Source organism: Centropristis striata, chromosome 7, assembly GCF_030273125.1.
Source record: "Centropristis striata isolate RG_2023a ecotype Rhode Island chromosome 7, C.striata_1.0, whole genome shotgun sequence".
NCBI classification, from domain to species: domain Eukaryota; kingdom Metazoa; phylum Chordata; class Actinopteri; order Perciformes; family Serranidae; genus Centropristis; species Centropristis striata.
Window position 1 is genome coordinate 33995193 of NC_081523.1, and position 256519 is coordinate 34251711.

At 38.1% G+C, this 256519-nt stretch overlaps 11 protein-coding genes and 6 non-coding genes across 17 annotated transcripts; 7 read left to right on the forward strand and 10 right to left on the reverse strand.

The window, feature by feature from the left end:
• Window positions 1-13996: 13996 nt before the first annotated feature.
• On the reverse strand, window positions 13997-15202 carry ier3 (immediate early response 3). Its single transcript, XM_059337729.1, has one exon. The coding sequence runs from the start codon at window positions 15014-15016 to the stop codon at window positions 14459-14461; it is 558 nt and encodes a 185-aa protein (XP_059193712.1). The 5' UTR covers window positions 15017-15202; the 3' UTR covers window positions 13997-14458.
• A 46762-nt stretch (window positions 15203-61964) lies between these two features.
• LOC131974925 (myosin-9-like) lies at window positions 61965-78816 on the forward strand. The gene is made up of 10 exons (XM_059337432.1): window positions 61965-62313; window positions 63220-63503; window positions 65241-65388; window positions 65466-65703; window positions 71702-71802; window positions 72006-72156; window positions 73909-74033; window positions 75651-75791; window positions 75928-75975; window positions 78759-78816. The coding sequence occupies exons 1-10, from the start codon at window positions 62231-62233 to the stop codon at window positions 78814-78816; spliced, it is 1377 nt and encodes a 458-aa protein (XP_059193415.1). The 5' UTR covers window positions 61965-62230.
• On the reverse strand, window positions 66627-66698 carry trnac-gca (transfer RNA cysteine (anticodon GCA)). Its single transcript has one exon. It is a non-coding gene; the product is annotated as a tRNA-Cys (tRNA).
• Window positions 67536-67607, reverse strand: trnac-gca (transfer RNA cysteine (anticodon GCA)). Its single transcript has one exon. It is a non-coding gene; the product is annotated as a tRNA-Cys (tRNA).
• Window positions 68011-68082, reverse strand: trnac-gca (transfer RNA cysteine (anticodon GCA)). The gene has a single exon. It is a non-coding gene; the product is annotated as a tRNA-Cys (tRNA).
• trnac-gca (transfer RNA cysteine (anticodon GCA)) lies at window positions 68463-68534 on the reverse strand. The gene has a single exon. It is a non-coding gene; the product is annotated as a tRNA-Cys (tRNA).
• trnac-gca (transfer RNA cysteine (anticodon GCA)) lies at window positions 69794-69865 on the reverse strand. The gene has a single exon. It is a non-coding gene; the product is annotated as a tRNA-Cys (tRNA).
• Window positions 71897-71968, reverse strand: trnac-gca (transfer RNA cysteine (anticodon GCA)). Its single transcript has one exon. It is a non-coding gene; the product is annotated as a tRNA-Cys (tRNA).
• Window positions 78817-84189: 5373 nt separating the features above from the next.
• On the reverse strand, window positions 84190-100732 carry LOC131975159 (uncharacterized). The gene is made up of 3 exons (XM_059337727.1): window positions 100594-100732; window positions 95177-95989; window positions 84190-85606 (listed from the first exon to the last, which is right to left on the reverse strand). The coding sequence occupies exons 2-3, from the start codon at window positions 95863-95865 to the stop codon at window positions 85372-85374; spliced, it is 924 nt and encodes a 307-aa protein (XP_059193710.1). The 5' UTR covers window positions 95866-95989; window positions 100594-100732; the 3' UTR covers window positions 84190-85371.
• On the forward strand, window positions 99892-116997 carry LOC131975156 (chromosome partition protein Smc-like). The gene is made up of 7 exons (XM_059337724.1): window positions 99892-99967; window positions 103710-103825; window positions 104535-104593; window positions 105964-106023; window positions 109600-110247; window positions 111085-112215; window positions 112825-116997. Exons 3-7 carry the CDS (start codon window positions 104575-104577, stop codon window positions 115758-115760), a joined length of 4794 nt encoding a protein of 1597 aa, XP_059193707.1. The 5' UTR covers window positions 99892-99967; window positions 103710-103825; window positions 104535-104574; the 3' UTR covers window positions 115761-116997.
• Window positions 116998-122394: 5397 nt separating this feature from the next.
• Window positions 122395-143732, forward strand: LOC131974191 (interaptin-like). Its single transcript, XM_059336402.1, has 9 exons — window positions 122395-122734; window positions 123969-124051; window positions 124194-124256; window positions 126846-126905; window positions 130483-130542; window positions 130792-131436; window positions 131534-131572; window positions 136611-137804; window positions 137916-143732. The coding sequence occupies exons 2-9, from the start codon at window positions 124033-124035 to the stop codon at window positions 140189-140191; spliced, it is 4356 nt and encodes a 1451-aa protein (XP_059192385.1). The 5' UTR covers window positions 122395-122734; window positions 123969-124032; the 3' UTR covers window positions 140192-143732.
• A 2559-nt stretch (window positions 143733-146291) lies between these two features.
• On the forward strand, window positions 146292-153422 carry LOC131974193 (GTPase IMAP family member 8-like). The gene is made up of 3 exons (XM_059336404.1): window positions 146292-146438; window positions 150091-150150; window positions 150416-153422. The coding sequence occupies exons 1-3, from the start codon at window positions 146423-146425 to the stop codon at window positions 152374-152376; spliced, it is 2037 nt and encodes a 678-aa protein (XP_059192387.1). The 5' UTR covers window positions 146292-146422; the 3' UTR covers window positions 152377-153422.
• A 10385-nt stretch (window positions 153423-163807) lies between these two features.
• LOC131974192 (GTPase IMAP family member 8-like) lies at window positions 163808-167739 on the forward strand. The gene is made up of 4 exons (XM_059336403.1): window positions 163808-163990; window positions 164326-164385; window positions 164643-165842; window positions 165999-167739. Coding segments are annotated over exons 2-4 (2850 nt in total). The 5' UTR covers window positions 163808-163990; window positions 164326-164384; the 3' UTR covers window positions 167648-167739.
• A 32019-nt stretch (window positions 167740-199758) lies between these two features.
• LOC131974926 (titin homolog) lies at window positions 199759-212910 on the forward strand. Its single transcript, XM_059337433.1, has 7 exons — window positions 199759-199985; window positions 203391-203449; window positions 204595-204639; window positions 205322-205891; window positions 207496-208167; window positions 208321-210035; window positions 210513-212910. The coding sequence occupies exons 1-7, from the start codon at window positions 199759-199761 to the stop codon at window positions 211575-211577; spliced, it is 4353 nt and encodes a 1450-aa protein (XP_059193416.1). The 3' UTR covers window positions 211578-212910.
• Window positions 212911-213807: 897 nt separating this feature from the next.
• On the forward strand, window positions 213808-229434 carry LOC131974866 (GTPase IMAP family member 8-like). The gene is made up of 4 exons (XM_059337358.1): window positions 213808-214271; window positions 216174-216259; window positions 224466-224525; window positions 226006-229434. The coding sequence occupies exons 2-4, from the start codon at window positions 216238-216240 to the stop codon at window positions 228390-228392; spliced, it is 2469 nt and encodes an 822-aa protein (XP_059193341.1). The 5' UTR covers window positions 213808-214271; window positions 216174-216237; the 3' UTR covers window positions 228393-229434.
• Window positions 229435-230712: 1278 nt separating this feature from the next.
• Window positions 230713-233938, reverse strand: LOC131975311 (actin, cytoplasmic 1-like). The gene is made up of 8 exons (XM_059337943.1): window positions 233813-233938; window positions 233600-233728; window positions 233221-233331; window positions 233006-233090; window positions 232726-232887; window positions 232410-232601; window positions 231932-232113; window positions 230713-231176 (listed from the first exon to the last, which is right to left on the reverse strand). The coding sequence occupies exons 1-8, from the start codon at window positions 233933-233935 to the stop codon at window positions 231033-231035; spliced, it is 1128 nt and encodes a 375-aa protein (XP_059193926.1). The 5' UTR covers window positions 233936-233938; the 3' UTR covers window positions 230713-231032.
• A 4265-nt stretch (window positions 233939-238203) lies between these two features.
• On the reverse strand, window positions 238204-241529 carry LOC131975315 (actin, cytoplasmic 2-like). Its single transcript, XM_059337947.1, has 8 exons — window positions 241404-241529; window positions 241187-241315; window positions 240808-240918; window positions 240579-240663; window positions 240290-240451; window positions 239945-240136; window positions 239378-239559; window positions 238204-238620 (listed from the first exon to the last, which is right to left on the reverse strand). Exons 1-8 carry the CDS (start codon window positions 241524-241526, stop codon window positions 238477-238479), a joined length of 1128 nt encoding a protein of 375 aa, XP_059193930.1. The 5' UTR covers window positions 241527-241529; the 3' UTR covers window positions 238204-238476.
• Between the last annotated feature and the right edge of the window lie 14990 nt (window positions 241530-256519).

Genomic DNA, 256519 nt, shown 5'->3' on the forward strand with positions numbered 1-256519 from the left:
CCCCCTTTACCACACACTGAGAGCCTGGATCCAGATTTGAGGAAACATTTCTATGGATTTTGGGTAATTTTGAGGTTTGGGGTCAAATTAAAAATGACTTTTCTGCTGGAGAAACCAATTTTAAATCTAGACGTTTTTATTTTAAATTAAATGTATTAACTTTACTAAACGTTTTTAAACTTTTGAACTTCCTGTCCTCTTCCTGTAGTTTTCCACCTCTCTCTCCGGCTACAGGTTTCCAGGTCTCCAGTTTCATGTTTTATGAGTCTGGTTTGATCTCCGGCCTGACTGCTGCAGGCGTTACTTCGCTGCTGCGCGTGTCTCAACATCTCTCCGACTCTCAGACAACATTCCTGTCGTTCCTCCGCAGCTCCAAGAGGAAGAAGACACTTAGCGTTCAACCAGGAAGTTTAAATATTTTGTGTAGTTTACAGAAAGTGAAGCGGCTCGTTTTACTACACACAAACAGTATAAACAGATAATTATGTTACATAAAAACACTTATTATACTAATAATAATGATAATATATGTATGCGCGAAAATTTTAACACTTATGATCAAATCAATTCAACAAAATTAATGTCATTATTGAATAATAGCCTCATAGTGTAAATATTACTACAACTACGACTACTACTATAATAATAATAATAATAATAATAATAATAATAATAATAATAATAGTAGTAGTAGTAGTAATCATCACCATTATCTTAATTAGTTGACTTGGAGAAATAAATGTTACTGTCACTAAATAATCCAATAATACAACCCCTCTAAACGAATAAAACCTAAAACAAAATAATAATAATAATAATAATAATAATAATAATAATAATAATAATAATAATAATTAAAAGATATGAATACAAAAACTAAAACATATAAAAATATATACAAAAAGAAAGAAATTAACAAAAAATGAATGAATTATTAAGGGTAATATTTGTACGAGTGAATTATAATTTTGCAACTATCAAATAAATTCAGCAAATTTAATGGAATTATTTAAAAATAGCCTAATAGTACTAATACTATTACAACTACAACTACTACTAATATAAATATTATTATTATTATTATTATTATTATTATTAATAGAATAAAAGAAAGAAAACAAAAGAAAATTATTTATAATAATGATAATTATGTATGAGTGAATTATAATTTTAACACTTAATATAAAATCAATTCAGCAAATTTAATGTAATTATTTAATGATAACCACTTAAAATAGAAATATTAATAACAATAATAATCATCATCATCATAATTATAATCATAATAATTATCTTCATGAGTCTAATTGTAGAAGTAAATATCATTGTAATTTAATAATTCAACAAATCAACCCAGCTTAACAAGCAAAAAAGTTTTTACAAAATAAATAAAAAACAATAATAAACAAATATAATTTAGTAGAGTAAATTAAGTGTGAACTTCCCGGCTGAGTAAACGGATGTTACAGCAAAATGAAAAAAAAAAAAAGAAGACACTCATCTCCGTTTCAAAACTGTGTTTCATCACAGCAGGAAAATCCTCTTTCATCATATTAAATTCAGCTGAAGAGTGTGCTCAGGGTGTGTCGGCATGAAGAGATAAAGACATGAAGAGACTGAGTCAGAGATTTTGTGTAACTGGTGTCAGGATGTGGGAACCTTAACAGGTTAAAAGGCATTCAATGAATGATGTTTCAATGTTCAATTATGTCTCATTAGTTGCTGCAATAATGTTTGGGTTAACAACATTTACACAGATTTGATCCATTTTTGACCATTCAGGAATTAATAAAAATGTTTAAAAATCCCTCCAGAGTCCCACATTCAGGAAATTAAGGACTGTTTACTGTTTAGTGGATTACAGAGTCAGAAAAGTAGTGAAAGTATTCTGATTGGTTGGAGGGTGCTTCCAATGCAAAATAGATTTTTTTTGCGGACGTTGTCGAGATAATTTCTCTGTCTGCAATGCAAAGAAAATCTCTCAGTAAGCAATTAACAGATGAATAAAACTAGTTAGTTTTTACTGAAGCATGAGTCAGCCGTTTACTTTCAGCTCTGCAGTTTGCGACGGAGCCACACTTCCTTTTTAAATCCACTAGAGCTACACCCAATAGAGTGCCACAGTTTAAAAGGTTTGGCAGCTGATGAACAGTGGCGGTTCTTCACAGGGGCCTACAGTGGCCACTGCCCCTGTGAAGAAGCCCTTGGCCCCTGCTGTGGCCCCTGTGTCAAATTAATAATAAAATTATCAATTTATAACAATGAACGTCGGAACAATTCTTACCTATTTTTTGTTTAAACAATATTTCATTGTAGACAAAAGGAATCCAGAATGTGTACATTGCATAATAGTTAAATTGTGCAATAAAAGCTTGTGTATGTGTAGGCTATATATATATATATATATATATATATATATATATATATATATGTATATATATATATATATATATATATATATATATAAAGATAATTCTCACTGTACTGCACTTTCAAAATAAAAGAGAAATGTCATTGCTGTACAAAAATAACTGTTATTGTTGCTGAGTCTGTCTCATTGTTTCAATCAATGTATTTGTGTCTTCCAAATATACTTGAATGAGATTTTTCAATAAGCTAAAATAAAGGTTTTGAATGCTCAAATATCATCTTTGCCATTTTTTAATGTGCCCCTCTGATTAAACACTGGCCCCTCCTTGGCCCCCACAGTAAAACTGGTCTAGAGCCGCCACTGTTGATGAAGCTTGGCTAAAATAAACTTTATGACAGTATGACGCGACATTCTTTAAGTTAAACACTTTCACGTGTGATATTTAATGACCATGTGTGCCTGCAGTGTGAGAATAACGCCACTCCTCTCCTGGGTCTTTGTCAGAGTATGAAACCAGCGGGTGATGTGTTCAGGTGTGTTGCACTGAGTGACATCATGCTGCACCTTCTTTTGTTATCTCTGAAATGCCGTTGTCATGGTCGCACGGTGTTCCAGCGTTCCTGCCTCGTCCGGTATGTGCGGAACGTCGTGTCAGATGGCGTTTGTGTGTGAACGGAGGTGACTGAGTGAGTGGGAGGAGTGGGAAACAGCTCACATTAGTAACTGTAATAAATGATCAAAGGCTTCACAGTTGATGGATGTATGAGTGTGCACCTGAACGCCACTCCGCCCAGCCAGGCCTCAGGGTGTTTCCCCACCACACAAATGTTTCAGATACTACAAATACTTATCTAATCCTGGATTTCTATAGCCTAGCTCTGAGGAAAAATGAGCCCCGGGGATTTAAAAATAAGTCAATAAAAGGACTTTCATGTGACTCATCAAACAGAAAGAATAACTGTTGTATAAAAACTGAACCCTGACATAGTCTGCTGCTCGGCTGGGCAGGAATTTAAATTATGATCTAAAGAAGACAGATTGCTTAATTAAAATGTATTTATTACTTATATTCTTTTATTTATACATTTTTTCTACTGAATTATGATTTAATTATGGAACATGCTTTAAATTTATGCATGCACAATTATATGCATGACACAATGATAAAAACGTAATTCCTTCAGAACAAAATGAACTAAAAATGACAGTGTTATGTACCAGAACTACAGTTGGACTCTCACTTTTAACCCAGAATTAAACAACTTGTGGAGAGATAACCGGGGAGTAAAAACATTGCCACAAACAAATAAAGAACAAAACTCTGTATTCAACACAATACAACAGAAACACATTCAAAACTTATAAGGAACTAGCAAACAAGTTTCTTATACCTGATGTCTGAGTCACGTTTGACCTTCAAGCCAGACAGAATGTTATTTTAACCCAGTGTTAAATAGTTCGTCAGTCGCATGACTCTCGAGAATGTCTGCAATGCTGCTCTCAGTTATTTCAGAGAAAACAATAAACAGCCACATGACATAACACTGAAGAAAAGCGTTTATGCATTATTATTTATTTGATCTGGACAGTTAAAGCACTGATTACCCAACAGATTATCTGAAAACTGAACAACGTTCTCTGTCCAGAGATGCCTCAGGGCTCGAGTCTTGGCCCATTGTGGTTTGTAATTGAATATTTGATCAATGCAACTAGTGTGTGACTTTGGAAGGCTGCTGCTCAGTTCAACAGCCATAACTGGCAGCTGTTAACCAAGATCATGATCTCTAGTGCTTGAAGGGATAGTTCAGGGTTTGGGACATACATAACAGATTATCTGAAAACTGAAGAGAATCTAAATATGACAAAATATGAGTGTTTTCTGATATGATGGCCTCTTTTAATAAACTATCCAATATGATTAATTCCTGATCCATTTTATGTTCAGGTTTAGTCAGGTTTAAAGTGAGAAATCCATTTCTCAGAGTTCTAGCCGGTGGTTCTGATCATAGATTTCCGATTTGTATTTTATACTGATGTTGTATATTTAGTATACTGATACAGCAGCAACTGTAACAAAAGCAGATTCTTCCTGGGGATCAATAAAGTATTTATATTTCTGATTTGATTTTGAAACTACAAGGTTATACTCCACACTCTACTTGTTTTCTGGAATAAAACCTTGTAGTGTCGTGACCCTGAAAGCTTGAAGGGACTACCTATTCTATGATCAGAACCATCCAGAACTCTGACACCAGAGGTCAGAAAGTAAACTGACAGCTTAATATTCAATACGACTAAATGTACAAAATCCAGAAATATCCCTTAAAACCTGACCAAAAATGAACATATAGTGGATCAGGAATGAATTATATGAGTAGTTTTTCTTTTTTTAGGAGGCCATCATATCTGAAAAAACTGAAAAATACTGAAAATACTCACATTCTGTCATATTTTGATTTTCTTCAGTTTTCAGTTTTCTTCAGTCTGAGATCATGATCTGGGTTAACTGCCAACACTTATGGCTGTTAAAATGAACATTGGCCTCCCAAAGTCACACACAAGTTTCATTGATAAAACATTTAATTACAAAACCACAGTGGGCTAAGACTTGAGCCCTGAGGAACCCTTCAGGTAACCCAAGGAGTTGACATCTCCGGACAGAGAACGTTCTATTCAAGAGGTAAGAATGTCTTAAACAGCCTTTGTAAGAATGTCTTAAACAACCTTTATTCTGTGACTGTGGGTTATTTGTTAAAACATACTATTTACATGGATTCTGGTGTGTTTGGCTCCTGTTGAGGTTCTCAGTAAACAGTCTGAGTTTGCTGGATTTCATTTTGGCTCCTTTTCAACCTATGTGACTTACCAATAAGTGAGAAACTTCCCTCACTGACCTTCTGTTGTTTGCAGTGGAACAACAAGAAGTATGATTAAGGGCTTTTCGCAGAGCCGTTGTGTTATCATAGTGAGGCATTACTGCTGAATTGTGGATTGTGAATTTTCTGCTCCACTCCTCACTGTTTTTTTAGTGTAAACGTCACTGATAAAGTTTCTGTTTCTTGGGAAATCCGCACTTCCTCTTTTTATGCTTCCTGTCTGATGATGCTGGGAATCTCCCATTTAATACCCTCAATCCTTTCTTCCTCTCTTTCCTAGAATGTGGACTTTCATCTCCCCCTCATTCTCAGATTTCAGCTCCATCGCTCCTCCCTTCCTCTCCTCTCTGGTCTGAACTTGATGCTTCCAGCCAGAGATGACTCACTATGTTGGTATGTGGAGAAAGAAAAGGAGGAGGTGCAGCGAGAGGGGAACCTTCTCTTTGTCCTCTTTACCCAGATCAGAACAAAAAACTGAACAATCCTGTTTACTTCTTTCCTTTTCCAATCTTTATTCTTTATTTTCCCTGCAGCAGATGACCATTAAGGATTGTTTGCTGTTTTGCAGATTACAGAGTCAGAAAAGTGGTAAAAGTATGAAGAAACTGCAGAGATCCAGTACAGGAACATGAGGGTTGTTGCAGCAACAAACAGTGAAATGATACAACAAAGAATAGAAGAATTTAGACAGAAAAGCAGTTTGTGTCGTCAGACAAAAGTTAAGCGTTTGTAGTTCTTCAGAAGGGAGAATGTGTCAGGAGAATGCGTCAGTCTGTCAGAACTATATGTATATAAAGAAAACAGTGTTTAAAAATAAAAATTAAAGATGTGTGTTTATCCTTCATTTAACTGGTCCTTTCCAAGAAATGTCTGTCCAATTCTTCTTTAAACATTTAAATGTTTAGTTTTCATTTCTCCTGTTATTTCTTGCAGCTTCTAGAACAACATGTTCTCAATAAGGCTGATAGTTTGTGGCTGTAAAGTTTCATGAGGCTGTGATTATCCTAGAGGTCACAGCAGCTCATTTTATACACTGAGCTCAAGTTTCACTCTCTAACATCATCACACATGAAGAACATTGGGCTCATTGAATCCACAAGAGTCTCAGCTCTCCAGTCAGACCCGATTTATGCAGCTCACAGACTGTTTAGGGACCCCAGGATGCACAAAGATTCACACACAAGAGGACACAATAACACATTTACTGCAGGAGAAACACTGCATGGGTTCTGCCCCAAGTGCATTAAGTGGGCATGTCACGTCTAAAAACAGCCCAAATATTTAATAAAGTATCAAATGAAACTGAGAAAAGCAGCCAGGGTTCACACACAGATTTTTGTCTTGTTGTCTTTCCCGATTTATGCAGCTCACAGACTGTGTAGGGACCCCAGGATGCACAATATTCACATACAAGAGGAAAAAAATAACACATTTTACTGCAGGAAAACTGCATAAAGTGGGCCTATCTGTGAAGAGACTCGTGGGGACACATAGACCACAATTTCGTTCAGATATCTGGAGGTCAGAAAATGGGCATGTCAGATGTTGAAGAGGTTAAGAATGTAAGACACAAAAATGTAAGACACAAAAACTGCTCTCCTGTTTAAGTCCTGTGATATTTTGACCCATCCACCAACCCTAATCCTCCTCCCTGTGCAGACTTTGTTGCTCTTTATATTACCTCAGCCCTGGGCTCACAATAACGTCAGTTGTGCACGAATTATAGCGCGACAAACAACCTGAACAAACCCGATTCCTCCAGATCTTTTCTAACTTGACCTTGAGGTTAAATACAGGAGACACAATGGCTTTAATGCAAAATAAAACTGGTCCAAACTGTCGACTCCTGTGTGTGTGTGTGTGTGTTTGTGTGTGTGTGTGGGTGTGCGTGTTTTTACTAGAGAGATGATATGGATGAAGTGTCTTTGGAGAAGCTACTTGTTTTGTATAAAGAGCTGTCACGCAAGGAAGCTGAGCGGAGAGTTTCCACTGAGGTTTCTACTATGTGTGTGTGTGTGTGTGTGTGTGTGTGTGTGTGTGTGTGGGCGGCAAGTGACCACAACTTCCGATGATCAGCTGGTTAATGAGGTCATCTCCCACTTAAATGTTGCATAAACATTAATAACAACTTTTCCTTTAATGCAAACACATTTGCAGGTGTTTCTTATGTGTGTGTGTGTGTGTGTGTGTGTGTGTGTGTGTGTGTGCGCGCTGTGGTTTCAGCCTTGTTGAGTTGTTTGAGTGTGTTATCACATTATGGTGGCACCTCAGCCTGTTAGTCAGATGGTTGACAGTCAGTGGAACAAGAATAACAGCAGGTCACAGCGATAAAACACAACAACACATTAACAACAACAACAACAACACTCCTTCTATATGATTTGATCCTGCTGCATGTTGTGATTTTAAAGCACCAAACCATGCAGAGCTTCATATCATACAACCATATATGTCTCTGTTCCTGCTCTCAGACCCTCCAGCAGCAGAGCAACACGTCCTCTTACACTGAAAGTCCACTGGGCGCTGCATGAGCGTCCTCCACACGCCGTCAACATCCACCGGGAGCATTTGAGAAACGGCGCGTCTTGCTGACCTTTTGTACTTGCTGATTTGATCGTTTTCGTCAATATTTGCTCTTCTACCATGGGTTGGCAGGCTTCGTAGTTAAAAGTCTTTTGTGTTTTTTGTGTGATTTAACTTTTATTTATTGTTGTTTCATACCTTTTATGCTATAGCCTGTGTACTTCTATTTACTAATTAGAAGCCTAAATTACAGTTATAAGCTACATGAATGAAAGCTTTATGTCTGTGTTTTAGTTAACAAAAGCATTAAGCCGTAATGTCGATCTAGTGACGTGAAAAACGACCCGGAGTCTGCTCATGGTGTTTTATTTTGAAAACGACCTGGAATCTGCTCATGGTGTTTTATTTTGAAAAACGACCCGGAGTCTGCTCATGGTGTTTTATTTCGAAAACGACCTGGAATCTGCTCATGGTGTTATATTTCTGTCTGACTTCCTGTCAGAACGGTCCGCTCTCTGTCCAGCTTGATGCTACTACTCACGTCCAGTGTAAAAAATAGAACAGATGCGTGATTCACGTGTGGCCGAGCGTGGAGACGCATCCAGGACACGTCTGAAACGGAGCACTACGGAGCCGGTGGAGGTTGATACATTGACTATAATGTATTACCTGCGATGACGCGAGGGTCAAGTGACGCGCCCCGGCCGGCCCTGTGGACTTTAGGGGTTTCCCAAACTAACAGTCACAGTTTAGAATAAATGTCGAGTAAACGAGACAAAAATGCAAAATACTTGTTAGTGAATATTTCTCATGCAAACTCTTCATACTGGATGCGAAGAGAATTTGTAAAAGTTGTGACTAAATAAAAGGTTTGAATATATTTGCAGCCAGGTGAGTTGAGTTTGGAGTTCTTTCTGGTAAATGGTTACACAGTGAGTATGTCTAGGGCTTTTATTGTGAAAGGTAGGAAGAGAAGTTTAGTGTCTTGGTTCAGATTCAGAGCCTCTTTGTTGTTGTTTTATAATCCTCATCAGATTCAGATTAAAATAAATGTTACTGTTATTCAAACTGCACACGACAGTGCACACTTGAACCACAGTCATATTTTTTGTGGCTTTTTTTGGTAATTTTGTGTCATTTTTGATCATTTTGTTTCTCTTTTATTTCTTTTTTTTGATCATTTTTTGTCTTTTTTGGTAACTTGATGTTTTTTTGTTTCATATTTGGTCACTTTGTATCTTTTTTGTGTCTTTTTATGTATTTTTGTGTCTTTTTTGTGTTTGTACCAACATTCATGACACTTTAAAAATAATTTATCAGAGAAATTCAACTTCTTTCTGATTTCTATCATTCAAACTGTGTTATTCTGCACAAAGACATGTTTGAGTTGTTCCCACTTCTAGCCATGAATTAGCTGATTCCATAGAGCTGCAGAACTTATTTACATATACATGAATTTTTTTAGGGTTAAACCATATTTGCACCTGACTAATTTGAAATTTTAATGCACAACATTTTCAGACAGAATAATGAGCAGCTGAGCCTTTCTCAGCTCTCAGAGTGGAACAGGAAATAACAGATCGAGGCTGTTATCAGTGTTATCACAGCGGTTGCCGGTTCAGAAAAACACTCTGGAGTAAATAATAGTTCAGTGAGTAAATGTGACCATGACCTTGGCCAGACGATGCCATAATTCCTCCAAAACAAACACATGGCGGGAAACTGTTTCCAGAGTTCAGTACTAAAGTTCTATATTTGATCTTTTCTTTGACTCTGTGTTTACTACAGCAGGAAACACTGACAACAAGGATAAAAATGCACTATGAAAAAGAGTTCAAAGACAGTATAATGATGAATAAACTTTTGAAATGTTCTCCAGCTTCCCACCGCGATTGAAACATACATTTTCTGTAAAGGGTTGCCAAAAATGCATCATTTAATCATAGAAAGAAACTGTAAAAACAGGCAATAATCGTTGAAATTTGACCTTTCAGACGGTTCTTGAATGGAATGACAATTAATTTGTCACGAAAGTTTCTGTTGGAAAAAGTGACTAAATGAAGCTTAAAATTGTGATATTTCTGTGTAAAAAGATCCAATTCATTCCATTGTTCAGGATACTTGTGGGTATTTGGAAAAGTGTTGATATTAAAATTACATTTTATTCCAAATGTTCCGTTGTTTTTACTTCAATATGTACAATTTTACTTTTTTTTTTATCATTTTGTGTTTTTTGTGTCATTTTTGGTAATTATGTGTCTTTTTTGGTCATTTTGTGACTTTTGTGTGTCTTTTTTGGTCACTTTTTGTGGTAAATTGGTGTACCTTTTGAGTCATTTTTTGGTAATTTTGTGTCTTTTATCTGTCTTTTTTTTCAGTAATGTTGTAGTAATGTCTATTTGTGTCGTTTTTGGTAATTTTGTGTGTTTTTTGTGTGTCTTTTTTTTTATCATTTTGTGTCTTTTTTGTGTCTTTTTGGTGTCTTTTTGGTTATTTTGTGTCTTTTTGGTTATTTTGTGTCTTTTTGGTCATTTTGTGTCATTTTTGGTCATTTTGTGTGTTTGTAACAACATTCATGACACTTTAAAATAATTTATCAGAGGAAATTCTACTTCTTTTTTCTGATTTCTGTCATTCTAACTGTGTTATTCTGCACAAAGACATGTTTGAGTTGTTCTGATTGTGCTGATTCCATAGAGCTGCAGGACATATAGATTTATAGGAATTTTATATACACAGGTGACACAGAGTAACTTGTAAAAAAGAGCAACAACAACAAAATGCCCTGAAATGGGGGATAATGTGATTTAAAAAAAAAATCATTGTTCCTTAGCTTCAGTTTGTTGGGCTTTCTTTTTCAGCATATATGATAATTTAAATAAATAAATAAATTCATGAAAATATAAATTGATAAATGTCCAAATCGCAATAAAAGTGGAAGTAAATAACCCAAAATACTATTACTGTTACAATCATGACAATATTTTAGACAATTAAGCCCCAATCTGATGTATAACGTGAGCTTGTGTAATAAACATATTTGGGATGTATTTCCTGTGATTACAGTCAGAACAAACAGAATGAAGGTAAATTTCCGCTACAGTTTGTGGTTGAAACCAGGTCGGATAATGAAGCTGCGGCAGGTTCAGACGCGTCCACACGTTTTAATCTCTGAGTTGCGTAACACATGAACAATAACTGCTCACTGACATGCAGCTGTACATAAGAGTCAGATCATATCTAACAGTTAGTCCATCACAGACAGATTAGGCCTGTGCTGTTGGTCAGAAATATTTGATCAGAATGACTAATAGCAGCTTTTATTTTAAACTCCTGATAGACAAACAAAGACTTGTTGAGATCATTACAGCTCATCTCTGCTCTCTGTTAAGTGGTGCTCCATAAATAATCTCACTCTAAATGCAGAAAAAAACAAAAGAACTGATTATTGACTTCAGAAAGTGCAAAGCAGACCTCCCACCACTCTTTCTACAAGGCGAGTATGTGGAGAGGTTTAAGTTTGTGGAGAGCTTTAAGTTTCATTGCACCCATATCTCTGACACTCTTACCTGGTCTGTTTACACGTCTTCCACCGTCAAAAAAGCCCAACAACACCTTCATTTCCTGAGGCTACTGAAAAGGAATGGTATGGATGAAGAGGTATGTAACAATAGGGCTGTTTCCACTAATGCCCAATACCCGGAATGATGTGGGTCTCACTCGGCAAAATGCTCCTAATTTGAATACGAGCCGTCCGGAGTTGACTTTTGTCGGCACTTTTTTCGTCCTTGTCGAAGAGCAGGGCCGTTTTTCTCCCCTGAAAAAAGCCTGGTTACTGATTGGATAGAACATTAAGCAGGATGTGAGTAATGCGGCTCGTTAAGAAGAGTGTAAGAGAGTAAGAAGAAGGGGATGTTAACCCCTTAGCGTCCAGTTTGCAAATAGCTAATAGGCTAACAGTTAGCTCTGTAGCAGTATAGTGTATATGTGCTGCTGCTGCAGGAGGTGTTCACTTCGCGTTTGTTTACAACAAGCACCAGACACTCTGTGCACAGTTAGCGATGCCGGTTAATTCAAGATCATGTTTATGATCAGCGGAGACGCTGTGCATAATTAGCCATGCTGCTTTGTTTATGATCAGCTGCTGACGTTGTGCACAGTTAGCGATGGTGGCCACAGTTGCGTCTCCCGTGTTTAATCTGTCACGGTTGAAACTGTCGCTAAGCAATTACGCGACGGTCGAAAACCAAACGTCTCCTCCAGAGTCTCTAAATCCCTCTTGGCGCTAACTTGTAATGGAGACACGCAGAGTGAGCGGACTTTTGAGAGGTTGTGGCCTGAGACTTTCCCAGAGGCCACTCTTCTTGCTAAAGGAAACACGGCTGATGTCAACGAGTCTTTTTTTAAGCACCTTATATATGAGAGCACACATAACTTTCTTTGGCCTGTTTTTTTATACAATGACAATAAAGGAAATCTTGAATCTTTAAAAGACATTTCAACTTTTCTGCGAACTCTGTTGTAGTTGCTGTTGTAGTTCTCTCCAGTCCAGTCCAGAGTACGGTGGCCCTGAGGACAGAAAAGAAAAAAAGTTTCTGATGGATTCTTGTCCAGAAGTTCTGAGGCTTGAAACTCGTCAGCTTCCCTCTAAAGTTCTACCTTCAGACTCCACGAGGCCAGTTTGTGTTGTCGATGATAGAACAAGTAAAACTGGAGATAAGGTCAAATATATTTAGTGAACAATAACTGCACACAGACATGCAGCTTTACATCAGAGTTATATAATATCTAACAGCTTAATGTTAAAATAAAGTCATCAGCATCAAGTTTATTTTCTCATATGTAACATAACGTATTTTTTCAGTACAATATTGTACACTGTACCCCCAGAGATGCCCCCGAATATTAACCATAAAATGGAAGTTAAAATCTGTATATTAATATAATGGTACATTATAGATTTTTTTAACAGAATTATTTAATGGCTGAATGATCTTTAATGCTCAAAAATTCACATCATATTGCCCAATGTAAAATTAAGGACATTTTTATGTTCTCTCACAGTAAAATGTTCAATTTAATGTAAGAAAAAAAAATGTTCAAAAAAAGTTTGGCAAAAGTAAATGTTAAAGTAAAAAAACATTTTTTACTTACAGATTATATATATTGTATATATTGTATTTTATTCATATTTTGTATAAATTATCTGTAAAATAACTTACTGTTATTTGATGGTAATTTTGCGTGATTTATTACTTCACTGTTGAAAGATTTATCCCTGATATTAATGTTATTATAAACTACACTCACAGCAGAAGATAAAGATTTATAAAACATAAATATAGTCAGCTTCCTTCTAAAGTTCAGTGTGTGTTTGATGATGATAGAACAAGTAAAACCGGAGATAAGGTCAAATATATTTAGTGTAGTTTTGTAGTTTTTTGTGTTCAAACTGTTGATCCAGTAAGTCATAGACAAATATTAATGCTCCGGTCATAAAGGTGAGTCTGAGTTGAGAACACCTGTCTGCTCACATGTACCTGACTGACTGACGCTGCCATGGCAACATCAACACCAACAGGTGTTCCCCAGAATCCCCGTGGCGGCACATGATGTCATCACGTCCTCTGTGAGGTCATGCATTGGCCATGGGGTGAATAATCTCTAATGTATATGAGTTATTGAACACGAATCATTACTCATCTATGAGGTAACGAGGAGCTGCAGCAGATCAGAGTCGTCCCGACTCAGCTGGAGGTTTTATGGCTCAATGAAAAGATAAAAGGTGAAGAAAAAAAGAAAGTGAGTGTGCAGAAATCTCTCCAGACTGAAGCTGAACAGATATCAGACTCTCCGACACAAAACTGCATTTTTAAGAGTTTGTTTGTTTACACGTTGTTATCTGTGTTTGCAGAGCTACAAACAATCTGCAATAAAAAAGTATGTATCTGCATGAAGTTTAAACACCAGATTCTCTGCTTTCTGCAAAAACTAATATTTAAAATAGCAGAAAACTTAAAAATATGATAAAATCAAGATTTCTAGTTTAAGAATTGTGCTTTTTTTAATGCACCTTGCAGCTGGAAGGTTTGTGCTTTCCCCCCTAAATTCTGTGATGAAATTAAACTTTGCAGTGCCACAGAAGTCTCATTCTGCAGAGAACATCTAGTAAACAACAGAAAATTTCAAATCGTCATTCTTGAGTGAAGAGGCAGAACACAGGAACTTCATTTAGACATTTTTTTATTAAATTATTAATCAATAAATAGCAAATAGAATAAATAACTAAATAAGACATGTAGACAAATGATAGTGTGAGTTTCAGCTCCACAGTAGTGACATGTTTTAGTTTCTCAGTATTAAACTTGTAAAACATCCAGTTTAGTGCAGAAAGTCTGTGTGAAACACACGAGTTCAAGTTTTTTAGAGTTCAAGTTTCAGTTTGTACAAGAATTCACAGTTCTTTCTTTCTTTCTTTCTTTCTTTCTTTCTTTCTTTCTGTCCTCCAGCCTGTCCTCCTGTGTCTCAGGGGGACCTCTGGCAGGGGTTGGCCGGCTCATGGAGCTCTGCGGCGGGCTGCGCCTCTCCGGACGCCCCGCTGCTCTGGTTCACTCCGGCTCAGTTCATTTCATTTCCGCTCCCGGGAGCAGGGATTAGTGCGGGTCTGCAGGTGCCCCTGGTCCGGGCTTCAGTTGTCGCTGCCCAGCCTGTGGTAGACCAGCAGGGCCACCATGCTCTTGCCGGCGCTCTGCTCGAAGCTGCTGGCCTCGGGCTCCTGGCCGGGCTGCGGGCATGTGTTGGCCAGGATGTGGTCGCTGAGGTACCCGGGGTCCTGGCAGCTGCTCGGGGCGGCAGACAGGAGCTCGGAGCCGTCGCTGAGCTGCGGCTCCTCGGCGGACTGGAAGGGGAAGCCCTGGCTGGTGGTGGCCGGGCTGTCGGAGCTGCTGAGCGGCGCGTCGGCGCACGGCTCCTCGGTGTAGATCTGCCACAGCACCACCAGGCACAGGATCAGCAGCCAGCGCTTGGCCTGGCTCGTCTTCTCCGGGGGCGGGAGGTGCATGCGGACTTTGGCCGGGTACATGACCCGGGTGCAGCGCTTCTTGGGCCGGATCGGCACGTAGGAGCGCACGGCGGTGGCCTGAGCCGGGATCCGCTCGAAGGTGAAGACCTCGGGCTCTGTGCTGCGGGTCAGGCCGAAGCTCTCTCTCTGGACCGTCATGGTCCTGCTGGTTGATCGTGAGTACATTTTCGGGTTCTGGTCTCTGTGAGTCTCTGTTTGAGATGTGTGAGTTTCGGAGCGCGGAGCTTCACTTTATATCTTCTTCTTCAGGTTGAGTGTTTTCTTTAGAGACGCCCAGATCTCCCAGGCCCCTCCCTGCTGCTCACACCTTATTGCTCAATTGAGAAAAGACCAGAAATATTTGCATATTTTTGATGTGAGGATCAACAGCCAGCTGAATCATCAGGGCTGGGTCCAACAGGCTGGGAACAGATCTCAGACAGGACCGGGACTCAGACTGATATATCATTATTATAATGTTTTATCATGAATACGTAGAGGAGAATATTTGCTGTGGATACTGCGTTCAAACACATTAAGGCCTATATGTAGTTTTATTATAATGAGAAATAAGATTATTTATGTGTCATTTAATGAAATAGGATATTGTAACTATATGGAAGATATATTTACATCATTAAATACGCCAAAACGTTTATGGTTTATGAAGTGGGGACACTTCAAAAGAGCAGGACCTAAATCAACTCATGTGATGATGATTCTTATAATGTTACATCTTGAAAATATTAAAATCCTGCATTCAGATTAACCCTGAGTGAAGTGAAAGAAGGAGTTGTGTTATAGTGAGAAAAAGAGATGAGTGTTGATTATTTACTGTGTAAATATTCACAAAAGTCCTGAAAATTAAACGTTGTATTATAGTGAGAAAAAAATATTGAATAATATATTGAATAATATTAATGCATTTTGTGTGTGTATGTGTGTGTGTGTGTGTGTGTGTGTGTGTGTGTGTGTGTGTGTGTGTGTGTGTGTGTGTGTGTATATATATAAACACACACACACACACACACACAATGCATTATCTGATTATAATCTGCAGAAACATCATATTTTATGTATTTATTTAGTTAATCTGGCTCCTCTGACAGACCCGGCAGCTTGAAATGGTTTTAAGGGACCAGGACCACTTTAAAAAACACAGATGATCCCATAATAACATTAATAATAATTATAACTGTATTTGTACAGCACCTTTCATACATAAAATGCAGCTCAAAGTGATTTACAGTGTGGTATTAGAGAAGAAGAGAAAAAAGAGTTTAATGTTGATGATCCTGATCCTTCAGTTGACTGTAAACACTAAAAACATGTGAGAGTTACTCTGCTGGAAACTTCCTCCAAACATCCACTGTAAAAAAAAAAATCAGGAAAAACAGTGGAAAGTTTCCAAAGTTATAAATTATTCTACAGTATATAATATACAGCAAATATCTGCATTTAAATAGAGATATATGTAGAATAACTGAAGGTTGTTTTTTTTTTTTTTACTTTAATGTTGTGACCGTCTGTGTTTGGCAACTTTTAAAACTTTTTTTGATACATTTTTTTTATTTTATTTTACATTAAATTTGAAGTTTTACTGTAAGAAAACAGAAAGTTGCTTTAATGTGACATTCAGTAATATAATGTGTATGAATTCATTGTAAGTTAACATTCAAGACCATTAAAAAATGTATTATTATTATTATTATTATTATTATTATTATTATTATTATTATTATTATTATTATCTTAATTTACAGATTTCAATGTCCACTTTATGGCTGTTTTATTTTAAATAAAACTAATGTACCTTTTAAATGGCATTAACACAAGTCACATAACATAAACAGCTTAAGTTATTTTACAAATAATTCATTTAAGTATACAGAAATTATATTATTATATTTTTAAAACTTTAATATGGCTTGGCAAGTTTTTTAAATACTTTTTTTTATATAGAAAGTTGCCTCAATGTTACATTCAGTAATATAATGTGTATTTTAAAAAAAAATGTTTACAGATAATTCACTGTCAGTTAATAATTCACTGTCAGACCATTAAGAAATTAAATATTAATATTATAATATTAATAATAATTATTATCTTAATTTACAGGTTTCAACCTCCACTTTAGGCTGTTTCAATTGTAATAAAATGAATGTACTTTTTTTTAAAAATGGCATTCACACAAATAAAAACCCTTACGATTAAAAATGACAATACATTTTTGGACATTTTTTTGTGTGTGCGTTGTGCGTGTGTTTAAGTTCAGCTGGTTTTATTGGCACATTCAGATTTAACTGTGAATTTAAGGTGAAGCAGGAAGCAGATTGAATCATGAGAAACAGTAGAAACCTTTTTGACGAATGTGATTTTGTAACTTCCTCCTGAAGCTGCAGCGACACGCAAAACAAACACATTCTGTCCATCAAACTTTATTCATATTTATGTGGAATTAAATGTCTAATTAAATGTATATCTTGATGTGATTTAAAAACATGTTGAGTCAAACAGGGAAGTAAAACTCTGAGACCCTCATAAATAATTATATTATGATACTTTATCTTTATTAGGATCCTGATCCTGGTCTGTTTTAGGTGATTTGAACTGATTCTAAAAATATCTCATCTTGCCTGAAAATGTACATTAAACAGAGTTTGGGGTTTTTTCCAACATGTGATTTTTGTCGCTCTGATGAAATCACAGAAGTTACAAACTCAGAGAGCAACACACTGTCCTTTTGTTTAGAAAGAGCCTTTGTTTCTGTCCATTTACTTATTGTTTTTTTTCCCCCACAGTTGGGTTTTTTTGTGCTATTTTTAAATTCTCCTCTCTGTGTGCTTGTGTTTCACTGCAATATATAAAATCTATATTAATCTTTATGTCCAGAACAACTCAAACTTTTCTCTGTGCAGAATAACACAGTTAGAATGGCAGAAAACATATTTTTTAAATTGTAATAAAAACCTATTTTATACATAAAGTATCCAAAAAAAAGACACAAAAAAGTTTTCTCCACATATTGTGCATATTGAAGTATGGTCATGTTTCCAGCCTCTCCTGTCCTCTCCTCTCTGCTCTGTGTAAACAGATTTTCAGTGAATATTTGTCACGTGACCGTTGGTCTCAGCAGAATCAATCATGTCTTCTCAGTGTCTCTGAGGAGCAAAATTAATGTTTTTAACAGGATCTGGTTAGTGCAAACGCTTTATTTTAAATGACACATGTAGAATAAAGAGATTCTGACACTAATATCAACATTTAACACAAGTTTTGTTCACTTTTTATAATGGAAACTGACCTATGATCTGTTCAAGGACTGTTGGAAAGTTAATATTTTGGCAATTATTGCCTGTTTTTACAGCTATGATAAAATCTGTATTTTTAGCGATCTTTTAAAGAAAATGTGTTTTAAGGGTTCAAAGGGTTTAGAACTATTTTGAGAAATTTAGTTGAAAGTTTGTTGTTGTTGGCAAAAAGAGGAAGAAATGCTTCAATTGCCCCCAAAAATGAGAATAGAAGCAAATAATTCATGAAATCAGCAGAAATACAACAAACAAAATATAATTTTCCATCCTCAGATTGTGTCACTGCTGTCTAAACCTTCACATCTACCTAAGCAAACTTAATCTCAGATCTGGTTTCTATTTCCTCAACATCCTCTCTTTATTGCAGCTCATTATTTCAGTAATCAGATTGTAGTTCTGTGGAAGCGGAGCAGCTTCATTTCATAACATCAATTGAGTCACAACTCATCCGGTAACATCAAACCAAGAGCTTTTCTTTTTTTCTTTTTTTTTCTTCAGGTTTCCTCTTTTCTAAGAACGATGATTCAATATCAAACATTAGACTCAATTCAGCATGCATTCCAGTGAAACTTGCTTTAATCATCATCATCAACCATTTTCTATGCATTATTTTGGTTCTGTATTTTTCCAAGCAGGGATTTGCTCCAAGTGAGAAGAACAATGATATGATAACAGGACATTAATCTGCTCCAAATTAAATACATTTCCATTAAATCCAGTTCATACTAAAGATGCTGGACTGGGTTGAGGTCAGGACTCTGTGCAGACCGGTCTTCCAAAAGAAACCAGGAAAAACATTTCTTTATCAGGTGTTTTTTTGTTGCACGGCGACATACTAACCTGTTTAATTTAGAAAGGGACACTTCAAATCTTATTTAATTTATATTTGTCTGATTGATCTCAGTTTGTCGTTGTTAACGAAGAAAGTTAGTCAAGGTGTTCCACAGGGCTCTGTGCTTGGACCAATATTATTCACTGTATTTATGCTCCTTTATTATTGGTAAACACACAATGATTGTTTTTATGCCAGATGATACCCAATTGTGTCTTTCATTCACAGACAAATACAAACTGTTGACCCAAAGTTAGAAGAAGACAAAAAAATGATTCTTTATGAGGTTGGAGTTGGACAAGTAAAGTCATTTTTAATTACATATCGCTGCATCACAACAGTAGAAGACACTTTGACAGCTCGTTTAAGTCCAATTTGTCGGATTGATCTCAGTTTTTATTTATATGTGCATTGAGAGTAGAAATCCAGCATATACTTTGTGTTTCTGAATGCGCGAAGCAGATTAATGCACATTTATTCGTAATGTACATCTGAGATATAATTAGAAACACTCAATCTAAAAATACAACATGTCTTGTCTGTCAGTTCTACATTTTAGAAGGAGTCTGAGCCAATATGCAGAAGTCAACAAAGTGACTGTCACTCACAAGAATAACCAGGAAACAAATCGTTAATCATGACGACTACTGAACAGCTTCTGAACACTCTCCTCCCACTGAGTCAGGATGCTACGTGACTGCCAGCTCTCAATGAACACCTGAATGTTGTGTTGGCTTTCTCAAGAAAAGAGTGATAAGTAAGGAACAAAGGAAAAAAATGATTAGATGGAATTATCTGGAGTGATTTCCCTCTTTGATAAAATCTTTTTTCTGGGCAGGTCTGAACAAATCAACAAACAACCAGAATAGTTATTGATATCGTATGTTTCTGCAAACAGATTTAATCTTTCTGAACCAGAAATATGTTGAAGAAGAACCGCTGCAACCTGTTCTCACAAGCAGTGTTCCATTAAAGTTCAAGTGAATTTGTAGATACATTTTGAAAAAGTGGCATCAAAGAAAATGTGAATTAAGGAGTTTCCATCAAATAATCAAAGCTGCAATAACAAACTTTAATCGTACGTTAAAAGAGAGGGAAAAAAAGAGAGAGAGAGAGAGTGGAGAGAAGTATTCAGAAGAAATAGCTTCTTCTTCTTCTTCTTCTTCTTCTTTTGGGTTTTCAGCTCATCAGTTAAATGTTTGCTACGTCAGAACTTATTCAGAAAAAGTTTCTATCTCCCGTTTAGCTCATTAACTATTTTTCAGAAAAGACAAAAACCGCCGCAGCATTCTGGACCAACTGAAGAGTTTTAAGGGATTTATTGGAGCAGCCTGCAGTAAGGAATGACAGTCATCTAACCTTGAAGTAACAAAAGCATGAACTAATTTTTCTGCATCCTTTTGAGAAAAGTGTTCAGTCATGTAAAAGAACTGAGAGTTGTGCTGTTTTTTTCAGACTCTAGTCAAATTCAGTTGAAGATTATTATAAGGTTTGCTTGACATGAAGTATAAACATACAAAACAAATTAAAAGTAGAAATGCAGAAGCTTTAAAGGATTTTAGAAGCACAGAAGTATATGAATGTAACATCTTTCAGTGACCTTTTGAAAACTCTTAAACCAAGCAGTGTTTCAGCTGCTCCTCTGCAGTTATTTTCAGGTTTTTATGATTCTGACTGAGTCCAGAACGTGTTCTCTCTCTCACTGAACGACTGTTTCAGTTTTATTGCATGGTGAGCTCCGTGCCGCCGTGTTTCTGTCGCGTTTTCTGTCACTTTTAGACTCCTGAAGTGAAACTCGACACGTTCACACGCTGCATGTTTCAAATACCTGAAGCAACGTTTTGATCCTTTTGTTCCACTGTGAGCTTCTGCAGAAAGAATCAGAAGCATCCGACACTGCTGCGGGACGCCAAGGAGGACACCATTGGCATGAGATCACACACACACACACACACACACACACACACACACACACACACACACTCTGCAGTAAGAGTCTGGGTGGCCTGGGAACGTTGCTGGAAGATGTGTCACAAAGATTCTCTCTCGGCAGGGTGTGAGATTCCTGACACACTGTAAATCTACCTACACACACACACACACACACACACATACACACACTGTCTACTGTACCAGCGTTTCCAAATATGGCAGTGAGGTGACTGAGATTTGAGGTGATACATAAATGAGTTTGGTCCAACTATAGAAGCATCCGTTCTACTGAAACAGTGTCGGAGGTGGGGTTCTGTTCGTTCTTATGAAAGCTGCTCAGTGGTGCATAAAGCAAACAAAGATTCTGGATCTTCTGCTGCTCTTCTGCATGTATTGATTAAAATGATTTCATCTTACGCCACTTCTAGACCAACGAGTTTAAAAGGAGCTTTTTAAAAGGAGGTGGGTTTTCCATGGAAACGCATTGCTCTGCTTCTCTCCTGGTGACGGCTCTCCTTGTCAGTGACCTGTCAATCAAAGCTAGAAACGCCCCAAATCATACGATTCTTTATCTTCTATTTTCTTCTAAATGGGGCCATTATTAGAACTATTGACATCAAATTGTCTTGAAGATGATTTTTTACTAGCGATTGAGACCATAATGTTGTCCCCGAAAGTTTTTTCTGAGGAAATAAATCAAGTGAGAAGTTTTCAATTTTAGCACTGAAATGAATGGGCAGATTTCTTTTACAGCCAAACTTAGCACCCCCTACTGGAATTTTCGGTGGATTGCAGGCTTAAGGCACTTCCTGGTTGGCCTCCATGCTCAGACACAGAGATTGCCGCCTGTTACATACGTGTCTGAATGGGTGGTACGGACACACGACTTGTTCTGTCGTTTGATTGCAGATCTTGCTGACAGTCCTTATTTTGAGCCTTACGAAGCCTACTGAGTCTAAACTAGGCCACCAACATTCCTAACAGGTTATAATGAGCATTTATTAATATAATTTTGTCAGAATGCAGCGAGGAACCAGGTGCAAACGAGAGACTGGACACCAAATAAAACTTTATTTTAAAAGTTTGCCAAAAATCCAGTTTATCATAGAAAGAAACATGCAACTTTCCAGCTTAAAACTGTGAACCTGTGCTTGCATTGGTTGCACAAAATGCTGACACGCTGATCAGCTCTTCTCCACAAAGGCAGCGAGCAGTTTTTGCTGACGTGGTTGTGAGGTGAATGCAGAGCTTCTGTTTTATTAGTCTGCAGCGTGTCCACACAGGTCTGACGGTCTGACGGTTGTGTAATGATCACTGATCAGTGAAACCAGTCGAGAGAGTGAAGAAATCCTTCTGAGGAATCAGACAGACAGCTGAGGGAACTGATGCCTCATAAACGTCAATATAATAAAAAAAAAAATGTAGCAGCTGAATCAGACTTTTCTGCTTTATTTTTTGCATTAATGTGTCCTGGATTGATTAATTTATTTCATTTGTATTCACATAAATCTGTGAAGTACTGAAGTTATTAAACACATAGATAATCTCTTTGCAGACCTTATGCAGTGTTTCTCCTGCAGTAAATGTGTTATTGTGTCCTCTTTAGTGTGAATCGTTGTGCATCCTGGGGTCCCTAAACAGTCTGTGAGCTGCATAAATCGGGTCTGACTGGAAAGCTCTTGTGGATTCAATGAGTCCAAATGTCCATTTTCAATGGGGTCCCTTGACCTCTGACCTCCAGATATCCAAATAAATTGGGTTCTATGTGTCCCCATGAGTCTCCTCTTTACAGACATGCCCACTTTATGCTGATTACATGCAGTTTAAGGCAGAGACCTGCAGTTTTCTAATGCAAAGGTGATATTTGCACATTTTTGCCTACTGCATGTGAATCTTTGTGCATCCTGGGGTCCCTAAGCAGTCTGTGAGCAGCAAAAATTGGGAAAGGCAGCGAGATGAAACTCTGTGTGTGAATCCTGGCTGCTTTTCTGTTTCATATGATACTTAATTAAATATGTGGGCTGTTTTTAGATGTGACATGCCCACTTTATGCACTTTATCAGATGCTTTTTGAGGCAGAACCAACGCAGTGTTTCTCCTGCAGTAAATGTGTTATTGTGTCCTCTTGTGTGTGAATCTTTGTGCATCCTGGGGTCCCTAAACAGTCTGTGAGCTGCATAAATCGGGTCTGACTGGAAAGCTGAGACTCTTGTGGATTCAATGAGTCCAATGTGTGATGTTAGTGAGTGAAACTTGAGCTCAGTGTATTAAATGAGCTGCTGTGACCTCTAGGATAATCACAGCCTCATGAAACTTTACAGCCACAAACTAGAGACCTGGAGCATTCAGAGGATGGATGACTGACACACTAGATTCAAAATAAGCAGCAACACAACACAAGAGCTGACATACAATCACACAAAGCACACAAATCTACTAAATGTCAAAAGTTTCTGAAACCACAGCATGGATTTTTCTCTGCTGGTCTACAGGTCTTGCTGTTTGAATTTGGGATTCTGGAGGGATTTGTGATTTTCCATTCTCAAGTGAAAAAAATGATTAAATTAATCACTAAATGTTTGTAACAAATGATGACAACCCCAAAATAGCTCCAACAACTTATGAGACATATTTGAGTGTAAAAATTGATTTCATATCCTAATACAGTATCATAATGCTGCAGCTTCCAGATGATGCTCACCAATTTCCTTTGACATCTGCTGTTGACCTGCTGTCTCCCCCTAAAACCCCAACTCTCGATAAAAGGGGCTGAACAATAAGGGGTTAATCTCACTGTGACTAAAGGTAGTTCAGGGAAGATCAAGAGGTCAAAGAGTTTGAGTGGAGCAGGGAAACTACTGTAGAAATCTTTCCAGCGTCAAACTCGTGCGTGTTGTCTGATGTGAAAACACTTTTCCAATTTTAGAGTTTTGATCCAATTTTTAAGCCCCATAACTTTCCTAATCACCCCAAATCATCATGAAAGTTCTCATGTGAATCCCAGGTCGTCAAATACTGACTGTCTCAAACTTCAACGTCTGATGCAGATAAAAGTCTGGTTTTCATCTCACTCCAGTGTAAACATCTTACAGCAAAATAAAACGCTGGAAGTCAGGTGGTATAAAGAGTGACAAAGTCTGCAGAGGGTCAAACAAACACTGAATTTCCCCCCATGAGACCTCTTAAATATGTTATTTCAGTTAAATAACAAACATATTTATTTGAAGCCCAAACATGATCCTTTTAGAAAGAACTTAACCAAGTCGGTTTGTTGCATAAACAACCAAATAAAGCTTTAGGATGTCCAGTAGAATTTAGCATAAAAAATTGATTATCCTCATACTCTCATACTAAATCTTTCACATAACCATTTCTCTGTGACATCTGTTGCTGACCTGCTGTCCTCCCTTACGCCTGGATTCCACTGGATGCGTAACGGCTGCAGATCCGTCGTCGGAGCCGTTACGCACCCATTATAATCAATGTGTGAGATTCCACCGACTGCAGATCCGCTGCGTAATGAGTCCGACAACGCAGGGCCATCCGACAGCCCTCGCAACACTTGCGCAGAGCTTCTATTTTTGTCGGACGACGGAGCACTACGCATAAATTCAGCACAGAGCAGATCGTTCGGGACCGGAAGTCTTGCACAGACACAAAATAAAACACCGGTATATTTTCAAAATAAAATACCTCGGGTTCGCTAACGAGGTCGGCCGGCTCGTTAACAAGCCGGCCGACCTCGTTAGCGCTCGTCAAGACGGAGTCGCTGGATTTGTCTCCAGTCATTAACGAGATTATGAGATTATTATTACGAGATTGTTGATTATCTTCCAGTTATATCAATTGATTAGGCGTGAATTCGCGAGATCTCGTGCGTCCTCGGGACTCTGCTGTCCGCAACAGCTCCGACACAGACGGATCCGGTGGGTGTTGACGGACTGCGTAGATACGCAGCCGTTGAGGACAGACCCCTGTCGGAGTCGTTACGCATCCAGTGGAATCCAGGCGTTATAAACCCCCAACTCTCTATAAATGGGGTTGAACAATAAGGGGTTAATCTCGCTGTGACTAAAGGAAGTTCAGGGAAGATGAAGAGGTCAAAGAGTTTGAGTGGAGCAGGGAAACTACTGTAGAAATCTTTCCAGCCTTCACAACGTGCGTGTTGTCTGATGTGAAAACACTTTTCCACTCTGACAGTAAACTTCATCACGAGCCTAAAAGCTCCTGATGTTGTTTTAGCGTCTGTGCCGGCTCTAGGAGAGCTCCTGGCTCCGCCTGCGCTTCACAACTTCCACTCGGCTCAGAAACTCTGATGCAACTCTGTCAGCTCTTTTCCACTTTTACTGTAAAACATCGAAAGTCTTCCAGCAGAGTGAGTTTACGCTGACTCATCACATCTATAACGCCAACCACATGCTGCGTTCAGCTTCTGTTACTGTAACTGTCTGTGAGTCTTTGGACCGGCGGCTCGGCTCCCAGTCATGTGGGTCACTGCTGTGCGGTAATCCTGATCAAAGATGCCTCTGATTGTCCGTGCTGGCTCGTGGTGGCGTGTTGGCTTTGTGGCGGGCGCCTACGTGCAGAATGGGGCAGCGTCCGGCTGCAGGGAGGGGGACCACACAGACCTCCTTTCACCTCGCTCTGCACACACGGCTCACATGTTGGTTTCTGGATGGTTTGTTTCTGCCGTCCTTTCACTTTTTAGTTGCAGTGTTTGTTTTTGTTGTTGGCTTTTGCCAAATCCAAACTGATCTGATGATAGAAGAAAACTCAACCACCGACTTCTACAGAAAGATTGATTTAACCTTGTGTTGTCTTAACTTTATTTGTAAATGAAATAAAAATGTAAAAAAATGTTTAATTAAATAAAATTTTCATTAAAACCATTCAAATGAATTATATTAAATAATAATAATAATAATAATAATAATAATAATGATAAGACATTAAATTAATAAAAAATAAATCAATGAAATAAAATTCAAAAATGTGCATTGAAACCATTGAAACCAAGTTGTGAGAACTCATAAAAGTGAGATTAAAATAAATAAAATAGTATTTAAGACCCGCTTTTACTTACACATTAGTTTGTAAACACAACAACCACTGGCCTCTACAGAAAGTTTAACTGTTGTCCTAACTTTCTGTACTCATCCTAAGGGTCAAAAATGACCCGCCTTCACGGAACCCCTTTAATAAAGCAGCTTGATTGAATATTTTGCATGAATAACAATAATAATAATAATAATAATAATAATAATAATAATTTTGCATGTGAATATGGAGGTTTTCCCTCTTCCAGCAGACTGGAACAGTGGGTGGGGCTCACCGGCACTGTGCTACAATGGTTCAAATCTTACTTACAAAAGTAGTAAGAGCGAGTCTGAGCGAACTAAGATCACATGTGGGGTTCCTCAAGGGTCCATTCTCGGGCCGCTTCTATTCAACATCTATATGCTACCGCTAGCTCAGATTATGGAACATCACAACATCTCCTACCATACTTATGCCGATGACACACAACTCTACATTTCAGTGTCCTCACATGACTACAGTCCCTTACTCTCATTGAGTAACTGTATTCATCAAATCAATGAGTGGATGTGCCAGAACTTTCTCCAGCTAAATGCAGAGAAGACGGAGGTGATCATTTTCAGCCCTAAAAATGAAAGATCTAAGATCAGGGCTCAGCTTGGCTCTATGTCATTGACAGCTACAAATCAAGCCAGAAATCTTGGTGTAATTATTGACTCAGACCTGAACTTCAACAGCCATCTAAAGCTGATCACTAAATCTGCCTATTACCACCTGAAAAACATAGATAGAATTAAGGGGCTTCTGTCCAAACAAGACATGGAAAAACTTATCCATGCATTTATTTTTAGTAGGTTGGATTACTGCAATGGCATCTTCACAGGTCTTAACAAAAAATCAATCAGGCAGCTGCAGCTGATCCAGAACGCTGCCGCCAGAGTCCTCACAAACACCAGGAAACTGGACCATATTACACCGGTCCTTAAATCACTACACTGGCTTCCTGTGAGTCAGAGAATAGATTTTAAAATCTTACTGCTGGTCTACAAAGCTCTGAATGGTCTGGGACCAAATTACATGCTTGATCTGCTCCCTCTCTATGAAGCATCCAGACCCCTTAGGTCATCTGGAACTGGCTTGTTGCGTGTCCCAAAAACAAGAGCGGGGTGAGGCAGCTTTCAGTTATTCTGCTCCTCACCTGTGGAACAAACTACCTGTAGATCTGATGTCTGCCCAAACGGTCAGCTCCTTTAAATCAGGACTAAAAACACTATTGTTTACTGAAGCGTACTCTTAACTTTAACACTTATCTGCTGTACTGGCCTTACTTTTTAACTACGCAATGTCTGACTTGTGCTTTTTATTATTTTATCTATTTTCTTATCCTGCTGTATCTTATTTTATCTTATTTTATCTTATTTGTATTTTTATTTCTATTTCCCTGTTTTAATTGACTGTTTTTACTGTTTTCAATTGTGTCTTGCTGTTTTTAATGTGTATGTAAAGCACTTTGAATTACCTTGTGTTGAATTGTGCTATACAAATAAACTTGCCTTGCCTTTACAGTGCAGAAAAACTGTTTTAAACCAGTGGAATGCACTCATTTTTATCACAACAAATCATAAATGGTTTACTGTTTTACTAAAGTTGGGGTTTATTTTTTATAATTTTTCATTGCTAGAGGAATATAGGTTATTACAGTTATGTAATCTTTTAATCATGCATGTAAACTGCTGCTGCAACCATGTAAATGTATTTTTTAAATGAACAAAAAGAAAAAAAAAAAGAAGTTGCAGAAGAAAAGCTGAACACTTTGTTTAAACTTTGGATCTATTGAAAGCTTCTCTGTCCATTAAAGTTTTTAACACGACACGTCTAAGTTCTTCTTTCTTCTTCTTAAAATTACATTTTTAGTTTATTTATAAACTTTCCAGAATTTCATCTTTTTATCTCATAATTATGCCTTTTTTCCCTCTCATAATTTAGACTTTTTTCTAATAATTTTGACCTTTTTATCTCATAATTATGTTGCTGTCTTTTGTTGCCATTTTAAAATGAACAAAAAGAAGCAAAAACATTTTCAAAGTTGCAGAAGAAAAGCTGCACACTTTGTTTCAATGGATCTCTGAGAAACTGGATCCATTAAAACTTCCCTGTCCTCTTTCTCTCCATTAAAGTGTTAAATTTCTCTCTGGCAGAAACATTTTCTCTGCTTTTCGTCATTTTCCATCTGTGTGTGATTGGCTTAGCGGCTCAGAGAGCGGGGGTGGGGGGCTGACCGGTACCAGCTGGTCCAGAAGCCAGAATGGTGCCGCTGACCCCGACAGACATCAGCTAAACAAACAGTCCACTTCCTGTCTGAGTAACCTGCTCGCCACTCGCCGTCTGATGTCTACGCAGAGGAAACAGCAGCAGGAGAGCTGCAGTCACGCTGCTGTGTCACTCTGAACTCTTCCTGTAAACTGACAGCCGGAAAATCCCAGAGGCCTGTGAGTTCAGCGTGACAAAAAGATTCCTGTCAGGACTCTAAAACCCACAGTGACTTGCACTTTTTAAACCTTTAGGCCCTCTGAGGCCAAAAATTTACACAACAAGGTTTTATTTTTACATCTTTAACCCTCTGGACTGGACGTGTTTTCACTCAAAACAACCCGAATCTCAGGTCACAGGACCACAGACAGACAGGGGCTGCAGGAGAGGTCAACACAAAAAAACACACACACGCTTATGAGAAAAAAAGCAAAAATGTACAAGAAAAAAAAAGCAAAAGTCAATGAGAAAAACAACACTCACAAATTTTTTAGAAAACCCCCCAAAATTTACGAGAAAAACTCACAAATTAACAAGACAAAACAAACAAAAATTTACAAGGAAAAACTTGTAAATTAACAAGAAAAACAAAACAAAAATGCACAAGAAAAAAACACAAGTTTGTGAAAGAAAATACAAAAAAACCCTCATAAATTCACAACAGAAAAAGTCACAAGGTTAAAATTTACAATAAAAAACTCACAGATTTATGAGGACAAAACTCTCAAATTAACGAGAAACACCCCCAAAAAATAATGAGAAAAAAAATCATTAAATAAAAAATAAAAAATTCCCCTCGCAAATTAACAAAAAAACACAAAAATGCACAAGAAAAAAACTCACAAATATATATATTTTTTTAATTACGAGAACAAAACTCACAAATTCACAAAAAAATCCCAAATTTACAAGAAAAAGTGTCATCTCTTTCCCTCACAGATTCTGTCCAGATTTTACAGATTTATTAAAATATTGATGCTTCAGTGTTAAAGAGAACTAAATAAATTAAATAAATTAAATTAAATTAAATGAGAATTAAAAGCAACATTTGACCACACATTAAATTAATTAAAAAATAAAACAATGAAAAAAAGCTCAGATATGTACATTAAATTAAATTAACAGCAACGTTTGACCAATAAAAAGTATAAAACATGTGAATTACAACTAATAAAAGTGAGGAAAAAAAATGTATTCCCTTACACACCGGTTTGTAAACAGAGTTCCTTTCAGTTACATTAAACTATAAACAGGCTCCAGTCTTCATCGTTACCTGTAAACAACAATAACTGTTTGGGGGAATTTTCAAACTATTTCAAAATGTTTTAAAAACTTCCTGGAGGAGCAGAGAAACTATTTTTAGTGTCTGATGATCCGCAGAGTTCAGGGAAAAGACAAAAATAAAACAGGAAACAAAACAGAAAGAAAGAAAACTTGTCCGGCGTGTTGGAATTTATAACCTCCACGTTTTCAGTTTTGGTTTAATTAAGTCACAGCAACAGACAGGAGAGGTCAAACGTCACCACACAAAGAACTCACACACTTGTCACACACACTCGAAACGAAAATTCTTACAAGGAAACTTACAAAATGACAAGAGAAAATTAAAATTAACAAGAAAAAAAACTCACAAATTAACAGGAAAACTTAAAAAAATGTACAAGAAAATAATTCACAAATTTACAAAAAAGAACCCAAAATAATAATGAGAAAAAAACTCACAATTTCCCGAAAAAAAAAAACTAAAAAATTTACAACAAAAAAACATTTTTGAGAAAAAAACAAAAAAATTTACAAGAAAATAACTCACAAACCCACAAGAAAAAACTCGAGCAAAAAAAAAAAAATTTACAAGAAAAAAGTATCATCTCTTTCCCTCACAGATTCTGTCCAACAGATTATAGATTTATTAAATGTTGATGCTTCAGTGTGTTGAGATAAGAGGACTTGATGGAAAAAAACACAACAAAAAAACAAAAGAACTGATTTAATTAAAGTCAAAAACACATCAATAAGAACCACAGAAGACAAGAAACACCTTCAAATAAACTGGAGCCAAATAAATTACAGGTAATCTGACACCTGAAGAGTCTCTGATCTGTAACAAGGCGGGACAGGAAGGCTTCCTCCCTGCAGGGTTTACATTTTGACCTTTTTACAAACAAGTGCGGTCTGTCGGCTGAGTGACAGCTGAACTTTATGGTGGCTTTTCTCTGGAAACCAGGCAGAAGTTTCCACAAGGTGACGTGCAGCGAGAGAAAGAAAAGGCCTTCAGGTGAGCTCCAGTAAGCTTATTATTCATCTGCAAGGAGGAGAAGTGGAGCAACAGATAAACTGGTCAGACCGGATTATTCTGACTGTTGCTAATGTCTTAAAGTCGCACAAGAAATCTTCATTTCTACACTAGAAAGGTGTATCAGCCTGCAAATATACAGTCCTTACTGCCAACCACTATAGAGTTTCAGTTACCTGTTGTTGGGAATTAAGAATGCTCTTTTATGAATAAATGATACCTTGCACGGGGCGTCAAATATGTAAATAAAAGGGCATCATCATAAATGCTATCCCTCCCATAAGGATACCAAATATGTAAGGATGAACCTGAGCAACAAATGTGTGGATCTCGTGGTTCAAAAGTGCAGTTAGATGGTGTGAGAATGACCACAATTATGGCTGGATAGTACAGCAAAGAAGGCTCCAAGGCAGGTTTGCGGTGGGTCACAGAGACAATTCTTTATTGAACCATGACAGCATAGAGTCCTCAGTACAAAAGCCCCCCCCCCCGGTTGTTAAAATGGCTCCTATTTATAGGGTGTCCCAGCTAATGACTGAGGGAGATTCCATCTACCAGGATCCACTGCCTAACCACATGCTGAACCCACCATTTTATTAATACATTCACCCAAACCTCATCAATACTATATATACACCCCATTTACATCTGCTTAACAAAGAAATACACACATCCAAATCATCTGCTAAAATACAACACAGACATCTCTTTCACCCGCACACCAATTTACACTTGGTTGCCCCCGGAACTACAAAAGCAGTGTCCGTTGCCTGGGGAAGCCTTTTGCCTGCACACCTTACAGACAAAGACTGGTGAGTACTCAATACACTTGGCTTATTCAATGCATTCATACATTTTAATTAGGCACATTTAACCCCATGTCCCTCTGCTCTAGGTGAAACTGCGTGGCCCACACAGCACCAGCAACCCAAGACCTGACAAAGGACAACAAGTATGGTTAAAAGATATTCAATAAATGTGATAAATATATCTATACCAATGTGCAAAACACTGTTAAAATGTATTGTGCAAATCTCCAATAAAGTGCTGTTGCTCCTCTTAAAGTGTCTGTGCAATTATTAAAGTGCATATGTAGTCACACTCAGTCTAAAGTGCGTGGTGCCATGTGTGCAAGCCAGGTGACGATGTGCTCTTCGTCACATTTCCTCCTCCCTCTCCCCAAAGAAACAGTACCTCATTCCTCTGACATTCTGGACAGACAGTCTGCTACCACATTTGACTTCCCCGACCTGTAATGCACAGTGAAGTCATAGGGCTGCAGGGCCAGGTACCATCCAGCGATGCGCATGTTGGCATCTCTCATGCGATGCAGCCATTGCAGAGCCCGATGATCAGTTTCCAGGAAGAAGTGCCGTCCCAGCAGATAATATCTGAGGGTGTCGATGGCCCACTTCATCGCCAAGCACTCCTTTTCCACTGTAGAGTACCTTGTCTCTCTGTGTGCTCTTCGTCACAGATGGATATCAGAATGATTAATAATTATCATAAATAATTATAAACTATAAGAAATGATATGACTTGATTTGCTCTCAGTCATCACTCGTTGGGGCACAACTCTGTAAAACAGAAATATATAGCCAATTCACCCAAATAAGTCTCATAAAGTTACTAAACTATCAATTTGGAACACTGATTTTTAATTATTAATATAATTATAATCAAATTACCATATTTATATTTCGTGGTCGTTGAAGGAATTGTGAATTCTTTCATAGAAGAGGTTGACATATGGTTCACAGTCTACAACATTTAGTAGACAGCATTTGTATATTCCAAAAAGATATTATTCTAAATAAACAAGTAAAAGCAAATAAAAGCTCACGTGTAGCTGTGTGAGCTGCTTCAAACTGTGTTTATTTATTGTATTTAAATCAATGTGTGAGCAAGTCAAATATGTTAGTAGAGAAAATAAATATAAAAAATATATAAAATATAAAAAAAATAAACAAAATTAACAAGAAAAATACTCGCAAATTCATAAAAAAAACTCACAAATTAACGAGAAAAAAAACTAAATTTACAACAAAAAACTCACAATTCTACAACAAAGAAAACTCAACAAATTCTCACGGATATACATGCATCACTAGCATCATAGCTTCAAGATTCTGTAAATGTGCCGCTGTTGTTGGAAGTTTTGTTCTAAAGTCATGCTTTTATTTCTCTTTATGTTCCTTTTGTTGGAAGTTATGTCTGGAATAAGCTTTTATTTTTACCCTATTCTTTTGACCTAACTAACAAAGTGTTTTCAGTGTTTAAAACAGTAGCCGTCATATGTTTACCTGTTTAAATGTTTGATGTTTGCAGGTTTATGAGCCTGTAGTTACAATGAGAACGGGTTGCAGCGATTCAAAAACGTTCATATTCAACATGCACTTAGTCTTGAACCTTATTTGTTGTTTGCAGAAACATATAGTGTATGTGTTGTGAAGTTGTACTTGACTTCTTGAACCTGGCTTCTCCAGGAGCATTTCTTCCTGGTTTTCTTCCAGTGAAAATTATATTTCATGCATCTGATGCTATTTTTAGACAAACGTCTACCTCTGACTTTGTGTCAACAGTTTGTGTTTGTACATGATCACCAGCCCCAAACATTCCTGCAGAGAAGAGAAGAAACGCCTTCACACACCAACATGAAAACAGCTCTCACGTCCTGCAAATCTTTTGATTTCAGGTGATATCATCAGGTGTCGACAATTATTATACAGCCAGAAAAGATTTGCATCTTATTATAAAATGCATGTCTGTTCTAACAGGCTGTGAGCTGCAGAGAAACATCAACATTTCTGTCAAATGTTTCCTAAATAAAGCTCTGCAGCTCAGTGGGAACACACACCTGCACACACCTGCAGTCAGTATGTGTTCTCATTGTTCTGCCAAGTTTTTTTTTTAAACGCCACTGTGAATCACACACACACACACACACACACACACACACACACACACACACACACACACACAGTGATTTATGGAGCCCTGATAGAAACTGAGAGTCATCTCGCACTGCAGAGACGTTACGTCGTCAACAGTTGCAGCTTTAGTCACAAAAGGAGTCACTCTGACACGGTGACAGAATCCATCACAACACCTCAACTCGTCCGTGTGTTCGTCTATATACGGCTCTGATCAGAGCAGCGACTCTCTGAGCTCAGTGTTTACGCTGTTGATCCATGACATCAGCTGGTCTGTTCACAACATCGACGACTAAACTCCCAAAAATGTCAGATTGAATCAGGATTTATTTGTTTGTCTGCATCACAATCCTACAAACCCAAACACTCATTGTAATTCACAAGAAAAAAAGTTAAAATTAACAAGAAAAAAACTCACAAATTCATAAAAAACTCATACGTTTACGACAAAAAACTCACAAACTAATGAGAAAACATAATAAAATGAATGTAAAAAAATCTCCCAAATTTAAGAGAAAAAAAAGGCATTTAGGAGAAAAAAAACTCAAATTTATGAGAAAATCACAAATTTACAACTAAGAAACTTACAAATTTATGAGAAAAAAAAATGTAAAAGAAAAAAAAATTACAACAAGAAAACACCAATATTACAAGAATTAAACTCACAAATTTAGAACAATAAAACTAATGACAAAAATCTCCCAAATTCACAAGAAAAAACTAAAATTCATGAGAAAAAAAATCACAAATTTACACAAAGAAATCACAGATTTATGAGAAAAAAACACAGCAAAATTCACAAGAAAAAAACTCACATATGTACGAGAAAGCTTTAAAAAAATTACAAAAAAACCCTCCAAAATTTACAACAACAAAAAAATCACAAATTTAAGAAAAAAAAAAAACTAATAAAAAGTGTCAGCTCTTTCCCTCCCTCACAGATTCTGTCCAACAGATGAAGGACATTTGTTCCCATGAAGCTCAGAATGCAGAAATCAGACCAGAGGAAAAATGCAAAAATGCTGAACTATCTGTGTATTATGGAGAATGAATGTGACTTTCTGATCATTGTGTTGATAAAAGTGTCTCTGAGGGGTTAATGTTGCTGGTTCCTGTGTGCAGAGGTTCCTGTCAGTCAGCTGACAGGAACCTCATGTGACTCTCAGTAACTGTCTGTCTTCTCCTGCAGTGACGTGATGTTTGTGTTCAATCTAACCACCATCACGGTGATCTCACACACTTTATGACTGAACAGACAGAAATATTACAAACACTCGTCTTTTCACCTGGAGGCAGGTGTTTGTTTTTATCTCTGTTCTATCATCCATTGCTACTTACATCTAGAGTTGTTACGATTCCGATACCAGTATCGGAAATTGCTCCCATTCTGCTGAAAATGCTGGTATCAGTATCAGTGAGTACTGGAGTCCAGGCACTGATCCCATACCACATAATTTATTAAATTAGTAATCTATTTACTGGTTTGCTCCATTAAGCTAATATTGTTGCTGCATTGTAATTTAACCCATAAGAACCCACGGTGACACGGGTGTCACAAACATTTTAAATGTTCTAGTAATGTTCATGTATGTTTTCTCAAGTACATAAGTGTGTTTTTCAGTGTTCTACAGCTACAGTAGCTTGTTGAGAAGCCATCAAATGAGGCAGTGTTATTTATGTTCATTTATTATTGATTTATTATTATTTTGTTACTTAAAACAAATCTGAAATGGAATTTGTAGTCTAACAGCACTATTAATGTCACATTTTTTTATATATGTTGTGGAGATGCAAAGAAAAAGGCAAATTTGTGTTTATAAATAAAGTTTTGACTTGACTTACAAAGAGCACATTTAAAATAACCGGGGTTGACCAAAGTGCTGTACAGATCTCATAGTAGGCAGACAAGGTGTCTAGTTTATTCATTCAAAAATAAGAAATATCATAAACATAAATTCCAAAAACGCCCAATGTAACATATATGTCAGATCAAAGATCTTTGACATTTAGGGCTAGTATTTTTTTTAATTTTTAAAACATTATAAAAGTGTTCTATGTGGTCCACTTGGTCTGTTGTATATTCCCCATAATGTTCCTTTAAAGATTACTGGGTCTGGGTTCTTATGGGTTAAATATATTCCTAGATTTATTTATTTAAGTTGCTGTTGCACTACTGTTTTATATAGGGCTACTGTTTTATTTAAAAATAAATGTAAAAAAAAAATGGCTTGAATCTGCTGTATTTATTCATGTTTTACAAAGGGTTTAACCTGAGCCAGGCCTTACCACAATGATAATCATATCACAGTCATGCAGGTGTAGTATGATATATATATATTTTTTTTTAACATATTGGTATCGGATCGGTACTCTGTATCGGCCGATACCCACAGCACAAGTATCAGAATCGGTATCGGGAGGGAAAAAATGGTATCGGAACATCTCTAGTTACATCATAAACGTATAGCTGTTATTGTGTTATTTAAATGTGATATAATCTGATGTATGGTGTCTTTACTCTATCGTTTGATCATTTTTATGTGTTAAATTCATTTACACTGATGGTTTTGGAGCTTCATGTTGCTGCTTTGTTTGATTCCTGTTTTTTTCATATATATTGTGTGTTTTCTGTCTCATATTGTTCATCAAGAGATTTATGTTTTTACACCAGAAATGATTATTATTTTACTTAATAACTGATGCCTAAAGAAGTATTTAAATTTTAGGATCATTTGGATTGCTTTTTAGAGATTAAGATTAGATTTTATTATCGTCACAGCAGCTCAAGATACAGACGACACATAGATATAAAAAAAAGAATAAAGAAAAAAAAGAATATTAAAAATAAAACATATTCATACATTTCTGCTATTTGGCATTTGTTATTAATATATATTTTTTGCATTTGTTTATTTTCCTGAAAGTAGTTTGCATTTTACAGATATTGCACATTAGAAAAAACATTTTTAACATCTCACATTATAAAATACATTCAATTATATTTCCATTATTACATATAGGCTATCGTACAGTAAAACCTATTAAACATATTAAACATGACTTTTTATAATTGCAAAAATGTGCTTTTCTATATTTGCGTTGCTGTAAGTTTTTATTTAAATTAATATATTGATTATTCATACTCATACCTACACTAATTTATTCGAAATATACTTTTTGTTTTGTCACCACTGTGCCACCACAGTAAGGTTTTCAACAATATATTTGCTCAAATATTTTCATACATTTAATTGTAAACAGTTATTTTTTAGCTTGTTTCTTTTCTGCGTCACACTGCCAGACGTGTCTAGGCACACACACTCTCTCTCACACTCACACAAACACACACACACACACACATAGTGAAACCATATTTTCGCTCAAATTTGTGGGGGAAAAACTCACAAATTTACGATAACATTTTTGAATTAACAACAAAAAAACTCACAAAAAACAAGAAAACTTAAAAATTTTTAGAAGAAATAACTTAGAAATTTATGAGACAAATAACAAGTTTACAAGAAAATACTTGGATTTACAACAACAAAAAACCCACATTTACAAGACAAAAAAATGTAAAAGAGAAATAGAAAAAAACTTACAAATGTACAACAAAAACTCACTTAAAAATCACTATTATAACTATTATTATTATTATTATTACATATATTGTACAGTAAAACCTATTAAACGAATAGATATGATTTTTAAATGTATTTATTATTATTATTATTATTTAGTTTTTTTATAATTGCAAAAATGTGCTTTTCTGTATTTGTATTGCTGTAAATTTCTATTTCAATTGATTAAGGGTTTCCAGAATATATTTGCTCAAATATTTGAACAAATTAAATTGTAAACAGTTATTCTTTAGCTTGTTTCTTTTCTGAATGGACACCCCAACAATATTTAGAAGCATCAAAGCGATATGTGTGCAGTGAGCTGGTGTTGCAGCACACAGCCAGACGTGTCCAGACACACACACACACACACAAACACACATACACACACACACGCACACACACACACACATGCACATACAGTGAAACCAGCCGCTTGCATATTTCGTGATAGTCTGAGATTAGTGTGTGTTTGTTTTCTCAGCCCGCCAGGATTACCTCGTCTCTCTGAGTCACGTCCTCACTGCACAGACCCTGTGCTCAAAGTAAACAAACACATGCATGCACACACACACACACACACACACACACACACACACACAGGTTCCCAGACTGTGTGTTGGTGTGTGATGGAGGCGGCGCTGTGTGTTTGGCAGGTTAAACCAGAACCAGATGATCGTCTGATTCACTGATTCAACAGTTATTATAAAGAGTTTGTGCTGCTCACCAGTGGTGGAGCGAGAATTCACCACATCAACCAAAATGAAATAATAATTACCACAGTGAGACAAGTTAAAGTCCTGCATTTAAAACCTCACCTAAAGAAATGTGCATTTGTTTATTTAGTAAAATGTAAAGTATGAAAAGTAAAAAAAATGGCACAAAAATTGGTATTTTATCATACTAATATTGATATATTGATAAAACTGATGTATTCATGTTGAAGCTGTCAGCCTGACCTATATAACCTCGTCATATTGTTTTGCTCTTTGACTTACTGGATCAACATTTTGAGCTCAAAAAGCCCAAAATCTGATTTAGAAAATGTTCAGTGAAAACATCTAAGACGTCTAATGAGGAGAACATCTAGGTCTATATTTTATATTAAATATATTTGACCTTATCTCCGGTTTTACTTGTTCTATCATCATCAAACACAAACTGGCTTCATGCAGGACGGCAGGAAACACGCTGCTGAAGGTTTAACAGCGGGACGGCATGAAAAAGTCATGTCACATAATCACGTCGGCTTAATCGGTTCCTCCAGGCTGTTAATCTTAACAATCTATCATAATTTTTTAACTGATATATTTATATGTATATATACTATGTGTAAAGTAATCGGCAGTAAAGTAACTTGTAACTCTGTCAAACAGATGTAGTAAAAAATAACAATATTTCTCTCTAAAATGTAGAAGAGTACACATAAAGTAGTATTAGATGAAAATACTCAAGTAAAGTACAACAGTGTATTCTGGATAAATATGATGTGAACTATACAGGTTTATACAACAAAACTACTTGGTTAAGGTCGGTAAACAACAACTAGCTCGGGTTATGAAAAACTATTTTATCAATCCAACGTCTTCCCCTCCCACCCTACAGGGACCTGCATGGCTACAACACAACATCATCAAACTAAATTTCATAGGAAAACTACAAATTTCCTTTTTCTATACAGCTTGGGTACAAGTACCTTAAAAATTACAAGGACATTACTTGTAAATGTACTTCCTGTCCCTGGAGCACATACAAACACACTTAGTGATTTATTTATTTTTATTTATTTTTAAGATTTACAAAAACAGATATTAGACAGTCTTATGTTTGATAAACATACTGAAAATCCTGCAAAAAAAATGTTCTTGGTGGCAGATTTGCAGAAAGAAAACATGTTTTAGTGGCTGATAAACTCTGGTTTATTTTCAGTCCATTACCGAGAGAGAGCACAGCATCGTCGGTGTATTGGCTGAACTTGTTGATGCACTGAAAGGTTTTTAGATTCTCCTGCAGGACGAAACGTCACTTAAACATCAGCGCGACCTTCTGTCCTTAATCTGCATCATAGCACATCATCCAGCTGCACAGAAGTCAAAGGTCAGAGGTCGTCTCCGACCCAAATATATTTGAGCAACCGTCGATAGAGCAGAGAGAGACTCATGATCTTGTATAAACAAAAGCATTTTGAGTTCAAGTCTCAGTCTCCCTCACAGTCTTTGGTGTCTTTTGCGCTCTTCTGTCACGCCACCACACACTCCAGCTGAGTCTCTGAAGCCCCGCCCACCGTCTGGACCCTCCAGGGCTCCTCCCCCGTCCAGTCCTGCACCGTGCCCAGGCTGCCCTCACCCTCCTGGGGCTGCGACGCCGCCATGTCCTGGCACTGGCTCTGGAGCTCTGCAAGATCACCACAAAACTGATTAATTATTGTTTGTAACTGACCTTTTGACAGTAAAATACAACAGTTAATATCTCAGATAAATCAGTCGACGTCAACAGTCACAGTTTTTGGTTTGAAGTTTGACTCAAGTCTAAACATGCCAGACTTAAGTCAAGTCGAGTCAAGTCGAGTCGAGTCGAGTCGAGTCAAGTCAAGTGAAAGTTTACTTATAGAACACATTTAAAAAACAGCCTCTGTTGACCAAAGTGCGGTACGGTTATTAAATACAATAAAATCATACACATATAGGAATCAATAAAATGTAAAAAGAAAATCAATGAAAACAATAAAATAATACTAAAACAACAAAATAATAATAAAGAACTACATTTAAAAACAGGGTTAGAGTTAAAAAGGAAATAAAAGAGTAAAAAGTAAAAATAATACATAAATATTTAAAATTTTGACGTTTTCTTTGTCGCAGAGCTTATTTTCTAAAAAATAATCAAGAAATCCAATAAAAAAATCGAATTAACTTTCTGTCAGATAAACTAAGACATTGCTTGTTTCTTTTCTTTTTTTAAGTTTAGTTTGTTGGATGTAGACATTACTGTAGCATCAAACATACATTAAAGTCACTTAATTTAAGACACACAGAGTTAAGTGCATGTAACAAAATGCTACATACAAAATTATTAGACCACCCTTGTTTTCTCTAATATCTTGTTCATTTTAATGCCTGGTACAACAAAAGGTACATTTGTTTGGACAAATATAATGATAACAACAAAAATATCTGATAAGAGTTTAATTTAAGAGCTGATATCTAGACATTTTCCATGGTTTTCTTGATAATGATTTTGGTTATTATCAAGAAAACCATGGAAAATGTCTAGATATCAGCTCTTAAATTAAACTTGTATCAGCTATTTTTGTTGTTATCATTATATTTACCTTTGTACCTACATGCACTTTTAGTTGTACCAGGCATTAAAATGAACAAGAAATTGAAGAAAACAATGATCTTAAATTTATTCCATGACTGTACACTTAACTCTGTGCACCCTTTCTCAACACCCTTAAAAAACAATACTTTTACACATTTTATGCAACATTTTTTCCTCATCTCCTCTAACGTAACATTTGCACAAACTCCCTGACAGATAAGACTTTGTGTTGCATCACTGACCTGGGCAGGTGTTCGTCTCCTCGCTGTAGATCTGCAGGAAGACGAGGGCGGAGAGCAGCAGCAGGCAGCGACGGGCCCGGTCTGGGGCCTCCCTCTGGGGGGGCCTCTTGCTCTGGGAGGCCGGGTACAGGACCCGGCGGGGGCGGCGGCCCCGGGGAGGAGAGGGGCGCAGCGAGGGAGGCGAGGAGCAGCAACAAGAGGAGGTGCCGAAGCTTCTGGATGCTTCCAGAGGCCCCAGGGCCACAGGGAGCAGTCTGCAGGAGGAGGAGGAGGAGGAAGGCATGTCGATGTTTCAAGATCTTCTTCTTTGCAGCTTCTTTTCGGCACCTTTATGTTTTACTCTCTCAGTCTGTCTTCTGTAGCATCTTCTCCATCACTTTAAATCCATCTGCATCAATCCGTTACTTCCTTCCTCTGTTTTATTTCACGCTCTGTCTTTCTTGCATCTTCATCACACACTTAGTTCTAAATTCGGCACACAGACTCTTTAAATATGTGCACAGGAGGTGTTGTCAACTTGCCTCTGGCCAGGTAAGCCCCGCCCACCTCTGGAATTACTGTTATGAGTTAAAAAGTATTTTTAGATGCACGCAAACTCTCCCTCTGCCCCCGGAGAGAAGATTCCTCCTCCCTCTCCTCCTTGTGTCCTCTGCATCACATTTCACAGCTGTGGGGAAATCCCTGCTGTAGCTGCACGACAGGCTTGAGGGTTCCTGTTTCAGAGGATTTCTTTGCACATCTTGATCATTTCACTCACGAGAAGATGAAATAAAATATGACTGAAGTGTCACTGCTGCAAGAAAACATGAGAAATTAATTCAGAGTTCATGAACTTCTGCAGAGAAATAGATAAAAGTGTAGATTGACTAAATAACACTTAATAAAATAACAGCAGCAGAGGCCTCGTCTCCTTTCCTCGTTTCCTCTCCTTGTTTGCTATGCTTGTATCCTAGTTTCTTCTCTTTGTTTCTTATCCTGATCTCCTCTCATGTATCCTAGTCTCCTCTCCTTGTTTCCTCTCCACATTTCCTATCCTGGTCTCCTTATTTCCTCTCCTCTCCTTGTTTCCTCTCCTCATTTCCTCTCCTCTCCTCCTTTTGCCTCCTTCTCTCTCCCCTTGTTTCCTATGCTTGTCTCCTTTTTCCTCTCCTGTCTCAACGTTTGGTTTTACACTCCTTTATCACCACCAAAAAGGATGTTTTAGCCTTGCTAGGATTTAGCAAAAGCCTAATCTACCAACTAGCCCCGTTAGTGGCTAAACTAATGGGGTTGATACGATTGGCTAAGAGCTACGTACAGAAGCTCATGATAGACGTTCGTAGCGCCCAATAAACGGCTCTGGAGGATCGTAAATAGCGCCTCCTCTCCGGAAAAAGGATGAATAGGTGGTATCCAGACTAATTCTCATTTGTGATATAGTCTGGCGTTGGCCAGACTGAGACCCTGGAGCATTTATTTGTAAATTGTTGTCGGCTCACAGGGTTGTTTGAACTCTTGAAAAAGTGATTTCTGGGTCTTGGTGAGTGTTTTTCTCTTAACTTGTTTGTTTTTGGCCCAAAATACAGTGCCAAGAAAAGACTGTGCACTCTGCCTCTGCTAAGTTAGCAATCTGGCTAACATGCAGGAACCGGACTCAGGGATAGGTATAGTAGTGTGGACTTGGTGCTGGGTTTTGGGGTACTGGTTAAGGCCAGACTGAGGGTGGAGCACACCTATTACAAAATGATGAACAATGAGCAAGCCTTCAGTCTCTCCTCTCCTCTCCTCTTTCTGGTTCCGGTGAGCGTGTGTGTGAGTGATTGCGCCATGTGGAGCTGCTGAGTGAATTTGGGATGTTTAGATTGTTTCTTTTCCAACTTTCAGTCTTTAATCCTGTCACTCGTGGAAAGGTAAGGGGAGTGATACAGATGGATTATTGTTTTCCCGAAATTCATCAATTTGTGCATTTAAGAGGATTTATTACGAGTGACTTTGTTTGTTTGTTTGTTGGTCATGGCGTCCCTCCCAGGAGAGGGTTCGCCTCCCCTGTCAATCAGACATGGGATCAGAGCGATGGCTCCTCCGTGGTACACCATGGAGCAGAGCTGTTCTCCTGGCTCTGGGAGAACAGATCTGCCATGACAATATTGCATATGGATCTCGGATGAGTAAGGCCGTTGTGGCTTTTCTCCGAGAGGAGCGCCTGGTGCAGGAGATAGTGGCTAAAGGTATTGTATTGGATGACTTGTTTGTTGGTGTTTCGCCATTATTTGTACCTTCGACTCGTGTCACTGTGTCGGGCGTCCCCCCGTTTATCCCCAACGAACTTTTGGAGAGAGAACTGAGTCCGTTCGGAAAGTTTGTCAGCGGGCTGAAAACTGTTTGTCTGGGCTGCAAAGACGCTAAACTGCAGCACTGCAAAAGTGGCTTTTATACTGTGTATGCTAGCTCAGGTAACATGAAATGTTTTGAGTGTGGTGATGTCGGCCACAAGCGATCATCCTGCCCGCATAGGGAGAGCAGTGGCACAGCTACAGGTGAGCAGATGAGCACAGGTAGCGCAGGTACCACTGGCGGTGCAGTTAGCAATGCAGCTGGTGGTGATGTCGTCGCTGGTGCTGGCGGTGGACTGTTATTGGGACTCTGTACAGTCCAACTGTCAGTCGCTGGGAATGGAGGCTGGTGAGAGTCCATCAGCAAAACAATCCAAGGAAGGACACAGAGCTCTGCTGACTTTCAGCACACCTCAGCTACCTGTGTTCTCAGACTTCTCCAAGAAGAGCATGTACTGTGTTGTTGTGAAGGTGGTGAACAGAGCAGCGCTGGTCGGTGTCCAGGAGTCGAGGTGGGCTGGTGTGTTGGCAGCAGGGTCTTCTCCCAGAGGCAGCTGGAGGTCCCTGTACAAGCCTCCCATAGAGAAGCGTACTGCTGATCTACAGTGGAGGATGGTGCATGGGGCCGTGGCTACAAACAGACATGTGGCACATTTTGACCCAAGCACTGAAAGTCGTTGTTGTTTTTGTCAGGCTGAGGAAACCCTCTGCCACCTTTGGTTAAGATGTCCCAGGTTGGTTTCTGTTTTCACCTTTCACCAGCAGTGGATCTCTGGTTTGGGACAGACTCTGGATGACCAGTTGTTTGTGTTTGGTCTCAAATATTCTGCTGCACAGCGCAGATCCGTCTGTTTAATTAACGTCTTGCTGAGCATTTGGCTCACAAGGAGGAATCAAAAAAAGGGAACAGGATCCACCAACATTGAGCTAATGCTAAAGGGTCTAGTGGCTGCACGTGTTAAAATAGAGTTTGTTTATTATAAAATGGTGTCAGAAGTGGGAGAGTTTATTTCTACTTGGGGGATTGGAGGTGTTTTGTGTAGTGTTTCACAGGAATCACTCATCCTCAGTTTCTAAAAAAAAAAAAAAAAAAAAAAAAAAAAAAAAATATATATATATATATATATATATATACATATATATATATGGGTATGTAATGTGTGTATATGTATTTGTATGGATATGTAGATGTGTAGATGTGTATGTGTATGTATGTATGTATGTATGTATGTGTATATGTATGTGTATGTATATATATATATATGTATATATGTGTATGTATATATATGTATATATGTGTGTGTGTGTGTGTGTGTGTGTGTGTGTGTATGTATGTATGTATGTTTATATTTAGATGCATATATTTTATTTTATTGTTTATTTATTTACTTTGGTTTTTGTGGATTGACAGGGACATATGTCTAATTTCCTTGTATTTGTTTTTGTGATTATTAAACTGGACCAATAAAGGGCTTGTTAAAAGTCAAATGTCTCCTCTCCTTCTCCTTGTCTCCTCTCCTCTCCTCTCCTCTCCTCTCCTCTCGTTGCGTGTGGACTTTAGTCTTGTTTTTCCTCGTCTCTCCTCAGGCTTCGACCACAGAAACTCTCACTGAATCTTCAGGAATGTTTTGGAGCTTTGATCGCTCGTCTCCCTCTCTCTCTCTGCACGCAACACACACATCGCTGCATGCAACACACTGTATATCATTATTACATTAAAGAGTGTTTAGTGCTGCATGCAACACGAACTGTGTCCTGACACACTGGTTCCACTAAACACTGTATTCACACACACTTTCTGCTGGATGTTAACACACAAATACAAATTCATCCGATGAAGGCGCTTGATTAAAAGTCAGTGGAGAGTTTAGTGTCCTGAGGGGAACATGATCGTCTGAATCAGTTCAGTGTCAGAGGAGGTCAAGGATGTTACCATGGTACCTGGGATATCGGAACCAAATTTCATGGTAATTGAACATTAGTTGATGTTTCAGTCTGGAGCACAATGGAGCCAGTGACAGAAGTTACTCAAGTAGGAGGAGGAGAAGACACGGGGTCAAGCTGTGTCATATTCTGTGAGGACAACATGTTCAGTTTACCTGGAGCTGCAATGTCGAAGGTTACAGCAGAAATGAAAGGACAAACAATAAGATGCACTTCTCAGGCAGGTGAGACACAATTGCAGACTTGGGGTATCTTAAAATGATCCCAGAGGACAAGTGAGGGGGAAATATTTAAACAAGGCCAAATCAAAAGAAATAGCAAGCTCCTCGTGTGAGCGGTCAGTGCAATACTTATTGCTGTCATCTGTGTAGATCAAGTGTGAAGGTGTTCAGTAAAGAGTCGGTCTTCAGTCTCTTCTTAAAGATTGATGAGGACTCAGCAGAACGGATGGAGTTTGGAAGTTGGTTCCACCACCGGGGCACTACAGAGGAGAAGAGTCTGGTTTGAGACACGGAGGCCTTCAGCGGTGGAGGAGCCAGACATTGTTGACTAGAAAAGCGTAGTGGGCGGGAGGGTTTGTGGACTGAACAAAGGAGTTCAGATATGTAGGAGCTGTGCCTGTTGCCACATCCATGTCGTGAACTGATTTTGAAATTGAATTTAAGCAGGACGTCAAATTACGCAATGACCCACACCTGCACACTCTGAAGCCTGGTTCATTTGTGCGTTACACCAGTGAAAGGAAGGACTCTGACCTCTGGAGGACCCGACTCCGAAGGAAGGAGCCTACCAAGGAAGGATCCTTAACTTTGGGATAAAGCCAGAGTCACAGAGAGCTCTGAACCTGCTACATATAGGCCGCGTTCAGACTGCAGGCGAATCTGATTCAAGTCAGATTCCTACTCAAATCAGATTTTTAGGGCTGACTGTCCACACTGTTTTGAGCAAGTGTCAAAATCGGATATGGCTCTGTTCAGACTGGGCCACATTATTGACTGATCTAACAAGTTGCTATAGTAACGGCGTCAGACGTCATATAATTGCGACGGCGACAAGAACTAAAACAACAAACATGATAGAGGCAGGTCACCTCAGTATATTGGCCTTATCACTGTCCAGTAGAGGTGCAGAACATCTCAGACACACCAGGGGAGCGACCGGGCGGATGGACGCCCCCGTCGGGCCGCATGAGTCAGGCGCGGCTGCCGGTCGACACCTGGTCTCCGCGCTGCCGGCGCTATGCGCGCCGTGTAGGGTGACGTCACGGACAGTCAAAACCGATCTGAGTGTTTGGAGCGGTTCAGACTGAGACGCATCTGTCCAAATGCGATCCGAAACTACCTCCCGAAGGTGGTTTCGATCCGGTTTACAAAAATCGGATTTCATGTGATTTGTGACTGTTCAGACTTCAAAAGAGCCATCCAGTTCCAATCTGGATGGGCTAAAAATCTGATTTTGGCTGGCAGTCTGAACGAGGCCATATAGGCCTCACACACCTGGTCCACATCAGGGCAATCAGACACACACACACACACACACAGCTGATCACTGATCACTCACTGAGTTGCAGGTGTGAGTTCTCCTCACAGCTCTGCAGAAGCTATTATTTTCTAATGAAGACCTGCAGTACATGGAGCTCCAACTGAAATTAATGATTCACAAATGTTACATGTTTTTTCTCTGGCCGGGTGCTGCACGTTGGTTTTATGATATATAAATATATTGAGAACATATCGACTCTAATTGCAGTTGTATGATTAACGAGCATCGTAATACTGGTCAACTTTCTATTTGTTTGTCGTGGTTGAGCAACAACTGTCTTGATATCATGTCTGCATACTTTGTATGCTTGAGTCTTTCATTGCTCAACACTGAGGGCTTGTTTACACGACAACGCTCTCGGGTGAAAACGACAAAATATTTGATCAGATGTGCCTTTCATTAGATGGTGACGCCGTTTTTTAAAAACGCCAAAAAATGAAACCGCCTCCAAAGTGGAACTGTAAAAAATGCTCCATTTCCATTTTCCATTTCCATTTAAAGGGTTAAAAACACAAAAGTGTCTCTGATCAGCTTACGCTGGCTCTCGTCACGTTTATGAAACATCCATGTGCAGTCCAGGCAAACAGCAACAAACACGTCGGACTGTTTCCATCAGTCAGACATTCAAGTTGCCCTAAAGCACAAATTAAAAATTACACAAAATGACCAAAAAAACATGTAAAATGACCAAAAGAAGACTCAAAATGGACCAAAAAAAGGCACAAAATGACCAAGAGAGGACACAAAAAGACACAAAATAACCAGAAAAAGACACAAATGACCAAAAAAGACACAAAATGACTAAGAAAGGACACAAAAAGACACAAAAGGACAAAAAAGACACAAGAAGACAAAAAAGACACAAAAGCACCAAAAAAAGACAAAAAAATTACGAAAAAAAGACCAAAAACGACCCACAAAAGGAACAAAAAAAGACACAGTCTTGGCAAATTACAACAAACATGTCGGATTATTTCCATCAGTCAGACATTCAAGTTGCCCTGCAGCTCTGATAACTATAACTGACTATAACTAGGAGTCATTTCAGCAGAATTATCACAGATAATATACAGAACAGAGAAGGAGCAGAGAAGTGGGAGAGAAGAGAAGCTCTTGGTGGTGTTGTGTGGCAGTGCTTCAGTACCACCTTCAGAACGCAACGCCACTTTTGTGTTTTCTGTCCAGATCGTCTCCATCTAAACAGGGTCTAAAACTCTGTTTATACTTGGTTGTAAAATGTGTCTTGGGCGATCAGATCTCACATGGACAGATGAGACACATCACTGTGTGTGTCAGCGTCTCCAGCTGACCTCTTGACCTCTCACTGCTGCTAGAAGGTGAAATTGCCCCGGGCACATTTAATACATCGGATAACAACAACAACTTGAGTCGCCAGCTGCTATCTTGCTAGCAATACCCTCGTAAACGGCCCTGTAACGATATGAGTCATCAAGTTTCCTTTGGACTGAATAAACTTCTTTGGACGTAGGGTGGATTCGGGTAATGTGGGACACTTAAGGTTTGGCTGGTTTATTTCCTTCTTAAAGTAAATATAGTCATCAAAACCTTTACTATTGGTCTACCATGGGTGTCATGTGACTGAAATTACATAAAATATTTTTAAATTTAGAAAAATATAACAAAATCAAAATTGCAAAAAGTGTCCCACATTACCCGAATTCACCATACACATTCCTACACACCCTGTTCCTCTCTGTTCTCTGTCACCATAACGACCACACGGCCTGCACTGGGGACATAATTTACTGTTACGTCCTTCTTGGGGATGCATCAGCAAGGTTATTATATTTAACGAAACGTAATGAAATAATGAAAACTAGAATTGAAAAATCATTTTCGTTAACTGAAATAAAATAAAAATTTGAGTTTTTAAAAAAAACATAACTAACAGCACACCGCTGCATAATACATATAGGAGCAACACTGCATAATCCTTTTTGGTTGATATGAAATGTATTTATTTAGCTCCGCCCAAATAGCTGCTGGTTAGGAACACATTGGTAAATATGTTTATTATAATAATATTTACCAATATTTACTGAGACTGGGATGTCTACACTCAAACTAAAATTCTAAACACCCAGAACTTTAAGAGCTAATAACCTTATTAGGGCTGAGATCAATAAGCCAAAGGAAATAAAGGCAAAATTTATTATGACCTCTTTGAGTCTCGCACCCAACACATAGCCCATTACAAAAAAACTAACACTAAAACTTATACAAACTAAACTAAAACTAGCAAACTTACTCTAAAAACTAATTAAAACTAACTGAATTTGAAAACAAAAATTCACAACGAAATTAAAACTAAAACTAATGAAAAATCCAAACTATTATAATGTTGTGCATCAGGACACATTATGGTTTACACGACTGACTGTAAGTGGTTGAATCTGTTCTAGACCGCCTAGTTGTGGACCCTGTTTACACTCATATCTAGCTCTGATCACATGTGATCCAATCGACACATTTCAAAACCAAGTGTAAACAGTCTTTGAATCAAGGTGTTTCTGTCTCTGTCTGGTTTCAGACTCGTTTGTGGTTAAAAAACCTCGATCCAACTACGAGCTGGACTCCACATTGCAATGCATTCTGGGATGCAGAGTGTGCAAACTGTTGCAGTCTGAAAGCAGCACGTCTTCTTTGCAGAATATGAAGCAGAGTAGGAGTTGGTTCTTGTATGAACTGTAGAAACAAGTAACAGGATAATTACCACAGTTCTTCCTGTTTTGACTTTCTGTCTGTGTCTTAGACACATCTGACCAGTGAGTGAACTTTCTCACATGGTACAAACAAACAAACTGAAGGTGTGAGAAAGCACCGACTCTATACTTAGTAGGGTGCAGAAACATATTGACCTGCAGAGTTTTAGGATCCTGAAATTGGATGCTGTGACTCTCTGCTGCATTAAATCCTGACTCTCGTGCCTCTCAGCCCTTTGAACCACACTGTGAGTTCAGACTCAGGGTGGATGTGGTTCAGTGAGGGCGTGTCGGAGGTTCAGGCCCTGGCCAAAGGGAACAAATACTTCACCTGAGTGCTGTCTTTGTCCCAAAGCCTGTTTTTATTAAACTGTGTCCACACCCACAGTCAGTGAATGAGCAGCAATAAAAAAGACAAGTTATAAACCCGGTCATTAGTGCAACAGATCAAAGGTGCATTTAACCGTTAACAGGCAAAGTTAATACGAGTTAGCATATATCCACCTCAGAGTTTTACATTTTCATGGTCCACGATCTGATACAGAACGATTTGTTCTCATCTGGTTCTGGACTTAAGGGCGTTTTCATATTAGGTTCACATAAGGACACAGCACAACTACGTAATGATCTATGAGTTATTACACTGCAGGAAGTGCTCCGTAAAACGATAGATAGGACCGTCACATCATGTCGACTGTTGGTTGTATTTAGGAAACAATGTGCAACTCGACTCCCAGCTGCTCACAGGACACTGTAAAAAAAACAAATACTGTAAAAATTAACAAATAATAATATTTTTTAAAAATAATATAAAAAATAATAATTATTATAAATAAATAAAATAATAAAATGAATAACATACAAAATAATAAATGTTAATAATAATAATAATAATAATAATAATATACAAAAAATAACATACATAATAACATACTGTAACATAATACAGGATACTGTAAAAAAAATCTGGAATTTACTGTATTATTTTAAATTTTAGATACATTTTTTACATACATTTACATTTATAAATACATTTTTATTACAAATATTAACCATAAAATCAAATTAATAAATTAAGATAATTGGATGTTAAATTAAAACAAATTCATATCAATGTACAAAAAAATATGAATTATATATCAGATTGTAGCACTTTTAGATTGTCTTTAATGTAATAAAATGTAGTATTATTATTATCATTGTTATTATTATTATTATTATTATTATTATTATTATTATTATTATTATAAATATTATTTTTAACTGCTATTACCTTTTTTATATATTTATTATTATTTTTTGTCACTTTGCTGCTGTATTTCTGGAAATTTTCACCATTTAAGGAAATCTTAATCTCAGATATTTATTGTATGTTATCAACCTTCAGTTGTTTCCTGTTATTTTAATTACAGATACATAGTATTGCACTGCTGTGTTTGGGACAGTTGTGTGCACAGTATAACTCTCTGAAAGATGTTGTTTTTATTGAATCAGCAGCTTTTTTTAGCCTCCGCTTTATTTCTAACCCTGCATTTTGTTCTCCTCCTCTGCTGTCACAACTCAGAGCCACCGTGCGTCAGCCTGTTGGCTTTTCTCAGCAGTGAGAGTGTCACTCTATTGTTCACACAACATTCCAGCATGAAAAAGTGTGACGCCGGCACGCTGCTACGTCCTGTGGTGACACTTTAACCATCGCCAGCAAGCAATTGCTCCAAAAATAGATCTTTGTTTGGGTCTGTGCCGCTTCAGATACAAGCGAGGGGATTAAAACACGATCCACAAGTGCAGGTCTGAGTTACAGATCTACGTGAGTGAGACGTCTCCTCAGGTGCACAGTGGCTTCACAACATTAAAGAGATGTCATGGTGACAGTGATTGAATCTTCTCTGTGAGAATCATGATGTGAACAGCAGATTTGTTTGTTTACTGTGCAGCCACTGTAGAGGGTCACCAGACGACACAATGTCTCATTTTCATTTGTTTTATGACTGAACAACAACAACAACAACACTTCAGAGATGACAGATGAACAACAGAACTGGAAAAGCAGCGTGGAACATGTTGCCTGCAGCATTAGATTATGTAACAAGATCTCCAACCTAAACAACACAATAGAACGTTTGTCAGCACCACCCATAGACTCATATGAACATTTCACAGCTTACATTTCAGAGCTGAGCATTCTAAAAATAGCACGTACGTCATTATACTTGCATGTTTGTTTAAAAGGCTGCAAGTTCTGTGGATTTATGATACAAATCCACTGAACTAGATTTAGGGCAGAAACCTTTCTGGTTAGGCTCTGAAAGACAGTTTAAACAGGAAATAAATTATGTAAATGCTGGAAGTGAAGGAGTTACGAGGACGACGTGAAGGAACTTACCTAAAAAGTTGTTTACTTTTGTTTTCACACGGGACACAAACCATCGTTGTCTGGCCTTGAGGTGGCCATGTGGAGTTTCCAGAAGACTCCCAAACAGCCGAGCCCATCCAGTCCAAACCGGCTGGTGCTCATAAAGTTTCTATTTTTCAATTTCTGATGTCAGTAGCTGCTCTTTAGATTGTCTTTGCAGAACACTGCCGGTGAGACTGGACCAAATACTTTCAATAGTGAAGGGGGGATAAGAGCGACCCCTCCCAATTTCAACTGATTGGGGCTCATCATGAAATGATGTGTTTGCTGGTGTCTGAGTTGTGAAACATTAGCGAAAATGGGGAAAAGAAAAGAAAAAAACAAGCATCAAAAAGCTCAAAGTGTCGGCACAAGATGCAGCTGTGCAAAAATAACAATTTTCTGCGTTGAGGAAGTCATAGACTGAGATAGGACAGTCTCTGTTAGGCCTGTTTCAGAATCAGAATCTCTTTATTCTCTTTGCATAAATGCATCAAAATTGAGGCAGAAGCTCTCAAGTTTAATGCAATTTCTACATAAAATAAATCAAAATAAGTTTAAAAAAAAAGAGGACTAAGTTATATGGAATCAACAAATAAAAATACGTAAAAACACCTTATTCACCTCAAGGTTGGTTGCTTCTGTCTTCAAATATTATCTTTGATTTTGATGATAAGAGTTGGTCTCGAGTATTTAAACTTGGTTGGTGTAGAAATTGCATGTTTTTACATGTGGTACATTTCATGAAATACTTTTTTCCATGTGAATGATAAAAAGAATTGGCATGGTGCGACAAATATTTCGGGCTCTACATCTCAAAGTTGTGATCTGAATTTCTGTCCCTGCATATCCCTGCATGATGGCGTCGACAGGGGTTTCATGGTGCATTCAGGTGCAATTTGTAAACTAATGAGCTAACCCTAAAAAGCACACAATAACAGACAGAACAGACAGAAGGCCTAACGTAATCTAACATGTTATTTGCAGCCCGAGTCCCGTGGAAAGACTTTGTGAGCGTTGAAAGAGGTGATTTATCTGCATTGATCCAGAAAGGAGATCAATGTGTCAGAGTGGATGTGAGTCTCCGTTGCAACACAATGAGAAAGTGATGACTTTAATCAGAAGGATTCCTGAGATGTCGGATATTAGTCAGACTAACGAGAAGTCAGTGTTGTGAAATTCAAATCACTACTTTGAGATGGAGAGCCCCAAATATTTGTCGAATGATGCCAAATTTTTGGGGCTCTCCATCTCAAAGTCATGATCTGACTTCAGTCCCTGCACATCCCTGCAGGAGGGCGCCGACAGGGATTTCATGGTGCATTCAGGTGCACACAGAGGACACAGACAGAATGTTTAACTTTTCTGACATTTTATTGTGCGACTGTAAATCAATTATCAAAATAGCTATTAAAAATGTTATTTGCAGCCGAGTCCCGAGGAAAGATTTTGTGAATAACTGTTGCAAGATGTTATTAATCTGCATTGATCCAGAAAGGGGATCAGTGTGTCAGAGCGGATGTGAGTCAAAGAGAAAGTGGCGACTTTAATCAGAAGGATTCCTCAGAGGTCGGATATTAGTCTGACTAATGACTGTGATGCTTTAATGAAGCTGCTTGTTTCTCTCTGCTGCTGCCTGAGCGTCTAAGGCTTCTCTCTGCTCTTATGTCGTGTGATGCTGCAGCAGCGTCTGTCTGTTGTCAATACTGGCATGGTAACAGAATACCGATGTGCTGGTTCATACCTGCTGGGAGGAAAAAAGGTTCGGCCTCCCCGCTGCAGGATACTCAAGGCGGAGGCACGCTGGAGCTTGAAAATCACAGTTATTACGGGTTAATAATACAGCTAAGTGCTTCCCAGAGCTGTAACACCCTGCCGGAGGAATTCAACACTCATCGTTCAGCTTTTGTCTCGAAGGAGGATCTAAAAATTACAGTTTGATTCAACCTCAGTTGTGGTTTTGGCTCGTTTCCATTTCATTAAAACAATTATTCTAATTCAGGAATTTAAATGAAGTTTAAACTTTGTGATTATTTCATCCATGAAATATGAAACGCCCACGAGGTTTCAAAGAGCTGCTCCCTCAAGTGTACAGCACTCACAGTACTGGATACTTTTTGTTTCTGTTATATTTATCCTTATCTGAACTTCTTATCCTTATCGGGGCTGGAGCTGATCCCAGCTGACATTGGGCGCGAGGTGGGATTCAGCCTTGAAAGATCTCCAGACTATCACAGGGCAGACCCCTTTAGACTCGGAGATCAGATCACTCAAACCACTTGCTGAGGTGGTCTACAACAATTTGGCCCCATATATTTTGTCATGAAAACGTCAGTGAGTCCTGAGTGGCACTGGTGTACGTGGTTGTGTCAAAATCAAGCGACTCATTGTCCAATGTGGAAGTGGCGTAGGTAGTAACAAAATACAAGTGATATACACAGGTGTAAACGACAATGTGTCTTATCTGACCACTTGTGACCAAACCAAGTGTAAACAGGGTCAAAGAGACAACTATTCACGCTCACATTCACAACAATTTACCATTTAACAATTAAGCCGCATTACAGCTGGATGTTAATGTTGGGTTTGTCTTCACTTTGTTGTGACAACTGGGGATGAGTTATTGTCTCTGCAGACTCAACAGCTCTGCTCATTCATTCCTCTACCTGTCGTGAAAAGGTCAACGTTGTGATATTTCCTCATATCTTAAAACCTGCTGATATCCAAGTCTCTGATCGTGTTTAAAAGAAGGTGTGTTTCTTTTCTCTCGACCCCAGATTACAAACTATTGGCTGGTTGTCACATTCACACCAATTTACCAATTAACAATTAAGCCAGAGGACCCGGTGAAGAGCATTCAAAACTACCCACAGAGGGACCCCAAGCCGGATTTGAAACCAGAACTGTCTTGCTGTGAAAGGACAATGCTAACCTCTGCACCACTGCGACGGACTAAACCGAAAAGGCCTTGCTTTATCTCGCAATGTTAACAAAAGTAAAAAATAATTGGTGTATCTACCCTAAGATTTGGATGTGCTCCGAAAATTAACTATTATAGTTTGGGTTGTTTATTGTTTTATTCATGAAATGAGTCACAAAATGAATAGATAATATCGTAAAGCCATTGACAAGGGTAGAAATAATCATTTTAAATTGTACAAATCTCCAACTTAACCTCTAGATACTCAACTAGTCGGATCATTGTATTGCTTCTCAAATCAGCACTAAACCGTTTCCAGCTGTGCTAACATAAAGCTCAGGTGTTTTAATGATCAATCAGCCTTTCAACACTATAAACGTGGATTAAAACAATGTACCACTGGAACACAGGACAATATATAATAGATATTCCATAAAAAAATCAGCTGTTTCCACTAGTAGTGTACGTCACACACAGGTTTCTTCATATAAAAAGCCTCAAGAGCAGTTTACTGCAATGACTGCATTGACTTGCAGTGGGTTAATGAAATATGTTCACATGCACATATTCTCATGTGGCTTAAATTGACCATTTCTGTCTCCTCTCCTCTGTGCAGGGTGATCAGGTTTGTGTTGCTGCTGAAATGGACAGAAGTTGTTTAATTGTTGCATTATAACTTATTATAACTTTTATAACTTTTAGTTTATTTGTGGAGTCACATGCTGTGTTGACCTACTGACATGTGTCGTGTTTCCCTGAGTCATAATGATCCTCATATTTAACATCTGATCATGAGGAGTATAATGATAATAATTACAGGTGGACGTTAATGTTGGGTTTGCCTTCACTTTGTTGTGACAACTGGGGATGAGTTATTGTCTCTGCAGACTCAATAGCTCCGCTCATTCATTCCTCTACCTGTCGTGAAAAGTTCAACGTTGTGATATTTCCTCATATCTAAAAACCTGCTGATTTCCACGTCTCTGATCGTGTTTAAAAGAAGGTGTGTTTCTTTTCTCTCGACCCCAGATTACAAACTATTGGCTGGTTGAGAGGCCGTCTGCACAAACTGAGACACGGGTTCTGAATATGCTGAATACAAAAGTAACCTGAATAATATCCACATCGGGTTCAGGTAACTTTATTTGGTCTTGTTTGTAGAGAGATTCGTACATTCTTATCAACATCAGACAAACAAAAAAATAAGAATTGCAGAAAGAGCTTGAAAAAGTTCCCCCTCAAATGGCAAAAAAGGCTCCTAAATTTCTGTACAAATTGCAGAATGCAGAAGGATAAAAGAAAAGACATAGAAGGATGAAGGAGGAAAGTTGATTTGTTTTGGTTGTCCCAGTGTAATGTGTAGAGTTAGTTATAGGAAATGTTTGGCAACTAAGACAGAGAACACTGTATCCACCCTGTTGTCAAAGATATTGATGTTTTGGTCTGTCTTCTATTTGAATTTGTGGAACTGTAGAAGATTGCGGCCATGTTGTTTGTTGTTGTTGTCCAGTGTTCTGTAAGCCTATATGGGCCTGGCACTGTGTGGTGCAGGGCAATCAATTAAAAATCAATCAATCAATAAATACAGGTGCATCTCAATACATTAGAATATGATGGACAAACTGTTCAGAGGCCAACATTTCCATCTTAAACAGACTTTTTTGAGACACTGAATTCTAGGTCTTTGTTAAATGTAAGCCGTAAGCATTATAATTATAAGAAATTAAATAAATGAAGACATTCAATGTTTCATTCTGTGTGTAATGGATCTATATAATGTGTCATTTCCACTTTTTGAATTGAATTACTGACATAAATAAACTTTTCCACCTAATTTATTGAGATGCACCTGTAATCAGGGCCGCCCCTGCCTACACGCAGAACACGCACAGTCCAATAGGGGCCCCGTTTTGCACAAAGGATGCACATATGCACAGCCGTGCGGCACGCTACTAGATTAGCTGTCCGCGTGAGGCAGGAGAAGAGAGAGAAGAGACGCCGTTAATGTCCGTTAACGCTGTTAATGGTGTTAACGGCCCAGCACTAGTAAAAATGTAAAACTTTGTGGCATAAGCAGCACTAAAGCTCCATGCTCAGCACAGCTGCTGCTGCTACTCCAGAGGTAGGAGGAGAGATGCTAGCCTCCAGTCCATTCAGCTAGAGTCTAGATGTGGACTGTGGTCTGGACATGAAAGTCATTTTCCAGCGGCCCTTACCATTTATTAAATGTCTTGTTAACACCTTTAGCTGTATATGCATGCACCTCTGTTGAAAGGCAGTGGTAAATGTATCAGTTCTTGGTCGTATTTCGGCTAAAGTTTATAATCTATTTTATCACCACACTAGCTATAACCACAAAGGGATTTGGCTAATGTTATTTTAATGGATGTAAAATGTCGCCATCTGTTGACCACTGTTGACTGTTGACAGGCAGCTTTGGAGGAGATATTAGAGATAAATATTGATAGAAATTAGTGTATTTGAAACTTTTGTTGACAGAACGAACTAAATTTGAATGTAGCTACATGTTGAAATGTCAGTCTGTTTGGTATTGAATTAGTATGTTTTATTAGGATTGTAGTTGTAGCATATATAATAATAATGATGATGATAATAATGACAATAATAGTAATAATAGATAGCAGTAGCAATATTTTTTTATTTTTAAAGTAATATTAGTATAGAAGTAATAATACTGCCAGTATTAGTGGTTGTAGTTTGCATTATAATGGATTATAGTAGATACTACTAATATAGTATACATATTAGTATTATATTTGTAACAGAAGAATTTTTTTCACTGCCCTGCCTGTAATATCAAAGTAGTTTACATGGCCTGTATCAAATTCAGATTATTGTCACATTTGGATTAAAACAGGAATATTAGAGTGCATGTAGTTCTGGTCAGTGTTTTTCATGGGATTTTCAATAAGAAAAATAGTTTCTGAGACAACAAGGTTCAGGTCAAATCATAAAGTTGTCATTATAGTGCAACAATCTGGCCAAATTCACCAAATTGAAAAAGCACTCCCTCAGCATATAGCCACCAAGAGAGAAGTAGATCAGTGAACAGAAACAGGGCCTGATCACAAGATGGATCAGGCGTTGGTCAGCAGTTATTATCCCATTAGTGTGGACGAGGAGAGGACACTCCACCCTCTGGTAGGTCCAGCAGGTTGTTATCAGCTTATGCAATGGGCTGCAACATTAACAGGTGTTGTTGGCGACACCTTCTAGTGGTTGTACTAGTTGTAAAGGACACCCAAAGGTAGAAGTGATGTTACAGAGAGTGAAAGTAGAGGAGGAAGATAAGAAATTATGTATTAAGGAGGAGAAGTTGGATTTAGTGCAGGTAGCAGTGAAGATTGATGGATCAAACAGATCAGGAGTTTCACCAAAGAGACTGGGTTCATGTCCCGTATGAAAACTGAGATTTGAAAGTGATTTGAACTTCTGCAGCTTTTTTTCTAATCGTGAAGTCACCCACATCATCCTTGTCCAACTTAACTTCTAGCATTTAGGTGCTTCTCTTTTACTGTTTAAACCTCTTTTATAAGGTCTAACCAGAAACTTGTCAGCCCTAACCTTTGTCATGGCAATTTTGTGGATTGCACTAAGTTAATGGGTGAGCTGGCCAAACACGAGGCACACAATACTCAGTTCAGCAGGTTTTGTTAGCACAATCGTACTACATACACCGCACAATCCCGAATGGCTCTTTTACAATACAACAAAGCCCCATACACCGCTCGACTCATGACTTTAATATTTCTCAGCATTGGCTCTCCTGCAAGACTCAATGTGGCCCGAAAATATCAAGTAGGTTGCTGCCTACTTCTTGTCCCACCATGACAGGAAGCACCAAATTTCCTTCACACGTTAGAGACATGAGTTTGAAATTAACAAAACTGCAGCTTTTTAACTAAACGTTACCTTTTAATTTCCGGACATTGAATGTGCTGATAACAACCTACTGGACCTACCAGCTGGTGGAGCAGGCCTCGAGTCACGCAAACACACTTTATATAACCCTTTTTTAAACTCGTAAGGCACTGAGGTTTCCCTTATTTAAAGTGACGACAAGTACATTTACAGACAGTACAGAAATACAAATTCAAAATACAGATAACAGACAAGATATATGAATAAATGAAATACGATTTAAAATGACCAAAGCTAAAAACAGTTGCAGAGAGTCGCAGGAAAGTTTGCAATCAAGCTACGAAATTGGAAAAATGTTATGGGCGTATTGATCCTCAGTGTAAGTTGAAGATCATTCCAGGTCACGGGGCATTAAAACAAAAGGTTGACTTCTATGGAATTATATTTGTGCCAGTATCCTGAGCGAGCAATGATATATTCTGAGCACACATAGACTTCCCAAGTTCAGTCAGCACATTGGGAACTGTGAGAGGAAACCAGTGATTTGATTGTGTCAAATAGTGTCCATGGTTTCAATCAAGAAGTCTTGGTACTTTTAAATAGGTGCCAATGTTTCTTTCGCTTGTTTGCCATTTAATCATTTGACAACATCGCTTTGAACAATAATAAATCATATTGACACAATCATTTCATGGAAAGAGGTAAAAAAAAATGTATTACAACTATACAGGTGACTGTGTAGTTTGATAAAACACCAGATTTTGTTAAAAATTAAGCATTTTTCCACCCTGAAGCTGAGCCCGGCAGCAGCAGGAGGGGCTGAGGTTGTGAAGTAATACGCAGTGACTACCTGCTGTGTGTTCAGGTTTAATTACAGACCTCCATGACAACTGGGGGAAACAAACAGCTGGCAGATTTGCATGCAGGTTGTTAATAGCATCGTTTAGAGAGCTATTTTGAATGTGCCGCTCCCGTCTGCTCGGCCTGCAGCCACAAATCTGTTGCTGCTGCAAACAGAACACAAACTGCTGCGGCACGGAAACATGAAGGTGTTTTGAGGACGACGACGACGATCTGTAGCACACTTTGTTCTGTCGCCCAGAAAACTAATGACAAAATAATATTTCTAGATAAAAACACAATTGTGTTGTGTCCCTGCTGTTATTAGGTCAGTTCATGTCGTGTCTTCTGTGTTTAAATGCCTTTGTGTTTTATTGCTCATTATTTTTAAATGCTCTGCGTTTGTTGAGCCTGACGTGTCTCTTTATATTCTCTCCTCCATTGTGAGGTCAGGAGGAGTTTAGGCGTCAGCAGTAATTCGGTCAGGAGTCCAAATCTTTTAATCTCCCCCACCCAGCGACCCAAAACAAAGTCAACACTTATTTAAACCCATTGCTATTTCCCTTTATTCTGCTGCAGAGGCAGTAATCCTCTTTTTATCTACTCATAGTTCAATTGTTGTCTTGAGTCTAAAAATATATCAATATTTGAATAAGACTGACAGCTGGTTATCTCTTCTTGGTGACATTATATATACTGTATATTTTTTTATAATATTAAAGTGTATTTTTTTGTTCCCTTCATTGTTTGTCTAGGTTCTTATTGCTGCCCCACTTTTGTGTGAATTTTTATGTTCTTTTTTTTCCCACAATTAATTCAAGTTATTAGAAAAAAATGATCAATGAGCTCCAATCACAGAGCAGGATAACCATAGGTGAGTTTTCATTCAGCTTCTGATTTTGATGTTCTTTTTGACAGAAACTGTAAAAACAGGTCTGAGTTTGAAATTTCTGACGGTCCTTGGACAGATCAAAGGTTAGTTTCTGTTAAAAAAAAGTGACCAAACCTTGTGTTAAAATGTTGATATTAGTGTCAGAATCTCTTTATTCTACATGTGTCATTTAAAATAAAACGTTTGCATTAACCAGATCCTGTTAAAAACATTAAATTCAGCTCCTCAGAAACACTATGAAGACATGATTGATTCTGCTGAGACCAACGGTCACTTGACAAATATTCACTGAAAATCTGTTTACACAGAGCAGAGAGGAGAGGACAGGAGAGGCTGTTTACACAGAACAGAGAGGAGAGGACAGGAGAAGCTGTTTATACAGAGCAGAGAGGAGAGGACAGGAGAAGCTGTTTATACAGAGCAGAGAGGGGAGGACAGGAGAGGCTGTTTACACAGAACAGAGAGGAGAGGACAGGAGAGGCTGTTTACACATAGAGGAGAGGAGAGGACAGGAGAGGCACTTCTGACCATTTCTAGTTTGTGAGTAATTTTCAAAATGCTTGGAAAATTAGAACAAATAATCAAAAATATCAATGTTTGAATCAGACTGACAGCTAATTAGCTCTTCTTGGTGATATTATATGTTTTTTAAAGTTGATTTTTTTTGTTTCCTTCATTGTTTGTTGAGGTTCTTTTTGCTTTCATGCCTTTGTTGTGTATTTTTATTGTTCTTTTGTTCCAAAATTAATTCAAGTTATTAAAAAAACTTGAATGCTGTGCAGAATAAATGATTATGTGACAACGGCAGAAACTGGAAACACAGTTTCCAAGTGGTGAAAATTTGAGGAAAACAAAAATAAACAGCTGATTGTTTCACTGAGTCACCTCAGGATTAAAGTTTCTATGTTGGTTAAATGAAAACATATTATTTTCTGTGTCGTGAGAGTGTCTCTACACCCTCTCCCTCTTTCCACCACAAACCGCTTTGCCTTTCTCCTCACGTCTCCTTCTTTTTAATCCATTCCTGCCGGGGAAACATATTCCTCTCACTTTCCGTGCAACAGGCACATTATTCATATTTCAGAGGCATCTTCCTCCCGGGCTAAACTCTCCAGTGGGTGGATGTGAAAACAGACAGTAACACACAAACAGCTGAGTACAGTATGCCGGCCTCAGGCAGGAACCTGTGGGAGGTGGAGGTCACGCCAGGACACCTTGCAGGTCCTGACAGTGTGCAAGGAGACACTAACTGTGTATGAAGGCATCACAGCTCAGGTGAACTCAGGTTCAACTCAGAAAATATTTCACTCATGGAGAGACACTGAGGATAGGGGGGAAAAAAGAGTTAATAGTCATACAATAACTTTAATTTGTTATTTTTGTTTTTAGAAAAGATAAGAACTTGTTGTGCTTTCCCCGAAGACAATTTTCAAACAACAGCAGGAATTAATCCTTAATAGTTTAATTTAATTTGATTTGATTTAATTGCATTATTTATTCCTGAACAGTTTTGAGAACAATAGCTTTATTTCAATTCATTATTTATGCCTGAGTAGTTTTAATGATTGTTATTTTATGAAAAGAGTAGAACATTCCAACTTTCTTTTTTTTTTAATTATTCATGTCTAAATACATTTTTGAAGCAGTAAATCTAAAGCATATTTAAACAAAAAGAGAAACAAGAATAAATCATTCATAGTTTGATTATTTTTCAGTGTTTCAAATTTAATTTAATTATTTGTGCCTGAATAGTTTTTGAAAATATTAAAACTTAGGACATTTATCAGCATTTTGAATAGAATAGAATAGAATAGAATAGAACAGAATTGAATTATATTATATTATTGAATTAATATCTATATGGACAATTCCAAACAACAGGGATAAAATAATTCAATTTTATTATGTTTTATTTTTTATTTATGCCTGAATAGCTTTTTATAATGGTAAGTTTATTTTCGAATATAGAACTTTCCGAGCGTTCCCTTAAGGCAGCATTCCCTAGCAACGGCAAGAACGTCAGTTTTACGTTAACAAGACATTTTTGTGACCTTTTAAAAAGCGGTTAGAAACAACAGAAAGCTTATAAATATACAGTAAAAAAGACAAATATCCAGTTATGGCGGATATAATCGCTGCTGATGACAGAAAGAAGTCGTTATTTTTGACGCAAATCAAGTTTCTGGATGAACAGTTGGAGAAGTGAGTGGGGTTAGCTTGAAGCTAACGCAGCCTGCAGTGCTACAGGTTGTTTAAACACAGAATAATGTAACAAAGTGTTATACTGTTAAACAGAAATGTATAAGGGTTCGTTTTTGGCTTTTAAAATGTAGCTAAAATTCGCAGCTTTATTTTATTTTAGCACTGTAATGTTAAACAGAGACATGCATTAGCATCAGTTTATGCTTCTTTTTTTTGTTTTGTTTTGTAAATAATTTTATTAAGGATTATAATATAGCCTAGTAAACAGTTAGAAAACTCTAATTCCAAATTAACTTCACAGAAGAACCAAACAGAAAAATTACTAAAAAAGAAAGAAAAGAAAACAAATGTGGATGGCAAATTAACATAATAACAATAACAACATCAATAATAATAATAATAATAATAATAATGATAATAATACAGATTGCAGCCCAAATTGCTTAACAGTATTTAGACATTAAAAAGCAATAGAGGTTACTTAAAGTGCTTTACAATTGTTGTTAAAAACAAAAATAATAAATAAATATAAAAGTATAATTATATTTAATATTTATTTATTTTATTAATATTTAATTATTTATGCCTGAATAGTTTTGATGATTATTTATTTATGAAAATAGTAGAACTTTCCAACTTTCTAATTTCACTTTTATTTTATTTCATTATTCATGTCTAAATAATTTTTTGAACAGGGAACAGGAATAAATCCTTCACAGTTTTTATTTACATTTGTTTATATATGCACACATATTTAAATTGGTTTTTAATTGAATTGAATTGAAATATTTTTGCCTGATTTTTGTTAAAATTATATTTATATTAAAATATAAACAGCTGCATTTCTAATGAAGATGGGCAGTTTTGTGGGCTGAAAAACAAATATGATATTTGTTGATCCTCCAGATGTCAGCTTCAGTGTGACGGGCTGGAGAAGAGGAACAAGGAGCTGCCGGCTCTGTACCGCTCGCTGCAGAAGGACAAGGAGGACATCAGCGAGTACCTGAAAGTGTTAGTGGTAGAACGAGAGAAGGAGGTCCAGGAGGTGAAGAAGCGTCTGGAGAATCAGCAGCAGGAGGATGAGGAGCACCGAGAGGCTCTGAGGCTGCAGCACCGCCGGCAGATGGAGGAGCTGCAGGACCGGATCGACGAGCTCCAGTCACAGAGCAGGATAACGGCCGCGACCCTGGGTGAGTTTACATTCAGCTTCTGATGGTGATGTTCTTTTTTACAGAAACTGTAAAAAACAGGCATTATGGTCTGATGATCTTGATATTTTGTGTCAGAATCTCTTTATTCTACATGTGTCATTGAAAATGAAGCGTTTGCACTAACCAGATCCTGTTAAAAACATTAAATTATGTTTCTAAAAGCAAAATTTGTTTACACAGAGCTGAGGGGAGAGACATGACAATACTTCAATATGTACAATATGTGGAGAAAACTGGATTTTACAACATTCAGGACACTTGTTGGCACTTGGAAAAGTGTTTTTATATAAATTCCATTTCATTCATTCCAGATTCAACTTTTCATTCTAACTGTGTTATTCTGCACAAAGACATGTTTGAGTTGTTCCCTCTTCTAGCCATGATTGTGCTGATTCCATAGAGCTGCAGGACTTATAGATTCATAGAGATTTTTTATATCGCAGTGAAACACAAGAACACAGAGAGGAAAATGTAGAAAGAGCAAAAAAACACACCCTGAAACATCTTGTTGGGGTTCAGAGGGACTATGCACATTTTCTTATTTGCTTCTAAAAAAACAACCTGAATGCAAGATAGAAGATATCAAAATCTCATTGGACCTGTTCTGTTGTTAATGAATTGAGTGTGAGACTTTATTACAATTAACATTATAAATAGTTTGATTTAATCTCAGTTTGCAGGAGACTTTCATTTATGCAGAATGTGTATAGGATCGTTTCCATTAGGTACTGTTCCCTCTAGTGAGCTGCTATGGGTGTGACTTGGGAGAGTCACTTCACCGGTTAGCGGCTCAGAAAGTACCTGCCTCGGGTCGGTACTTTATGAGCTGTGACTGACTAGTCGACGCTGATTAGAGGCGGGATTTTGCAGACTTGTGCAGCCTGGGCACTGAGGGGTTAACAGCTCCTGCTCTGACTGCAGCTGGGAGAGACTGTTGCAGGAGGACTTGGCCGCTTGTGAATGCTTTGGGGCGGCGCCTGCTACTTGCTAAGAAGAGTAGGAACGAGTCTCCAAAAGTCTCCTGTAACACCAGAAAGAGTCCCTAGATTTGTTGCTAGTCGCTTTTTTGAAAAAGAGTCTCTAGAGGGTCTGAATAGTCTAAATATAGAGACAAAGAGTCTCTAGAGGGTCTGAATAGTCTAAATATAGAGATAAAGAGTGTCTAGAGGGTCTGAATAGTCTAAATATAGAGACAAAGAGTCTCTAGAGGGTCTGAATAGTCTAAATATAGAGACAAAGAGTCTCTAGAGGGTCTGAATAGTCTAAATATAGAGACAAAGAGTCTCTAGAGGGTCTGAATAGTCTAAATATAGAGACAAAGAGTCTCTAGAGAGTCTGAATAGTCAAAATATAGAGACAAAGAGTGTCTAGAGGGTCTGAATAGTCTAAATATAGAGACAAAGAGTGTCTAGAGGGTCTGAATAGTCTAAATATAGAGACAAAGAGTCTCTAGAGGGTCTGAATAGTCTAAATATAGAGATAGTCGCTAAGTTGGCAACACTGCTTGCTGCGTCGGTCTGTTGTCAAATTAACCATTGGTTAGCTGCTACAAAAGTACCTGTATGGATACAGAGGCCGAGGTGAACTAACTAGTGGGCGGAGCTAAAACACTCAGCCGCTTTCCAAAAAGTACTCAGAGGAAACACGCTTTATCATTGATCGATTATTCGGAAAAGTTGCTGAATATGTGCGTGAAGTTGTCTCTGGTGTCCTCAGAGTGTGAGGAGCAGCCGGGGCTGGAGGAGCTGGAGGAGCAGCTGGAGCAGCAGCAGGCCGACCTGGAGACTCTGAAGGAGGAGGTGATCAGTGATAGAGCAGCATACGCAGCCACCGTCGACAGCCTGAAGAGGGCCGAGCTGGACTGGTAAAAGTAACCTGTTACATCATACTGTCTTCCTTCTATCGTGCTGCTCTCACAAATATTTGGTCCTGTAACAACAGGGTGATGAACGACAATCGCGCTGATCGCAAGTCAGTGAAGGAAAAGGTCTGTAACATCGTCCAGGAGGAGAGTGCTCAGCACGGCGAGCTGCGGGAGACCTTCCAGCTCCTCCTGGACCACAACGAGGACCTGTGGACCAAGAAGTGGGAGCTGCTACGTGAGGAGAAGCGGCGCCACTTAGAGATTGAAAACATGAAGAAGAGGTACGACGTGCTGACCAAGAAGGACTACAGGAAGGTAAGAGGGCTTAGGTAGAAACTCAAGGTGTTTCTTTCTTTTTTTTATTTTATTTTTTTTATTGTTGAAATGACGTAACAAACAAGGTGACATGAGAGACAAATACACTACACCATGTGGACCACAAGTAGAGACAGTAGACATACAGCGCAAACAACAACAAAGAAAAACATAAATGATGAACGATTTGCACAGAGGCATTACAGGTGTATGTGCGTGTGTGTATGTGTGTGTGCGTGTGTGTATGTGGATGAGGGGCAGATGCTACGACATATATATAAAAATATATAACATGCCTCATTTATATGTATCACACAATGAAAATAAATAGGCAAACAAAGCAAGAAGCGCTAACGAGAGAAAACAAATAAACAAGAATAAATAAAATAACTAATTAAATGAATTTAAAATAATAATAATAATAATAATAACAATAATATTAATATTAAAAATAATAATAATTATATATATACCACATACAAACTCAAGGTGTTTCCATTTGATGCTGCTGTAGACTTCTGCTACACCACATCTCAGAGGTCAATTTTTTTTACTGCATCTGTCTGACAGCAGGCCTGATCATTAAAATTACAATTATAACATTTATCACAATCATTTCTGACAATATTTCATATAATAATAGAAATCTAAAAGCAAGAAAAAAGCATAAAAAATTACACGCTGAGTGATTCGATATTAGACGACTGAGATTTATTCAATCAATTGGTCGACTAAGAGGGGTCAGCTCTGAATAATGTGTTATTTTAAACACCTTATTACTACTGAAACAGAATGTGAATGGTTTGTTTCACTTGTGGCCTCTGTCACTCTACAGGTGAAGCCTTTAGAAACAGTGTTTTATTTTGTTCACCAAATATCATTTAAAAGACTCAGACTCATTGGAAGTGAGATCAGTGTGAGTCAGGGGGCATCCGGAGTTGAACCGGAGACCTCTTGATCTGCAGTCAAATGCTCTACCACTGAGCTATACCCCCTCTGTCTACTGCTGCTTCACTGGTCGCTATATGTGAACAAGCTAACACCCTTTCTAAATGTCATGATTTTATGAGTTAAGTTAACGACTCGGTTCTGAAGTTCTGAAAGTGGTAACTGAAAGTTTAGACTACTTCTGGAGGAGAATCTTAAAGTTTTGTTTTATTTACTTCACAGTATTTTGGGGGAAATCAGCTGTATTTGTTTTTTGTGAGCTCTGACCTATTTTACTAATACTTTGCATAATGCAAAGTGCCATGTCCTAATATTGAAAAACACAATTTTATATTCACAGTTTTCCTTTCGGCAAGTTAATTCAACTCTTCTTACAAGCAACATTATTACATGATGAAGCCTTTATGTGCATGTAGCTTTTGTATCTGTTTACTTAAAGTAGGATCAGTGTGAGTCAGGGGGCATCCGAAGTTGAATTTAAGAAATTCTTAGCCGACTGTCACTCAGTCTACTCAAGATCTGTAAAACTGAGTTTCTACTAAAAAATCGTACAAAAGCCTGAGAGTTTACCAGAGAGGTGCTCAAAAGTTTCCAGGTAAATCATTTAGAATGAAAAACGCATTAAAAAATGACAAACTGACTGAATAATTATGTCATCTAATATTGAATCAATTAATCAACTAAGAGGGCTCAGCTCTGACCATTATGTTATCAGAAATACTCTTTGTTTCTGAAGCAGAATGTGAACGGTTTGTTTCACTCGTGGCCTCTGTCAGTCTACAGGTGAAGGCTTTGTATCAGTAGCTTTAGAAACAGTGTTTTATTTGTTCACCATGTATCATCTAAAGGACTCAGACTCATTGGAAGTGGGATCAGTGTGAGTCAGGGGGCATCCGGAGTTGAACCGGAGACCTCTTGATCTGCAGTCAAATGCTCTACCACTGAGCTATACCCCCTCTCCTTGGCTGCTTTTTTGTGTGAAAAAAATCTTGCAAAATCCAGAGAGTTTACCAGAGAGGTGCTCATAGGTTTTTGGGAAATAAATCATTTAGAGTGAAAAAAGCATTAAAAATGACAAAATTACTCAATAAATCTGTCGTCTAATATCGAATCAATCAATCAATCAATCAATCAATCAATCAATCAGTCGACTAAGAGGGGTCAGCTCTGAATAATGTGTTATTTTAAACACTTTATTACTTCTGAAGCAGAATTTTTTTTTTTTTTTTAAACCTTTATTTAACCAGGGAATGTGAACGGTTTGTTTCATTCGTGGTTTCTGTCACTTGACAGGTGAAGTGTTATTTGTTCACCATGTATCATATAAAAGTCTCATTGGAAGTGGGATCAGTGTGAGTCAGGGGGCATCCGGAGTTGAACCGGAGACCTCTTGATCTGCAGTCAAATGCTCTACCACTGAGCTATACCCCCTCTCCTTGTCTGCTTTTTTTTTTGTGAAAAAAATCTTGCAAAATCCAGAGAGTTTACCATATGTGCTCATAGGTTTTTGGGAAATAAATAATTTAGAGTGAAAAAAGCATAAAAAATGACAAAATTACTCAATAAATCTGACGTCTAATATTGAATCAATCAATCAATCAATCAATCAATCGACTAACAGGGGTCAGCTCTGAATAATGTGTTATTTTAAACACTTTAGTACTTCTGAAGCAGAATGTGAGCAGTTTGTTTCACTCATGGCCTCTGTCAGTCTACAGGTGAAGTTTTATTTGTTCACCATTTATCATGTATTGTTCACTATGTAACATCTAAAGGACTCAGACTCATTGGAAGTGAGATCAGTGTGAGTCAGGGGGCATCCGGAGTTGAACCGGAGACCTCTTGATCTGCAGTCAAATGCTCTACCACTGAGCTATACCCCCTGTCCTTGTCTGTTTTTTTTTGTGTGAAAAAAATATTGCAAAATCCAGAGAGTTTACCAGAGAGGTGCTCATAGGTTTTTGGGAAATAAATCATTTAGAACGAAAAAAGCATAAAAAAAGAACTCTTGACTGACTAAAGAATCAACAAAAGTCGTGTGAGAAGAAATTGATCAGTCAGTTTTACTTGTGTCATGTCCTAATATTGGGACATATTAGGTAAAGTGTTCATGTGCATGTAGCTTTTTTTATTTTGTCACATAAAGCAGGATCAGTGTGCATCCAGAGTTGAACCAGAGACCTCTTGATCTGCAGTCAAATGCTCTACAACTGAGCTATACCTCCTCTGGCAACTGCTTACCTGTCCTCTACTAAACAAATTCTAAGTCGACTAATACTCAATAATCTGTAGAACTGAGTTTTTTCTAAAAATCATACAAAAGCCTGAGAGTTTACCAAGAAATAAATCATTAAGAATGAAAAAAGCATTAAAAATGACAAACTGACTGAATAAATCTGTCGTCTAATGTCAAATCAATGAATCAGTCGACTAAGAGGGGTCAGCTCTGAATAATGTGTTATTTTGAACACTTCATTACTTCTGAAGCAGAATGTGAACGGTTTGTTTCATTCGTGGCCTCTGTCACTTCACTGGTGAAGCATTATTTGTTCAGCATGTATCATGTAAAAGACTCAGACTCATTGGAAGTGGGATCAGTGTGAGTCAGGGGGCATCCAGAGGTGAACCAGAGACCTCTTGATCTGCAGTCAAATGCTCTACCACTGAGCTATATAGGTTTTTGGGAAATAAATCATTTAGAGTGAAAAAAGCATAAAAAATGACAAAATGACTGAATAAATCTGACGTCTAATATCGAATCAATCAATCAATCAATCAGTTGAATAAGAGGGGTCAACTCTGAATAATGTGTCCTTGTCTGCATTTTTTTGTGTGAAAAAAATCTTGCAAAATCCAGAGAGTTTACCAGAGAAGTGTCCAAGAAATAAATCATTAAGAATGAAAAAAGCATAAAAAATGACAAACTGACTGAATAAATCTGTCGTCTAATGTCAAATCAATCAATCAGTCGACTAAGAGGGGTCAGCTCTGAATAATGTGTTATTTTAAACACTTTATTACTTCTGAAGCAGAATGTGAACGGTTTGTTTCATTCGTGGTTTCTGTCACTTCACAGGTGAAGCATTATTTGTTCACCATGTATCATATAAAAGACTCATTGGAAGTGGGATCAGTGTGAGTCAGGGGGCATCCGGAGTTGAACCGGAGACCTCTTGATCTGCAGTCAAATGCTCTACCACTGAGCTATACCCCCTCTGTTTACTGGCACATCACAGAACCTCAGTGTTCGTCACAGAGTGACCTGCTTTATTTTTTTTACCTGCTGGTTTATCTACGTGTTTACTGAGTTTCACATGCAGCAGCTGAACAAACTGATAAAAATCCTCAGACGCTGCACAGAGACGTATTGGTTATTGGTTAAGTATTGGTTTTCCCAACTTTCTTTTTCCCCAAAATGAGCAACTGGCTGCTTCAAAAACGCTGTATTTGTCTTTTAAACTTTGGTTCTCAGTGATCTCAAGTTTCTCAGTTTTGCACCTGAAATAAAAGCTAAATTAAGCAAAGAAATGTGAGCATAGACCTGTCAGGACAATAACAATCTGGATTTATGGTTTGATATCTGGGCATGAGCAGGATCACTGTGTGACCTCCATATCTCCCGTCATGTTTCCTTAATAATGTCACCAACAATTTATCCAGCATAATGTTTGACAAACAGCTTTTACAGAGCTGAGAGCATCATTTCTGCTTTATGCTTTTTTTTTTTATATCAGAGATTTTAATAGTTTTTTTCACATTCATGTGTGAATACTTAATAATCAAAAGTTAATTGTTCTTTGTAAGAACCTTGTTTTATTATCATCATATCAGCAGCATAAGTTGGTCTTAAAATTGCTATAATATAATTTATTGCAATAATTCATAGGACAATACATAATCTAACGGAAATAATTAGCGTGATGGGACTGTGAGCATAGTCAACACTTCAGCATCAGAGTTAGAAGCCCCTTTCATAGTGCTGTCCCGCAAATGTCCCGTGTTAAAATAATTGATTATTTTCTATATTGGTAAATGATTTTATGCTTGATTTCTGCTTCTCTGTTGTTTGACTCCCTGGTGTCTGTCCCTGTTGTCTGTCTCTGTGAGTGACACAGGTCACTATCAAAGGTCAAACCTTGGGTGTAATATCTCTCTCTATGCATTTATATTAAATCAGGCAATATGATTTTGATACAATGATTATGTTTGTGTGTTAATGTTATAACTTATATTTCATTGTCTGTTTCATATTTTTTAGACTTTTAGAATCTATGTGAGACAGTGAAAATCCTTTGGCTCTGTAAGACATAATATCTTTGTAAGACATAACAAGGCAGGAGGTTTTTGTTGAATGTTCTGGAGAAGAGGCCAGGTCAGGATGGCCTTGTCCGGGGGAGCAAGATCGTATGCCCAGGTGGCATGACGTGCCGTTTTGTATTGATTAAAACTGGCGAATCAGCGGATCAAGAAGGCGGAACTTCCTGGAAGAAATCGACCAGCATGTTTCGTTAACAAATATTAGTATTTTAATGAGTTCAGGGAGAGAGACGTGGTTCAGACTTCACGAACTGAATCCCGTCTGTTTGTATTCAGGGACATGAGTTTTTGAACCCAGAGAATCTCTGTAAAATGCACATTTTTTGATGTATTGTAATAAAACTATGTTAAACTGAGAAACTTGGACGGCCTCCTGCTTTTCATTCCCCATCAACGATCTGCGCAGAAAAATGGTGAGGTTTTTTCTGTTGGTGACAGATTATTCAATTTTCAAGGTTTCCTCATGCAACACCCGCTATATTGCCGAAAAGTCAGTGCCGGCTTTTCGCCTTAGGGCGTTCATAGTGATCCGAAGGCAAAGTGATATTCTGCCCTAGGCATCCCACTTCTGGTGCTTTCATAGTGGAGGCGAGACGTTACAGAGCCATAAATGTCCATTAAAAACAGCACTATGAAAGGGGCTAGTGTTTGCTATCAAATGCTTCAGATTAGCAACTGAACTTCTTTTCTTTTTTTTTCTTTACCTTGAAACAACTCTTGTTCTGTTGTTCAGGAGGTGGAGCAGCTGACTCAGCAGTGCCGGCATCTGCAGGACGAGCTGAAGAAGAAGAGCACCGCCTCAGAGAGCCTGCAGGCCGAGAGGGAGGATCTCAGGTAAAACTTTGTTTGTTTGTTGTCATGTGAAGCTTATTTCAAAAACTTGAAAATCCCATTTTCATACCAATTATAGCATGAATAAATGTGAGTCAGGGGGCATCCGGAATTGAACCAGAGACCTCTTGATCTGCAGTCAAATGCTCTACCACTGAGCTATACCCCCTCTGTGAGAGGTGATTGTTCCTGTGTTGTGTGTTCAGAGAGCGCCTGGCCTCGGCGTGTGAACAGCGCCATCAGAGAGGAGCCGAGGCGGCGCAGCTCAGGGCCGAGCTGCAGAGGGAGAGCAGCAGGAGGAGGCTGCTGGAGGGAGTCATGCAGGACGGAGTCACCGCTCTGACACACATCCTCAAGGTGACAACACACAGACAATACTCACAAACACCAGGACAACATCACATCACCCTCATTTTAGCGTCTTTGCTCTGGCTCCCTGTTCGTTTTAGGATTGATTTTAGGATTTTACTGATCCCTTTTAGAGCTCTTTTAGGTCTGGCTCTGTTGTGATCGGACCACAGGTAAATCTTAGGTTCGTTTGTGGACTTTAACTGATGTTTACTAAAATGCAACAGCACACAAAATGGCATTTCACCTACATTTTGGATCTTTGATAAGTAATATCTCTCCCAGAATGCTTGGCGTTTATGACTCCTACAGATCACATCACTGGTCGAGAGACCTTTGACACCACATGTGCTCTCCTGTTAAATCAGATCAGAATCTTCTGATCACTCTCTTTCTCCACTGACCGACCGGAGAGACACATCTTTGGGTCCCCCAAAGACTCAATGACCAAAAATATAAATAAAATGGCAAAAAAAGATTTAAAATGACCAAAAGTGACACAAAGTTACCCAATAAAAGACGTTAATATCCAGAATCGACATAAATCGAATCGACAAAAAAGTCAAAAACTGACCAATAAAAAGAGATACAATTACCAAAAAAAAGGGACTTGGTGACCAAAAATATACATAAAATGACGCAGAGTCTATAACTTTATTTAATCACTTCTTCAAACCCACTTTTATAGACTTGCTTTTATGTAATGCTTTCTATCCCACCACTTACTTCACACTTACTTTTTTTTACTTTTTACTCCTTCAACCTTTGATTTTCTGTGTATCTGAGAATGTCTTTTATTGTTTTTCTAATAATGTAAGAATTGTTTTTAGCATCATGGCATCATTCTCTGTGTAATTAACTGCTCTCTGTCAAAGGTGCGATATAAATAAAGTTATTATTATTATCATTATTATTATAAATAATTCAGAACAAGTAAAAGATTTGCATTCAGTAATTCAGAAGGTATTCACACCGAATTTTCTCCAACCAAAATTATTTCAAGTCTAGTTGAGCGGTATTAATTTGTTTGTTCTGGCTAAAAAAGAAATAACTAATTACAGGAAAGATTCCAACGAAACGGGTAGGAATGAAGTTTTACTAGAGTTAACTTAGTTACAGTTCATCATCAGGTGAGACTCACAGTGAAATAAGTCTCTGCAGGCTGCCTTCAGAATAAACATGAGATCCTTACTTCACTATTTATTCACATGTTGTGGTTCAGTGTCAGTCAGAGGTGTTTTTCCTCACTCCGGTTGTTACGGTCCAAATGACCAATATCAGACCAAGATAAGGAGGAAAACTAAAGGTAACCTGAAGAAGAAGTCTTGAGGATGTTTATATTTTAAGTAAAACTTAACTCTATATAGATATAAAGTAAATTCTTAACCCTCCTGTTATGTTCGTTTCTCAGGAACAGCAATAATGTTCGTGGGTCAATTTGAATCTGAAAGTGTCAGGAACTAAAAAATCCCAATAATCATTGTTTATATTTCATCTTAAACTACATTACTTACCATCTCAATCAATATACCTTGCACAGATCATGGTTCAATGAGGATAATTCACTCATTTTTCATAAGAAATGCATGTTAAAATGTTTTTTATGTACATTGGAAATGCCTACATAAAACAGAAAAAATACTTTGAACTATTTTTTATTTGTTTTTTTTACTTTGAAAAGGGTCGATTTGACCTGCAACATAACAGGAGGGTTAATGTAAGGTGCTTTGAGCAGCCTGGCGTTTTTCCTGTCCTCTGCAGGACTCACAGAAGGTGTCTGAGGCTCAGTGGAGGAGGCTGCTGGAGATCCTGGAGAGCCCCGTCTTCCAAAGACCAGACTCCAGTCCTGGACAGGAACCGCAGCCCTCTGAGCCCGAACCAGACAGGTGCTGGACTCACTGCTTTATTATAGCGATGTAATGATGTGAACACAGCAGCTGATTTGTTACCAATAATGCACCAAACACAGAAATCAGTTCTTCTCTTGTGTCTCTGCTCTGAATCAACTGTAAGATGTTTCAAATTTATTTAGAAAAATGTTAAAATAGTTTCTTAACCCTCTGGGCCGCTTTAATGTACTACCCTTTAAGGCCATTAAGGCTGAAAATGTCCACTTCCATAAAAACAATATAAAAAATTTGCAGATTCATATTTTTTTCTACTTTTTTTCTGTATAAACCTCTTAAACAACATCCACCCTGCTCAAAACTACCCAACATTCAAAGATTATGATGATTTTAACCCTTTAAATGCCAGTTTGATTGTACAATGTCACTGATGTTTTTTTTAATGAAAAAACCCCCCACAAAAAATTAGTTATTTTCCATATAATAAATAATTGTTGGCTGGGACATTTGTTTTTATCACAGCCTTGGATATGTCAAAGATTAAGAACAAAATATCCATCCATCCATCCATCCATCCATTCTCGTCCGCTTATCCGAGGGCCGGGTCGCTGGGGCAGCAGACTAAGCAGGGCATTCCAAACGTCCCTCTCCCCAGCCACAACGTCCAGCTCCTCCCGGGGGACCCCGAGGCGTTCCCAGGCCAGGCGAGAGATATAATCCCTCCAGCGTGTTCTGGGTCTTCCCCGGGGCCTCCTACCAGTTGGACGTGCACGGAACACCTCTAACGGGAGGCGCCCGGGAGGATCCTTACCAGATGCCCAAACCACCTCAACTGGCTCCTTTCGACGCGAAGGAGCAGCGGCTCTACTCCGAGCTCCCTCAGGATGTCTGAGCTCCTCACCCTATCTCTAAGGCTGAGCCCAGCCACCCTACGTAGGAAGCTCATTTCGGCCGCTTGTATCCGCAATCTCGTTCTTTCGGTCACTACCCAAAGCTCATGACCATAGGTGAGGGTTGGAACGTAGATGGACCGGTAAATCGAGAGCTTTGCCTTCAGGCTCAGCTCCTTCTTCACCACAACGGTCCGGTACAACGCCCGCATCACTAGATTTTTTTTTTTTGCATTTTTAGTTTTTGTGTGGTGTCCGATTAAAAAATATACTACCATTTGAGGCCATTAAGGCTGAAAATGTCCACTTCCAAAAAAACGTGATAAAAACTTTACAGATTAATATTTTTTTCGACTTTTTTTCTGCATAAACCTCATAAACTACTTCTGCCCTGCAAGATTTGGAGGATTTTAACCCTTTAAATGCCAGTTTGATTACATGATGTCACTGTTTTTCAAAGAGAAAACACACAAAGATGTAGAAATTTTCCATATAATAAATAATTTTTGGCTGGGGCATTGGTTTTTATCACAGCCTTGGATATGTCAAAGATTAAGAAAAAAATTGATTTTGATGCATTTTTAGTTTTTGTGTAGTGTCAAATTTAAAATGTACTTCCCCTTTATGGCCACTTGATGGCAGACATGTCCACTTCCAAAAAACGTTTTGGGTTAAATCTATTGATCAACTTCAGTCCTGATCAAAACTATCAAATATTAAACAATTATCAGGATTTTAAGCATCTAAAGCTGTGTTTCCTCCACAGATCAGAGACTTTGAGCTTCGCCACTGACCCGTTATTCCTGATGGCTCGCAACAGAGCAGGAGACTTGGGCTTCGTACCCGGGCCCACCTGGAAACACACAGCAGCCGCCTGCAGCAGCGGAGCTCAGCTGAAGCCCGACAGGTCTGTTATCATGTCATCAGTCTGCAATCAGTCATCCAGAAACTGTTCTCCTCCTCTGCCTGACCTGCTCTCCTCAGGAGCTCCTCATTGTTGTCCTCATTCATGAGAGATGTTTGTTTCTCTGTCCGTCCCTCAGGAAACACAAGCCGTCCTCTGCAGCCTGCAGAACCAAACCCAGCCACCAGTAAGAAAGATGAATGTTTTTTCATCTCAACGCCTCATTTCAAAATAAAACTTCCAGTCACTTTAATCCTGCTTCAGTTCAGACCTCTGATCTGTCACAACACTAATGATCAAACCAATGGGTGATGTCACAGTCACTACGTCCACTATTTATACAGTCTATGGTCAAGTGTCAAGCCTCTCATTTGCACATTGGTTCTCACTTTTTTCTTACTAAATCATATTGATAAAAGCTCATTATGACCCATTAGTAAAGCTGGTAGGCTCGTTTAGACTTAGCAGGCTGTTTAATTGTCATTGTAAGGCTTGAAATAAGGTTTACGGCGCCATTCCGCTTTTTTTTCCCTTTTTTCGGCCAACAGTGGCTCTTTTGCCCATAAAGGTTGTCGACCCCTGAGCTAGATGATATAAAAATCGTAGTTTGTGTAAATAATAGTGTGAAAATTGGTGCAAACCATGAGAGGAAAGTTTGTGCACAGGAACAATAATCTGTATTGATGTTCAGTTCTCACTGGTGCTAGCCTAATTAAACTGTCATCATCTCTGCAGTGTTTACAGAGTATTTGGGTCAAGCTGAGGTCAAAGGTCAGACCGCTCACTTTGAACTGTCGCTGTTTAAAAGTCAGCGAGCCGCAGAGCGAGGAGGGAAACCGGAGCTGCAGGAGCGACTGGGATCACTGAGGGAACATGATGGAGCTGCCTTCCACCTGAACACTTTTATCTCCTGCAGTCGTTTTCCTCTTTTTCACTGCTCAGAAACCAAACAGCAGACAGAGATCCAGAGAAGAACATTTAAGAAGTCATTTCACTTGTTTTGATGCTCTTAAAAGACTTTTATCTGGCTTCACCACGTGTTGGGAACTTGAAGACTGGAGTGGTAACGTGGCTGTGATTCCTCTGTGAATCAGCCGATCAGCTGCTCGCTGGTCCAGACTCTCACAGACTACGTGCCCACGCAGAGAGAGGAATCCTGGGAAACTGGCATCATGAGACAATGTGGATGTTCCCTCCAGCTCCAACAATAACAACAACAACAACAGCCCTCTATCACACAGACAAAATGTGTGTGTGTGTGTGTGTCCGGGACGGATGAATGAAGTTGTTCTGAATGAGGTCAGTGACATTCAGAAGCCCTCTTCTATCCACTGAACTCGTTCCTGCAGGATCCAGGTTAAACAGAAACAACTTCATACATTTTAAGGACCAAAAAAAGCATCAAATTGCTGCACTAAAAACATTATTGTTTACTGCAGCGTACTCTTAACTTTAACACTTATCTGCTAGACTCTACTGCCCTTACTTTTTAAGTACGCAATGTTTGACTGGTGCTTTTTATTATTTTATCTATTTTCTTATCCTGCTGTATCTTATTTGTATTTTTATTTTTATTTACCTGTTTTAATTGACTGTTTTTACAGTTTTCAATTGTGTCTTGCTGTTTTTAATGTTTATGTAAAGCACTTTGAATTACCTTGTGTTGAATTGTGCTATACAAATAAACTTGCCTTGCCTTGCCTTGCCTTGTCTTGCCTTGCACAGAGTCCAGGGAGGAGAAGGTCGTCTTTAAATCTTCTAACCCCAACTAGCCAACCAATTCCTCCGACATCAGTTTCCCTGTGGAAAAGGAGCTGAGGGGTTCCATGAGAGGACACCATGTTTCATCAGTATCACAGAACACCCTAGTCTGTTTTTCTTCACGCTCCTTTAATCCTGGAAAAAACAAGGCTGTGCGTCAGTGTCAGCTCCTAATGACCGTCAGGTTCAGGCAGATACGTCTCTACATCGTGATTGATTAGGAGAAATAAAATCCCTCTCCACCACAGAAAATGAAGATTGAAGACTGAAGATAGAAATGGAGTGTAACAAGTAGTGATGGTCAGATGAAGCCCCATGAAGCCTTGAAGCTTTCCATCCAATTGGTTCAAAAAAAGTTCATTTCTCAAGGCTTCATGTGCTCACAAACCCAATTTAATTTGATTTTGTGTGGTTCATTAATTCATTTAATATGTGTTTGATTAATGTGTGGGTAATGGTAATTAATTTTTTTTTATTAATGTAAAAATGTGTCAGTATGATTTCAGCCAGTAAATCCAACAGGACATGAGATGTTTGTTAAAACTGTTGCAGTGTTTTCCAAAGATTAGACAATGGTTGTGCTGATGGATTCTGGGGTGATGATGACTTTTTTCATTTTTTATTAAGAAATAATACTTTCCCACTGTGCTTGGACTCAATGTTGGGGGATCGGATCTGTTGGGGGAGCTGATATCTTGACGTTTTCCATGGTTTTCTTGATAATAATCAAAATCATTATCAAGAAAATCATGGAAAATGTATAGATATCAGCTCTTAAATTAAACTCTTATCAGCCATTTTTGCTGTTATCATTATATTTGCCCAAACAAATGTACCTTTAGTTGTACCAGGCATTAAAATTGACAAGAAAATGGAAGAAAAAAAGTGGTCTAATAATTTTTTCCATGACTGTTCATGTTTTTCATATGTTTGTAATTAAAATTTTTTAGTTTTTTTGTTTGTCTTTGGTTTGAGTTTTAACTGTCATTCTGTGACTGATTTTTATTTGCTGCTGCCTCTCTCGGCCAGGTCTCCCTTGGAAAAGAAGTTCCTAATCAGTGGGATCTTCCTGGTTAAATAGAAGTTATAATAATAATAATAATTCCTTTTTGTATCCTGCTGGTTCACATGTTTCACTCTGTTCCTGTGATGTTGGATTGTGGCTGCAGGTGTCGCAGTCTCTCTGTTTGTCTTGTTGTGCCTCTGAAGGTGCTGTGAGTCTCATGTCCGGCCTCAGGACAGATCTGTGCAGGACGTGGACTCCTAGAGAGGATCAGGACTCACGTGTCTCCATGGACACAGGTTTGTTTGATCACACACACACACACCCACACTGTCATACAGGATGTGTGGAAACTTGAAACAATTGGCTCTGATAAGATGTCAAACCCAAGTAACTATGAAGTTGTTTATGGAAAAACACTTTCAAACGAAATGAGCCGTGTTGAAAATAAACCAGAAAGGTATTTTTTTTACCCTCTGGAGTCTCTGTTTGGGGTTGATCAGATTACAGTTAACTCCTTCATGACGTCACAATATAAAACCTTCAGCAGTGATTCCTGCCGTCAGCTTCCCTCTAAAGTTCTGCTTCAGACTCCACAAGGCCAGTTTGTGTTTGATGATGATCGGACAAGTAAAAGCCAAAAAAAGACAGAAGACCAGCAAAAAAATGGACCAATAGAGACAAAAAATTACCCCAAAAAAATACATAAAATTCAGCAGAAAACACAAAATTACCAATACAAAGAAAAATAAGTAAAATGATAAAAAAAACCCATCCTAAATTACCAAAAAAAAGACATAAAAAGTCTGATTTATGAAATGAATCAACAAAATCAAATAACTTTGAAATGTGCTTTAACAAATTTTTCTTTATTTATGTCTAGGAAATACTTTGCCGTCAGCTTCCCTCTAAAGTTCTGCCTTCAGACTCCATGAGGCCAGTTTGTGTTTGATGATGATAGAACAATAAAAAACAAAAAAGACGGACAAGACCAGCAAAAAATTTACCTATAGAGACAAAAAAATAGAAAAGACATAAAATTCATGAAAAAATACCATAAAAAACACAAAATTACCAAAGAAAAAGAAGTAAAATGACAACCTAAATGACCAAAAAAGACATAAAGTCTGATTTATGAAATTATAAAAGTCAAAAACTTAACCAAAGTAAAATAACTTTGAAATGTGCTTTATCCAATGGTAAACTTACTTTGGTAAATAAATAAACATTGGACCAATGTTTATTTATTTATGTCCATGAAATATCCTGCCGTCATATTCCATCTAAAGTTCTGCTTTCAGACTCCATGAGGACAGTTTGTGTTTGATGATGATAGAACAAGTAAAACCAAAAAAGACAGACAAGACCAGCAAAAAAATACAAGAGATTAAAAAAATTAACCAAAAAAGACAAAAAAAACACACAAAATGACCAAAAAAAGACATAAAAAGTCAAACATTTTAAATCTAGCTTATCAACAAATTATTATAATTATCCCTCTAAAGTTCTGCCTTCAGACTCCATGAGGCCAGTTTGTAGTAAAACCGGAAATAAGCTCAAATATATTTAGTATAAAAATATAAAACTCGCTGTTCTCCTCACATACCCCTTAGATGTTAGATTTGGAACCAACACATAAAAAAATTACCCTCAAATTAAAAAAAAACATTTTATAAATCAGATTTTATGGGTTTTTTTGTGCTCTTTTGGTTCTAAATGTTGATTGAGTAAGTCAAAATGAAAAATAACTATCAGTTCATGTAGAGGTGAATCTCAATAAATTAGAATGTCATAGAAAAGCTTATTAATGTCAGTAATTCAGTTAAAAAAGGTGCAATAACACATTATATAGATCCATTACACACAGAATGAAACACTTCATGTCTTCATTTATTTAATTTCTTCTAATTATAATGATTATGGCTTACATTTAATGAAGACCTAAAATTCAGTGTCTCAAAAAATGTGAATATTACAAAAGACCAGTTTTAAAAAGTATGTTTAATATGGAAATGTTGGCCTCTGAATATGTCCATCTATATGACTCAATACTTGGTTGGAGCTGTTTGACTTGAACTACTGGAAATGGACTTTTACATCATATTCTGATGTGTTGAGATGATCCTGTAGATGAGGCTGTGCTGAAACAATGATATCAACATGACATGGTGAACATTTTTTTAAACTTTATATACAGGCAGAATGAAATAATTTGTCTTAGCAGGTGTCACTAATAACAGGAACGATGCTCTGTGTCAAAGTGAGCCGAGGCAGCTGAGGACAAAGCAGCTTTATTAAATTCATGACTTACACCCGAGCCTTTCTTACTGCTAAAAAATAAAAAGGCCTCTCGTGTCAGTAAATGCTGCAGCGTGTGTTCTCCACCAGCAGAGGGAGACTTTTGGTGTTTGAGGGACAGACAGTATGGTGAGAAAGTGTTGAAGGTTTTCTGGGATTTGTCTCTGCTGGAGCCAGAATTACCTTTCTCTGCTCCTGGGCTCCTTTTTGACCCCAAAACATTTTCATCATACCATTAATATACAGTCATGGAAAAAATGATTAAACCACCCTTGTTTTGGCCATGAAGTATTAATGTTTTAATGGACATTGAACCAATTTTTTCCTTTGATTTTCTTAAACTTCATTAAAATAACCCTTTAATGTCAGCAACCTCTAAAAGAATTTAATTCAATTAGTGTTTTACTGTTCAAATGCACCAATTCTTTGGGGGTCAAAAAGGCCCCTCAGACATTAGACATGTAGAATTTTCTTTTTTACTTTAACCTTTTTAGGCAACTCAAGAACAACACATTGATATATAATTGTATTGGTCAATTTTAGTCAAATATACAAAATTAGGGCCAAATTATCTATGTGTGCATGCATGTGTGCTTGTGAGTGTGTGTTTGTGTGTCCTTGTGAGAAGATATGTACCTGCTTGTGAGTGTGTGTTTATCTGAGGGGCACAACTGCTGAAAATTGCAAGCAATTCTATGAAAGTTATGAGTTTGACCAAAACTTGACATATAAGAAAATATTCAGGTTTTATTACTTTACCTTACTCTCACTTGAAATTAGGCCTAATTTTGTATATTTGACTAAAATTGACCAATAATAATGGAAAAACATGTTATATATATATATACATGTAATGTACAATGCTTTCCAAACATAAGTTAATGAAACTTTTTAACTGTTGAAAAATATTCAGGTTGTAATACTTTTTTCACTTGAAATTAGGTCTTATTTTGTATATTGGACTAAAATCTGACAATTATATATCGATGTGTTGGTCTTGAGTTGCCTAAAAAGGTGAAGAAGAAAAAAAGTTGTTAATTTTCATGTCCTAAACCAGTCTAATGTTATGGGGGTCATTTTTGACTCTGGTCGACAGGAGACTATATGAAGGGTTAACTGGTGCATTTGCACAGTAAAACACTCAAGTTTGAGCTGTGCAGGTAAATCTCAGCTCTGGTATTGTAACTCTCTTTTCAAAAGATCAGTTCAACTTTAAAAGTTTGTCCTGCTTCTTAGGAAAAAAAAAGGCAAACTGGAATTCAAAAAGGAATTTATTTAAGTGCATCATGAGGCAAACATGTTGATAGTGCAAGCTTCGCTAAAACAAGTTATATAAATATATAAAATAATTTATTTTACATTGTACAGTAAAACAGGTCGGAGCCTAAAAACACAAAGTGCACAAAACAGACAAGAAACAAGTTTTGGATTAAAACGGATTTTCCCTTTCAAAGCGTCACGGAAACAATCTGTAAATAATCTTTTGTAACACAGACTCATAAACGGCACTTTTGATTTGCAAGTCAAAGTGTTTTTGGGAAAAGTTTAAGGGGGAAACGTTCCACTATTCTGCTTGTGCAGGGCGTGACGGACTAGCTGAGTGGCTCCGTGCTTTAAAAAGGTCAAAAACAGAACAAGAAATACTAAAAACTACTGCAGGTGTGTCTGTGCAGATAGTTTGGGTTCCAGATATTCCTGACGTGACAAAAAAAAAAAAATGTGTTAATGGGATTTATTTTATTTTACTGTAGTAAGAAACATTAACTGATCTCCCTGCTGAATAGGGCTACTGTTTTACTGAAAAAAATACTTGTGGGAAAATTCTGATGCTTTTAAAACGTCTATTGAATTCCCATTCAACTCCACTGTCTCAGTGTGGAAACCTGGACCAATAAAACCCAAAGTTCAGCCTCTGGAGGTTCAAAAACTGTAATTTGTGTGAATTCATCCTCTCGGTGCGTCAGAGTTCCTGTTCCAGTGTCATTTAGCTTCAGTATCTATGAAAATTGGGACTTGACTTTATTTGCATGACTCCTGCTGACAGGATTTGGTTAAAAGCTGCAGCTCCTGCAGGATGAAACAGACTGATGTTGACAGTGTTTATGCCATATTTTCTGATAAATCATTTGTAAAACAAAGTTTTAGTGCCAAAGTGAAAGTAGACTATGGGGGGACGTTTGTGTCTTTGTGATACAATCAGAATAAATCTGAGAGCAAAACCTTCCACACTAAAAATGTATTCATAGGAATCCAAACGTTTTGATTGCTGTTAAAATTTTGGATCTGCATCTTAAATAACTATTTACTTTAATTGCATTCTTATAAACATACATCGTTTTGCTCTCAAACCTGCAAAATGAAGACACAAAAGTAAACCCATAGCAGGTGAAAGTTTCTGTCCCTGCAGTCAAACGTTTGAGCTTCTATCTTTAGCTTGATGGAGCCAACAGAGACTTTGACCTCATAAGATAATAAACCTGCAATTAATGTGCTTTTTATAGCCGTGTACACTTCTCTGCCATCAATCATTCAGAGCAGCCGTCTTGTGTTCAGGTTGGAACATGAAATCAGAACATTAAGAAGTTGTGATTCTGTGCATTTTCCCCAGAAACTTGTGCTACAAAGTGCTGTGAGAAAGATTAAAGTTTTGGAGTCCCCACCTCCACCGCCACTTTTTAAATAAATAGATAACCATGTAAAGCTTTTGGCACAAGTTCAGATTGAAGTCCACTGCAGCTCAGTTTCAGAGTTTTTTCTCTCAGACTTTCAGCCTGGAGAGCTTTCTCTACCAGTCGAGGTCGTTTTAGTGTTGGAGATGTGAGCTGCCTTCTCTCAGATATTACTCTATAGATGTTACTAAAAAAAGCTTTTAGACACATTTCAAGAGACATCCTGACCTCGGGTCTGGTCCACAAAACAAGTTCACCAAATAAGAGTTAGGTCTTCTGGTTCGTCTTCAGTTGACTTTGTGGCAAAAATATGCTGAGAAACTACAGTCATGGAAAAATTATAACAGCCTTTTTCTTCAATTTCTTGTACATTTTAATGTCTGGTACAACTAAAGGTACATTTGTTCAGACAAATATAATGACAAGAACAAAAACAGCTGATAAGAGTTTAATTTAAGAGCTGATATCTAGACATTTTCCATGGTTTTCTTGATAATAACCAAAATCATTATGAATAAAACCATGGAAAATGTCTAGATATCAGCTCTTAAATTAAACTCTTATCAGCCGTTTTTGTTCTTGTCATTATATTTGTAAATGTACCTTTAGTTGTACCAAGCATTAAAATGGACAATAACTTAAAGAAAACAAGGTGGTCTAACACATTTTTCCATGACTGCATGTTGAATTTGCACCATCACTGAGCCTGAAGCATGCACAATTAACTCTGTGGAACTGCAACAAGTGGAAAAGAAGAAGAACCAAAATAAGTCTGGATTATCTGGTAAACTCTTTATAAAACCGGCCCCTGATTACTAAAGACAATCTACTGAGTTTCTTGTGAGCAGTTTCATGCAGGAACTATTTTCACCGTATAAACTGCATCAGTGTGCATTGTGTTGGTGACGGCATGAGATGTTACATTAAAGCTTCATCTATGCTCCTTTCATGCACCAATTTAGATGCATCTTTTTTAACAATTAGAGTCAAATGTTTCTGTTGAACCAATGTACCAATAAGTACATAGTCACCAGTATCTCCCTATTTTTAAACTTTCTTCCTCATCTTCTGTAGCCGTGCTGCGCTTGAACTGCTCTGTTTTGTCCGGAAGCTTTCAGAAAATGCGCAGAATTACAGACAAAATGAACACAAAGTCCGTCTGGATTCAGTATCAGTGTTGCTCCTCGTCTGGCGGAGCTCTGAGGGGAGCGAGCCTCGTGTCTGACAGTCGTTGTTCCTTCTGCGCTGTGATACGATTTGTAGGTGTAGTTTGGTCGAAAGAAAATAGTTCCTACATGAAACTGCTCGCTGCTATTTTTTGGCACCACAAGCAAAGTGCCATATACCCCCATTAAATTTAAAAGGAGACGGACATCTCTACAGCCGACAGCCCCAACACTCTGAACAAACCCACCCAGATGGGTCTTTCCCAAAGCCCTCCTGCAGGTTTCAGCTGATTCAAACCATCTTCTGAACTCCTGAAGCTGCTTAATAACCAGTTGATCGTATTAAACCAGCTGTTTGTTGGACAGGTGGGCCTCTGGGAGAGTTTAGGACTAAGAATTAGTGCCAAATATGGATCTTTGGTGTGAACTGTACTTTTAAAACCATTGGCACAAGTAAAGTAAAATACATTAAATTCCAGCTCCACTGTAACATGATAGACATAATAAAAGGAGAAGGTTTTCAGTGGTTTTGGCACAAGTTAAATGTTCTGAAGCAGATTAAAGCCAGCTGTCGGCTCTCCTGGGACGTTATATTGCACATCTGGATCAGTTTCAGTCTTTTCACCGCGGCGGTGAGGCAGATGTTTGACCGTTTGACGTGTTTATGTGATGTCATGAGACGTCACTCACTCTGGCTCGTTGCCGGCGATGAGGAGGAAGACGATGATGCCCGTCAGCAGCAGCATCATCATCACCACGGAGGAGAGGAGGAAGGCTCGGCACGCCGGCCGGCCCGTCAGGCTGAACAGAGCTCCGCCCACGCCGCCCGCCTGGACACGCCCCCTGTCTGGCGGGCTGGGAAGCCCCACGTCCAGGGAGCGGTTCATCGACCTCCGAGCCCACCGCCGCTGACCTTCTGACCTGACAGAAGAGGGACAGAGTCACTGAGGCTTCATCCATCATCGTTTTCAGTAATCAAAGTCTCATTGAGAATAAAATTCTGAAAAAAAAAATCTCTTTCAGGCAACTGTGTGAATCTGACAAACTGACTGAATCACTGGGGGGAAACTAAATGTTTATTTTTTAGGATAGTTACTTTTGTGTCTTTATTCAGGTTTGAGAACAAAAAATGTTGGACTAGAAGTAAAATAAATCAGTGATTAAAAATGAATCATTGCAAATCCAAATCCTTTTAAATTCAAAACAAAAGTTTGGGATCAATTTTTTTTTAATCACAAATTTAAATTATTTTCAATTAAACGTTTGTCTAAAAATAAAGCGTTCGCACCAACCAGAGGTTCAAAAAGTATGTTTTTTTCCCCCCAGAAATTGTAAAAACGGGCGTTATCTTAGTTTCCGTTATAAAAAAGTGACCAAATTTGTGTTAAAATGTTGATATTAGTGTCATAATCTCTTTATTCTACATGTGTCATTTAAAATAAAGCGTTTGCACTAACCAGATCCTGTTAAAAACATTAAATTCTGCTCCTCAGAGACACATATATATACACTCAGACACATATATTATATAGAATATATATTAATAATAAATAAATAAATATATATATATATATATATATATATATATATATTTTAACTCCATTTTATTTTTATTTAACTTATTTTTATTTAACTGGGCAGCAGTTGACTGATACTGAACATACTGTTGTGTTGTTTATTTAGCCATTTATTTAGATCCATATTAATTTCTAGAATAAGTTGCCAATGTAACACATTGTATTATGCATGATAATGTTATGTAATATTTTATTAAAATTTAAGAAAGACTGGTTATGGTTATCTGCAAATTTTCACCCTCTAAATCAGTATTGGACGCAGAAATCTCATATGTTTCTGACTCTAGAAGCCGTATTAATGACTTTCGAGTTGACGTTCTTCTTGTTTTTGGCGTTGTAACTTTTTAATGTGACAGTAAATGTTTGGCAACCTTTGCTGCCAGACTTTATAGTGTAATTTTTTTTAGATTTCTTTTATATGAAACTTAAAGTTTTACTGCACATAGAGTTACATACATGGATTTCACTGTTATTTAACGTTCAAGATCATTAAGCAATTGAATAATATTTAAAAAAAATAATAATTTATAATGCCCAATGGTATTAATTTATAGATTTTAACATCCTTTGATTTATTTTTAAGTTTTTAAGTTTTAAGTTTTATTTTAAGTTTTGAGATTTATATGCAAGGTTCATACAAACCATTCATTATCAAATGTTGCAGCCTGCAGTTACTGTACTGACTAATTCCTAAAAAAAGTCTAGTACTGGTTGCTAATAAAGATGATCTAGTTTAGACGTGCGCCCAGTGCGCTCCGAACATATAAAAAACAGAAAGTGCAATAATGTTTACAAATATCTCGCTGATTTATTTTCCCGTCATACAGCGGCAATGACTTTAACTCATAATATACAAATGTAACAAAAACAACAAACCGTATTGTTCCTTATATCAAAGACCAAACAACTAATACATACTAGGCACAAACTGGCCATAAACAGGGCATAAACTGGGCACAAACTGGGCACAGTCGAAAACTGTTTGCTTCCCAAATCAGCAACACCGGTGTCTGGGTTTTCCCAGGTTAAATGGCCCAACCCAGCTGACCCGAGGTCAGCTGAGCCACGCAGCAAACACAGCTCCCCCAGTGGCATGGAGCAAAATTGAAATGAACATGACAATGACATGAAATACAAAAAATGAATATGGCTCATACACACCAGCCCCTAATTGCATCTGCCAATTACACCAAATTCAAATGAGACATAAATACCAAAAAAAATTAGCCCATTTTAAATGGGAATAAATTACTCTTTAGCTTCATTAAGCAAGCATATTTTGGTTATGGGTCGTTCAATGATATTTGTCTTGGTCTTCAAACGAACCACACGCACCAGACCTCTCTTATCAGGGAAGGTTTCCAGGACTCTTCCTAGCATCCATGACCCACGTGGTGCAGTGGAGTCTACAACCATGACCAGGTCTCCAGGAACAAAACTCCTCTTCTCCTGGTTCCATTTTTGACGCTCCTGCAAAAGTGGTAAGTACTCACGGATCCACCTCTTCCAAAAGAGATCCGAGATGTACTGGGTTTGTTTCCACCTTCTCCTTGCATAAACATCCCTTTTGTCAAATAATCCTGGTGGGAGAACTGGTTTTCCTTTGAGGAGTAGCAGATGGTTTGGTGTCAAAGCCTCAAGATCGTTGGGGTCCTCTGACAGCCTTGTGATGGGGCGGTCGTTGAGCATAGCTTCAACCTCACAGAGCACAGTATGGAACCCTTCGTCATCCAAGGTTTGCTGACGCAGCACAGAGCACAAAATCTTCCTGATCATCCTTATCATGCGCTCCCAAGCGCCACCGTGATGTGACCCAGCTGGAGGGTTAAAACTCCACTTGATTTCCTTCTTGGACAAGGCTCTTTCAATGCGGTCATGATTTAAAGAGGTTAAGGCTTCTCGCAGCTCTCTTTCCGCACCCACAAAGTTGGTGCCATTGTCGGATCTCAAGTGTGAGACTTGTCCTCTTCGACAGATGAATCTACGCAATGCATTGATGCACGAGTCTGTGTCAAGAAAATAGGCCACTTCCAGGTGCACGGCCCTGCTTGTCATGCAAGTGAACACTACTCCATATCTTTTCACAATGCTACGCCCTCTTTTTACGTTAACTGGCCCAAAATAATCTACACCAACATTAGTGAATGGCGGTAGATCAGGAACCACTCTCTCTTCTGGCAGGTCTGCCATTTTTTGCTCACCGGTTTTTCCACCATGGAGCTTACAGATGAGGCATCTTGATATGATCTTCCTCACCGCAGTAGGTCCATTTGTGATCCAGTATTTTCTCCTTGCAGCAGAAAGAACATGATTTCTACCTCCATGTCCAAGCTGTAGATGGAGGTGACGGAGGATAAGGTCGGAGATGTGCTGGTCTTTTGACAAGATGAGGGGGTGTTTAATATCCTCAGGGATTGCTGCCTTATTCAGCCGTCCCCCAACTCGTAGAAGTCCTCCTTCTAGAACCGGATCCAATCTGAAGATGCTGCTACTTCTCGGCACTTGTTGCTTGCTAGAGGTTAGTGCAGCAAATTCAGTGGGGAATCTCTCTTGCTGGCAAAAAGCAATTATGGAGATCTCAGCCTCCAAGAGATCTTCCAGCATCACTTTCTGATTCCCAAGCGATGTTGAGAAAGCTTGCATCTCTTTTTGTACATCTAACCTTGGCGCTCCAGTAGCACTGGTGTTTGCAAGCTCCAACTCTTTTCTTTTCTTACTCAGTTTGAGCAGAGTCCTTTTCAATTTAATGAGCCATGCAACTGCAACCTTCAGTCTTTGCCAATCAGAGAAATGGGTCATCAGTTGCAATGTGGTGTTTGTGTCAACAAGTACTGCATTTACTGTCAGACTTCTCTTTACTTCTGGGTCGTCGGCAGTGACACTTGTATCCACAGGAAATGTTGGCCATGCTTCTTCAGGTTCCCGTAGGAATTCTGGGCCCTCCATCCATCTTTGCTTCACAAGATCTTCTGCCTTCAATCCACGTGAAGCATCATCAGCAGGGTTCAGGGAAGTGGGAATGTATCTCCACTGCTCAACTTCTGAGTTGTCCCTGATGGTAGTTACCCTGTTTGCGACAAAGGTTTGAAATCTTCGGTCCTCATTCTTTATGTACTTAAGAACTGATGTGCTGTCAGTCCAAAAGCAGGTCTGTTTCAGTGGAAGCTGGAGCTCCGATTGAAGCATCTTGTCCACTCGTACTGCAACAACGGCAGCAGTGAGCTCCAAACGGGGAATAGTGACAGGCTTCAGGGGAGCCACTCTGGCTTTGCCAAACAGGAAGGCAACATGAACCCTCTCATCCATGTTCTGCATCCTCAGGTAAGTAGCCGTGCCATATCCGTTCTCGCTCGCATCTGCAAAGTGATGCAATTGGGCGCTGACAGTCCTCCCAAATCCTTCAGGCTTCACACATCTGGGGATCTTGAAATCTGCCACCTTCTCAAGATCTGTCAGCCATTTGTTCCACTTCTGCTGGAAAGCTGGAGGTATTGGATCGTCCCAATCACACTTTGTCCTGCATAACTCCTGCAACAGCAGCTTGGCGGGGAGCACTAGAGGTGCCAGGAATCCCAATGGATCATAGACGGAACTGATGATAGATAGCATGCCTCGCTTGGTTGGCGGCTTCTCCTTGACTTTCAGTTTAAATTTGAAAGTGTCCGTCTCGATACACCACTGCAAACCCAAAGCTCTGTCCAAAGGCAGCTTATCTCTGTCTAGATCAAGTTCATGCAGGTTCTTGGACTTGAGATCCTCTGGGAGGCTTTGCAGCACTTCTCTACTGTTACTGATCCATTGAGTGAGGGTGAAACCTCCTTTGCTGCAAATGGTTGTAAGATTCTTAACCATGGTGACTGTATCCTCTTCAGAAGGCAGACTCTTCAGTAGGTCATCCATGTAGAAGTTTCGGTTGACCGTTTCGATCACTTCAGTTGGAAAGTTGGCCTGGTTGTCTTCAGCAGTCTTTCTAAGAGCAAGGCAGGCAACACTGGGAGATGAAACCGCTCCAAATAAATGCACAGTCATGCGATGCTCTACAAGATCTTGCTCCAGGTTACCTTGAGGCCACCATAAGAATCTCAAGTAGTTCTGGTGTTCTTCTGTCACCTTAACCTGGTGGAACATAGCCTTTATGTCCGCCATTATGGCCACTTGTTCCTGTCTGAACCTCATAAGAACTCCTACTAACGAGCTGGTGAGGTTCGGTCCTTGCAAGAGCTGACTGTTGAGAGAGACCCCTTTATACTCTGCTCCACAGTCAAACACAACTCGTAGCTTTCCCTTCCGTGGATGGTACACGCCATGGTGCGGGATATACCACACCTTTCCTGTTTCTGTTTCGAGCTGATGCTGCGGCACTTCTTCAGCATAGCCATTGCTAATAACATCAGCAAGAAAGTTCTTGTACTCCTCATGAAAGCTTAAGTCTTTCTGAAGTCTTCTTTTCAGACCACGAACACGTTGCATGGCAACACAGAGGTTGTTTGGCATCGAAACATCTTTCCCTTTGAAAGGCAGTTGAAATGTGTAGTGTCCGTTCTGAAGCTGAGCAGAGCTTTCCATTATCTCCACAAACTTCTTTTCTTCCCTTGACATTTCCTCCTGTTCTGCAGAAGCTCGCTCATTGAAGTCGTAGTTATACTGGCTGGTTAGCAGTTCTTCGATTCTGTCAATGGCGATTCTGTTGGCATGAACTGCAGGTTGGTCACTTCCACAGTCGCCATTTCCCCGTAACGGACCATTTATTACCCACCCCAGTAGGGTTCTGATCGCGTAGGGTCCATCTTCACCTTTACGACTGTTAACCACCTCCCAAGGCTCCATCAACTTGGAGGCATTTGTGCCAATTAACATGTCAACATCAGCGTTTATGTGAGGAATCTTTACATTATCTAAATAAGGCCATTTTCTCAGCTCCCTTTCGCTGATTATGTTGGCTGTGGAAACAGGCATCTCTTTCTGGGTACACACTTTGGGAAGTGGATAGAAGCACTCACCAGAAAATCCTGAAATCTCCAGATTGTCAACAACGGAGCTTTCTACTGTGTTATTATGGCCCAAGGTGCGGATATGAATCTTAAATGTGCGTCCTTCCATGTTCAATTTGTCAAGGAGCTTCCTGGTGCAGAAGGTTCCTGTACTCCCTGGATCCAGAAAAGCATACGTTTCAATAATCTTGTTTCCCTTTGAGCACTTCACCTTAACAGGCAAAATGGGAAGAATTCCATTGCAGTGGCCAGCCCCTGTAAGACCACAAGCGGAGGATGTTGTACAGCTGTCAGAAGCCTTGGACTGCTCAGTAATCTTCTGCTCACCATCCTTCTGATCCTTCTGAGTAACCCTTTCTTTCTCTCCAATGTGCAAAACACTGGGATGCGTTCGGTTGCACTTTTTGCAAGTGATGCGCCTGTCGCAATTCTTGCTCAAGTGTCCTGTGCACAAGCAACTGAAACACAGACCTTTCTCCTTTAGATAGTCCAGTTTCTCCCTGTGTGGCTTTCTTCCCAGTTTAAAACATTGTTCCAGTACATGACCAACAGCATTACAATACAGGCAGGAAATAGAATCAGTCTTGGTATAGGATGTCACTTTGTTCTGAATCCTTTCCTTCTTGTCACCGACTGCTTTGTATCCATCCTCAATGACCACCTGTGTTGCAAAGCTGTTTCTTCTGAGCTGTGGTTTCACCTGCAACTTGCTAGCTTTTGTAGCTCCTCTGATAACAGGTGAAGTGTCCTGTATGTCACCAAAGACTGGATCTGAAGTGATTTTGACCTGGTGCTCGATGAACTTCACAATGTCTGAGAATCGTGCTCTTCGACTAGTTTTCTCCAGTATAACACATGCCTTTGCTCTCCACTTGTCTCGGAGTTTGTATGGAAGCTTCTGACTCAGAATCTTGATGTTTGCTGGCATGTTAAGTTCCTCCAAGTACTGTAGATCTTCCATAGCGTTGGAACACTCGCGAAGAAAGAGTCCATAAGCTTTGAGCGCTTTGGTGTCCTCAGCTTTGACACTTGGCCATCCTGTGACCTTCTCCATGTAGGCTGCTGTTATCTTCAACTCATTACCAAAGTGCTCTTTGAGCAACTTCTTGGCAACAGCAAATCCTTTATCCGCAGTCATATGAAGGCAGCTGCGTACAATATCCCTTGGTTGCCCCCTAGTGAATTGTTCAAGATAGTACAAACAGTCTCCTTTGCAGCTGGTCTTTGCTTCAACGCAGTGTTCAAACGCCTTCATAAATGTGTTGAACTGCAGAGGATCTCCATCATAAGTTGGAATTTCTCTGCGTGGCAGCAGTTGTGACGTTTGCATTTGAACAAGGAGAGCTGTTATGTCATTCTGTTGTTGCAGCAGATTGTAGAGACCTGCTGTCTGATTTTGGCCTTGAAGGGGTTGAAACACTTGTTGGCCTACAGTATGTTGAAAGCTTTGACTGAAGGTTGTCTTTGATTGTAACTGAGGGGGTTGAGAGCCTTGACTGACAGTTGGGTTTGGCTGTGATGCAAAATGAGTGGGTTTTCCCCCCAAACTTGGCATGATAGTTGATGCTACCAATGGTGACGCATTGCTTTGCAGTGGTAGAGATGCATGCTGCTGTGAGGGCGGAGGCACAAATATTGAGGCCTGTGGATTGTGAGAGGTGAGCGGGAGCTTAGATCTAGCCCCTTTCCTGACATAGGAAGACATTCCATCTGATTGCCTTGAATGGAGGCTGCTACCTCCCTGTAGCACTGCTAGCTTAGCAGAAGCGGCAGCTATCTCAGTGTCCAGCTCAAGCTGTTCCTTTTTTCTCTTCAAGATGAGCTCCTGTTCCTCCAAAGCATGCTTCACCTTTAAAGCAGCAGCTCGAGCCAAGAGCGCAGCCTGTTCTGCCTCTGTATTGCGTCTAGCTGAAGAAGTGGAGGATCTGCTACTTGAAGATCTTGAGCCATGGTGTTTTGACAGCACATTTGAAATGCTGTCTTGAGGTTGAATCTGATCCTCCTCTTCCTCATCCTTTCCAAAAGCAGCTCCATTTCTAGCATTGACATAAACAGTTTGATCATCCCTTTCATGTTCCTTGGTGTTGTCAACAACCCTGTTTGTTTCTGTTGGTCCAATTTCAATTTCACTTTGGACGGTTTGAGATTGCTCAGCATGAGTTTCAGTTTGACCCGGCAATTCATCATCATCATCATCATCATCAACATCCACCTTGGTAACTGGACAAGCTTTAGTGTCAGACAACCATTGTTTTGTACCCACAATAAACTCATTGACATTCAACATTTTAGCTTGGAACCATATTTCATGTTTGTTTGCTTCATCAGCAGGCAATAAATCCAATAAGGATGTATGCACCTGCTGTATTTTGTCACACAACCCATTGAACTTGTTAAATTCATTTTCAACCTCATTTACATGATCTTTATCACTCATCAATTTGGCAATATACCCCTTTACTTTAGACAGTTTACCAAATTCAGATTTTCTTTCCTTTTCTAAAATGCTTATTTTTTCCAACCAAGCTTTGGATGTTAATTTAACCACACGTTTTTCAGTAACAGATTTTGCCCCAGCACCCACACCAAGCTCAGTCTCTTTTTCCTCTTCGGCCATAATAGCCACGTACCGTGATTTGGCTTATTAATGAAGAAGCCCGCATATGCGTTTTTGTTGCGCAACAACTCGTCTAGACGCGCAAAATTATTTTTAGACGGTTGCGAGTCTGCTACCAATGCATTGGGTTTACGCGAATGTGTGCACACAAATTACCATGGCCATTCATAATATCAGCGCTGATCAACACATACCCCAATCGAGCGTTGGCCGGCTTTGATGAATGGTGTCCCGGTGTGATGATGCTGGAATTCGGCTGGCCCTGTAGCTCGCTCCGGTACCTCCAATTAGTTTCCGGCAACTCCAAACATTTGCCCACCTCACCTCCGTGGTTTCCAAACGAACACGTAACACAATGTAACAGGTCCGTGTCCTCTTGATGAACGGCGATCCGAAACGAAGCAGTTTTCGACCTAATTGTACTGACTAATTCCTAAAAAAAGTCTAGTACTGGTTGCTAATAAAGATGATCTAGTTTAGACGTGCGCCCAGTGCGCTCCGAACATATAAAAAACAGAAAGTGCAATAATGTTTACAAATATCTCGCTGATTTATTTTCCCGTCATACAGCGGCAATGACTTTAACTCATAATATACAAATGTAACAAAAACAACAAACCGTATTGTTCCTTATATCAAAGACCAAACAACTAATACATACTAGGCACAAACTGGCCATAAACAGGGCATAAACTGGGCACAAACTGGGCACAGTCGAAAACTGTTTGCTTCCCAAATCAGCAACACCGGTGTCTGGGTTTTCCCAGGTTAAATGGCCCAACCCAGCTGACCCGAGGTCAGCTGAGCCACGCAGCAAACACAGCTCCCCCAGTGGCATGGAGCAAAATTGAAATGAACATGACAATGACATGAAATACAAAAAATGAATATGGCTCATACAGTTACTGTATATTTATTATGGGGCTGTTTTAAATAGATTTTAACAGATTTTTTTATTCAATATTCACTATGTGTGGCTCTTGCTTTATGGAAAATTGGCAATAAACTGAGTCAGAACTAACATTAGTTTGCACTGCCAGGACGAGAGAAATTTAAATCAGATAGTGAGTTATTTTGGGGGTTTCACAGGAAAGGAGGGAGTCTCAGGAAGGACATAAGATGCATTTGTATATTAAATTGTTGCACATTGATAGTTTTGAATATTGAAAAATTAAAAGAAGAACCACTTCTGTGAAAGAAAACATGTTAAATTCAGCTTTTGTATCAAATTACATCTAAAAACCTTGACACTTGTGAGAGACAGACATAAAACCAGGAGTAAGAAGCTTGTTTCAGAAGTTAATACCTTTTGACCTTCAGCTTCCCCTTGTTGCGCGTGAAGCGGATGCTGTAGACTCTCTGCATGGCGGCCGGCAGGTAGGACAGCATGTCGGAGTTGGTGGCGAGTCTGGGCAGGCCCAGGGTGGGCAGCGGCGTGAGGCTGCGGCACAGCGGGCACTGGATGGCGTTTGGGTCGGCCGACTTGACGTTGATGCGCGCCAGGCACTCCAGGCAGAACGTGTGCTTGCACTGGAGCATCTTGGGACAGCGGAAGACGTTGTTGAACTGGCTGAAGCAGATGGAGCACTCCAGGTCCGGGCAGGACTCCTCAGAGCACTGGGACTGGAGAGGGGACGGGCGCAGGTCCGGGGACGGGATGATGACGGAGACCTGGCAGGAGGGGGGCGTGGGCGTGGCCGGGGGCGGGTACGGGTTCAGTGTGGCTGGGCGTTGAGCTGAAGACGAGACTGAACTTGAGCTGGACCTGAAGACGAAGCCCGGGTCTGAGACGGGGAGCAGCGAGGCGGAGCGGCCCAAGATCGATGACGGGACCAGGTTTTGGTCCGACGAGGCCGGATAGAGAGAGGAGTGATGGTTCAGAACCGTCACAGAGCTACGACCCGTCTGGATGACCGGAGGGGACGGGACAGGGTTTGACAGAGAGGCATGAAGGGAATTATTAGGAGGGGAACTTGTGTCTCCGTAGGGATTCATGACTGGACGCACGAATGACTCGGTGAAGCTCGGAGGAGGAGGAGGACAGGTGGAGGACAGGTGGAGGACAGGTGGAGGACGGAGAATCCTGGGCGGTCCCTGGTTCAGTCTTCAAATCAAACTTCTAAGATGAAAAGAAATCATTACACTGCTGATTCAATCTACTCAACTTTTATTCTGATTCTGGTCTTGACCTGTCTTAGGTCTCTAACACCTCTACAGTGTTGAACTCTCTCCGTCTCCTCGTTTGGTTTCTTTATGGAAACAAATGTCCTCGGTCTGTTGGAGAGAGTCTTTGAAAGAGCTGACACTTTTTACACTTTAACCCTCAGAGCAGGTTGAGCGTTTTTTAAGTGCTTTTTATTCTTCATTTGTTAATAGTTTTGGCTGTGTTCATGCATTTGGCATGAATTTTGGCAAGATTGTGTATTTTCATTTGCTCTTGTCATTTCCAGCTCAAGGCTGGAATACACTGTGGGCAAACAAAAGTTACACTCTTCAGGTTGAGCCATTGAAACCCATTAAAATGCTATTTTTGATCTCACTAACTTTAAAGCATTACATGCATTTATTAAATCTTGGAGTCAATCTGGGCTTTGGCCTTGGAATGGATCATTTTTACTAAATTTCACCAGATTGCATCATTTTGACCATATTCAGCATAATATAGAGAAAAAAGATGCGATTTATACACACAAGCATGTACTGCTTCAGATAAATCATCCACCGAGCCATCCAGACAGACAGGACAAACTCATAACAAAAAGAGTTATTTACACAGCTGTAATCTATAAAAAGGTCTATAAAAATGGTGGCATCATGACAGAAACCTGGCATATAAAGGGTTAAAATGTTCAAAATCAATTAGTGATTTATTATCAATAATTAGGTCAGTAGAAAGTAGAATAATGTATATTTTTTTATAGCTTGCTTTTTAGGAGCTCATTTTATCCACTAAGCAGTAAGTGTGAGTATTTGACGATGAACAAAAAATAATAATGCAATAAAATAAGTGTTGCTGCTAATCACTGACAAGTTTCAGGCTTCAGGCGTAATTCAACATTTTTTGCATGTAGGATATTGAAAATAATTCACATTTTCTGTTTTTTAAAGAAATCTAAAACATGGTGGTGTTATGGCAAAAACATGAAATTTGAAGGGTCAAAATATTTAAAAATCAATTAGTGTTTGATACCAATTATTAGGTCAGATGTAAGTGAAAAAAAGCAGTACAATGAGAGTAGAACATAATGTATAATATTTTTTATAGCTTAAAGTACTAGTGTGCCTAAAATTTGAACCGGCCCTGAGGGTTAATGTATTGTTGTTGAGCTCTTTATATTCGAACATATCAGAGCCTTTAAAAAAACCTGAGACACAAAAGGTTATTTTTTTAACCCTGGCAGACGACGACTGGCTCTTAACTTTAACTTTTTTGTATTTTGTCTATAATTGAATGTTAGATTCTCGTAGACATCTCAAAGAGAGCAGATTTGAGAGGCTGAAATGTTTAAATGATGCACAAGACATCAAACCTAACTGGTAATTTATTCAAAGGCAGAAGGAACGTACCTGCACAGAGCTGCTGTCGTCTCTAACATCCGTACTGTTTGTCCTGTTTGTTAGTCTCAACATGTACCAGTCTAACTGGCCTCAACAGGAGAGAATTTGCATTGTCCGTTTTATTTAAAAAGGGAAATAATATGCAAAGCCAGCAGGGCTCTCCTGGGCTCCAAACACAACCACACAAACGTCACACGTGTGTCTCTGTGCTGTTTACAGACTGACGGACACTTCCTGGTGTGGAGGATGTGCAGTTTTACTGAAAACACCAGAGTCACCTCTGTGGGAAACAGTTAATCTCTACGACAGCAGGCTGGACACTACTGTTATTCCTATTAGAAATAATGCACTGAATTCATAGCTGTACCATAAAAACGTTAAGAGCAACAGAAGTCCTTTAACAGGGATAGGAGGAGACTGTTGGTGGAAATTATGTGTGGAAAATGTTTTTTTTAAAGGCTTTTTGGTGCTGAATCAAGTGTTTTACAGAGTCATTATTTCATACACTGCAAAACATTTTTTTTTTTTTTTTTAAATGGTAAAAAGTCTGACAGCAAAAGTTCCAAACCTTCAAAAAACAGAAAACAACCCCAAGTTATTTTACAGATAATATATATATATATATATATACACATACACATACACACAATAAATGTGAAAAAAATATATACATTACAATACAATAATACAACTTAAATATTTAAATTAAAATAATAATAATAAATATATTATTTATTCAATTTTAACTTAAATGTGACAGTAAGTGTTTGGCAACTTTTGCTGCCAGACTTTAGACCACTTTTTAAAAAATTTATTTTATATTAAATTTAAAGTTTTACTGCACAGAGTTACATCCATAGAATTCACTGTAATTTAACATTCAAGATCATTAAGCAATTTAATAATATTAAAAAAAAATCTATAATGCCCCATTGTATTAATTTACAGATTTTAACATCCATTTTATTTACCTTTTTTAAGGCATTTGCACATAAAACAAGTCATGGTGCAAAAAGTTTTAAGATTTATATGTTAGGTTCATACAAACTTTATGTTGCAGGCCTTACTGTAAATGTATTATGGGGCTGTTTTAATTACATTTTAATACTTTAAATTCAATATTCACTATGTGTGGCTCTCACTCTATGGAAAATTTGCAATAAACTTAGTCAGAACACACATTAGTTTGCACTCCAAGGCAGAGAGAAATTATAAGATTGATTAGAAATTTAAATTAAAAATGATAGTGAGTCTGGTTTTCTTTTTTAGGCAGACACTTAAACAAGTTATTACAGGTTTTCAGGAGAGTCCACTTGAGTTCTTCTGGTGTTAGTTTAACAGCCGGAACACTCGTAAATGCCAGAAAATATTATGCAGACTCAATACAATGTCTAATATGTAGTATAAAACCCTGGCTGCTGCCGTTAAAGACATAATAAAGCCACACGTAATGCTGTTAAGTCTGACAGTGATCAGTTAGGCTGCAGAGTCTGACTGTCAAAATGTTTCCCCTTTGATGTTACTTTGAGCAAATACAGAATTAAATTACGTCAGCTTTTCCTTTGTCCTGCAGCTTTAACAGCTCAAACACAAGACCACACAAAAGACGGTAGAAACCTGGTCTTAAATATACTGTTTGACTGACTTTTATATGCAGCTATTACTCTTATTCTGACAATAAGAGTAATAGCTGCATATAAAAGCTTCTGTGTGTGATATTTAGGTCATGCATCCTCATGTTAGTTACATCTGACCAGCTGAACATCACAGACAGAGCAGCTGATCTCCTGTCAGTTCCTACTCTCCTCATCATGTCAGAGTAAAACACTCAGTAAGCAGTTTGAACCTAAAATACAAATAAAGTGTTAACTTCCATCCACAACATTGAGCCTCCTGAATGGCCTATGCAGTGGCTTTTTATTTATTGCAGGGGTTTTATGATTTAGTTTGAGTAGAAATACTGTAAATGGTTCAAAGCATAAAAACAGCTGATAAAACTAAAAAGTTATCTTTCCATACTGTAGCATACAAGGCCATAATACTGTATTAACACTGAATTATGTGCAAATTGCGATCATGTTAGATTTGACTTTTAATGAAATTCTTGACTACTAGCTGTAAAAGGGAGGCTTGTACATTTTTAAAGCAGGGACTATTATATTGGGTGCAATTACAAAAGAAAACTAGATTTCTCGAAGGGGCACCAGACTCCATGCGGAAAAATGGCAAATTAAAATGTATAACGTAATTGGGAAAAATCCTTTGAGAAAATGTTTAAAAAACAGTTCCAAACATATTAATGCTATCAGACTCTAACTTCTGCACACCAAGCAACAGTTATTGTTGTGCTGACCTCTGTTCAGTTATTCATCCAGTTGTTACCACCCAGTGGACAATTTTAGTACTGTTAAGTTTCTTTGGTTTCATTTTCTTTAAGTTTCACTTTAAAGCCATGTGTTTTCAGTTGGATAAGAAGCAGAGCTAGAGTGTGCATGCAAACAGTATTCCCTCACGTTTTAGCCTTGGAGTTGATTTGTCCGTAAGTATACAAAATATTTGTTCTTTTTCTGATGCTGGTCATATGTTAAACTTTTAGATATGTTGTTAGAAGTCTGGAGAGTTAAAATGTGATTGTTTCGTTCACAATAAGAAATTAGCATTTGATAGCTGTACATGTTTAAATTGTTATTGTGTTTGTTTATGCTATGCAATGTACACAGAAAAGTGATGCATTTGTTTGTATTGTATGTTTCAGTTTTACAAAAAGGAACTTCAGTAAAGCCACACCTTTTGAAGAACAAGGTATATTGGAGTGTTTGTTCTCTATCTGTCTAGCATTTGCTCAGATAGGCAATTGTGAGGACAGAATAATTGTTGTAAAACTCCCTGTTATTTCTGTTTGATACACCATGTTCGGCACTGGGCGACAGCCAGCAGGAACCACCTGTTGTGTGGACAATTACAGTAAAGCTTGCCTACTCGGTGACTTTAAGCGTTGCTTTTGATGGCAATCGTCCACGCCGAATTTACCACAAGTTCATCTTGATTTATAAAATATTGAATATAAGCGATTGTACGGTGTGTTTAACTTTGTGCATAAGCACAAACTAAACTGTGAGGTTTATGATAGGAGTTTGGCGGGCAAGCAGAAAGCACAGCTCTTACCGTTTACCAGCACCGGTGACTGATGGCCTTATTCATCCGACCCTGCGTCATCACAGGCCGGCCTCTCACACCGGCAGACCCCGCTGGAGGTCTGTGGTTGTCTCTGCCTCAACTTATGTCTTCTGTCGGCCGCCTGACAGTTTGACTCCGCATTTGAATATGTGAATAAAACGAAGATACAGGTCAGTGTAATTATATATATCTGTGAGTGTGATCACCTGTGGGCCGGTTACCTGCCTGGCTTTATGTGACGGAAACACACCTGAACAAAGTGACGCTGATTAGCGGAAGGAGAAGAGCTCCGTTCCCCCGGACACTGAAGCGCATCCGCCGGTAACGACTATTATTATTATATTATATTCAGGGCCGGTTCTAGCCCATTGGCTGCCCTAGGCGATATTGAGATTTTGCACAAAATACGAATAAATAAATAAGAAAACACAGATCTTCATCAAATTAAGAATGGCAAAGACTGAAAATAAATAAAATGTAGACATACAAATGCAATAAAAATAAACATAAAAATGAAATTTGAATGTACATTTATATTTGATACATGAACTACATACAGGCAATATAATGGTCTCAACATTTTAATTTTTAGAAACTTTGGAACTTTACCAACAACAACTGAATTGAAAATAAGAATAAATAAATGAGAAAACACAGATCTGTTGATTGTAAAGACTGAAAATAAATAAAATGTACAAATGCGCCAATTTGGCGCCCCCTGACAATTTGGCGCCCTAGGCAGCCACCTTGGTGGCCTGTAGGAATAACCGGCCCTGATTATATTACTACCGAACAAGTGTTGTTAAATTTGTTATGACAGTCTTCAGCGTTATAGTTAAAATAATAATACTTTTAAAAAACCCCACAAACGCTTAAAATATCAGTTAACGGCTACACGAAAACTGTGCCGTTAATAGCCGTGATATGGCAGCGAGCTAACTGGTAGGAATGAGTTAGCGTTAGCTGTTGGAGCTAGCAGCCCGGCACAATAACCACAAGAAGAGAGAGAGCTGCTAATCTTATGAGCCTTGAATTATTATTGGAAAACTAGTAAAACTTTATTAGGTGAACTGATGGTTGTGCTATTCAAAAGGGCAGAGCTAACGGCTGATCAGGAGGGCGGAGCTAACGGTCATGCTAACGGATAATAATGAGGGCGGAGCTAACGGTCATGCTAACGGCTAATAATGAGGGCGGAGCTAACGGTCATGCTAACGGCTAATCAGGAGGGCGGGGCTAACTGTTGTTTTAACAGCTAATCAGGAGGGCGGAGCTAGCGGTCATGCTAACGGCTAATCAATGGTCAGACTGACGGCTAATCAAGTGGTCAGATCTTTAGAAATAGTAAAAGCACTTTTCTTTATAACTTCTCTATAACTGGATTTTTTATAAGCAATGGTTATCTGTTTTGTCTACATGCAGATTATTCATTGATTTATTCATTGATTATTTCAGAAGTTTAGCTCTATTTCCTCTGTCAGGTTTATAGCTTAAGTTTTTAGTGTTCCTGCTTAACTGTCCCATGATATTTGCTGCAGTGACTCATAGAAACGTTGACAGTTGACAGTTAGAAGTCTGTCTAACGATTAAACCTCTCAGACATCAGTTCCATACATCCCTTATAAAGCAGCATACAGGGACTGATGGAGGCGGAGAGAAATGCCTCTGATCAGATATAATCATTTATTCGGGTGGATGGTTTCTGCGTATTGATGTTTAACAGGTGCATTTGTTCCTTAACAGTCAGATGGAGTTATTGATAGAAGTAGAAAGTATGTGTCTTTTCCAGTACAACTGAAAACTGAGTAAAATCCCTTGTATATGTTCAGAGTTTATGGTAATAGTGGCACTGTTTCATTTGCCATTTCTGGATAATTCTTTTTTTTTCAGGCTCTTGTTTTGGGTTTATTGCTGATTTGCAATTCATTCAAGTGTGATGTAGAAAGTTTAGCCACCAGCACACACACACACACACACACACACACACACACACACATACGGAGACCGGGCTTGAAGTGATGTAGGACACAGCTTATGGAAAACTGGAAAACTTCCAGTGGACTCGTTCACTCTGATGGATTACACAACATTTTTTCTGAGTTGTGTGTAAGGTATTCAGCACTTTGCAGTGTTTCCTTTAATCAAAGTTAATTTATATTAGCGGTTTAAGTTTTGAGAACACGTCCTGTCCAGTGCAGTGTTCTTCTAGCGGTGGGGAGCTAGCTAACGTTAGCTAGCGAGCCAGCTGCTAAATAAGTGAAATATCACATTAAAACTTTAGAAAAAAATACAATTTGCGTTTTCATAGATTCTGGAATTTTTAATGAGGTAAGAGGAGAAAATGCATTTTTAATAGTTTTAATGTGGAAATTTTACTTTTTTGTGGAAAAAGTTTAACTCGCTTTGTTTCAGCAGACTATTTGTACATTGTAATATTATATTATGATGTATTATTGTTTCTAATAGCCTATTTGTACACATCTTAATATGTCACTCGTCATCTTTAAGTATCTACAGTGACAACCAGGACATATGCCTCTGTACCTGCCATACATGCAAACACTGTGCAGAGAACCACAAAGCTGGAATTTAGTACTAAAAAGAGAAAAATATTTTGCGTCATTGAGGACTGTGGATTTTAACAGTGTACTTGCTTTAAGAAGAAAATGTGTCACATCTATGAAGAGGAAGAATAAGTCGAAGAGCAACTATCACTGTATGTATGTACTTTAACTAATGCTTTAATTGTTGCCTCATGTTATAGGACTGTTTCTGGGTAAGGGGGGTGATAAATGGCATATATACATAGCTATACACCAGTGCTTGTTATAATTTCTTTAAAAAAAGATAACGGGTCATATACGTAACAGGCTCTCCAGGCCCTGGTTTACAACTTTAATAGTTGTTAAACATTAACTTTACTGTTGATCAGATCACGTGTTCACTGTCCTGCCCACTCTGAGAGGAAAGGTTGTCTCAGGGGAGTTTGGCTTCTGTACTGAGATTGTTATTTCATCGCTGGAAGCAAAGAGGATCTCACCTGGAATATAGTGAAACACATGTGTCTAATTGATTTATGAGTAAAAAATGGTACTAATCTCCAGGTGTTTGCTGACGACTAAGGACTGGTGATAATCTGAAGAGAATATATTCTCTCTTGCAAAGCTCCATGATGGGAGAACTACTGTACAATCCAAGATAACAGCAACAGCTGCCTCAGGTAAGCCATGACACGCAATGAACTGTTTTAATGAATTATTTGTAGAAAGATCAACCACAATGCCATAAAGTTGGTCTGCATGTGATTGTTAAAGGCAAACTCCTACCACATAATAACACGTGTTCTGGTCATGTCCCAAGTTGTTTAGATTTTGTTAATACATTTTTGAGACCTTATCCAAAGGAGAGCCAGAGGGTCGACCAGAACATTCTGTACCACTTGGCAACCATTTATGTCTTTGTTAAGGATATGATACTGATTATTTTATATTCAAGCTCTCATTGTGTTTTTCTGTGTTAATGCTGTACATTGTAAAATTGAAAAGACCTGGATCAAAAAAGTTTGCCAACGGTGTCTGATGTTGACTGATACGAAGACATTTATTAATGCATTTTATTGTTCTGTAAATGGATCAAAGTCTGAAGTCCAAGACATCTTTTGATAAACTTTACAGCAACTATAAAACAAGATTACACATTTTTATGCCAAGAAGATAAAGATCACGTGCTTTTTAAACAAATATTCTTTATTTCAGCATTTTACAGTACATGTGGTCATATCCACACATATCCATGAACATGTAGTCATATCAGCACATATATAAAAGTCAGTGTGTGTTGGGAGGTTTACTGTAACACAGGACTTGTCTTACCTTATGTAAGACAGTTAACAAACCAGACAGTTGAACATTTTCTGCTCCTCTCTTTAGGTTGTCAAACTCAGCAGTCAGTTTCCAGCAGAGTGACATCATGGCGGCTGCAGCATCAGGTGAGTTCAGTCTAGGCAGGTCCCCAGACTATCGCAGGGCCGATAGAGACAGACAGTCACACTCTCACACCTAGGGGCAATTTAAAGTCACCAATCAAACCTAAGTGCATGTTTTTGGACTGTGGGAGGAAGCCGGAGTACCCAGAGAGAACTCACACTGACACAGGGAGAACATGCAGGCTCTTCTGTGAGGCAAAACTGCTAACGCCTACACCACCATGTGTAACCAGTGAAACAAAAATGTACGGTGAACTTAGAAATTAAAGTTAGATAATGTTAGCAGCCAGCCAACTGCTAAATAAGTTAACAAATTAATCACTCTTGTCACAGTGTAGGAAAGCATATTATCGATAAATGACTTTTCTGTGATCACTTTGCTAATTAGCCAGCCGTTAAGTGAAAAAACATCCATCAACACATTCTTGTCACAGCAATTAGTTTTGTGTCAGTCACTAATGGCCAAGATATCGGTTCTCCCATCTGAGAAACATACTTTTTCTGTAACTTACAAGACGGAGTAATATGATGATCTTCTATCATATTTGTTAAATACGATCCAGAAATGTCTCATGTTGGCAATAACAGTGAAAGCCAAGCATGGTGAGGCTTTTTTCTTCATATTACTTTATTGTACAAAATATATTATATGTGTATGTAAAAACTTACACGAAACCAATCATTTACAAAGCCATTTGTAAATACTGCCATTTTTATCATATGCACAGTTGGAATATCTGGTCCAGGTATAGGATGTCTCTTAATAAGTGTATGGATACCTCTAAACGGAGCACCACTTATATTGGGAATCTAGGATTATGAATAAATGATACCTCGCAACGGGGCACTATTTATGTTGAAAAGGGCGTTACCATACCATGCTGTCCCGCCCATGGGTGAACCTGAACAATGATTGTGTGGGTCTCATGGTTCGAAAGTGTGGTTAGATAGCTATCAGAATTATTAATGTTTATCAGAAATAATTATTAATTATTGTAACAAATGATATGACTTGATTTACTTGGGGGATGATGGAGAGAAAGAAAGATAAGGGGGCTCTGGTCTCTTTTTACAGGAGACCCCAAGTGGTGTTAGAGGTCATGTCAATGAGGTGATCACAAATCTGTAGGAGTCATAAACAGCAGGCATCATGGGAGGAGAGACATCTGGCTGTTCCCTTCCAGAGAGCTCAAAAAGGGTGGGGGGGACCTTCATTTCATTGTGTCATTAAATTATTTTTTTAAAGATATGTTTTCATACCTCCTCTCCCCCTGTGATGTCAGCAGCAAGTAAAAGGAATTTTTATTAATTAATTTCAGAAATGTAATTTGAAATAAGGCAAATTACATGTGAATCTATCTCTGTTCTTACAGTGTCAGACTATCTGAAACCTGTGATGCGGAGAAGCAGCTATGAATTGCTGCCACCTTCCAGTGAGTAAACCCATTTAGGCCTAAAACGCCTAGAAAAAAATGCCTGGAAAACCTATGGGCGATTTTGAAAGAACCCCCTAAAACCTGAAGTTTTTTTGGAAATTCAACAGAAGATTTTTCAGCCTCTGTAGCAGATAGAAATGAAATTCAAAAAGTATTTGAGAGCTTATACCCGTGGCTTTCATGAGAAGTTCAGTTTATTTGTCCAAACCTTCAATAAAGTTTTCAACAAACTCAGCAAATGTTACATTTGACTGAATAAAAATCCTATGCATAAAACTAATACATGGCCATTAGTATGGAAGAATTATCCTATCTTTATTCAAGAGCGTAGATTTTCAGTTTGAGAGCATAATTTGTCTTTCTCGTGCTCAGATTTGTTCTCCTCTTGCTCACATTTTGCGCTCGCACTCAGATTTCTGCTGCTTTCTTTCAAAATGTGTGCGTGCACTTAAAAACCACATGCTTGTGCTCACATTTCTTCTTATTGGACACAAACATTTCGCTCGCACTCAAATATGTCCTGTGCGCGCTCAAATCAAAAGTCTACGCGCTCAGATCTCAACTCTGCGCGGCCCGCTATATATGTTGATAAGTACGAGTGTCAAAATGATTACTGTACTGTTATTGAAACTATTGTATATGATCGATGTGTTTTGAGTTCTCGCAACATTTAGCAATGAACTTACTTGAGGTCTTTGGCGATCTATCTCGTCTCCCATTCATTCGCTGCCGCGCTCCGAATCCTGCTCAAAGTCTTCTTCTTGTGAAAGCATTACCAACATTAGCCTAATTACGCGCTCCCTGGCTTTGACCGCGTAAATAGGACGGTGATACACTGCATTACGCGCACCAATGTTATCCTCAAATCATTATCATCATCATAGTGTATTTTTCATTATACCTTTTTAATCAGGTAGCCAAGTCTATTTACCCATCATCTCTTGTTAAACGTTTCAATAAGAGAATCAGCTGGTTACACGGATTGTTTTACTGTTACATTAATTTATCAATTAAAATTTTAAATCATAATAAGACATGCAGCAAGAGTGCAGCGGATGGGATGCGAACCGGCGACCCATGGTTTAAAATGCAACAGATGAGAGTGTACTTCACCACTGGACTATCGTAACACCGCTATACTGCCTAAAAAAAAAATATATATATATATATATATATATATATAAATACATATACAAATAAAAATAAAAAATATATATATATAATCTAAACTACGATAACTCTTTTTAGGACTACTTAAGATTAATTCTACATAAATATGCTGCGTCTTAAATAGGTGACGATTCAAATAGCTGGCTAATATGGTCAATTGGTGTATTTTAAGAGAGAAGCAGTTTTACAAACAGACCATATACCCGCCCCTCCGGAGCGCTCAAAAAGGCGAGGCAACGCACCTAAGACGGGGCCACAATCTAGCTGTCTCCCTATTGGCTGGTGAAACACACTATTTTAAGCGCAGGGCGGGACATCGTTCAGTCTGAGCAGACAACTCAACCTGAGAGGACGTGCGTGTTCTGAGTCCGAGCACAAAAGTTTTGAGAGCGCAGAGTTGAGATCTGAGCGCGTAGACTTTTGATTTGAGCGAGCACAGGACATATTTGAGTGCGAGCGAAATGTTTGTGTCCAAGAAGAAGAAATGTGAGCACAAGCATGTGGTTTTTAAGTGCACGCACACATTTTGAAAGAAAGCAGCAGAAATCTGAGTGCGAGCGCAAAATGTGAGCAAGAGGAGAACAAATCTGAGCACGAGAAAGACAAATTATGCTCTCAAACTGAAAATCTACGCTCTTGAATAAAGATAGGATAATTCTTCCATACATTAGCAAGATGCAAACCATTGGAAGAAATAGACATAGTTCTCATTAGCCTACTGTAATAAAAAAAATTAATAATAATCCTAATAATAATAATACATTTTATCTAAATTGCACTTTTCAGGGTACTCAACGACGCAAAAAGTAATATAAGACATAAAAAATGATTTCTTATATCATCATCACAATCAATTAGTATAGTTATTGTTATTATCTCCAGATGGCCACAAATCAGTCTGTTCTTCGGTGAAAATATGTCGTCTAAAAACATATTCCTTATCCATAAATGCCGGTCGATTGGTTCCGAGGGTTCAAAGTCCGGATCAGCAATAAAATCGCCGGTGCTGTTTTCATCAAGATCACTTCCGTCACTTACTTCTGAGCTCCTCCGCTATAGTTTTTTTCCGCCATGATTTCAAAGTTCTGGAAAAGTCCAATGTTGCATTGCGACACTCCCACATGTATTCTGATTCATTTCATTGGCCAAAAATAGGTGGAAAAAAACAACAAATACTACAAAACGACGTATCCGCTTTCCCTGCCTTAATGGTAGAATAACGCAACAGCGCTCCCAGTTTTAATGGTACAAATGCGGTAATGCTTTCCTGGCTTAAATGGGTTAAACTGACCTGAGTCGGAATTAATCACGATACTAAAATTTTCAACTCTATACAGATACTCAGGAAAATATTCGATACTCGATACCATTTTCTATACCACAAGGATAAAAACAAAGACCCCAAAATTTAACAGAAATATTTTTATGAACAAGAAAAATGCAACATGTAAAAATGAACAGAACCACAGATTAAATATTTATATACATATGTACTCTGCCACAGCTCTGTTTATTTTCATAGCTTCTGGGGACTTGGCATCATATTTTTGTTGTTGGTCAAACACAGACGGTAGAGTCGGCTGTGTGTGTTGCTGTTTGGTCGCAGGTCGACTTTTCTCTGCTTCATTCTGGGACTTAAAGAGAGAAAATAACAATTTTCAGTCACCAACATTTATGTAAACTTATTAACTCTATGCTTATGTATACTGACACTGTGTCAATTAACTCAACATGAGCATACCACATGCCTGATTTATTTATTTACGTTGTTTATAATCATTGACGTGACGTCATCCTTTAATTGCTAGCTGCGGCTAATGGCTAATAATAACATGGCCAACATTAATGCGAGCCACTGGCCACGATAACATCAGTAATAGCTAAGTTTGAAACGAAAGGCACTAACCTGTCGAAATTCACTGCAAAGGCCAGGGTGTCGGTCCTTAAGATGTTTCGCCAAGTTTGAAGTACTGCTTGACTTGGTCGCCACCGCCTTGTAGCAGTGTTTTCACACAGGCCTATCCACGTCCTTTGGCTTTCCGTGCACGTCAGGCTCGAAGGCAAAATACCTCCAAACAACACTTTTCAATCGATACTTTTGAAAATGAGTATCGTATCCGGATACGACGTTTTAGTATCGATCCTTTTTTGAGTATCGATACTTTTGACAACCCTACTCTAAAATAACATTTCGGATTACAGTTTTTGTAGGAGGTAGGCACAAACTCAAATTTTTTATTTTATTTGAATATTTTCAGGATCACTAGTGACTTTGAACTTTCCAGAATAGAACAGCTGGAACATTCACCTTGAAAGGCATTTATTTCCTCATACATTTGAAATTGTGGTTTATTTTATTCATTTTTACTGACGTACATTTTTTATTCATCACTTTCTTTTCAGTGTCTGAGCTGAGAGTTGTTCTGCTGGGGAACAGCTGGTCTGAGAGGAGTTCAGTGGGGAACTTGATACTGGGAAAGGCTGTGTTCAGCACTTGGAAAGAACCAGACCACTGTGTGAGACACAGAGGACCGCTAAAAGAGAAAGAAATAGTTCTCATCAACACTCCAGATCTGCTGCATCCCAACATCTCTGAACACAAACTGACAGAACATGTAGAAAACTGTGTGAGACTCTCTGATCCTGGACCTCATGTGTTCCTGCTGGTTCTACAGCCTGAAGACTTCACTGAGGAACACAAACTGAGACTCTGCCGAGTCCTTGAAAAGTTCAGTGAGCGATCATTTGATCATTCTCTGGTTTTGATATCACCACCCAGAGAGGAGAGTTCAAGTTCCAAACAAAAATACAGTGAACAGCCTCCCTTAAGAGGCATGATAAAAAAATGTAGAAACAGATATCTGACGCAGAAGACCCCTGAATGTCCAGAGCTGTTAACACGTTTGGGTCAAACTGCAAAGGAGAACAATGGAGAGCATGTGAGCTGTGATGTATTCCAGGACACAACATCTACTTTAGCAGGTGATCATCAAAGACCAAAACAAAAGGAAGAAAAGATTTCCATCGTCCCAGCTGCTGCTAAAGCATCTGGTAAGTGCAAAAAAAAATTCTGACAAGGCATTCAAATTTCTTTACACAAATCCTTGATTAAATTAGGAAATTAAGCAAATTCATGTTTTTATCTTTTCTCAGGGCTGTTTGATATAGCCTGTACAGCCTGTACAGCTCCCACAACTCTTGCTCTCAAAGAAAACCCATGTGCTTGATTGCTCTAAACACATCTCACAATTCTTCACAATTGAAAATTAATAGAATTGAAACGATTTAATGCTAAATAATTTGCTTGCCTATCCGTCTTTATTAAGTGACTTGGTATTTGCAAAAATACATTTTAGAAGAAATACAATGGCCCCTTTTCTCATATTTTTATATTTACTGTATGCTACTTGTTTAAGGCTAAGGGCCCAAACATTGTCCATGCAGGTCTGTGAGCTGATCAATTTCAAATGGACTGTGTCACCTAAAGTATCTTAGTAAAACACAAGCGCAGCGAGTCCTGCAGCTAGGAACACTATAGTATGAAACAAATAGAGAAAGTTGACCCTTATTGTTTCAACTATGGCTGACCAGTTCAACCAAACTATATAAGCTTGACTTAATTCATGTCTTGCAGGAGATTGAGTTATTTTAATTACACCTTAAATCACAGGTCAATTGTAATTAATCAACATTCACATAGAGATGTATTATTATTATTAAACCTGAGTCTTCTCCAACAAGGACTCAGCCTTAATGGTATGCGATCAACCAGTGAGCCACAGGGACACCCATTCACAGCATATTCAACAAAATGTTGACACTGAGCACTCTGACTTCAGTCTCATAATGAGTTAATGCCATTTTGTCTTTCTCCCTGTTGTATTACAGCATCTGCACTCAGGATTGTGCTACTGGGAAAAAGTGATGACAAACAGACAAAACTTGGTAACTTTATCATCGGGAACCAAAGTTTTCATTCCCCAACCAGGCAATGTGTGGCCATGCATGGAGAGTGGAGAGGGAAACCATTAACAGTAGTGAAAACTCCAGACATGTTCAGTCCGTCTGAGCAGACTGTGAGAAGAGAGGTGCAGTACTGTGTGAGTCTTTGTCCTCCTGGACCAAATGTTCTGCTGCTGTTAGTGAATCCTTCTGACTTCACAGAGGAGAACAGCCAGAGAGTGAAGTTCATCCTGAGTTTGTTTGACGAAGATGCTTTTAAGTTCTCAATGGTCATCCTGACGCATGAGAGTGGAATGACTTTCACTTTTAATGAACTCCTTCAAAACTGTGAAGGAAGAAACTACAGTTTGTCTGAAGATAACCACAGATCATTAATGGAGAGGATTGAAGAAACGGCAAATAAAAAAATGACAGCAGCTCTAAACATGGTTGTGTGTGGGAGGATTGGAGCAGGGAAGACCTCAGCAGCCAAGGCCATTTTAGGTCAGACAGAGCTTCATTCAGTCTCCAGCCAAGAGTGTGTTAAACATCAGGGAGAGGTGTGTGGACGTTGGGTTTCCCTGGTGGAGCTGCCTGCATTGAATGGAAAACCTCAGGAGGAAGTGATGGAGGAATCAATCAGGTGTATCTCCCTCTGTGATCCTGAGGGCGTCCATGCCTTCATCCTGGTCCTTCCTGTGGGTCCCCTCACTGATGAAGACAAGGGAGAGTTGGAGACCATCCAGAACACTTTCAGCTCTCGAGTCAATGACTTCACCATGATTCTGTTCACTGTGGAGTCAGATCCTACAGCTCCAGATGTTGTTAACTTTCTAAAGGAAAACAAGGACATCCAGGAGCTCCGTCAGAGCTGTGGAGGAACACACTTTGTCCTCAACATCAGGGACCAGCAGCAGATCCCAGAGCTGTTGGACAGTTTAGAAAAAGTGAGACTGAGACCCAAAAAAGACAAACCATTCTGCTACACAACAGAAACATTTGCATTTGCCCAAATGGAAAAGATAACAACACTACAGGCTGAACTGAAGGAGCTGAGAACAAAAAGCACAATCAGCTGTAAGTATTATACATACACATTTAACCCTCTTTAAAATAGGCTTCATCGTCAAAATTTGATTGAATTTCCAACAGTCCTCAAATGGATCATTGGTTTACAAAAGTTTCTGTTGTAAAAAGTGACAAACAAAGCTTAAAATGTTGATATTTCTGTCAGAATCACTTTATTCTACATGTATAATTTAAAACATGTCCAAAACAAAGCTTTGCACTAACCAGATCCTGTTAAAATCATTAAATTCTGCGCTCTGAGTTTTTTTTTTCTGATTTCTGTGTTATTCTGCACAAAGACATGTTTGAGTTCTTCCCACTTCTAGCCATGATTGTGCTGATTCCATAGAGCTGTAGGACTTTATATTTATATATTATTTAGATTTATTATTTACTTTAGATTTATATATTGCAGTGGATACAAGGCCAGGCGAGTAAAATGTGAGCTAAAAATGCTCTGAAACAGCTTGTTGGGGTTGAGAGGGTTAGATATATAAAAATAATGTATCATAATGTATTTTTCTGTGTTCTAAACCAACCATTGGACATTATACATTGGATGTAATGTTCTTTCAACTGTGAATTTTTAAGGTAACTCCTGTTGTTCTTGTCTCACAGGTGATGAAGAGCAGCAGAGCCCAGAGAGTCTCAGGATTGTGCTGATAGGGAAGACGGGCTGTGGGAAGAGTTCTTCAGGAAACACCATTCTAGGAAGAGAGGTGTTCAAAGCTGAATCAAGTCACATATCAGTTACTAAAGAGTGTCAGAAAGCAGAGAGTGAAGTGGACGGTCGTCCTGTTGTTGTGGTCGACACTCCTGGTCTGTTTGACACAACTTTGTCCCATCAAGCAGTTAATGAAGAGTTGGTGAGATGCATCAGTCTTCTGGCTCCAGGACCACATGTCTTCCTGTTGGTGTTACAAATTGGCAGACTCACATCAGAGGAGAAGGAGACATTGAAACGCATCAAGGAAGGTTTTGGGAAGAATGCTGGAAAGTTCACCATCATTCTTTTCACCAGAGGAGATTCACTGGAACGGGACAAGATTTCTATTGATGAATACATTGAAAAAGAGCGTGATGAATCCTATAAGGAACTGATTTCTGACTTTGGAGGAAGATATCATGTGTTCAATAACTGTGATAAACAAAACCACAAACAAGTCAGTGAGCTGGTAACAAAGATCGACACCATGGTGAAGGAGAATGGAGGCAGCTGCTACACCAATGAGATGCTGCAAGAGGCCGAGGCAGCGATACAGAAAGAAGTGGAGAAGATCCTGAAGGAAAAGGAAGAAGAGAAGCAGAGAGCAGAAATTGAGAAGGAGAGAAAACTGAGAGAAAAACAACTTGAAGAAATGAAGGAAAAAATCAACAAGGAATGTGAGGAGAGAAGGAAAGAACAGGAAGAGAGAGAAGAAGAAGACAGGAAGAGAAAACAAGAGGAAGAAAAACAAAAACATGAGTGGGAACAGAAAGTTGAAGCTTTGGAGCGAAAAATAAGATCAGAGTCAGAATTAAAGGAAAGAAAACTGGAGGAGAACAGAGAAGAGATGAGAAAAGAACGAGAGAACTGGGAGGAAAAACAGAAAGAAGAGAGAAAGAAACGAGAACAAGAAGATGAACAGAGACGACAGGAGGAACAAATAAAACTGAAAAAGCTTCAAGAAGAATACAAACTGGAGAGAGAAAATTATGAAAAAAGAATCAAAGAGGAGAGAATCAGAAGAGAAAAGGAGGAAAAACAGAGAAGAGACAACGAAGAAAAACAGAGAGCAGAAATTGAAAAGGAGAGAAAACTGAGAAAAAAACAACTTGAAGAAAAGGAGGAAAAAATCAACAAGGAACGGAAGAAAAGAAAGAAAGAACAGGAAGAGAGAGAAGAAGAAGAAGAAAAACAACGACAGGAGTGGAAAGAAAAAGTTAAAGTTTTGGAGCAAAAAATAAAATCAGAGTCAGAATTAAAGGAAAGAAAACTGGAGGAGAGCAGAGAAGAGATGAGAAAAGAACGAGAGAACTGGGAGGAAAAACAGAAAGAAGAGAGAAAGAAACGAGAACAAGAAGATGAACAGAGACGACAGGAGGAACAAATAAAACTGAAAAAGCTTCAAGAAGAATATGAACAGGAGAGAGAAAATTATGAGAAGAGAATCAAAGAGGAGAGAATCAGAAGAGAAAAGGAGGAAAAAGAGAAAAGAGACAACGAAGAAAAACAGAGAGCAGAAATTGAAAAGGAGAGAAAACTGAGAGAAAAACAACTTGAAGAAAAGGAGGAAAAAATCAACAAGGAACGGGAGAAAAGAAAGAAAGAACAGGAAGAGAGAGTAGAAGAAGACAGGAAGAGAAAACAACAGGAACAAAAAGAAAGACAGGAGTGGGAACAGAAAGTTGAAGCTTTGGAGCAAAAAATAAGATCAGAGTCAGAATCAAAGGAAACTATAGACAGAAAACTGGAGGAGAGCAGAGAAGAGATGAGAAAAGAACGAGAAAACTGGGAAAAGGAAAGAAAAGAGTGGTGGAAGAAACGAGAACAAGAAGATGAACAGAGACGACAGGAGGAACAAACAAAACTGAAAAAGCTTCAAGAAGAAAAAGAACAGGAGAGAGAAAATTATGAAAAAAGAATCAAAGAGGAGAGAATCAGAAGAGAAAAGGAGGAAAAACAGAGAAGAGACAACGAGGAAAAACAGAGAGCAGAAATTGAAAAGGAGAGAAAACTGAGAAAAAAACAACTTGAAGAAAAGGAGGAAAAAATCAACAAGGAACGGAAGAAAAGAAAGAAAGAACAGGAAGAGAGAGAAGAAGAAGAAGAAAAACAACGACAGGAGTGGAAAGAAAAAGTTAAAGTTTTGGAGCAAAAAATAAGATCAGAGTCAGAATTAAAGGAAAGAAAACTGGAGGAGAGCAGAGAAGAGATGAGAAAAGAACGAGAGAACTGGGAGGAAAAACAGAAAGAAGAGAGGAAGAAACGAGAACAAGAAGATGAACAGAGACGACAGGAGGAAGAAACAAAACTGAAAAAGCTTCAAGAAGAATATGAACAGGAGAGAGAAAATTATGAAAAAATAATCAAAGAGGAGAGAATCAGAAGAGAAAAGGAGGAAAAGGAGAGAAGAGAGTTTGAGGAGAACTATGAGAAAAAAATGGAGAATCTGAAGAAGACACACGAAGAGGAAACCAGAAAGAAAGCTGGAGAGTTCAATGAATTCAAAGAGAAACGCATCAAAGAAATTGCAGAGCACCAGAAACAAATGCAGTACAAAAATATGCAATATAACATCTTAAAGGCACTTTCAGCCCGCATCGAACAAGACATGAAGAAAAAACAACATGATATGTATGACTTACTGAAACGTTCCACCAAAAAGATACCAAATCTGTCAAAAATCAGAGATTTACTGAAGAGGCAAGAACAAGAAATGGAGCAGGAGAAAGATGAAGAGAGAAAAAAGAATCTGCAGGAAAAACATGAAAAAGATGTAATTGACTTGATGCAGAAACTTTTGGATGAAGGCAGCGCAACATTTTGGGGAAATTTGAGTGATTGGTTCTGATACAGTTGCTTAAAGCTTATTCGGTATTTAAAGCTTTGTCAACAGAGTTTGACTGGTTTTGATCTCAGATCTAAAAATTGTGTCAGATAAAGGCAAAATGTGACAAAGTGTATTCTGCAGAGGCTTTTTCTCAGATACAAACACTGTCACAAATAAATGGCCATGAGATAAGAACTTCAAGTGACTCCCAGTTGTTGTAATGTGGAGAAAAAGAAGGCTACTAAGCAGTAATCTGTGCCTCGTGTGTATTTTTATATGTGGGGAATAGAACCTGTTAAAGCTCCCCTCCAGTGTATTTTGACATTTTATTTATATTTCATATTTGACTGAGTTGCAACACAACTCGGTAAAATTAACTTTTTTCAGAAAAAGGACAAAAAACACCAAGCCAGTGTAAAAACAGTTTTATTGAATCTTGGTGTTTGCATCAAGCTTTACTCATGCAAATCGTCATAATGTATAGAGAAATGTTTTGATGGAAACAACTGCTGTTAATAAGCCACATTGTTTGCCAATTATGATTAACTTTATATATATATTTATATAAAAGTATTTAGAATCAGCTGTTATCAGCTCCTGTATGGTGTGACCCATGGATGTACAGAAAAATATCACAGGATTACTTTACTGCTGAAGAAAACTTAAAAACATGATGATTCTCTGGCTGTTCTGGAGTTAAAAGCAGTGTCTTTTTTTAATCTGATTTCCAAACCAACATTTGTGGTCGTTTATTTGGATTCACACCTGAGATAAAGAGTAAGACACACTGAACTTAAAATGTGTTCATCATGCCTGTTGTCTTTGTTATATTGTTCTATTTAATGTGAGGTTAATACAGACAGTGAAGAGAAGACAGGAGATGAGAGAGCAGCTAATGTTACAGTTCATGATCAGCATCTTAATCTCTGTTTTGCTTTTTATTATTTCGTCAACTTCTGTAAATCATGATTATAAAGACAGCGACACAGTAAATGTAAGGGTTTGTGTTGCTGCTGCATCAGTCTGAGACACTCAGAATGTGATGTGATACGAGGAAAAGCATCAAATATAACATTATGAATATAAATACAATAAACCTGCAGAGTGTTCCTGTTATTGTGTCCACCTTCTGTATGATCACAGTCACATATTTCAGCTGATAGATCCACTACAGGATGATCCACTGCAGCTTCACTGTGTTCAGTTTTATCCAGCAGGTGGAGCTCTAACATGAACTACTGAGCTCAATCTGTCTGCATTTACCTCTTCAGATTTCTTTTTCTTGTTTCTGTCAATGCATTTAAATTTGTTGACAATGAAAAGCTTAAATGTATTTCATGTTAAATGTAATATTTCATGATAATATCTAATGTAACTGTTCAGTTTTCGAATGTGTCATTTTTTAATAAATCTGATTAATATTTTAACTAATGTCCAGCATTATTTTAAAAAAATATCACATTTTTAAAGTATGCAACACATGCCCTAATAAACATTTAATAGGCTACTAGAGATAAATATATATATATATGTATAAAGAGATGATTTTGACATTTATTTTATAAACATTTTGTCTGCTGGGAAGATTTATTTTTTATTTACCCCACCTCTGCACCGCTTCAACAGTTTTCGCTCTTCCCACTGATCATGTCAGAAATTGCAGAAGGCGACAGAACTTTATCAAAACTAGATCAAACTGTTTATCAACTGAGTTTAAACTGGGGGAAAAAATCGAATTGTTTTTAATGCAACTTAAGGTGAAGCTTTTTATTTTGGGAACATCAAGTAATTCTGCCTTTTATCGCCCAGCGCCTCTACAGGAGCAGGAAGAAGAGTTACAACCAACCTCATCAAGTTACATTATCATAACATTTATCATTAATGCAACTTTTAATGCTGTATGTGTTTTCAAGTTATTTTACATTCAGAGTATTTGGGCAAAAAGATACCAAATCTGTCAAAAATCAGAGATTTACTGAAGCAGCAAGAACAAGAAATGGAGCAGGAGAAAGATAAAAAGAAACAAAAGAATTGCAGGAAAAACATGAAAAAGAAATAACTGACTTGATTCAGAAAGTGTTGGATGAAGACAGAAAAACTCTGAAGCTCTACATCAACAGCTTTTTAATTGGTTTTGATCTCAGATCTCATGTCAGATAAAGACATTGGCTATTTTCTCTGTTTTACAGAGTGGTGTCCCATTCCGAAGTGACTTGAGTAAATTAAGTTTCATGTTTTATTACAATAATGAATAATTGTATAATAACTTCATAATTCTGATAGCCATCAAAACTCACTACATTATTTTAGTACCTCTGTATGAGTAATAGCATTATTTATATCTGTGCTCTTATACTCCTTACATTTTTTCCCCGTGTGAGGCATGTTCCCTACATTTATGGTGCCCTGCCAAGGCATCCATACATTTATTTGATGAACCATAATCACATACTAGATGTTCACTCCACCTTTTTTCTCTCTCAAATTACAAATGTCACAACAAAAAACAATTTAAAATAACAGTGTTTATCATTATCAAAGAAAAGGTAATTAAATACTTAAATATTACAGAAAATATTAAACTTTTAACATTTCCAGCGCTACTAAGATAAAGATATAATTCATATCAGATAATCGGTATTGATTTCAGCTGTCACTACATTAGCAGTCCTGTGTGTGTGCTGTTGTTGAACTGGATTGTATAAAATTGTTTATTATTTTGTCCACCACACAGTTTGATATTTCCCTGTTTAATCAAGTTCACAAGCACGACCACAGAGGTGAACCATCTCCTCTCCAGGATCTAGAACAGGACTCTCTCTCTCTCTGGACCGCAGAATGTTTTACTGGGTTTATGGTCCTTAACAGTATAACGATGCTCACGGAGGTAAGAACAACATTTACATATATAATCATGTATTCATGTTTCCTATGTCCAATACTGTGAATACTCATATTTAGCTGAATATTTGGTAACGCTTTATATTAAGGTCCTTGTAATAACCATTAATTAACAAGTAATAAGGCCCTTGTAAGTCCTTACAAGATGCTTATTAACATTATTGTGTGTTTATAAGCCTATATAAGTGTTAATAATGGCATTATAATACAGTTAATAGCAGGCTATGAGAGATTTATAAGCGCTTATAAGAAACTTGTTAACAGTTTGCAAATGCTTAAGATCATTAATAAAAGCCTCATGAGTATCTTATAATTGTTCATAATAGCATAACAAACACCCATAACCCACCCATTATGTCTTTGACATGCCTTTATTCATTTTCTTTTGTTTGCTTATTGATATTAAAATATACTTTATTGCTCATCTATTATAAGCTAACTATGCACTTGTCAACAGTTAACTATGCTTTTTGCAGCTACCGGATCTAAAGCGAGAACAATGCTTTATTAAAAACTAATAAATAATTTATTATTAAGCCTTTAATAATCTTTTTTGTTTGCTTTTTCCTCTTCCTTCTCTTTCCGGTGCTTTTGGCGGGCCGCAGCCGTTAGTACTTGGGGATTTCTCATGCACGCTAATGCTGCGTTCATGACAACTCGGAACTCGGGAACTCCCCGTTGAAAACCCCGAAATTCGCTTCTTCAAAGCGTTCCAGACATTAACACCACCTATTAATAATAATAATAATTCATTGAATTTATATAGCGCTTTTCAATAACCCAAAGACGCTATTGTTGTATGATGTAAACACCTAATTCTCCAGATTTTTTTTCGGGTTCCCGAGTAGGAGCACCGACATTAGGTTGCAATTCAATGCATTTTTTCAAGTAGAGGGTCTGAAAAGCCTGAGTTCCGAGTTATCTGAAACGCAGCATAACGTTCTTGTAAATGTCCTTTTTTGCACTGACCTTTTGTCTGTGTGACAGATCAGTCCAGGCTCCATACAGAACTAGCAAGACTTGAAAAGGAAGGCTTGTTGTAGGTGTTCTCTTTGTATATAATATAGTATCATAACATTACTAGTATTAATTGTCTGAAATCTCTGAAGAACCTCATCATAGTGAACACACACCGGCAGTAGCCCCCGTGGCCCTTTCAGAATTTCCCCAGAGGAAATTTTCTAGTTTCCAACTGTTATGCATTTCCTATGGGATACATGTTTACACTTTATAATAAGGGTCCAAAAAACATTCACTAATGGCTACCTATGGTTAAGTAATGCTTATGAGGCAGTTAAGCATTTATGAAGTGTTACCTATGGGATACATGTTTACACTTTACAATAAGGGTCCAAAAAGCATTCACTAATGGTTATCTATGGTTAAGTAATGCTTATGAGGCACGCATACTAAGGGTTAGTGTCAGGTTACTAAGAACAACTTTCCTGTGTGTGTAGGAACCACACAGTATCATTACCAAGAATCCTACATAGTGTTGCTTTAATGCCCATCAAGGTAACATGTACGCCATATAGCTCGTGATTAATGTATTAAGCTGTTACTTAATGCTTATTCCCTCCAAATAAACACCATTAGTAAATGAGACATTAACGGCTTACTAATATATGAACTAATGTGTTACTTAATGCTGATTAGTGCATACTTAATGATAACTAATTACATTATTCAACCTTTATTAATGCTTAATAATGTATTAACTAACTTTGAGTAGTAAGCATTAACTAACCGCTTATTAATACATTAACTAATTTGTTACCTAATGCTAACTAATACATAATAATGATTGTCCATGTATTTTCAAACAGTTAATTAATGCTTAATAATGCATTAACTAACGTTAATTAAAGGACCCTTATTGTAGTGTTACAATATTTTTACTTTAAAAAAGCATGGTTATTCATTTGTGCTGTTTAAAACTGCAATTATCAAAAAAAAAATGCCAGTGTTCAGAAACTTTACAAGGTAATATTCTGATTATTTAAATCAGTTGCATGTGTTTAAAGTTACAGATGGAAACTCAGCATGTGATTGTTAATTAGTGTTTTGTATTTTGCTGTTGGCATTTCCTATCAATCTTTAATTTCAGTCAGTCTGTGAAGAACTTCATGTTGTTGCTGATGCAGTTTTCTGTGTCACAAATTGGTCCAAACAGAAAAAAAAATCAGTAAATACAGTCAACCCTTACCATCAATGAGACATTTATCATAATATTTGCTCAAAACTGATCTGAAAAAACAAAAACAAAAAACACCAGCATTGTCCAAAAAAATCCTCACAATCATCATATTTCTTGCAGGTTGTTTACTCTCATTATGTTTTAAAATGTTTTGTTCTTGTGGTTGTATTTCCACCACCTGTATGATCATAATCATCTTCTGCTTTATTTAAGAAATGCCTCTTTTGTGTGTTTAACTGTTTTGTCCAGCAGGCTACGCTGTAACACCAGCTAGAGATAGTTTGAACACTGCGGTCAAGTGAGCCGTCATTCGCTTCTCCGTAGTCAAGCCAGTCGTCTCTATAAAATGTAGTGCTCCCGTATTGTGATATTTACGGTAAATTCACTGAAACCGCTCCAAGTGAGCTGACATGAAGGATAAACACTTTGTCATTCTTTATCACCTTTTTTTTCCAGTATAAAACTGTACTCTGTATGATCACAGTCACATATTTCAGCTGATAGATCCACTACAGGATGATCCACTGCAGCTTCACTGTGCTCAGTTTTATCCAGCAGGTGGAGCTCTAACATGAACTACTGAGCTCAATCTGTCTGCGTTTACCTCTTCAGATTTCTTTTTCTTGTTTCTGTCAATGCATTTAAAATATTTGACACTGAAAATCTTAAATGTAGTTGTGTAATGTTAAATGAATTATTTCATAATGATGTTTAATGTAACAAACTGTAAATTTCACAATGTGGAGATTTGGAATGTGTCTGCATTATTTTTTTTTATATAAATCTGATGAATATTTTAACTAATGTCGAGCCTGATATTAGAAATATCACATATTTATTTAAAGTATGCAACACATGACCTAATAAGCATTTAATAGGCTACTAGATATATATAATATATAAAGAGATGATTTTGACTTTAAATGCGTATAGCTAAACATTTTGTCTGCTGAGAGGATGTACCCCGCCTTGGCACCGCACCGACCGTCTCACTTTTCGCGGTGCGTGTATTTACTAGACGTTACGGTACGAACTTGTTAGAGCGGCCTTCATAGTAAAAGCAATGTTCCGGTGATTTTCATTCGTCCTTTTAAAGTCTGACTATGCTACTCACTGTTGAAATACTAGAATGTCATCAAGAAGCTTGAGTTTTTTCTCCCCTATTTTCCATTTTTATTTATTTAGTTTTAACCTACTTGTTAATGCAAATGTGTCTTTGTGTTTGCGTGTGAATGTGAGAGTAAAGCTGTATCCCAAAGTCAAGTCCTTCCTTGGTAGGATCCTTCCTTCGGAGTCGGGTCCTCCGGAGGCGAGGCAAGAGTCCTTCCTTTCACTGGTGTAACGCACAAATGGGACAGCCTTCAGAGTGTGCAGCTGTGCGTCATTGCGTAATTGGACGTCCTGCTTAAATTCAGCGCCTTTTTTGGCTAAGATCAAGTGTAGTATCTGTTCTTATCAGTTTAATAAAAATACATACATACATACATACATACATACATACATACATACATACATACAAACATAAATTCAGCGCTGCAATTTCAAAATCAGTTCACGACATGGATGTGTCTTTGGCATCAGCACTCTTACACATATTTGTCAAATCCAGCCGTTTGAGCATCCTTCCTTGACTTTGGGACACAGCCAGAGAGAGAGAGTGCTTCCATTCATTCATTAATTCATTCATTATCCTTAACTGCTTATCATGTATCCATAAATGACTCGCACTTTTGGGTGGAATAATAAAGTTTACCGGAAATTGCTTTTATTTTGAAGGCCGTTCAAACACGTTCTTACCGTAACGCACCGCAGAAACAAGTGGAGGCAGGCTTGACTGCAGTCCCGTTCCTTACTTTCACTTTCCCCACGGATTGTGTCGCAGCAGAGATTGCAGAAGGTGAGTGAACTTTATCAAAACAATTCCACAGAGTAATTAAAGTAAATACAGAACAGCAATATTGTGGATGGGATGATAGAGTCGATAATAAAACGGCACTGCCATAACGTAATATATGTACTTCGTTGGTTCTGGCCTGTCAAATCAGCTGACTTTTGGGGTTTCAGACTGAACCATTTTTAAGAAAACGGATCAGTTAATGAGTGTCTGTCTGAACCGAGGGGTCCTCGTCCGTTTACAGTCAGTGTTTAATCTCCAGAACCTCTTTGAAGGAAGATTTTCCCAGAAGACAGATCATGCCGACATTAAGGTTAAATAAAGCAACAAGACCCCATTTCAGATAGGCTATATGAGAGGAGGAGCTATTAGGAGCAGTATCAGGCTTCATGTAAGAGACACACAAACAATAGAAATGGACAAAATTAACTTAAAACCGAACCATATTTGAAATCAATGTATATTAAAATATACATATTTCTTAATATAATATACAGCACCAGTCAAAAGTTTGGACACGCCTTCTCATACAATGTTTTTTCTTTATTTTTATTATATTTTCTACGTTGTAGATTCATATTAAAGACATCAAAACCATGATGGAACACATATGGAATTGTGTAGTAAACAAAAAAAGTGTTAAACAAACCAGAATATGTTTTGTATTTTAGATTCTCCCTTTTGCTTTAATGCTCACAAACACATTAGGAAGGCAGAAATTCCACAAATTAACTTGAGGAGCTGCATCTGTCAACTGAAAACCATCCAGGTGAGCAGCTCATGAATCTGCTGAGAGAGTAAGAGAAGTTTGCAAAACTGTCAGCAAAGCAAGAGGAAGAATCTAAGAAATATAACATATTCTGGTGTGTTTAACTTTTTAGTTAAAAGCTGTGTCCAAACATTTTACTAGAACAGTTTATAGAAGAGGAAGTCAGATGTGTTCTACTTCCTGTCAGAGGTACGTTGAAAGGATTTATGGCAGTCTGTGTGGTTTAATTAAAACGTTATCGTTGGTCTTATTGTTAATTAAAGGAATTATTTAAATGTTAATTACATGTTTTTCTTGCTCTTTTAAAGAATGTCTAAAATTGAAGCTAATAAAAGTAGAATATCTCCCTTTAAATCTCTTTCTCCTGAAACTCTTCCCCCTCGTTTTGATAAAGAATGTCTACTACATGGGGCTAATTTCGAGGTAAGATAAGCTAACAATTAACATTATATGCAATTCTGTCTTTAGGTTCTCAAAACCAGCAGTCAGTTCCCACTGAATAAGTCTCTGATGTCTCCAGCGGAGTGACATCATGGCGGCTGCAGCAACAGGTATGTTCAGTCACTGTCACTCTGTCACTGTCCTCAAGATCTGCTTTAAAACTGTAACCTCTTTCTTGGTCCTGCAATTTCATTGCTTCATGTCCACCTTTTCTGCTGTTAAAATATTTCCTTACATTCTGTGTTTTTACAGGGTCGGATGATCTGCAGCCTGTGAAGCGCAGCAGCAGCAGCTGTGAATTGCTGCCACCTGAAAGTGAGTTAAACTGAACTGAGTCAGAATTACTTTTCTGTATATTAACATCTAGATTCAAAGTCAATGTCTATGGTGGGTTCATGCTTTTTGTCCTACTTGTGGCACTACAAATTCCCTGGGCTTGCACCATCTCCAGTTCCATGGAGAAACCTTTTGTTTGATTTCACCCCAATCTGGGCTTGCATACTCAAGCGTTGGACGAATAAAGGTCAGGCTTATTTGTTTTAGCCAAGTTCTTTCATCAGCAGTTTAATGGATCCTTGGCTTGTCTTTGACAGCATATACTTCATGTGAGCATCCGATGACAGTTCGATTATATCTGAATTCCAAACAGTTAAAAGGTGTTTACTTTAGTGATTTTCTGACTTGAAATTGTTAGAGACGGATAGAAGGGATGCTGTCCTCTCTCCTGCCACTGATTTCCATATCTACCATAAAAAGTGCAAACTCTAGTCTCCATTCAGCTACAGCATCTAGGCCTGCTGAGTCAGGCCAGCAAGAGACATCTATAGTGCATTATGAGCGCATTCATAGTGAATTATAATGCTCATTATAATCAATCATAATGCATTATGTCTGCATTCATAAACACATATAAAGCTTCATGATGCACTATATCAACAGTTATAAATATAGCTTATAATGACTTATAAATCCAAGTGTCTTATGAGTGCTCTTGACTGGTTATAAACTACAGGCTGACTGATGAGGCTTATAATACATTACAACTACTCATACCCCTCTATACACACACCTCAACAATCAATTGTTATAAGGACTCATAGGATGCCATAAGTATAAATAAATGATCAATGTATGCTTTAAGTAAAGTGAGGTTCATATAGACGCATCTATAATGCAGTATAGCTAATCATGATGTTTCATTGTTGGCGTTAAGTAAAGTGTAACACATTTTCATGCATTTAAAAGAAGCTATGCTGCATCATAAGTCATTTCGTCAGATACCAAATATAGAGAATTACACTAAGATTAGGAATGTAACGGTAAAGCTCAGTTTCAACCTGTAGGGGGCAATCCACGTGCATATTTTGTCCACAAAATGTATATTTTTAAGATTCACAGATTTGGAGCTCAATCAATCACCAACACTACTTAATACGTAGATATAAGGGTTTACATATGAAAACTTTGGTTTTGGGATTTAATTACAGTTTAAGGAATAAAACAAAAAAAAGAGAGAAAAAGACAGTACATTTTTCAAGCTTTATTTCAATAGTCAATCAATTAAAACAGTCTTAATCAACCATCTGGTGGTGAGGAAATATTTAAAGTTTGAATTTCTTTCTCATCTTATTCTTATTCATTTCTTTCTTAATTAACTACTGTAGCAAACATAGGCAACGGGCATGGAAAGCCACCACTGCTACAAATATAAAAACAAATTCTACAAATATAAAAACATACTATACTGTATACTGTAGCTTTCAACTTTGAACTAAGTGTCAACCTTTAGTACAACGATTCACATTTATATTTCTGTGGAAGCAGAGGGGTCATCGACTGTGGCACCTTACAATGAATGTTGTGGCCACACTGGACACTTGAAAAATGTACTGTCTTTTTCTCTTTTTTTGTTTTTTTTTGTTTTTTTGTTTTTATTCCTTAAACTGTAATTAAATCCCAAAACCAAAGTTTTCATATGTAAACCCTTATATCTACGTATTAAGTAGTGTTGGTGATTGATTGAGCTCCAAATCTGTGAATCTTAAAAATATACATTTTGTGGACAAAATATGCACGTGGATTGCCCCCTACAGGTTGAAACTGAGCTTTACCGTTACATTCCTAATCTTAGTGTAATTCTCTATATTTGGTATCTGACGAAATGACTTATGATGCAGCATAGCTTCTTTTAAATGCATGAAAATGTGTTACACTTTACTTAACGCCAACAATGAAACATCATGATTAGCTATACTGCATTATAGATGCGTCTATATGAACCTCACTTTACTTAAAGCATACATTGATCATTTATTTATACTTATGGCATCCTATGAGTCCTTATAACAATTGATTGTTGAGGTGTGTGTATAGAGGGGTATGAGTAGTTGTAATGTATAATAAGCCTCATCAGTCAGCCTGTAGTTTATAACCAGTCAAGAGCACTCATAAGACACTTGGATTTATAAGTCATTATAAGCTATATTTATAACTGTTGATATAGTGCATCATGAAGCTTTATATGTGTTTATGAGTGCAGTCATAATGCATTATGATTGATTATAATGAGCATTATAATTCACTATGAATGCGCTCATAATGCACTATAGATGTAGTCTTCATAGAAAGTGTTACCGACAACTTCAGGATCTCAACCAATGAAAACTAATCAGCTTATTTCACACCTGAACAGAGGAAGCAAAATACAAATTACAAAGAGAAATGGGGATATTAGATTTGGATTAAATTTGGGTCTTCAAAGGCCAAGGTCACGTATGTTATGTGTCCCATTCTCCTGAATGTGAGGGGATTTCTTTAATTTTAACAGATAAACGGATTCAATTTTGGTGGTGTCATTTTCATAAAAGACTACATGAATATCTTTAATGTTCTGTGTTTTTACAGGGTCAGATGATCTGCAGCCTGTGAAGCGCAGCAGCAGCTATGAATTGCTGCCACATGAAAGTGAGTTAAACTGGACAGAGTCTTTAAAGTAGACCACCTGCAGTGTCAGAGGTCCCTTGACCAATGAGATGTTCTGTAGGTGTCATAAATGCAAGGCATCCTCTACTTGCCAGATGACCAAAATGGAGGTGGCCTGCCATTTTGGGAGGTGAATGACAATGCTGCTACATTTTAATTCACATCAGTTCAAAACCCACACATGAACCAAAATTCACATGTGGCTAGATCCCAACATAGTTAAGCTCACATAGGACAGATACAGACAATACAGACATACAAATCAATTGGCAATGCCTATTGATGATTTTGTTTCGAAGCCGGTTCCTAATCTTGAAGTAGTTCTTGGCTTTTGGTCAGCCAAAGAACTGGAACACTTGTTCCAGAGTGGTACCAACTCTTTGCTGGTTTCTATGGCCGCGTTCAGACTGCAGGCGAATCTGATTCAAATCAGATTCCTACTCAAATCCGATTTTTAGGGCTGACTGTCCACACTTTTATTTAAGTGTCCAAATCGGGTATGGCTCTGTTCAGACTGGGCCACATTATCGACTGATCTGACAGGTTGCTATAGTAACGGCGTCAGACGACGTCAGACGTCATATAATTGCGACGGCTACAACAACAACAAACATGATGGAGGCAGGTCACCTCAGTATATTGGCCTTATCACTGTCCATTAGAGGTGCAGAACATCTCAGATGCACCAGGGGAGAAACGGGGCGGATGGACGCCCCCGTCGGGCCCGCATGAGTCGGGCGCGGCTGCCGGTGGACACCTCGTCTCCGCGCTGCCGGCGCTACGCCGCGTAGAGTGATGTCACGGACAGTCAAAACCGATCTGAGTGTTTGGAGCGGTTCAGACTGAGATGCATCTGTCCAAATGCGATCCGAAACTACCTCCCAAAGGTGGTTTCGATCCGGTTTTGCAAAAATCGGATTTCATATGATTTGTGACTGTTCAGACTTCAAAAGAGCCATCCAGTTCCAATCTGGATGGGCTAAAAATCGGATTTTGGCTGGCAGTCTGAACGCGGCTTAACCATGAACCATCCGGACCAACAAAACCAACTAAAACATTTATCATTTTATTTGGTTTGTTTAACTACAGTGTGATTCATACTGGCTAGCGTTAGCATTACTCTTAATCTTTGTTAAGATTAACATTCATGAAGGGTAAATGTAAAAAGGATTAGTACAAAAAAACTCACATAAATTTACATGAAAGGCAGCAGATCTTCCAGCAAATTCAAAGAGCAAGAGGGCTTGAGGTTTGGAAGAAACCAGCCAAGCTTGCACAACAACGAGGCACACGGTGACTAGAAAAAAACACGGAACGACTTGTAGAAACAACTTGCTATAAACTCATGAGACAATGTGCAGCGCTACCGAACGATATGGAATTATCTCATCCTAGTGGTCTGAAACACGGTTTTATTGTCAGGAAGATGAGATGGTTGGGATCAGGTGTGCCCCATTGCCTGCCACCGGAGAGTCCAGCCACACACACGAGCTGCAGGAAGAGTTGGAGAAACAGAAAAGGGAGAAAGGAACAAAGCCAAAATACAAACAAGGTCACTGTGACCCTAAAAAAAAATCAACTTTTGAATACATCTCTACTTATCTCCTTCATGGTGCTGGCTTGGGCTCTGCAGTACCGTTAAATCGGGCAAAGTCTGTCAGATACTAGCTGCTACGTTAGTTTGTTTGTAAACGTTACAAATGTTATGTCAGGTTATTGATTAACATATGTTAACATATATTAAGATTAAGATTTATTACCTTATTAATCCCACAATGGGGAAATTCAGCCTCTGCATTTAGCCCATCCTTTTCTACACACAAGTCAACACATGCAAGCAGCAGTGAATCCGCTTCTTCTAACATTACCCTAAATTACCATTAGAGAACGTCCTTCTCTGTTGTCTGCGGAGTATGTGTGATATAACAAGGGCAGATATTCAGTGATGAATATTCAAAAGTTGGATTTAGCACCATGGCGCTGCCAGCACAGGTTGTGAATTTCTGCTACTTTTTAATTGCCCAGAATGTAATGACACATGCTGGTTCTTCCAGTTGGCATAAAATCAAACCTGTTTGAGCTAGTACACTAGACGGGACCAGAATTTGACCCAACTGTAGTGTATATTGCTAAGAGAGTTGTAGAACTCAATGTCAGAGGACATGCAGTAATACTAGGATTTTATGTTTGCGTGTTTTTTCTGTGACTGCCTGTTGCTAATAGTGACAGAGACAAGAACTAACCAGGAATAATACATAAACAGAATTCTTGAGGGTAAGTATACACGCACCACATGGTATGTCGCAACTATATAAAGGGAAGTTATGGCTGAACAACTTATGTTTACATTTATACTTTTTTAAAATGTTTAATTTATGTTGCACATCTATTAAACAAGAGGTAGTGAGGAGAAAGTCTATTTATCTGCTTTATAATGCATCTTTGTACACCATTGCTACACCAACAGCCTGTTTCCCTGAGCCAGGAAACAGGATTAAACTTTTAATAATACTATACTAATAGCAGTGTTACCTGTCTCTTCAGCCTCTTAAGTCATCATCAGAGCCTCTCCACGGCTCCTTCCTCTACGGCCTCGAACGTCATGTGACCTCTGGTCCCTCGGGAGCGCCGTCTACCCGACATGTTTTTTATCGATAATCACTGTTCTTCGTTTTGTTTTTCAGCTCTGCTGTCTCTATATCTCTGCCACGCCCAGGCGAGGCGCAATTGAAATTACCATAATGACATTAAATTGGCAGAAAAGAGCAACTTCTCAGCTTTCAGAAACCGTTGTAATCTTTCTGATAGCTTAAACCGTTAATTAATTATGGCGAAATTATGGTACCACGCCGCAGAATGCATATAGGGAAAACACTGCTAATACTATACTAATGCTATATATGCAAAGTGAAATGCAATTCTGAATCTATCACATATAAGTGACATACAGTGAGCAAATAAATAACCTCAGTTGTCTGGCAAGTTTGCCTCATAGAGAGCAACAACCCAATGCAAACAGTCGATAACAATCCAACTGCTACTGAAAACAAACGTTTGCTTTGGAGCTAGCGCGAGAGCCAGCCAAAATTTGCGCCCATAGGTCATTTTACCAACACAATGATTTCTAAACTGTTTTAAGTTGAAAAGGCTGCATAGTTTTGCTTTTAAGAGTGAAAGTTATCCATTCTGACTTCCTGTGTTTTGATGTAGTTATATGGTTAGTATATCTACATATTCAGGGGAGAGCTAAGATGGTTGGTGTAGAATCAGTTCTGGAGGGCTGGTCAGGGTAAAAATGCCAGGCGCTATTTTTTGTCCCAGTCCAGCCCTGCCTGAGGTATTTGAATTCTGGGTTAAAATTTGTAACTGTATATCAACGATGTAACACATTATTATTCAATCTTCCCCTTATGTTGCTTTAACCAGAGTTTTGCATATAAACTCTCCATGGTCCAGATCAAAGGCGAGTTTTTACTTACTTGTCTTTACCTAACAACTGAAGACATATAAAATATAATTACAGCATCTTCAACAGCAATTCTTTTCTGCGTCCTTACAGCGACAGATGATCTGAAACTACTGAAGCGCAGCAGCAGCTATGACTTGCTGCCACCTGACAGTGAGTTGAACAAAACAGAATTATTTTTCTGTACATTTAACAAATACAATTACGCTGTTTGAAGGTGGTGGATTAAAACTAACATTTAATTGTATTTGAATAATTGCAAGTTTAGAGGTCAGTTTATTGTATGATAAATACGTACCCTAAAAAGTTGTGACTTCTTTATTGGTTACAAACCCAGTTATGTTTTTATTTCTGTTGAAGTCTACACCAACAAGATTTTTCTAAGTCAGTGATTTTTTTCAGTGTCTGAGCTGAGAGTTGTTCTGCTGGGGAACAGCTGGTCTGAGAGGAGTTCAGTGGGGAACTTCATACTGGGTGGGAAAGCGTTCAGCAATGAGGGAGAACCAGCAACAACCTGTTTGATCATCAAAGGACCGCTGGAAGAGAAAAAAATAGTTCTCATCAACACTCCAGATCTGCTGCATCCAAACATCTCTTTAGACAAACTGACACAAGATCTGAAACAATGTGTGGAACTCTCTGATCCTGGACCTCATTTGTTCCTGCTGGTTCTCCAGCCTGAAGACTTCACTGAGGAACACAAACAGAGACTCTGCAGAGTCCTGAAACTCTTAAGTGATCAATCATTTGATCATTCTCTGGTTCTGACATCACCACCCAGAGAGGAGAGTTCAGCTTTCATGGACAAAGATGAACCAGACCAGCCATTAAAAGACCTGATCAGAATGTGTCGATACAGATTCCTGAAGCTGAGGAACCTTGAGCTTCCACAGTTGTTAACACGTTTGGGTCAAACTGTAAAAGAGAACAATGGAAAGCATGTGAGCTGTGATGTATTTGAGGATGCAGCACCAGTTTTGGCTCATGATCAGGAAGTCCTGAAACAAGTGGAAAAAGACAGCAAATTTGATCCACCAAAACCTGCTGGTAAGTTGAAGAAAGTAATTCAGTTAATGTGAACTTTGTAATGATCTAAAATGACTGTAGAATCTTACTGTTGCTGACATGACTTTGTCTCTTACAGAGGGAAAAGCTCCTAGCAAATACACCCAGCCCCCTCAGTGTAAGTAAATCAGATGTAATTATCCAGATACATAGAGTGGTAATATATGACTTAACAGTGAGGTACATAAGATATTTGATGCTATCCCTTTAATATTTTTGAAGGCCTTTAAAAAAAAAAGAAAAATAATAAGAGACTAAACTATGTGGCGTGTTAACATTTGTGCAGACCTCCTTTTTAGCCCTGCCTTTTTTTAATCTTAGACCTGAGTAGTTCTCTCACTCTTGGTCCCTCTTTTGAATTGAAGTAGCTGAACCATATAGAATATATGATAGATATAAATGTGGATGGCACATGATCACTCAATATTGTCTGAAACTCTCCCTGATAAAAAAAAAATGACAGATTGTAAATATGAATCCGTAAAACGTCAATTAATAGCCCAGACTTTTTACTTTTGGAAAATTGGGCTATGAAAAAGTAATCTATTGAGAACGATTGTTTCATCTATCTCTGAGACTGCACCATCAGAGAGCCACAGAAAGAGAAGGGGAGAGAAGTGAAGAAGAGTGACAGGCCTTTACCAAAACTCCTGTGGCCTTCATTAGAAAGGATGCAAGACAAAGATAATTTATCAAGAGGTAGAATTTTATGTTTATTTTATGTATTTTTTCTCTGTCCCTGTAAGCAACCCAGAAAGTGTCCAAACCCAAATTTATTTAAAATGGCAAAAAATAAAGTAAACTGAGGAAGAGAGGCCCCATAAAACCTCTAGCAGAAGTAACAGGCAAGTCACAGGCAGAGCAAAAACCGTCAGGACGAGAGCAGGGCATGTGGCATGACGATCTGACAGAGGGTGAATGAGAACGGGTAGTATTTGAATGACAGACTGAAGTCCTCTTCCAAAGCTCTTATTTTATGTCTGCTCTATCCTCCATCCTCGATTGAACCGGAAGTTCTTCGTGTGCACCATCTTTGCGACCATCCCAAAGCTCTTATTTGGGGCGGCTGTGGCTCAGTTGGTAGAGTGGGTTGCCCCCTAACTGAAGGGTCAGTGGTTCGATCCGTCGCAGCCTACATGTTGAAGTTTCCTTGAGCAAGATACTGAGCCCCAAATTGCTCCTGATGCTGTGTTCATCGGTGTGAGAATGAATTCTTAATGGTGGCAGGTAGCACCGTTTAGGGTAGCCTCTGCCACCAGTATGAATGTGTGTATGAAAGGGTGAATGAGCGCAGTCTGTAGTGTAAAGCGCTTTGAGTGGTCGCAAAGCGACTAGAAAAGCGCTATATAAGTGCAGGTCCATTTACCATTTACCATTGTGCTCGGAGGATAGAGGATAGAGGAGGGATATTGGAGGAGCCATCGGTTATTGACGGGACGCTGCAGCTGATCGGACTGATCTGATACATTGTAACATCGTTGTAGTTTCATACCGGAGTGAAGACGGATCACAGATTAAATTCAAGTGTGTCGCTCACAATTATATTTTTTATTATTTTGTTATATTTTATATTTTATTTATATGATTCGCTATGTAGTTAAAAATCTGTTTTATTGTTGGTCTGAACAACAAAAAGACCACAAACATCTTTCTACATTTATATTAATGTAAAGAAAAATCGTTCTAGAAGCTTTATTTCCTTTCATGATCTGTTATTTCCCCCTTTCAGATTTACAGTTGAAACCAGAAGTTTACATGCACTATATAAAAAGACACATATGCTTTTTTTTCTCACTGTCTGACATGAAATCAGACAATCACTTTTCCTGTTTTAGGTCCGTTAGGATTACCAAAATTAATTCTATTTGCTAAATGCCAGAATAATGAGAGAAGGATTTTTTGTCAGAAGTTTACATACACTAACATTATTATGCCTTGAAACAATTTGGGAAAGCCCAGATGATGCTGCCATGTCTTTGGAAGCTTCTGATAGGTTTATTGACAACATTTGAGTTAATCCGAGACACACCTGTGGATGTATTTTAAGCCCCACCTAAAACACACTGCTTTTTTGTGTAACCTTATTGGAAAATTCGAAAGAAACCAACAAAAATGTCAGGGAGATAATTGTGGACTTGCACAAGTCTGGTTCATCCTTGGGTGCAATTTCCAGATGCCTGAAGGTGCCACATTCATCCGTTCAAATAATTATACCCAAGTCTAAACACCATGGGAATGTCCAGCCATCATAGCGCTCAGGAAGGAGACGGGTTCTGTGTCCCAGAGATGAACGTGCTTTGGTCCAAAATGTGCATATCAACCCAAGAACAAAAGCAAAAGACCTTGTGAAGATGCTGGCTGAAGTTGGAAAGAGTGTGTCATTATCCACAGTGAAACGAGTCCTGAGACATGGGCTGAAAGGCCACTCTGCCAGGAAGAAGCCATTACTCCAAAAGAAACATCAACAGTTTTGTCAGACCACAGGACATGTCTCCAAAAATTAAGGTCTCTGTCCCTGTGTGCATTTGCAAACTGTAATCTGGCTTTTTTATGTTTCTTTTTATTTGATACTGTTCAACTAAAAAAAAAAGAGAGAGAGTGTTAGAGTCAGCAAGAAACACATTTACATCGTTTGTCATTTTCATCAGTCTCACGTAAGGCTGATCATTCCTGAGAGTAGGTTTGATCTGAGTGACATCATTTACATTTTACCTTAATCATCTAACCTAATAAAACTTTGCCCGGCGTTCAGCGGACACAATCATGTTCTGGGATATTAAATAATGAATTTATCACCAGTATTGTCTATATACAGACGCAAATAATAATGATAAATTAATAAATAATATGAATACATTCCCTTGCCCTGAGCAGGACACAGTTCACAGTATAAATACACAATGCAGTTTGTTATTCATGTTCAGCTGTTTGTTAATCAGAGAAAACACGTATTATTATTATTATTAGTTAATGTCTATAGCTGTTAAAGCCAACTGACAGCTGATTATTATTATTAGTGCATGTCTACAGCTGTTGAAGCAGACTGACAGCTGATTATTATTATTTTTATTATTAGTGCATGTCTACAGCTGTTAAAGTGACTGACAGCTGATCCAGCTGTGATCCGCCATCATTAGAAACGGACGTCGATTCACGTGACGCTTCGAAGTAAAGGACGTCTCATGTCTCTTAAATCGTTTCCTCGCTCCTTGCTTCGTTTCCTTGCATCTCTCCATGCATTCTCGGTGGGCGGGACTAAGACACAAGTGAACGGTGCAAGTGAGGGAAGCGGGAATGCAAAATAAGAGACTTGGGACAGGACCTGAATGGGAGGCTGATGAGGATAATGAGGGACAGGTGTGGAAGTGAGCGGGGAAGCACAGGTGAGGGGAATGAGGTGATTGCAGGGCAGACAAGGGTGGCAAGATCTGCAATGACAGGAGAGTTAGTGATGATGAGATGAACAGGTGATAAACAAAAACACAAAACAGTCCCTAAGCAGAGGTGTCTTCCATCAAGTCTCGCTAATTTAAGTGAGAAATGTGTTCCATCAAAGTGGCTTATATGACCCGCCGCTCAGTAACCATAGTAACTTACACCACTGAACTAACCTGCTCTCGGGCAGACTAACTGACGAGCTAACTTTAGCTGTGTATCAATTTATTTCTGACGGGCAGAAACAAAATCCCGAAAGTCAGTTCCGTCACGGTTCTTTTCGTGCACGAGTCACTTTTGTCATGTCCGTGCGGAAAGTTTAGACCTTTTTTCTCACAATATGACAAGGCATGAGTTTATATACCTATTTCAGTCAATCCGTTTTTTAATTCATGCAACTTTCGTTTTGGAGTGAATCCTTTATTTGAAAGCTAAACATGTATAATTTAAGAAAAGTGTGTATAAGTTTTTAGCAGTCCTTTATTCATTTATTTTGTTCTAGCTGTTTAGACAAAAAAAATACATAAAAGCATTCTAAACCAGGACCTTCTGCTGTGGTAAAATGTATACTTACATCATTCTCTAGTTACTTTATCTCAAATTTAATTATTACATTTTTAGCTTTTTATCTCCATATCGGGTTTTTGGTTTTCAGTTCCCATAAACATATGACGCTTGTAGATCGCGCCGACATCCTGTAAAATAAAACGTGTCAAAGAGTAGGCTTAGCTGATTATGTAGTTGCCAATTATTATTTAATTTCTCAGTTTCATCATTGCTTCCTGCTGTAGTTGTTCCAGCTGTGTCCTGCAGCAAGGTGCATGGTTATACACAATCTGAAGAATGAGGATACAGCCCAAACAATATTATGTTTTCACATGTCCAAATCCTTTTTAGGCTGTTCAGATTTATCCTGTTAAGATGTAACAGAATAATTAATATGGGGCAGGGTTACTTCGCCAAGTTAGGCCAATTTACAGTAAATTCATTGTAGTTGTTCTCCGAACTTAGCCTACACCTAACTGTGAACATACAGCTGTTATTATCCAGCCTACTGATAATATAACCACTCTTATTGATCTAGTGATCTAATTGCTAATTTATTAACAACAACAAATAACCCAATAAGTAGGATTGAATTGCATTTTATCAGTCTGCATTTTTTTGCAATGCCATCTCCCTGGCTCTGTTGTATTGTCTGTTATTGTGCCTGTCACTTTATATTCTTCATAAAGCTCCTTCAGCACTGATTTTCACCACTTTTTGCGACATCTTATTGGCTGTTCCCGGCTGTTCCATGATCAATTAATACGGGCTGCTTATATACTCCGTGCTCGCGCACAATGCCTGGGTTGAGTTAGCGCTGACCAGACACACTGAGCTGCGTTAGTGGAACAGCTTTAGCCTTTAAGTGTTAGTTGGTGTTAATTCTAACCAGGCTTTTACAATGAAGCCGCAGTTTGTGTAGCCACGTTGATGGGACACCCCTCTGGTGATCCCGTGACAGTCCTGCCATGACACTTCTTCATCAGCAAGAAGTCCAGGCATCTAACATAGACCTGCATTATTTTTGCATTATTTGTTGTCAAACCCTGCAAGTAAATGGGTCATTGCACCAAATTGGGGCTCTGCTTTTTATTGAAGTTTTACAGTAAATTGATAAATGATGAGAATCTGCAGTGGAATCTTTTAACTAATGTTATATCTTTTTTATTTTATAGCATGGGCACTCAGGATTGTGATGTTTGGAAAAAGCGAGGACAAAAAGAAATCACTGTGCAGCTTCATCATGCGGAATAGACAGTCCAAATTTTATAAAATAAATGTAAAAAAGCAATGTGAGGTCGCCAATGGAGAGTGGGGAGGAAATCCTTTAAAGGTAGTGAAAATGCCTGACCTGTTCAGTCTGTCTGTGGAAACTTTCATTGAAGAGATGAAGAGTTGTGCAACTCTTTGTCTCCCTGGACCAAATGTTCTGCTGCTGTTAGTGAAACCTTCTGATTTCACTGAGAAGATAAGACAAAGACTGAAGTTTATCCTGAGTTTTTTTGGTCAAGAAGCCTTTAAACACTCAATGGTCATCCTGACACATGAGGAGAGAGAAACAACTGTGAATCAGCTCCTTACAGACTGTGGAGGAAGACACTACAGCATGGCTGAAGATGACCACAGATCACTAATGGAGAAGATTGAGAACATTGTGCAAGAAAACAGAGGAACCTTCCTCACCTTCAATGAAGAGATCATCAGACCAAAGTCTGAATACATGAAACCAGCTCTAAACGTGGTTCTGTGTGGGAGGAGAGGAGCAGGGAAGACCTCAGCAGCCAAGGCCATTTTAGGTCAGACAGAGCTTCATTCAGTCTCCAGCTCAGAGTGTGTTAAACATCAGGGAGAGGTGTGTGGACGTTGGGTTTCCCTGGTGGAGCTGCCTGCATTGAATGGAAAACCTCAGGAGGAAGTGATGGAGGAATCATTCAGGTGTATCTCCCTCTGTGATCCTGAGGACGTCCATGCCTTCATCCTGGTCCTTCCTGTGGGTCCCCTCACTGATGAAGACAAGGGAGAGTTGGAGACCATCCAGAACACTTTCAGCTCTCAAGTCAATGACTTCACCATGATTCTGTTCACTGTGGAGTCAGATCCTACAGCTCCAGCTGTTGATAACTTTCTGAAGAAAAGCAAGGACATCCAGGAGCTCCGTCAGAGCTGTGGAGGAAGACAGTTTGTCCTCAACATCAGGGACCAGCAGCAGATCCCAGAGCTGTTGGATGCTGTGGAAAAAATCAGTTCACACTGCTATACAACTGTAGCATTTGCACATGCACAAATGGAAAAGCTCAAAAATCAAGAGAAACGTATCAACATGCAGCAAACTGAACTTGAGAGGCTGAAGCAGAAGGACAAGATCACTTGTAAGTAGTTTGAATTATGGGTTCTTAACCATGTTCTATTTTAAAGTTTCTATACAGTAGTAAATATCATTATTTAGTGAGTAAGTAGCTCCTGTTGTTCTTGTCTCACAGGTGATAAAGAGCAGCAGAGCCCAGAGAGTCTCAGGATTGTGCTGATAGGGAAGACCGGCTGTGGGAAGAGTTCTTCAGGAAACACCATTCTAGGAAGAAAGGAGTTTAAAGCAAAGTCAAGTCAAAAATCAGTCACCAAGTTTTGTCAGAAAGTACAGAGTGAAGTGGACGGTCGTCCTGTTGTTGTAGTCGACACTCCTGGTCTGTTTGACACAACTTTGTCTCCTGAAGAGATTAATGAGGAGATGATGAAATGCATCAGTCTTCTGGCTCCAGGACCACATGTCTTCCTGTTGGTGTTACAAATTGGCAGACTGACATCAGAGGAGAAGGAGACATTGAAACTGATCAAGAAAGGTTTTGGGAAGAATGCTGAAAAGTTCACCATCATTCTTTTCACCAGAGGAGATTCACTGGAAGAGGAGGAGCAGTCTATTGAGGAATACATTGAAAAAGAGTGCGATGATTCCTTTAAGAGTCTGATCGCTGACTGTGGAAGAAGATACCATGTGTTTAATAACTTTGATAAATACAACAAGACACAAGTCAGTGAACTGATGACAAAGATCGACTCCATGGTGAAGGAGAATGGAGGCAGCTGCTACACCAATGAGATGCTGCAAGAGGCCGAGGCAGCAATACAGAAAGAAGTGGAGAAGATCCTGAAGGAGAAGGAAGAAGAGATGCAGAGAGAGAGGGAGGAACTACAGAGAAAACATGAGGAAGAAATGCAAGAGATGAAAAGAACAATGGAAGAACAGAGAGCAGAAATTGAAAAGGAGAGACAACTGAGAGAAAAAGAACTTGAAGAAAAGGAGGCAAACATCAACAAAGAACGTGAGGAGAGAAGGAGAGAACAGGAGAGGAGAAAAGAAGAAGACGAAAAGAGGAAACAACAGGAACAAATTCAACGGCAGGAGTGGGAACAAAAAGTTGAAGCTTTGGAGCAAAAAATAAGATCAGAGTCAAATTCAAAGGAAAACATTGACCGAAAGCTGGAGGAGAGCAGAGAAGAGATGATAAAAGAACGAGAGAACTGGGAGAAGGGGAGAAAAGAGTGGTGGGAGAAACGAGATCAAGAACATGAACAGAAACAAAAAAGACTTAGAAAGCTTCAAGAAGAATATGAGCAAGAAAAACAAAAGTACGAAAGAAAAACAAAAGCAGATGAAGTCAAAAGGGAAGAGCAGGAGAGGAAGTGGAAACAGAAAGAAGAAAACTACAAGACAAAGTTGGAAGAAATGAAGAAGAAGTATGAAGAGGAGGCCAGAAATAAAGCAGAGGAGTTCAATGAATTCAGAGAGAGAAAACAGAAAGACTTTGCAGCTCAGATAAGAAATCACATGGATGAAGTGATGGATCTGAAGAAACAGCAGGAGAGAGAAATGCAAGAGCAGAAGGATGAATATGAAAACTTGAAGAAACTCTCAACCCACAAAGAAAAACATTTGAAACACAACATAAATGAACTTCAGAACAAACATAAAGAAGAAATGACGGCCATGATATTTGGACTTTTCCTCAAAAACAAAGAAAACAAGAAGAAAATGGAGACAATGCTGGAAACACACAAAAAAGAGGTGGAAAATCTTAAAAAAGATCTTTTAGCCCAAAACAAAAGCAAAGAGAAGGAGGAAATTGATGAATTAAAGGAAAAACACAAACAAGAAATGAAAGCCTTGGACAAGGGGCTGTCATCTAAAAACAAAGACGATCTGAAGATAAGAAAGGATATGCTGGCCATCAAACATGATCAGCAAATAAATGAGTTGAAGTTGAAACTTCTCACCCAACAGCAACAAAATCAGAAAGAACAGTTGGATGAATTGCAGAAAAAACACGGGGAAAAAATGGATGAATTCAAACAGGCGCTTCATGAAGAACACCAAAAGATTTCAAGGGAAAAAATAGATGAGCTGCAGAAGAAACATGAACAAGAAATGAAGCAATTGAAACAAGAACTTGTGACTCAGCAGAAACAACATCAGAAGGAACAAATTGATGATTTAGAGAAGCAACATGAACAGCAGATGAATGACCTGATTCAGACCGATTCAGATGAACATGTCAAAGAAGAAAAAAAGGATGAATTACAGAAAAAACACAATAAAGAGATGGATGAGTTTAGACAGCAACTGATGACCAAGGACAGAGACAGTGGAAAGGTCGAAGTAGATGAACTGCAAAAAAAACATGAGAAAGAGATGAAGGAGCTGAAAGAGACACTTTTCATGGTGGACGAGACAGACGACTCGTGGCCTTGTTCAATTCTTTGAAAGATTGTATTATGGTCCAAGTGTCCAAACAGGAACCAAGTTCCATCAAAAGTCCTGTTTTTTACGGCCATTTTAATCATATTCAATTCAATCACAGTTTGGCCTGCCAGTAAGAGAGCTGTTTATTTCAGCAATGCCTTGACTCTTTTTATAAAATGAATGACCATAAAGGTAAAGCACCTCCCACACAAGAACTGCAGCTCAAGTGATTTACAACAGTGATGGATGGATGAGCTCCATCTGTGGCATACATGTGGTCCCAACACTGCTTTCAGTAATTGTCAATGCTTTTTTTGAGTGCCGTAATGTTACTGCACCAAATATTGTGGGACATTTAAGCAGCAAAAGTATAAACTTGACAGAGGAAACCAAACTAAACAGTTATGCTGCTGTTTATTGTCGTTGCGTACAGCATCTGCTGATGACGCGCTCAACCTAAACTACCAACCACCGGCCAAGTCCAAACGGACAAATTGATGATTTAGAGAAGCAAGATCAACAGAAAATGAATGAACTGATACAGACTTGGATGAACATGTCAAAGAACAAAAAATGGATGAATTACAGAAAAAATACATCCCAGGCATGGATGAGTTAAAAGAGAACCAATGACAGAGACAGTGGAAAATAACGTAATATATCTGCTAAAAAAACATGAGAAAGAAGTAATGGACCTGAAAAAAAAAGAAACAAATGGCACAAAAAAAATAACAATGGACAACACAGACGACTCGTAGCTTTGTTCAGTTGTTTGAGAGATTGCATTGTGGTCCAACACATTTTTAACTACAGTCCTGTTTTTTTATGACCATTTTTATCTTATTTACATTTTTTGTGTTGCCTGTAAGAGTACTGTTTATTTCAGCAATGTCTTGATTTCTGTTGACCCAACAGTTAGCTGTACAGTATAACCGATATGTCACAGAAAAATTGGTAAAAACTTCAGTCTACAGAAGAATAGTTATTCCTTTGTGCTTCAAGCATCATCATCTAAAAACAGGGTTGTATTTCCTTCTACAATATTTTGTTATTGAAAGAAAAGTACAGGAGCTTTACAAAGTTTTTTCCCCACAAAACAGCCTATAGTAGTTTCATATACATGGATTTATTTATGACGGCCTACCACAAAACAGTACACAAATTACATGTTTAACAATGCTGTGCCATGCTTAATCATATTATGTACATACTTTATACGTTTAAGAAAAACTTACTTTTGTTTTTTTAGCTAATTTAAGTTACTGAGGTAACATGTTTTTTTGGGATGTCTGTCCATACATCAGTCTCCTATTCCTTTGACATGATAAATCAGGAACACCTTGATGAGCAAATTTCTTCAAACTTGGCACAAATGTCCACTTGGACACAAAGGTGAACTGATTAGATATTGGTGGTCAAAGGTCCCTGTGAGCTCATGCCTGACCTATTCTCATGAACAAAATATCTCAGAAATAACCTGAATGATTTTGTTTATTTTTGGTGCAAATGTCCACTTGGACTCAAAGATGAAATTATTCCATTTTCAAAGTCAAAGGGACTCACAGGTGTATTTTCTGAAAATAAAAAATGGAAAAGTTTGTCCCACTGAGCTGCAGTTTTAGGCTACACCTCTTTAGTCTGCAAAAAATCTTTATACGTTGATTGTTTTTATGTACTGTTTCATAGACTTTTTTGCTGTTTTCTTTTTCCCTAAAGATTTGTCTTTGTTTTATTTTGAATATGAAATAGAACATGAAGTTTGCAAAGGACTTTAAGTGAAATGAAATGTTTACATGTCATTACTTTTAGGGGCCACCGGTAGGCCACAAATGTTCATTTGTATATATGAACTAAATTGAATGAAAAATGCGCCAGCATTCGTGATTTCAGCCCTCAAAACTCCCTCAAAGAGAGAACACGTCTCCTCTTCTCCAGGGTCTGAGGCAGGCCTTCTCAAAGGGCCCAGTGGACAGGCTTGGGCCTGTGCTGAGATCTCTATTTAACTGCTCTCTGATTTTCCTGCTTGTGGCCTATGCGAGATATAGTCACAAAGAATCAACACCAAGATTTCAAGCCAACAACACAGTAAATTATTGTGGAAAGCACAGAACGGACTTTGCCCAACAAGGAACTAAATCTTCGCCAAAAGGATTCATTCCCCTTCCCATCTATGGACGTTGTGTTAAAGTACTGGGCTAGATCAGTTAGTACAAGCAAGAACAAGTTGTTAAACTTGAATCTATGGATTTTGATCTGATGTGTGTTGTTAAGTACAACTGTTGTGATGTTTATTTAGCCATACCATTTGAAATTGAATGTTGAAATGTCTTGTTTACACAGAAACCAGGCCTTCACTAACTAACAAATTAATTTTTGGTCTAATACAATAAATAACATCCAGTGTACTAAAAATTGACCATTTCACAGACACATAGAATAGAATAGAATCAAAATTAGCATGGTCCTCTTTGTTCTCTTTATTGATATTTCATATTTATCTGAGTCGCTTCCTGACAATATCCGGTTTTCCATTAAAGCTGAAGTTAATTTGAAGCGAAAATGTAGCATTAAAGAAAATGCGAATTAGTGACAGTCATGTGAGTTAATGTTCACTACGTCACTACGCCTTATTCTGAAAAAGTGTTCCATCTCCCATTTAGAGCATTAATCATGTTCAAAAAGACTAAAATGTCTCAAGTGTTTCCATCAAGCTTTCCTCATGAGAATCTTCATAATGCTCAGAGAAATGTGTTGATGGAAACATGACTGTTAATTAGCCAAACTGTTTGCTGAATATTTGTTGCCGAAATAACTTAATTCTGTGCACAAGGCTGCAAAAAGACAGTTGTTGAAAAAACATGAAGATGATGTTTGACTATTAACCACGCCCCCATTCCCTGTTTGAGAGAGAACAATGAAAAGGGAGGAAAGATTGACAATATGATGCCTAAGTTAATATATATACATTTCTTTACATTTTGGGATCATTAAAAGTTTGCAGAGTCAGACATGATCAGCTCCTGTTTGCAGTGACCCATGGATGTACAGACTAGTATCACAGGATTACTTTACTGCTGAAGAAAACTTAAAAACATGATGATTCTCAGGCTGTTCTGGAGTTATCAGGAGTGTTTTATCAGGAGGTAGAGAGTAAGACACACTGAACCTAAAACTGTGTGTATCATACCTGTTGTCTTTGTTATATTGTTCATTTTAATGTGAGGTTAATACAGACAGTGAAGAGCTGACAGGAGATGAGAGAGCAGCTAATGTTGCAGTTCATGATCAGCATCTTAATCTCTGTCTGACTTCTGAGATTTTCCTCACAACTCTTGCTGTTACACCTGGGATTTAGTCACTCTATATATATATTTTTTTTCAAGTTTTGCTTTTTATTATTTCTTGGCTTCTGTAAATCATGATTATAAAGACAGTGACACAGTAAATGTAAGGGTTTGTGTTGCTGCTGCATCAGTCTGAGACACTCAGAATGTGATGTGATACGAGGAAAAGCATCAAATATAACATTATGAATATAAATACAATAAACCTGCAGAGTGTTCCTGTTGTTGTGTCCACCTTCTGTATGATCACAGTCACATATTTCAGCTGATAGATCCACTACAGGATGATCCACTGCAGCTTCACTGTGTTCAGTTTTATCCAGCAGGTGGAGCTCTAACATGAACTACTGAGCTCAATCTGTCTGCATTTACCTCTTCAGATTTCTTTTCCTTTTTTCTTCCAATGCATTTAAAATATTTGACACTAAAAAGCTTAAATGTGACTGACTGACTGTTTGATTGATTAAAGTTTATTTTAAACATTAAAAAAAGCAAAATGTTCATACTGAAAATAATAATGAACAAAATGTAAAGCAAAACAAACTCTTGTTGATCCTAAAAGGAGTGAGAAGAAGTGCACACTTATTTAACTCTTCAGTCATTGTTAATGCATGATCTAGCTTTCTTATGCCTATAACCCCATCAAAAACAAATATTTTGATAAATATGTCCAAATATATGGTTTTAATTACAATTATCTTCATCTTACAAAATACAAATATATTACTAATGTAATGTTCATATCAATATATAATGTGATCACTTACATATTTAATTACTTTTAACATACTTTACTATTAAAATATAAATTAATTTTATCAAAATATACATCTAATGTTTATATACAACATACAAGTACAATTAGAATATATATTTCTCAATACATAATATGTGACAAATTATATATGATACATATTTCTCATAAATGTAAATATACTGTAATGTATATTATATTTATAATATTATATATATATATATATATATATATATATATATATATATATATATATATATATATATATACGTAAGGCACATACCTCCAAATGTGTACTGTAATTTGCTAATAAATCTGATTTTAAATATATATTCAATAATGTCTAATATAACAGCCACACTGTGAACTTTACAGTGGAGTTTAGGATTATATTTTATTATTATATTATTCTGAATTAAAACAGTGATAAGTTAAAATATTTGACCGGATGTCAAGCACTTTGTTGTCGCATACACCTGATAAAAAAAAATCACAGTAGAGTATATTGTAAGTAAACAACTGTCTTATTAACTGCTGGCATCATTATGGACGTTTTATTAATAAAAACAGACATTTCAGGCTTTTAGGACTCTGTTGCTCAGGTTTATCTCAGTCAGTTTATTATTTTTTACCCTCAGGAGGACTTTGTGTGTCTCCGTGCGCCTCTTAAAGAGTGTGGTGATTATTAATCCAGTTAAACATGATGAAAACAGCTCAGTAAACAAAGTTTCACCTCAGGAAATGTGTGGATGATCCATCATGATAGCAATCATTCTAATCATTCACATCTTATGCAGCCTCCTCTTGTTAAAAGAAAGCTGTAAATGAGGCTTCTGAGACTTCTTCTTTACATATATAAATGTAGCTAAAGAGTTTATGAGTTATCCTGCAGCAGCCTGGTGTTTTAATAATAACTGACTGAAGGTAAACACAGTAACGGCCGTGCGTAACGACGCTGCGCTCTGGCTGCGGATCTTCATCCAGTACCGAACAGGACAGCAGATCCAGCAGGAACCTCCATTCATTTATAGAACAGTGCAGATCACACTAGACGTGGTTTTCTGTGCACATTTTGGTTCGAGTGTTTATCGACATATTGAGGTTACTGGTCAGTCCTGACTCCGCCCTTCCTCTCCCTCCAGACCGGGACCACCGCCCCACTGACCGCTTTTTACTTTCGTTTCCGCTGGTTGTGTCGCAGTAAAAGTTGGAGAAGGTGAGTGAACTTTATTAAAACTAGATACAACTACATCACGGAGTAATCCAAGCAAACGTACACAAATATTGTGGATGGGTTGATAGAGTCGATAATAAAACTCTTAAATACTTTCATAACTCAATATGTGTAGTTTGTCGGTTTTGACCTGTCACGTCAGCGGACTATTGATCTCCTTTCAGTCATATATCTGTCATATATTCCTCTATTGAGATTTACTGAGACTAATGTTTGTCAATTTAGGCCCACAGCTCAGACATGTTTTTCATAGTAGCTATGTCTCAGTGGGTGTGTTAGCAAATGTCTGGTTAACTTATCACACACACACACACACACACTGTATTTTCTTCTTTTTGTCCAAAATGGGATAACCTAATTAAAAGTAACCTACACACAGTCATTGTTTTCATAGTTGGGCAGTTTGATTTACTGAGGGGTATGCTGTTGTGTCAAGATGCTCTATATCAGAAGATTTTTATTATTATTATTTTTTAAGACTGGGGCTACATAAATAAACACAGCACAAATAATTACTGATTTTGAAATGTTATTCACTGTGAATATCTTGTCTTGCATTCTTGTGGTACTTGACGTGTTGCCAAGTGTTTTTAAAAAAAATGCGTAATCGTATATGGGTTGTGGGCCTAAATGATGATAAAAGCCCAGGGCCTTTTTAAAGTCCCAGTCCATCCCTGCTTCCAGGTGAGAGTCCTGAACAGGACTGGTCAGTACCAACAGTACCAACCAATAACCAATACAAATTCATAAAGTTGTTTGTGGGCAGATATATTATCAAATGTTATTAAAATTGTTGTTGTGTGTTAAGGGTAAATTAAGTTTTGTGTTGAAGGCTTTGGTGAGTGTGGGACAGTTGAACATGTTCTGCTCCTCTCTTTAGGTTTTCAAACTCAGCCGTCAGTTTCCAGCAGAGTGACGTCATGGCTGCAGCACTAGGTGAGTCCAGTCAGACTTCATCAGTCTGTCTGCTGCCATTTCTGTTTAAAACAACTGCATCCTGCTTATTATTCCTGCTCTGAAACTCATGTTATGTAAGGTTTTATATATATCTATATTCATACCATTAATGTAGGGATTTTATCTCTTATAGTTATAGGATGCCGTACGCCGGAGCAACAAATATGGAAAATAAAAAAAATAAAAAAAGAAGGGCCTTACCATACATGCTATCAATAGCCCTTTTTCCGCCTCCAGAGTTAGTCACAGAGGCAGAAAATTGGTGGGATCATTTGATCCTGGCATCCCACTTCGGGCGCATTCATAGTGGAGGCGAGACGTTACTGAAACAGCACTATGAAAGGGGCTTCTATCTTTCTTATATCAAATATGTAAGGATGAACCTGAACTACACTTGTGTGGGTCTCACGGTTTAAAAGTGTGGTAAGTTGGCTATCAGAAATATTTATAGTTATCATAAATAATGATTAATTATAATAAATGATATGAATTGATTTTCTCTCAGAAATGTCTCGATCGTTCATAGTGTACAACATTAAATGAATAGCATGTGTATTCCAAAAAGGTATTTATTTTAAATAAACAAAGTAAAGCAAACCAAACACACAATCTATGGAATATGGAGTCTACACAGTATAATCTATGATTATTTACAGTGTAAGAGGAAGAAGTGTGTGTGTGTGTGTGTGTGTGTGTGTGTGTGTGTGCGTGTGTGTGTGTGCGTGCGTGTGTGAAGCTGCATGTCTGACAAATTGTGTGTTTGTTGAAAATCAATTGAAAGTATATTGAATGTGAATCAGTGTGTGAGCAAATCAAAGAAGTTAGTTTGCATGTACGACTGAATGTCTGTGTCAAGCAAGATTAACATAGAACTTCAAATTATGTGGCTACACAAAAATATTTTCAACAATTCTACTTAAAAACACACATAAACAAAATCATTGATTGCAGGTGAATACTTTGTGCTTGAGTCCTTGCTGATCATCTTATCTAAGTCCAGTACATAACCAACAGTCCATAGATGGGGACAGGGGAGAAATCCTTTCGGTGGACAATTTAAAGAAGGTTTAGTTGCAGGCTGTCTTCCAATAATTTGCAGTCTTGCAAATTAAGTTTTTGCTCATTCTGGTTCGTTGTGGGAGTGTTTCTGTCAGTTGCAATGAACATGTGTTCAATAATCTAACTTTTGGGCGCGCATATTAGACTGGGAGTTGTTTAAGAATCCCTTGTTGGAGAGGGAAGTTTTCTGCAGAAAGGCCTTAAACCTGAGATGCAGGGGATCTCTGCAGGGAGTAAGGAAGGAGGGGGGCTCTGGTGTCTGGGGGACCCAGACCCTGTGTCCATCTTGGAGGTCAGTAGAGAAAGAGAAAGAGGAGATGGGGTGCTGGGCCTTTTGCAGTGGATCACCTCTGGTGTCATAGGTCTCCTGATCAATGAACTCATGTATAGGTGTCATAAACACCAGGCATCACGGGGAGGAGAGATTCTGGCTGTCCCTTACCAGATGACCAAAATGAAATGAAATGAAATGCAATGAAATGTGTGTGTGTGTGTGTGTCTGTGTGTCTGTGTGTGTGTGTGTGTGTGTGTGTGTGTGTGTGTCTGTATGTATGTATGTATGTATGTATGTATGTGTATGTATACCAACAGTATGATAATAACACCCAAAACACAAAATTCCCTCTCATAAGAAATACTTTCAGAATATTCACGCCACTAAAAATACAACATTGCCGAAAAAATGTACAGAGATATTTATAAGACCCCACCTAGTGGAAAAGCTGGACGATTGTACACACTGTAGGCCTAATTAATAATTTAATTCGAGCGCTGCCTCATGACTTGTTGACTGCCACACCAACTTGTGATATTTTTTAGTAAGCTGGTACCAGAGACTGTGCTTTACTGCACAAACTCACCAGACCCACGCGCCAGTGGTTGAACCGCTCATCAACATAAATACTCATCTGCAATTCCTCCTGATGAAGGATCTTGTAGTGTGTGACCTCCTGTCTGTAGCCAGTCTGTCACATAGTGTAAAACAGCAATGACTTCAAGACTCACAATCAGAAATCAACAAGTTGTGTAGAGTGAGCAGCAAATTGATTTGATGGCTTTGAAAGACGTGTGGTCGGAACACGGCTCTAGCTGGTAAGTGGTGCCGTCTAGCTCATCTGCCATAAGTACGACAACCACAGATGCATTTGGTTAAAAGTTGCCAATTGACACTCGTGTTGGGGTTTATTCATAAAAACTCAAGTTAAGTTGCTCACTGGCTCCTGTTGCATTAAAAGCAGTTGAGAGATCTTCTGTCATGGTCTATGGACTGGCCGGTGTTGTAGTAAACCTTGTGTTTACACATCAAAATCCTGATTCACAGAGCAGTTTGGGAGAGGGTATGCTGTGTACCTGCAGACCCTCTTATCTATGGAGAGAGATTCAGCAGGAGCTCCAATCCCTGTCCTCTGGGGCCTATGTGGCCTAAGCCAGATGCTGAAGAAAGAGAGAGAAGGCCGAGGCTGCAGGCCCTCTCCTCTGAGTGGAGCAGGGTCTGTCTCTCATGGGACACTGGAGAAAAGAGGATGAAGGAATGGGAGTTTGGGGTTATAAGCAGGAGAGCCTGTAAATGGTAAATGGACCTGCACTTATATAGCGCTTTTCTAGTCGCTTTGCGACCACTCAAAGCGCTTTACAATACAGACTGCGCTCATTCACCCGTTCACACACACATTCATACTGGTGGCAGAGGCTACCCTAAACGGTCCCACCTGCCAATATTGGGAATTCATTCACACACCAATGAACACAGCATCGGGAGCAATTTGGGGTTCAGTATCTTGCTCAAGGATACTTCGGCACCTACATGCCGAGGTGTTCTGCGAGGGTTCTGTCAGGGATCGAACCACCAACCCTTCGGTTGGGGGCCAACCGACTCTACCGACTGAGCCACAGCCGCCCTGTGCGCTGGCAGAGATCTTTCTGACCAATGAGGTTATCCCACATCTGTAGGATAATTGCAAAAAATGCAAGGCAGCGTGGGGTAGTGAGTCTGATGGCTGTTTCCCTGAACAAAGGAGATCCAGACAGCATTTTTCCAGACTGAGATTAGAAATGCTGTTGCATTTTCCATTCATTTCTGTTCACATGCACAAATGAACAAAGTCGATGTGCGCCATACCTGTAGTCCCAACAACCGTTTATCCATAACACCAGCTAAAGAGATGAATCGTCTGGAGATGTTTGATTAAGTTTGTTGTATTATGTTTTGGCAGAAAGTTCACTTCTTGCTCATTACAAGTAGCCGTAGAACTTGTTGCTGTTGTAAGGGTGACACACCTCAATATTGCTGACATGTTGTTGTTTGCTTCCTATGTTAATGCGGTCGACCGGCGTGCTACTGAGGACACACACAGCTGACAAGTGATGGATTGACTCTGTTGTTTGAGTCAGTATCGGGCTGATAACAGATATTAGTATCAGATCGTTGCATCCCTACAAACTCTCTTAGGAGATATTGTCAAAATTAAGTAGAGCAGTGAGCATTTTATTACTTAAGTGGATTCATGCAACCAAAAGTCTTCTTTTAATTTAAAGATTCACATTAATTATTAAATACTCTGTATCCTTACAGTGCCAGATCATCGGATGTCACGGCAGCTGAGCAGCAGCTATGAAATGCTGCCACCTGACAGTGAGTTAAACTGACCAGAGTCAGAATTATCCTTCCATATATTTAGATCTAATTACTTGTAGGTCGTGAGCACAAAGACGTTTTATTTTGATTTGAATATTTGAAAGCTCACTGATGGATTTGTTTCAAGATGATAAGAACTCACCCAGTCACTGAAATCCACCTTAAAAAAGTTGTCACTTCCTCATTAGTTGGTTAAAAATCCAATTAAAGTAAGTAAGTAAAGTAATTACATTGTCTAATTCGCTGGGATTTTTTTTTTCAGTGTCTGAGCTGAGAGTTGTTCTGCTGGGGAACAGATGGTCTGAGAGGAGTTCAGTGGGGAACTTGATACTGGGAAAGACTCTGTTCAGCACTGAGGAAGAACCAGACAACTGTGTGAGACAAAGAGGGCAGCTGGAGAAGAAAGAAATAGTTCTCATCAACACTCCAGATCTGCTGCTTCCCAACATCTCTGAACACAAACTAAGAAAACATGTAGAAAACTGTGTGAGACTCTCTGATCCTGGACCTCATGTGTTCCTGCTGGTTCTACAGCCTGAAGACTTCACTGAGGAACACAAACAGAGACTCTGCAGAGTCCTTGAAAAGTTCAGTGAGCGATCATTCGATCATTCACTGGTTCTGATCTCAACACCCAGAGAGGAGAGATCAGATTTAGAAGAAAATTATATGCAACATTCTACATTAAAAGAGATGATCAGAATGTGTAGATACAGATATCTGAAGCTGAAGAACCTTGAACATCCAGAGCTGTTAACACGTTTGGAGGATGCATGTTTGAAAACGAAACCAAAGTCTGAACACATGAAACCAGCTCTAAACATGGTTCTGTGTGGGAGGAGAGGAGCACGGAAGACCTCAGCAGCCAAGGCCATTTTAGGTCAGACAGAGCTTCATTCAGTCTCCAGCTCAGAGTGTGTTAAACATCAGGGAGAGGTGTGTGGACGTTGGGTTTCCCTGGTGGAGCTGCCTGCATTGAATGGAAAACCTCAGGAGGAAGTGATGGAGGAATCATTCAGGTGTATCTCCCTCTGTGATCCTGAGGGCGTCCATGCCTTCATCCTGGTCCTTCCTGTGGGTCCCCTCACTGATGAAGACAAGGGAGAGTTGGAGACCATCCAGAACACTTTCAGCTCTCGAGTCAATGACTTCACCATGATTCTGTTCACTGTGGAGTCAGATCCCACAGCTACAGATGTTAACTTTCTGAAGAAAAACAAGGACATCCAGGAGCTCCGTCAGAGCTGTGGAGGAAGACAGTTTGTCCTCAACATCAGGGACCAGCAGCAGATCCCAGAGCTGTTGGATGATGTGGAAAGGATGAGAGTGAAAGGATCAAGATGCTTCACGAAGGACACGTTCACCAAGGCTCAGATGGAGAAGGTCTTAGAACTTAAAGCTGAACTGCAGAATGTAAAGCAGAGAGGTGCCATGGAAGGTTATGGTGAACATGAGAGCAGAGAGCCTCTCAGAATGGTGCTGATTGGGAAGACCGGCAGCGGGAAGAGTACAACAGCAAACATAATTTTGGGCAAAAAGCATTTCAAAACCACAATCGCCACAAAGCTAAAGATCAAATCCTGTGAGAAAGCAACAGGAGAGATTGATGGGCGGCCTGTCGTTGTCGTCAACACTCCCGGCTTGTTTAATACAACTCTGTCTGAGGATGAAATTCGAAAGGAGCTTCAGAAATGCATCAGCATGTTGTGGCCTGGACCTCATGTGATCTTCCTGTTGCTGCAGATTGGGAACATTACAGAAGAAGAAAAAGACTCTGTGGAGCTGATCAAGGAGGTTTATGGCAAGAATTCAGGAGATTTCATCATCCTTATATTCACCAGAGGAAATGAACTGGAGGATCAGTCATTTGAGAGTTATATCAAAGATTGTGATGACTTTGTTAAACAACTCATAGATGACTGCGGAGGGAGATACCAGGTGCTCAATAATAAAGATGACATAAACCGCACACAAGTCAGAGAGCTGCTGACCAAGATTGACACCATGGTGAAGAAAAATGGAGGCAGCTGCTGCGCCACTGTGGAGCAAGTTACAAAAGAGGAACATCATGAAGAAATGCAACAGATGAAGTTAGAACTTGAAGCAAAAATGTCTGAACAAAGTAAGCAACTGGGGGAAGAAATGAAAAAACTGGGAGGAGAACTGCAAAGCATGAAGCTGAAACAGGCTGGAAGAAAGAAAAACAAATGCCCCATCCAGTGATTATGTAGAACATCGAACATATACAAGAAGTACACTCAGGAAATTGGCCTCCTAACACCTTAGATAATCAATTTTAACAATTTGGATTGGGATTTTTTCATGCTTGCGCTATCTTGTGCACTGTATCCGCATGTATTTAATGAACTGGATAAACTTGGAAAGCCATCCGTTCACTAGATAACAGCTGCCTCCAACTGATATTGGACAGTACCACTTTAAACACAAGATGTAAGCTCAATCCAAGGCCTGACCTCAATTAGTTTAACTAAGTGTAACCTTCATATAAGTTACCTGACAACTCATATTTTATACATTGTTGAATCCAGTCTATTAGATATACTCTCTGGGCAGTTATTTGCTGAAAGAGCTGTCCTATGCTCCATTCCTTTTTTGGCACCTAACAGCTGACTAAAACATACTTCCAACAAGAACTGGGCACAAAAATGCTCTAATTGTAATATTCAAATTTAGTGGAAACAAAATTCTTCTGTTTTATGTGCTGTTATTACAGACAGTGGAGAGATGACGAGGAATGGAGAGCATAACACATTTTTCCTGTCTGGATGTTGGTTCATGGTCAGTATCTTGTTATCATATGGATTTTTGAGTTTTTCCTAAGAACTCATTTGACTTTTTTATTGACTGAGGCTCCGCAGAGTCCTAAAACTGTTTGGTGATTGTTCACTGGTTCGGATGTCAACACCCAGAGAGGAGAGTTCATCTTTCATGGATAAAGATGCAGCACATCAGCCCTTAAAAGACATGATCGGAAAATGTAGATACAGATATCTAAAGCAAAAGAACATTAAACTTCCAAAGCCATTAACCCATTTGGGTCAAACAACCAACAAGAAGAATGGAGAGCATGACAGCTGTGATGTATTGAGGGTGAGGACGCAGGTTTGATAATGACCCCAAAGTCTGTGTCTGAACCCAACGAACTAAAGCAAAGGACACAGATGGAAGAAGAAGAAGAAGAAACAATGAGAAAAAAAAATAGATTTTTCTTGTTTGCTGAATACTTTAATATTCTCTACAGAGATTTCAAGAGATCAAGCAAAATTTAAACAGAGCCCGGAGAAGAACACAAGCACAAGAATTTTGTGCTTGTGCTGTTGTGCTATATACACTACCAGTCAAAAGTTTTAGAACACCCCAATTTTTCCAGTTTTTTATTGAAATTCAAGCAGTTCAAGTAAAATGAACAGCTTGAAAGGGTACAAAGGTAAGTGGTGAACTGCCAGAGGTAAATAAAAAAAGGTAAGGTTAACCAAAACTGAAAGATAATGTACATTTCAGAATTATACAAGTAGGCCTTTTTCAGGGAACAAGAAATGGGTTAACAACTTAACTCTATGGAGTCTTGGACTATTTTGTCCATTTTTTAATTCTTTTCATGTCTTTGTAAGTAATTTCGTGTCTTTATTTGGTAATTTTGTGTCTTTTTTAGTCATTTTGTGTCTTTTGGTGTCTTTTTTTGTCATTTTGTGTCTTTTTTTGGTCATTTTGTGTCTTTTTTTAGTCCTTTAGTCCAACATAAAATGTGATTTTGAATCTTTTTTTTACTTTCAAAACACTATCATGCTCAATCAAGAATTTTAAATGTTGCAAATGTGCATTAATTTCAGAGTACACTGACACATTAAACTGCATCATTTTCAATTAAATTCTGGAAAAGTTGGTGTGTTCTAAAACTTTTGACCAGTAGTGTATATATATATATATATACTGTGTTGAGTAGACGTACACTACAGAGAGTGCAAAGATGTCTTTAGTCTCCATTCACACCCATGGCCGGAGGTTATCAGGTCAAATACATTATTTATATTCAGATTCTTCTAATCATCAGGCATATGTCTGACAATACCAATAACCAATAAATAATGGTGTGTTGAAATTACAGACTCAAAATTAAATGTCAAATAGGTTTTCTTAAACCCAGTTCACTATGAAACTTGATTCAGGCAAATATTTACCCCAAAATAACTGTTGAGGCTTAAAATGACACTTTTGACTGACACTAGATCAGACTTGGGAAGTTCTCTCATTTCTGCGATAGATAAGAGGTTCCATTCAATTTTCAGGAAACAGATTCTCCAACAGCTGCTAAAGTGTCGTTTTAACTAGGCATGTACCAAAGTTATTGTCTGTCCAGTGTAAGGTTGATTTGTTTTGAGTGACAAAACTCTGTGGAGCAAATACTACAGAATGAAGACAGGACTTTTGACCTGCATTTTTTTTTGTTTCGTTTGGATTCAGCTTTTCTCTTCCATAATGTTTATTTTTAACAGATACAAACAGTATTATTCAGGTTTGGGATATTTTGGTCCTAAAAGAAGGGGAACTTACACAGCATAGATGTTTCCATTGTTGTTTCTTTTGTACAAACAATTTTGACAATTTTGATTTTGACAACATTCTTGTTTTTGTGTTATTATCTTTTTCCAGCAAGTCTTTAACTTCCAAACTGGTTTGTATGTTAGTTGTATTTTTTGTATCTGCCTAACGATGTAAGTTAATTTAGCTGTTAAAGTTTAGAATTTCAGTATTAATGCACAAATGGTTTCTTTTTTAACTTTGATACACTTAGGGTATAACTTCTCAACTGGTGAGAAAGGCATAAATCATTTTTATTGCATAGTAGAAGCTATGTTATGCTATTGAAAAGGTAAAGGTTGGAATCATTTTTGACTCTGGTTATTTCTCAAAATGTATTCTACAAAGTTTCAGTCAGGGATGTTTCTTTAAGAGAAATGTATGCCTTTCCCTACATGTATAGAATCCATGAGAGCTGTATTATGTTGTATTTTGTATCTCTTAACTCTTGGTTTTCAATTTTTCTACTTGTATATTGTTTAACAAACATATTTTTTTATTACCATTAATGGCACGTCATAGCATGAAATATACAGTATCTATCAAGTTACCCAGGACCTCAGATGACACTATAACTTTACGTCTTTAACAATTTTTAAACAAAACTGAAACCTGTTGTTTTGGTTATTATGTCTGGCGAGCCTTATTCAACACTAAGAGACGTCTTTATAGAACTACAGAGACATTTTATCTTGTGTCTTCAGTGTTAAAAATTCACAGTCTTAAACAAAATAAAATAACTAATAATAACTAATAACTTTTGAACTGCTTTTTCTGTATTTCTTGTTCCATTACAAATACACTAATGATATTAGGTTTATGTAGCCTGTCGATACAAGATTTATATATGTATATATATATATATATATATACATATATAGTGGGATTGGGGCTCTGTAAAGAGATGGATGTGTAATCTAATTTCCAAATAATAACACTAAGGTGCACAGTTATTACTACGGCAAGGTAATTCTGCTTTTACTGAATTTCTCTCAGGATAAAACAGAATGTGACGAGCATAGACACACATCCACAGGTCTGTATTCAGGTGACAGCGAATCAGTAAACCACAGATTGAACATGTTTTTCACTGCTAAAACTGAATGACTGAGCCTTTTCTACTGGCAGCAAAGTGTTTTTTTTTGTCTTGTTTTTAAATAAGACTGCATTTTGCTTGAAAATTTTGTATCGAAGGATTCAGTATGATCATTATCATCAAATGTCTTCATGTGTAAATGTGAAGTCATAACTAAGCATTCAGAAATGAAGTATAATATTAGTTAATGGCAAAGCTGAAGTTTTTCTTTGGCATCAGCTGTTTGAGTCGACTTCACAAGCATTGGTTCATTCAATTCTCTGGGCCTCCTAACGTCCAATCATATTCCTGCAGGGTTACAAGGTGGAAATGATCAGCTGACAGCTTTGTTTTTAAGTTGTCTGACCAGCAGAGGGAGACTTTATTCTACCAAACATTACATGGTAAAGGCTTCTTTTAACTGTTGAGTGAAGCATATAGCAGGAGGTAGCTTTGTTGGTATAAAGGCAGTTATGTCTGTCACACTCTCCACTCTGTTGGAGGAAAATATTGTATGTTGAAATTGATCAAATCTTTCCTTCAGTTGGTCTAGTCCAAAAACTAATAAACTTTTGCATAACAGCAGTGACACGTTATTAAAAGAAAAAGTAATTATTGTCAACATTGTTCAACCCACAGAACCTCAATTCAAATTCAAGTTCAGATTAAATATTCTCCAAGTTTGTCTTCAGTGCTGAGATTGTAATTTAATTGATGGAAGCAAAGATGATCTCACCTGGTGAGTAGACACAACTGTAATATATAAAGTCAAACAAATGTATCTAATCCAAAGAACATCCTTAGTTTATAAGTAAAAAGTATTTGTTACTAATCCCCAGGTGTTTGCTGGCGGCTGGTGATAATCTAAAGAGAATCTTTTCTTGCTTGCAAAGCTCCATGATGAGAGAACTACTGTACAATCCAAGATAACAGCAACAGCTGCCTCAGGTAAGTCATGACATGCAATGAACTGTTTTAATGAATTAACTTTAAATGAATAGATCAATCCTGATGCTATAAAGATGCTCCAAAAACAGATTATCAAAACCAGATCTTGTCCCTGCATGTGATCAATGCAGGCAAACTTCTGCCACATTACTAAACATGTTCTGATCATGTCTCAAGTTTTATTTTGGAGAACCAGTTTTTAGACCTCAGACCCTTCTAGATAAACAAATATGAGTAATGGTATTTTTTTTAAACCATTAACACCAAGTTGAAGCATTTCTCCATGTTGGTAGTCAAACATTGTGAAACAACATTAAACCTAAAGCAACCAAGTTAACTATTATTTTTGTTAGGGTTAAATCTAAACATTTAACAAATTCAGTTTTCTCCTTAAACTTATTTTATAAAGAGAAATATCAGCTCCACTCTGATTATTGTTTGCCCCTTTAAAACAACACACTGCACCATAAAAAGCACATTTATTTAAAGATACTTCTTCTTCAGGTAACTATGAGTGAGTGTTTAAAGCTGCAAGAGCAAATACATTCAGATGATCAACAACAAGCTCCCTCCTGCTTTCAGGTTTATCTAAAACCAGAGTAAAACTAAAGTGAGATGACCTAAAAGTGGAGACTGGTTGTAGATCTTATTTCAGGTTTTCCTTTACAGTAACACTATATCTTAAGAGTTTGGATCCCAAGTAGAGAGTAGATAAGATTATCATCCCAACAATCAAGGTTTAATTTTGTTGGTTATTAAGTTTCCACTAAGACTTTGACCTGCTATTCATATCATAAACCTGCAATCGATCTGTTGTTTTATACTCCTGATTCACTGCTATCAAACGACCTTCATACCAGCCACCTTGTGTGACCTGAGCTCCATTTTGTAAAAAATAGATAAAGTTTTCCCGCCTTGGCTGTTACCTGACCAGCATAGTGTGACCTGAGCAGTTCTCATGCTGTGTGTTTATTTTAAATCATTTTTCTCCTCTTTCTCTTTGTTTGAATAGTGTTCAGGGTTTGTTTTCCTTTCAGGTACTGAGAGTTGTCAGAACAAGTTCAAATCACTTTATATGAAGAATAATAAGGTGGTGGGAGTTTACTACTGGGTCAAGTTCATAGCTTCAGTTTTTAGTTTTTCTGCTTAAATGAAACAGTTTTATATGTTTGTATGTGCAAGTTGAAAGTCTGATTTGGTGATGAGCCTACAAGTGTGATGTGTGACATTACAACTAGCTTGGAAGTCAGTCTTGGTCATATTTGCTTATTTACATCAAGTGTGAGAAAGTTAAAGCATTAAAGTTAAAGTATTAAAACATTCTGGAATTCTTAATTAGGTTTTAAGGAGCAGATGTCTTCTTAAAGATTTTAACGTGGAAATTATACTTTTTGGTGAAAAAAACAAAATAATCCTCGTTCCCAGACTATTGGTTTATTGTTATATTATGTTATTTTCATTGTTCCTGTCTGTCTTTTTGTATATATGTCATCATACGTGTCTTGAGGGGATCTTTGAGTTTAAGTGACAACCAGGACATATCCCTCTGTCACTAAGGTGGAATTTATTACTAAAAAAAGAAACCCACATGAATTTGAATCATTGTGAACTGTGGATTTTAACAGTGTACTTGATTTAAGATTAGAATTTGTCACATCTACTATGAAAAGGAAGAATAAGTAGAAGAAGCAACAACTCTCACTGTACAACTGTTTTTGGTACAGGGGTGTTAAATGTCAAATGTACACAACTTCTTGTTATCATTTTGTTAGAAAATAAAACGGTATATATACGTAACAGGCTCTCCAGGCCCTGGTTTACAACTTTAATAGTTGTTAAACATTAACTTTACTGTTGATCAGATCACGTGTTCACTGTCCTGCCCACTCTGAGAGGAAAGGTTGTCTCAGGTGAGTTTGGCTTCTGTACTGAGATTGTTATTTCATCGCTGGAAGCAAAGAGGATCTCACCTGGAATATAGTGAAACACATGTGTCTAATTGATTTATGAGTAAAAAATGGTACTAATCTCCAGGTGTTTGCTGACGACTAAGGACTGGTGATAATCTGAAGAGAATATATTCTCTCTTGCAAAGCTCCATGATGGGAGAACTACTGTACAATCCAAGATAACAGCAACATCTGCCTCAGGTAAGTCATGACACGCAATGAACTGTTTTAATGAATTATTTGTAGAAATATAAACCACAATGCTATAAAGTTTGCCCACAATGGTCAAAAAATATATCATCTGAGATCAGGACAGATCTTGTCCCTGCATTTTAAAGGCAAACTCCTAACACGTGTTCTGGTCAAGTCCCAAGTTGTTGAGATTTTGTTTATACATTTTTGAGACCTTATCCAAAGTATGTAGGAAAGCAATAGCCCATTCTCCATTAATCTGACTGGTGTAGCTCCAATAGAAGCTCCTCTAACTGGGCGCAAAAAAATTAGATTTACTGCCAGAGGGTCGACCAGAACATTCTGTACCACTTGGCAACCATTTATGTCTTTGTTAAAGGTATGATACTGATTATTTTATAATCAAGCTATGACTGTTTTTTTCTGTGTTACTGCTGTATATTCAAAGGTTCAAAAGGATCAAAAAAAGTTTGCCATCGGTGTCTGATGTTGACTGATAAGAAGACATTTATTGATGCATTTTATTATTCTGTAAATGGATCAGAGTCTGAAGTCCAAGGACGACAAATCATCTTTTGATAAACATTACAGCAGCTATAAAACAAGACTACTATTGCAAGTATTACCACCAAAGTTAACATATAACACATTTTATGCCAAGAAGATTAAGATCACATGCTTTTTTAAATATTCTTCATTTCAGGCATTTGCAGTACGTGTGGTAATACCTACACATATATACTAGTAGACTTGCATACATATAGAAAAAGATTTAAACAAAAGTAGGGCATTTTAGGGAAATATACACTTTACATTACTGCCATATTTCCTCAAATTTACTTCACGCTTCAGTGAGAAAGTGACTGGCTTATGTCATTTTCTTGCAAGTAGTCCAAAAAAGTGAATGTGCCACTTTAAGGTTACTATCGTCCCAAGTATATGGTCTCTAATTCTGTGTGTATTTTACACCAATAATAATGTACTCTTGGACAAGCCAAACAAAGTTTTACCAAACCTTACCTTACCTTATAAGGTGATGATTGGCTTCCTGGGAGCTGCTGGAGAGGCTTTAGTTGGGCAGCTTTTGAGCAGGTGTGGTCTGAAAAACTGCAAAGACACTTCAGCTAAACAAGATCACATGTTTTTAAAGCAAACTTGATTATTCCTGAATATGTTTTCTGCCTTTATATACAGAAAATGTTTTTATGTATGGCTGTTGTTCTGCAGAATTATATCTTTTTTTGTCTCAGATGTATAAAATATTTTGAACATACTTGTGATGTTATCTTAAATTTTATTTTTATTAGGATTTTTTTTTTTTTTTTTTACATATATTTAGATTGTAGCTGAAGAAGTACAGTGAATGAGTAAATGTACTTATATTATATTATATTTCACCACTGCTTCTGTATGACTGGTTGATGACAATACTAACATGAACATAATCAAGCGGCCCTCTAAACATTAGTTCTTCAGGAACAATTCAAACGGTCTATAACTTTATTAATTATTCGCATTAGTTATGGATTTTAAATTACAATTAATTGTAATTGTTCTTAGCAGACTTTTTGTATATAGGAGTAATTTATCATATTATATTATTTTTACTTTGTTAAAAAATAAAATGAAAACAGGTCATAAATGTATATTATACCACCTGTCTAAAACATAGATAATTATAAATAAAATAAATATTTTAGAAATCTTTCAAAAGCTTGTCTAAAACTAAAATGTTATTGTTGTTTATTTGGCCAATAACAAAGTGAATTCACCTTTTTATACACACATTTGTCACAAATTAATCAATTAGAACATTCAACCACTAAAACCCTGTGCAAATAGATTACTACAATTAGACTCTTAATCAAGAAATATTGATGTACTTTACTATTTTTACAGGGGGTTTTTTTGTAAAAAAAACAAAAAAACAAAAATGGGTAACAATAATAATTATATTTTAGCATTAAAAATATCATTTGGGTTAAAGTGCTTCGACACACTGGTGTAGAAAACTTGCAAGACACAAGCTGTCTCCTACTTCACTGCAGCCCCAGTCTCCATGTATGTGCACTGCTGGCTTTAAATTTCTACATCATACTTGTATTAATTGCAAATATGACCAGGACTATAGAGAGTTTATAAAGAAAAGTGATCTTTCCTAATTGTGAAGGGGAAATAAAGATCAATACAATGACCAAAGCCGCTGGCAGTTACATGTAATTAAAATCCATAACTATAACTTTATAGCAACTTTATAGTTCTTTTTGAACAATTCACTGCTGTTGAACTGAATTGTTCAAAAAGAACTATAAAGTTGCGATAAAGTTTTCCACACGTCAAATCATCTTTTGATCAACATTACAGCAGCTATAAATTACTATTGCTATCAAGTTTTCACCATTGGTAACACATTAACTTTTTACAAGGACCACCATCACTACTGCTGCTAGATACTAGTTTCCATATAACTCATTTTACAAAGTTCATGGCATGAACTCGTGCATTAAATGGACAGCAGGTGTATTTCAAAAAGTATTTATTCTTAAAAAGCTATGGTAAATAAAATACACAATGTCTAATCTAACAGATTATTTACTCTGTGTATGTATGTGTGTGTGTGTGTGTGTGTGTGTGTGTGTGTGTGTGTGTGTGTGATGACAAGATGGCCGTCTAAGTTATCCAACTGGCGACATGGCCACGTGCCAAGGGTCTTAAAACAATAAACAAGGATGGTGTAGAGGGGGAAGGTCTTTGCCTTACAGAACAAAAGATCGTGTGCCAACTTTGAATTCCTCTTCAAAGCTGCTCTTCTGTGTAAGAAAGCCAATTTAAAGTATTCGTGTGTAATCTCATGTACCAGATAAGAAATAATTTGTTGATAGAGTTAAATTGCATGCACAACCTTTTGTCGGTGTAAAGAAAAAAGACTAACTTCAAGTGGTGTGGCAAAGCCTAACACAATAACCTGCACATATATCACTTATACTTAACACACATTAAACCAAATTATTGATTATGAGTTAAAACCTTGTGCCTAGTGGAGTCCAGCAGTCCTTTGCTGGGTGTGGTTGCCAACTGGTCTTCCAAGTTAACTCGCTTGCTGTTGGATTTGAAGTAATTGAGAGACCGTCTATCATGGTCTCTAGGCGGACTGCTGTTCTAGTAAACTTGTGTACACTAATCAAAATCTTAACTCTTTGGTGTGGCTATGTCCGAATAGGCCACGAGCAGGAAAATCAGAGATCAGTAGGGAGAGGGTGGGCTGCTTGCATGCACACCCTCTTATCTCTGGAGTTTTAGGATGAGTTTTATCTCCCATGAGACTTCCTGTGATGACAGAGGTTCTTTCTAGCCAGTGACGTTATCACACATCTGTAGGTGTTATTAAATGATCCTTTGGTTGAGTGTGGTGGTCTGGGTCCTCTTTTTGAAAACAAAGGGATCCTTTACAGTCAAATCAGTCCAGTTTGTAAAAATGAGCAAAGTCCATCTGTAGCATACCTGCGGTCCCAGCACTCTAGTGTGGTGTTTCCTTCACTTCTGCAGAAACAAACTTTGAGATTTATTCCTCATCGTTTAAGTGTTTTTTGTTGTTGTTGTTTTTTCCGTTTTTACCAGATGAAAGAATGTTTGAGCAAACGGTTCTGGTTACACAATAAGGTCTTGCATTAAAAGCTTTTGTTTTGTTTTAATGTATGACGAATGAATTTAACGAATGAGACAATTGAACATTTTCTGCCCCTCTCTTTAGGTTTTTCAACCTCAGCTGACAGTTTCCAGCAGAGTGACATCATGGCGGCTGTCCAGTCAGACTTTATCACTGGTGAGGTGGTGGGGCTTTTTATTTCATATTGTACAAAATAAATTGAAATCGATACTGGCCTTAATTTCTTTGGATAATTTATATATATATATATATATATATACAATAACCAAAATCAATCTCAATATCAAGAAAACCATTCAAAATGTCTAGATATCACCTCTTAAATTAAACTCTTATCAGCTTTTTTTGTTTCATTATATTTGTCCAAACAAATGTACCTTTAGCAGAAGAAAGATGTGGCTGATTTTTTTTTAGAAAGTTTTGCATGATTTGCAGACACAATTAAAAAGGGCGGTTCTTAGAACTCCTTCTGCAGAGGTACTACCTCAAGCGAAGGAGTTCAAGTATCTCGGGGTCTTGTTCATGAGTGATTGAGAACGGAGCGTGAGATGGACAGGCGGTTTGGTGCAGCGTCAGCAGTTATGATGGCATTGTACCGGACCGTCGTGGTGAAGAAGGAGCTGAGCCGGAAGGCAAAGCTCTCGATTTACTGGTCCATCTATGTTCCAACCCTCACCTATGGTCATGAGCTTTGGGTAGTGACCGAAAGAGCAAGATCGCGGATACAATCGGCTGAAATGAGTTTCCTCCGTAGGGTGGCTGGGCTCAGTCTTAGAGATAGGGTGAGGAGCTCAGACATCCGGAGGGAGCTCGGAATAGAGCCGATGCTCCTTCGCGTCGAAAGGAGCAAGCTGAAGTGGTTTGGGCATCTGGTAAGGATGCCTCCCGGGCGCCTCCCGTTAGAGGTGTTCCGGGCACGTCCAACTGGTAGGAGACCCCGGGGAAGACCCAGAACACGGTGGAGGGATTATATCTCTCTCCTGGCCTGGGAACGCCTCGGGGTCCCCCGGGAGGATCTGGACGTTGTGGCTGGGGAGAGGGACGTCTGGAATGCCCTGCTTAGCCTGCTGTCCCCGCGACCCGGCCCCGGATAAGCGGAGGAAACTGGATGGATGGAATGGAAATGTACCTTTAGTTGTACCAGACATTAAAATGAACAAGAAATTGAAGAAAACAAGGGTGGTCTAATCATTTTTTCCATGACTGTAAATACCTCCTCTCCCTCTGTGATGACAGTAGCAAGTCAAATTCATTTTTAATCAATTAACTTCGGAAATCTTATCTCAGTTTAGCCTGCAGACTCTCACTCAGGATCAAAAGGCAGATTAGGGGTGGATTTATCTTTGTTCTGTGTTCTTACAGGGTCAGATGATCTGAGAGCTGTGAAGCGGAGAAGTAGCAGTCCACGTGAGTTAAACTGACCTGAGTCAGAATTATTCTTCTCTATATTAACATCTACAATTACGGTTTTTGTAGGAGATGGGCAGAACAGCAGAAAGTCAAAGGACTTTTAAATTATTGAACCTTAAAACTTGTCAATAAAAACAGATTATAAGCAGAAAACAAACAGATCAACAAAGACCAATATATTTTTTTTTATCTGGCTTCATCTTGTGTTAATGTTTTATAATATGTGGTAATGAATTCTGGGATGAAAATATTGAAATGTTTCTCAAATGACTCTCACTCTGGATCAAAAGGCAGATTACATGTGAATGTATCTCTGTTCTCTGTTTTTACAGTGTCCGATGATCTAAAACCTGTGAAGAAGAGAAGAAGCTTTGGATATCTGCCACCTCACAGTGAGTTAAACTGACCTGAGTCAGAATTATTCTTTTCTATATTAACATCTATATTTACAGTTTTTATAGGTGGTAGGTACAGATGTTTTACTTAAATACTGTAAGCTCACTGGTGGCTTTAAACTTTCAGACTATATCAGCTGAAACATTCACCTGAACAACATTTTGATTTCCTCATAAATTGGAAATTCTGATTTATTTTATGAATTTATGCTGAAGTCTACACAATTGTTTGTTAATTCATTGATTTCCTTCAGTGTCTGAGCTGAGAGTTGTTCTGCTGGGGAACAGCTGGTCTGAGAGGAGTTCAGTGGGGAACTTCATCCTGAGAGAGACTCTGTTCAGCACTGAGGAAGAACCAGACCACTGTCAGAGCATAAAAAGACAGTTAAAGGAGAAAGAAATAGTTCTCATTAACACTCCAGATCTGCTGCATCCCAACATCTCTGAACACAAACTGACAGAACATGTAGAAAACTGTGTGAGAGTCTCTGATCCTGGACCTCATGTGTTCCTGCTGGTTCTCCAGCCTGAAGACTTCACTGAGGAACAAAAAGTGAAGCTCTGTAGAGTCCTTGAAAAGTTCAGTGATCAATCATGTGATCATTCTCTGGTTCTGATATCACCACCCAGAGAGGAGAGTTCAGCTTTCATGGATAAAGATGAACCAGAGCAGCCCTTAAAAGACCTGATCAGAATGTGCAGATACAGATATTTAAACCGGAAGAACCTTGGCCATTTAGAGCTGTTAACACGTTTAGGTCAAACTGTAAAGGAAAATTTGATCATGACACCAACGTTGAGAAACAACACACCAGCTCTAAACGTGGTTGTGTGTGGGAGGAGAGGAGCAGGGAAGACCTCAGCAGCCAAGGCCATTTTAGGTCAGACAGAGCTTCATTCAGTCTCCAGCTCAGAGTGTGTTAAACATCAGGGAGAGGTGTGTGGACGTTGGGTTTCCCTGGTGGAGCTGCCTGCATTGAATGGAAAACCTCAGGAGGAAGTGATGGAGGAATCATTCAGGTGTATCTCCCTCTGTGATCCTGAGGGCGTCCATGCCTTCATCCTGGTCCTTCCTGTGGGTCCCCTCACTGATGAAGACAAGAAAGAGCTGGAGACCATCCAGAACACTTTCAGCTCTCGAGTCAATGACTTCACCATGATTCTGTTCACTGTGGAGTCAGATCCTACAGCTCCAGCTGTTGATAACTTTCTAAAGAAAAGCAAAGACATCCAGGAGCTCAGTCAGAGCTGTGGAGGAAGACAGTTTGTCCTCAACATCAGGGACCAGCAGCAGATCCCAGAGCTGTTGGACAGTTTAGAAGGAATGAAATCAAGACCCAAGAAAGACAAACCAAGCTGCTACACTACAAAAACATTTGCATGTGCCCAAATAGAAAAGATCATACCACAAGAGGCTGAACTGAAGGATCCAAAAACTAAAGGCACAATCAGCTGTAAGTACTGTACAATTACATCTTTGAATATGCAAGTTATACTCAATAATCTTTTTTTTTTTCCTTAACCATCCATTGGACATTATAACTCATAACTAATAACTAATGTTCCAGTTGTCAGCATTTTAAGTAGCTGCTGTTGTTCTTGTCTCACAGGTGATGAAGAGCAGCAGAGCCCAGAGAGTCTCAGGATTGTGCTGATAGGGAAGACCGGCTGTGGGAAGAGTTCTTCAGGAAACACCATTCTAGGAAGAAAGGAGTTTACAGTTGAATCAAGTCAAATATCAGTTACCAAAGAGTGTCAGAAAGCACAGAGTGAAGTGGACGGTCGTCCTGTTGTTGTGGTCGACACTCCTGGTCTGTTTGACACAACTTTGTCTCATGAAGAGATTAATAAGGAGATGGTGAAATGCATCAATCTTCTGGCTCCAGGACCACATGTCTTCCTGTTGGTGTTACACATTGGCAGATTCACTCCAGAGGAGAAGGAGGCAATAAAACTGATCAAGGAAGGTTTTGGGAAGAATGCTGAAAAGTTCACCATCATTCTTTTCACTGGAGGAGATTCACTGGAACGGGAGAAGCAGACTATTGAGGAATACATTGACAATAAATGTGATGATTCCTTTAAGAAACTGATTTCTGACTATGGAGGAAGATACCATGTGTTTAATAACTATGATGAACACAACAAGACACAAGTCAGTGAGCTGGTAACAAAGATCGACACCATGGTGAAGGAGAAAGGAGGCAGCTGCTTCAGCAATGAGATGCTGCAAGAGGCCGAGGCAGCGATACAGAAAGAAGTGGAGAAAATCCTGAAGGAGAAGGAAGAAGAGATGCAGAGAGAGAGGGAGGAACTTCAGAGAAAACATCAGAAAGAAATGCAAGAGATGGAAAGAAGAATGAAAGAACAGAGAGAAAAGATCGTAAAGAAGAGAATACTGAGTGAAAAACAACATCAAGAAAAGGAGGAAAACGTTAAAAAAGAAGATGAGAAGAAAAAAATAGAACAGGAGAGGAGAAAAGAAGAAGACATGAGGAAAAAAAAAGAGGAAGAAAAACAACGACAGGACTGGAATAAAAAATTTGAAGATTTGGGGCAAAATATTGACAGAAAACTGGAGGAGAGCAGAGAAGAGATGAGAAAAGAACGAAGGGACTGGGAGAAGATACAAAAAGAGTGGTGGAAGAAACGAGAAGAAGAAGATGAACAGAGACGACAGGAGGAACAAACAAGACTGAAAATGCTTCAAGAAGAAAAAGAACAGGAAAAAGAAAAAAATGTGAAGAAAAGAGAAAAAGACAGACTCAGAAGAGAAAAAGAGGACAAAGAGAGAAAAGACACCAAGGACAACTATGAGAAGAAAATTAAGACTCTGGAGAATAAATATAAAGAGGAGGCCAGAAAGAAAGCTGAAGAGTTCAATGAATTTAAAAATAAAGCCACCAAAGAATTTGCAGCTCAGGAGAAAAAGCATCAGGAAGAAATGAAGGACAAAGATGAACAATATGACATCTTAAAGGCACTGTCAGCCCACAAAGAACAACAAATGAAGAAAAAACAACAACATGAAATGTATGACTTACTGAAACATTTGACCAAAAACATAAAAAGTCTGTCACAAATCAGAGATTTACTGAAAGAGCAAGAACAAGAAATGAAGCAGGAGAAAGATGAAGAGAGAAAAAAGGACCTGCAGGAAAAACATGAAGAAAAAATAACCAATTTGTTGCAGAAACCTTTGGATGAAGACAGATCAACACCTTGGGAAAATTTGAGAAACTTGTTTCATTTAGATTAGTGATGATGTGGCAACAGCTTTTTGACAGGTTTTGATCAGAGATCTAAAAAAAATGTGTCAGATAAAGCCAAAATTAATACAAACACAGTGCATTTTGGCATTTCATTGATATTTCATATATTCATAATATTCATATTATTCATATATTGCAACATTTTGAAATCTAAACCTAAAACTGTGTATTATGCTTGTTGTCTTTGACATGTTGTTGTTTTTAATGTGAGGTTAATACAGACAATGAAAAGAAGACAGGAGATGAGAGAGCAGCAAATGTTGCAGTTCATGGTCAGCTTCTTAATCTCTGTTTGACTTTTGAGATTTTCTTCAGAATTCTTGCTGTTTATACTTGGGACTTAGTCATATATATATATATATATATATATATATACATATATATTTACAGTGTGTGTGTGTGTGTGTGTGTGTGTGTGTGTGGCTGTCTTGGTTAGGTCAGAGCACCACATGGCTTCGGAGAAGGAGTCGAAAAACCATAAAGATGGTGGGTATGTATAATATACCCATATATATATTATATATATATATATATATATATATACACACACAAACATTTATACCCATGTATGTATATTAGGGCCGGGACTCGATTAAAAAAATTAATCTAATTAATTAGAGGGTTTGTAATTAATTAATCGAAATGAATCGCATTTTAATCCCATATAAATATTTGACCTGAGAAGAGTGAGAAGTAATTTTTTTCACATGGATTTTTAGTATACCATTGAATAATGACTGAATACATAAGCTTAAGCAACAAAAAATATTGTTTATTTTTGTTCAAGTCCAACCAAAGCATCTCATCAGCTTCTTCGTTCACGTTCACGTGGTTTGTTGTTGTCTGAACTCATGAACGCTAGTTGGTGCTCCAGTGTAATCGGTCCGCCTGAAACACATCCAGTGAGAAACTTTCCACGGTGCAAAAATATTTTTATAATATATAATTATATATGATATAATTTTTTTAACGCGTTCATTTTTGTGTTATTAATTTATCTTAAAAGTCCAGGCCGTAAAAGTCCCGGCCCTAATATATATATATATATATATATATATATACATACATACATACATACATACCCACCATCTTTTTGGTTTTTCGACCTAACCAAGAGAGCCATCTTGACACACACACACACACACACACACACAGTAAATATATGCTTAGAATTAGACTGTGTAGATCTGTATTCTCTGTAGATTGTTTTGCTTTACTTTGCTTTTTTTTAAGAATAAATACCTTATGGAATGTACATGCTGTCCAATTAATGTTGTATATTATGAGTGAGATGCCAGCCTCTTCTATGAAAATAACTCTAAATTCCTCCAAACCGTTACTAAATTTGAATATGAGCATTTTATTATAATTATTAATCAGTGTTCCAAATTAATAGTAAAGTTTACTAACTTTTTGAGACTGATTTAAGTGAATTGGCTCTTTCGAGTGGTGCCCCAACTCAAGGTGACATAGAGTTAATAAAGTAATTTCAATTATTATAATTATTAATTATTTATGATAATTATTAATGATTCTAATAGCCATTTAAATACACTTTTGAACTATGAGACCCACACCAGCGGTCCTCAGTTTCGAGCAACCCAGTCGCCCGAGCAAAATGTACACATTCAACGTTTCGGCAAAATGCCAAAATGTTGATTATCTATGTTTCTAAACGAAAAATACGTATCTATTGTACATTCCTAGAAATGTGCATGTCCACGTTATAGATCTTATAGTATTTATGGCGCTTCAGGGCATTAGGTAAGGGTATAGTATGGTTTTAAGCTTTAAAAACAACATTCTGCTTGTGAAATAATGTAAAATACTTTATATATTTCAGTTAAAATGGCATCATGTAGGCTTTTTTCGAGTCTGTCTAATAATAACATGAATCTATTTGTGTTCGTAGTCCAAATCTCCAGTTATCATAAAGTCCGACTGCACGTCACAACGTGTGCGTCGGTATTTGGCCATAATATATTTATTCATTAACTGGATAACCTGCTTACTATAACTTTCATTGAGAAAATGTAATTTATTGAGTAATGTAGAGCTCTGGGTTCCCTATTTCGTGCACTATAGAGTTACAGACTCTGATATCTTTGATTAAGTGTGTTCCTTTTAACTTCGATTCCAACAAATCCGAGGGATTATTGATCACTGTAACAGTGCACTGCGATCATTTTATTAGCTTACTTTAATGTAAATTATTCTAATCTGCTTTCACTCCAAGAAAAGTGGACGTGTTTCCATAACGACACTGAGACGCCACCAGCGGCTGCCGTAAATCTCAAGTTTCAGAAGTAAACAATGGCCAGCGTCTGTGACAAAGTTAGACGGATTATAAAGCTGAGAAATTGTTTTTTCTTTGTCCAGGGGGCCTGTTGTATTGCAACATTTCTAGCAAAGTGTCATGATTATTCGTGTACGCAATCGGTGGTTGATAACCATCCAAAACGTAACTTTGCCTTACACAGAGAGATATTGCTGACCGGACACATTTCAGACCGGACACATTTTTTTTTTTTTACAACTTTATTTATGATTTTTTCATATTGAAAACACTGACATCATTGGTTCAGCATTTTTTACAAAAGTTGTGAACCCCCCCACCCATCCAGGTGGCATCCCCACAGACACATCCACTTAAACACACGTTTCAGACAGGCAGACAGAACATCAAAGGAAAATAAATATACATTGACAATGACCAAATATTTAAAAAAGAAAAGAAAAAGAAAGACTCAAACTACTCTGTGTTAATCCTTAAGAACATGACACCAACATTCTGGACCTCTGGCATAAAAAAATTAAATAAAAAAAAGAGTCCCAACAGTCAGAGCATGGGCATTGTGAAGACAAGGACGGCAGCCATAAGAGAGAATAAAAATTAATTAATTATTAGATAAAAACAGGAAGTCAGGCAAAAGGCATTCTCTTGACATGAGTTATGAACTGTGACCAGGTTCTGTCATATTTATCCCCCAATCCACGTACTGCATACCTAGTTTTTTCCAGGGCCAATCCCAACATTACCTCTCTAATCCAATGAACGTAGGCAGGAGGGTGCTTCCCCTTCCAGTTCAGCAGTATCAGACGACGGGCATGTAACGATGCAAAGGCAATGGCGTTTTTGTGGAAGCGGGACAGCTTTAGCTCATCCCTAACTACACCGAAGATAGCTATCAAAGGGTCAGGCTGCAGTGTTTTGCCAGGTATGGCTGAGAGTGATTGGAAGATTGAAGACCAGAAACAATACAGAGAAGGACATGACCAAAACATGTGTCCCAAAGAAACAGGGGAGTATTCACATCTAGGACAGTTCGGTGCAACATTAGAGTACAATTTTGACAGTCTGTCATTACAGTAATGCAACCTGTGGACAACCTGAAATTGGATCAAGCCATGTCTAATACAAAGAGAAGATGTGTGTATACACTGTATGGCATTTTTCCAAGTATCTTCTGGTAATATTTCTCCAACTTCTCCTTCCCATGCTGCCTTGATTTGGTCCCACGTGTGAGGGCAGCTATCCAGAATTAATGCATATATTTTTGATATTACTCTTTCATTAAATGGATTTACATTAACCCTGTAAAACCCAGATATAGAAAAACGCAAAAAAAAAAAAATTAAGATGTTGTTGTAGGAGGCCTTTGGGGGTGAAAATGGAGTGTTTTCAAAAATGTTATGTTTTAGTAAGTTTTTACGGAAACGTTGTAATATTGCAACGTTGGGCCTAATGGGTAGCAGAATCCCCTGTATTTCCACTCATTGTCTGAACAACAGTACAGAACTAAGGATTCATTTGCAGGGTTTTGCTTTTCCCAAACCAGTTTATAGCATGAATAATAATCTTAGTCATGTTGTTATGAAGTGTGATTTATTCAAACAAGCACTTTGACATTTATTTACATTATTTACATTTTAAGTTGCAGTCAGTTGCAGTGATAGTCCCAGAAGCAGTTCTTGTCCTCTGAAAAGCAGAGGCGGACATCACACTTGCTGCATTGGGTATTTGTATACCCTTTACTGCAATGTCTGCAGCGTCCTCTTGTCGTCTTGTATGGAAAGTGTCCAGTGAGGTCTCTGCGCACATCCAGAGGGGGGTGTGCACATGTTTTTTTGGAGGAGGGACCGTTTGGACTCCCATCACCCAAGGATGGTCTCTTTACAGCATCCGAAGGGCTCCCTGCTGAGTCTGGGCTCCTGTTGCCTGCCGATGGCCGTCCTCTCTTTGGAGTTTTGGGTGCTGTGCCCACCTGATTAGGAAAAAAAAGAATAAATATATCAATTTATATACATCTCAAATACGCATGAAGATACCAGTCAAATATATCACAAACAAGGTAAATAGCAGGAATGCATAATTACCAGAATGAGAGAGGATGCAAGCTCTCTTTGCTGGTGGCATTCTGAAATGGAAAAAATAAAATTGAAACAAATGTACACTGTATATACAAATAGCACACATGCTTACTAGATTCCGGATGACGAGCAGGAAAGATGGGGTGGTGGGGAGACTGATTTCATTTTGAAGTGTTTACACATTGCACTGAAGTAGCCAATTCACACATTTCACAGGCCATACAATACTGTATGATTGACCTATTGTAGACTGTGATTATCATCCTAATAGGAATGCATGTAGCCTCCACCTTACATTCCTGAACATTAGCACCTGTTCCAGAACAATGCAACAAGTGCACCAGGAGCATCCCCCACAACTGCTTTGACTATGAATTGATAGGAGCATTTTCTTATCAATAGAGACTAAGACAAAGGGCAGACATGCGCAAACAGAATTTCTTTGGTAAAAAGTCCTGCATTCTGTGATAAGGAGAAAATACTGAGAGTGTTGAAGGTGGTTAAAAATCATTATAAGTAAATGAAAATGTTTAGATACAGCAATATATCTTTGCACTTTAGTTTCTAATACAATAAATATGTAATTCAATATAAGGCTCAGGCTAGAATGTGTAAATCATGTGAAGTTAAAAATGTTAATTGAAGTTCCTCTCAAGACATTCCTCTCAAAAACAGGGCTGTTTTGACTACCACTCTGACCCAACGTTGTAATATTGCAACACTTATAAAACAAGCTCTAAATAAAATGTAGGGCACATTTTCCACAAACACTACATATGTTCATGTTCTAGACACTGTAATAAACACAAAAAAAAATATTCAAAGCATTTTACTTACTTGAATCAGATTAATCCAGTCCAGTAAATCGAAGGGATGTTGCTCGATCAAAAAATTGGAAGTTGTGTGACTTCTTGACCCTAGGGCGGGCCTTATATACAAATGTTGGATCCAATTGCATTGTGAGAACAAACAATAGGACCCAATGATCATGTTAATGTGGTTGAACCAAAAAAAACAAAAACATTTAGAGGTTTTTTGGGGATAACCAAAATTGTTGTAATTCTGCAACACTGGGTCGGACTAAATACAGTAGGTCTTTGGAAGGTGGAGATGGATATCCTGGGAAAAATTTAGAGGCAAACCTCCGAACCTGAAGATACCTGAAGTGATGAGACTTTGGTAAATTATGATCTTCACGCCATCGCCATCATCCGTGAAAATGTCTTGAAAGTAGACCAAGCCACTTCTGTGCCAAAAAGCAAATGCCTGATCTATTTGAGAAGGCGCGAAAAGATGATTAAACACTATTGGCGAGAAGCTACATATACTTGTCAAATTATTGATTGATTGATTGATTGATTGATTGATTGTCTTTATTTCGAACATGCAAGCAATAAAAAAAACAACAAGTTTAAATATTAATAGATGAATAAATAAAAAACAAAACAAGAAAGCAAAAAAAAATTGAAAAAAACACACACATTCTGCAAGCTCGAAAGGGGGTAGGAAGAAGTAAAAAAACGTATCTAGTCCTACCCCTTAACGGGTCTCTATATCTATATACATACATATATGAATAATCAATATAGTCACATACAAATATTATAAATAATTATATATATACATATACTATGAGCAATTTATATTACATTGTGAATACCTATACATGTATATCAGTACCGTAACGCAAACGTGCGGGGCCCACATAAATATATGTGTTTTTTTTGTTTGTTTTTTAAGGGGGGGGGGGGGGGGGGGGGGGGGCGTACCTGTGTGTCACCTGCGCAGTGGCAATGTCTAGAGCTGCGTAAAAAACTGACACTTTGAAGTGCTCCTCTGCATTCGATAGCCTTTCATCCTCGCATAACTCATCAAAGTGTCTTTTGGTGCGCCTTGCGCGTTTTGGTGGAAATGAAGGCGGAATACCCCATGACTGGGCAAGTTTCTTTCAGGCAATTTTAAAAGTTTCCAGAATTTTACCCTGTATCACTGTTTGAATGACAAATTAAACATTTTCCATGTTATGTTTCAGTCCCTCGGCCTCAGCGCTCATCTGGCTTTTTAGATAACAGACATATTTTAGTAAGTGCTTTCATCACATCTGGGAAACGAAAGCGGAGTGAGCGCACAGCATCATGTCTGAATGCCCAGCGCGTCGGGCACAGTCGTTTAACTGTATTCTTTTACTTTTGTCACATTTTGGCATGCATCATTCAGGACCAGGTTTAGATTGCGAGACGCACAGTGAATATAGATGGCATTAGGTTCCCTGTCCGCTACTCGTTTTTGCTACCCAGAGTATGTGCCACTCATTGTGGCTACGCCATCATAACCCTGTCCTCGACATTTATTTAGAGATATTCCCTTCTTCTCTAAAAGTCCGACAATCTCTTTCTCCAAACCAGATGCGCTTTGATCGTGGACTGCGTGGAAACCCATGAAGCTTTCAATTATTTTTTACCTCTAATCTCTGACGTATCAAACAAAGAAAACTATGTTTTTATTTTATTTTAAATATTCGTTTTATTTTACGCTCAAAATACAGACAATATCATGACCTGAACCCTATATGTAACGGTAAAAAAAAAAAAAAAAGATATTTGTTTTACAGGCAGGGGCGGGGCCCTATGGTATGGGGGGGCCCCCCCGCCTCGCGGGGGCTGCGGGGGTATACTTTACGGCCCAGATGTATATTGTAAATTACTATATATCAGTGGCGGGCGGTGCATTTCACACTTAGGCCTTCAGTGATGTCCAACTTAGTCAATAAATACCTTTCATTATGCCAGCATTTAGTTAGAAACACACTTAAGCACTACTAGGCATTGCATCACCTCAGTTGTGTACAAAATGGGCTATTATCCGGCGCATCAGCAATTAAAACATATCTGGTATGCTACTGTCAAAACTTAAACATAAAAGGGTCTTTAAAATTATCTTTCCAAAAAGTTTTATTAAATGAGTCCACAAAGAAAATGCAAGCTTTAACAAGATTGTACAATAGCCTACATTGCAAAATCGCAGTTTAATATCAGAAAGACACTAACAAGACGGCCATACTTTGGCGACAGCGACACAATAAACAAGTCTCTTTGTGAAAAAACTTTTTCATGTCAAAACGTGACGTATCACGACTTTCTGTGACCTGTTGCTTTGAGTACAACCACACAGCTGCGCCAGATTATTTACATACCGTTAACAGTCCCGGGTGTGACTCTGTTGATCTGCATAGCACTGCCGTGGCTCAAACTAGTAAGTATCCATATCCAATAAAAGGACGCGTAAGTGTCACGTTCAACGTGAGGCCAGCTAGAGGGCCTTACTGACACAACTCGTGATCTGATTGGCTGTCGCAACTATCTATCAACTGTATTTGCCCGTTCACTTACAGTGCACAGACGCCCGCATTGTTGATTCTGAAGGCCCGGGCAGATTTCATACAGCCTGGCAACATAAGATAGCTGAATTCTGATTGGATAAAAACTCTAACCTAAAAACAACAGCACTGGAAGGAGCATAATATGACATGAGGAGAATATGAATACTTTTAGATATTTAGGGAAAGAAAATTAAAAATTAAATTAACCTTTATCATAATTATGATCATGATTTCTGGTTATGTTAGGCCAGCAGAGAAGGCTTTGCTGGCCCTGACGGCCCACCACTGCTATATATATATAAATATTATAAACATAAATACAATTACCATGTATATTACAAAATTACAGTCTACATATGTCCATGTTACAGAGGCTTTTCTAAATTTCTGTACTTTGTAAAGATGATGTCTTTATATTTGTTTTTAAACTGTCTTATGTTTTGGCTTTTCTGTACTTACACACTTAACTTATTCCACAATTTAACCCCATAGATGCTGATACAAAAGCTCTTTTTGGTTGTGCGTGTGCGGTGGACCTTGAAGTTTAGCTGTCGCCTTAGCTTATACCCTCCCTCCCGTTCAGAAAACATTGCCTGTATGTTTTTTGGTAGCATATTATTTCTGGCTTTGAAGATTGTTTGGGCAGTTTTGAATTCAACCGGATCAGGAAATTTGAGAGTTTTGGACTGTATGAATAGTTGATTAGTATGTTCATGATAAGTTACATTATGGATTATTCTAATGGCTCGCTTCTGAAGAATACACAATGGTTGTAAAGAGCTTTTGTATGTGTTTCCCCAGATTTCTGAACAGTAATGCAAATATGGTAATATTAATGAGTTATAAAGAATATGCAGTGATTTATTATTCAGGAAGTGCTTAGCTTTGGACAGGACTGAAATGCTTCTTGATAGTTTGGTTTGTATGTATTTTATATGAGGTTTCCAGCAAATTCTGTCGTCAATGGTTACCCCTAGAAATTTGTTTTCATATACCCTTTCTAAGTTTACGCCCTCTATTTGTACCTGGATGTTTTACGATTTTTTACAGTTTCCAAATATCATTATTTTAGTTTTATTTAGGTTTAGAGATAACTTATTCCTGTCAAACCAGTGTTTTAGTTTACTAATCTCTGTGGTCAATGTGGACAGAAGTTGCTGCAAATTTTCCGCAGAAACCAGTATATTTGTGTCATCTGCAAAAAGTATGAACTTCAGATATTTTAATACATTGCAAATATCATTTATGTACAAGTTAAATAACGTTGGTCCCAGCACTGACCCCTGCGGAACCCCACACACGATGTCCAAGCATTCTGACTTACATCCATCCATCATCACAAATTGTTGCCTTCTCTCTAAATAGTTCCTCACTCAATTCAAAACTAGCCCCCGGATCCCATATTGTTCTAGTTTTGTAATTAATATATTGTGATTTATTGTATCAAATGCTTTTTTTAAGTCTATAAATGTCCCGATCGCAAATTTCTTATTGTCCGTGGAGTTAGTGATTTCTTCTGTGAGTTCTGTTAAGGCTAGTGCTGTTGACCGGTTTGCTCTGAAACCATATTGATTGTCGGTGAGTAATTTGTATTTATCTAAGAATTTGCATAATCTATCATTAAAAAGTTTTTCAAAAATTTTGGAGAATTGTGGGAGCAGAGAGATTGGCCTATAATTTGCGAAGTGGTGTTTATTGCCAGTTTTGTACATCGGTATGACTTTGGCTGTTTTCATTTTATTAGGAAATTGTCCAGTTTGGAATGACAGGTTACAGATGTGTGCTAATGGTTTAGAGATACCCTTAATTACCCTTTTAACAGTTTTTATGTCAATGTCATCACAATCAATGGAAGTTTTGTTTTTGAATTTGTTTACAACATCTATAATTTCTTTCTCGAGGACAGGATTGAGGTACATTGAGCTGGTGTTTCTCTTAATAGGTGTATCATGAGGTAGGGTTTCTGTCATAGGTATTTTTTCCACTAAATTTGGTCCAATGTTTACAAAATAATTATTAAACTTCCATTTTTTTCTATTTTTTTTATCATTTTCGCTGAAATACTGGGGGTAAGTGATATGTCTCGGGGTATCTCTAATCACATTATTTAATATGGTCCATATGCTTTTAATATTATTTTTATTCTTTTCCAATATTGTACTATAGTATTCTTTTTTACATATTCTGATCATACTTGTTAACTTATTTTTGTATTTCTTATATTTATTTTCTGTTTCCTTAGTTCTGTATTTGACAAATTCTCTATATAGAGTGTTCTTCTTTTTACAAGCATTGTGTAATCCTTTTGAGATCCATGGATCATTTTTATGTTTAGTTTTTCTGCTTTCTTCCCTATCTATTTGAAAGATTTCACAAACTTGTCATATGCTATATTCACATAATTTTCTTTATATATTGAGTCCCAGTCATATGCAATCAAATTGTTTTCTAATGTAATCATAGATTCCTCTGTTCTGACTCGTCTGCAGTGTTGCCACAGTTACCTTGAAAAAGTAATCTGATTACTGATTACTCCTTTAAAAAGTAACTTAGTTACTTTACTGATTACTTGATTTTAAAAGTAACTAAGTTAGATTACAAGTTACTTTATTAGTTACATTCAGCAGCTCTCTCTCCCCTCCATGGTTGTTAACGTTCGTGTCGCAGTGTTGCCTGGTGACAGCGAGATTTTCCAGCCAAAACCTCATCAAAAACCGCGAGAATGCTCAAAAAACCGCCCAAAATAGTTTTGCCTTGTTTCTCATGTACACAGTGAACTAGAACGGCCAAGACAGTCTCACAGACCGTTTGGGTTTTTCTTTTATAAATAACTTTGTTTACATTAAAACTACATGTCTCTCAGTCGGCGACTTTTCCTAAATATATGTGTTTGATGGTTTCGAGGTAATACTTTATGTTGTGGAAATTGGCATACAGGCTTCTGCTATTGAAATTATTGATTGAGAGTTTGTGTTTGGTCTTGATGGTATTATTGAATTGTTCTTAATTGTAGTAGTGGCAGTTATTGTTTATGCTGTGAAAGAAATTAGTCTCGGGATCTATATCATTTTCAATGTCATGTGTGTGATCGTTACTGTGTTGAAAGGTCCGTAGTTCCACATCCTCATAATCAGCAATCCTTTTTGATAAATCATTCTGTCCGGGATATGTGTGAGTTGTGTTTGTCATTAGAGTGCATTTAACATACCTGGTTTGTAGATTATGTGTGTAGCTGGATTATGCCTGGGATGAGTGTGTGATTTAAACATCTCTGGGTGGTTTTGGTGTACTGGTACGGGGGTGGATAACCAGCTTGTCGTGGCGTAAGTAGGCTATTTCCCCCCTCTCTCTTGCAGCTCTTAGCTCTGGCATCAGCTCCTTCCTTTTTTGCCTCACAGATTCTGTGAAATCTTCATTAATGTAGATCCTGGTTCCTTTGAGTTCCTGTAGGATGGATGTTCTGTCCTTGTTGTTGGAGGAATTTCACCACTATCGGCCTTGGTCGTTCACCTCCAGGTTTCCCTGTGCGATGGGCCCTCTCCACCTCCACCTCCACGTCCTGCTGCAGCTGCAGCTTGTCAGCCACCACCTTCTTCACCTTTTCCTCTGTCTCTGCCCAGGTCTCTCCTGGTGATTCTGCAATGCCATCTATCACCAGGTTGTTACGTCTGGACTGTCCTTCCAGATAGTCCATCTTATCCGTGGCAACCAACAGACTCTCACACATTTTATACAGGTCTGTCTGGGTTGCGCTGTAGCGCTCGGTTTGTTGCACGTTGGAATTCTTTATGTCATCCACCTCATTCTGCGTGAACTGCAGGCTTGTTTTGATGTCATGTAATTCCCTGGATAGCGCATCTAAGCGTGTATTTGTTGTGTCCAGAATATCTTTCACAAAGCCTCTGAAGTTGTCACTTTGTTGCTGTATCAGCGCCATAAACATCTCTTTCTGTTGGAGAAGTAACTCGCTCACCTGGGAAAGGGGTACGTACTCCTCTTCCACTTTCGCCTCCGCCTTTGACCCTTTGGGTGGCATTCTGATTTTGTTTTGGTTTGTTTTTGTTCACCTGCTCAGGTACCGCGAGGTAGAGTCTGACGTAGCCGCCGGCTTTTTGTCAACTAGCCACCTAGCTCCGTTCTTTCTGTCCGTTTTCCGAAAATCAGCGTCGTTAAACCATGCAGTGATCAAGCCCAGGGTATCCACAAATAGTCCGATGTCCGTAATCCAAAGCCAGTAGCCAAAAAACACAGAAATAGTCCAAAATCGAGCACAAAAAACACACAAACTCACTCCAACTTTCCTCCTGGCGACTTCACTCTGTGACGTCAGCGCAGGAGGCGCAATGTTTTCTAAACTGACCCCATATCTTAATCGAGTTTTGGACCACCAAATTAGAGTTCAGTTCAGGTGTTTTGATTTCTAGTGGGAGAGGGGCAGTTAAGATTGAGATCGGGGAGACTGGGAGTGTAGCTCCCAGTTCCATATTAACCCAGGCTGGGCCCTCCTTGTCTGCAAACGTGGTGATCCAATATGTCAGCTTGACAATATTAGCTGCCCAATAATAAAATAAAAAATTAGGTAGACCCAAACCACCATCAGATTTAATTCTCTCCAGGCTTGCCTTCTTTATACGTACAGGTTTTTTATTTCATATGAAAGAGGAGATAAAGCGGTCCAGCTGAGCAAAATAGGATTTGGGGAGAAAAATGGGGATCATTTGAAATAAATAAAGAAACCTGGGCATTACAGTCATCTTCACTGCATTTATCCGCCCAGCCAGTGAGAATGGGAGTTTCGACCACCTATCCAAGTCAGTTTTGGTACGATCTAAAATAGACCTGTAGTTATGCTGAGAGATGGCCTTAATTGAACCTGCTATTTCTATTCCCAGGTAGGTGAATTTAAGGCGTTGGACTTGAAATCCAATGGGGTCTCCCCGCGCAGGTTCAAACCCTGCTCACAGCGATTGTTCACTCTCGTAACAATATGACAAACCACATTTCTTTCAGCCCTGCGATAGTCTGGCGTCCTGTCCAGGGTGTACCCCGCCTCTCGCCCAATGACAGCTGGGATAGGCTCCAGCCCCCCGCGACCCGATTGCGGATAAGCGGTTAATGGTAATGAATGAATGAATGAATGAATTTTAAAAGGGACATTATCATAAGTGATCTGTTTTGCCAGATTGTTCAATGGAAATCGTATAGATTTTGATAAATTAACTTATATCCTGATACAATACTAAATTTTTGCAGCCAATGGAGAAGGTGGGGAATGCTCTCAATTGGGTCTGATATCTGCAAGAGCAGATCATCAGCATAAAGCAAGGTTTTATGGTGTATTTCACCCCTGGATAAACCCTTAATCCTGCAATCTGATCTAATAGAAATTGCCAGTGGTTCGATTGCAATGTCAACGAGGAATGGCGACAGACAGCAACCCTGTCTTGTACCTCTGTGGAGCGAAAAGTATTCTGAGATCAGGCCATTTGTCCTGACTGCAGCCAAAGGTGTTGAATCTGACTCTGAGCCACCTACAGAAAGTGGGCCCCATTCCAAATTTTTCTAAGGCTGCAAAAAGATAGGTCCATTCAGACCGGACACATTTGGCAGTGGCGCGACTTGATACCACTCGTAACTTAAATCTGATTCCCAACAAAAAGACGATTTTAAGCCTATTTGGACCTGGCATTTTTTTTACGACCATAGTCACCAATGTTTATTTTTTGTTAATATTTAACATCCAAGAAAAAGAGACGTATATCACTTCTTCGTTATAACCTGGCGCCAGCACAGACAGCACAGCACCACCAACTGTGTCTAGTATATATATATATATATATATATATATATATATAGGAGGTTATTGCCTCACAGATGGAAGAGGATTTCAGACAAGTTTTGTTAATATTTAACATGTTTTTTCACTGCAATGCATCTCAGTCAAATTAAAAATAAATATATGAAGTGCCATTTCTTCATGCCAATTTCTGAGGATTGTTGATCTTGTTGTCTACAACTTCTGTTGATGTATGCAATTTAATTGGACAGCTGTTTATGTAGAGACCCAATTATAATTTTTTTGTTCATTCATGAAAAAAGTGTATGGGTCGACACTATTGTAAAGTATATTGTGGTGATACTATAAATAGGTACAAACTCTCAGGAACATCAAAACACATTTATTAAAAAAAATACATATTAACATAAAACACATCATTATAATAAAACAGTAACAGGGTGTGGGAATCAGGACAGCAATGTTTGTGGCTCCCACGTTGGCTTCCATACAAGTTTGCTGTAAAAGATTAACAAAAAGAAAACATATTTTTACATATATTTAAAAAGAAACTCAAATCAATAATGTGTGTTGATTTTTTTTTAACACGAATTCACCTCAAACTAGCCAATTACAGCCACCATTTAGCAGCTGGTTGTTCATATACAGCCACAATATGAAGTTTAACTTTGATGATCTTTTCTTTAAGTATGAGGCCTATCATTTTTTTCTGTTGCAATTCCCTACTAACAGCAGCTTAAATTTTGGTATTCTTAGTCAGTTTTATCGTCTTAGCATGGTGAAAGAGGTAGAATTAAAATAGGAGAGCACCATTTTAGTAATGAGCATAGTACATAGTGGACCATCAAAATATTGGAAATTACTTACCATGTTGTACATGGCTGCCATTCAGTACCTGGGGGGAACAGTAACAATGAATGGTGTTGTCAGAGAACAAAAGGTTTAACCATTCATTTATTCATGTTTCAGATCAACCAGTTATATATCCTATATAGTACTCAAAATGTTAAATGTTATTTGGAGGTGTTGTAGTTAAGTCACCTTAAGTTCAAGTCAAGTCTCAAGTCTGCAGTACTGAGCCACTAAAGAATAATCAAATTCAAATGAATGAGTACACATTGCCTGGGTCTGAGTTTGGGTCCTAGTGTTAAGGTTGAGTCTTAGCTGAGGTCCTAGATAAACTTAAATGTTTCAGTTTAGCTCATTAATGAATTCATTTAACAATGTGAAATGCTTCTAATCTGAGTTTTAGCTCTTAATCATATGTGAGTCTTCATGTTTACATTTACGTACTTTGCTCTTTGAGGATGTATTAAAATTAAAACACAGATAGAAATCAAATTGCCATTGATTATGTTGAGCAGTTCAAGCTTTGCAGCTGTTTTTTTTCAGCTGTGTTATATATATACGTATGAATGTCTTCTTCAACTATTAACAACAAGCTAACAAACACATAAGAAAGTATTTTCAACAAATAAGCCCAAAAGTCAAAATGTGTCTAAATTTGGAAAAATGCTTTGAGGACAAGTCTTTGTCATCATTGCTTGAGTCTGAGTCTAATCATGAGTTTTTAAAATCCTGGACGTGAGTACTGAAGCACTGACGATCACACACAAATAAGCTTTAGTGGCACATGGAATTACTTACTTTTTTTCCTGTCTTTTTAATAATTTTGGAGTACAGGAAAAACCCTGTACACTATAAATAAAGGTAAAAGAAAAATGATATCATACTTGCGCAAACGACAGAGAATAGAATTTGGGCTGTGGTCATTAATGCCATATTGTTCTTCTTAAAAAAGTTCAACTTCAGTGGGAAATTTAAAGCTTAAATAAGTAATCTCAGAAAGGGCAACATAGCTTATTGTTGCTATTGATGATCTTACAACCAAAACAACCTATGCATTTGGATCACATTTGATCCAAAGACAAAAAAAAAATCATACATTTTTCAAATCTAATTTTGTTTTCAAATGAATGATATTTAGTTATTATACATGTGTTTTGGGGGTCAGAGTCCTGCATCACCCTTTTAGTTCTGCCACAATTATCATCTCACTGTACATTGAGGCCTACATAAACTTGGTCTCAACCTAAGTTGGGTGGTTTCTTGTGTGGTCTGAGTTATCATGAGCTATTATGCTGATGCTGATGATGATGTTCACGTTATGTTGGTGGCTGTGTTATAGTCTGGGTTCTTTTACGGTTGGGTTAGGGTTATTGTTGGTTGGGTGTTTCATCCGTAGGTTGCTCTGTTTTTGTGGTGTTTGTTGTCGTTTATGTTCTGCTTTGTTATTCTCTAATGCTTTATGCTCTTTTCAGCGTCAAAGCACTTTGTGAAAACCTTATCTTTAGAAAGTGCTATACAAATAAAGTTATAAATATTATAAACAAATATTTGCAGATATTATATGACCATCTAATATGTAAAAGAATTGTACTACCTTCTGGAGTGTCTTGGACGGGATGCCCTTGGGAGGAGCTGGGACGTCTGGGTGAGGTGGGAGCTTGGGAGGCAGAAGCTGCTTTTTTTGGATCTTTTGCAGTATACTGTAACAAAAACAAACCCCAAAAAAAGAATTACTTTTTCTTTTTCTGAGTGAATTCACTTTTACCAAACAATAATTAGAAATTACGTACATCCATTATATATTTCTAACAAATTGTTCTCTTAAATAGTTTAAGACAAATAATTTCAGAAAGAAACTTGTAAGTAGTCAGCTTTTTTTTAAATAGCTGCATTAAAAAAATAAGTGGGTGACAACTACACAGTGCAATACTTACTTTTCAGAATGGCCTCAAAGGCCTCCATCAGGCTCTTTTCAAGGGAGGGTGGCAGCTGAAAACTTAGGCTGTATTTTATTTCAGTGACCACCCTCCCCCCGAACTGCTTCCCCATTAACAGCACTGGGAAGTAGCCCAGGCTAGAAAAACGATCCAGCTGAAAATGGAACATAAAACAGTATTATTAATTTCATTATCTTAGGCCCAGTGCAAGTAATTCAGGCAAGATGTTGTCTGCAGATAAGGGTTTAATTTCAAAGATACTTTGTTCATATGGACTAATTCACATCAGTGTTTAGCAAATATTTCAACTTGTATTTACTAGCTATGGGTACAAAGTATAGGCTATCATAAAATGTCTACAAAAAATAGAAAAGTATGTGAATGGTCATATCACACTTCAAAAGACCCATATCCATTACTGATTATATCATACATACACCATCTCAAACCATCACTCATCAAAGGGAAATACAAGTTTATTAATTTGGATTTGGCTTAAACTATTGGAGAACTTGCAAATATTTAAAACTACACAAGAAAAAAACATTGGGTTTCTCTTATAGATGTAAAAATATTTGTGGGTGGATTTTGCAAAAGAGAAAAACAAAAAATCAATGAAGACTAATATGAAAATATGCCCATGAGCTATGATTTAGGTCAGTCCTCACAGAAATGTAGCGAAGTAAGTAGTTCATTATATAAGCCTCCAATGTAGTGGAGTAGCAATAGGTGTTAAAAAACATATAGGAACAGTTCTCTATTAGTTGATAAACATTACTGTGTGTCCACCTTTTTGACCTGTTATCTAGAGTTGTAAATCTATAGATAATCTTTAGATAATGTATAGATTCACCTTTGCACTTATTAACCATATTGATATTATATATCATATTGATCATATTTAAACTATATTCTGTCTTTTTGCACATTCTATCTACATATTAATATACTCATAGTATATTATCTATTGTATGTATATCTTGTACAGTCAAGTATTTATATTTATTTATATGAATATATTATACCTATAGTATATATCATATTACATCATATCATCTGTGCATATAAATATTTATATATATACAAATATATCTATACACATGTACATATTATATATTGCAGTTATGTACATATGCACACCTTGCACAGGCTAAATATATGACACATTTCTATGTGTATATTATAATTATTATTATTTCGATATACTGTTGCTACCATAATTACTATATGCTGTTATTTTACTAGTATTATTATTATTGTTACTATATTATTATTATTACTATTATTATATTATTATATACTCTTTATACTGTTCAGTAACAGTAACAATACCATATCATCAGTATCATTACCACCATCTTGCCACTGCACCTTATTTACCTATTTATTTATCTTGTGAAGTGGCTTCGTCCTATTCTTATTTTAGTTTTTTTTTTGTACCTCAGTATTTTATTCCATTGTTTCTTGTTTTATTGTATTCAAATACTGGACTGCTATGAGGACCTAATTTCCCTTGGGGGATGAATAAAGTAATCTATCTATCCATTCATCCATCCATCTATCGATCTATTGATCCATCGATTGATCTACAGTCATTGCAATTGACCCAATTCTTGTTTTTGTTCAAGGAATATACACTATTTAGTTTTTAAAAAGTGTAAATAATGATACAACTCTCTGGGTGTGTCTCTTTCACGCAAACAGAGTTAATGACATAAGGGAAATAATGTGTTTCATTAAGTGTACCTAAGTGATGATGTTCTTACCAGCTTGTAGGCTTTGTCATGTTCTTTATTTGCATTGTGATGCTTCTTAGTTTTGTTCTTCCAGGCATTTTTCCCTTGGGAGAACTTGTCCCTGGCATCAGTCAGCCTCTTTTTGTGGGGCTGGATGAGGGTGCATTGGGGGCACTTTTTGCAAGCCACCCCAATCTTCCCTTTGCAGCCAGGGCATTATTTTAAAAGTGCTTCCAGGCATCTCTGAGAAAACACAAACAAGATTAAGTAAGTTGCTCATGAAGACAGAAAATAACTGCAATCGTCAAAGCAGTTATTTAGTATTAATGGCTGCAACTATCTAAACATGTATCTTTGGTCATTTCAATGAATTTATGCTTAATTTAAAAGAGACAATATGCTGATATTTTCTTATTCATGGTATTATTATAGCGTCTTTAAGTTAATTAAGACTGACCTTTGCAGAAAGTTAGCCTGCACTTACCCAAACAAGATCAGTTTTAAAGTAAAAACATTAAACATTTGTTACATTAAACAACTGTTACTTACTTGTCTATGGGCTCCTCCTTTCTGAATGATATTTCGCGGTTTTGCTTAAATACTGAACCATGGCGCCAAGTAATTTATCACGCTTAACAAAATGTGTTTCAAAATAAAAGTCCTGTCAAAATGATTTTATATCTGTTTAACCTAATGAGTGACCCTAGGGTTTTGTGCAGACATGGGCATTAGTCGGCCCGCAGGTCAAATCCGGCACGTTGGCTGTTGCTGTCCGGCCCTGTGAGGTTATTCGGAAAATAGAAATCAATACAACCGCAGTGCTTTTATTTTGAAGGCAATTATGCGTGTGCATGCACCTGTACAGATATTACCTTGTTGCTAAAATGGCATCTCATGGTAAAATAGAGAAGTTGACACAGAATGTAGACTTTTAAACAAGACATTCAAGCTGTTAGAAAAATAGCTTGAGGGAACCTTGAAAATTGAATAATCTGACACCAACCGAAATCCTCACCTATTTTCTCTGCGCAGATCGTTGATGGGGAAAGGATGAGCAGGAGGACGTCCAAGTTCTCAGTTTAACATAATTTTATTACAATACATCAAGAAATGTGCAATACAGAGATCTCCGGGTTCAAAACTCACTTCCCTGATACACACAGACAGGTTTCAGGTCGCAAAGTCTGAACCTCGTCCTTTCCCTCGAACCCATTATTTATCCTAACAATTGTTTACTAAACATGCTGGTAGATTTCTTCCAGGAAGTTCCACCTTCTTGATCTGCAGATTTGTCAGTTTTAATCAATACAGGGACACATCATGTCACCGGGCAATGATCATCTCTGCCCTTCACACTGTGTCCTGACCTGCTATCAAAACTTTTTAAGACAAACATTCTGTCTTGTTATGTCTTACAGATATAATTTGGAGCCACTTATTTTTCAAATGTCTACATGTATTCTAAAGTCTAAAAAATATGAAACATAAAATATATTATTTGTGATTATAGAATCTTAATCAGTTTAAGCTAATGTAATATATGTAATCAAAGTAATCACAGTTTCTAAACCAACATTAACACACAAACATTATCATTGTATCAAAATCATATTGCCTGATTAATATATAAATGCATAGAGAGAGAGATAGTACAACCAAGGTTTAGTGAATTACGCATACATAGTGACCTTTGATAGTGACCTGCGTCACGCACAGAGACAGACAACAAATTATTTTAACAAGAGAGAATAATCAAATTATTTTAACAATCCCCCTTTTGACCTCTTCATCCAAGAAGTCAACTAAAACATGTCTTCGTCTTCCGCATTGTCACAATTATCAACAGTAGCAATATCAGTGAGCAGCAAAGCATTTCAGAGTGGATTAATGTCATTTGATAAGGGGAAGGGTTTTACCTTCGATGACCATGGAGATGAGGCAGACACAGACAGAGCAGATTCGAGAAATACACATAACACACAACACCACTATGCTTGTGTCATCAATATGACATCAATTCCTCCACATTGTCAGTGGATTTACTCACAAGGAATGGTATTATATTAGCAGCATACGAAGGGGAATCTATGTCCTGGTGTGGGTGGTCCACTCTCCCCCCTCAGCTCCAGGTGACACAGAACAGAGAGCACTATAACCAGAGATACCAAGCAGAGCAACACAGCCATATCCAAAGCAATCTTTCTGTAATATTTATCCAAATTTTTGCAGTATATAATGTCAAACATGATTATATGAATATGATTTTTTCATGAATATATGATTCTCACAGCATATGTCGTTGCTGTTTCCACCTGATATGGACCTGCCCAACGTGGTTCCGTCCACTTCCTTTTGATGACCTTCAGCCACACACACTCGGAGGGTCTTGCACCCTTACCCAAGCTTTCTCTGTCTGGAGCTGTCATGTCTCCTGGACCTGTGTAGACAGAAGGCTTCCAGTGCAATTAATGTACAGCAAAAGGACACATGATCCAACCGTGGTAAATCCAGGGGCACCCCCCTTTCACCCCTTCAAAACATTTACTGTAGAATAGTGAAGCACACTCAGTGGAAATGAAACTGAATAAATCACAAAGTATCTCAGTACACTGATAATAACTGAATCAGTATTGGAGAATAAATTGCAAGAAATGCTGGGCAATAATATAAATTCAGGCTGATTGTGAGTCAAATATCCATTTGAAAAAGTGCTTTTAGCCTTTTCAAAAATCTATTATAAAATAACTTTGACCAATGGGGTAAAAATAGACTGCATTTAAAACAGCTGCAGTTTGCTGACATCCAGACCAATATAATGAATAGACTAAATTTAAACATGCTCTCTATGCATCTGAAGCTCTGTGCATCTAAAGCAACTCTCTCTGTTTAAACGTTAAACCTGTTGCTGCAACAGGCAGAGACAACATATTACACTGTGAAAACAACTTCTTTTTTTTCAGTTTAAACTGGCCTTCAAGACAAGTTTCACTCTGTCTTTCATACGTTTGTCACCAATGTCAAGGCCATAATGTTGTGATATTTTTAGCAGCTGCTCTTTTGTGCAGAGAGCCAAAAAAAATAACTCAACACTTGTCATACTTGTGTGTGTGCAAAAATCAATGCAATGAACAGTGCAGCCTCTGTGGTGCACAACCAGCCAAACACTATGGCCTAGACAGTAAACAATGCGCCCCTCTAGCTGACTACCTGACCATTACTGTCTAACTAATCTCAACCCTAGTCTTCATGTGGTGACCAGCGGCGGGTACTTATGCACTGAAGCCCAATGGTGAGGGGAAGCAACCAGAAATTGGCGACCCACCCTTGACCATGGATGTGCTCCCGAGACAAATGCTCTGACCAGGTCACCACAACACTAGTAAAACAAAAAACAAGACGAAACCCAAAGGGGTAATGCCACTTAGTAACATTCTGCACACCAGTAAATTACAATTATACTACGCTTCCACACAGAGCAGGAAAAACTCCTCCACCCAAAGCACAACACATAAAGAATAATAAATCAATCAAAACATAAACCAAAGATACCATGAGGTGTGATTATCAGTAAAAGTCAGTGTGGGTGCGTGAGTGTAGCTGTTAATTTGAAAAGAAAAATGCTGTGTATCCATAAACAAAACAACAGACCTGAAGGAGAGAACACCAGGCTATCTCTCTCTCTATTTCTCTCTGCCTTATCTGTGGCCTTGGCGCCTCTCTGTCTTTTTCTACACTGAAAAAAATAACTCATAAGATTTACTTAAAAAATATATTGTCAGTATTTGCACACAAATTATTTAAGTAAAATGTAATGCTGCAATATCAAGTAACACTCACTTGCCAGTATCAAGTAAATTTTAAAACATAACAGTTCTGAAGCTATTAAGTAACATTGACTTATCACAATATTAGACGCGTTTTAAACATATTATTTGAGGAACATGATACAAAAGATACAGCAATGCTGGCAGTTGATGCTCGTCAAGCATTTGACAGGATAGAGTGGAATTATCTTTTGAAACTCCTTCCAAGATTTGGATTGGGAGAAAAATGTATTCAATGGGTTAGATTGTTGTATACAAGCCCTACAGCACAAATTCTTACTAATAATAATGTCTCAAAACCCTTTAGTTTACAACGCTCGACTAGACAGGGATGTCCGTTATCTCCATTATTGTTCACGCTAGCTTTGGAACCTCTGGCCATTGCAGTGAGAACTTGTGAGGGAATATCGGGTGTCAACATTGGAGGATTTAATCATCTCATTTCACTTTTTGCAGATTATATAATATTTTTTCTGACAGATCTTAATAATACCATCCCGAACTTGGTGAGATTAATTGAGGAATTTGGTGAATTCTCAGATTATAAAATCAATAACACAAAATCTGTACTTATGTTTCTTAACGAAGGAGATAGGAAAAACCCAACTATAAACACTGAATTTACAATTGCTGGAGAGGGTTTTAAATATTTAGGTATTACAATTACTTCAAACATTAACAACATGGTTTCTGCAAACTATAACCCCCTGGTAGAAGAGGTCACAGAAACACTGAACTGATGGTCTAATTTACCCATATCTATGATAGGGAGAATAAATATTATTAAAATGACAATTTTGCCTAAATTTGTATATCTCTTTCAGACAATCCCCTTGCCATTACCACCTTCGTTCTTTGATAACTTAAATAAGGTATTAAGTCAATTAGTTTGGAATAATAGGAAAGCAAGACTAAGTCTTAAATTATTATACTTGCCCTATGAAAGAGGGGGCCTTCAGATTCCAAATTTGAGGTGGTACTATATGGCAGCACAACTGACATCAGCTTCGCATTACTTTTGTGTAAAATCGCCTCCAGCTTGGGTAAATATTGAACAACAATCTTTTCCAGAATTACCAATATGCAACTATCTTTATTCCGCAGATTTACATAAACTGATTAAAAAGACAAAAAAACCCTTCTTGAAAAATACTATTATTGTATGGCATGCAGCACATAAACATGTAGGAGAATCTGTAACTTTGTCCCAGTTTACCCCTCTATGGAATAATGACCAGTTTATACCTGGCAGAAAAGATGGAGGATTCAAATCATGGAAAATAAACGGCATCCAAGCAATTAAGGATCTGTATATTAATGGAAAATTGCTTACATTCAGTGACCTATCTGAAAAATATAATATTCCACCAAAACATTTTTACAAATACTTGCAGGTTATACATTTTTTGTTATCTAGATCCAAAGAAATTATGTCTATACCTCAATTATCATCAATTGAACAAATTGGAAAACGGGCAGAGAAGGGTTTATTGTGCAAATATTATAATCTGATTATGTCAAATTCCAAGGACTCTGCAATAGATATATTAAACGCATGGAGAAAGGACATGCAAGAAGACATAGATGAAGCAGACTGGAGCGAGGCCTGTCTAAAAGCCCAAAGACAAACCATAAATACGCGGCTTAAGTTAATACAATGTAAGTGGTTAACAAGGTTTTATATAACCCCTGAAAAACGTAATCGTATGTCAAGTCATATCCCAGATACATGTGCTAAATGCCAATATAATAAAGGTACTCTTATTCACTGTCTGTGGGAATGTTCAAAGATACAAAGATTCTGGAATGAGGTTATCAATTGTATGTCTGAGGTGTTTAGAGTCAGGATTCCCTTCTGTGCATAACTTTGTATACTGGGAATTTATCCCAAGGACTTTAAACATACAAAGAAACAGACTAAAGTGTTGGACTTCGGACTTTTGCATGCCAGGAGAGCTATTGCCTTGAACTGGAAGAGCATGGAGGCTCCTTCTATAAAACAATGGAAAAAAGAACTATCAGAGTGCATCGGATTGGAAAGACTGACTTACATTACCAAAGGAAAGCTGAAGCTATTTGTACAATTGTGGGAACGATATGTGAACATTATAGCATCTGGAAAATAGGGTCATAAAATTTTTATTATCTTTATTATTATTATATGTTTACATGTATGTATAAGTATGTATATGGTTGTGTTTATAAGAATATATGTATGTACATGTTGTTTAGATATGCATACGTGTGCAATGCATGCATGGGTATGCATGTGTGCGTGTATGTATACATAGGCCTATATCATTTCGTGCAAATCTACCTGGTGTGAATGGGTGTGTGTATGAAGGTTTGGGTTCTGCTCTGCATTCTTTATGTATGTTATCATTTACTTTTGTTTGTTTGAATTTTATTGTAAAACTTGAAAACTAATAAAAAATATTGTTAGAAAAAAATTAACATTGACTTAATTACATCCAAGTTTTAAGTTATATTTATTTAAACAAATTAAGTAAAGTCTATTTGTTTTTCATAAGCAAGAACATAATTTTACTCAAAAATTTAAGTACATGTTATATGTCTGTAGTATTTGCTGTTATGAAGTAATTTAGTAGATATCAATTATTTTCTTGTGCTTGACATTTTAATTTACTTGGTTGCATTATGTTACATTACTCACTAAAATTAGGTAATCATTGCCAGTTTCTTTTGATAAATGTCACCAAATAAATTTAACCAATACCTTAGGCATTTTATATTTATCACATATCACACAACTAAATTACAATGCAATTAAATCCACTGCTGTTGTGGATTAAATTGCCCAATCTTTTACGGGGCCGTCATAAATTTAACATTGGCATGACTGACATAAAAAGAACAAACAGACAGTATTACACAGTAAACACTGTATCCAATATACACTATATGGGCAAAATATAGGAATATTGTCAATACAATGCACTATAATGGTAGACCAGCACCATCCACCACAACTTCAGTAATAAACATAAAGTCGAATTATCACCTTTGGCCTTGTAAAAAATAAAAAATAAAAACTGAGCAGGTAGAAATTTAACAAAAGTAGAAGCTGGCAGAGCTGTTGTACTGGAAATACATTTTGCATTAGATTGTGCAGGTGTCCCAATAATTTTGTACTTATTACAGATCTGTAATAGTGCTTTTCAAATATGTAGTGAAAAACTTATAACCCTCTGAAATAGAGTTTCAACCTTCATCGCAGAATATCATACTCAGACACTCAAGAACGTTTCATTCACACAGACCTGCTCAAAACAACTTCTGGGGGAGGGTCAGGACAGAAACAGCCTCCTAAACTTTGAGCAGTGGTGTAAGGATTATTCATACTCTTATTTAAATGAAAAACAAACAAACAAACAAAAAAAAAAAAAAAAAAAAACAGAATGTACAAGTACTGCATTAAAATGTGTACTAACAGTAAATTAAAGATGTATCTCCAGCAAAAGGTAATTTAAAGTAAGACTTAGTATATTTTTTTGTAAAGAAAAATATCAAAATTTTGAGTACAAGCAGGGTAGTGACCGGCCTTGACCAGTGTGTGGATACTTCAACCTATAATGTTTATATTTTTGTATGTTTAACACATAGTAATGTAGTACATAAACTTACCACTACACAACCTGCCACCATCCCACACACACACAGAAGCACACCACATCCAAAAAACAAAACGTCAACAACAACCACCTACTCTCAACTCACACACCTGTTTTCATCCCTGACATGCTCTTTATATTTGATTTTGAAGTGTTTAATGTTTGAACATTGTTTTAATTCTTCACACATCCCATTCCAAATTTTTACTCTGCTGAATGAAATGCAAAACCTTTTCCTATGATATATATGTTCAGATAAATCACTTTGCCACACGTGCTGAGTCAAAAGATTGTATTGGACGCATTGCCCTGTGATTTGAACCAGATTGAGAAGCTTCTACAACATTTATAAGAAATGTTGTGCTCAATCTCTGGGTGTTCTATCTCAGTTCAGCACACAGTTTTAAATACAATCTGACAGAATCACCAGTTGTTCAAACTTCCCACAATTCCCCACAGACAATTCTCAGAGGAGAGACACACGTGTGCTGTTTTAATTCACTCTATGAGAAAAGACCCAGCCCAGACATTTCAACCCGTCATGAATTACTTTGATTTCTTATTATATACACACACGTTATGAAAACGTCTTGATTAAAACAATACAGCGAGACCTTGTCTCTTGCTTTCCAGCTGGATTTTCTAAAAAATCCCCCTTTAAAATCAACACAGAACCAAATTCTCCGTCTTCAGGCTGGATTTAAGACCCACCTTTTCAGCTAATTATACAGCAGACTAAAATCCCTATTTTCAGACGAGACTTGCCCAGTCTCCTTTTTTCAACAAATAGGCCTACAGCGGGACCGTATCCCCTGTTTTCGGGCTGGACACCCACTAGTCCCCCCTTTATTTTTATTTTTTATTATTTTGTATTTTTTTATTTTATTTTTTATTTTATTTCATTTTTAATAAATCAATACATTTTCTTGACGTATTGTATTCAGTTTACTTACCCCCACAAAGTGATCAAAACATTACAAAAAAGCTCCTTGAATTGATTGGTTCAGAATCGCAAGGCACACTAATCTGTGCAGGAGACTTTAACACAGTAATGAATGGCAAAGACACATCTAACAGTAAGAGAAATATAACTCCTCAAACTAAAGTGCTGAGGAAAGGTATGGACGAGATGGGCTTACTTGACATTTGGAGGGATCTTCACCTGTTAGACAAAAGTTACACCTTTTACTCTGCTCCCCATGCTGTACATTCAAGGATAGATTATTTTTTTATTTTTCAAAATGATAGACATAGAATCCTGAATTGCAAAATCGGAACTAGGGATATTTCTGATCACTCTATCTGAAATTGTATCTAGACAGTAGATCGAAGAAAACTACTTGGAGACTGAATACAAGTCTGCTTAATGACAAATCAGTAATACAAGACGTGAAGTCTGAAATCAAGACCTTTCTTGACCATAATGACAATGGGGAAGTGAACCCAAATATATTATGGGATACTTTAAAGGCAGTTTTCAGGGGTAAACTGATATCCCTCAGTACGGCAATCAAGAAGGCAAAAGAAAATAAACTAAAACAGCTTGAAGACAATTTAAAAGAACTGGAAAGGCAACACTGCAGACACCAAGACCCCCAAACCCTGTCAAAAATTAAGGAAATTAAAAATCAGATATCAGATAGCTATAAAGAGGAACTGGAGAAAAAACAAAAAATGTATAAAACAGTCATACTATGAAGTGGGCCCTAAGGCTACAAAATTACTAGCAAAGAAAATACGCAAAAAGCAAATTTCCCAATCAATATACAAAATATCTAAAACAGGACAAATATACCATAACTTAGAGGAGATCGATGCTGCTTTTCAATCGTATTATAAGAACCTATATTCGCAGCCAGTGCTAGAAACTAAAGAAAATATAATAACCTTTCTAGACTCCCTAGATCTACCTACAATTGTGTTGGGAATGGCAGGAGCAGGTTATAATTATAATTATAATTAATAATCAATAATACATTTTTGTTAATAAATGTGAACCATGCATGGTTCAGAGAACAGTAGCCTATACTAGTGTATGATGATACTTTATTTTTATTTTTTATGCTCGATAATAAGTACTTTTTAATACGGGACTTTTATTTTGACTGGACTTTTATTTTTCCGCTTCCGATGTGTCCGACGTCATATCAATAAATGAGAAACGAAAAAAGGAAAAATGAATTTGCAAAAAACAAATAACGGCCGTTATTTCATTTAGGTTTTTGGTTATTTCGTTTTTTGATGCTGATAGCAAAATCTGTTTTTTCGTTTTTGGTTTAAAACGAAAAAAGGAAAAGGGGGCACTGTTTTCGTTTTTTATATTTTCGTTTGGACAGAAAAAGGAATTATACTATGGCACCCTGACCTTATGCCATTCTACATTTCTGTAGAAGTAAAGAGTGATCGATCGTATCAAATGCTTTACGGAAATCAATAAACACACCTACTCCAAACTGCTTATTATCTATAGCTGTTGCAATGTTTTCTACAAATTCCATCACTGCTAATGATATTGAGCGATTTCTCCTAAACCCATACTGATGGTCATTCAATAAATCATATTTATCAATAAAAAAAATCAAATGTCTTTACAAACAATTTTTCAAGAATTTTAGAAAATTGAGGTAGTAAAGAAACTGGTCTGTAATTTGACACAGATTGCTTATCTCCATTTTTATAGATTGGGATCACTTTGGCTGTTTTCATCTTATCTGGAAAAATACCAGTTTGAAAAGATTTGTTACAAATATAAGTTAATGGCTCAAGGACACAAAAAATAACCTCTTTTGTAAGTGACATATTTAGATCATTGCAATCAGTAGATGTTTTACTCTTAAATTCTCTTACTACTTCTAAAATGTCACTTTACACAAATTGTGTTACATTTATTGAAAGCTAAATTAAAGGTTTAATTTTTTTCCACCTGTAATGGGAATCTCTTTTGCTAAATTAGGACCAACAAGTAATCGTTGAACTCATTAACCATGCTCTCAATATCCTCAGTCACTGAATTGTCACCTTTAACTATGTTGATCGGAAAACACCTGTCATTACGATTTTTGATCACCTTATTCAATACACTCCAGGTAGCCTTAAAATTCTTTTTATATTTTTGAAACAATTGTTTCTTAATACATCTTCTTTTGACATTGCATAATAGATGTTTATCCTCCATTTCCTTTGTTCGATGCTTTAAAAACTCCCTATATAGCTTGTTTTTCCTTTTACAAGCCTTCTCCAGTCCATTTGTGAACCATTACATGCTTTCTACTCTTTTTAGAATTTTGTGTAAACTTTTTAACTGGACAATATCTGTCATAAAGAGTCAAAAACGTTTTCAAAAATGCATTGTAAGCATCATTGGGATCCTCCACATAAACTTCCTGCCAGTCATGATTTGCCAATCCAGTTTTGAGAGCTGCAATTGCTTCTGGTGTTTTCACTCTACCTGAATTTTTTCTGAAAAATTAATCTTATTGTTCTTTTCAAGAATTGCAAAGACAGGGAAATGATCACTTATATCTGTCACTAACAGTCCACTATTTATCTTCCCATCAATCATGTTTACAAAAATATTATCAATCAAAGTAGCACTGTCCTTAGTTATCCTGCTGGGCTTTGAGATCAACGGATATAAACCAAAACTAAACATAGCATCAATAAATTCAGCAGTTTTCTTATGATCATTTGACTTTAGTAAATCAATGTTAAAGTCACCACAAACAAAAGTCATCCTCCCTTTTTGTTTTTCAAGTATTTCCAAAATCTTTGTGTTAAAATGATCAATACAGGACCCTGGTGTGTGATAAATGCAGCTAATTAACTTTTTTTTTCTCTTTCCACCTGAATTTCAATGGTCAAACATTCCATCAGATTATCAATTGCAGCTGACATTTTGTTAATAACTTTACATTTGAAACCCAAAGCTTCAAATATAGCAACCCCCCCCCCCCCCCCCCCCCCCCCCTTCTGTTCACTCTGTTTTGCCAAAACATTTCATATCCCTCTAGTCCATCTTCTAGCTCTTTATCATTACTCAACCATGTCTCTGATATTGCTACAACAGTAAACTTTTCTTGGAACTGGTTAAGATAGTCTTTAATTTTGGAAAAATTACAATGAAGACCCCTGCTGTTAATGTGGATTACTGAAAAACCCTTCATTTTAGTTTTTTAACTCTTCCTCATAATAATATTCACAGGTCATATTAACATTCTGATAGAAATGGATGTCTGGATCAATGCCATTTTCTAACTCATAAAACCTATGATCTTGAAAATCAAAAGATTTTAACTTTGTGTGTTCACACATTGCCATGCCCAAGTATTGTTTCCCACATGTATGATATTGATCACATCACAAAGTAAACACAAAAAGAATAACATTTCTCCATTAATTTATCATTTATATCTCTCGAGGTCCTTGATATCTCTGACAGCAATGACTTTGGCCTGTTCTGGTGTACCATTGAGTCTTCTCTGTCCTCCAAGACATGCGTGCGTATTGACCCACTTACACACGCACCCAGACCCCCCTAGCCAGCTATTTTTCCACACTGGCTGGCTGCTCCATGTCCTAGTGGAAAGCATGTTGGACAGCAATTAAAAATGACACAGTAGGGATAACAAAGATTCTATAATAAGTATCTCACAACTGTGAAAAATGTTATGTGAGGTGTTTGCTCTCATTTAGCTCTCAAAGTGCACAAGATTGATGCATTTTACTTGCACAAAATTTTCTCCTAGGGGGGGCCCCGGACTTCCTAGATGGTTTGGCCCCTTTACAATAACACTATATCTTAGGAGTTTGGTTCCCAGGCAGTAAGTAGATAAGATTCTGATCCCAGCTATCAAGGTTTAATGTTGAATTTTGTTGGTTAAAAAGTTTCCAAAAAGACTTTGACCTGTTGTTATTATTATAGGACGGTTTCTGTTTAAGGGGTCATATACAAGTAGCTGTACACCACTACTTGTTATTATTTTGTTAAAAAACAACAAAATAACACGGGTCATATATATAACAGGCTCTCAGGTCTTGGCTCATAACTTTTATAGTTGTTAAACATTAACTTAGCTGTTGATCAGATGTCATGTTCACTGTCCTGCCCACTCTGACCTGTTTTGATTATCATAAACCTGAAATCAATCTGTTGTTTTATGCTCTTGATTCACTGGCATCAAACAACCTTCAAACCAGCCACCTTGTGTGACCTGAGCTCCATTTTGTAATGGAGCCTGACCACCATAGTGTGACCTGAGCAGTTCTGATGCGGTGTATTGAATTTAATTTTTTTTAAACTCCAGGGCTTTTTTGAATAGTGTTCAGGGTTTGTTTTCCTTACAGGTACTGAGCGGTGTCAGAACAAGTTCAAATCAATTCATATAAGGAATAACAAGGTGGGGTAGTTTCCTAAAGTGGCAGTTTGTATGTGCTCATTAAAAATCTAATTTGGAGATGGGCCTACAAGCATGATTTGTGACATATATATATATATATATATATATAACAGGCTCTCAAGTCTTGGCTCATAACTTTTATAGTTGTTAAACATTAACTTAGCTGTTGATCAGATGTCGAGTTCACTGTCCTTCCCACTCTGAGACGAAAGGTTGTCTCAGGTGAGTTTGGCTTCAGTGCTGAGATTGTAATTTCATGGATGGAAGCAAAGAGGATCACACCTGGTGAGTAGACACAACTGAAGTATATAAAGTCAAACAAATGTGTCTAATAATGAGAACATTCTTGGTTTATGAGTAAAAAGTGTTATTAATCTCCAGGTGTTTGCTGACGACCCAGGACTGATGATAATCTGAAGAGAATAATTTCTTTATGATGAGAGAACTACTGTACAATCCAAGATAACAGCAACAGCTGCCTCAGGTGAGTTATGACATGTAATGAACTGTTTGAATTAATTGTTTGTAGAAAGATCAATCCAATCTCTTGGTCTGCTGGGAACAATAACATAATTCAATAAAATATACTCTACTAAAGCAACCTCCGGTTTTTTTAGACCAGGGGGTTGTGGGCAGTGAATGTTTAGGGGGAGACAGCAGGTCAACAAAAATGCCAATAGAAGTGGTGACACACATTACACCGGTTTTAGAATCGCTGCATTGGCTCCCTGTGTGTTTCAGGGTCGATTTTAAGGTGTTTTTATAAGTTTTTAAGTGTCTTAACGGTCTTGGGCCATCTTATTTATCTGACCTGCATTTACCATTTATCGCGGATCCTGAGGTCCTCTGGCACCAGCCTTTTGATTGTTCCAAGGGTTCCGACCAAAACCCACAGGGAGGCTGCATTGAGCCATTATGGTCCAAAGCTTTGGAACAGCCTGCCAGAGGACATCAGGACCACAGGGACTGTTGATGTTTTTAAAAGGAGGCTCAAGACTCACCTTTATCTATTTATCTATTTATTTATCTATTAATCTATTTATCTTTATTCTATTGTGTCTTAGCTAAGTCTAAATTTTATTTTTATTTTAACTTTTTTATTTAGTTATTTATTCATTTCTTTTTAGCTGAGTCTTTATTTATCTACTTTTTAGCGTTTTAGCTCTAGTGCTTCCTCATGGGGGGCCTCCACACTGGGAGGTGTGTGGTCTGCCGTTTGGGGGGTCATCCTGGAGGCCCCTCGGGCTGGGTGGACTGGGGAGGCTCTGCCCTGTGTGCGGAGTCCCCCCTGGTCTGCCCGGGGCAGGGGCTTTGCACTATGTGCAGAGTCTACCCCGGTCTATCTTGGTCGGGGGTCTCTGTGGTGGCGGCGCTCCCTGTGGCCGTGGGCTGCGAACCCTTTCGGTGTGGATGAGCCCCTCATAGGTGGTTTTCCTCTCATGGTTCCTCAGTGCCCTGCCATGTTAATTCAGTGATAGTTTGTGTAGTGTGTGTGTGTGTGTGTGTGTGTGTGAGTGATTGTGGGTGTGCGGTGGATGCGTGGATCTGTATGTGTGTTTGTGTGTGTGTGTGTGTGTGTGTGGGTGGGGGGGGGTGGGGGGGGGGGGGGGGGGGGGGGGGGTGTTAAGTGTTGCATCTCTGTTTTGTCTACTGTATGAAAAGTGCTTTATAAATAAAGTTTGATTTGATTTGACTTCATCTGAAAGCTAAGAACCTCAACATTTGAGATACAGCAAAAATATCAGATAAACATGACTTAATGAATTAATTAATAATTAACCTATTAAGGTGTATGTGGGTTCAGAATCTTATTATATGTGTATATTTTTGGGTTGATACCATTTGTGATATACATCTAGTGCTAAATTAAGTGTGTTTTATGAGGATGTGTGTTTTTTCACATCGAAACCCAGAATACAACATCAATATGCCAAGTTGTTTGGAACAACAGAGAAAAAAACTTCAAAAACTTTGATCATTTTGGAGATCTCTGGATTTTCAGCGATTGGATGACGAACACTTATTTTCTTCAAACTGCTGAGAAACCCCCTTATTGTCAATGTAGGAAAGCTATATGTCCTCTGAATGTTCCAAGTCTCTAGTTTGTGGTTGTAAAGTTAACCTAGAGGTCAAAGCAGCTCATTTTATATACTTAGGTCGAGACACAAGAAATGCCCTCACTGCAATGAACTGGCTACTATCGATGACTAACATCATCCCACATGATGACAGCTGTCCTCATGGAATCGACAAGAGACTCAGCTTTCCAGTGATACCCAGTTTATGTAATTCAAAGCCTGTTGAGGGACCTCAGTATGGATAAATATTCAAATACAGTAGGGGTAAATAGAAAATTTGTACTACATGATAAAAACTATGTGGTTTCTTTGTTGCCTTTAACTGTGTATTGTCATCATAAAGTAGGCATTTATGGCCGTGTAGGAACCCAGAGAGCCTATTTTTATTGAGATATCATGACATCAGAGGTCACATGACCACTTTGAAAATCACAATGCCAAATAAATTGCAGCATTGTTTCAGCAACTTCCCAACACGACATTGACATGATTGGTAACAATGGATTTCCTAGTTTCATATGGTACCAGTATCCCCGAGCCTGCTACAGCCTCTAAAAGAAAAGAAAAAAGGCAAAAAATTTGATTTATTTTTTGAATGGTAACAGGTTTAAAGTACTACACTGAATTGTCCCAAAATAACCAATACTATAAAATTTACCACAGTGTCCGATGTTAACAGATACTAATATATTTATTGATGCCTTTTATTATGGAGTCTGAAGTTCAGATAAGTCAACTATTGCTATTGTTGTTCCACCATCTGTAGGACAGGGACCACCACTACTGCTTCTGTGAATAAAAATGCAAGTTACCATATAACAATTTGTTAAGACGAACCTTGTTAATGTAGGGAATTTAGGATGTCCTAAATTAAATATATTGAACATGTGATTATACCTCATCAAATAAATAAATGAGTACCTCTAAACGGGCATCAAAATATGTAAGGGACTATGCCTTAACTCAGGTTGTCAAAATATGTATGAAAATGAGTAAATCAGGATGCACAATATAATGTTAGGGTTTCAAAGGTAGGTAAGATGGCTATCAGAATGATTTATGGGAAGTAATTATTATATTAATTATAAAAAATGATATGACTTGATTTACTCTAAATTATCTTGATTGGGGCACCACTCTATGGGTGAATTGGCTTGTTTTATATGTTCTAACTCTTCTGCCATCATTTTCTCAATAAAAGCAGAAAACTCATTAACTCTACATGGATTGTTGACTGTTAGCTGAATTCATTTTTAGGAAATTAAGAGTAACAGAAGATTTCCTGATGTCCACAGACCACATGAGGGGCATTTTCGGTGAAAGTACATATGACGTTTTTTATTTTCTTCTGATTCAGTCAGCGCCGCGTTCGCCGTTGCAAATAGGTAACACTCTAATCAATGAGAGCATTTCCACCAGGCGCGCTGCGTAACGTTACAGCAACGTCTCAGCAGCGTCTCTACGCGAGCATTAGGTAGGACTTCTATTTCTCCGTGAGCCGCTGCTAAACCGCGTAAATCTCAACAGAGCAGATCGCAGCAGACAGGAAGTCCAACTCAGAATCAACGTAAAACACTTCCGCCCCTTTCAAAATAAAACACAATACGCAGTTCATGCAGCCTAAAACTACTTCACATCAACATTATGTTATGACCGGGGCACCAGATCAGCAATCAATCAATCAAAGGGTCTCAGAGGATCGGCGACACAGACGACAAGAGACTGATTGTTGAAGTGGAACATCATACAATCATTTATGACATAACATATTGTTTTTATAAGGTCAGATCAACAGATCTTTCACGTCAGAGAAGCAAAGTAAGTTGTTGGTTGTTGTTGTTGTTGTTGTTTACTTTATACACACAGTTTATCCATAGACTGTATAAATAGAGTTTAGAGTTTATCAAGGGATCTCGCGGTCTCCCGTATGGTCAGGATTATCGCGTGATCTCGTGCGTCTTCTGCCCGGTGTGAATTGACACCGGGCAGAAGATGCAGCAAAACCGCGGTGGAGCCGTGCCGCTGCTGTAACGCGCAGTGGCAGTTCTACACAGGGGCCTACAGGGGCCACTGCCCCTGTAGGCCCCTGAAGCCCTTGGCCCCTGCTGTGGCCCCTGTGTCAAATTAATAATAAAATAATCAATTTATAACGATGAACGACGGAACAATTCTTACTTATTTTTTGTTCAAACAATATCTCATTGTACACAAAAGGAACCCAGAATGTGTACATTGTGTAATTTAATTGTGCAATAAAAGCTAAATATAAAGATCATTCTCACTGTACTGCACTTTCAAAATAAATAAAAAGTAATTGTGCACAAAAATGAGAAATTGTCATTGTCGTACAAAAATAACTGTTAATGTTGGTAAGTCTCATTGCTTCAATCAATGTAGTTCTTCCAAATATGAGACTTTTAGCTAAAATAAAGGTTTTGAATGCTTAAATATTATTTTTGATTATTTTTAATGTGCCCCTCTGATTAAACACTGGCCCCTCCTTGGCCCCCACAGTAAAATTGGTCTAGAACCGCCACTGGTAACGCGCCCAGTGGAAATCCCCAGTTAGCCTGTTGAATCCATCAGTGTAACATTACCCATTCTAGCCTCGTTTTGCATTTTCAGTTTGTTTGTGTGTGTTGGGAGGTTTACTATAACATGAAACAGCAGAATATAAGGTAAGTCAAGTTAACAAACAAGACAATTGAACATTTTCTGCTCTTCTCTTTAGGTTTTCAAACACAGCAGTCAGTTATCAGCAGATTTACATCATGGCAGCTGCAGCACCAGGTGAGTCCAGTCAGACTTTATCAGTGCAGATAACGTACTGTCTGTGTAACAAACATTGATCTTTGTTACTCATACTCATAAAAAAGTCTATTGTCTTCAAGAGCTCCATGTCTCCTTTTGCTGATAAATGTGCTTTTGTATTTATTATAAGAACCTTTGTTACTATAGTAACATACTGTGGACTTGTGTAAAGTATTCAGCACTTCTCGTGTTAACTTTGGAAAACATTCATTTTCCTTCAGTAGTTTCAGCTTTCAGCTCACTGATATATGGAAGCTGTGTGTGTAGTGTTTGATGTTTTTACAGTATTCAAGACATTTTATATACAATTCACATGCAAGATTCATTTATATTAGTGGGTTGACAAAGTTAAGATATGATTAAAATCTAGGAGCAAAAATTTAGGAGCACAATATCTATAAATGTGTGAGCATGAGTTTCTCAACAACATCATCTGATTGACATCACACTTGACAATTGTGTTGTCGAGGACCATATAAAGTGCAGTGCTTAGGATGAGCTCATATTGTGTTATATTCTGGCAAAAAGATTGTTAATAGTTGTGGCTCTATAAAACAGAATCAAAACTTGAACTACACTCAGCCAGTGTTTTGAATTACCTTTCGCTAACCTTGTTAACAAAGTCGGATGAAATCTTTTGCTTAAAGTTCATTTGAGCACCTTAGTTAGCCAGTGTTCTGCTCAGTTTTCTATCTTAAGTAAAGGCTAACCCACCTCTCGTTGAGTATTTAACTATAGTAATGTTAGTCTGCCAAGCTTTTACATTTACAGTAAGTTAGCTAACTTTCGTTAACAATTATCGTAAACATTCGTTCTGCGACAAATTACTTCAGTCACTCATCAATTCATGATCATATTATATCATTTTAAATAAATATGTATATCAATATGGTACATATATATTGAAACAGTTTATTTTACAAAGTTAGGAAGTAATGTTTAAGCCAAACTGTCTGGTGAGTATTAGCGTAGGTTGACTTTGTACATAAATTGTTTTATGGCTATTTGTTGTAAGTGTAGCTTTTTCTTTGTTGACAACACAGCAAATAGACTGGCCACTCCTACTAGTGTTGGGAAGTTTGAGTCTTTTTAGGTGTGGATTTATCTCTGTTCTGTTCTTATAGGGTCAGATGATCTAAAAGCTGTGAAGCGGAGAAGAGGCAAACCATGTGAGTTAAACTGACCTGAGTCAGAATTATTCTTCTCTATAATGACATCTACAATTTCAGTTTTCGTAGGTGGTGGGCACAACTTCACATTTTTACTTTATTTAAATATTTGCAAGATCACTCTGAACTTTCAAGACTATAACAGCTGAAACATTCAGCTTCAGAACAGCAGCAAGTGAAATTACTTTTTAATTAATGACCTTTAAAACTTTACAAATCTTGTCAATAAAAACAGATTACAAGCAACCAACAAACAAATCAACAAAGACCAATATTTTTATCTGACTTTATCTTGTGTTGATATGTTATAATATGTATTAATTTCGGGGGATGAAAATATTAAAATGTTTCAAATGACTGTTGATGATGTTTTACAGTGTCAGATGATCCACAACCTCTGAAAAAGAGAAAAAACATTCCACGGCTGCCACCTGATGGTGAGTTAAACTGACCTTTGTCAGAATTATTCTTCTCTATTTTAACATCTACAATTACAGTTTTTGTAGGTGGGAAGTACAGATATTTTACTTTATTTTAATACTGTAAGCTCAGTGGTGACTTTGAACTTTTCAGACTAACAGCTGAAACATCTTACAAAGCCTTGATTTCCTCCTAAATAAAAAAAAACAGTTTATTTTATTTGTGGTCTACACATTTTTTAATACATTGTTTTTCTTCTAAGTGTTTGAGCTGAGAGTTGTTCTGCTGGGGAACAGCTGGTCTGAGAGGAGTTCAGTGGGGAACTTCATGCTGGGAGAGACTCTGTTTAGCACTGAGGAAGAACCAAATGACTGTTGGAGTGTCAGAGGACAATTAAAGGAGAAAGAAATAGTTCTCATCAACACTCCAGATCTGCTGCATCCCAACATCTCTGAACACAAACTAACAGAACATGTAGAAAACTGTGTGAGACTCTCTGATCCTGGACCTCATGTGTTCCTGCTGGTTCTACAGCCTGAAGACTTCACTGAGGAACACAAACTGAGACTCTGCAGAGTCCTTGAAAAGTTCAGTGATCAATCATTTGATCATTCATTGGTTCTGATATCACCACCCAGAGAGGAGAGTTCAGCTTCCATCGACGAAGATGAACCAGAGCAGCCATTTAAAGACCTGATCAGAATGTGTAAAGACAGACATCTGAAGAAGAAGAACCTTGAGCTTCCACAGTTGTTTACATGTTTGGGTGAAATTGTAAAAGAGAACAATGGAGATCATGTTAGCTGTGATGTATTGAAGGATGCAGCATCAGGTTCTGATCAGAAAAGCCTGAAACAAGCAGAAGGAGCCTGTTCTAACTTGGATCCACCAATGGCCGCTGGTAAGTTCAGGACAGTAATCAGCAGCAGTGTAAATCACACTTTTGGATGTTAGAGGACAGAGGTTGTTAAGAGAGGTGAGGAACAGAGAGTGAAGAGAGAGTCAAGATCAGATCCAATGTATTGCCTGCTTTATAGGAGGGATGGCGATCTGTTTGAGGTCAAAGGATGACAGAAGAGACAGGAAGTCAGAGGTTAGAGTCAGCAGAGAGTGCTGCTGGTGTGGTAGTGTTTTCTGCACGGATCCAGGTTTTGGTCAGAGCTAGTAATTGGAGTGGGTGAGGCTTTCCTGAGTGTGAAAAGGTTCTCAGAGTTGCGTCGTCCATGAATGATTCTGTGTTTTTGGTAGCCATTAATGACAGTAATGTTGTCATAACACATGTTGCGTGAGTGAGAGCAGTAAAAAAGGAGTAGACCCAATTCGGTCTTCACACAGTGCGGGCTGACACTTTCGCAGAAGCTACTGTGAAGCAGTTTATTCATATAACAGAATAGGCTATCTGCTACGATTCACCTTTACGGCCCAAAAATGAACTTGAATTCAAGTCCAACACAAACAATGCTTGTTCAAAAACACATAAACAACCTGTTTCTTTTGGAGGATTTTAGCTAACATATTTGGGTTTCTTATAAATGGTTTATAGACTGCATTTGTATGACACCTTTTTTAGTCTTTTAATGATTCAAAGCACCTTTAGACTACGAGTCAACTTTCACACACACATTTATCATTAGTGGTCGAAACCACCATGCAAGCTGTCACCTGCTCATAGGTGATGTAAATGCACTCACACGCTGATAACACAGCCTTCGGAAAAATGTGGGGTTCAGTATCTTTTCCACATGTCGACTGCTGGGGCCACAGAACCATTTAACCTTCTGTTCAGTGTACCGTTGCTCTAACACCTTAACAACAGCCCCTTATTAATGTCATCTCTCTTTGTTAAATTAATGACAGAATGACATTTGTGATGAATTGATGAATGACAATGTGTCACTGGAAAATAACTATTGTTGTATCTTTGTTATTTCACAGCATATGGTCTCAGGATTATGCTGTTTGAAAAAAGCGAGGACAAAAAGAAAACACTATGCAGCTTCATCACTGGGAGCAAACAGTTAAAATTTAATTTAAGGACACAAAGCAAGCATTGTGAGGTCGCCCATGGAAAGTGGAGAGGAAAATTTGTAACAGTAGTGAAAACTCCAGAACTGTTCAGTCTGTCTGTGGAAGCTTTCAGAGAAGAGATGATGAACTGTGTGAGTCTTTGTCCTCCTGGACCAAATGTCCTGCTGCTGTTAGTGAAACCTTCTGATTTCACAGAGGAGAACAGACTAACCTTAAGGTTCATCCTGAGTTTGTTTGGCGAAGATGCTTTAAAGCATTCAATGGTCATCATCACACATGAAGGGAGTGAAACAAGTGTCTCTGTGAAGCAGCTCCTTAAAGACTGTGGAGGAAGACACTACAGTATGGCTGAAGATAACCGCATACTTTTAATGGAGAGGATGGAGAACATTATCCATCACAACAAAGAAAATTTCCTCACCATTACTGAACACATGAAACCAACTTTAAACATGGTTCTGTGTGGGAGGAGAGGAGCAGGGAAGACCTCAGCAGCCAAGGCCATTTTAGGTCAGACAGAGCTTCATTCAGTCTCCAGCTCAGAGTGTGTTAAACATCAGGGAGAGGTGTGTGGACGTTGGGTTTCCCTGGTGGAGCTGCCTGCATTGAATGGAAAACCTCAGGAGGAAGTGATGGAGGAATCATTGAGGTGTATCTCCCTATGTGATCCTGAGGGCGTCCATGCCTTCATCCTGGTCCTTCCTGTGGGTCCCCTCACTGATGAAGACAAGGGAGAGTTGGAGATCATCCAGAACACTTTCAGTTCTCGAGTCAATGACTTCACCATGATTCTGTTCACTGTGGAGTCAGATCCTACAGCTCCAGATGTTGATAACTTTCTAAAGGAAAACAAGGACATCCAGGAGCTCTGTCAGAGCTGTGGAGGAAGACAGTTTGTCCTCAACATCAGGGACCAGCAGCAGATCCCAGAGCTGTTGGACAGTTTAGAAAAAATGAGACTGAGACCCAAAAAAGACAAACCAAGCTGCTACACAACAGAAACATTTGCATTTGTCCAAATAGAAAAGATCATAAAACAGGCTGAACTGGAGGATCTGAGAACAAAAGGCACAATCAGTTGTAAGTACAATACATACACATTTTAAATATAAAAATAATGTATCATAATGCATTTTTCTGTGTTCTAAACCAACCATTGGACATTATACATTGGATGTAATGTTCTTTCAACTGTGAATATTTAAGGTAACTCCTGTTGTTCTTGTTTCACAGGTGATAAAGAGCAGCAGAGCCCAGAGAGTCTCAGGATTGTGCTGATAGGGAAGACCGGCTGTGGGAAGAGTTCTTCAGGAAACACCATTCTAGGAAGAGAGGAGTTTAAAGCTGAATCAAGTCAAATGTCAGTTACCAAAGAGTGTCAGAAAGCACAGAGTGAAGTGGACGGTCGTCCTGTTGTTGTAGTCGACACTCCTGGTCTGTTTGACAATAGTTTGTCCTACAAGACGATTAATGAAGAGTTGGTGAGATGCATCAATCTTCTGGCTCCAGGACCACATGTCTTCCTGTTGGTGTTACACATTGGCAGATTCACTCCAGAGGAGAAGGAGGCAATAAAACTGATCAAGGAAGGTTTTGGGAAGAATGCTGAAAAGTTCACCATCATTCTTTTCACCAGAGGAGATTCACTGGAACGGGACAAGATTTCTATTGATAAATACATTCAAGAAAAATGTGATGATTCATTTAAGAAACTTATTGCTGACTATGGAGAAAGATACCATGTGTTTAATAACTATGATACAGAAAACCGCAAACAAGTCAGTAAGTTGATAACAAAGATCGACACCATGGTGAAGGAGAATGGAGGCAGCTGCTACACCAATGAGATGCTGCCGGAGACCGAGGCAGCGATACAAAAAGAAGTGGAGAAGATCCTGAAGGAGAAGAAAGAAGAGATGCAGAGAGAAAGGGAGGAACTACAGAGAAAACACAAGGAAGAAATGAGAGAGATGAAAAGAAGAACGGAAGAACAGAACGTAGAAATTGAAAAGTCGAGAAAACTGAGAGAAAAACAACTTGAAGAAAAGGAGGCAAACATTAAGAAAGAACACGAGGAAAGGAGAGAACAGGAAAAGAGAGAAGAAGAAGACAGGAAGAGAAAACTACAAGAAGGACAGGAGTGGAAAAGAAAAGCTGAAGCTTTGGAGCAAAAATTAAAAGAGTCAGAATTAAAGGACAGAAAACTGGAGGAAGTTATGAGAAAAGAAAGAGAGAACTGGAAGAAAACACAAAATGAACAGTCGAAGAAACGAGAACAAGAAGATAAACAGAGACGACAGGAGGAACAAACAAGACTGAAAAAGCTTCAAGAAAATTATGAAAATAGGATCAAAGAGGACCAAATCAGAAGGAAAAAGGAGGAAAAGGAGAGAAAAGACAATGAGAAAAAATGGAGAGCAGAAATTGAAAATGAGAGAAAACTGAGAGAAAAACAACTTAAAGAAATGGAGAAGATCAACAAGGAATGTGAGGAGAGAAAGAAAGAACAGGAAGAGAGAGAAGAAGAAGACAGGAAGAGAAAACAAGAGGAAGAAAAACAAAGACAGGAGTGGGAACAGAAAGTTGAAGCTTTGGAGGAAAAAATAAGATCAGAGTCAGAATTAAAGGACAGAAAACTGGAGGAAGAGATGAGAAAAGAACGAGAGAACTGGAAGAAAACACAAAATGAACAGTCGAAGAAACAAGAACAAGAAGATAAACAGAGACGACAGGAGGAACAAACAAGACTGAAAAAGCTTCAAGAAAATTATGAAAATAGGATCAAAGAGGACCAAATCAGAAGTAAAAAAGAGGAAAAAGAGAGAAAAGACAATGAGAAAAAATGGAGAGCAGAAATTGAAAATGAGAGAAAACTGAGAGAAAAACAACTTAAAGAAATGGAGAAGATCAACAAGGAATGTGAGGAGAGAAAGAAAGAACAGGAAGAGAGAGAAGAAGAAGACAGGAAGAGAAAACAAGAGGAAGAAAAACAAAGACAGGAGTGGGAACAGAAAGTTGAAGCTTTGGAGGAAAAAATAAGATCAGAGTCAGAATTAAAGGACAGAAAACTGGAGGAAGTTATGAGAAAAGAAAGAGAGAACTGGAAGAAAACACAAAATGAACAGTCGAAGAAACGAGAACAAGAAGATAAACAGAGACGTCAGGAGGAACAAACAAGACTGAAAAAGCTTCAAGAAAATTATGAAAATAGGATCAAAGAGGACCAAATCAGAAGGAAAAAAGAGGAAAAAGAGAGAAAAGACAATGAGAAAAAATGGAGAGCAGAAATTGAAAATGAGAGAAAACTGAGAGAAAAACAACTTAAAGAAATGGAGAAGATCAACAAGGAATGTGAGGAGAGAAAGAAAGAACAGGAAGAGAGAGAAGAAGAAGACAGGAAGAGAAAACAAGAGGAAGAAAAACAAAGACAGGAGTGGGAACAGAAAGTTGAAGCTTTGGAGGAAAAAATAAGATCAGAGTCAGAATTAAAGGACAGAAAACTGGAGGAAGAGATGAGAAAAGAACGAGAGAACTGGAAGAAAACACAAATTGAACAGTCGAAGAAACGAGAACAAGAAGATAAACAGAGACGACAGGAGGAACAAACAAGACTGAAAAAGCTTCAAGAAAACTATGAAAATAGGATCAAAGAGGACCAAATCAGAAGGAAAAAAGAGGAAAAAGAGAGAAAAGACAATGAGAAAAAATGGAGAGCAGAAATTGAAAATGAGAGAAAACTGAGAACAAAACAACTTAAAGAAAAGGAGGAAGAGATCAAAAAGGAATGCGAGGAGAGAAAGAAAGAACAGGAAAAGAGAGAAGAAGAAGACAGGAAGAGAAAACAAGAGGAAGAAAAACAAAGACAGGAGTGGGAACAGAAAGTTGAAGCTTTGGAGGAAAAAATAAGATCAGAGTCAGAATTAAAGGACAGAAAACTGGAGGAAGTTATGAGAAAAGAAAGAGAGAACTGGAAGAAAACACAAAGTGAACAGTCGAAGAAACGAGAACAAGAAGATAAACAGAGACAACAGGAGGAACAAACAAGACTGAAAAAGCTTCAAGAAAATTATGAAAATAGGATCAAAGAGGACCAAATCAGAAGGGAAAAAGAGAGAAAAGACAATGAGGAAAAATGGAGAGCAGAAATTGAAAAGGGCAGAAGACAAATGGAGGTACAAATAAAGAACAGCGATAACCGATATAACATCTTAAAGGCACATTCAGTCCACAACGAACAAGAAATGAAGAAAAAACATCAAGGGGAAATGTATGACTTAGTGAAACATTTGACCAAAAACACAAAAAGTCTGTCAAAAATCAGAGATTTACTGAAGCAACAAGAACAAGAAATGGAGCAGGAGAAAGATGAAGAGAGAAAAAATAATCTGCAGGAAAAACATGAAAAAGAAATAATTGACATGATGCAGAAACCTTTGGATGAAGGCAGCAAAACACTTTGGGGAAGTTTGAAAAACTTGTTTGGTTGGTGAGGATGTAAAGCTCCCTGTCAACAGCTGTCTGACTGGTTTTGATCTCAGATCTTAAAAATGTATCAGATAAACACAAAATGTGACAAAGTCTATTCTGCACGAAGGCTTTTTTTTTTTTTTTTCTAAGATACAAATACTTTCAAACAAGTGGCCAAAAGATAAGATCATCAAGGGACTCCCAGTTGTTGTTATATTGAGAAAAATAGGCTACGAAGCAATAATCTGTACCTCTTGTGTATTTTAATGTATTTTTTATATGATGGGTTAGAACCTATTAAACTGGACATTGTGGCTGAAATTATCCAATTATTGAGGTAACTGAAAGGACAGACATTTTTTAGTTGAAGTAAAATAATCAAAAATGACTAATCCTAGTCATGTTTGTTCAGTGATAAATCAGGCTGTCATTTAAATAAATACTTGACTTTATTTCAAACTTTTGGTCTATGTTATTGAAAATAACTGTTTAATCTGTAACATTTAGGATCTCCTCTTTTTCACTGTGTTTTATGTAAAATGTGGTACAATCAGCATTATATGGTTTAGGTGGTGGTGTTATTGGATGGTGTGTTTCTTACTTTTTTAATCTAAAATAAGTTGAATATTGTAAGTAAAAAAAGGGTCAGTACAAAATCATATGTTTAAGTCTGTAGAAAATCTCTACGAAGTGTTGCATTGTTTACTTATGTACAGTTTGTTAGAAGTAATACACTTTTTTGCTGTTTTGTTTTAGTTTGTCCTAGCTGTGTTGTTACACATTCGTCCAGCAGCTTTATAAAGGACTTTAACAGCTGGAGGCTCTGGCTGGTCATCAGGGATCTTTATTTTCTTTTGAATATGTGAAAGAATTTAATGTTTTTAATGTTTGTTAAATCAAATGCCTGTTTTCTCTGAATAACCCAATCACATATATCTCAGCAAATACTGAATATTAAACATGCATGAATATCATTTAGATGCATCATTTTCTTTTTTTTTCTTTTATGTGCGAAATAAAAATGGATGCTTTATAACTATATACTATAACTATACAATGCAATAAATGTCATTTAAATATATAACTGTGTGTTCTTCATGAGGTGTTTGTTTTCTTTGTTCATTATTATGAATTTCTCTAGAGTAGACTGCTGTGAAATATTAGAGTCAAACCAACTCTTCGAGAGTTCAGGTTTGTTTAAACTGCACAGGAAGTGGATTCTATCTGAAATATCTTTGTTTGCCTCTCTATTTATTTCTCCTTGATCTTAGGATACTACTGTCCCTGTGGATACTGTTAGTGTTTAAGTTTACATGGCAAGATATTACGGTTTTAACAACTGCAACACATTATATTGTACAGCTGAAATATTTTTTGTTCAACCCCTGAATATCACATATATAAGCTAATGCAAGTCAATGGCTGGTTTGTGTGGAAATGTTCTCTGTTTCCCCAGCAGGTGGCACTCTAACAGCAAGTGTTAAACTTGTTGGAGGTCTGTAAGTATTTGACTGTCATTTTTATTTTCGCCACCAATATAATAACCAAAGATTGAAATGTGTCATGGGTAGACCAACAGAAATATGATATTTTATATGAGGATAAAGAATCCACTGCACACTTTATAACTGACACCAACATGTTTTCTGTACTGACAGATTGTGTCAATTCTGTATCACCATGAAACATTTGACATTTGTGTTTTTATATAGTTCTAGGTCTGTATTAAAACACACTTTATGCTCAACAATTTTAATGTGAAAACATCCAGTGTGACTAACTTTGGCCAGAGTTCATAGAAATATGAATTATATCATACATTATATAAGGAAGATACACTTAGTTTAACCTCCAACAGATACAAATCACAATACTTATTTACATGCATTGCAATCATGACTTAAGGTTGAGTATTGATATCTCATCTGAATATTTTTACTTTTAAAAAGCATGGCATTAAATGGCAATCATCCAAAAAAAAAATGGCCAGTGTTCAGAAACTTTACAAGGTAATATTCTGATTATTTAAATCAGTTGTATGTGTTTAAAGTTACAGATGGAAGCTCAGCATGTGATTGTTAATTAGTGTTTTGTATTTTGCTGTTGGCAGTTCCTATCAATCTTTAATTTCAGTCAGTCTGTGAAGGACTTCATGTGGTTGCTGATGCAGTTTTCTGTGTCACAAATTGATCCAAACAGAAATTTTTTTTAGTAAATACAGTCAACCCTCACCATCAATGAGACATTTATCATAATATTTGCTCAAAACTGATCTGAAAAAACAAAACAAACAAAAAAACACCAGCATTGTCCAAAAAAAAGCCTCACAAACATCATATTTCTTGCAGGTTGTTTACTCTCATTACGTTTTAAAATGTTTTGTTCTTGTGGTTGTATTTCCACCACCTGTATGATCATAATCATCTTCTGCTTTATTTAAGAAATGCCTCTTTTGTGTGTTTAACTGTTTTGTCCAGCAGGCTACGCTGTAACACCAGCTAGAGATTGTTTGAACTACTACTACTAAAAAAAATTATATCAGCACGATTCGTTTGACAGGGAAATGTTTTTAACCTGTTTAAATGGACGTTGACTAGATACTTTGAGCAACGTTTGAGTTTTCTGGATAGATCTGGAGAAAACTTTTTCTTAAATTGTGAACTTTCTTTACTTTCACTTTCATCGTCATGAAGTTATGACGCAGCAAGAAACGGCAGGTAAGAAAGTCTTCCAAACTAAATTCAAACAGATGAACAGACTCGGTGCTGGTTGTTAAACATGTCGATGGAACATGAGGCTTGTTGTAATATAGTTCACTAAGTAATTAAACTGATCGTTGGTGGTTGTCCTACGGGTTTTGGGGGGAGGGGGTGGACAGCTCGCAGTGACGCTTGTAAAACTGCGATAACAAAATCATAATTGAAAATAAAGCTTTGAATTAATATCCCTCATATTATATATGATGTGGTTAACACTAGTCTGCAGACTGACTGTTCAGCTGATACAAAACTAAACAGAAAATACATTTTGTCTCGACTGAATCCGGTGATTTTACAGTATTTTTGGAAGATTAGAGGCCTAACACGTTTTTTTTTTTTTTTTTTTACAGCTTTTCTCAGTTAATTTTAAAATCTGTTTCAATAAAATATTGCTATGGTTGTGCTGAACAGACCCATTGTTGGTGAAATATATTTAAGATTACTACAGCTACAGCTAAGAAGCCCCCAGAAGTGTTGGAATTATAATTTACCTGTGAGAAAAAGACAACCAAAAAAGAAATATTCAGGAAGTTAAAAAAAAAAAACAGCACACTGCTTATTCATTTATAATTCTCCATTTGACACTGCCAAGCCAAAATTATGAATCCGCTGTTATGTTTTTCTTCAATTGTAATTAAGATATGAACAGTATAATTCAGATTCTAAATGTATTATTTGCACTTCCTCATGTGGTGTGTTTTGACTTCATCTTTGCTTCTGTTGTTTTGACTCTCAAATGTACGTTGCCTTGGATAAAACCGTCTGCAAACTACATGGTAGAATTGATGTAGAAGTATTTCTGTTTCAATTAGTTTTGACCCCATGAGAAGAGTAAATCATCCAATCTTCCTTTGGTCAGTGTATTTTTTATTTTTTTGCCTGATAGGGGAGAATACTGTTGGGACAGAATTAGATGTTTTTTTCAGTCCAGATAAACTTCAATCATGGTGCAGCTAGGCTCTTAATATTGTGTATCTTAAACCTTCTGCAGTTAACTCAGTGGTGATATTGAACAGCTTTAATCTGTTATTGGTCAGTCCACAGTATATTCCAACAGTGCTGACCCGTCGACTAACCTTCTGTTTATATTGTGAAGTTTGAAGAATATCTTTGCTAAGGCAACACGTTTACCTTTTAATTACATCTTGAAACGGTCTCATAAAAGCAAAAATTTCAGTTTGAGTTAAGGTGTTAGTTTAAGTTTGGAAAGTTCGCTGTACATTTCTGAGGACACAGCAGGTTTATTTTGTGTCCGTCTGTACACAATTTTTGGTAAATCATGTAATTTTTCACAAGATGTTCACAAAACTGCCCTCCTGTTTTTTGGGAGCATGTGGCCAGTAATTACAAATTTCACCTTTATGCTTCATAAGACTCTGGCTTAATGATGACAATTTGGAGAAAGGATCAACATTTTTTCTTGACTTTGAAATGGTTGTGTATATTGACTGAAGGAATGACAGCAGGGCTCTTCCAAAGCAGATGTTTTGTTAATTAATCGTTACTTTCGTCAAGGGGAAATTGATTTGCCACATTTCAACATTGACACAAGTCATAAACACATCAAGGAAATAGTGTACACACAATAAATACTTTCTGCACTTACTACTACAATATAAATGCACAACACTGGAACAAGCATGCCTACCTGATAGCCTGATAACGTTCAAAGTCTGTGTCACATGAGTCTTGAATTGTGCAATAAAAGTGGTATTGGACCATAAAGTTCAGACACCTAAAGGCTTCAGTCGTCAATGGCATGAAGTAGCATGTTGCTAACTGGGACGAGCACAACAAGAAGTGCAGCTCTGGGTTGTTAAAAGTGTCCTGGAGACTGATTTTGTACTTTTGTGTTTGAAGGGTTTCAAAACTTCCCGTTGGTCTCCAGCTGAGCGTCCTCTGGTGCTCCTGGGACATTGACAGCATGGCAGCTGATGTAGCATCTGGTAAGTACAATCAGATTTACAGCAAATCACTGTTCAGAGGTACTATGTTTCATGTAAAAATGTAAAATGGCTCGATCCTTATGCAGCAACACTATTTTCCCTCTGAGCAGACAAAATGTTTCTGCTCAAAACTCAGTTTTCAGACCAAATGTCTACCACTAGATGGAGACACAGCATGTAATATCTGATAGAAGGTAACTGCAACTGGCTGTTGGTTTATTTTCCTCTGTAAAAAAAAATGTCACTATGTTTTAAGGTAATTTGTGATTAAGGTACTAATTTGTGGGAGACCGTCAGTACTTTTCCTTTGGAGTAACAGCTTCATCAAATGTAAGCACAAACAATTCATTCAACATTATCTACAACATCAAAACACTCTCTGCAGTAACTATCTAACAGCATCTTCAACTGTTAATCAGACGAAGGGCTAATAAACAACTTTTCAACCAATTTCTTTGATAGTATTTAAAATATTAATAATGTAACATTCTGCTTACCTTAAGATGAATTCCATACAGTGGTATATTTCTCTTGTGTCTTTTCCATTTTCAGTTGATCTTGAAGCTTTGTGCCCCGTGATATTTAATATATCCGATCCGAGAGCAGTTTTCAGACATAAGAACTGTAACAGCACGTTTTAGCCGTTGTCTGGGCAAACTGACTTGTTCGTAAATGTTTGAACTATTAACATAACATTGAACTTATCATTGAATTTATCTTAAAATGATTTTTGTACTGTGGTATAATCCTCAGGAACAATGTTTTCTTTTTTCCATTTGCAGTTCAACTTGATTCTTTTTACCTCGCAACATTTTATATAACTGAGGGTAAAGTTTTCATCAATGAACTGTCAAAGCAGATTTCATAAACCATAAACATAACTCTCAACGTCTTGGAGTTAGAGGTACGAAGTTAAACTTACCTGTTACTTCTTAACCTTTGCTCGTAATGTTACACTCTGTGAAAGGCAGATTATCTACTGCAAAAACCCAACCACTCTCTGTAGGTCTTTTATTATGTATCCATCTTCAAGTGTTAATCAGACCTTGGACTGATAATTGACTTTTACCCATTGTTTTAAATAGTTGAACTATTTAGGGAGCATTGAATTTACCTTATGATGAACTTATCTTTAGATGAACTTACCTTTAGATGAACTTACCTTAAAATGAACTTACCTTAGGATGAACTTACCTAAAGAAGAACTTACCTTAGGATGAATTTATCTTAAGATGAACTTACCTGAAGATGAACTTACCTTAAGATGAATTTACCTGAAGATGAACTTATCTTAAGATGAACTTACCTGAAGATGAACTTATCTTAGGATGAATTTCCTACAGTGACATAATCCTGAGGGATGGTGTATTTTTTTCCATTTGTAGCTGAAATTGATTCTTTCTGCTTGCAACAATTAATATCTTGATGAAGGTAGAGTTTTCACACTTTCTGAACTGTCATGACAGAGTTCATAAACTGTAAACAATAATTCTTGGTTTCCCAACAATTAAACTTACCTGCTGAAACATTAAACATACTTTTAAACATACTCTTATAACCATTGTCAGAAACGTTATACTCAGTCAAAGGCAGTTTTTCTACTGCAAAAACTCCATTACTCTTCTCTGTCCATCTATCTATCTATCTATCTATCTATCTATCTATCTATCTATCTATCTATCTATCAAACTGTAACCAGTATTTCTAAACATCTTTGAGTTTCAAAATTAAACATACCCGTTGTAACGTTAAACATAATCAGTTAGCTATTGTTTGTAACATTATACTCAGTGAAAGGCAGATTTCTACCTCAGAAAATCCAGAACTCTTCTCTCTGTCTGTTAGCAGCTGATTTTTTTCCCGTCTTATCCACAAAGTGGAATCCCTAACAGGGCCACTAGCTGCAGTAGCTTTGATGTGAAATTACACTCCTAGCCAAGAAATTTGCATCATTACTTCATTAAATCATCACGTTAATAGCTGTGAACTTGGATCTCTCTCACTTAAAATACATACACATCTGCAGTATCTATCTAAAAATATCAACAGCACCTATCTAACATTATCAGTATACAATATGTATCCATCTTTGAGTGTTAATCAGACATGGGACTGATAATTGACTTTGCAACGTTGTTTTTGAATATTAATAATGTGCCATTAAACTTACCTTAAGATACATTTCATACGGTGGTGTAATCCTCAGGGACAATGCTTTTTTCCCCCTTCATTTGCAGTTCAATTTAATGCTTTTTTCCACACAGTTGTCATGGCAGATTTGATCTTTATTTAAACTTTAGCCATTTATTGTCAACCTCAGAGAGTTTTCTGAAAAACTAAACTTACCTGTCACCTGTTAAACATACTCTCTTAGCTGTACAATATACTTTCACAGTTTTTTACTAAAAAAATAAAATAAAAACACTCTTCTCGTATGTCTGTTAGCAGCTTATTTGTCTTATTTGTCTCATTCACAGTGTGGGACCTCAAACAGGACTACTATCTGCAGTAGATTTAAATATCTCAATTATCTATCATTATTCTAAAATGTTTATGTTACTAGCTGTTGACTAAGACCTCCAGTGTGTTCAGGGCTGAGCAGCAGATATTCTAAAACTACTGAAAGTGTTTAACCTTTGCTTTTAGCTCAGCAGCCAAGTGGAGACTGAAAACTGTCTGCAGGATAAGCTGGGTTTAACATGAGAGGTGCTGTAGCTAAAGCGGACAACTTAAAATACTTAAAATGGTAATGACAAACTACCACTTTTCAATGTCAAGATATATATTTTCAAGAATTACAATAAAGATACAAGTAGGCTATATGCAGCTGCAGCTGGTCTAGAGAGCTGAAGTGAAACTGGGTATTCTGTAGGTGTAGTTGTGGATTGTGTGTGAGTTATTTCTACTATTTTCTGCGGAGAAAAAATAAAAAAGGCCTGTTTGAAACTTACCTTATCCTGAAGTAGTCTGGAACCCCCTCAATGGCTCCACCAGGGACGGCCATTTCAGGATCCAGCGTCGTTCCCTCAACGTGTTTCCCTCGACAGTTTGATCGCTAAAATGCAGTGTAGCGAAGGTAAAACAAAAAGGAGGAGTTAACTTTGGAAAAGTACTGGTTACCTCATACTGCTGAAATCTCATTTTAACCTTTACAGAATGCATTTGTTGCACAGAAAAATGATTTTGGTGTTTTCCTCCATCTTTAACACTGTGTTAATGTAAGGAAGGGATACTAGGATAAATCATTACAGCCACGTATAACTCTTTCACCTTTTTTTATAATTTACACACAAAAAAGTGCAATTTCACATCATTTGGACCATTGTTATTACTATATATGTGCAAAAAGAGTTGGAAAAGAGGAACATATAATAAATAAACAACTAAAATTAACTTTAAAAATCCAAAATAAGTAATTTAGTTAGTTTTGATGCTTCTCACGTTTATTTTATGTTCATTCTGCTTCAGTGGTGCAACACAGATAGCTAGCAAAACTAGCAAAAGGTATTAACAAGTTATAAACTGTACTGTGGAAAATTATCTAAATATAAGAGTTATTTTTTCATATTATATTGATATCCAGATAGAAACAAACCTTTTAACATATCATTAGCAGTTAAACTCCATTAATTTAAAATCAATTACTGTTAAAACAGAGCTTAAAGTGAACATCCTATAAAGAAAATGTTCTACAATGAAGAATGAATGAAAAAGATTAATTAAAACTTCTCAATTAGCATGCTCATTCAAACTACATCCCACATGGTAACAGCTAGCTAGAAAAAAAAAAATATCAGAAGTTGTTAACAAGTTAAACACTGTGTCATGTGGAAAATAATGGGAATATTTTAGGAGATAACTGCTTAGTCTGTATTTACAAGGCCATATGCAGAGACAAACAAACCTTTTACAATTTCATAAGCAAACAAACTCGATTTATTCCTTAATAAATGCATTGCTTTGCTGAATAAATCCATCAATGTGCCATGTGGTGAATTAGCTAGCTAGCAAGCTAACTGAATGGTAACAGTAGTTTCAAAGTGCGTGCCAACAGTGTAGGCTGTGTGCAAACTGAGGCTTAAAGCTAACAATATATAAAATAAATGTTTTACAATGAAAAATGAACAGAAAATGTAAAACTTCTCAATAAGCATGCTCAATCAAGCTACATCCCACATGCTAACAGCTAGCTAACAAAAACTATCTGCTGGTTAACTGACATAAAAATATAAAATGTTCATCCCATATAGTTAATACTTACTTAAAAGCCTGAAGTCCTCTGGCTGATATTATCTATGCATGTGATGGAGAAGTGCTGCTGAATGCAGTGCAGCTCACAAATCAACACAGCCAGCAGACTGTTAACCCAAACATAGTGTTGCCTTTTTAGGCATTTACTATTAAATGACAAAAATCCCCTATAAAGTGTCTTAAAGTGTTAAGATTTAGTATATTAGCTGACTTTCAGTTAATCAGATGAATAATATTAACAGTTAACTGACCAGGTGGAGGAGTTAACACAGAATTTAATTAATAAGAAATATTAAGCCTGAAAGCTATGTCATTCATAAAAATTACTTTAAATAGTTCTTTTAAACACGGCTAAGACTGTAGAGAGTTTTAAAAATGTATGTATCTCTGTCTTTTAAATGGTTTAACTTCATGACTGCAGGTCAGAGTCCAGACAGTTCCAGTTTAAACCAGTTTAACATCTTAGCTAACTCACCAAGCTAAAACTATCTTTGCTAGGCGCTAGCTAACTCTCTCTTTAGCTAACAAAGTCTTTCATGAACATTAAAACTTAAATATTAACAGTGTTTAAAACTACAGTCATATGTTTAGACAGTTTAATATAAATATTACCTGTTAAATGATTTAATATCCAAGACAGTGCTTCAGTTCACACAGTTCCAGTTTAAACCAGTTTAACAGTTTAGCTAACTCACCAAGCTAAAGCTAGCAACCTGTCTTAGCTAGGCGGTAGCTAACTCTTACCTTTAGCTAACAATAGCTAACTATGTAATTTATAATAGTTGTTTAAACACTGTTAAATTCAACTTTTAGAGTTTTAAAATTGGATGTATTAATCCATTAAATGTTTTAACGTGCAGACAGTTCCAGTGTAAACCAGTTTAACAGCTTAGCTAACTCAGTAAAGCTATCTTTGCTAGCCACTAGCTTGCTCTTCCCTTTAGCTAACAAACTCTTTCATGAACATGAAAACTTAAATCTTAACAGTGTTTAAAACTACTGTGACAGTAGTTACGTTTTAGGTTTTAACTTCATGACTCCAGGTCAGAGTCCACAAAGTTTCAGTTTAAACAGGTTACCAGTTTAGCTAACTCCCCAAGCTAAAGCTAGCAAGCTAAGCCTGTCTTAGCTAGGCGCTAGCTCTCTCTTACTTTAGCCAACATTAGCCAGCTATGTCATTGTCATTCATAATAGTTGTCTATTAAAAAAACTGTTATTGTTGAGAGATTAAAAAATGTATTTATTAGGGACCAAGCACTGAAAGTGCGAGGACCCTATAGTAATTGGTCCGTCTATTATTATTATTATTATTCCGGGTAATCAATCGCCTTTTTGGGGCCTTTCTCATATTAAAAAACTCACCACTTTTGGAACGACAGTCGACTTCGTAATAGCTGCTAAAGGACCCAAGTCGACAGGGCAGGTTTTGCACGAGCCACTAGGGCCAAACACAATTATCTCTGACAATTTCAGTTTAAACAGTTTAACAGCTTAGCTTACTCATCAAGCTAAACCTGTCTTTGCTAGAAGCTAGCTAACTCTTAGTTTAGTTAACATTAACTAAGTCTTCATAAACATTAAAACTTAAAAATGAACAGTAGTCAAAACAACTGTTACAAGTTAAGAGGGTTTTTAAATGGATTAATTTCCCAGAAAATCATCCATAGTCCAGACAGTTCCAGTTTAAACTAGTTTAACAGTTTTAGTTATCTCTACAAGCTAAATCTGTTTTGCTAGGCGCTAGCTAACTCTTACTCAAGCTAACAACATCTTTCATAAAAATTTAAAATAAAATCTGACCAGTGTTTATGTCTACAGTTACAGCTTTAGTATTTTTTAAAAATGATTTAACTCCATGACTGCAGGTTTAATTACACAAATGATTTCAGTTTAACCCTTGTGCACCCTTAAGTAAGTTTTTTGCACATTTGATCCTCTAATTTGAGCATAAAATTATGTTTTACGAATTAATTTCTTTTCAAACTAAGCTTTTGATTTGAAACATTTTTTCAATTATCCATCATATGACATCCTCTATATGGCTGAGGGCTTCATTATATGCTGTTTCAATGAGGCTTTCTCCTGTTGCATTTCAAATCAAATCAAAATTACTTTATTTATCCCTGAGGGGAAATTTAGTCAGTCTGGTAGAATCTCTTCAGTCTGGTAGAGCCTTCCACTGCTGTTTTTTTGGTCTATAAAGGTGTTGTGTAGCGGATGACCCGGGTATTTCAAGATGGCCTCGAACATCTTGACAGTGCATCTCTCTACCACCTCCTCCCGTTTGTCCAACCTGGCTCCAACCAGAACCAGCTCTGGCTTTTGAACATAATGAGTCTTCCAGCTCCAGCTAAAGTGAAGACTTGGAGGAGGAGGAGGCCGCTGCTGATATGGGCTCCAACCCCTGAAGAGACTGTAGTTGTGTGTCGTTGATGAATGTTTAGTTAGTAGTTTTATATGACTGAGGAGTAATGAGCAGTCTCAGTGAGTGATTCGGTCATTTTCACGCAGTACGTTCCCACGTCACATGGCAGTTTTATCAGCTCAGTCAGAACAGGAAACAGAAATGAATAGTTTGCGACTTAACTATGAGTCTTCAAGTTTGAGTCCCTCATTCATTTGTCACGTGACAGCTGTAGAGGCTCAGCCACATGGCTGTGGGATGAGCAGTAGGCACAGTGGTTCGCTCACGATTGGTGATTCATACCGATCGGTCTTCTGTTCTTTTGTCACGTGACAGCTACCTAGTCACTGTAGAGGATCTAAATGATGTGTTCACAATAACAATGCTGCGCCAACTAGCATCCCAGTGGTCCCAGTACTGTACAGTCCCTGGTTTTCACATGGTTAAAATTGGTTGTGACATTTGTGTATAATACTTTGTCAACTGAAGCAAACCGTGTTGCCTTCAGTGTTTGAGAACTGTGCTCTTTTCTTACATTGGCCTCAAGAGGGCTACAGCTCTGCACTAGTTAAAATGAACGAAATTACTTGACTTGAGTTTACCGTTCGAGGGTAAGTGATCTTAGCCCAGTGCATCAACAGAGAGACAAGATGGCTGCCATCCGGGGTTTGTGGGATTTTTGGAGCACCCCCCTCCCCCTCAATCCCAATCCCTAGTTGCCTCAATGATGGCCTGAAGACACAGCATACCACGTAAACCAGCAGCAGCCACACTGATGACACAGGTCCAAGGCCAAGAAACAGAGCAAAAGACCCAACCCCTGACAACTGGTCCAGACCACTGGGTCCAGACCTTTCGCTGTCGTGTGCAAAATGTGCATTGCTTGCGCCTCTTAAGGGCCAGCTACTGGCAAAAGAGGCCAAGGGCCAAATGCAGCAAGTATTCATGCAAAGTACATGTGAAAATGATCTGCAGCTTTAGCTCCACTGGCTTAACTCTCTCACTGACACACAGACACAAATTGTTTCATATTTTGTGTTTTAATTATTTAAAACATTTTGATTTACATTTCTAAAATGGCATTAAAGAAATGCATGGAAATGTTATAGTTATGATCAGAACTAATGTTGGTCAAAAGATTTAATGCTTTGAAAGTGAAAAAAAAATTTAATATATAATATTTTTAAATCACTTTTTAAGAAGTGAACATTTTTGCACTAAGGATAAAAGGTGGGGTATTTTTTTACAAACTCACACTGCTCAAAAATTAATAATGCATTTAAATCAGTGTTGTTGTGATGTATCCAAGGGTCTAATAATCCCCCCCCAAAAATTCCAGTTTGCACTTAGTATATTATTACAACTTTGATTCTGCAGAAGCTGGGACACTGAAAAATGTAATTAAAAACACACAATGCAAAGATATTAACTGGTATCAATGGACATATTTTTACATTATCATTGTTACACATCTTTTTTTTTTTTTACTATCTCAAAACTATAAATGAATCTTAAAGGTGACTGAGGTTTGGTCTTTCTCTTTTCTTCCAGAAGGAATGAAGGCGAGGCCGCTGAGTCACAGCAGCAGCTGTCCGATTCTTCCTCCTTCAAGTGAGTTCAACTAATCTGCGTCTGTTTAGGTGTTTTTTTGAGTTATCCTAAAACTGGAACATGCTGGATCATACCCAGGACTTTAAACTGAAGCTTAAATGAGCTAATTTCCAGATACAAATTATGATGATTTGAATTTAGTGAATGAAATCCAAATCAATTTACAGTTTCTGTTATTGGACCAATGGTATGCGCAAATGTTTATTTATTATCTAATTGTTGATTTAATGAATTAAGTTAATTTTGATTTGTCATTTAACAGGAGATTACAGCAGATTTACATATACAAGTATGAAGTGTTAATATTTGAATGTAAACTCAATCATTTGAAGTTAAATATAAATAATAATTTTCCAGAATGAATAATTACTTGATGTTGGAAGGTTTGGTAGTTAGAATATGTTTAAGGTGTCCCCGCAGCTTTATTAACTCCAGTTGTGCAGCGATAGTAAAAGTTGTTGTCTGTTTCTGACATTAACCACTCACAGGGAAACCCTTGATGTCTAATCCAAATACAACATCTAACTGCATTCAAAGGATCAACACAGTTTAAGCCATGTTTTGTGTTACAGTTTTTGCATCAAACATCATATGCTCTGGTTCATCATTTGTGCAAATCTGATGTTCTGATGCTGTGGCTCCATGTCAAGACCACATAAATCCATCTCAGATTAATGCGCCGAGTTTTACTTCTCAGTTGAAAAGAAATAGGAGCAAATCAAGCACAGAGTCAGAGCCTGGTCCATAGGGACACGAACATTTGGTCAGCAAGTTCAACAGAATATGGAAGACAGCTGAGACCTTAGAGTTTGGACAGGAATAATCACTTCTGCTTTCTCACCATTGAGCTGCAGGAAATTATCTGCCATCCAGTTTTATTTTAAAAGTTTAGGCAAATATTTAAAACTGCCAATTTTGCTCCATATCTAGACTTAAAATAAGATGATGCACAAGAGAATATCATCTGCATAGCAGCGTTAAGAGATACGTTTCAAAGTGTCTTATGTGTCAGGAGGAAATATTTACAAGGCAAACAGTATAGGGAAAATGACCAGACATACCCTACCCCCTGCCTAAGTCACGAGATTTACTGTATTGACTTATCGTTCGATATATAAAAATAGACACAATAGTTTTTTTCTGGACTCAATATAAATTTTCGTTTACATGTGTGACTTTTTGTGTCGTAGAACCCACTCCTGCATCACCACAAATCAGCATATCGTTTTTTTTTTACTTCAGTTGGAGCCGCTTAGCCAACACTAAGACTGGCTATTGCTAGACTAAGCAACTTGAAGATCGGCCGGTAATTTCAGGGTAGAGACTTAACTTTGATAACACAGCTGGAAGGTGAGTCCAAGTTATGGATGACTGAAAGCTTTTCTGCAGCTCCTGCAGTTAGACTTCATCAGAGTCCTGTTGGACTGGTCCTTTATCAGGTCACGGAGCCTCTTTCTAATGATTTTTTTTTTTTTTTCAGTGTCTGAGCTGAGAGTTGTTCTACTGGGGAACAGTTGGTCTGAGAGGAGTTCAGTGGGTAACTTCATACTGGGAAAGACTGCGTTCAGCACTGAGAAAGAAGCAGTCCACTGTGTGACAGTCAGAGGACCGCTGGAGGAGAAAGAAATAGTTCTCATCAACACTCCAGATCTGCTGCATCCCAACATCTCTGAACACAAACTGACAGAGCATGTAGAAAACTGTGCAAGATTCTCTGCTCCTGGACCTCATGTGTTCCTGCTGGTTCTACAGCCTGAAGACTTCACTGAGGAACACAAACTGAGACTCTGCAGAGTCCTGAAACTCTTGAGTTACCAATCTTTTGATCATTCATTGGTTCTGATATTACCACCCACAGAGGAGAGTTCAGCTATCATGGGCAAAGATGAACCAGACCAGGCACTAAAAGACATGATAATGAAATGTAGATACAGATATCTGAAGCAGGAGAACCTTGAACTTCCGGAGCTGTTAACACGTTTGGGCCAAACTGCAAAGGAGAACAATGGAGAGCATGTCAGCTGTGATATATTTGACGATGCAGGTTTGACAATGACACCAACGTCAAGAAACAACACGCCAGCTTTAAACGTGGTTCTGTGTGGGAGGAGAGGAGCAGGGAAGACCTCAGCAGCCATTTTAGGTCAGACAGACCTTCATTCAGTCTCCAGCTCAGAGTGTGTTAAACACCAGGGAGAGGTGTGTGGACGTTGGGTTTCCCTGGTGGAGCTGCCTGCATTGAATGGAAAACCTCAGGAGGAAGTGATGGAGGAATCATTCAGGTGTATCTCCCTCTGTGATCCTGAGGGCGTCCATGCCTTCATCCTGGTCCTTCCTGTGGGTCCCCTCACTGATGAAGACAAGGGAGAGCTGGAGACCATCCAGAACACTTTCAGCTCTCGAGTCAATGACTTCACCATGATTCTGTTCACTGTGGAGTCAGATCCCACAGCTCCAGATGTTGTTAAGTTTATAAACAAAGACAATGGTATCCGAGAGCTCCGTCAGAGCTGTGGAGAACGATATGTTGTCGTCAACATCAGGGACCAGCAGCAGATCCCAGAGCTGTTGGATGCTGTGGAAAAGATGAGAGTTGAAGGATCCAGATGCTTCACAATGAAGATGTTGACCAAGTCTCAGATGAGGGAGGTTACGAGACTTAGAGCTGAACTGCAGGATGTGAAACAGAGTGCAATGGGAGGAGAGCCTCTCAGGATGGTGCTGATTGGGAAGACCGGCAGTGGGAAGAGTTCAACGGCAAACACCATTTTGGGCAAAAAGCATTTCAAACCCAGAATCGCCCCGAAGCCAGCGGATAAGTCTTGTAAGAAAGCAACAGGAGAGATTGATGGACGGCCTGCCATTGTCGTCAACACCCCCGGCTTGTTCGACACGACTCTGTCTGAGGATGAAATTGAACAGGAGATTAAAAAATGCATCAGCATGTTGTCTCCTGGACCTCATGTGTTCTTACTGGTGCTGCAGATCGGGAACATTACACAAGAGGAAAAAGACTCTGTGGAGCTGATCAAGAAGTATTTTGGCAAGAATTCAGGAGATTTCATCATCCTTATATTCACCAGAGGAGATGAACTGGAGGATCAGTCAATTGAGAGTTATATCGAAGATTGTGATGACTTTGTTAAAAAACTGATACATGACTGTGGAGGGAGATACCAGGTGTTCAATAACAAAGATCCTACAAACCGCACACAAGTCAGAGAGCTGCTGACCAATATCAAGACCATGGTGAAGGACAGTGGCGGCTACTACAACACTGAGCCCTTTGACGAGACAGAGGGATACACAAAAACACAAGTGGAGAGGATTTTGAAAGAGAAGGAAGAGGAGATGAAGAGAAAGGATGAAGACCTCAAGAGAAAGCATGAGGAAGATTTGAAAACACTGAGAAGCAAACTCAAAGAAGAGGAGAGAAAACTGAGAGCAAAACAGCTGCAGGATAAAGACGAAATCATCAACAAGGAGCGCGAGGAGAGAAAGAAAGAACGTGAGGAGGAGGATAAGAGACGGAAAAGGCAAGAGGAAACTCTGCGACAAGATTGGAGAAGAAAACTGGAGGCTTCTGAGAAGACAGTTCAAACAGAAAGAGAGCAAAAGGAAAATGCTGCAAAGAATCTGGAGCAGTTTAGAAAAGAGATGAAGAGAGATCGAGACGCCTGGGATAAGGAAAGGAAGGACTTCTGGGAACGAATACATCAGGAGGATAAACAGAGCCTGGAGGAGGAGAAAACCAGCCACAGGAAGCTCCAAGCGGAGTACCACTATAAGAGAAGAAAATGGACATATTCCATAGTTGGGCTGCTGTTGTTTTTATTGTTTCTCACATGTTATATCTTTCTGAGTTAGGCGCACACAAACTACAGCAATCACGAAAACAAAATGGCACAACTCACGTTTGAGGCTGATAAAGGATGCAAGTTTACAATGAAGGACAGATGCATTCTTCCACTCAACAGCCTGACTGACTAAACAGACTTCAAATCAAAGCTCCTAAATCCATGTTTTCTCAAATTCCAGTTCAATAAAAACTTTGGCTGTTTGTCCTATTGACTTTTAATTACAGTTGCTCATTTCCATGGCTGCTAACATTAGCATTGTTATTTATGTGCTTGGACCACATTTGTTGGACCCTTACGCCTCCTGGTTAGTAGGGCTCTTCTGGGCCTCATGGCCACAGATGCACTTTGCAGGACCAAACTTGATTGATTGTATGAAAGACTGATTCAGACCTGTAAAGGTCCAGGGTCAGGTCTCAGGTCCTGGAGTTTGGGTGGACCCATTAATTCCTCTAGCTGGTCGTATATTCACTCAAATATACTTGTAAAATGTAATATGTGATTTAATTATAAACTATTGACACTAGACTAGACAAGGGCATTTAAGTTATTGGCTCGATTGAGAGTTGGATAAGGAGATCCATATTGTATTTACTTATCTAACACACACTGAACACAATGCTTAAAGGTAATTGCTGTATAAATATGTGAATTACATAACAATTCCTTTGTTAGTCAAATGATCATTTTATGTGAAAATATATTTTTTGAAGTCTATTTATGCTGATTCTTCTTTGATGGATTAATTACTTAATTCACATTTTTTTCTGGGCTGCCTTTAAGCCATCATGTACAGAGATTGTTTTAAGACTTTTGTTCTTTTATACTTTTGTACTTTTTTATGAGTTTAACTTTTATGAGGAAGGTTTGTGTTTTGCTGACAGAGCTGGAGCTGCCTGTTTCCTGGTTTGTTTGCTTCATGTTGTTCACCTTCATGCCTTATTTTTCTCTCACTCTGGCACTCTGAGCAATGTTGCTGTTGCTCACATCACATGAATTTGTTTTGTAAATAACATTCATTAATAAATGGCTTCATGTTTGAGCTCCACCCAGGTGTGTGTTCTCCCTCCTTTATCGACTCCCTGAGCCAGTTGTTAAACTAAAATAATTAATTTCTGTCAATTTTAAACATTATATCTTACCATGTAAAATGTGAATATTTCTGCATAAATATTAATACATCTCTCCGTGTAATGCAAGTTCATCTGTCTTCAACCTGTGACGACAACATTTTGAAATAAGAGCTAATTGAGCTTTGTTATTTGATGACTCGTTTACAGTTACCATTTTTTGAAAATATTTTGAATACTATATTACTCTACTATTATTCTACTATAAGTATTACTTTGTACATTTTTACATAATAGTGCGGTTAAGCCAATAAAGGAACACAGTAATCTTTTTGTAATTGATGTTTATGTCAGAGGTGCTAGAGGTGGGAGGTGGTAGTGTTTCATTTCTATAATATTTACTCTACTTCTTGTACTTTATCTAATCATTTCATTTACACACCACATTTAACATTATTTACCAGTTTTCAGTGGAGATGGAAGATGTCTGACTTTTGTTGCTTTGTTACCTTTTTTGTCGCAGAAAACATTGTATCCAAATTCAAAGATGTATTTTGGTTTCAAGAGTGCAGGAAACTTTGACACTTGACCTGAACTTTGGAGGAAAATGTGATTTAATAGCCATACGATGGGGCAATTCCCCCAAACTAGAGCTTAATTTTCCTGAAGTTAAATTTCAAACACTTTTAAATATTTGTTTCATCTTTTTCTTTTTTCCACAGATTTGTTGTAAGGGCAACAAGATGTAGGTTTGACTTCAGAAGTCAAAATTTAACAAAATGTTTTCTTAATGTTTATTTGATGGTGCCATTGTTGGCTTTTCAAATGAATGTTGACCTTAGTCCAATAAAGTTTGTAATGTAATGTAAATTGTTGTATTAATACACAAATGCAGTTAAAATACACCAATGGCAATTCATAAAATGATACATCATACTTGGTATATTTGCAGTTTGAGGACTTTTTTCAAATACGGCATCTTGCCTGCAGGTAAAAATCTCCAATCAGAGAGCAGGGTAGGAGCCCGAGAGGTGAAAACACGGTTCACCTGTTAAATATTTACTTCTCGTGATAACGCTATACCAGAAGGAGACTTTGTAAGAAGAGTTTGTTATGAAAATAATCAACAAGATACCACCTGCTCGCTTTGTGCTTTATAAACCATCAATAGTGATATGGGGAAAAAAACATTTTTCAAGACTTTTTTTGTACAAAACACAGATTTTAACAATCGGATAAAAAACGACAATAGAGATCGTCAAAAATTGGCATTTTATTGACACTCCAGTGAGATATTAATACAGCTCTGCACATCATTATTTGGCTTCTCTCCGTTGATTTATTGCACGAGGGTGTTGAAGGCAGAGAGACACAAATATAACAAAGTGGTTAGTGGTCATACATCAGGTGGTGTGTTTATTGGAGGATCTGTCAGGACGAGATATTAAAATGTAAACAGTCGCTAAATTTCTTTGTTTTTAGCATCTCGCTTCTTTTAGTCCATTCACACAAGATTAGCTGGATGGAACAGTTGAAAAGCATGTTAGCTTCCTCGATGGTGGAGGAGGAGGTGGAGCTTTCTAGAAGCACTTGCGGTGGACGATGGAGGGGCCGGACTCGTCGTACTCCTGCTTGCTGATCCACATCTGCTGGAAGGTGGAGAGGGAGGCCAGGATGGAGCCACCGATCCAGACAGAGTATTTCCTCTCTGGGGGAGCGATGATCTGGAGGTGAGGAGAGAAAGAAGGGTAAGATGGGAAACAATGAAGGCAAATATATTTGATTAAAATTCATGAAAATTGGGTCAGGTTTTATCATACATCACTGCCAATGAATCTTTAAAATCAAATTTTTTTCAAGGATTTAATTGGCTTTTTTTTGGTTGAGGAGACATTTTACTATCAACAATGGCTGTCAAAGGAAGTTTTTAAAAAATCCATTCTTTGTGCCTATGTGCTATGGTTTGGTTTGTAGAGGTTGTCGGTTTGTATTGTCATGAAGAAACAACTTTAACTTTTTTTTACACGTTATTATAACTTTGATAACTTTTTATTGTGTCATCAATTTAAGTCAAGTTTTAGTGTGTCTTCAATTTTATGTTTTATTGTTTTAACATGTGTCATTAAGTTGGTAATATTTTCTAAATGCTCTGCATTCATTGGTAAGTCGATGAAAATGCTTCTTCATTTGCTTGTGTTTTGTTCTTTGGCCACCAAAGTCAACCACACACACACACACGCGCGCGCGCGCGCGCACACTTCTTTGTTATTGCTTGATGCTACAAAGTTAACCACAGTTGAGTTCTGTTAAAACTGATCTACAATCTATGGAGGACAGACATTTAGAAACGGTTACATTTTTATCCAATTCTCCAGAAAACTGAGAAACAAATTTGTCCACTGGGGCACTTTTTTATCTTATGGACCTATCCCTGAAACGTCATCTTTAATAAATCTGCAGGAACAAATTAAACCTGTACCTTGATTTTCATGGTGGGTGGGGCCAGGGCAGTGATCTCCTTCTGCATGCGGTCAGCGATGCCGGGGTACATGGTGGTGCCACCGGACAGCACGGTGTTGGCGTACAGGTCCTTACGGATGTCCACATCGCACTTCATGATGCTGTTGAAGGTCGTCTCATGGATGCCGCAGGACTCCATTCCTGAACACAACAAACATCAGGAGTGCTTAGAAATCTTTAGTACAGCATTTGTCGAACATTATTTATTTGAATCTGAAATTGTTGCCTCGGTCTAAAAACTTAAGAGATCTGGCTGCTGTTCGGTACGACCGTGTGATACTTGATGTTAGCCGAATCTGCTTTAATAAAAAAGAGAATTGCAGCTTGATCATTCCACTGAACTGACCAAGAATTCAAGGAATCAATTCAGGGAGATGAGGAAAAACAAGATACAATTCTTTCTAGCTGTAGTGAACAGGCCAACACTCGTTACTCACCAAGGAATGAAGGCTGGAAGAGCGCCTCTGGGCAGCGGAACCTCTCGTTCCCGATGGTGATGACCTGTCCATCAGGAAGCTCGTAGCTCTTCTCCAGGGAGGAGGAGGAAGCTGCTGTGCCCATTTCAGTCTCAAAGTCCAGAGCCACATAGCACAGCTTCTCCTTGATGTCACGCACGATCTCACGCTCAGCTGGAGTTAAAGAGTAGGAGTATTAACATTACTAAACGGACAAAGACGAGATGCAGAGATTTAGCTCTGTTTTTGAAGCTCCAGATTATAAATTTGAGCTTTTGTTTAAGGAGTTAAGTCGTACCAGTGGTGGTGAAGCTGTAGCCTCTCTCAGTGAGGATCTTCATCAGATAGTCAGTCAGATCTCTGCCAGCCAGGTCCAGACGCAGGATGGCGTGAGGCAGAGCGTAACCCTCGTAGATGGGCACAGTGTGGCTGACACCGTCACCAGAGTCCATCACAATACCTGCAGAACAAAACAGTTACAGAAAGGAAAAAAATATCAGCAAGCGTCATGGTCAATTCCCATTTGAGATTGAGATTTGAGAAGATGTTTAGAGAGATGTGTTTGTCTGAGTTCTCACCTGTGGTACGACCGGAGGCGTACAGTGACAGGACGGCCTGGATGGCCACGTACATGGCGGGACAGTTGAAGGTCTCGAACATGATCTGGACCAGAAAGACAAACAGGCGTCACTGTGGAAGCCACTGATGCTGCTTTACATAGAGAACGAAAACCCTGCAGCAAGTTCCCCAGTTCAATGTGTTCAAAGTGATTTTGACCAAAGCGTGCACACACCTGTGTCATCTTCTCCCTGTTGGCCTTGGGGTTGAGTGGAGCTTCGGTCAGCAGGACTGGATGCTCCTCAGGTGCAACACGGAGCTCGTTGTAGAAGGTGTGATGCCAGATCTGCAGCACAGGACAGTTTGTTAGAAATGCGTGAAGATCTATAATTGGCTGATACATGCTGGAAGATTCCCCAGGTAGCCAAATTGACCTGGCCCCTCATCGGGCCAAACTCTGCACGCCAGAAAGAAACAAGTCGGGCAGCGCTCAGTTGTCAACTTGGCTGATACTTGGGATGATATCAGCCCGAGAGCTGTGACTTACACTGAACCTGATGTGTATCTGAACTCTAGGTGTGTAAACTCAGGTACACGTGACGTAGTGTCCTCACCTTCTCCATGTCGTCCCAGTTGGTGACGATGCCGTGCTCGATGGGGTACTTCAGGGTCAGGATGCCTCTCTTGCTTTGGGCCTCGTCTCCCACGTAGCTGTCCTTCTGTCCCATTCCCACCATCACACCCTGTACACACACACACCTTTACAGTCACACAGTTTACCTGGCGGTTAGTCATGTGACTCACATCGTTCATGCTGGTGTTGGTACCTGGTGTCTGGGGCGACCGACGATGGAGGGGAAGACGGCGCGGGGGGCGTCGTCTCCGGCGAAACCGGCTTTGCACATGCCGGAGCCGTTGTCGACAACGAGGGCAGCAACTTCGTCATCCATGTCTGAAAGGAAACGTTTTATATCAAAATAATATTTTGATAAAATTCTGTTTGCAGCCTCTTAACTGTGGAGATTTCCTGTTTTTATATGCTTTATTATTAAACTGAATATTTTTTTGTTTTGGACGCATAAAGACACCAAAGTCTTTAAGAAACTGGAATGTTCTTTTTTGTTTGTTTGTTTTTACCATTTTTTCAAATACTTGAGGGCCTTTTAATGCCAGATATTTACACGAAAGACCCAAGAAACTCCCTGATACCTGTTGTTAGCTTGTTGGGAAGTGGCCGATAACGCCATAAATTTCCATCAACATTTGAATAGTAAAAAACTGGCAAACCCATTTTCAAAGGGGACCTCCTACCTCAAGATATTAAAATGGAAATTAGTTCTATGGTTATCCTAGATGTTCTTCATGTGTGATGATGTTAGAGAGTGAAACTTGAGCTCAGTGTATAAAATGAGCTGCTGTGACCTCTAGGATAATCACAGCTCATGAAACCTTAAAACCACAAAATTAGAGACCTAGAGTATTCGTATACGACATAATTGAGCATGGAAATTTACTTCACGTACTCCCCCTTTACCCCTGTCCTCTCCCGTCGTCCCTCTAAAGCAGGGGTGTCAAACTCAAATACACAATGGGCCAAAATGTAAAACTTGAATAAAATCGCGGGCCAACATTGAACAAATTAACCTTTTAGTATATACCAAACATGTTTTGCTTTAACATTAAATATGGAACCAGCAACACTTACAAACATACAATATATAACTAAATAGTGCAGACATGCAAAATCAAATTTCAAATAAAAAACACATCAATGTCATTAATTTATTAAAGAAAAATTTAATTAAAATCGTATGCCTCTTTTCTATTTACATCCTTCTGATTTAAATATCAAAATAAAGTTTTTCAACAGGTTAATACATTTAAAAATAAAATAACAATAATAAATCAAGTATTAGCGGTAAATGCGCCGTATAATACCGGCAGGTCAGCTTTTATAGTACAATAATTATATAATAATTTGGTATTGCCTTGCGGGCCAAATAAAAGGCCAGAGTTTGACACCCCTGCTCTAAAGAGACAGTGAAAAAGAAGGGTGGAGTTTAGTAGTGGGTGGATCGATCTAAAATATTGATACCTACGTTGGTATTGATTAATACTTGTGTGATGAGATCGATACTTAAGCTTCAGTTTCTCTTCTCTAGGTTCAGTTCACAACTCCTGTACAGCATAGTGGTTGTGAATTTGAAAACATTGCTCCTCATGCTCACTTTGCCCCTCCCTATGCTGTGAGCTGTCACATGACTCAGAGTCAGACTCAGCAGCGCTCTGCTGGCTGCATGATGGCAGAGAGGAAGAGGAGCCCTGCTTGGAGTTACTTTACTGCAAGCTACAACATTTGCATGGTAACATGTCACTACTGTGGCAACACCACACATTCATATAAACATAAAAAGACACTCAAAAGAGAACTCCGAGCTGCAGAGTAAACAGAGGGAGGGGGGGATCCCCCGGTCAGGTCACTGGCAGAGAACTTTCAGTGTGGTCAAGAATATCCAGGTAGCTGATTTATAGAAGTGCAAGTAAGATTTAGTCATTAGTTAATGTTATTTTACAAAGTGTAATTGGTCATCATAGTTGTAATTTTAGCAGACTGATTAAATGTAGACAGTCATTTAATGCATTCAGCCAGTTGAAAAAAATGTAAATAATTATTTTACTGGAACTGAAAAATATATACCTCAAACCTGAAATATAAATATGGCTGAATGAAAATAACTCCTTTGTTTTTAACTGTCAAAGGAACATTAGTATATTAGTAAAAAAGTATGGGTATCAACAGTACTGGCCCTGTATTTACTTGGCATCGGATCAATACCAGATAATGCAGGATCGCACACCCTTTGTGGAGTGAGGGAGGTTAAAGTGTTCAATTTGAGATCCCCTGATCCCACCCCGGATTAACCAACACCGCGAAGCATTTAACCTCGTCAGCTCACCACTGACTTGTTGAAACTCATCCACTGTTACGAAATCAGGAATGCACCTCAGTGACACAACATCTCCTGGCACGACGAGTCTTGAAGTTGCACAAACCTTACCAGCACAGATTTTAACACATTAACATCAAAATGAACCTAAATATTATAAAATGATCAATATAAAATTGCCCTACTGAGACAAAACTGTAACTAGTCCAACTCTCTGCACACCTTTTGCAGCCCTCCTCACTTGAATGACAGTTGTGTGTCAGACATGTCACTACAAGTCGTCCAACCAGATCAACTTGACTCATGACCTGGTGCAGTGCTATCACTTCAGGACGTTTTAAACAAGTTCAGACAGAACAGAAACCACTCTGCTTGAGCAAACTCTACACTGTCTTTCCAGTCTCTCTCTGTCTTATGACAGCAACATGTATTTAATGGTAATAAAGAGTAATTCTTCATCCCTAGATGTTTCCTCATTTTTAACTACAAGTATTTGAAACACAAAATGACTTCACAAGAAAAATGGCCTTTAAAAAATTGTTAATCTCTTTAACATTAGAGATTTTTCTTTAAGAAAACCAGGTTGGATTAGCAGCATGAAAAACTTCATAACATAGAAAGCTGAATCTTGGAGTAAAACACTGAAAAGAAACTTTTCATGTGTTCTGTGCATGAAGTCGGACCCTTTATTTTAATGTTATTATTATTATTATTATTATTATTACTTATCTGCTGTTGTAAAGGTTTCCTGAATTAATTAAATTCTGACTTGAATGCATCTTTAAAGCATTTAAACTGTCAAACATCACCTGCCTGTCACACCTGAAGTCTGTTTTAGTTTTCTGATATTTCCTAAAAGAGAAGTTATAAAGTACCAGAAGGAGCAGCGCTGGTTCTTACCTGTGCAGGTGAGTGCTGGGTGTGACTTTCAGGTGAAGTGTTGCAGGTTTTTCTTTGCTGAGCTGAGTTCAGTGAATGCAGCATCTCGAGCCATAAAAGGTAACGTTCTCTCAGCTCAAGGTTTCATTGGTCCAGGTGAGCAGGATGCCCCAGGTTCTCTCAGCTGGCCTCCTGATTGGCTGGAGCTGGAATCTGTCAGGGACGGGACAGGGCTCCAAAAAGACAGTTAAAAAAGATTTTTAACCATCAAATGATGACGAGTTGCGAGGGAGGAGCTCATCTCTGAAGTGGAGAGGAATTTGTGCCAAATTTTGTTGCCCTCATTAAGGGTTCATATAATTTAAAAAGCAATGCGCTGGAAATCGTGGGAATATCAGGAAATTTGGTGCAATGAGTCATGTGATGTCAGAAGCCACATAGGTCGGCTGGAGTCGATGCATCCACCGGCCTTCTAAATACGGGACACAACCTCCGGTCCTTTCAATCGGGACTGGAGGTTGTGTCCTGTATTTACAAGTTCCAATATGACCATGAGAGTTTTTTAGGCCTTACCCTGTTCTTTATTCTAACCTGAAAGAGACACTAAAATCCCCACATCCCTTTTTTCAGCTGAATACAATATATATATACACACACACACACACACACACACACACACACACACACACACACACACACACAGTACTGTGCAAAAGTACCAGGCAGGTATGAAGAGTTGATGCTGGTTTGAAGGCAAAGGGTAGTCACAGCAAATATTGATTTGATTTACATTTTTTCTTCTGTGAACTCACTTTTGATTGAACTCATTTTGTTAATCGATACAAGTAAACTATTAACATTTCTATTTTTTGAAAGCATTTTTATTTGACAGCATTTTTTCACACCTGCCTAAAATTTTTGCACAGTAGGCTACTGTATATATATATTTTTAATTTCAGACTTTGCAGATGGTGAAGGGGCTGCATAAGGTTTTTGTCAAAGTTGCATCATTGAAAATACTTGCAGAACACGTGCAGAAATAAATCACTACACCCAGCATATCATTGCATCACATTGTTGTATTGTATTATCACTATTGGCGGATCTGGAGGCTGGTGTTTATATATGGTGCCAACAGTACTCTGGGGCGGATTGAAGATTTTAGTGTAAAAACTGTTAATCATGGACTAGAGACACAACCTGCTGACTTTGTCCTCTATAAAACATCTTTAGTGATTTATAAAAGAAATATTATTGTACTGGATGCACAAAACACCCCAGATAGATTTTAATTTGAACAAGCAGCAAATGACAACATCAGAGACGGCGTAAGCGTCAAATTTTGGCATTTTGAATATTAAAACATCTGTTGGAGGTAAAGAGACACAAGTAGAAAAAGATACTCTGTGATAATACTGTTTATTTTCTTTGACCATCAGTAGTTATCACCAGAATGAGTGAAAGCTTTGAGTTACAGGAACATCAGGTGGTTTGTTTGTTGGAGGATCTGCCAGGACGAGATATTAAAATGTAAACAGACGCTAAATTTCTTTGTTTTTAGCGTCTCGCTTCTTTTAGTCCGTTCACACAAGATTAGCTGGATGGAACAGTTGAAAAGCATGTTAGCTTCCTCGATGGTGCAGAGGAGGAGGAGGAGGAGATTTCTAGAAGCACTTGCGATGGACGATGGAGGGGCCGGACTCGTCGTACTCCTGCTTGCTGATCCACATCTGCTGGAAGGTGGAGAGGGAGGCCAGGATGGAGCCACCGATCCAGACGGAGTACTTCCTCTCTGGGGGAGCGATGATCTGGAGGTGAGGAGAGAAAGACGGGTAAGATGGGAAACAATGAAGGCAAATATATTTGATTAAAATTCATGAAAATTGGGTCAGGTTTCATCATACATCACTGCCAATGAATCTTTAAAATCTAATTTTTTTTTCAATTATTTAATTGGCTTTTTTCTTGGTTGAGGGGACATTTTACTGTCAACAATGGCTGTCAAAGGAAGTTTTTAAAAAATCCATTCTTTGTGCCTGCTGAGGCGACCTATGGGCAGTGCAGGATGTGACACACACAGTCTTCATATGGTTTGGTTTGTAGAGGTTGTTGGTTTGTATTGTCATGAAGAAACAACTTTAACTTTTTTTGACACGTTATTATAACTTTTTATTGTGTCATCAATTTAAGTCAAGTTTAAGTGTGTCTTCAATTTGATGTTTTATTGTTTTGTCAAGTTAATGTTTTAATGTGTCATGTAAGTCGATGAAAATGCTTCATTTGCTTGTGTTTTGTTCTTTGGCTCTCAGGGCCACCAAAGTCAACCACACACACACACACACACACCTTTGTTATTGCTTGATGCTACAAAGTTAACCACAGTTGAGTTCTGTTAAAACTGATCTACAATCTACAGAGGACAGACATTTAGGAACGGTTACATTTTTATCCAATTCTCCAGAAAACTGAGAAACAAATTTGTCCACTGGGGCACTTTTTTATCTTATGGACCTATCCCTGAAACGTCATCTTTAATAAATCTGCAGGAACAAATTAAACCTGTACCTTGATTTTCATGGTGGGTGGGGCCAGGGCGGTGATCTCCTTCTGCATGCGGTCAGCGATGCCGGGGTACATGGTGGTACCACCGGACAGCACGGTGTTGGCGTACAGGTCCTTACGGATGTCCACATCGCACTTCATGATGCTGTTGAAGGTCGTCTCATGGATGCCGCAGGACTCCATTCCTGAACACACGGGGACAAATCAAAGATCAATTCAACTTCACTGTTTAGTCTCATGTAAGATAGAAATCATGGATGAAGCAACAAACACCAGGAGTGTTTAGAAAATTTGTGCAAGAAGAACATTATTTATTTGAATCTTTAAATCGTCGCCTCAATCTAAAAACTGAGAGATCTGGCTGCTGTTCGGTGTGACTGTGATTCTGGATGTTGGCCAAATTTGCTTTAATGAAATGGGAATAACAGCTCTATCATCCCACAGAATTTATCAAGAATGAGGAGAGATGAGGCAAAGCCAGATAAAATTCAAATTTTCACAGCATCAGCCAACATTGGTTTTGAATCATTTTCTCTCGCTGTAGTGAACAGGCCAACACTCGTTACTCACCGAGGAATGAAGGCTGGAAGAGCGCCTCTGGGCAGCGGAACCTCTCGTTCCCGATGGTGATGACCTGTCCATCAGGAAGCTCGTAGCTCTTCTCCAGGGAGGAGGAGGAAGCTGCCGTCTGCATCTCCTGCTCAAAGTCCAGAGCCACATAGGACAGCTTCTCCTTGATGTCACGCACAATCTCACGCTCAGCTGGAGTTCAAAGGCAGAAATATTTATCACACAACGGAAAAAGATGAGAAGCAAAGATTTAGAAAATAGAAAAAACCTTTAATCTGGAGGCAGCTCTGTTTTTAAAGCTCCAGATTTTAAATTTGAGCTTTTGTTTAAGGAGTTAAGTCGTACCAGTGGTGGTGAAGCTGTAGCCTCTCTCAGTGAGGATCTTCATCAGATAGTCAGTCAGATCTCTGCCAGCCAGGTCCAGACGCAGGATGGCGTGAGGCAGAGCGTAACCCTCGTAGATGGGCACAGTGTGGCTGACACCGTCACCAGAGTCCATCACAATACCTGCAGAACAAAACAGTTACAGAAAGGAAAAAAAATATCAGCAACCTTCATGGTTGTTTTGGCTTTTGTGACATATTCCCTTGAAGTTTAAAGATGTTTAGAGAGATGTGTTTGTCTGAGTTCTCACCTGTGGTACGACCGGAGGCGTACAGTGACAGGACGGCCTGGATGGCCACGTACATGGCGGGACAGTTGAAGGTCTCGAACATGATCTGGACCAGAAAGACAAACAGACGTCACTGTGGAAGCCACTGATGCTGCTTTACATAGAGAACGAAAACCCTGCAGCAGGTTCCCCAGTTCAATGTGTTCAGTGCAATGTGTTCAAAGTGATTTTGACCAAAGCGTGCACACACCTGTGTCATCTTCTCCCTGTTGGCCTTGGGGTTGAGTGGAGCTTCGGTCAGCAGGACTGGATGCTCCTCAGGTGCAACACGGAGCTCGTTGTAGAAGGTGTGATGCCAGATCTGCAGCACAGGACAGTTTGTTAGAAATGCGTGAAGATCTATAATTGGCTAATACATGCTGGAAGATTCCCCAGGTAGCCAAATTGACCTGGCCCCTCATCGGCCCAAACTCTGCACGCCAGAAAGAAACAAGTCGAGCAGCGCTCAGTTGTCAACTTGGCTGATACTTGGGATGATATCAGCCCGAGTGCTGTGACTTACACTGAACCTGATGTGTATCTGAACTCTAGGTGTGTAAACTCAGGTACACGTGACGTAGTGTCCTCACCTTCTCCATGTCGTCCCAGTTGGTGACAATGCCGTGCTCGATGGGGTACTTCAGGGTCAGGATGCCTCTCTTGCTTTGGGCCTCGTCTCCCACGTAGCTGTCCTTCTGTCCCATTCCCACCATCACACCCTGTACACACACAGACACACCTTTACAGTCACACCGTTTACCTGGCGGTTAGTCATGTGACTCACATCGTTCATGCTGGTGTTGGTACCTGGTGTCTGGGGCGACCGACGATGGAGGGGAAGACGGCGCGGGGGGCGTCGTCTCCGGCGAAACCGGCTTTGCACATGCCGGAGCCGTTGTCGACAACGAGGGCAGCAACTTCGTCATCCATGTCTGAAAGGAAACGTTTTATATCAAAATAATATTTTGATAAAATTCTGTTTGCAGCCTCTTAACTGTGGAGATTTCCTGTTTTTATATGCTTTATTATGTTTGTTAATATATTTGTTTGTTTGTTTTTACCATTTTTTCAAATACTTGAGGGCCTTTTAATGCCAGATATTTACATGAAAGACCCAAGAAACTCACTGATACCTGTTAGCTTGTTGGGAAGTGGCCGATAACGCCATAAATTTACATCAAAATTTGAACAGTAAAAAACTGGCAAACCCATTTTCAAAGGGGTCCTCTTACCTCAAGATATCAAAATGGAAATTGGTTCTATGGTTATCCACAAGTCAACTCTTTCTAGTCATGCCCACTTTATGCTGATAACATGCAGTTTGTTGCAAGGATCATACCATTTTCTCATGCAGCAAAATGTGTTTTCTGCATCCTGGGGTCCTGGGGACTGTCTGAGAGCTGCATAAATCGGGTCTGACTGGAGAGCTGAGACTGTTGTGGATTCAATGAGCCCAATGTTCTTCATGTGTGATGATGTTAGAGAGTGAAACTTGAGCTCAGTGTATAAAATGAGCTGCTGTGACCTTTAGGATAATCACAGCCTCATGAAACAATAAAACCACAAAATGAGAGACCTAGAGTATTCATATAAGACATAATTGAGCATGGAAATTTACTTCACGTACTCCCCCTTTACCCCTGTCCTCCCCGTCGTCCCTCTAAAACGGCAGTAAAAAGGGAAGGGTAGAGTTTAGTAGTGGGTGGATAGATAAAAATAATATATATTATATATCTAAAACATAAATAAGCATTTAACCATTTAACCATTAAAGCTCACCACTGACTTTTTGAAACTCATCCAATGTTACAAAATCAGGAATGCACCTCAGTGACACAACACCTCCTGGCACGACGAGTCTTGAGGTTGCACAAACTTCTCAGCACAGATTTTAACACATTAACATCAAAATGAACCTAAATATTATAAAATGATCAATATAAAATTGGCCTACTGAGACAAAACTGTAACTAGTCCAACTCTCTGCACACCTTTTGCAGCCCTCCTCACTTGAATGACAGTTGTGTGTCAGACATGTCACTACAAGTCGTCCAATCAGATCAACTTGACTCATGACCTGGTGCAGTGCTATCACTTCAGGACGTTTTAAACAAGTTCAGACAGAACAGAAACCACTCTGCTTGAGCAAACTCTACACTGTCTTTCCAGTCTCTCTCTGTCTTATGACAGCAACATGTATTTAATGGTAATAAGGAGTAATTCCTCATCCCTAGATGTTTCCTCATTTTTAACTACAAGTATTTGAAACACAAAACGACTTCACAAGAAAAATGGCCTTTAAAAAATTGTTAATCTCTTTAACATTAGAGATTTTTCTTTAAGAAAACCAGGTTGAATTAGCAGCATGAAAAACTTCATAGCATAGAAAGCTGAATCTTGGAGTAAAACACTGAAAAGAAACTTTTCAGGACATTATGTGTTCTGTGCATGAAGTCGGACCCTTTATTTTAATGTTATTATTATTATTATTATTATTATTATTATTATCTGCTGTTGTAAAAGTTTCCTGAATTAATTAAATTCTGACTTGAATGCATCTTTAAAGCATTCAAACTGTCAAACATCACCTGCCTGTCACACCTGAAGTCTGTTTTAGTTTTCTGATATTTCCTAAAAGAGAAGTTATAAAGTACCAGAAGGAGCAGCGCTGGTTCTTACCTGTGCAGGTGAGTGCTGGGTGTGACTTTCAGGTGAAGTGTTGCAGGTTTTTCTTTGCTGAGCTGAGTTCAGTGAATGCAGCATCTCGAGCCATAAAAGGTAACGTTCTCTCAGCTCAAGCTTTCATTGGTCCAGGTGAGCAGGATACCCCAGGTTCTCTCAGCTGGCCTCCTGATTGGCTGGAGCAGGAATCTGTCAGGGACGGGACAGGGCTCCAAAAAGACAATTACCAAAAAATTAAAAACCGCTTCTGGATTTTTAACCCTCAAATGATAACGAGTTGCGAGGGAGGAGCTCATCTCTGAAGTGGAGAGGAATTTGTGCCAAATTTTGTTGCCCTCATTAAGGGTTCATATAATTTAAAAAACAATGCGCTGGAAATCGTGGGAATCTCGGGAAATTTGGTTCAATGAGTCATGTGATGTCAGAAGCCACATAGGTCGGCTGGAGTCGATGCATCCACCGGCCTTCTAAATACGGGACACAACCTCCGGTCCTTTCAATCAGGGGACTGGAGGTTGTGTCCTGTATTTACAAGTTTGAAGGCAAAGGGTGGTCACAGCAAATATTGATTTGATTAAATTTTTTTCTTCTGTTAACTCACTTTGCATTTTGTTAATTGATACAAGTAAACTATTAACATTTCTATTTTTGAAAACATTTTTATTTGACAGCATTTTTTCATACCTGCCTAAAATTTTTGAACAGTAGGCTACTGCATATATATTTTTTTAATTTCAGACTTTACAGATGGTGAAGGGGCTGCATAAGGTTTTTGTCGAAGTTGCATCATTGAAAATACTTGCATGACACGTGCAGAAATAAATCACTATACCCAGCATATCATACAGAGCTGGCCCAAGGCATAAGTGAACTCAGCAACTGCTTGGGGCCCCGTGGCCACTAGGGGTCCCCCAAGAGTAATTAAAAAAAAATATATATATATATATTTTATTTTTTTGCATATATGAGTGATGATTTATATAGGATCAAATATATATAGTATTGTACAAAAACACACTTTTATGTCAACAGAGTGCTGCTGCTGATGTAGGCCTAGTGATTCTAACTGCCTCTCAAAGAGCAGGTAGTTGGAGGCAAAATATTGTTGCAAAAAAGGACATATTCTTCAGTGGCAGAGAAAAGAAAGAGGAAGAGGAGAAAAAATGTATGTTTGCGTGTCTTGGTAATAGTATGAAGATTTGTGTAGCTGTTAATAGCAAATTAGCTAGTTGAGAACGAGAGAAATGCATCTTTTAACTGGCCGGTTAAATAGCTTAATATTCATGCTAGATGTTTGTATTTGAGTTATACTGAGCTTATCTTTGGGTTGATTCTCGGGGTTGGTCCTATATATTTTGGCTTCAAAATAAAGTTTTTGCTAACGTTTGATAGCAATCATTAATTAAAACGTCACCTCGTTTGCTAGCAAGTGCGGTGCTAGCAACATGTGTTTGCATTCGGCTACTAGTTATAGTTTGAGATTTGTTGTTTGCACAAATTGTTTGCTGCAGAACATGGTCATTTTTTATGAGTAAAATAAACATATTCTTTACTACATCAATTGATAAGTTGTGTGAAACTTTCCTATGAGCTGTTAACATACTTTGGAGAATCAGCCCAGTGCCAGTCCACGTCCTCAGGCTCCACTGTGGGTAAAGCATCAGGTGAGGGAAAGACTGACATATCACCAATTTCTAAGTATAAGAATTACACCTAGAGTGAAAATCATTTAGTCAAAATATCTCATTAATATGTGTGTATATATAAGTATGTATTTCATCTTAGGTCCATCTCCATCATCTACAGAGCTCTGTCTAGCCCCCCATCCTCTGTGTCCACTGTCCTCTCTGTGTCTGCAACCACAGCTGATCTACCTGGCAAGTTAACAGCAAAATACCTTTTATAATTGTTCATTGTACTGCAGAGATTTCTGAGATTAATAATTATGTCCAAAACTGTAATTAATGTCTATATTGTTTGTCATTGTCTTTCTTTGGTCACTTCCTCAGCACCACAATGTCCCCTTGGCACCAAGGATCATCATCAGCTCACCAGTTGACCCAGCTGAGTGGCCTTCTTTCCTCTCAGATTTAGACAGGACTGAGCAGGTGATCAGAGGACCACTGCCTATTAAGTAGAACTCTTCATCCCCCCAAAAGGCATGATGGCCAAAGTTACCATTATCACTATACCTGTAGACAGTTAGTCAATGGGGAAAAAGTGAAACAGTGCTGGCTGATTTATTCAAGAAGTAAAGATGTTATATGATATACATACAGACAGATATATAGATATTTCTATGTGATTTTATTTGTTGTTGCACTTTATTGTTGTTTGTGCACTACAATTTATTATCGCACTTTGCTGTTGCAGTTTTTTCGGGATCGGGATCGGTGTGCTATTACTTTTCTCTACGGAATACGAATTTGCCCAAAATTTTGCATTGAAGTGAATAGGATGGCCGAAAAAAAATGAACAAAAAAGAACAATAATTGGAGATTTTCAAACGTCTACTTCTCTGGCATAACTTCACCTCGAGACTCCATTTAAACTTTAAACAGTAGACACAAGTCTTGGTATTGATGTATGAATCCACGTTTCGATAGGTCATATAGTTTTTTAGCAATCCCTGTTCAATGACCATGATATCATAACAATACACCAAGGCAACTGCTGAAGTTCCATGTGAAGTTCTACATGACCTTGTTGCTAGGATATAGACTAAACATCCTGAAGCATTCTTGATCATCTGTTTTTTATACACTCTGCAGTGTGTGAGTGGGCGATCTGGTCAAGTCTCAACAATATGTGCTTTGCTTTGTTTTCCACAGTGCAAAAAAAGCATGCACTTATTCCCAGAAATTATGCTGTAAGTCCTTTTTTGGTCCATATGTCCAGCCCAATTGTTATTTTGCGTTCTGTGGCAAGCCTCTCTTTGTACTTTTGTTTTTCGTCATCAAACATCTTGTCAACTAAGTTGTTTATTTTTGTTCTTTTGGGTATGGTCAGCCTCTTATCAAAGGTCTCTATCATGAGGATGAAATCTTCATCCTCAACTGTGCAAGCAGGTAGACCAGTACGTCCAATCCAGAGAGCGATCGCCTGTTCTTTGGCACGTTGTTCCAGGGAGTCTGACTTATATTTGGATGCTGCGGCGAAGGCTGCTGGGATAGATGACTGTGCCCTGTTGTTTTTTGGACCACCAGGTTTCTCTTTAGGAGTGCTGGTCTCTGGGATCTGGTTGAGGAAAAAACAAAGAAGGGATACAATTACTCTCTCTGTATACAACATACACCTCCTGTAAAGGTTTACAGTTGAAAACAAAACAATCAAATGTAGGTATACCATTAAAAATACTATGAAAAATAGTCAAAATACTACCATGTTAAGAAAATAGAATGGTCTTAACTATCAAACAAGCAAAACAAAAATACATAGCTTATTAACTGACCCTGTACTAAAGCTTTGTTATCTTTAATTCTGAGCAGCGGCCAAATTATAATGCATCTGTACTTTACTGTACTGCACAACAACTGCTTTTAGGCTAAAGCTAGCAGACTCTACGTATAACAGTAACTCGATCTGTTTAACATATCAAGTTACGTGCTGACAGAACATAAACACACAAAGAGATGACCACGCCGTCACTGACTGAATGTAAACATGACTAAACATGCTGCTAAAGTAACACGAATTGACGTTAGCGTAACAAAAGCTATTTTTAACCTGAAGTTAGCAGCCCATTTGCGCCAGGAGTATGTGGAAAACTTACTAATTTATAAGCTTACTATGAAAATTATCATGAGCCGATTGTCGAGAAACATTGTAACGTTAAGTAGGCTATACGATATGTTAACAGCACTTGTAACTTACCTTTGAAAAAATATCCTTGTGGCGAGCCTTCAGGTGCCGCTTAAGGTTGGTCGTATTTTTTCCGCTTTTTTTTTACTTTCCCATGATGTTACACAAAGAAGCAGTGTGTTTCAGGTGTGCCTTAAAATACATCCACAGGTGTGTCTCGAATTAACTCAAATGTTGTCAATAAACCTATCAGAAGCTTCCAAAGACATGACAGCATCATCTGGGCTTTCCCAAATTGTTTCAAGGCATAATACTGTTAGTGTATGTAAACTTCTGACTTTGAAGAAAGTAATAAAAAATTGTCTTAAAAAATCCTTCTCTCATTATTCTGGCATTTAGCAAATATGCACTACACTACGACTACAACTTTTTCATTTCAGCAAACTGAAATGAAAAGTGTAGTCGTTAACAAATCAAACCAAATGACAACTTAAATAAATGAATTGGTCAAACACAATATAAGAGAAGTAATAAGGTAATTAAACAAACAAATGAGCGAACTAATCAAACACAAAAGTAATGAAAGGAGGAGAAGGAGACGTCACGTCCGCCGGTCGCCATCGAGCCACGGCTACCGACAAACATTTTGACAGCGTGGGAAAAATCCCCTAAAACAACGCTTTTAACCGCATTTTAACTACTTGCCGATGATTTTATTTGCCTTATGCACCGGATCCTGCTATCTGTGAGAGGTGAGGACCGTGCATCAAAGGTTTTTAAACATCGAACCTGTGGATTTTAAGCACACTGAACGGCGGCCTGGAGGAAACCATACCACTGGTAGAGAAACCACATCACTACAGTCTCTCTCTCCAATAAAACAGCGCTACAGCGCTCTCTCTCCAATAAAACCTACATCATAAATTACTTAATTACAGATCATAACCTGGACATTTTTCTTCTGACAGAGACATGGCTTGGCACCGATGCACCAGCTGTTCTCACTGAGGCCTGCCCACCTAATTTTAACTTTTTATTTTCCACAAGGGGGGTTAGGAGGGGAGGCGGTACTGCGTCACTTTTAAAGGAAACGCTGAACTCAAAAGAGGTTTCTTTTAACAGTTACACATCATTTGAATACCACGCCTTTGTTTTTAGCAGCCCTCCGATTATCTGCATCACAGTTTACAGACCACCCCAATACTCTTCGTCTTTTATCAGTGAATTTTCTGAATTTTTATCAATCATCCACACAACTTATAACAGGGTTTTAATAGCTGGTGATTTTAATCTACATGTTGACATCATCTCGGACACAATGTCCAGAGAATTTTTAAACCTTTTAAGCTGCCTAGATTTTAAACAGCACGTCGCACAGCCAACTCACAACAGAGGACACACCCTGGACCTGGTCATAACCTCCGGCCTGTCCGCTGGTGTGTCCTCTGTTGTGGACCTGGCTGTGTCTGACCACTACTGTGTGTATTTTAACATCGCCAGTTTTAACCCTCAGGAGGCCCCAGTGAGAACAGTGAGGAAACGTTACCTGACTTCTGAAGTGGCTGCAAATTTTATCGAGATTTTACAGAGCACCCCTGCTGAGGTTTTACCTGCACCCTGTGATTTTATTGTTGACTATTCTAATTCCAAACTAAAATCAACACTGGACTTAGTGGCTCCACTTTTAACTAAAACTGTAAGAACAAAACCTGTACCACCCTGGAGAACCGCTAACGTCAACAAACTAAAAAGAAATTGCAGGAGTGCAGAGAGAAGGTGGAGAAAAACTAAATTAACAGTCCATCATGAAATACTACGTGAACAACTCAAAACCTACAATAACGCAGTCAAACAAGCAAGAATTTCCCATTTCTCGAAACTCATCACAGACAATAAAAACAACCCCAGGTTTCTTTTCTCCACCTTCGATCTTTTAACCAACACTAGTTTTAATAAAGCTCACATGACACCATCAGAGGTCCTCTGCGAGGACTTTGCAGACCACTTCAGAAGTAAGATCGATGGTATCAGATCCAGTCTTTTATCCCAGAATGTAACTTTTTACACACCTGAACCATCGCTCTTATCTGAGGAAACACTGGAGAGTTTTGCCCTGGTTGATGCAAGGACACTTGGTCGAGTTTTCTCCCAAGCAAACCCAACAACCTGCCTTTTAGATCCTATTCCCACATCGCTCTTAAAATCATTTTATGCTTTCTTTGAGGAACAGATTTTAAATGTTGTAAATTGCTCTCTTCAGACGGGTGTCTTCCCCGCTGCCTACAAAACGGCAGTGGTGAAGCCCCTTCTGAAGAAGAGTAATTTAGACTCCAACATTTTAAATAACTACCGGCCTGTATCCAACTTATCGTTTTTAAGTAAAATTTTAGAAAAACTGGTTTTTAACCAGTTAAATTATTTTTTAAATAGAAACAACATTTTAGAGAAATATCAATCTGGTTTTAGAATGAACCACAGTACCGAGACAGCTCTTTTAAAGATTTTAAATGACTTCAGGTGTTATTTAGATTCACAGAAATTAACAGTCTTGGTTCTACTGGATCTCAGCGCCGCCTTTGATACAGTAGACCATCACATTTTATTAAACAGACTCCGAACCCTGGTCGGCCTCTCTGGTACTGTTTTTAACTGGTTCAGTTCTTATCTCTCAGATCGAAGTTTCTTTGTAAGTATGGATACATGCTCCTCCAGAACACATGAAATCAAGTGTGGGGTTCCCCAAGGGTCAATTTTAGGTCCAATTCTTTTTAATCTGTATATGCTTCCCCTTGGGGACGTCATCAGGAGACACGGCATCAGCTTCCACAGCTATGCTGATGACACACAACTGTACATCGCCGTGTCTCCTGATGACACTGAGCCAATTGATTCCCTTTTAAACTGTATTTTAGATATCAAGTCATGGATGGCAGTGAACTTCCTACAGCTCAACCAGGACAAAACAGAGGTTTTAGTCATCGGTCCTGAAGGCAAGAGAGAGAAACTTTTACCAAAACTACGAGATTTTAAAACCTCACAATGTGTAAAGAACCTGGGCGTCATTTTTGACTCTGAGCTAAGTTTTATTCCTCATATTAAAAATACAACAAAGATAGGTTTTTACCATCTTAAGAACATAGCCAGAGTCCGCCCGTTTCTCTCCCAGGCCAACACGGAGGTGCTGATGCATGCTTTTATCTCTTGTCGTTTAGACTATTGTAATGCCCTGCTCTCTGGTCTTCCCAAAAACAGCATCCACAACCTACAATTATTACAAAACTCAGCCGCACGCGTGCTGACGAGGACCAGAGGGCGGGAGCACATTACACCGGTTTTAAAATCACTGCATTGGCTCCCCGTGTGTTTCAGGATTGATTTTAAGGTTCTTTTACTAGTTTTTAAATGTCTTAACGGTCTTGGGCCATCTTATCTATCTGATATGCTTTTATCATATCAACCCTCGCGGGTCCTGAGGTCCTCTGGCACCGGCCTTTTAATCATTCCAAGAGTTAAAACTAAAACCTACAGGGAGGCTGCATTCAGCCATTATGGACCCACGCCTATGGAACAGCCTGCCAGAGGACATCAGGACCGCAGAGACTGTTGATGTTTTTAAAAGGAGGCTCAAGACCCACCTGTTTGGTCTAGCTTTTAACTGATTATTTTACTATTTATTTATTTATTTATTTATTTATTCCCGTTGTATTTTAGTTTTTACCTTTTATTTCCTATCCTGTTGTCTTTTAGTCTTTTAGTTTTTATCTTGTCCTGTTGTCTTTTTGTTGTCTTTTAGTCTTTTAGTTTTTATCCTGTTGTCTTTTAGTCTTTTAGTTTTTTATCCTGTCCTGTTGTCTTTTAGTTTTTATCCTGTTGTCTTTTAGTCTTTTAGTTTTTATCCTGTTGTCTTTTAGTCTTTTAGTTTTTATTCTGTCCTGTTGTCTTTTAGTCTTTTAGTTTTTTAGTCTTTTAGTCTTTAGCTCCAGTGTTTCCTCATGGGGGCCTCCTCACTGGGGGGTGTGTTGGGTCTGCCCATGGGGATGTGGTCTTGGGGACTCCCTGGGCCCGGGGGGCTGGGCGGCTCTCACCATGTGTGGAGTCCGCCTCGGTCTCCCCGGGTCCTGGTGGTCTCTGTGACGGCGTCCTCTATGGCCGTGGGCTCTGCCGCCTCTCAGTGTGGATGCTCCCACAGGTTACTTTTTCCTCATCTGGATCCTCGGTGCCTTGCCATGTCTCTACACTGTCAATCAATATGTGCTGTGTGTGAGTCTGAGTGTGTTTGTGTGCGTGCATGACTAAATGCGTGTGTGCATGTTTGTGTATGTATACTTACAGATGTGTATGTGGGGGAGGGAGGGGTGGGTTTTGTCATTTTTATTATTTATTGTTTGTTTTTTCTTATTTTTTGTAAAGCACTTTGTGTTGCATTTTATGTATGAAAAGCGCTATATAAATAAAGTTTGATTGATTGATTGAAAAATAGGAGAACAAAGATGAATCAAACAAAATAACTAAAAGAAAAAAAAGAAAAATAACCCCTTGCGCCACACAACAATGTTAAGATTGTCCACTTTAAAAAGGTAGGAGTTAGTATTTTTAGAAGTCCACAATGCAGCAACTGGTGGCAAATAGGAGTTGGGCAAAGCGTGGACAGCAGAAGGATGCAAAACAAACGGCGGCCAAAGCCGCAGAGGCAAACAGTAGAGCAAGCAGTAGAGGCAAAGCCGGTGGAAGCAAAACTGGTAGAAGCAAAGCAGCAGTGTTTTCTGCAAGGGCTAATGTTAGTAGCCACCGCTCCCCATAGTGTTACACCGAGGCCCTGCAATAAATACGCACACTTTACTGACTGCTCAAACAACATGACAGGAAGAGAAAGCGATGTGAGCGTCCACCTACCAATCAGGCAGAATCCGTGCGTGCTCCGCACGGGAGGAGATCACAGAGAGAGATCGAGCGAGCTAGTGCGACAGGAGCCACCGGGACGACTGTTGCGGCCAGGAAAGTGCCGTTGCTGATGCGGGACCAGCACGGGAGCAACCCTACGACACAACCGTCCTTTTTTTAAAAACAGCAAGAAACACGTTTAGACAGACACAATGTGGCGACCGCCACCATACCTGCAGCCGGTAGCAACGGGACCACCGGAAGTGAGACGGCCAGGAAGTGGGCGTGTCTCGGTCCTCAGAGTCAGAGGCCGTAACTGTGCCTGCCATCTGCCTTTATAGCAGACTTGGCTTGGCAGTGATTGGCTGCTGAGAGCCAGGTAGTTCAGGCAGCATCAGACACAGAGATGCAAGGCGGTTGGACAGACTGGTCAAAAAAGCTGGTTCTGTGGTTGGAGCCAGGTTGGACACACTGGAGGAGGTGGTGGAGAGATGCACTGTCAAGATGTTCGAGGCCATCCTCAATACCCAGATCATCTGCTACACAAAACCTTTATGGACCAAAAAAACAGCAGTGGACGGCTCTTCTCTCTCCGTTGCAGGACGGAGAGATTCAAAAGATCCTTCACTCCTACAGCCATCAGGCTGTCTCATTCTTCAAGAGATTCTACCAGACTAACTGAATTTCCCCTTGGGGATGAATAAAGTAATTTTGATTGATTGATTGATTGATTGATTGATTGATTGATTGATTGATTGATTGATTGATTGATTGATTGATTGATTGATTGATTGACCATTTTTGGAGAAATTCTGAGATTATAATGGGTGTGTATTGCATGGAATGTTCATGTCAGAGTGTGTGATGTCATCGCTCAGAGTGTAGAGGGAGATTGACTGTCAAAAAATAAATTTGAAAACTGCGCTCCAGGCCGCAAATTCCACTCTACAGAAATGATTTATACATAGAAACATAGGAAAATTTGTCTTCTCACTCACAATCCTCTGGTAAAGCTGTCAGAGTTATAGTTTGGACGTAGGATGCACATGTATGCGATATCAGTGGCCCTTTCAGAATTTCCCCGGTGGAAATTTTCTAGTTGTTTTTATTGTTTTTAACAGTGTTCATTTTCATTATCTCCTCAGTATCTTTGTTAAAACTGTTACCAAGGTTAGCTAGTCATTTGGTATAACACCAGTGTTAGCTGGGTTATCTGACAAACAAGACAAAATAAAAAGTGTATGTAAGTGATGTACATTGGAGAGTTAATACAACACAAACAAAGTCTTGTTCAGTATGAGGGTATGATGTGCTCTCTGGACCTGCTGCTCAATAGAGGAAGTGAGCAGTTACAGCTAAGCGAAGCTAAATTTCAGTGCAAACGGTTGTCAGTGCAAACGGTTGTTTTATTCTATTTATTTATTGTTCTCATCTGTGTAGATCAAGTGTGAAGGTGTTCAGTAAAGAGCTGGGTCTTTACTCTCTTCTTAAAGATTGATAGGGACTCAGCAGATCGGATGGAGTTTGGAAGTTCATTCCACCACCGGGGCACTACAGAGGAGAAGAGTCTAGTTCGAGACGTCGAGCCCTTCAGCCTACCAATGTAGGCTCGCAAAGCCAGGAGCAACATTTGTAAAGAGACGATGTAGTCTGAAATTGTTATTATTATACTTGCTGAGGGGGCGGAGACATATACAGACGTAAAGAGTGATGTGATATCTGGCTCCAGAGTTTATGGAAAAGCAAACAGGTTCGGAGACGGTTCACAACCCCAGCTCCAGCACCTGCCCAGGAAAGGGCTGATAGGGGAAATAAAAACAAACACAAAAGAGGAACCGAGCTAAACTCCAAAACACAACACTCTGACTTTGTTTTTCTTCAGCTAACCTCAGTATTTAAAGTGATGGATGACAATAAAAATTATCCAAAATGATAAAAACACGTTATATTAAAACGAACGACAAACATTATGTATAAACAGGTTTGTAAAACTGTCAAATTTAATTTAATAGGGTGATTCATAATCTGGCTCCTCCTCCGTTAACCCATTAAGGCAGGGGTGTCAAACTCAAATACACAATCGGCCAAAATTTTAAAGCTTGAATAAAATCGTGGGCCAACATTGAACAAATAAACCTTTCAATATATACAAAACATGTTTTGCTTTAACATTAAATATGGAACCAGCAACACTTACAATAAATAAATAAATAAAACATACAATATATAACTAAATAGTGCAGACATGCAAAATCAAATTTCAAATAAAAAACACATCAATGTCATTAATTTATTAAATAAAAATTAAATAAAAAATCGTATTTTTACTTTATTTACTTTATTAATCGTCTAATGTTGTACTCCTTAGTTATAGCCACGTTGGCTCCATATACAAGACAAACCGGTCTGTCTTTTACATATGTAAACAGATATTCTGCCTCCCACCTGAGCTCCTGTTTTCTGCCTTTCTTTTCGCCATTTTTGGGAAGGGGTAGCTCGGAGACAGCTCTAGCTTGAGGTTGCTATGACGACTGTCACAGAGGAGCACGTTTCTGGGTCCTGTCCTGATTGACGCGCCAAAACAACAGCAGGGCATTGTGGGATTTGTAGTATTAGCGGTAAATGCGCCGTATAATACCGGCGGGTCAGCTTTTATAGTACAATAATAATATAATAATTTGGTATTGCCTCGCGGGCCAAATAAAATTACACTGCGGGCCAAATTTTTCAGCCTCGACATAGTTCTCATTACCCTACTGTAATAAAAAAAATTATCATAATAATAATAAATAATAATAATACATTTTATATATTGCACTTTTCAGGGTACTCAACGATGCATACAGTAATATAAGACATAAACAGTCATGATTTCTTATATCATCATCACAATCAATTATTATTATTATTATTATTATTAATATATTATTAATAATATTATTATTATCTCCAGATGGCCACAAATCTGTCTGTTCTTCGGTGAAAATATGTCGTCTAAAAACATATTCCTCATCCATAAATGCCAGTCGATTGGTTCCGAGGGTTCAAAGTCCGGATCAGCAATTAAATCATAGGTGCTGTTTTCATCAAGATCTCTTCCGTCACTTACTTCTGAGCTCCTCCTCTATAGTCGTCTTCCTCCATGATTTCAAAGTTCTGGAAAAGTCCAATGTTGCATTGCGACACTCCCGCATGTATTCTGATCATGATTCTGATGCATTTCATTGGCCAAGAGACAGAAAATAGGTGGAAAAAAATACAAATACTACAAAATGACATATCCGCTGTCCCGGCCTTAATGGTAGAGTGACGCAACAGCGCTCCCGGTTTCAATGGTAGAAATGCGGTAATGCTTTCCCGGCGTAAATGGGTTGAAGGAGTTTATTTAAAAATTACCCTTTTCCTTTCCCTTTCCCTTTGGTGTACCACAGGGTTTGACTTTAGGTCCTATGTTATTTCCATTTATGTGCTCTCACTTGGTCAAATCATCCGACGTCACAATACCACTCCTTTTTTTAAAAAACAAAAAACAAATAACAATGCTTGTCATCATTTCCTGCCAGCTCGTTCCTCGGCTGTGTGAAAGGAGCATACTCACTAAAAACCCTGAGGCACTTTTACATTTTTTTGGCAACTGTAATTATCAAATGCAATTGCTGTTCCTCCCCTGACAGATTCCTGCTCCAGCCAATCAGGAGGCCAGCTGAGAGAATCTGTGGCATCCTGCTCACCTGGACCAATGAGAGCTCGATCTGAGAGAACATTACCTTTTATGGCTCAAGATGCTGCATTCACTGAACTCAGATCAGGAGATAAAAACCTGCAACACTTCACCTGAAAGTCACACCCAGCACTCACCTGCACAGGTAAGGACCAGCGCTGCTCCTTCTGGTACTTTATAACTTTTTTCATAGGAAATATGAGAAAACTAAAACAATGGAGTTTTATTAAAGGGCACATTTATTTAAATAATCAACACTGAATCACTTCAGGTGGAGCAGGAAGGATGTTTGACAGTTTAAACGCTTTGCATTCAAGTCAGAATTGGATTTAGTCAGGAAACTTTTACAACAGCAGATTAATAATAACAATAATAATAATAATGATAATAATAATAATAAAATAAAGGGTCTGACTTCATGCACAGGACACATAATGTCCTGAAAAGTTGCTTTTCAGTGATGCTCCAAGATTTTCATCCTCCAACTTTCTGACAGAAGTTTGTCCCGCTGCTAACTCAACTTGGTTTTCTTAAATACTTAACTTTAATGGTGATTAGATTAACAATCAATTAATAACTTTTTTAAAGGCTATTTTTCTTGTGAAGTCATTTTGTGTTTTAAATACTTTTAGTAAAAAATGAGGAAACATCTAGGGATGAAGAATTACTCCTCATTACAATTAAATACATTTTGCTTCATAAGACAAAGGCAGTGTAGAGTTTGCTCAAAAGGAGTGGTTTCCGTTCTGTCTGAACTTGTTTGAAATGTCCTCAGTCACGAGTCAAGTTGATCTGGTTGGACAACTTGTAGCGCCACGCCTGAGAGACAACTGTCATT

What these genes read in the sequence shown, in the direction of transcription:
- LOC131974193 (XM_059336404.1), top strand. An exon ending in TGAAATGCTGCCACCTGACA is followed by an intron (nt 150,151 to 150,415) that starts GTGAGTTAAACT and finishes TTTTTTTTTCAG; the next exon opens with TGTCTGAGCTGAGAGTTGTT.
- LOC131974866 (XM_059337358.1), top strand. Translation starts at nt 216,238, where the DNA reads ATGGCAGCTGATGTAGCATCTG. An exon ending in GGCAGCTGATGTAGCATCTG is followed by an intron (nt 216,260 to 224,465) that starts GTAAGTACAATC and finishes CTTTTCTTCCAG; the next exon opens with AAGGAATGAAGGCGAGGCCG. An exon ending in TCCGATTCTTCCTCCTTCAA is followed by an intron (nt 224,526 to 226,005) that starts GTGAGTTCAACT and finishes TTTTTTTTTCAG; the next exon opens with TGTCTGAGCTGAGAGTTGTT.
- LOC131975159 (XM_059337727.1), bottom strand. Translation starts at nt 95,865, where the DNA reads ATGAATCCCTACGGAGACACAAGTTCCCCTCCTAATAATTCCCTTCAT. An exon ending in GGGAAGCTGAAGGTCAAAAG is followed by an intron (nt 85,607 to 95,176) that starts GTATTAACTTCT and finishes CTCTTCTGTCAG; the next exon opens with GTCAGAAGGTCAGCGGCGGT.
- LOC131975315 (XM_059337947.1), bottom strand. Translation starts at nt 241,526, where the DNA reads ATGGATGACGAAGTTGCTGCCCTCGTTGTCGACAACGGCTCCGGCATG. An exon ending in CGCCTCCGGTCGTACCACAG is followed by an intron (nt 240,452 to 240,578) that starts GTGAGAACTCAG and finishes TTTGTTCTGCAG; the next exon opens with GTATTGTGATGGACTCTGGT. An exon ending in CTACAGCTTCACCACCACTG is followed by an intron (nt 240,137 to 240,289) that starts GTACGACTTAAC and finishes TTTGAACTCCAG; the next exon opens with CTGAGCGTGAGATTGTGCGT.
- LOC131974925 (XM_059337432.1), top strand. Translation starts at nt 62,231, where the DNA reads ATGGCGGATATAATCGCTGCTGATGACAGAAAGAAGTCGTTATTTTTG. An exon ending in CTGGATGAACAGTTGGAGAA is followed by an intron (nt 62,314 to 63,219) that starts GTGAGTGGGGTT and finishes TTGATCCTCCAG; the next exon opens with ATGTCAGCTTCAGTGTGACG. An exon ending in GCTCAGCTGAAGCCCGACAG is followed by an intron (nt 75,792 to 75,927) that starts GTCTGTTATCAT and finishes TCCGTCCCTCAG; the next exon opens with GAAACACAAGCCGTCCTCTG.
- LOC131975156 (XM_059337724.1), top strand. An exon ending in AGCTGCTGCTAAAGCATCTG is followed by an intron (nt 110,248 to 111,084) that starts GTAAGTGCAAAA and finishes GTTGTATTACAG; the next exon opens with CATCTGCACTCAGGATTGTG. An exon ending in AACAAAAAGCACAATCAGCT is followed by an intron (nt 112,216 to 112,824) that starts GTAAGTATTATA and finishes CTTGTCTCACAG; the next exon opens with GTGATGAAGAGCAGCAGAGC.
- ier3 (XM_059337729.1), bottom strand. Translation starts at nt 15,016, where the DNA reads ATGTACTCACGATCAACCAGCAGGACCATGACGGTCCAGAGAGAGAGC.
- LOC131975311 (XM_059337943.1), bottom strand. Translation starts at nt 233,935, where the DNA reads ATGGATGACGAAGTTGCTGCCCTCGTTGTCGACAACGGCTCCGGCATG. An exon ending in CGCCTCCGGTCGTACCACAG is followed by an intron (nt 232,888 to 233,005) that starts GTGAGAACTCAG and finishes TTTGTTCTGCAG; the next exon opens with GTATTGTGATGGACTCTGGT. An exon ending in CACCCACCATGAAAATCAAG is followed by an intron (nt 231,177 to 231,931) that starts GTACAGGTTTAA and finishes CCTCACCTCCAG; the next exon opens with ATCATCGCTCCCCCAGAGAG.
- LOC131974926 (XM_059337433.1), top strand. Translation starts at nt 199,759, where the DNA reads ATGGGGGGCCTCCACACTGGGAGGTGTGTGGTCTGCCGTTTGGGGGGT. An exon ending in ATTGAAGGATGCAGCATCAG is followed by an intron (nt 205,892 to 207,495) that starts GTTCTGATCAGA and finishes ATCACAACAAAG; the next exon opens with AAAATTTCCTCACCATTACT. An exon ending in AACAAAAGGCACAATCAGTT is followed by an intron (nt 208,168 to 208,320) that starts GTAAGTACAATA and finishes CTTGTTTCACAG; the next exon opens with GTGATAAAGAGCAGCAGAGC.
- LOC131974192 (XM_059336403.1), top strand. An exon ending in AACTAAAGGCACAATCAGCT is followed by an intron (nt 165,843 to 165,998) that starts GTAAGTACTGTA and finishes CTTGTCTCACAG; the next exon opens with GTGATGAAGAGCAGCAGAGC.
- LOC131974191 (XM_059336402.1), top strand. An exon ending in TGATCCACCAAAACCTGCTG is followed by an intron (nt 131,437 to 131,533) that starts GTAAGTTGAAGA and finishes TGTCTCTTACAG; the next exon opens with AGGGAAAAGCTCCTAGCAAA. An exon ending in ATACACCCAGCCCCCTCAGT is followed by an intron (nt 131,573 to 136,610) that starts GTAAGTAAATCA and finishes TTTATTTTATAG; the next exon opens with CATGGGCACTCAGGATTGTG.